This window comes from Leucopleurus acutus, assembly GCF_964270905.1.
Source record: "Leucopleurus acutus genome assembly, chromosome: 11".
Classification (NCBI taxonomy): Eukaryota; Metazoa; Chordata; class Mammalia; order Artiodactyla; family Delphinidae; genus Leucopleurus; species Leucopleurus acutus.
This window is the reverse complement of record NC_139152.1, coordinates 34,219,787-34,508,144: the sequence shown is the minus strand read 5'-3', so window position 1 is coordinate 34,508,144 and position 288,358 is coordinate 34,219,787. Positions and strand designations below refer to the sequence as shown.

The window sequence follows — 288,358 nt, the reverse complement described above, 5'->3', positions numbered from 1 at the left end:
GCTACAGAAAATAATTTCACATCTGCTCCAGATTGCTCCTGTTAGTAATAGTACGTGCATACTTGGAGCCTGCAGCTAACTACAAAAAACAAAAACAAAAAACAAAACTCAGGGTCTCTTCTGTCAGAACTGTTAACAAGTAATCAAAATGGCTGGTTTCGGTTTCTTTCTTTCTTTTCTCTTCTTGCAAAGTAGTTGAAATGCAATGAAAGTGAAAGGCCCAAAGACACACAACAACAAAACACGGAGAGTGAGTTCTTGGAAAATGCACAAAGCTACATAATTCCGCCAGTAAATTTAAGAGTTTTCGTGCCTTGTTAGAAAATTTGATGCTGGTTGAAGTCAGCTTGAGAAATTCTCAAGTACTAAATGGAAGATTTGCCACTTTAAAGGTTTCCAAGTAAAGAAGAATATTTAATTCTTTCATCAATTTGCCTCAGATAGTCCCGAAAGCTGGATAATACAAAGAGGCAGCAGCAAGTCAGGTGAAAAATTCCTTCCATTGTATGAATCTGTTTTCAGTTAACTTTTGTTAATGTCCACTACACCTATTTTGTCTTTGTGTAACATAATTTTGTCTGTGATTGATTATCCGTCCATTTCAAATGTATGTGGACTGTGATTTAATTAACTTTACCCTTAAGCAATGTGTTTTGAGACATATTAATGAGGTGGGAGTCTTTTCAGAGTATTCATAACTTATACTTTTATTTTGGCTTAGCGTCAAACTTTGAAATTCTGTGAGGCAAAGGGCTGAATTCTGAGCCTGCGTGACTCCAGGGAAGGTCTCCCATATATTTTCAAGCATGTTTGCTCATCATTGTTTAGAAAAGACTACCTTCTCACATCTAAAGTAAGAAACTAGAGATTTCTTTCTCTACTGCCGATTAAGAATTTACTTGAAAAAAAATCTTTGGGCCGCAGAGATGTTTTTACTGAGTCCTTTAAATTAGTTTCATGACGTTCCTCTTTTAAAAATATTTTAATGTGTTGAATTTTAATGTTTTCTAAGAACATACTAAAACAAAATACAAATAACCGACTTAATGTATGTGATTTGGGAAGATGAGGTATTTCTCCTACATTCTGCTCAATGCATACTTGCTATGAGAAACTGCAGAATGCAGTTTGGCTTTATGCATTTGGATATCTATATCATTCATCCAATGACATTCAACAGTATTTTTAAGGCCCACTAACCATGTGCTAGTGGTTGTCAAAATTCAGTGTGGTCGGGCTTCCCTGGTGGCGCAGTGGTTGAGAGTCCGCCTGCCGATGCAGGGGACACGGGTTCGTGCCCCGGTCCGGGAGGATCCCACATGCCGCGGAGCGGCTGGGCCCGTGAGCCATGGCCGCTGAGCCTGCGCGTCTGGAGCCTGTGCTCCGCAACGGGATAGGCCACAACAGTGAGAGGGCTGCGTACCGCAAAAAAAAAAAAAAATTCAGTGTGGTCACCTTAGGAGTTCACGTTCACTTCTCCTCCAAAGCCAGTACTAGGAAAAGCAGCTAATCCTCATCTACTATAAGAGGAAGTCAGAGATAATGACTAAAATTTTTAAATTAAGTATAATAGTTCTACATATTATTTAGAAATATGGAGGTAAGTAGTGGAAGAAATAACTACAAGAGTTAAAAGTGGTTGACTCTGTTGGTCAAGGGTGGCCAAATGACTACTGTTTCTGTTGTGAGACTTTTAGCATTGTTTTGCTTTTAAAAAGTGTATGTGTGTGTGTATATATAAATCTTTGATAAAATAGACATTTTCAAAAGCATAACTAATTTTACCAGATGGTTAGCATTGTTCTTAGAGTTTTGGGTAGAGATTGAATTCTGTCCATATCCTGATGGAACTCCCCTGTCCTGCAAAAGGTAAGGCCCACCATCTTTACTTGGCAGGTGGAGGAAAAGGCCTGAACCTGCAGTTGGGTCCATGAATATAACACTGGGAGGTGGAAGTAGGGCAGATTTGGCTCACCAGATTCCCAACCCAAATAATAAATGTTGCAGAAGGATTTTAATGGGTAAAACATGATAGATTTACAAACATAACATAAAAAATAGCTACAAAAATTGAGAAATTGTTGAGGAATAGCCTATCTACATAGTACCAAAAAAATTACGTATACTAACGATTGACAAAAACAAAGTAAAACAAAACCCACTTTTAAAATGGTGCTCACCAACTAAACGGAGTGATCACTCTGAAATTCCGTAACAGTGGGGCAATCTTATATGTTTCTTGATGTAAAACAATAGGAAGCAAGGTGAGCAATGTGAAACAATGTGAAACATACCACCACCCGTGGAATCTTCTTTCCAAGAATCCAGTCAAACCTGACCCAGGTTACAGGATATAGAGGGGCTAGCAGAATATGTTAAAAGACGATATAAGGAGACAACCAAATCCAGAATGTGGCCCTTCTAGAAGACAACAGTTGTGATGCTTCATAAAGCCAGTGTGATTTAAAGAAACGATGGGGACACTATTCTAGTCTAAAAGGTCTAAAGAGACCTAGTGACCAAATGCAGTGTACCACTTTGTTCGGATCCTGGTTAGGTGAGGAAAAAGCTGCTATTCAAACATTTTAGGGAATTCCCTGGTGGTCCAGTGGTTAGGTCTCTGCACTGGTACTGCTGAGGGCCCAGGTTCAACCCCTGGTCTGGGAACTAAGATCCCGCACGCCAAGTGGCACAGCCAAAAAAAAAAAAAGTAAAGAAATTTAAAAACAAATTGAAAATTTTGAATAGAGATTAAATATTTGATGATATTATGAAAAATTATATAAAAACCCTAGTTTTAGAACCTTACTTGCTTTGACAGTGTAGAAAATAAAACCAAAGGCCACAAGAACCACATCTTGGTGAAATCTGGTGCTGCCACAGCCGAGCTCTCAGTGCTTCCCTCCCCACAACCCTTTTCTCGCCCTCTGCCCACAGAATGACGTGGATGGAGTTCCTGCCTCTGCCACGTTGCTGGTTTTCTTGGGCATGCCATCTTCCCCTCAGACCTTCATTTCTTGACGAGATAAAATAACTGTACCAACCTCATGAGGACCATGGTCAAGTGAGTTCTGTTACGACCTTGTAGATGGGACAGTGCTATGCGCATGTGCAGTGTCAAGCCTGTTTCTCTTCCTTGCTCCAGGCCGCCCCCCCCGCCCCGCCCCTGGGCCGCCCCCCTGCCCCGCACCTGTGTGCTACATGCTTATTTACTGTGTCAAGTGCCATATGATCAGTATTGCATTAAATGCTCCCAGCAATCCTGTTCTCATTCCCATTTCACAGATGAAGAAACTGAGTCTTAAAGAGATAGCTGATTTTCCTAAGGCTGACATGATGAGGCTGAGTGGAGAATTTATATGACTGGAGGGGGCCTGGATTCTGTGACTGACTAGCAGTGTCATAAACATCTTCAATGGGAATGTGTCCACCGCCCTCCCTTCAGAGACAGGTCACCCTGATGCAGGGAGTGTGCACATCAGACCCCTTCTCACCTGACTGTGCTGACACATGAGCCCTTTCTTTGGCTGATAATGGGAGCTTGGCCAGCCCGAGCGATTGTTCCTGGGACCACTGTCTCCTGTCCCTGATGAGGAGAACGGTTCTTGTTCTTTCTCTGTCAGTTCTGCGTTCAGTAAGGAAAGAGAGGAGTTGACATGATTCTTGTGTAGGCAACAACCAGACTAGATACTGAAGGACAAAAACAGTCCTCTGTGTGAACTAAGTCAAATTTTCCCCCTATGCAATATAAATTATGTATTTGTCTACTTCTACTTCATTCTCAGCTACTTGGACCTCACTTCAGCAACCCCATGACTGAAAGTTTTCTTCTAGAGGAGTGTATCTAATGTTACTGACTCAATCTGGATATTGATACTATATTTATTGAGATTGTACTTCAGTGTCTTTGAATCATTTTCTCTCTGAATAGGGGCTATAGAGCATTTCCAGGTGAGCAGATAACATACTTGTTTTGAAAAAACAAATCCCCAAATACATCTTTTATTTCTCTCATAAATAGATTTTTTTTTAATATCTTAAGGGAAGATTTCTAGATACAAACACAAAGTAAGAGGTCTTAAAGGAGCTTGATGAAAGTGAAGGAAAATATTTCATGGCCACTGAGCTATGATATATCCCTTTCAGATCTAGTAAAAATAATTAAGGTTCATTTAAAGCTTACTGTGTGCTACATGCTTATTTACTGTGTCAAGTGCCATATGATCAGTATTGCATTAAATGCTCCCAGCAATCCTGTTCTCATTCCCATTTTACAGATGAAGAAACTGAGTCTTAAAGAGATAGCTAATTTTCCTAAGGCTGACATGATGAAGAGGCTGAGTGGAGAATTTGTATGCAGCTGGTAACTCCAGACACAAACTGTCAACCATCATACTGCTGCCACCTCCCTGCCAGAGAGCAGTCTACTCTCCTCCTAGGGGAAAAAATGCTCATTTAGTTACCCTCCCCAAAATGAAGTGGGAGTTTGAGGAATCTTAGCACAAACTTTTATTGGCTTAGGTTGTGTAGCATAAACAAATTTATTGATTTAACTCTTGAAACATTTCCATCTTTTAATGTGTCCAAGAAGGTCTTAAACAAAACTAGGGAGGTTCATGACATACTCACAGTGTAATTCCTGATTATCTTGACGAGGTGGGATGATTTTGTGTTGTACTCATCGCAGTTGATTTTCTTACACCGGCTCGAATGCCAACTGGAAGAGATATCAGATAGTCTTCTCTAGGACATTGGATTGTAATTAAAGGGCTCTTCTGTTCCACTGCTTCTTTTACTTTCTCTGAAGTCCAAAATCAAAACCAGAACTCTAGCATACTTAACATTTCTTTCAGTCTTGTGCATTAATAAAACTTTTTTTTTCTTGTTGCTTTATAAGGAATACATTTAGAAAGGCACAAAGGACTCATTTCTTTAAAAGCTTAATGCATAGATATGTGACTTTTAGATACAAAAGTGATTGAACTCTTAAACCTAATGCAAAGTTCTTAATTAATAACTGACTACATATAGTAATCACTGAAATTTCTAGGAAAATGGAAATTGCTGATGGAAAACTATGATAAGAATTATAGAAGTGCCTGCTCATACCAAGACAGCTGTCAGCTGTCCCATTAAGAAAGGGTGCCCTGTGTTTCCAGGCTAGGAAATAAGGCCACAGTAATTTAAAGACACAGATAAAATTTCTTATTGTATTATTTTTGTAAATATTTTAATCATTTTCTAATTTTAGAGAGAAGTTGGATATTCAATTGTACTTTCAGGAGACTATTTAGCATCCATTCAGCTATCAAATATACCTTATATATTTTTTCTCAACTATTTAAAAATTATTTTAAATATGTTTGCTTTAGTAAAATTCACAGTTCATTTTAAAGCCATTAAATACAATTAATTCCTATGTGTTTTCTTGAAGTTGACATAGTACAGCTACCAGTGTCTCACTTTTGGGAAATCAAAGGCAATGAATGGTTCGATCAAAGACCTGGTGTCTTTTAAAAAGAAAAACAGGGAATTTCCTGGCAGCCCAGTGGCTGGGACTCTGTGCTCTCACTGTTGAGGGCCTGGGTTCAGTCCCTGGTCAGGGAACTAAGATCGCACAAGCTGTGCGGTGTGGCAAAAAAAAAAAAAAGAAAGAAAAGAAAGAAACTGTTTATGTGTGTGTGTTTATGTGTAGCATTGCAGTAACTTGCACCAAATATAATGCATTTATAGATAGGAAAACTTACTCCTGGTCTGTCCCTACGCTGTGCAGTCATGATGAAGGATGGGAAGTATAAGATGTGGTGCTCTATCTTAAGCAGCTTAAAATCTCATGGGGCAGACAAAAACATCATACACATTAAACTGTTAGGACACTAACTCTTGCAGTATTAACTGCAGTATTGAACCAGAACCTTGACACTCCATACTGCCAAGTGTGGTCCTCAGACCCAGCACAGTTCTGCGGACGGAAGCTTATGAGGACTGTATAATGTCAGGCCCCATCCCGACCTATACTGTATCAGCATCAGCATTCGTACATGATCCCCGCAGATTGGGTACTCTGCCTATTAAAGTTTGAGAAGTGCTGAGCTGGAATAAGGCAAGCAGTGTGTTTTAGACCCCACAGCACTGTCCAATGAACTTTCTGCAATGATGGAAACAGTCTCTTTTGTTCGCTGCCCAATACAAGAGCCACTAGCTTATGTGGCTGTTGAGCACTTGAAACGGAGGTAGTGCAGCTGAGGAACTGAATTTTTAATTCTAAATTTAAACTTAAAGAGCTGCATGGGGCTAGTGGCTACCGTATTGGACGGTGCAGGAGAAGAAAGCACTGGATGAAAAACCAAGAGATTTAATACTTGTTTCAGCACTAATGATATGGACCACCTTGGGGAAGTACCCTTAACTTACTTTGCCTCAGGTTTGTCATCTGTAGATGATGGGTTGAATTAGATGATCTTAAAGGTTTTTTGTGTTTGTTTTGGGTTTTTTGGTTTTTTTTGTTTTTTGTTTTTTGTTTTTTTTCTATTACTGTTACAAGACTGCTTTTGTTGAAAGAACGCTTCTTTGAACAACTGAGTCTTGACATGGACATGCCATTTTTAAGAGTATATCCTGGGAAGAGTCAATAAAGTAGGAAGGAAAGATGGATTTATCTCCATGAAGGAGGAGAGCATAGTTTGGTACTCAGTACATACAAAATATTCAGAAAATGTCTTGTTCCCGCCTTATCCCCAAAGCCTAGATCACTGTCTGATACACAGTAAACACTCACTGTAAATTTGTTGCATAAGTGAATCAATGTGATGGTTAAATGACTGCTCAAATCATCAGAGTTGGTATTTAAGTCCGTTTGACTTGGTCCATTATTACTGGGTTTTGGTTTTCGTTCCTTGGTGCATTTATTCAAGAATAGTCTCCCCTCAGTTCCCAGTTAACACAAAACAGATAATTCAGGAAGCGTATTTGTGTTGAGTGAGGCGTTTTAATTTAGCAACACCCAAATGGGATCTTTATGTTGAGATCTTGTAGAATGGAGAAGAACGAATATAACTCTAGGTGGGCTACATGTAGTTTTTCCAAACAGTTAATTGAAGAGCATTCACCTCCACTAAATATGAATTAAATCTGTGATTTGGGCATGAAACTTAATGAGTCTTCATAGCAAGTAGGGTGAAAAACCTACACATCTGCACAGCGAGTTGGGAAGAGGCCCCGTTTGAAGGCTGGACACACAGGAATGTAGGAACCCAGAAGCCAGGTGCTCTTGGTAAGTTCTGGGGCCCTGGATCCTGCGTTTGGCAGAGCAGTTCATGTCCCGCCTCACTGAGGAGGGAGCCAGATGTAGAACTGCTCAGGGAAATACAGTAATTGGTCAGGAGGAGAGATGAGCTACTGAGAGCTATGGTGGTAAAGGCCAGAAAAGTCTTGCAGGGTTCATGTCCTTTTGTAGCAGCTGGAGGCATTTTTCACCGTGGCTCTTTGTGGTGTCCCCCCTGACGTTCTCTTCTCAGTTCCTAGATTGATTTCTTTCTTTAGCAGCTTTATTTCTGGAAACAGACCAGAGTCCACTTAGATTCCTGCAGTTCTGGTTCTAACTAAGCCTTTCTGCCCGTAGCTGCTGCTGCTACCAGGGCTGGTCTCTCATCTTCCAGGTCTGCCTGTCTTTTGGCCTCTGCACTTTCGAGCCTTTCATTATAGAGTTCAGTGGACGATGTTTATGTCTAGACTAGAGAACCAAGACTTTCTTTTTAATCAGGTGCTGTTTTTACTGCACTGTGTTCAGTTTGTAGGTAAATTATGATGTAGGTATGCTCACCTGTGCTTCCTTCCTTTTCCCTCTGGAGTAGCTATGAACTCCAAGGGGGAAAGGGACTGTGTCTTGTTCATCAACATATTCCTGCACCACAGCGTGGAGTCTGGCACACCTCAAGCAGCCAGTAACTCTAGGGAATGAAATGTTCCAGTTGCCTAGGTGTGAAGAGTCATGTGCTTAGCCCTAAAGCAAGCCAGGGGTAGGATCTGCCCTACCAAAACCACTGTAGACTGAGAGTGGGGGAGGGAGAGCTGCCCAAAGAAAATAGTTTTTACTAGAAAAACATGAAAATAACGTGTCAGGAAGACAAAACCTGCAGGTATCTACTATAGCGTGCTACGCATATTTTTCTTTGTCCTTCCTCTGTGGTTCAGACATGAGCGAATTTGGTCTTTCGTGTCCATAAGATAGGTTTCTCCTTCTAGGAACAGAAATCTCAGTTTCTTTGTTTTTTTCCAGTATCTTCTTTCAAAACACTCTGCCTTTGCCCATAACTCTGGTGACAGTGGATCAGGGTGCAAAACTTGGAAGGAGAGGCAGTTCATCCAAGAGGATGCTGTGTCAGCAGACCCCTACCCTGCCCTCTACAAGTCATGTCACCTCAGACAAGGTTCTAACCTCACAGGTGCTTCATCATCCCCATCTCAAAGGGCTGCTGTGAGGAATTAGTCCTTGATTGTGTGTAAAGCTCTTAGCATGTGCCTAGCTTCTCAAAAGTGCTTATATTTTATCTATTGCTGTCGTTGTTAATACTAGTAATGACCATGCTTACACACTGCCCCTCTGCTAGACTCCCACGGGCTGGAGTGGCTCCAGCCTTCTTCCACTCCCTAACCCTAACCCAGCCAACCCTAGATTCCTGAATTTACCTGCTCTCGTCCACCCGGGGCTGGGACATGCACATCTTCAGGAAGGCACTTCTTCCCGCTTTTTCCCTCTCATCCATCAGGCCTCAGCATCTGTGGGTTTGTCCTTTGTCATTGGAGAGGGCTTTCCTGACCACCACCCTGCTCCTGCCCCAAGCCCCAGTCTATTATCTTCTTCCATAGCACTCTCTTCTTTTCCGTTATTTTCCTTACCACCATTTAAAATTATTTTTGTATTTTTATGTTTTTGTGTATTTCTCCTATCTGATATAAGCCCCACTTTAATGCAGTAAATAGGAACTCAGTAAATATTTATCAGTAAAATAAGTTAATGTCAGACGTTTTCTGGACTTCCTTAAGGGCCCCAGGAATTTTGTTGAGGATAAAATGAGGACTGCCAGAGAGCTAGACAGTGATGGGGAATATTGAGAAGAGATGGTTGAAGAGGAAATATAGGCTGGTTTGTCTTAAGAGCCTTTTGTGTGGGGTTTGGGAGGGTGGGCTACAGTGATGAAGAGGGTCAGCAGAGTAAGCGCTCTGCTGCTTGAAGGTGGATGCCGAGCTTGCAACAGTCATTTTAGTTTAGTCTCACTTTTTCAAAGTGGATTTTGTCTGTATTTAGCATCTTTGCCCATTTAATATATTTTCTCTCTCTTTTTTTGTGTGTGATTTGGGGTACGAGGAGGTGTTGGTCACATTGCCTATTTATTATACAATTTCCCGAGTACCTTGAATGGAAACTTTATAAGTAATGGCTATTTATGATTTTTGTCTAGACTTAAAATGGTTATTTAACAGGCAATGAAATAATTTACTCACAGTTCTTATGCTGTAAATACACACACTGCATTCAAGGGGCAAATGTTAGGGCTCATGCTCAAAATCTTGTACATAGTGGTGAATTATTCTCTAAGGACAATGAAATTTGTATTCACTAGTATGAAATACAAAATAAATACAGTTACTTTTCAGGGATCAAATTCTTAGAAAGAGTTGAATGTCTAAGGTCATCATAAATCTAATCAGTGCTGACTGGAGCATGTTAACAGAATCATTTCTTAAATTCACAATAATACAGGTTTATTTTCAAACATTTAGAAAATACAGAAGAGAAAAAAGAAAACAAGAAAATAACTATAATCCTGCTTCCTAGAATAATACCATGAGCATTTCGGCATATACCCTCCTATGCTTTTTTCTCCTGTTCATGAATTTTTAAAGCATACGATTAGAAACGTACTATAGATATGTCATATAATCTGTTTTGAAATTTTCATACATTATTAACTACTTTCTAGATCTAAGTATTGTCTGTGACTGCACTGTTCAGTACTGTCACCACAGCAGCATGGACTGTTGAGCACTAGAATTGTGGCTAGTTAGAATTAGGATGTGCTGTGACTACAAAAAAGCACATCAAATTCCAGAGGAAGTACATAAAAAGGGAAAATGCCTCATTATTAATTTTTATTTTGATTACCTGTTGAAATATTGGGTTAAATAAGATATAGTAATAAAATTAATTTCACTTTTTTAAAACTTTTTTTCATGCACCTATTGAAAAATTTAAAGTTACAAATATCATACACACTCTATTTCTGTTGGACAGCACTGGTTCTATAGCATCATTTTTATAGCTGCACAATTTTATACCACTTGAATATAATTATTTAACTAATTCTTAATCAGTCCCATAATGTTGAATCTTCAAGGTACTTCTTATTTTTCAGTATTAAAAATTACTCTTGGGGCTTCCCTGGTGGCGCAGTGGTTGAGGGTCCGCCTGCCGATGCAGGGGACGCGGGTTCGTGCCCCGGTCCGGGAAGATCCCACATGCCGCGGAGCGGCTGGGCCCGTGAGCCATGGCCGCTGAGCCTGTGCGTCCGGAGCCTGTGCTCCACAACGAAAGAGGCCACAACAGTGAGAGGCCCGCGTACAGCAAAAAAAAAAAAAAAAAAAAATTTACTCTTGGAACACCCTGTACATAAATCTTTTTGCACATCTCTGATTACTTCTTTAGGATTTACTGCTAGAAGTAGAAATGCTGGGAGAATGGAAATTCTTTTTTTTTTTTGGCTGCGTTGGGTCTTCATTGCTGCGCACAGGCTTCCTCTAGTTGTGGTGAGCGGTGGCTTCTCTTGTTGCGGAGCACAGGCTCTAGCCACGCGGGCTTCAGTAGCTGTGGCTCGAAGGCTCTAGAATGCAGGCTCAGTAGTTGTGGCGCACGGGCTTAGTTGCTCCGCGGCATGTGGGATCTTCCCGGACCAGGGCTCGAACCTGCGTCCCCCACATTGGCAGGCGGATTCTTAACCCTGTGCTAATAAGGAAGCCCGAGAACAGAAATTTTTAAATGAGAAATATGTTATAAATAAATGAAGAAAAAATAATGCTTTTGTTCTCATTATGTTATTATCCTCATAAAGATATGCTTCTGATTATTAACTGTTGCTCATTTTACATTGAATCAAAAATATCACGTCAACTATATTCAAATAAATCAAAATTAGCTCTAAGTTGTCTGTAAAGTTGGCTCTGAATTTTCATGTTTTATGTGAATTGTAAGGGGTTAAGAGTTGGACTCAGCATTATTCTTCCTCCCGAATTAAAACGCATACGCTTTCTCGGTTGTTGCTTGTAGACAATCATGAAATGGAAAAGGTTAACAGTATATAGTTTTTTAAACCTTTCTGATTTATCTTTGTAAAACTACATCATGTGAAGGGGGAGGGGGTTGTGAGCCTAAAAGATCATTTATCAGAGATCCAGAGTATTTGATCTATCATTGGTGGAAAGGTACCACTGCTTTAACACTATTGTACATTAAAAACAAAGCCTTAGGATGTTTAGCGATAAGGCATATGTTCGATGAACAAGGTTGTGCTTTTCTTGTAATATTAACTGGACAAAGTGTACTTAATTTTTTGTGTCACTTGGCCAGTAGATCCTCTGTGAAACCTTCCTTGCTTATTTAGGGGTTTTGCCTTTTGTACTTTTCTCTAGTGTCTCAGGGACTCTTAGAGAAAAAGTCAGGAACCTTCAGGAGTTACTGAACTCTCTTTCGTTTCCCCAGGGGAGTAGTAAAGAAAATGCCGATTCAAAAAGAGAGCTTATGTTTGACTAGGGAAGTTAGCAAGTCACTAAACAGTGACTTCAATATAATTTAGGGGGAATGATTCATGGCATTTCTAAAGTATAAAATAAAGAGTTTCAGGTTCTCTGTCAGTGTTTCATTTAAAATAATGAACTACATTGTCTACCAATGGAAGAAGCAGAAATAAAAATCCATAATTTAATCCAACTTGACAAATTCTTCCTTTTTCCTAACTTTGGATCTAATGAATTTGATCCAAACCCTACCTCCATGAACAGAAACTCCAAGCTGGATTTTTCCCCTTATGAGGGAGGGGAGAAGAGAAGACTGACTTTCAACGGAATGGTATTCAGAACTACCAAAAAAGAATTTTTAGTCCCCGAAGATAATGTTATGTAAGACTCTACTATCTATACATTTTGGATTATTATTTAGTTGCTTTGTCTTCCCTCCAGAGGAGATAACCATCCAAGATAAAAACATTTACATAACTCTTTTATTCCTAACTTGCAGTGAATGTTTCCCAACTTTGCCATCTGATTGCAAAAAGAAAGGTTCTCCATTTATTCACTTTAACATGAGTCTTCAGTGAAAATCATCTTTTACAGACTTCGCTGTCTGCGTCTCAGTTCAACGTACATGAAAGTACACCATATCGTACTAGCTTGGGATAGTTTTGTTTTCGATCGGATATAGTAGCAGTAGATCTGAGATGACCTGACTTCTGTAAGAATCACATTTTTATCCTATGGTGGCATTTTAAATAAAAGGCTAGTATTTTATTTCATAAAAACAAGTAGCAAAGTACAAGCACTTCATCCTTACTCTGTTTCTAGCTTGACTCTTGTATCTCCCAGGTAAGTAGACAAGTATGAGAAACATTTTTTAGAGGTCATTCATTTAGATTTCTTTTAACTTGTATATATAATTAATAGCTTAGTTTAATTCCATATTAAATCTTTGCCATCTGCAGGATTATCATGCAGTGGCGACATACAAGTCACATAGGAACATGTTTAATTGAGTAATTAAGCCTGCAGAAAATGCTTCCAGAGAAATATTTTGATTACAAATAAAATCAAAGCAAAATATCTAGTTTTGAAGGACTAGAAATTTTTCCTAATTAAAAAAAGAACCTGCCATTTTTTAGTGTAATTTTATAAGTGTTTCCGTGTGTAGTGCCACAGAGCAGAAGGTCTAAATCTGACACATCCATTCTTTAAAAAAAAAAAGTACAGAGGAAGAAGGGCTGCTTTCAAGGGAAGCTTCCCTTAGTGGTGGTACTTCAGAGGCAAAGAGCCATCTTTTGGTTTTCACATGAAGATTTATTTGAGAGGCTACAAGGACTGCTTTCTAACTAAGATGCTGGAGGTCTGTGCGGTCCTTAAAAAATTAGCTAATACAGCTCATTCACATGCTCGTCATACACCTACATGTTAGGTATGTGATGATTATTTCTTGATTTTTTCACACTCAACAGATTAAAAGAAAATTTTTTTAGTACAGTTTTAGGTTCACAGCAAAACTGAGAGGAAGGTACAGAGATTTCCCACATACCTCCTGCCCTGCCATGTGCACGGCCTCCCCTGCGATCAGCATCCCTCACCGCGGTGGTACGTTAGTTACAATTGATGAACCTACACTGATGCATCATAATCACCTAAAGCCCGTAGTTTACATTACATACAGTTCATTCATAGTGTTGTATATTGTATGGGATATGACGACCTGTATTCATCATTGTAGTATACAGAGTATTTTCTCTGCCCTGAAGATCGTCTGTGCTCCACCTTCCCCCAACTTCTGGCAACCACTCATCTTTACTGTCTTCTTTCCCTGAATGTCGTATTGTTGGAATCATACAGTATGTAGCCTTTTCTGATTAGTTTCTTTCACCTAGGAATATGCATTTAAGTTTCCACCATGTCTTTTCATGGCTTCATACCTTCTTTCTTTTAGAGCTGAATATTCTATTATCTGAATGTACTGCAGTTTATTTACCCATTTACCTATTGAAGGACATCTTAGTTGCTTTCAAGTTTTGGCAATTATGAATAAAGCTGCTATAAACATCCATATTTCTGTAAACATAAGTTTTCAACTCCTTTGGGTAAATACCAAGGAGTGTGATTGCTGGATCGTATGGTAAGAGTATGTTTAGTTTTGTAAGAAACCACCAAATTGTCTTCCAAAGTGGCTGTACCATTTTGCATTCCTACCAGCAATGAATGAGAGTTCTTATTGCTCCAGATTTTCCCCAGCATTTTGTGTTGTCAGTGTTCTGAATTTTGGCCATTCTAATAGGTGTGTCAGTGGGTATTTTTTGAGCCGCTGTGAGAATATCAAATGGAGTCTCACTGTTATATTCCAAACATTTCTAATTACATCAAATTCTGCCTGATTGATAGCTATAAAAATTTCTGGCAATTTAAATTTAATACATTTAACTTTTTCCTAATACCTAAGATCTTTCAAATAATAATGTTTTATTATGAAATAATGTTTAAAGGCAACTGTAAAACCAGGCCATAAGTATTATGTTCTTATTTTTATAAATATGAAGACTTCTTGCAAACATTCAGTTTTTCTCAAAACTTTCCTTAAATATAATGTTTTCCACAGTAAGACTTCCATACAAATTTAGCTTTCCCATGTAAATTTGAGAAAACTTGCACTTCATTTTATTTGTTTAATTGCTTTATGGCAAAAAGATACAAAATAAAACTTTAGATAGACATTGAAGAGTATAGAGTATATATAAAATTTTTAGTAGGTTGCTTATCATTCGATACAGAACTTGGGTAGTTACTCCTTTCCAACATCAGTACTCCTTGATCAGGTCTTGCTTATTTTAAGAATTTTCTTTCTCTAATTCCTAACATTTTTATCTCCATTTTATAAATTTATTTATTTATTTATTTTTGGTTGCACTGGGTCTTCATTGCTGCACGCAGGCTTTATCTAGTTGCGGTGAGGGGGAGCCCCTCTTTGTCACGGGCTTCTCATTGCAGTGGCTTCTCCTGTTGTGGAGCACAGGCTCTAGGCATGTGGATTTCAGCAGTTGTGGCACGCGGTCTCAGTAGTTGTGGCTCGTGGGCTCAGGAGCGCAGGCTCAGTAGTTGTGACGCATGAGCTTAGTTGCTCTGCAGTATTTGGGATCTTCCCGAACCAGGGCTCGAACCCGTGTCCCCTGCATTGGCATGTGGACTCTTAACCACTGCACCACCAGGGAAGCCCTCATCTCCATTTTATAAATGAAAAAACTCAAAACACAGGAGTTCAGTAGATTCACGTAATTTTGAGACCCAGTCCACTGTTTTATTCACTTCCTGCTTATCAAATTCACGGACACGCGTTTATTAAGTGCCCTCTGCATGCCATGTCTTCATGGGCTCCCAGTAAAGTTTTCTCATGACAAGGTGTCCTGGTCATGAGATGGGGCCTCCAGTAGTGCTTGTTGCCTGCTAAGTGAATCTTGAGTTGCATCTTGGGTTGGAAGGAAGAGAGAAGGAGGCATTTTTCCTTTAGGAAAACACACCCTTAAATTCTACCCTTTCCCAGTGACCCAATCTGACTTCCTCACTTCTCCTTTCTTAACTGCTTGATCATCTGAATGTGTAGAGATAATGCTGGTCCACAATTTGATATTGGACACACTGTCCTTGACAAGGCCATCTCACAATGGACCCTGTAATATTCAAGCACCATAGACTATTGTGTCTTCCTGGGAACTCGCCCTCAAATCTAAGCCTTCCTCTCATTTTCATTGCCACACTTAAGGCACCGTGATTATTTAACAGCTTCCCAAATGGTCTTTCTGCCTAGGCTTCTTTCTGCATTCCTCTGAACCATTTTCCACACTGCAGCCATGGTCCCTGTTCTGAAGGGCAATCTGATCATGGCCTGGCCCTGCTACAACATGCCAATGGATCACCCTTCACCGGAGTTCTCATGCAAGGCCCTTGCAAAGTGGTCCCAGCCCACCCTCCAGACCTCTCTGGCCACGATTTTGCACTTGCACTCTCTGTTTCTCAACCACGGAACCTCTCACTACCCTCTAGGCAGGAAAACACACGGATTTCTTGGGAAAAGGCATTCATCCCCTCCTTGCCCATTATGATGGTCTTTGGTCCATTCGTAATAGTGACATTTAACATCTGTTGAGCACTTACTGTGTAGAAGGCATGGTGCTTTATATGAATGATCATTTTTATTGGTGCTGTTGATGTAGGTGCCATTATTGTCCCTGCTTTAGAGAATAGGAAATGGAGGCCCAGGGAGGTGGCACAGCTAGTGAGTGGCAGAGCTGCCATATGGACCAAGTCTTGATGATTCTAGAACCCATGTCCTTAACCATTGTGCCTTACTGTCTTCCAAACAAACATTTCTTCTAAAAAGGATCATAACTAATAAAGAAGAATTTTAAGGTAAATGTGAAAAATTTAAACAGTAATTATTACAATAATATTTACTCAATAATTTAACTTTGGTTTTTATTTCAGGAAAACTTTAATCTACTATTGGGTTAGTAGGAAAAAATTAATTTAAAAAGGATTACATGACTAAAATTCAGGTGCTTGCACTTACTGGTTCTTTGTTTTTCTATTATTTGCAGTGTTTCAGAATAGCCTTGATTTTCATAATCACACATTCTATACAAAACAACACTTTGTAAAGCTGCTGTATTATAGGTGTGCTTGCTGTTTCAAATTACCTGTGTTGCAAAGGCCATTTTAATGGAAATAAAATTAGCTTAAAGATAGGAAGTGCCTTTTATCAATGAAGCCATGGTCAATTCAATTAAAGTGTTAAAATATATTTCAGAGGAAAGAATGTTTAGGGTCATAAGTTAATTCAAAATTGTTGAATTGTTGTTCCTAGGCACTTACTATTTACCTGGGAATGAGTACTGTGTTTGGTACTTTGAAGATAAATGTTATTTACAAAATGCCTAGTTAATAAAAACTTGCTTCAGAATGCTATGTTTGACATCCAAACTCTTTTTTTTTTTTTTTCTTAATTTTTATTTTGTCTGCGTTGAGTCTTGTTGCTGCGCCCGGGCTTTCTCTAGCTGGGGTGAGCGGGGGCTACTCTTCGTTGTGGTGCGTGGACCACATTGTGGTGGCTTCTCTTATTGCAGAGCACTGGCTCTAGTCGCACGGGCTTCAGTAGTTGCAGCACGCGGGCCCTATAGTGCACGGGCTTCAGTAGTTGTGGCGCATGGGCTTATTTGCTCCGTGGCATGTGGGATCTTCCCAGACCAGGGATCGAAACTGTGTCCCCTGCATTGGCAGGCGGATTCTTAACCACTGCGCCACCAGGGAAGTCCCTGACATCCAAGATCTTTATCCTGAACTTTGTGGCTGACACGGTTTAATTTCATTTAAGCATGGGATAAGTTTGGTTAAGTTTGCAGATAGATAAAAGTTGCAGGTTTATACAGATCACCTGTTTTGACTGTGTTTGTAAGATGTATTTCCACCTGTACTACGTAATGTGACCCCCAGATTTTTACCCTTTAATACACCAAGAGGGTTCTTATTGATAATTGGGCATTCCTTGAGCCATCTCCCTGAGAATGTGAAAGACATGCATATGAAAATCCATTGCTTCCACCCGTCTTCTTTCTTTCCTTTCTTGGTCGTTTGAAGACTCAAGAAAGGTGGTTAGTATCAGCCTATTTTTTCACACAGGTTGAGAACAGATGCACTTGTGTGAAAAAGAGTTTATTGAAATATTTACCAGGTGACCTTTTTGTAAAGTAGCCATTAAAAGACCTAGTTCCCTGTGTCCTGTTCACAATTCAAGAGATGCCCCTGCATCAATTGGGCTAGAGGGAAATTCAGAAAATGGGCAACTTGATTAACCTTTAAATGCCTGCTCCAAGTTTAAAAAGAACTTTCTAAAAGAGGTTTTTTTTTTTTTTTTTAATCACCTTTCAACTAACATGAACTGCTTTGGGACATGGGCAGTCTTTATATTAAAGTGGTTAAGGATAAAACGGGTGGAGTAGCACAAAGCTTGCTTTCTTTATGAGAGTTCACTGAAAATTCCTAGATCCCTTAAGATCAAATTTATGTAACATATCCACTTTAAAAATAACTTGGCCAGTGTCTTGCTTTAAAGAAAGATTCTGTTTGCTGATGGAAAAAAAGAAAACTTTGCTCAGCCACCAAAGTAATAAAACTCACTTGGTGCAGTGGTGGGTTTCCCACGGCAAAGTGCCACAGGAGGTGCAAAGGAAAGGAGCATTAATGTGGCCAAGTCCCAAACCCCGCCAGATGTACATAGCTCTCATTTTCAAATTTTTAGGGTATTTTTGAATGTTGGCTACATTTATTAAAACAAGATACATTGTCAGATAAATATACTTTCTCTTGTCACATTAGGTGGTAATTCTATGGACTGTGCTGTGGTATAATTTAGAAACCAGGGTTTACAATACCAAACTTGCAAATTTCAAGGCCAAGACATAGCCTGAATTATCTGAGTAAAACTCAGTAAAACTTGTCTGCTTTGATCTGGTTCTATTGCAAATGGACTGTAGTCATTTAATTCCACATTATTCTAGCTGTACAAGCAAAGTAGAAAATGGAAGTCCTAAAAAACCCCTGATTTCATTTGAAGTATTTAGATAATTAAAACCAAATTGGGTTGTTCTGAGGGTAGTTGTCTCACTCTTCACTGTTGGTTTATACAGCTAGTGTCTTCATAGGAGACATTCTCAGTGCTGGGAGAAATGGGACAGATTGCAGCAGACCATTTCTTCTGAATTTTAACTGGTTGGTTAATTTCCACTGTTAATCACTTTTAACTGTATTCCCTTCCTAATGGTCTTGAAATTGAAATACATTGTGGTTTTAAAAGTATTTCTCTTCATCCATTAAGTGTAATTAGCAAAGAAATATAGTGTTCCTCAAAATAAGGTTTTAAAGTTTCTTTGCCATCACTCTTTTGACTTTCAATTGTATAATCAACATTTGTATTAATACAACATAAATTGCCTAGATTAACTCATTTTCCTTGTATCAGTAGATGTAAGCACACACTACCAAACATGACATTACATCTGATTCAAATTGTGCATATACTGAAATTTCTTTGACGCTTACATTCTGATTTGCAATACCTCACTGTATTGCTAACCAACCAAATTCAATCGACAGTTTGAGGCTCTGCCTAAATTAAAGAACTTTTTCTTAAGTTCAAAACCTTTTGAATTAAAAACGTATTGTTAGGTTATACAGATAACACAAACTAAAGTGAAGCCTTAATCAAATTAAAACAATGTAAAGGACTGTTTGACATGGATCTTGTTCACCGAATCTCCCCACTGTGCTAAGCACTTTTCATGCATCATCTCATTTAATCCCCATCACAACTTGGTGAAGGAAACTTTACATCTCCATTGCGTAGCGGAGGAAAATGAGGCTAAGAGAGAGTGAAGTGACATGCCCCCCATCAGGAAATTACTAAATGGGAGAGCTGGCATTCTAACTCAGGGCTGTCCTTCTGCACAGTGCACTGTCTCTGAATATTCTTCTCATGTATGTCGTCCACCAAGGCCCTGCATCTTTCTTTTCCACATGTTAGGTTGGTTATGTCGGAAAAACGTGGTGAGCGGTTCGGTTGCCAGGGTGTATTGGGGGAATCATCTGTTCTCCTGTGCAGATTCCATATAACTCTCTTACTTCCAGGACTCCAGATCCACCATAGATCTGGGGACTCATAGGTATACAGTGACCTTATCATTTTTTATCCAAACCTGAACACTTGAGAGGTTGAAAGAGGGTGCCGTCAATAATTGTATGTGGAAAGGAGGCACAAACTTAGATTTTCCAAATCAAAATGGGCCGTGTGGTTACGTTACATAAGCAGTGGTTGCTGGGAGGGTGTGCCATATCAGAACTGCAGGGGAGGGAGTCTGTGGGTTGAAATACACCACCGTGGGGACAGCTACTGATCCTGATCGGGACAAAGAAGATTGAAAAATTCTGGTTTAGAGCAGTATTTCTCAACTGTTTTTAAAAGCACATGCCTGGGCTTCCCTGGTGGCGCAGTGGTTGGGAGTCCGCCTGCCGATGCAGGGGACACGGGTTCGTGCCCCGGTCCGCGAAGATCCCACATGCCGCAGAGCGGCTGGGCCCGTGAGCCATGGCCGCTGAGCCTGCGCTTCCGGAGCCTGTGCTCCCCAACGGAAGAGGCCACAACAGTGAGAGGCCCGTGTACTGCAAAAAAAAAAAAAAAAAAAAAGCACATGCCTATGCTGCTAAACACACAGGTCTGCCTTTAATGTTATTTGAATTGCTAAGTAAACACTGGGTTAAAACACTCAAAGCTACAGGAAAGTTCTGCTTTGTTTTCCTCACCAAGATCAGCGAAGGGGTTGGAGTTGATCAAGTACATTAAGCCACAGAAGTCTTGAAGTATCCCTTTTCTTTGGTAAAAGTCTAAAGCTAGAGCTAAAAATTCAGTAAATGTCTATTAACAACACAGTGGAGGGACTTCCCTGGTGGTCCAGTGGTTAAGACTCTGTGCTTCCACCACAGGGGTGTGGGTTCGATCCCTGGTCAGGGTACTAAGATCCTGCCTGCCACGTGGTGCAGCCAAAAAAAACCCAACCAACCAAACAACCAAAAAAACACAGGGGAGGCAGTAGTTTAGTTCCCTGAGTGCCATTTAAGAATTGGTCATGTTGAAGACATTTTTCAGTATTAAAGATGACAGTGATTACTGTTGAGGGTTATGTACATGAGGGAGAAATAAAGTAGCCATTCTTTCAACATTTCAGGCCTGACTTTCCTAAATAAAGCAGAGAATTATCCATTATGAAGCCACAGTGCCTCTCATGGAAGACCTGCTACTTTATATGAATTCTCATTTTTATTGCCCACATCAGCACCGTTATGCTGTAGGTACTATTACTGCCCCCATTTTAGAGAATAGGAAATAGAGGCACAGGGAGGTGGCACAGCTAGCTGGTGGCAAAGCTGCTGTGTGAACCAAGGCTCCAAGATTATCTTGTCAATAAGTGCAATTTACAGTTTATTGGAAGGCTGTACGGTTATTGTTGCTAGGTTTTTTTTTTTTTTAGAAATATAAGATGTATTATTCTTGCCTCAATGAGTAGATATTGCCAAATAAATTTCAGGATCAATTTGACTAGATGCTAATATAGAATACTGTTCAGTTTTAAATAAAAATGGGATTAAAATTCATCTCATAACTTTTATATGGGTGAATTCAGGAATGTTTTCATTTTAAAATTGGAAGACAGATGCAAGGACAAATATAGAAAAATTAAGGACCCCTGAGCTATTTTTAACATTTTAAAATTAAGTTGACAGCTGTTGTGTCAGAACTTAAATAACTTTGCTTCGTTTAAAAAATAAATCCACAACATATGGATTTCAGCATGTCGTATATTTATTGTTTGTGCTTATTAGGGAAAGGCACATCAGTTGAAAAAAGATGAGAAATTATCCAGGGTATAAAAAGTTGTTCTTGTTAGGAGGCAAGCAGTCATAGTGCTATCAAGATATCTGTCTTTGGGCTTCCCTGGTGGCGCAGTGGTTGAGAGTCCGTCTGCCGTTTCTAGAGGACATGGGTTCGTGCCCCGGTCCGAGAAGATCCCACATACAGCGGATAGGTTAGGCCCGTGAGCCATGGCCGTTGAGCCTGCGCGTCCGGAGCCTGCGCTTCTCAACGGGAGAGGCCACAACAGTGAGAGAGGCCCACGTACCGCAAAAAAAAAAAAAGATATCTGTCCTTAAAAATTTCTGATGCTTTTAATTTAGCTAACTTTTACAGTAAAATCAGTTTTCTTGCTTATGAAATGAAGGCATTATACTAGGCTGGGTTTTTTGTTTAGTTTTGTTTTGTTGCGGTACACGGGCCTCTCACTGTTGTGGCCTCTCTCGTTGCGGAGCACAGACCCCGGACGCGCAGGCTCAGCGGCCATGGCTCACGGGCCTAACCGCTCCGCGGCATGTGAGATCTTCCCGGACCGGGGCACGAACCCGTGTCCCCTGCATCGGCAGGCGGACTCTCAACCACTGCGCCACCAGGGAAACCCGAGGCTGGGTTTTTAATTCTCTTATTTTTAGAATTACAAACTCAAATCTAGAAGAGACATCCTGAGACCTTTTAGTTCCTCCTTCATGCTCTAGAAATTCATGTCCATGTGATGTGCAGAAAGAAACCCATTTATTATGCAGAGAAACACCTTTCAGACTACTAAAGTCCCCACTCTTCTTGTTAAGTGTCCAGTTAAGTATTTAAGGACACATTTGCCTTTTATCAACAGAAATTCCTTTCCTTTTCCTTCAAACTCGGGACTTAAGAGCTACAAGGTGACCTTGAGCTGGGAGGAGGCAGTGAGACTGGTATTCGAGGATGGCCTTAAAAATAAGCCCATAGGGGCTTCCCTGGTGGCGCAGTAACCTGAGAGTCCGCCTGCCGACGCAGGGGACGCGGGTTCGTGCCCCGGTCCGGGAAGATCCCACATGCCGCGGAGCGGCTGGGCCCGTGAGCCATGGCCGCTGAGCCTGCGTGTCCGGAGCCTGTGCTCCGCGGCGGGAAAGGCCACAACAGTGAGAGGCCCACGTACCGCAAAAAAAAAAAAAAAATAATAAGCCCATAGAAAAAATGAAACAGGGACCTCTGGTTAAAGACGGCAGATTGAATATGCACATTTACCTCTGTCCTCTTTCAGAATTTCACTAAGATGACAGTAAATAAATTACTTTTTAAAAGGAGATAACCCACAAATATGAGAATGGGAAAGAAGAAAATAACACATCTTGGAGGCTGGAAGCAGGATACAGTCACCCTCTGTACCCATGGGTTCTGCATTCTCGCATACAGAGGGTGGACTATAAAGGGACTTGAACATTCTATGGGGGGCTCCTGGAACCAATCCCCCGTGGATACTGAGGGATGACTGTAATTGGTAATGGACTTAGAAGACTCAAGGAAGCAGATCCTAATCTAGAACTAGAGAAAGTTGAGATGCAACCTGAGTTATTCCGTAGACGTCCCAAAAGGCTCAAGAAGGTTTACCCTTGGGAGAGTAGAACAAGCCTCTCTAGCCTGTGAGACACCAAGCACAACTGAGGGAGGGGCTGTCGGGCTGCACCCCACAGGCCCACTAGGCCTGCACTTGCCCAGCTTCAAGAGCGAAGAAAGAGCCCGGAGTCAGCAGCAGAGACATCAGTGGTTTAATGGACAGGGAGAGCTTACATGACTGAAGCAAGGTCCTGGAGTGACACCCACTGTGTGCAGTGGACAGAGGACAGGATGTGGCGGCAGCCTTTGCTCCCAGGGGGAAGGGGAGATTACCAGTTATAAGGGAAATTGACAACAGGTTGGCTCATTGGTTGCCAGGAAGCTAGCAGAGGGGCACAGCCCTCACCACCCCTTTGATAAGCATAGTGGAGAGTTCTGATCTAAAGCTAGAACAATCATTAGCTTTGGGCCTGGGGCAAGTATGTAGGAAGGTCAGTCATGTGAGTAGCGTGTAGCTAAAGCAGGCACTGGTCAAGCAGGAGCTGTACAGAGAGCAAGAGAACAGGCATCTTGGGTGGCCTGACCATACAGGGATCCCTAACCAAAACCAGAGGAGTCAGATAACGTGCCTCAACTTACCTTCCACATCATTCAGCTGGGTATCATCCTGTAGGCAGGAGATGGGAAGTGTTCTCTGGAGAATCTGGTTAGCCAAAAGTGGGCAAAAGATGAAACAAAACTAGAGATACCGACTTTGGGGGTTCCTGTATTATCTTAGTCTAGAGTGACGACAGAGTCAAAAAGCTCCCTTCCCCTGATCCCATTCTCCCAAAAACAGACAGCGTCCAATCAGATTTTTAGTGTCTCACTCTGAAATATGAACAGATAGCCAAGGATCATCAGACATTAGAAGAATGTCTGGAAGACATTGGAAGAAATATCTAATATGAAATGAACAGAGAGAGAGAGAGAGTACTGATAGAACAGATACTACCCAGGGAGAAGAACACTTAAAAAAAAAAAGAAAAAGAAAAAACTGTATATAATTAGTATTGTCTGAGAAAGGAGAAGATAGTGTACCCAGTAAACAAGAACAGAATGCTACAAAAAAGGAACCTTCATGGGCAAACAAAGCAACTCTTGGAAATTAAAAATAAGAAATGAAAAACCATCCTCTAGAAGCCTTGGAAGCTACAATAATAGAAAATCTCCTAGAAAGTAAAATGAAAGCACTAAGAAATGAAAAATATGAGAGAGAAGATGAGAAAATGGGAAGTCAGGTCCAGGGAACCAACATCTAAATAGAAGGAGAAAATGGAGGGGAGAATATCATCAAAGAAATCATTCCATAAATTTTCCTGAACTGAAGGAAATGAATTTCTGGATTGAAAGGCCCACCAAATATCCTGTCCAGTATATGAAAATAGACTCAATATGAAGGCACATCATCGGGTAATTTTAGAATGCTAGGAATATAAAAGGTCCTACAACCTTTCAGAAAGAGTAGAAAAACAGGTTTCACGTAAAGGATGAAGAATCAGAATGGCAACGCTGGCAGCTAAAAGATAGCAGAGTGGTGCCTTCAAAATTCTCTGGAGAAATCAGTTTGGGCTTAGAATTCACTAGTCCATCAAAGTATCCTTTGAAGTTAAGGGTAGGTCATGGTAATATCAGGGATGCGAGGTTTCGACTGGCTTACCTCCCATGAAAGGGTGCGTGAGATAGAGTGAGGGTAGGAGTTAATAGATAATACATTTTAAAAAAAGAAAAATCAAAGTATTAATATCTCTGCCCTATCTAGAGAAGTAGAGATAAATAGTGAAAGGATCAATAAAAAGCGATGAACCTGGCTGTCTTTGGGAAGCAGAAAAGGGGAGAGGGAGGTACAGGAGGGGACTGCTATTTTTCAGAAAAAGCCTTTTAGAATTGTTTGATTTTTAAAGTATGTGCTTGTATAATTTCAATGAAATGAAATTTTTAAAAAGAAACTTGAAAAGTGGAATAGGCCAGGATGGGCAAAGAAACTTCGTTTTCATTTTTGATAATGTGGATCTTTCAATTTGACAACATATAATAGATAAATTGTTCAGATTTAATTTTAGCTTATCAGCCAGTGAGTTTCCCAAGGCATTTTTGTTGGTCTGCATGCAATCATTCTCTTGTAACAAAAATTAAGCCGTATTTGGATATCTATTTCTTATAAGAACACTCACAAGAAGTTCAGAAAAAAAAATAGATGATGATCATTCTTCTTCCACTGAATAACCATGAGATAAGAGTTCTGTCTGGTGGGGGATTTAATAGTCTCGCAGCACACACAGAGGAAAATATGAAATGCAGAAAATAAAAGGATCTGTAATTCCAGAATGGAAGACGTAGTTTCATTTGCTGTAACCTGAAACTAATTGCTTTATTAGATCATTAATGTTTCATGATTTGGGGATATATTTGTATACCAAACTACTGTTGGACTATTTTATTGCAATGAAGATGTCTCAAAGGATTTTTAAAGACAACAAATATATATTGGAATGGTTATAGTCTTGGGGCTACTGTATATCCTAAATTGAATAGCTCACTAATATACAGTGAGATTATATCCATGTTTTATTGTGTAATAATTTTTTAAAAGAGACACACTAAAGCTTTAAGAGAGACATAAAAATGAGGAAAGAATTGACAGTATATATTTAAATAGAGGGAGTAGTGAGTTGCTTCAGGGCAAAAAGCAGCTGTTGTTCCTCTTTATACCGCAGTGTCCAGCACGTTGCTTATATCCATTTATGGAATGCATATTAATTGAGTACCTAACATGCACGAGGTCCTGGAGCTACACCCGTGAACAAAATTGACAGAAATCCGGGCTTCCCTGGTGGCGCAGTGGTTGAGAGTCTGCCTGCCAATGCAGGGGACACGGGTTCGAGCCCTGGTCTGGGAGGATCCCACATGCCGCGGAGCGACTGGGCCCGTGAGCCACAACTACGGAGCCTGCGCATCTGGAGCCTGTGCTCCGCAACAAGAGAGGCCGTGATAGTGAGAGGCCCACACACCGCGATGAAGAGTGGCCCCCACTTGCCGCAACTAGAGAAAGCCCTCGCGCAGAGAACGAAGACCCAACACAGGAAAAACAAATACATAAATAAATAAAATTTAAAAAAAATTTTTTTAAAAATTGACAGAAATCCTTGCCTGGTGGAGCTTACATTCTTGTGGTGTTGGGGACAGGGATGGAGGCAGGGGCCAAACAAAATAATAGTCTGTGAGATGGGGCTAGGAGCTATGAAGAAAAATAACTCGGGAGAAAGAGATGAGAAGTGAGGGGCAGAGAGAGGGCTGGGTGCAATTTTAACTAGGGTGGATACATAACGGGCTCACTAAAATGCCTGTTGAAATTATTTCTTGACAAAAACAAATCTGTCCATCTCCCTGAGAACCTTGTCTGAACTCGTTTTTTTCCCTCTTTGGTTGATGAGTAGGACATGCGCTGTTACAGGCATTCAGGCTCCTCATTGGGGTTGAAGCATAGACAGGAACCTGAAAAGAACTAGGGCGAGGTTGCTTGAGTAGCACGACCCCACTGGGGGTCGAGTGATGGCTTAAAGGACTGCCCAGACCTCACAGTCTTATTGGTGTTCAGCAAGGCCACCAAGCTCTTTGCAAAGTACAAAGGGTTCCCTATAATAATTGGAGGTTGTTTGCTTGTTTTGAAAACACCCTTGATATCCTAGAATGTACAAAGTACAGGCTTTGAAAAATAAAGAAAACCTTATAACTTACTGTTTGATGTCGACAAAATCAAGCTGTTCCTTATTTGGCCTCCTGCTTCCAGTATCTAAGTGCCTGGGTTTCTTTGAAATAACCTATCTATACATGTCTCTAATATACATCTCCAAGAAAGGCCTGGCAAACCTCAAAGGTAAGTTTTTCAATCATTTCCATACCTGTTTTCCTGTGGAACTTGGTTTGGGAAAGTTCGTATTTGTTTTTGATTTTCAGGAAAGTTAAACAAACAAGGCCAACAGATCAGAGCCCCCATCACAAGGCCAGACCCTCAGAGGGAATACAGCAAATTCTTTTCTTCTGTTATCCTCGTACCTGTAGGCTTTCTCTTTGCATCCTGCGAAGCCAGTGTAGACTTTTTTTATTTTTATCCACATCTGCAAATTTCATGCGGACACCTGCAGATGATTCTGGGTTATCTGCAGACATACTTCTTTCTCTCTCTCTCTCTGTCTCTCTCTAATTATGTGCTGAGGACGCTGCGCTGAAGCTCACTTCCATCCCCTTGCAGCTTCCTCACCCTAGTAGAAAAACGAGACCCTGGCTTTTGAGAACTCCATGTTGGGAGTAAATGGTGTTTAAACTGAAGTTTCCCCTGGCTTTATTGGTAAAGACAGAGTCCTTGACTACTCTGCAGGCGTGATGCCCTTGACTGTCCCACCTCGCCTTTATTGTGGGATGAGCTGTTGGAATGCGTGTGTAAACATCCCAGTGAGGGGCAAACTCAGGGCATCCTCTGTGCGGTGCCCGCTTCTTTTGAAGTGTCTGGTGATTGTACCATTGTCATGCCAGTTGGAGGAATCCTTTGTTTTACAATGGCAGGACTCTGAAGAGGTAGCTGATAAGACTTGGGACCCTGGTGTGAAACTGACCCTTTGAACTAGGAAGAATCTTTTAAGATAAGCAAGCCTTGGCATTTTTATCACACACTTTTTATTAGGGCTCTGAATGGAGCAGGTTAGTGGCCCCGCTAGGCAGGTAAATAAAGGTTTTTCAAGCTCTTCAGTAATGACACAGGCTAGGACCTGAGCTCCTTTTTGACAAACATGTAAACCTTCCAGTTGCCCATCTCAATGAAGATTTTTGGGAAATAGTATCAATTTGGGGGATATGTTTGTTTACTCATAACAAAAAGATGAATTGTACCAGGAATAAAATACAAATGAAACTCAATTAAAGACTTTTTCAAGAAAATGTCATGTTTCTGACTAAAAAATGATCTTGATTATCTTTCAGACCAAATGGCATGACTTATTTCTTAATAAAGGTCATTGGTAGAACAGAAAGTAGAAAAACTGGGTACATGGTAATCATTTTTTAATTGACACTTTAGTATCCTGAATGTTCCACATCTCGGATATTCTCATAAAATTAATGGCACTCATCATTCAACCATTCAGTCACTCAACAAACCTTTGTCAGTCCTGACGGCGTGACGGGTGTTAGGCTTGTTTTCAGGGGCAGCGCTGAGCACGACCATCTCGCTCTCCGTCTACATAAGTCCTCCAGCCCAGCGGAGACCCCAGACATCACACAAATGATTAAAGGGTGAACAGAATATGGTAGGGAAGTAAGAGGTGCTGTGGTAACATTATTCTTAAGAAGTCCTTTAGAACTTTATTCTGGAGTGTGCTTTAAAGGAAGAATCTCATTTTCCTTTTTCAACAGTTCTTTGAGAGTTTCTACGTTTTATGTCCGAGTTTGCTTTCCAACTGTTCCTTCACGTTAGCCTAAATGTATCCCGAGATGGTTTCCCGAAATAGAATTTTCTATTCAGACTAAGGAGCCGCGGATGAGATGGGGAATTTAGGGTACATGCCTGGGAACTTTCATTGGAAGTTTTGTACCGTCTAAACCCCAAAGAGACAAGAAGGGTCCGTGAGGCTGCACAGACGGTCAGGCCCATCACTGTGTGTGGGCTTCTCTCCTGCTGCCCTCGCTGGGAATTCGGGCATTGGGTCCACTTCACCATGCTGGGGTGTGGCAATAAATGCTAAAACCAGCCTTTGGTTAAAGTGGCCCCTGTGCCTACAGCTGACCTCCATTCCTAGGTTTTCTAGACTGAAGAATTCAGAGAATTAGAGGATTTCACAGCCTAAAGACCTCAGAGATCATCTACCATTTTGTGGATGAGAAATTGAGGCCCAGAAGGTAAAGGTCTTCCAGCCAGTTACTGCCAGAGGCAGGACTACTATGCCAAGCCCTGCCCTCCCCTCCAACCCAGATCCGGAGTGGAACAGCCCCCGCTCCAGGACCCTGAGAGTGGGCCCACCCACTTCCATCACACTTCTTCATTCTCACCGCTTCTGGGACCTCTCTGCCCATCTGTGTTGGAAGGCCGCAGTTGTGAGCGATTTCCCACGTTTGACCTAATCTAAATGTCTCTCTATATTGTTTTTCCTTTAAACAAACAACTAAATAATAATGCTGTTTATAATAGCTCTCTAATTAATAAGTAAAACTCTAAAGAATAAAGCTATTTATGCAACAGTTCTTTATCAATGAGTTCCATTGATGAATTTCTAATTTGGTATATGTTATATACCCATACATAAAACTGTTGAGCCCAGACCAATAAAGGTTATCCTAAAAACTGAGTAGGGATTTACAGATTTATTACCACTTGCCTTTTTTTCCCCCCAAACAGTAGCTCATTTGTGGGAATTACATTATACATTATGTTCAGGCATACTTCAGTTTTCAGCCAAAAAACTCCATGGTACAGGATATTCTAACAGGAAAGTATGTTGTGCTAAGATTATTGCCATATAATAAGTTCTTAGTGCCCTTAAGCAGCATGAGTGGGGAGGATCCTTTATAAAAATTCTTAGTCTAGGACAAACATTCCACCCCCTTCCCCTTTTCCTGTTCCCTCCTTCCTTCTCAGAGCCGCATTCTCCATACTTCTCATTTTCCACTGTAACCATTACAAAAGAAGGATTATTATCTTTTCATGATTTTTTTATAAATGTAAAAGCAGTGTTCTCAATCGTCGTTAAAATATATTTTCACTTTTGCTTATTTATACAGTTAGCTTTTGTAAAACCCCATAGTGACAAATCGATGGATTAATTCAAATAAGATTGATGTAATTGCATTTCATATCCTGATAAAAATCACACAGGAACAGGAGGTGCAATCCTATCCTACTCTGTGTCCTCAGATATGTATTTATCTTGTTCTCTGACTAATGAGGAAAAACTAATCCTGTCAATACTGTGATTCAGCCTGGTGATAAGCTTCTATGTCATCTGTCACATGACTAACCATAGTCATCTTCTGTTTCCCTGCATTAAATCAACACAGATGCGTTGGCTTTGGAAATGTCCATCAACCTCAGTTAGGCTCTGCTTTCTGCTCAGCGCGATGCAACCTCCATTGATGGTGTGATGGGGATTGGAGGTTAGTTCCTCCAGAATAATTCTTTCTTACAGTAATATTAATAATATCTGGAGGAAAAAATCTTCCATGTAATAAAACAAATTAGAAGACTGAGCATGAAAAAAGCTGGTGCAAGAAGAAAGGGAAAATACTATAGCAGAGAAGAGCAAGAGATATAGTTGTGGACAGTGAATCGTTTGTTGTTGTTACTTTGGGACAGACAGCAAGTTGTGGGATAGGGGAAGCCTTTTCTATCCTCTGCCAAGACAGTGCTCTCCCAGTGAATTAGTTTAATTCAAACACCTTCCCAGCTTATGTCTGTGAGGGTCACGTGATTTATTATTTTTTCTGCTTTGTCTACACGCCTTGATCTTAGTAGTTTCAGTAAATATCCCCTGTCTCCCGAAATGACATGTGATCTACTTGCGATGTGTCCATGTGCTGGGACGCTAATGAACACTCAGAACTCAGGGAGACAGCAGCTTCCCAGCAACCTTCAAGTTTCAACAGCCTTACCCAGCAGGACAGCAGTTAAATTTACATCAGTGGGAGCAGTACTCGCCTCAAAAGCATCCTGAGAGTGGAGTTTTGCAGAGGAAACGTGTTGAAATGACAGAAACTATGCATAAATAAAATTAAGCATTGTATGTCCCCCCAGTTATGGGCTTAAATATTAGATATTAAATGGCTTTGAGTTCTAAATTTCTCACTTCATGCTTTTTTCTAACCCATTCTAGAAACCACAGTTCTCAAATGTTTTGTGGATTAAAACCAGCACCACAGGTCACATTAAAAGAAGAGTTTCACCTAATATAATAAAAGAGAAGTTAACTTTCACTTGAGCAAGACATCTTAACTAAGGTGGGTCAGATCCCTAAAATGATATGTATCCCTTTAGAACTTTTTATGAAAGAGATCTGAGATTTACTCATCAGCATGCCTGCTTCATAAGCAATATTGAAGACGCTGGAGGGTAGAATTTTGCTTCGACCAACTACTCAATAAGAACTTGAAGTAGCTTCTCTTTTTCATTCCACAAATTTACCACTGTCTTAGGAGAGCTAGTAACCAAAGTGAATGGTGTCTATAGACCAATGCCTGGTTCCTAAACCCAGTTACAAACTGCAACTACCTGGGAAGACTGCCTGAAATGCAAATTTCTGGGTCCTAACTCAGACTTATTGAATCAAAATCTATAGGGATGTGGTCCAGGCATCTATATATTTTTAGGCTTTCCAGGTGATTCTTAAACTGTCAACCAGCTCAGCATCAATTGCTCTTGGCTCACCGTTATTAGGGACAATGCCCGTCCATAATATCTAATAGCAGGTTCTCTTGCCCCATTGTACAAATAGAATTGTTTAATCCATTTAATAGACACTTTTGGAGTATCTGTGCAGGACAGAAACAGTTCCACCTTCACTGGGAATTACTGGCCTGCAGCCCATAAAACACAGATGCCCAAATCCAAATCCACGTACCCACGTGGATACATGGTCAAGGAGTGGGGCCCTTGGCGGTCATGTTGCATTCCAACACCAGAACTGAGAGGGGGCCATTTTTTAACCTCATAGACTAAGGAGCCACCAAGCCCTGTCTGAAAGGAAAGAAGCACAAAATGTTAACCAGAAAGCAGCAGACGGAAGACTAGAGGAAGAAAGAATACTGTCTAGTTTTCTGAGCCTTTCTCTTTCTGAATCACATTTTCTGAAGCTCAGCTACAATCCTGCTCTGTGTTGCCTGAGACACCTCTTGTATCCATCCAGCAAGTGATCACTCCCCACCCTTTTTTCCCTTAAATTAGTCTGGTTTCTGTTACTTACAAAAAGTGTCCTCACTCATACAAACCTCATTAATTTCAACACAGCCCAGTTTGCAGCAGTATAGTTCCCTAATGTACTTACCATGCTTGGATGCCACCAAAAGGGAGGGGAAGTAGCCCCGTCTGTAGAATCGGTTCCAAGTGACCCAAGTTCCACTCAGACGTTCTGCCCAGATGTGCTCATTTGGGAGGCAGGTACACTTGTTCATCATCGGAATATTCTCCTTAAAGACCCTTGGATTATAACTAAGCAATTTTCCTATACTCTGCCTACCAGATTTCCCTGAACAAGAAGTTTCCTTTCCTGGCACCACTCCCAGGACTCTGGTCCAGGAGAGGCGCCTCAGAGCCTACTCAGGCTCTGTTTTCAGAAATCTGCATTCAACTTTTAACATCCCCTGCTTTTTTTTTTTTTAATTAATTAATTTATTTATTTTTGGCTGCGTTGGGTCTTCGTTTCTGTGCGAGGGCTTTCTCTAGTTGCGGCGAGCGGGGGCCCCTCTTCATCGCGGTGCGCGGGCCTCTCACTGTCGCGGCCTCTCTTGTTGGGGAGCACAGGCTCCAGACGCGCAGGCTCAGTAGCTGTGGCTCACGGGCCTAGCCGCTCCGCGGCATGTGGGATCTTCCCAGACCAGGGATCGAACCTGTGTCCCCTGCATTGGCAGGCAGATTCTCAGCCACTGCGCCACCAGGGAAGTCCCATCCCCTGCTTTTTAAACACCCTCATATTTTATGACATAGACTTTTCCTAGGACTCCACTTTTCTTCGCATCTCATTTCCCTTTTTAAAAAACCATCAGCAGAATTAATACTCCAGTGTGATGATCATTTAAAACTTCTAAAATCCATGTATGATTTTTGTGAGGAAGTGGGGGTTTTGTTGTTGTTGTTGTTTTTGCCACAGACATAAAATTTAAAGTAGATGTTTGTGTCAAACCTCTTTTCCCCAAGAATCCCCTTTGTCACTTAATTAAATAACCAGGACCCCCTTTCGAATTACTTGCAGATTGATGATGGGAGAACCACAGGGACGGATTTGTGGAGGATGTGGGAATCTCAAACTTGACCTAGGCTTCATCCCTTTATTATGGTAATTGAGTTAGGGAAGGAAGAAAGTGTGGGGATAAAGATTTCCACAGCCGAGCGTTACCCCAGCTGGGAATATTCTGATGAGAATTTATTTTGGACATTCACACTTCTTACGACTGTAAGACCTAGAAGAAAAATCAGCTTTCATAATTTGTTACTTGTTTGTTTGTTTTTGGTTGGTTGGTGCTTTCCTTAGAACAGACATTGAAGTCTATGGCCCTTAATTGTTTGTTTTTTGTGTAAGTGTTACATGGAAGAGCTCTAAATAGACTGTCTCTTATGATGGTTTTGTAAAGGTCTGTGCTCTTTTCTGTGATTACTTTAGTTAAGATCTGTATTGTGATAGTCTATTTGGGAAAATTCCAGGGATTTTAGTGTGTGTCTTAATTTCTTTACTACCCAGCACTGCAAAGAATCTATCCCCTTGTGTAAAATGAGTGTGAGGGAAGTCTGGACATGCTCATCCAGGTGGGGAGTCTCTAAGCCCAGAACTGTTCTAGATAAGTAACAGGTGTGAAGTGTTGTCAAAAGGCCCTTCTCTTTGACAGGTGAATTGAGCCATAAAAATTTTGAATAATTTATGCAAGTCTGTGGAAGCCCAGATATAGATTGTTAATCCAGGGTTCAGAAAGCGCTAGTGTCCATTTCACAATGAAATCCTTACAGTTTATTTTTTGTGTGTGTCTCTTATCTTTGGCTGAGGTGAAAATATTCAGATTGCCCCATAAGTCAAATCAAAATTAATTTTGTGAACTATTATCCATGGTCTTAGCATCTTCTCTGTGCTTCTAAGTAAAATCAGAGCTTATCACAATCATATGTTTCAATTTATATTTTAAAATATTACAAGATGGCCAAGACTGGGGTTAAGAAACCTTTAAAACATCTTTAATTTCAGTGAACTGCTAAATTTGCATACTCTTATCGTAAGCTGGATTTTTCCTCCTCAAAAAAAGGAAAGCAGAGCAACACGTGGTTTGTGACATTCACTGCTCCTCTTAGCCTGTTTTGCATTAGGAGGTTATGGAAACCTAAGACTGAAAGCTCCATAAGGAAACCTTACAGTGAAGGAAAGACATAGAGAAAAGAGACATCTGAAACTTGGCCCTTTTTCCCCATATGCCCTAAGAATACATGCCAGTGTAAAATGTGGGTCCCTGAGAGTTGGAAGTATAAAGGAGCAGAGAAGCAAATACTTAAAAAATAAAATCATGCCTATTAATACCTTGGGTAAGTAGCCCCTATATTTCCCCTTTAAGAGCTATCGAACACATAAAACCCTCTGGAAAAAAAACAGAACCATAAATGTCCATTCATTCCCAAGCCATTCTTTAAATTAACTGTCAGTTCCTCACCTACTCAAAACAAAAACTGCCACCGAGCATCTACCCAGTGAGGGTCCCGGCTGCCATACCCGTTGACAAGCTTCTAGGAGTCACATGGCAGAGGTCCCAGCCCACTGTTTCCTAATTTGTCCTAGCGCTGTTAGCGGTGAGAATATCTTCCTCACGACGCACAGAAAATTTGCAGCCTAGCTAGCACACTAGTGGTCATCTTGAATTCTTTTTCCCCTTATAATTCCACTACAGATTAAACTTTTTATTACACAGCATCAGCGTCAAAATGCCTAGATGTTCCTACTATAGGCTTTCAAGGAACCCAAATAGTTATGTGTGTGAACATCGTACTTATTCTCCCTAAGAACTCTCTTAATTAGGCATGAGAAACATTTTTCTGTAGAGTGACAAGCATTCTTCTGTAGATTTTAATTTCCCTGACTGTGCAAAAAAAAAAAAAAAATGCACTTCATGAACGGTGCTCTTAGGAATCAGAGAGTTACGTGTTCGGGAAAGTCACTGTAAAGATTCTTGGAAGGACAAGAAGATGATCAGAAATGTTGCTTGTGCAGGAAGTGGCGCTCCTCTTTTATCTTTTGAATGGTGGCTCCGTTTGAAGAGATTATCTAACCATGTCGTTGGATTTTTTCAAAAAACATTTGACTCTTTATATCCTGAAAGCATTATGTCATAAAACTATTTTGCTAATGATACGTTCAGTCTTCACTAAATTACTCCCCCTCTGAAACTTACCTTTCCAAAAGGTGGAGAGAAGCATTTCAGAGATTCCTGGAATCTTGTTAGCATCTATTGAAAGAAGCTAAAAACTTCAGAAATGGTGGATAATGGAAACGTGGTTTGTTCTATTACATAAGCAACAAAGCAGTCAGCAGTCTTAAATCAGAGCTAGAGTTTGTGTTAAGTAAAATATGTGTGCCCTTCAGTAAGAAGCAGATTGTCTTTACAAGCCTGTGTGGTATTATATGAGCCTTAATAGTTTCCTATTATTTGTGCTCATCTGCAACAAATTTTTGTTGGGGAACATACTGGCAATTACAATTGCCAAGAAATGCTGCCAGACAGACTATTAATTCTATTGTCTTTTGTTTCTTTCATGTGCTACAACTGAACTGAAGGACCTTAGTAAAATAATAATAATAATGGATTATGGTCCTGGGAGTTGAGCTGTAATCAATTTTGTCTGACAGGCTTATTAATGGCTGCGTTATTACTTCAGTGCCTTTTTGCCTTCAGGATGTCGTGTGAGATGCGTTCAGCAGAGTGGGTCACACACGAGCTACAAAGCGAACCGTTCTCATGGTTTGCCCTTTGTTCAGCATAATCTAAGTTGAGGAGCTTATGGTGGGCTTCTGAACCCATCCAAGAGTGATACCCTTACTTGAGTAGGAGCTTAGCACACCCTGACACCAAAATGATGAATAGTTGCATCAGAGCAACTGTTACATAAATGATCTTCAAATACAGGCCAGTTCTGTTGTATTTGGACAATAAATGATTTTGTATCTGTAGAAATTAAAATGGTGCAGTGAACTGCTTCCAAAAGCTCAGAGCCGCATTTATCTGAGGATCCGCAGGATTGGGGGCTGAGGGTGATCCAGCTCCTTTGAGCTGTGCAACATACTGGTCCTAGAGGTCAACACAGCCAGTGTGTTGCCTGTGCTCCCCTCAGTGAGGCCGACGATCACTGCTTTATTTCTAGATGAAATAATGCAGTATGAAACTTCTAGAATTATCCTTCCTACTTTCTGGTGATATCACTGAGTGACAAGTTAGGGAAAGCAAAGCATTTTGTTTCACTATTTGTAAGAAGCTCTGCTTCAAAAGCAAATAACGTAGTGGTTTAAGACTGTAGGCTTTGATGTCAGACGGAGTTCTGAATACAGGCTCTTGCACTAAGTCACTGATGATGAGATGACTGAGCAACTTACCTTACTTTTCTCATTTGTAAAATGAGGAATATAAGGTCTACCTTATCACGTGGTTATCAGGATTGTTTTTAATGTACAGGATTGAGCACAAGGCCTAGCGTACAAGTACTCCATACGTTATAGCTGCTTAATAATCATCATAATAATAGAGGTTCACTTGACATTATGTTCTTACTCGATATATCACCAGATAAAATGCAGTAACATCATACTATATGTCCAAAGTGACATGCAATTCTAATACATACTTGACTGCTCATTCTATCCCACCCCCATCTTTAGGTCACTGCATGTTCGGTGAAAGGAAGGCCCTGTACGAGGTACTCGATGGCCTGCTATGAGGCAGCGCTTCCTTTCCCCAAAGGGCGCTAGGGATGTTTGTAGCCTCCAGATCCACCCAGACCGCAGTTTTATCCCTGACAAACAGCTTCCTCACCATGATCATCATGGGATGATGTTACTGCTTTTTGTTTGGGAAAGCTCTTTGAAGGAATTAGGAACATCAGGAGGTCTATTTCTCAAAATATATCTCTTCCATACACTAATATTAACCAAAATAGTGACTAGAGCCTATCCTCATTGGTGTAGCTGCTGAGTGGAAAGTTTGACCCTCTGGGTTATCCCAAAGCTGTGTGCACAGAGGAAGAGAAACACATCACTTGAGTTAATAGAATTTCTAACTGAAAAAGAAAATAAGCAGTAATTATGGTGTAGGGATTGGTCTGAATAAGATAGGTATCTTGGGGCTAATGGAGGGTCTTGGAGCAATGGAAGTGCAGCGTAGAAACCTTTGGTCTGATGGGGCCTCAGGGAACATTCCTGGACCCATCCCAAATTAAGTCCTGAAGTAAGAGTTAGCCAGGCAAATAAAAGTGAGTGGCTAGACAGTTGCAAGTAGAGGAAGCAGCGGGATTAGGCAAAGGGTCATGAAACAACATGATACACTTAGAAACCACCAGTTCTGGAGCCAAAGGTGAGGTATGACAAGTGATGGAGATAGGGTTGGAGGGATCAGTAGGGGCTGGAAATGGAGGACCTTCCTTTATTCCATGGAGGTGTTGGGAAAGCTGAAGAAGGGAATTTTAAAGGAGAATGACATAGCTTTGTGGTGGTCAAGTGAGGGAGAATGAGTGTAGGGAAGAGAAGCCCTGAGGCGATGTTAGGCTGCAGTAGCATCCCAGGGCTGGGGAGATGGGTGGGCAGCAGTTTTAGGGGTGGGAGAGGGATATACAAATCAACAGAGAAAATTGAAAAGATGCAAAGATTTGATAAGCAACTGACTTGAGGGCAGGCAAGAGGGAGGGCGCCTAATGAAGGAAGCACCTGTGATGGTCAGGTGTCTGGCTTACTGGGAGTACTGGTGGTACCATAAACAGACTTGGAATAGAGGAGGAAAGAGGCTATTGGTCTGGAGGTGGGTGGAGCACATGATTTAACAATTTGAGCTTTCTAAAGAGATTTCAATTTAGCCAATTGGTTTGTGTTCATATCAGATCTTATATGCTAAAAAGAACAAGTAACTTAAATGATAAACTTGATGAGGTTCCTTTAAATATTAAAACTAGAGAACTGAACCCTAAATTAGTTGACTCACTTTTTTTATCCAAATAAAAATAAAAACAGAATCAGTAGATAGATAATGGATATAAAAGTAGGAGTGCTTAACAAGGTCTGAGTCAGGGTTTATGGAAGGTCAAATGTGAACCAGTCATTGACCACTCAACAAATATTCACTGAGACTCCACTATGTAGCAGGCAAAGTACCTAATGGACCAGGCCTGTGTATCTAAGCACTTGGGATAGATCCATCACTAAACAAAGCAGGTGAGATCCCTGCCCTTAGCCCCTGTATAATTCAATGCAAATACAATGCTGAAGAGGCAAGGGCTCCAAGCATAAAGCAGAAAGGAACTATTAAAAGTAACTTTCATCAAAAGACAGTTACTAAGATTGGTTCAAGATGGCGGAGTAGAAGGACGTGCACTCACTCCCTTTTGTGAGAGCACCGGAATCACAACTAACTGCTGAACAATCATCGACAGGAAGATACTGGAACTCACCAAAAAAGATACCCCACATCCAAATACAAAGGAGAAGCCACAATGAGACAGTAGGAGGGGTGCAATCACAATAAAATCAAATCACATAACCGTTGGGTGGGTGACTCACAAACTGGAGAGCAATTATACCACAGAAGTCCACCCACTGGAGTGAAGGTTCTGAGCCCCATGTCAGGCTTCCCAACCTGGAGATCCAGCAATGGGAGGAGGAATTCCCAGAGAATCAGACTTTGAAGACTAGCGGGATTTGATTGCAGGGCTTTGACAGGTCTGGGGGAAACAGATACTCCACTCGTGGAGGGCACACACAAAGTAGTGTGTGCATCAGGACCCAGGGGGAAGGAGCAGTGACCCCATAAGAGACTGAACCAGACCTACCTGCTAGTGTTGGAGGGTCCCCTGCAGACGTGAGGTGCGGCTGTGGCTCACCGCAGGAACAAGGACATTGGCAGCAGAAGTTCTGGGAAGTACCTCTTGGCATGAGTCTGCCATTAGCCCCACCAAAGAGCCCGGGTAGGCTCCAGTGTTGGGTTGCCAAAGGGAGGGAACTCAGCCCCACCCATCAGCAGACAAGTGGATTAAACTTTTACTGAGCTCTGCCTACCAGAGCAACACCCAGCTCTACACACCAGCAGTCCCTCCCATCAGGAAGCTTCCACAAGCCTCTTAGATAGCCTCATCCACCAGTGGGCAGAGAGCAGAATCAAGAAGGACTACAGTCTTGCAGCCTGTGGAATGAAAACCACATTCACAGAAAGATAGACAAAATGAAAAGGCAGAGGACTATGTACCAGTTGAAGGAACAAGATAAAACCCCAGAAAAACAATGAAATGAAGTGGAGATAGGCAACCTTCCAGGAAAAGAATTCAGAATAATGATAGTGAAGATGATCCAGGACCTCAGAAAAAGAATGGAGGCAAAGATTGAGAAATATAAGAAATGTTTAACAAAGACCTAGAAGAATTAAAGAACAAACACTTGGAAGAATTAAAGAACAAACAAGCAGAGATGAACAATACAATAACTGAAATGAAAACTACGCTAGAAGCAATCAATAGCAGAATAACTGAGACAGAAGAACGGATAAGTGACCTGGAAGACAGAATGGTGGAATTCGCTGCTGCGGAACAGAATAAAGAAAACAGAATAAAAAGAAATGAAGACAGCCCAAGAGACCTCTGGGACAACATTAAATGCAACAACATTCGCATTATAGGGGTCCCAGAGGGAGAAGAGGGAGAGAAAGGACGCGAGAAAATATTTGAAAAGATGATAGTCGAAAACTTCCATAACATGGGAAAGGAAATAGCCACCCAAGTCCAGGAAGCGCAGCAAGTCCCATACAGGATAAACCCAAGGAGAAACACGCTGAGACACATAGTAATCAAATTGGCAAAAATTAAAGACAAAGAAAAATTATTGAAAGCAGCAAAGGACAAATGACAAATAACATACAAGGGAACTCCCATAGAGTTAACAGCTGATTTCTCAGCAGAAACTCTACAGGCCAGAAGGGAGTGGCATGATATACTTAAAGTGATGAAGGGGAAGAACCTACAACCAAGATTACTCTACCCAGCAAGGATCTCATTCAGATTTGATGGAGAAATCAAAAGCTTTACAGACAAGCAAAAACGAAGAGAATTCAGCACCACCAAACCAGCTCTACAACAAATGCTAAAGGAACTTCTCTAAGTGGGAAACACAAGAGAAGAAAAGGACCTACAAAAACAAACCAAAAACAATTAAGAAAATGGTAATAGGAACATATATACTGATACTTACCTTAAATGTGAATGGATTAAATGCTCCAACCAAAAGACACAGGCTCGCTGAATAGATACAAAAACAAGAACCATATATATGCTGTCTACAAGAGACCCACTTCAGACCTAGGGACACATACATACTAAAAGGGAGGGGATGGAAAAAGATATTCCATGCAAATGGAAATCAAAAGAAAGCTGGAGTAGCAATACTCATATCAGATAAAATAGACTTTATAATAAAGAATGTTACAAGAGGCAAGGAAGGATACTACATAATGAACAAGGGATCAATCCAAGAAGAAGATATAGCAATTATAAATATATATGCACCCAACATAGGAGCACCTCAATACATAAGGCAAATGCTAACAGCTATAAAAGAGGAAATCGACAGGAGCACAGTAATAGTGGGGGACTTTAACACCTCACTTACACCAATGGACAGATCATCCAGACAGAAAATTGATAAGGAAACACAAGCTTTAAATGACACAATAGACCAGAGAGATTCAATTGATATTTATAGGACATTCCATCTGAAAACAGCAGATTACACTTTCTTCTCAAGTGCCCATAGAACATTCTCCAGGATACATCACATCTTGGGCCACAAATCAAGCCTCGGTAAACTTAAGAAAATTGAAATCATACCAAGCATCTTTTCCGACCACAGCGCTATGAGATTAGAAATCAATTACAGGGGAAAAAAACGTAAAAAACACAAACACATGGAGGCTAAACAATAAGTTACTACATAACCAAGAGATCACTGAAGAAATCAAAGAGGAAATTGAAAAATACCTATAGGCAAATTACAATGAAAACACAACGATCCAAAACCTACAGGATGCAACAAAAGCAGTTCTAAGAGGGAAGTTTATAGCAATACAATCCTACCTCAAGAAACAAGAAAAATCTCAAATAAACAACCTAACCGGGACTTTCCTGGTGGCGCAGTGGTTAAGAATCTGCCTGCCAAAGCAGGGGACACGGGTTTGACTCCTGGGCCAGGAAGATCCCACATGCCGCGGAGCAACTAAGACTGTGCACCACAACTACTGAGCCTGCGCGCTAGAGCCCGTGAGCCACAAATACTCAGCCCACACACCACAACTACTGAAGCCCGCGTGCCTAGAGCCCATGCACCGCAGCAAAGAGTATGAAGACCCAACACAGCCAAAAGTAAAAATAATAAATTAAAAAAAACAGAAACAAAAACCTAACCTTACACCTAAGGCAATTAGAGAAAGAAGAACAAACAAAACCCAAAGTTAGTAGAAGGAAAGAAATCATAAAGATCAGAGCAGAAATAAATGAAATAGAAACAAAGAAAACAATAGCACAGATTAATAAAACTGAAAGCCGGTTCTTTGAGAAGATAACAAAATTGATAAACCATTAGCCAGACTCATCAAGAAAAAGAGGGAGAGGACTCAAGTCAATAAAATTAGAAATGAAAAAGGAGAAGTTACAACAGACACCGCAGAAATACAAAGCATCCTAAGAGACTACTACAAGCAACTCTATGCCAATAAAATGGACAACCTGGAAGAAATGGACAAATTTTTAGAAAGTTACAACCTTCCAAGTCTGAACCAGGAAGAAATAGAAAATATGAACAGACCAATCACAAGTAATGAAATTGAAACTGTGATTAAAAATCTTCCAACAAACAAAAGTCCAGGACCAGATGGCTTCACAGGTGAATTCTATCAAACAGTTAGAGAAGAGGTAACACCCATGCTTCTCAAACTCTTCCAAAAAATTGCAGAGGAAGGAACACTCCCAAACTCATTCTGCAAGGCCACCATCGCCATGATACCAAAACCAGACAAAGATACTATAAAAAAAGAAAATTACAGACCAATATCACTGACGAATATAGATGCAAAAATCCACAACAAAATACTAGCAAACAGAATCCAACAACACATTAAAGGGATCATACACCATGATCAAGTGGGATTTGATCCCAGGGATGCAAGGATTCTTCAATATACGCAAATCAATCAGTGTGATACATCACATTAACAAATTGAAGGATAAAAACCATATGATAATCTCAATAGATTTCTCAACAGAAAAAGCTTTTGACAAAATTCAACACCTATTTATGATAAACACTCTCCAGAAAGTGGGCATAGAGGGAACCTACCTCAACATAATAAAGGCCATATATGACAAACCCACAGCCAACATTGTCCTCAATGGTGAAAAACTGAGAGGATTTCCTCTAGATCAGGAAGAAGACAAGGATGTCCACTCTCACAACTATTATTCAACACAGTTTTGGAAGTCCTAGCCACGGCAATCAGAGAAGGAAAAGAAATAAAAGGAATAGAAATTGGAAAAGATGAAGTAAAACTGTCACTGTTTGTAGGTGACATGATACTATACATAGAAAATCCTAAAGATGCTACCAGAAAACTACTAGAGCTAATCAATGAATTTGGTAAAGTTGCAGGATACAAAATTAATGCACAGAAAGCTCTTGCATTCCTACACACTAACAACGAAACATCAGAACGAGAAATTAAGGAACCAATCCCATTCACCATTGCAACAAAAAGAATAAGATACCTCGGAGTAAATCTACCTAAGGAGGTAAAAGATCTGTTACTCAGCAAACTGTAAAACACTGATGAGGGCTTCCCTGGTGGCGCAGTGGTAGAGAGTCCACCTGCCGATGCAGGGGACATGGGTTCATGCCCAGGTCCGGGAGGATCCCACATGCCGCGGAGCAGCAGGGCCTGTGAGCCATGGCCGCTGGGCCTGCGCGTCCGGAGCCTGTGCTCCGCAACGAGAGAGGCCACAACAGTGAGAGGCCCGCGTACCACAAAAAAAAAAAAAACACTGATGAAAGAAATCAAAGATGACACAAACAGATGGAGAGATATACCATGTTCTTGGATTGGAAGAATAAATATTGTGAAAATGACTATTATACCCAAAGCAATCTACAGATTCAATGCAATCCCTATCAAATTACCAATGGCATTTTTTACAGAACTAGAACAAAAAATCTTAAAATTGTATGGGGACACAAAGGACCCCAAGTAGCCAAAGCAATCTTGAGGGGAAAAAATGGAGCTGGAGGAATCAGACTCCCTAACTTCAGACTATACTGCAAAGCTACAGTAATCAAGACAATATGGTACTGGCACAGAAACAGAAATATAGATCAATGGAACAGGATAGAAAGCCCAGAGATAAACCCACGCACCTATGCTCAACTCATCTATGACAAAGGAGGCAAGGATATACAATGGAGAAAAGATAGTCTCTTCAATACGTGTTGCTGGGAAAAGTGTATAGCTACATGTAAAAGAATGTAATTAGAACACTCCCTAACACTATACAAAAAAATAAACTCAAAATGGATTAAAGACCTATATGTAAGACCAGACACTATAAAACTCTTAGAGGAAAACATAAGAAGAACATTCTTGATCTTTTTTGACCCACCTCCTAGAGTAATGGGAATAAAAACGAAAATAAATAAGTGGGACCTAATGAAACTTAAAAGCTTTTGCACAGCAAAGGAAACTATAAACAAGACAAAAAAGACAACCCTCAGAATGGGAGAAAATATTTGCAAACGAGTCAACGGACAGAGGATTAATCTCCAAAATATATAAACAGCTCATGCAGCTCAATATTGAAAAAGCAAACAACCCAAGCAAAAAATGGGCAGAAGACCTAAATAGACCTTTCTCCAAAGAAGACATACAGTTAGCCAAAAGGCACATGAAAAGCTGCAAAACATCACTAATTATTAGAGAAATGCAAATCAAAATTGCTGCTGTATGACCTCACACCAGTTAGAATTGGCATCATCAAAAAATCTACAAACAACAAGTGCTAGAGAGGGTGTGGAGAAAAGGGAACCCTCTTGCACTGTTGGTGGGAATGTAAATTGATACAGACACTATGGAGAACAGTATGGAGTTTCCTTAGAAAACTAAAAATAGAACTACCATATGACCCAGCAGTCCCACTACTGTGCATATACCCAGAGAAAACCATAATTCAAAAAGACTCATACACCCCAGTATTCATTGCAGCACTATTTGCAATAGCCAGGACATGGAAGCAACCTAAATGCCCATTGACAGACAAATGGATAAAGAAGAAGTGGTACACATATACAATGGAATATTACTCAGCCATAAAAAGGAACGAAATTGGGTCATTTGTAGAGACGTGGATGGATCTAGAGACTGTCATACAGAGTGAAGTAAGTCAGAAAGAGAAAAACAGATATCGCATATTAACGCATATATATGGAACTGAGAAAAATGGTACAGATGAACCTGTTTGCAGGACAGAAACAGAGACACAGATGTAGAGAACAATCGTATGGGCACAAAGAAGGGAAAGCAGGGGGTGGGGGGAGGTGGTGGTGGTGGAATGAATGGGGAGATTGAGATTGACATGTATACACTGATGGGTATAAAATGGATGACTAGTAAGAACCTGCTGTTTAAAAAAAATAAATTTCAAAAAAAAAAAGACAGTTACTTATCTAGAACTATGTGAGTCAATCCAACAGAACAATTTGAATTCTAACTCCTGGCCCTGGCACAATCTAATTAAAGCTTGTAAACCAGTCCCCACTACAAAGTCACCTTGTTTAAGTTGCAGAATGGGACTTGGGATCTTAGATAAGATAAAGAAATGTTATGGAAAGCTTGGCTGACCTTTTTCATTTGGCAAGAGGCTGCTTGAAATAATTCTTTGCTGACACCTCTGTACGAAAGCTTTTTTTTTTTTTTTTGTAAGCCACAGACTTAAAAAATTTTTTTTTTTAATTTTTATTTTTGGCTGCGTTGGGTCTTCGGTGCTGCGTGCGGGCTTTCTCTGGTTGCAGCGAGCGGGGGCTACTTTCGTTGCGTTGCGCGGGCTTCTCATTGCGGTGGCTTCTTTTGTTGCAGAGCACGGGCTCTAGGCACGCAGGCTTCAGTAGTTGTGACTCGCAGGCTCACTAGTTGTGGCTTGCGGGCTCTAGAGTGCAGGCACTGTAGTTGTAGTACACGGGCATAGTTGCTCCAAGGCATGTGGGATCTTCCCAGACCAGGGCTCAAACCTGTGTCCCCTGCATTGGCAGGCGGATTCTTAACCACTGCGCCACCAGGGAAGTCCCTGTAAGAACGCCTTGATTATTTATTGTACACGGTAACTGTTAAAAGCTGGCCTGCCTTGACTGGCCCAGATTTTTCATTGTGGAGAATCAACCATCTTAGGTAGGGGAGAGTTTAAATAGCATAAGAAAATACACAGGTGAGTGAAATAGCTTTGATCATGTAGTTCATGAAGAAAAGCAGCAAATATTCTATAACTTTAAAATTTAAGACAAAGCAATATTTATTATGTAGATGTTTTGTACAAAACACTAACTGCTAGGTGTAGACCCCACATAACACAGTAAGTTTCCACTTTCGATTCATCTCTGCAGCTGCGTTGGTTGGGTAGTTCTTCTGCGTAGATTATCTTTCAACCTGAAAGTCATGGGCCTGTTTCCTTCATAGTGATGGACCCAGAGCTCTTTAACACTGGAGGATGCCAATGCTATATATATATATTTTTTTTTTTTTTTTTTTGCGGTACGCGGGCCTCTCACTGTTGTGGCCTCTCCCGTTGCGGAGCACAGGCTCCGGACGCGCAGGCTCAGCGGCCATGGCTCACGGGCCCAGCCGCTGTGCGGCATGTGGGATCTTCCCGGACCGGGGCACAAACCTGTGTCCCCTGCATCGGCAAGCGGACTCCCAACCACTGCGCCACCAGGGAAGCCCACCAATGCTATATTTTAAGGGTGGATTCCAACAGGAAGATAAAGTTTGAGCAGAAATGTAAATACTTCAGGTTACCTTGAGTTTGTCTCCCATGGGCAGTGAAATATATCCGCGGTTTTAAGCTGGAGCTTATATCAGGGCTAAAGCATTGGTTGTCTTTCCAGTAAACTAAGGGAACACTGACTCCTTCAGAATGTCAGCCCCCATCTGCCACCCCTCAGTCCTCACCATAAACACTGGGCCACCACAGTCCAGTCTGTCTGCCCTCAGAAATCACACCCTCAGAAATCACGCCCTCAGACGCACTGTTTTGTGTTTTCTGCTCTTGACTCCTGGAGCGGCTTCTAGGCTCTTCCCATCTGGTTTCCCTGCACTGTTCTTTCTAACGAGGGCAAAGATACAGTCATGTCGCTTTTCTTTAAGCTTCTGTGGCTCCCTGTAGCCCTTGGAATAGCTGAGTGGTCCCGGCAGTCCTGGCACACCCAGCCATTTAGAGCCTGGTGCAGCTTTCACTGGCTCAACCTGGGCCCTGTTTCCTGTACCCAACTCCACTCATTACCCTGATTAACTATTCAAATCCTTACAGGCCCAGCTCAGATGTCACCTCACCTTCCTGGATTCTCACCTTCTAACCAGAATTGATTGATCAACATTTCCTCTTGTTCCTGTATTAGAATTTTAACCACACCTCAACTGTATAATCACAACATATCATGGCTTGTTATGTATTTTGGAAAATTAGACCAGTTGTTTATTTTCCCCGCTCATCTTGTGTATTTTTCTATGCCTCTATTTTATCAAGATATAAATAGAATATGAAATTTAAATATGAAGTCCTTAAGTTAAGGGGAGGGTCTAGGTCCGATAGTGCTGCCGTTCAACAAATATCTTTTGATTCAACCAAAGAATCTATCGGTGAATCAATGGATGGATTCATGAGGCATAAGCTGGGGCAGCTCCTGTTCCAATATGTCTGGCTCCATGGAAATGTGGGACTGGTGACACGCCCTTCCCAAAGTATTATAAATAATGCAGCAGAGATTTCACCCTTGAAGTTTGTGACTGAGCGGAAGATAGCACAGTGAGGAATTACGTATTCATACTTTTTCCTATATCAGCTAATAACTTAAGAAAGTCACTTTCTGCTTCTGAGCTTTTCTTCCTTATATTAATATTGTAGAATATTTTAATGTTTCTTAAACCATTTACAGAATTTTTATATGATCATTATAAAAAGAAAAAGTTTATAAATAACGTGAAGATACATATAAAAGTACATTTATTTTACAAATATACAGTGGATGCTTGAACAAGACAGGTTTGAAACTGCACAGGTCCACTTACACTTGAATGTTTTTCAGTAGTAAATACCACACTGCACAGTACTGCACTGCCTGTGATGGGTTGTCTTTGGATGCAGAGGAACTGAGGATAGGGAATTATACATGGATTAATCCCCACGTTGTTCAAGGGTCAACTGTAAACTCAAAAGCGATAGTTTCCCATCATCTGCCTTTCCCTAGAAATCATATTAATGGTTTGGTATTTATATTCCTCTAACTAGTTTTGCTATGCACACACTAGCCCATATATTATTAGTTACAACAATGTGATCATACTATATATTGGGATTTGCATCTTAATATTGTCTTGGATCTCTTTTCATGTATAGATCTCTCAATATTTACTGGAAGATTTATTCTTTATTTCTTAATATTTTGGCAGTTTTTCAGCAATGAAATCTTAAGTATGTTTGTATTAAACCACAGGTCTACAGGAGTAGAGAAAGTTGAAGAACTTAAGGAAATGTGCTTGAATCCTGGTTTAATTATCTGTCCACGGAAAGAAACGTTTCCTGGGGTGGGGAAGGGCTATTTCAGAGCAGTTGAAAGTGAGGAGTGGGATGGGCAAAGACGGTTGCCATTTTCTACTAGAAGTCATAACCCTGAGCGAGAGTCAGATCAAAGGACCTGACCCCATATTCTCCCACCCAGGCTGGGCTGTAGACTCAAGACACCTGCCTGGTATTAGTGTCACAACCAGCTATCAAATTTTAAGAGACTGGGCTTCCCTGGTGGCGCAGTGGTTGAGAGTCCGCCTGCCGATGCAGGGGACACGGGTTCATGCCCCAGTCCGGGAAGATCCCACATGCCGCGCAGCGGCTGGGCCCGTGAGCCATGGCCGCTGAGCCTGCGCGTCCGGAGCCTGTGCTCCGCAACGGGAGAGGCCACAACAGTGAGAGGCCCGCGTACTGCAAAAAAAAAAAAAAAAAAAAAAAAAATTTAAGAGACTCAAAAAGTATTAGAACTGGCGGAGCCTCTGGGAGCATCTAGTCTGAGATGAAGGAGCCTGAGGTCCTCGTTGGAAGAGTAGGTTTGGGGAGGTAGTTGTGGGAGGGGTTTGGGAAGAAACCAACCCAGAGCTTCAACAGAGCAGTTTTACGTTCATCAGTTTCTATGTTAAGATTCCTATTTTAGGGGCTTCCCTGGTGACACAGTGGTTGAGAATCTGCCTGCCAATGCAGGGGACACGAGTTCGAGCCCTGGTCCAGGAAGATCCTACATGCCACAGAGCAACTAAACCCATGTGCCACAACTACTGAGCCTGTGAGTCACAACTACTGAAGCCCATGCGCCTAGAGCCTGTGCTCTGCAACAAGAGAAGACACCGCAGTGAGAAGCCTGTACACTGCAACGAAGAGTAGCCCCCGCTCGCCGCAGCTAGAGAAAGCCCACGCGCAGTAACGAAGACCCACGCGGCCAAAAATGCATAAATGAATAAATAAATTTATTTTTTAAAAAAGATTCCGGGATTCCCTGGTGGCGCAGTGGTTGAGAGTCCGCCTGCCGATGCAGGGGACACGGGTTCGTGCCCCGGTCCGGGAAGATCCCACATGCCGCGGAGTGGCTGGGCCCGTGAGCCATGGCCGCTGAGCCTGCGCGTCCGGAGCCTGTGCTCCGCAACGGGTGAGGCCACAACAGTAAGAGGCCCGCGTACCGCAAAAAAAAAAAAAAAAAAAAAAAAAAAAAAAAAAGATTGCTATTTTAGTTGAAAAATTCGTTGCGTTCCCTTCTCAGAAGTTCCACCCACCGACCTAGCCCAAACACTAGCATTTTTAGAAATGAAAAAAAACTACCTTAGATAAATGATTTATCCCAATGTCACAGAGCCTAGTAATTGACGGAGAATAGACTTTTAAGTCTCCCAACTCCAAACCCAGTGCATCTGTGTACTTTGCAGGGAGGATTTTCCTCACTCACAAAGGAGGTAGGAGTTGGGGGAGGGGACGGATGGCTGGGAGGACTGGAGTAGTAAATCTGAAGAGGGATTGGGTGTAGAAAATGTTAAAGAACCATTGCTCTCTAATCACATTGCTTTAAATGTGATCAAAGGGGGAAAGAAAGTAATTTGAGACCTAGAGAAACTGCAATCTATTATAAAACACCATCCAGCCTGTTAACTCTGAGAAGAGCTGATATCTTCCTTTGGGCCCTTCCCTGGGGCTGCTACGGACTTAGCTAATGCTAGAATTTGCATATGTTCAGTGACCCAGCAGGATATACCGCCCCATCGGAAATACGACACAAATGTTTAAAATTAACAAGAAAGTAAAACATTTTTCGTAAACTTTTAGTGGTAACAAATTTGGTGACAAACATGAAGAATTATGATTAAGATTGTTTTTCTGGATTTCTTTTTCTGGACAAGATGTAGGGTCCTACAGGTTGTTGTCAACTCTAACATTGCCTGATTCTGTGATTTGTTTTTTTTTGGCCGCACCGAACGGCATGTGGGATCTGAGTTCCCTGACCAGGGATGGAACCCGCGCCCCCTGCATGGGAAGCACGGAGTCTTAACCGCTGGACCGCCAGGGAAGTCCTCTATGATTCATTTCTTAAGCTATTTTATTTTCATTAGAAATTGCATCCTACAGGTGTTGTGATTCTTTTAGTTACCTATCTCTATATAGTCAGAACTACCCAACTGCTGTCCTGAAAACTAAAACTGTCACCCTACTTAACATTACTTATGCCGACTGCCCCTTCAATTTAGTGAGTGAAATATCATTTGATGAATTTTAGAGCCCTTGATTTCTCTTTTCTATTCAGAAACTTAGACATCCAGTCATTTAAATATACTCTTCCTAGATGACTGGCTTTTAGCTACAAATCCTTCCAAATGTCCGAGACCAAGAGCAACTCTTACTCTTAAAGCTAGAAAGCAGGTCTGTTTTACAAATGAAAAAACAGAAGGAGCAGAAAAGACCTCAAGGTCTCTATATACAAATCATAGGAGAACCAAGGAATAGAGCCCAGGTGTGCTTTATATTTTGTATGTTTATCTCTTTCTTCCAGACCCAATAAAGGTGACTGGCATTTGACAACCAAAATGCTCCCTTCTTTATTTCTCTGCCCTTGGCATTTTTCTGTCTTTCTATCTTAGTCTCCTCCATTAGGACACTGGAGTTCAGTCTGGCTTTTAGGTTAGAAACATTCCTTGTTCAGGTATGGTATCGCTGTGAGGGCCTGAGAGGAATGTCCAAAAATCATTCCTTCATTTAACTCGTGTTTACTGAACTTGTCTGCTAAGTGCCAGGCATGAATCTCAGTGCTGAGAATATAGTAACGAATCCCCAAAGTCCCTACCTTCTAGGGGAGAAGAAAGCAAACATGAACAAATAGACCTATAATGTCAAGCAAAGTGCTGTGAAGACAATAGCACAAATAAAAGGGGGGGTGATATTTGGGATGGGTAGTTGGAAAAGGCCTCTCTGAGTGAGAGCAGAGCAGAGACCAGGATCGCAAGAGGGAACCGAGTCCTGTGAATTTCTGGGCTTCCTTTCTCAACCTCCTCGCAAGTGTGATCTGCAAGCAGTGAATATTCCTCCTGGCTGAAACAAAAGGATGCTGGTTGGGGGTCTTGCTCCGCATCCTGAATAAGTTCACCCTTGACAATAACAGTGCCTTTCAGACCAGACGAAGGTCTGCTGCATTCAGATTGAAACTTTAGTAGGAAGCTCTTAACTGTCTCCAAACTGCTTCATCACTGAAAACACTTACAATAGGCAATAAAGCTGACAGTACTGGTTGAAAATGTAACAGACAGTATTTACAAGTAACTGCATGAGAGGAAGCATACTTACAATGGCTGACATTTAATACTCCTAAGTGTTGCTATGGCTTGTAGTTGGGAGGGTTCTGGGGCCTTGGCTAATGTGTAGTTCTCCGTTAAAAGCTTTCAAAAAGGATCCATCCACCAGGCTTGAAGCATTGGTGTGCTGATACTCCCTTTATTATAATGACACGATAGTTCAGGGTTGGATTTAAATCAGTAATGGACTGTACACTGTCAGTTGATGACTTCCCTGAGAAAGCCCAAAGGGAAGGAAATAGGAAAAAGGAAATCTGGCCTAGGTATTAATGGTTAATTTCACAGTCCCACAGAGGAAAGTGGTCACCTGTGAGGTCCACCACCACCCTCTCACAAATCCCCACAGGACCTGAAGGCTAGAGGAGTTCTATATGAGAACTGTTTGGGAACTGTATTCAAAACTGGAGTCTAGATTTGCCAACAGAGTCTATTTAAATTACAAATCCTGTTGTCTAAGTCAGTGTTTCCAAGCTAGTCTACCAGCCGAGGTGCAACCTTTTTTTTTTTTCTTGTCTCTGCCACTTTAAAAAAGTAAGTTTAAAAAAAAAAGCAGCTTCTCAGCTGCCTTGCCTTGCAGCAGAGATAACAGAAATTGGCCACAGAATTATTTACTTGACTGCTCTATTTATGGCAACTTATTTGTGTATTTTTAAGTCAGTTACAATGGGCTATTGTTCAGTTGTATACTGTAGAAACATATATGTTGCAAATCATTCCCAAGGAATCCTGATGGTTTAAGGATTTTTTTAAATATATATAGCCTGAAAAAGAGGTAGGATACCCAAGGAACTGGTGACCATTTTAAGTTGTTTTCATTTATGTGCATTTTATAAACTGATAGAGCTCTTAACTATTGCATGTTTTTCTCTCCCTTCCTTTGGCATTTTTTCACCTTGTGATAAGGAGGCTATTGTAGAAATTAAAATTTGTAGTTCCGAAGACTCAGTCCTCTGCTGTGCGTTATTAATCTATCGTTTATTTCTGGGCTTGCTTTGAGGTCCTGTTTTGCTTCTCTTTGTTTTCTGTAGACAACTAATGTCAAGCTTCGCTTTCTCTTAGTGTACCTATAAGTAGCTCAGAAACAAGATTAGCCTTGAGTATGAGCATAGTTCTTGTGTTTGAATAATGATACTCACTTAACCTATTTATAAAAACTCTTATTCATGTACTTGACTGAGTGCATCCCGCGACCTGGTTCCTTTTCTTTTGCTGTTATTTACTGATAAAAATAAATCTCCTGCGCTAAGCAGTAGGAATCTCTCCGAAATGCGAGGAAAGTCCTAAGAGGAGAATTCATATGTTAATGATCCCTGCCAAGTGAGAACTTGGTTAAACGTGCCATTTGCTGACATCATTGTTATGGGCATAGTGGAGATGATTTCTTTAAGAGGTGGCCTTGCATATGCTCCCAGCGTTTTGTGGCCCGCGCGTGCACCTGCGGGAGGGGGAAGTTTACATAAGCGTCCTGGGGTATTTGCATGTCAGCTGCTCCACTCACTAGGGCTCCCGGGAACGGAGCGGGCTGACCGAGGTAGGTGCTCGAGCTACGAGGCTGGCCAAGTGGGGGGGTAACTTTTCGAGGAGTAGCGTGTGCGCGGGACCTCGTGGAGACCTGCCAGGGGCACGGTTTGCAGTGACAGTTCCTGGAAAGCGGGTGGCAGCGAGATCAGGCCGGGCAGGCGCCTCCTGCGGACTGGAGCCGGGTGCGGAGCAGGGCGTAGATCACAAGCCGGGCTGCCGGCCCGCAGCGCTGCGAGGAGGGTAGGACCGGCAGGAAGCGAAATGGTTACTTTTCTTTAATGCGGGCTCTGGTTACTTCTGAAGATTGCCGGCCCAGGGCCGGCTCCCGGGGCTAGAGGGGAGACGGGTTTTTTCTTTCCGCGGTGAAGGATCTTGTAGAGGCGCGGGGCTGGGGCGTGGGGGACGCTGTGGCCTGGGGTAGGCAACTCAAATACGGGGGAAGCAGAGACGGCGACGCCGCCGGGGACAGAGGGTCTCTGGGGAACTGGGGGACCTCTTGCCGGTTCCCCCACGGCAGGTTAGCTGGCGGCCGCGGGTGAGGATCTCCGCGTTGCACCGAACGGGGGCTCGCGGAGGACCGGCCGGCGGTGAGCGCGTCACGGCGGGCGGTGGCGACCCCTCGCCCGCCGGGTGGGGCCAGCATTGCGCCGCGACTGGGCCCCCGCGCTTGCTGCCCCCGCCCCTCGGTCCCCGCCCTGCTGGGGTCTCCTCCGGAAATGGGTGGGCGCGGGTGACCCGCAGAGCACCCAGCCCTGTTTTCCTCCGGGAGCCACCCGCGCCTGGCCGCCAGCCTTGGCCGGTCGCAGAGCGGGGGGCGGCGAGTGCGCGCCGAGGGCTCCGCGGAGGGGCTGCAGGCCGCGTTTGGTCGCGCGGCCGCAGGTGGGGAGCCGCCGTCTGGGTCCCGGGGCTCGATGGCAGCCGGGCGGCAGCGGCTGAACGCTGAGACTGCGGGGAGGGCTTCGCGTCCGAAGCTGGGGATAGACGCGGGGATCCGCGGGGCGAGTGCGGTCCCTGGGAGATGACGCTGCGACGAGGGCGGCGCGGGGCCCTCTCTGGAGGTGGCGAGGGGGTCGGGAGGCTGCCCTCGCGGGCCTCGCGCCGGTGCCGAGGAGAGCTTCTCTCCCCGCCGCTGGGTCTGGAGCTCGGCTTCTGGGTGCGGGAGGCCGCGGAGGCGGAGGAGCCGGGGGCCGAGTGGGACCCGCGGCCCGGGCGCCCCCTGGCGGCCCGAGCAGCCAGCGCGGCGCGGAGGGTGGGTTTGCGGGGCGCGGGGGCGCGGGCTCCCGCTCCGAGCGTCTTCCCGAGGCGGGCGCGGAGGGCCCGGCGGAGCCCGGCGGCCCATCACCCGCGGCCCATCTCGAGTTAGCCCGCAGGGTTTTCCTGAAGGACGGTGGCATCCTTTCCTCCGACTCCCCTCCCGCGGCCTTTTTAAAAAGCCCGGGTTTTCACGTTAATCTGTGTCAGCTAAGTCAGGCTATGTGTGGAATTTGTTTTTACAACTCGAGTCTCGTGACTTCTCAAACACTTTCTTGAAGTGTTTTCTCTGGAAACTTGTTTCAAATGAGGGCTGTAAGTTTCACAAAGAAGAGTGTTGTTCGAGAGCCAACAGGTGACGGGGTGAAACCCGAGTCTGTGTGTACATTGGAGTCAAGTCTGGCTGCCGTTTCCTTGGGCTGCCGTTGAAAATGGAAATTCAAAAAATCAATAGGAGACTTGAACACGATTTTGAGAAAATATCTGCGTCCCCCCATTATGGAAAATAGTGAATTCATTAGAACAGTGCCTCGCGTGGCCCGTCTTACACCGTAGCCAGCGTTTCGGGTTTTATCTTTACAGACCGGTTTACAGCCAAATAACCTGACCCCCAAAGCGCCGCTCTAGCAAGGGACCATGCTTTGTCATAATGTTTCCTCCTTTTGTTTAAGCAGGCTGTCTTTCTGTCGTGGAATGTATTTGTGCATGAAATAAGAATGCTTTGAAACCCTGCAGAGTTCCACATTTCCTCTTGGAAAAATGGATAGCTTCTTGGCAATGGTATGGTGCCTGACGGGCCACTCAGCTGTCGGAAAATGTACAAGTTGGATGGAGGTTTACCTGGAAAATACAGAAAAGGTCAAAGGGCACATGGCCTAATGCCACTAATTGCTGGTATGAAGTCCTTTTAGTCAAGGAATGTTTCCGTAAGCAATATCTTTGGATACCTTCATTCTGTTTTTATTTTACAGTTATCATTTCATTTCAGTATAAGTCAAATTGGGTTGGCCTCTGTTGGCCATGACTTTTTTATTGTCTTTAGCAGACAGTAGGCTTGAGTGCTGTTTGTGTGAAAACTTTAAAGAGATTACAGTTTAGTGTCATTTACTAGGGAATTCAAATCTTGATTGTAATAGTTTTAAGACCTATGGCTTTTGCAGGTCTCTGACTTTTTTAAAGTTTTAAGCTAAGGACATCATAAAACTAGGATATATATATACACACACACATATATGCATACATACATACATACATACATTGTGTGTGTGTGTGTTGAAAAGGATGGAAGTGTTGGGAGGTTCTGTACTACCAAATTAGTCTGTAGTTAAATTTAACTCACCTGAATATTTAGCCCGGCTGAATTAGAGTAGCTCTTGAATGGGTGTGTGTGATCTGCATCTTCTATGTACAAAGGCCTTGTTAACAAGCAGTTTAACAAAGAAGTTGTTAAGCAGCTTGTGGCCCACAGGATGGCACTTAGCAGCAGGGGACACTTAGGGAATGTTAGCCCAACTGACTTCACAAATCAGTATCTGTTCTGGTTTTTGGTGATCAAAGGGCTTCTAACTTCCCTGGGCGTGTTCACACAAGAAATACTTTTTCCTAGGGATCCTATAATGCTATGGTAGTCTTCTCGTAGGAACTACAGTGGAATTTCATTGGGAAAAGTATTTGTAATTAGGGGTATGACCTTAGACTTCATTATTCAATGGCAGGCGCTGAAAATTATTGTTTTCTATTTGCATGATTTTAATTTGATTTGGTAACTTGGTCCAAGAAAATGATGAATAATAGGAACCATACCAGAACTGATGTACAGTTATAACCTCAATCTGAATCTGATTGAACTCATTCTCCTCAATGCTCTCAAATCCTAACTCCCCTTCTGACTTGCCTATATAGTATTTCCATATTGGTGCATCATCTTTCAGCCACCGAGGACTCAGAACTCTGTTTGACCCAGTTTCCCCCTTTCTTATCGGCTCCTTTTACTTTCTCTCCCCAAGCCACCATGTTTAGGCTCTCTTGATGACAGTGGGCTAATAGGCCCCTTCCAGGTTCCTTTTCTCTTTTAATTTTAAGACCAGGAGTGTCACCCTCCTACTCATATGCATTTTGTTCTTTCTCATTAGGGTTAAACCCAAAGTCTTCTGCTTGAGATGTGTAATTCTTGAAAATGTTACTCAGTGCATAGATGACCATGGTCATCTATTGTTGCTTCTTTGGAAGAACGTGTCTTCCAGCAAAATGTCAACTCTTTACTGCCTCTGGACCTTCATATACTGTGTTGACCTGTTAAGCTTTTTAAGGAAAATAGTAAAGGCTCATTTATGTATATGTCAAGATCAATCAAAATAATAATCCTTAACTATCCTGGATGCAGCATACAGCCCAGTAGAAAATAAATGATCTCCAAATGGCCAAAACAGCATAGCAAAATAATAAGGCAGTTTTTTAGTTTGAATAACACCTTTACATACTGTATGTTATCTTCCTTAACCAGTGATTACTGTGCTTATGGGAGGAATGCTTAAGCCCTTGTCCACAGCATAATTATTCTGTATACTTTTGGACAACTTTTCAAACTGTATTTGCCTAATTTATAGAATACCAAAAGCAACAAATTAAAGGCACGTGTCTGAAGCCATGCAGTTCTGGACATCACCTCAGCGTTGTGAGATAGCCCTCAACTCCTCCCAGCTGGATGGCTGACTTAGAACTCCATTTGCTGGAATCCTGAAGCCAGTGTTCTTTATATTATTCATTTTCTACTCAAAATGAGAACAAACGATCAGCCAAAGGCTAAATCACATGTAACTCACACACATACCACCATTAAAGAAAGCAAGGAAATTCCAAATGGAATTTGGAAACATTCCTATCACAGTGGGTACTTTTTTTGTTTTTTAAGTTCTAGCTTTTAATGGAATAAATGTCAGTTTCCTTGATTTTTGATGTTTCCCAGAATGACTCAGTAATGGTCTTTAAATATAAGGATGAATGCGTGAGTGAAGTAAATGAATCTGGAAAGTAAATCTCACAAGGAACCCCTCCTTAAATGAGTGAATTTGGGGAACAAGTGCCATCTCACAGCCAGTCATATACTGGGTGCTCCCAATTTTTGCTTTGCCAAAGACACCTGGAAAGACCCTGCCATGCTCCGCAGACATGGGGTGTGTGTGTATATGTCTGTGTCAGAGATTTCATGTAGGGACTGGTTAGATGCTCACTCTGAGGGCCAGTAGTGGCCAATAGTTTATCAAAATTGTTTGCCCTTCAGGAGTCTAGAGTGTCCCGAACTCACAAAGAAGATGAAACTCCCCTGTCAACATTCGGTCTTTGTTACTAAAGTGTTCTTATTCTGGTCAGCTTCAAGATGTGTATAATCAGTGGAAGTAACAGTGGCGATTGACATGTCAGTGGTAACTTTAATTCTTTATATTCATATAATTATTTTCTTCTTTAAAACTTTCACATCCTTAGGCCATCTTTGGAAGGAAAATAGTTGCTGTTTTAAAGAACCAGGTCCCACAATGTTTGGTGACTTGTCAAAGGTCTGAGGACTTCAGGGCTGAGCTTACCGAATGCCCGGGGCAACAGGTTGCCTTCCCTCAGCACTGCTTCTGTCCCTTGGGTCAGGTGTTCTCTTGACAAGTATATGATGATTGAGAAGTCATACATCTGCCGGCTGTTTGTCTCTGAGTTTTTAAATGGTGAGAAGTAGCTATTTAACTTTTTTTTTTTTAACTATTTTGAAGGAAGAAGGGAAATAAAGGACAAGGGGGGGAAGTGGAACTCTTCAACTTCGTTGCATGGCTTTTGGGGAGCAACCCCGAATCCTCGTGTTTCTGGGAAAAAGTATATCATCTCTCCTTACCCAACCTCAGGCCTCTTTGACAGTGGTTTTAGCTTTAAAGATGTTGCTTCCCCTACACATTTCCTTCATGGTCAGACTCAAACCGTTTCACTTCTTTTCCCTGCCTTATCAGACTTATTTACATCCAGAATCATAAAGACACTGGAGCGGTGGAATCCCTACTGGTTCATTTCCTTAACAAACCTAACACGGAATTGGTTAATGCATGATTGTCATTCACTTGTGATTGAGTTCATTCAGTTTATGGCAGCATTTCAAGACCAGGACAATAAACCGGCCTCAGAATAAGCACGGAATACTGGCGGCCTGAGCTGTTTTGGCTTTTTTATTCTATTTATCTCTAACATATAACACGGTACCTTGCACATAGTCTTTTTGTTGTTTTTTTTTTTGTTTTTTGTTTTTTTTGCAGTATGCGGGCCTCTCACTGTTGTGGCCTCTCCCGTTGCGGAGCACAGGCTCCGGACGCGCAGGCTCAGCGGCCATGGCTCACGGGCCCAGCCGCTCCGCGGCATGTGGGATATTCCCGGACCGGGGCACGAACCCGTGTCCCCTGCATCGGCAGGCCGACTCTCAACCACTGCGCCACCAGGGAAGCCCGCACATAGTTTTATTTGTTTTTAAATAAACTTTTTTTTAAGAGAACATGTTTAATTTAATTGGGGTTAGGCAAGAGAATGTGAAAAATACTTCCAGATGGTTCCCACAGAAGTGTGTGGGTGTGCTGGTGAGGCTGAGGAGGACGAGGTGGGGGTGACATGGCAAAGGAAGGAAGATGCAAACAGCTGGTGAGTCTGGGTGAAAGGCTGTCTAGGAGTTCCTTACTCTTCTTACAACTTCTCTGAAGTTTGAAATTACATCAAAATAAAAATGTACAAAAGTAGTGAATAACATACAAAATGACTAAAGGCCGAGTCACAGGACGAGGCCACTCTTGTCCACGTTAAGTGTGGTTCTGCTAAAAAGAAATCTCGAAGAGCTGTTGCCCTCCATATCAAAGCCCGCAGCAGAATAGTCCTGTTTCCGTTATCATTCAGCTTACTTGCAAACCTGATTTGTGGGCCCTGTTTCACAGGTCAACCTTTAGAGACAGCACCTGGAAAGAGAATGAATGGAATTTTCCTGTTAGATCTAATTCAGGCGTGGTTTCATGTTTGGCCTAAAAGGTAGTATTTTGGCAAAGCAAACACAACCACGTGTGGATGGCATTCGGAAGACCCTTCGTCATCACCCAGAGAGCACAAGTAATGGCCAGGCTTCCCTCTTTCGTGCCGCAAAGCAAATACCATGTAGTAATGTAAATGTCTACATAAGGTATATTTGTGAGATCACATTTTTGTCAGTTATTTTATACATTCTTGCATGTGCAAGAACCATGCTGCTTCCATATGACGAAGTCTGAGATGGCGAGATACTTAACAGTATGCTTTCTGGACCTGCTGACAAGACGGGTAATTTCTAAAAGAAAAATCCAACTTCAGGTTGTTATGCTATCAGGTAGAGAAAAAATACCTAGTGGTAATGCAGCATGTATACCACTGCCTGGCACGTGGAGGTCACGTGAAGTAACGTATTATTTTTTAATCTTTCTTTCTTTCTTTCTTTGGTTGTGCTGGGTCTTGGTGGCGGCATGCGAACTCTTAGTTGCGGCTTGCATGTGGGATCTAGTTCCCGGACCAGGGATCAAACCTGGGCCCTCTGCATTGGGAGCACAGAGCCTTGTCCACTGGACCACCACGGAAGGCCCTATATATATATTTTTAATGTTTATTTTTTGGCCAGCTCTTAGAACTTGTTAGTAAATGTAATGTTTTGTCATTTTAAGTAATTATCCTCTGATATAAAGGAAAACGAGAGGCTTTCTCCAAATTTAAGAATGCTGAAGCAACAGCTCATGAGGCCATTGAATTTTTATAATCCTTTTTGACTGTATGTCCTCCTTAAAATGCCCCCTCTGGGTGAAGTGGACTGGCCGCTCCCCCCACCAACCCCGTCCAGCTGTGTCATTGTGCATGTCTGCAGTGCAGCAGCGTGACTACTTCACCAAAGAAAAGGTTCCACCCAGGGGGCAGTGCAGGGCTGCAGGGGTTTAAGGTCACCCAATGAGCCCAGTTCTAAGGCCACTGCCCTTGGACAGCTGACCCGTGGAGGATCTCTCTGAGGCTCGGTTTCCTCCTCGGTTTTAAGCAAGATACGCCCTCGTGGGGTTGCTTGACATGGTGATCAGATGTCACAGCACTGATCATGCCAGGCTAGGCACGGAGGTGAGAGGTAGCTGTCAGAGTGTCAACAAAGGACACTGAAAGCTGCGCCTGTGTCACTCATGTTCCTTCAGTTCATCACGAAGTTCGTCGCTTCGCTGATGAGTGGTGAGTGACAGTTCAGTTTGAACCGAGGCTGGGATGGCTGTGGGAGCTGCAGGCTGGAGACGCGGCCGGCACGTCCAGGTGATTGGGAGAACAGGACCATGGCACTGAGTGCTAAGTTATTTCCCTTGATGAGGGTAGTCATTTTTTGTGCAGTTTCCACAGAAGGCTAACCAGGCAATATAGCTGTCAAAGTAATTCAGCTCTTTGGCAATCTGCATCTTTGTTCTAGCCTGGAAAATTTGCAGTTTGTCTTAATTTGTGGTGTTTTCTCTTGTTTTAAAATATAGTGACATTTAAGATTTAGGTTCTAGTTAATATTTATGACCTTATTAAGTCTGTGCAGAGCAGGTACCTTCACATTTCCTTCCTCAGCCAGATTTGGCAAAGGGAAGATGTGCGTATTTCAGGATTCAGGTTCATTTGCATTGAAGGCACCCATTCTCCTGGTGTGGGAATTTGAGCTACTGATTAAATTCTTAACCTCTAGTTCTCTTCCTTCCATATGGGGGGAGTGGTTTTTTTTTCAAAACAAAAGGGAAAGACTAGATCCAAGAAATGTTCTGACTTTCATTAACACGTCCTTTTTTACTGAGGAGTACAAGGAATGTGCCAATGTTTAGAAAGCCTTTCCTCAGACGTGAATGAAGTGCACCGGTGTGAACTTATGTCTTGTGTAAAAGGTCAGTCCCTCCCAGTGGTGGGGCAGGAAATGAGGTCACCTTTACTTTTTGTTTGGGGTGAATGAAAGTTACATTTATTAGTTGGAATAATATCTACTGTTGGGCATTGCTCCTCCCTAATAAAGATTGTAGCCATTGGATGTTTGGCCTCGCATTTGTGAACTGTTACAATTTTAATTTTTTAGTGTCCTTTGATTCATCAGAGAAAAATCGTCAGTTTTCATACTCACAGGCTTTAATAGGTACCATGTTCTAACAACAAGTATCTAGTGTTGCACTGTGAGAGTCACTGACAAATGACTGAGTGTCAGGCTGACAATGTTTACGTTCCACTGTCTTTCCTACTTGTTGCAGCAAATGAGGGAATTTTTTTAAGGCAGAAGAGTTTTTGGAAGTCTGATGTGTCAGACACGCAGTGTGACTAGACTCTGGGTTTTAGTTGTGAGACCTTAGGCAAGTCACTTAACTTCCCTGAGCCTTGTTTGCTTTAAAATGGGGTTGGGCTAATTATCTGTAAATTTCTTTCCTTTTTTTGGTGGAGGGAAAGGGGCAGGTATAAAAAGCTGCATCTGATCCTGAAAGTCTTGTATCTTTTTTTTCTTCTTAGTGCCTGGGGACAGGGGATGATTTTTCAGAATTGGAAGAAACTTAGAAGGAACATACATGGTGATAACAAAGTTCCTGGGCTGTAGGTCAGGGACTGTTGTCTTGACACCTTTGTAGGCCTTCATCTGAGGAGACTTTCAGAGCCGGACTTACCCTGGTGGCGCAGTGTTTAAGAATCTGGGCCCCGCAGCAGGCTGAGAGCATGCAGTACAGTAGGTACTGCAGAGCTTTTCAGTGGAAGCCTTCTAGTAACACCGCTAAACACGAGTTGTCACCACGCTGGATTTTATTTTAACCTGGTGCTTGGATTCAATTACTGTCTTATGAAGGAACTCATTACTGAACGTCTGGCTGACTTTAGCCCATGGATGGTAAAGGCTTGCGGATTTAATGTGCTGTGAAAGGATTTAACGGTGCTATTTCTACTCCATGAGTAAACGAAGTTCAGTGCCTCTCAAACTTTATTGGAAACCTGAAACCTAAGCAGTGTGGCCCAGCCGACCCAATCTGTGCAGGCAGCCGTGCTCCGCTGGGAAGATGGATGAGGAAATGCAGGGAACCAAGTGGGGTGACTGGAGCCATCTTTTCACGGCACACAGTAGTGGGCAAGGCAGGGGGCGCAAACCCAGCTTCTTCCTACAACCCCTGAGGCTTCGCAGGATTTCATTTGTGGGCAGTCAGCAAAGCAGTTTTCATGAGAACCTTTCTAATGAACAGTGTGTAGAGAAGCACCTTTTCAAGGCATCTGGAAGTAAACTAGTTTGGGTGGCACTTTCTGAAATGCTGAGCTGGTAAAGGGCCTCTTTCCGAATCACGCGGCCCTAGATCCTAAGTTCCGGGGGCCTGGGGACGGTGACACTGGCGTCTTGGTCCCTTTCTCTGGGCCCCGCTGTGCGTACGCGGGAATTCAGTAAAAGCTCTTGGAGGGTGAGAGCAACGCCTTCGGGTTCATCTCTTCGGTTTGTCTTATATTGTCCACAGCAGCCACTGTCTGATGTCCTGTGACTGAGAAGCTGGCTGTTTGACTTTGTTATGATGCCTTTGGAGATGGAGCCCAAAATGAGCAAACTCGCCTTTGGGTGCCAGCGGAGCTCCACGTCCGATGACGACTCGGGCTGTGCGCTGGAGGAGTACGCCTGGGTGCCCCCAGGCCTCAGACCCGAGCAGGTAGGAACCGAGTCCTCTGCTTTTCTATTTTTCAATGTGATTTAAGGTCTTCAAGGTTTTTTTTTTTTTTTTTTCCCCACACAGTGACATGCTGTGTCCTTGGGCCTCACTCTTTGGATGGTTTTAAATTTTTGCTTTTAAGGTCACACTTAGTTTCTCCATGGACGTTTTCAATCCCTTTTGTACTCTTGGATCCAGAAGCCCTATAAGGATGCTATTTTTGCCCTACTGAGTGAAGACCAGAGTACTGCCTATGCATTTGTCATGTGGATTTCTGACTGGGGTGTCCCTTTGGAGAGAGTGGGAGGAGTTTAACTTTTTAAAAAACTTCAGTAACAACAAAAAGGTAATCAAAGGAAAGAGGAAAGTTTCCAAGTTAGTTCTCAGCAGTGCCTTTGCTTTGGAAGAGAGGAGATACAGAGCTGTGAGAGACCATCTGAAGTGTTATTGCGTAGGATTTGACCTTTGATAACCTTGCACGTGAAAGATTCTGTCACCACATGGTGTAAATTGGAAAAAAAATTAAAGAGCGCATTTTGTGCTTTGTTTTATTGTTATTTTAAGGAAGATGAGAACATTCTGTGTACCTATTTTTATCTTCCCAATATCCTTATAATGATGAACTTATTAAAAATTGCTGGTGTTAGACATAAGGGCCAAGATAGTTTGAAATTAAAAGAGCCAAGTAGGCATATGATTGCTTCTGAGTTATGGTTGTGTTTCCCATTTTGATGGGAGCTCCGATTCATCCAGGGTCTAGAACAATACCTGGCACACAGGTAGCTAGTATTCAGTCAGTGTTTACAACCATACCAGCTCCTGCGGCTGATACAGTGGAAGAGGGTGGCGAGCTGGTCCTCCAGGTAGGAAAGCCATGTTTTGATAAACTGCTTCTTAAGAGAGAACCCTTCTTGCAGCTTAGGGTGAGTAGGTTTTGTGAGACACTAAGATATTGAAGCAGACAGGCCCCAAATTGCCTAATCTCCTATTTTTTTTCCTTCAATCCTTTTCATCTTTCCTCAGCACTGCAGTATCCTTCGCAGTACTCATTAAGGATTTCCTTTAGATACAACAGAAAGAAAAAAAAATCTCAAACAAAAACTGAGTTCTTCTTTCCAAGTGAACTAAGTACAGGTTAATACAGCTCCCTTCCCGTTTCCTTGGGGAAACTGACTCCAGATATTTAGAAAATAGCACCCATGCAAGCAAAGAAAGCTGAACCTTGAGAGAACCTGATAAGGGAGAGTTTACAGAGTTTAACAAAACAGCTTTTGTCTTTGCAACGTGTAAAATTCAGAGAGCAAATCCAATGTGTTGTGTCGTGGCTGGATTGTGGACAGTGTCACACAGCCCTGTGTGGTCATTTCCAGCATTCATTTAGGACTCTCTCGGCTGACCCTAGCATTAAATGTGCATGTCTTATGGTCCATAATTTATGGTGCCCCTAATTGTCACTATGAATTGCATTCCTGAAGAGCAATTTAGCAGCTGGATGCTAGCTATCTGAGGGTTTGCAGTTCTGCTGAGTTGGCTCAGCTGCTCTTCTCACTAGCTACCAGTAGCCAAATCCTGTCCGAGGCCAGAGCCAGTACCTAAAGGGCAGGGTAACTCGAAGATGGAATGAGCTGAAGTGTTCGCTTCCTGTGTGCTGACGTCCTCTTCTCTCTCTCTCTCAGATCCAGCTATATTTTGCTTGCTTACCAGAGGAAAAGGTTCCTTATGTTAACAGCCCTGGAGAGAAACACCGAATTAAACAGCTTTTGTACCAGTTGCCACCGCATGATAATGAGGTAAAATAACAGGAAGAAGGCTAATTAGGAAAAAAAAAAAAATCCACCCTGAGCATCGTGGTGCCTCCCATAAACCCCAGCTCCTCCCTGGCTAGGGCCCTTTTGTCCTTCTTCAGTTAAAATTGGGCCAGAGAATACAGCTTTCCATTCTTTAGGAGAGAAAAGGGTGTCAGTGCAATAAACTTAACACAAGTTGGTTTTTACAGTGTTTGCAGCCACCCACCAGTTATCAGGAGCCTACAAATTCCTGCGATCTCCCTGCCCCTTCACCCAGAGTCAGTGCTTTATGGTGGCTCAGGCCTGCAGTGGACTTGAGTGCCTGTAGAATGTAGAATGAAGGTGGCAATTAGCAAGTTTAAACCTTTTGTAGAAAGGTTCATGTCTTATGTTTTTTTAGTGTCTCTGCTGATAAAGAGTTTAAATTAAACTTTTCATCTTTAAAAAAAAAGAAGGACTATTCCTTCAAATTGCATTTCCCTTTTGCTAGAGAGGCTGCAAGATTTGGGGTCATTTTAAACGTATGGGGTCATTTTTAAACTGGCGATTCACGGGGGCAGGCCAGCTCAACTTGCTGTTTTATTTCCTGAAACTTGATTCTGGAAATAAAGAATTGGTGACGGACGCTGTTTGCTTCAGAGTGGTGCTTCTGTTTCTTTCTGTGAAGGTGCGGTATTGCCAGACTTTGAGTGAAGAGGAGAAAAAAGAGTTGCAAGTGTTCAGTGCTCAGCGGAAGAAAGAAGCACTCGGAAGAGGGACGATTAAACTTCTGTCCAGAGCAGTGATGCACGCTGTGTGCGAGCAGGTAGCCGGTTCTAGGATGAATAGTGATGTGCGTGGATCAGCTCGGGGGTAGGGGGCAGCGCCAGCCAGCACAGGCGTGGGCCCTAAAAGCCTCCAAAAACTGAGAGAAGGAAAGGCAGCGTAGCTTCTTACTACGTGGGGATTCGTGTTGGTAACTGGCTACACTGCTGTGTATCATGGGGGAGGCATGTAAACATCGGGAGAAATACAGCCTTACGTGGGGTCTTGGCTTGGAGTGCGGTGCTGGGGTGCACCTAGTGTTCAAGAACGCAGGGGCGTAATGAAGACATTCGGGGCCTCCTTACTGGCTGTCCTCAGAGTGGGAGCATATCCAACAGGAGGACGCCTCCAGAAAACCACTGCGCATGTCCGAGGAGCAGTCCAGTGTGGTAGTAAATCTGAGGCATGTTCATTCCAGTGGAGAATCACGAACAATCCAACATTAAACAGCAGGAGGGGGGGCTTCCCTGGTGGCGCAGTGGTTGAGAGTCCGCCTGCCGATGCAGGGGACGCGGACGCGTGCCCCAGTCCGGGAAGATCCCACGTGCCGCGGGGAGGCTGGGCCCGTGAGCCATGGCCGCTGAGCCTGCGCGTCCGGAGCCTGTGCTCCGCAACGGGAAAGGCCACAGTAGTGAGAGGCCCGCATACTGCAAAAAAAAATAGCAGGAGGGGACAAAAATTAAAGTTTCGCTGACAAACTTGGGATTTAGCATAAAGTGGAAAAGGCTGAGAATCCAGTCATTAAAAAGGGGTCATTTAAGATCTAAATCCTTTTGTTTTTAGTGTGGGTTGAAAATAAATGGAGGTGAAATTGCAGTGTTTGCCTCTCGAGCGGGCCCTGGAGTATGCTGGCACCCATCCTGTTTTGTCTGCTGCACGTGCAACGAGCTGCTGGTCGACCTCATCTATTTTTATCAGGATGGAAAAATTCACTGTGGCCGGCACCATGCTGAGCTGCTCAAACCCCGGTGTTCAGCATGTGACGAGGTAAAAAAGTTCATCCCTTAACACTGGAAAAAAATAAGCTTCTAGTAAGCCAATGTTCCACTGTTCACACCTAAGCAAAATACAGATCTCTCCTGCTTGATCTCTGTGTGTACGTTTTTAAGATAACCCTTCAAGTTGGTACAATGGAATAATATGCAGCTAATAAAGAGAAAGCAGCAGGTGTCTTTGTGTATTGATAAGCAGCATGTCCTTGATGGACTGTGAGAAAAAAGCAAGTTGCAAGAAGAGTATGCAGCAATTGATCTTACTTCTGTTAAAGGGGGGAAGAACAAGATCGTATACATATTTGCAAACACTCAGAAATGGTATGTAAAGACATACACTAAGTTAACAGTGGTGAGCATGTTAACTCAGGGGAGGGCTGGTGGTGTGAAATGAATTTTTTTTCCTTAAGCTTTTCATTTTTAAGTAATTTTAGATTTATAGAAGAGTTGCAAAGATACAGAGAGTCCCTGTGTACCCTTCTCCCATCTTCCCCTATTGTTAAAACGTCTCACATAACCATGGTGTATGCATCAAAACTAAGAAGTTAACACTGGTGTAATACCATTAACTAAACCATAGATTTTATTTAGATTTCCTCAGTTTTTCTACTGATGTCTCTTTTTTATTCCAAGACCCCATCCAGAGAACCTCATTGCATTTATTCATTAATATCTTCCTAGTCTACTTCAATCAGTGACAGTAAACTTTCAGTTTTTACTTTTATATGTTTAAGTTTTTTCAATGATGTGCTATTTGAAACCAAAAATGTAAAAAAGTTAAAAGTCCTTAATCTGGAGACGGCACCGTCAAACGCAGTGTTACCTACACAAGTGGTGTTCACATAATCCAGCATTCAGAGAGCGCTGTGTTGACTCCACAGCCACTTTAATGAGTTTTCTTTATTAAAAGATGCACAGACCACTAAATTATTTCAATGTTAATGTATTCTTTGCCAGATTATGCCAACGTGTGATTGCAGAGCAAAAATAGGACCAAGTGAATGATATCCAATGTAGAATTCTGTTTTGTTTTTTAAAGCATAAGCATGCACTTAGTTTCTCTTTTTCAACGTTTTCACTTTCTGTTCTTGTTTTATAGCTAAATCACGTTAGTCAGTTAAGCTTAAGGCTGTAAGAAACAAAGTACACTGTCTAAGCGGCTTTAAGATCCAGTGCCTGTCAGTTGCCCAGCAAACGTGCAGTTACTTGACCTTTAAAATCGTTCACAATGATTTTTTTTCATCCTATGGCCTCATATTCCTCTGAAGATAATTTTTGCTGATGAGTGCACAGAAGCAGAGGGTCGCCATTGGCACATGAAACACTTCTGCTGCCTTGAGTGCGAGACGGTCCTGGGGGGACAGAGGTACATCATGAAGGACGGCCGCCCGTTCTGCTGCGGCTGCTTCGAGTCCCTGTACGCCGAGTACTGTGAGACCTGCGGCGAGCATATTGGTGCGTCCGTGGCCCAGCCTGTTGGCTCTGTCACTTATCCATCAGTCTGTCTCTGATTACCCACACTCTTTTTTCTTTCTTTCCTTTTTTTTTTTTAATTGAGGGATAGTTTACATACCGTGAAATGTATAGGTTTTAAATGTTTCAGTTTGATGAGTTCTGATAAATGGGTGTATACTGGATTCTCATTACTTCTGCTAGTCGTGTTCTGTGGAGTTGCCGTGGACACTGAATTACCCCATACGGAGCCATTGGTCCTAGGGATACAGTGGGTTAGGTTCCTGTGAGCCTCTGGTCGCAACATTGTCATCAACCAATCGATATATAATCTTGTTTTGTGTATGTTTAGGTTTAAAGACACCTTATTTAATATATGTTGTTGATTCATTAACACTGAACTCACAGCCAACAGCACTGTAACTCCTGCCTGAACAAAGCTTCTCTAACACATGGATTGCTTCTCCAAGGCCTCCTTGCGCTTAGGAACACTAGACAGCACTTCAGCTCTATGCTTGGGCCATTTTAAACAGCAAAACCACCAACAGAAAGCACAAAAAATGCGAAAAAATGCCCCTAAATCGGCCGCAGGTGTGAGTGCAGTAGTGCCCTTTGACCCCAGCTGGAACACACACACACACACACACACACACACACGCATCACTTGACTCAAAATTTTTTGCCACCTTGCACATGTCCACAAATGACCTTGAAAGCTCTGTATTGATTTTTTTTTTTGAGTATTGATTTTTGAACTACAAAATATGTAGCACGTAGGCAACTTTGTAAATATGGAATCTGCAAATAATGGGAATTAATTGCCCCTGTGTAACTCACAGCCTTATCAAGATCTGGAATGGTCCCATCACCCCCAAGCGTTCCCTCATGCCCACAGTCTGTCTTTTCTGTTTCTTCTGCCTTTGTTTCAAGATGGAACTATGACCTGTTACTGGATCCTTTTTTGAAACAGGTGTGGACCATGCGCAGATGACCTACGACGGGCGGCACTGGCACGCTACAGAGGCCTGCTTTTCCTGCGCCCAGTGCAAAACCTCTCTGTTGGGATGCCCCTTCCTTCCCAAACAAGGTCAGATTTATTGCTCAAAGACATGCAGCCTCGGTGAAGACGTCCATGCCTCGGATTCTTCGGACTCTGCGTTCCAGTCGGCTCGATCAAGAGACTCCAGAAGAAGTGTCCGGATGGGCAAAAGCAGCCGGTCAGCAGATCAGTGTCGACAGTCTCTCCTCTTGTCCCCTGCTCTGAACTACAAGTTCCCTGGCCTTTCAGGCAATGCCGACGACACCCTTTCTCGGAAACTGGATGATCTGAGTCTTTCCAGGCAAGGAGCAAGTTTCGTCAATGAAGAATTTTGGAAAGGCAGAGTAGAGCACGAAACCCCAGAAGACCCTGAAGAATGGGCTGAGCATGAAGATTATATGACGCAGCTGCTCCTCAAGTTTGGTGATAAAAGCCTCTTTCAGCAGCAGCCCAATGAGATGGACATTCGAGCCAGTGAGCACTGGATATCTGATAACATGGTTAAAAATAAGACCGAGTTAAAGCAAAATAACCAGAGCCTTGCAAGTAAAAAATACCAATCTGATATGTATTGGGCACAGTCACAAGATGGACTGGGCGATTCTGCTTATGGCAGCCACCCGGGCCCTGCGAGCAGTCGAAGGCTCCAGGAATTGGATCTGGACCATGGGGCTTCGGGATATAATCATGATCAAACACAGTGGTATGAAGATTCCCTGGAGTGTTTGTCAGACTTGAAACCAGAGCAGAGCGTTCGGGATTCTATGGATTCTTTGGCTTTGTCTAATATCACAGGTACATAATCTAGGGGTTATGGGGTATTTGAAAAAGGAGCCACTAAAAAGTTCATTCCACAAATTACAGGTCAGCACCAGCGGGGGCTATGTTATTTACAACTGTAGACCAAGGAGAGGAAGGAGTTTCAGTTAAATGCCAAAAACCCTGTAGCAAAGCAAACACGTGTATACATGTGTGCATACACATAAAATATATTTTCAGTACAGTCTTCGGGGATAGGTCTTATTATCCCTGCTTTGAAGAGGAGAAATGAATTTATTGGGATCATGGAGTCTGCATCTGTATCTGAAGAAAGATATTGGACTCTTTGGATCATGCTATGAATTTCAAGATATTAAAATCAACATGTGTACTCTATAAGCACAGAACATTTTTTGTATTTTCCTAAATTGCCCTGTGGTGACAGACAGCTCAAAAAGAGCTAAGTATTTTTTTACCCAGATTATAAAATAATTTCACTTTAATGTTTTCAAAACACATTCATGTCAGTTATCTATGTTTCGTCCTTAAAATGACCTGATAGAGTGGATATTATTGCATTTTACAAATGACGAAACTTGAATTTCCAAGAGGCTAGGGAATTCCCCGGTGGTCCAGTGGTTAGGACTCGGTGCTTTCACTGTCAGGGTTCAATCCCTGGTCGGGGAACTAAGATACCGCAAGCGGTGCCGAGAGGCTAAACATAGGTGTTTAAAGACAAGATTGAACCTGGAATCTGGCCCTCCTGAATCTTACATTTGCAGTAAGTTTTTGGATACAGAAATACTGCTGTCACTTGGCTAGTTTTACAGTCCAAGGAACGACATTCAGTCCTTTCATAAAGGTTATGTTACATTGTAACACAGGCAGGAAAGGCTTGAGCAGCTGCCGGCCGCCAGGAGGGACCCTGTGCCAGGTACCGGGCAAGGAGGGATAAGACAGCTACCCTCCTGGCTTTGGTCAGGCTTGTCAATGTTAAGGCCTACAATAAAGAGGACCTGAGGAATGGTGGGCAAGACTAAATATTAAGCACCTCCTGTTTGCTAGGCCTTAAGACAGGTGTTTTAACATTTAATATCAAAAATAGACAACATTTGGTATACGTCGTGCTGGTGCTGACGTTTCTTGACAATGATGGGCTGAAAAACAGGCTTTCTTTAGAAAGTAGGAAGCTGTGTAGCCTCCATTTGACAACAGTTCACACCACTTCCTGTTGTTTTTTGCAGCTATCTGGGTTACATCCATTTCTCTTAACTTGCCTGAGCCCTGTTATAACAAGGAGTGCAATATTGGTTTTGAGAAAAGTTTTAAAATGAGATTAATAGGGAAGTGGCATTATTAGTTTATGGGTTGAAGGGACAGAAGACTGGATGAAGGTCTAGGTCAGGGGTTTGGCAGACTTCTTCCGTCAAGGGCTAGAGAGTACTTTTGGGGCCTTACAGTCTTTGTTGCAACTACTTAACTCTGTCATTGTGGAAGAAACCATAGATAGCATGGGAGCAACTAGGTGTAGCTGTGTCCCAGTGAAACTCTATCCACAAATAGGCTGTGGGCTGGACGTGGCCCTTGCGCTGCGCAACCAGGTATAAGACTAGTCTGGCTATAGGAAGAGGACCATAATGTTAGTCGTGTGAGAGCAAAGGGAAGGACTGCTTTGAGAGACGTTCAGATGAAGCAATCTGACTTCAGTGGGTTGAGAGACAGAAGCTTCTATGTGTCGTATCAATAAGCTAACGACAGGACTCTTACGAAGAGCTTTTCAAGTTGGTGCTCATCCCATGGGCTGTAACTCACGTTTGGCTCCAAAACAGCTGGGCTCGTAGGAGATGCTGGGCCCTTTGTTTCAATAACAAAATTCATACCTCTTGTCAATTAAGTGTATATTATAGTATGTTGGTTTTGCCTAGTGATCGTTAATCAGATACTGAGGTTTGAGAGACTTCACTTTGAAATGCTTCCTTTCAGAAGCTTGTTGGTAAGAACTGTCAGAGTATCAGGATTACTGAGAATCACATCTTGTCTTGGCTTTCCTTTTAGGGGCTTCGGTGGATGGAGAAAGCAAGCCAAGGCCATCGTTATATTCTCTGCAAAACTTCGAGGAAATAGAGGCAGAAGATTGTGAGAAAATGAGCAATATGGGGACTTTGAACTCTTCCATGCTGCACAGGAGCACAGAGTCCTTGAAGAGTCTCAGTTCAGAGTTGTGTCCAGAAAAAATCCTGCCTGAGGAGAAACCAGTCCACCTGCCAGTGCTCCGAAGGTCCAAGTCTCAGTCCAGGCCACAGCAGGTCAAGTTTTCGGATGATGTCATTGACAACGGAAGCTATGAGAACATCGAAATCCGGCAGCCACCGATGAGTGAGAGAACTCGGAGACGGGTATACCATTTTGAAGAAAGGGGACCCCGGTCTCATCACCATCGCCGCAGAAGAAGTAGGAAGTCCCGCTCGGACAATGCTCTGAACCTTGTTACAGAAAGAAAATACTCTCCCAAGGACAGGCTGCGGCTTTATGCCCCTGATAACTATGAGAAGTTTATCCAGAGTAAGAGCGCGCGGGAGATCCAGGCCTACGTGCGGAACGCTGAGCTCTATGGGCAGTACGCCCGTGCCGCTTCCAGCTACACCCTGCGGAGCCCAGGGGGCCCTCGATTCCTGGGGCTCCACGGGGAGGACGACGGCTCTTGGTGCTCCTCCACCACCTCTTCCTCCTCCGACTCAGAAGAAGAAGGATACTTTCTTGGACAACCAATTCCTCAGCCCCGGCCGCAGAGATATGCATACTATACAGACGACCTTTCTAGTCCAACTTCCGCACTCCCCACTCCTCAGTTTGGCCAGAGGACAACTAAATCCAAGAAGAAAAAGGGACACAAGGGCAAAAACTGTATCATTTCTTAACCGAGTAGCTGTGGAGATGTTTAAGCTTAGCCATTAACCATCTTACATCGAATCTTTTTTCTTTCATAGGAAAGTTGCTAAAATAGATTCAAGTGCTTTGCCCATGTAAATGAGACCCCGACTGCTGTTTACAGTGTCAGATTAACCTTTGGAAGGTGTGATTTCTCCATTTACCCTCCTTGGATGGTGCCAGGTGGACGTGACCTCTCGTGCCTGTTGGGTGCATCACAGTTTGATACAGCTGCTTTGATCTCCAACCCTCAAGAGATCCTCAAGAACCTGTTGAGAGGTGACTGGATGGGGGTGTTGATTTTAGACAATGGAGAACTTGAGCCACCTTTGTAAAGCACTAGTGTTTGTCCTTTATCTGCGCCAGGTTGGCCCAGGTCCTGACAGTCTGTCCTGTTGTGTGGCATGCACGTAGTCATGTGACCCAGCCAACACTGTGCGTCCCATCATGCGAGGCCACGTCGTCCCCTTCCAACTCTCATTAGCCAGGTAAACATTATATTGTATTAGCTCCAGCTAGAGATCGAAAAGAACATTGCTATTTATAATGTAGTATTTCATAGACTTAAGTGTATTCCTAATTTAACGGTGCAAATATTAATGTATATACTGTACAGTTCAGATTTTAAAGCTGATATTTTTATATCCCTGAAATGTAAGATGTTTGTTACACTGCAGTGCTAGATTTGTTAGGGAACCAGAAACAGCATTTATGGATGAAATGATTGCTTGTATTTTAGTCAGGGTTTATAAGTTTAGATGGTCAAATTTATATTGCCTAGTGATGGAAAGTTCCCTTTTTTTTTTTTTCAATATTAAAAAGGCTCTGTATGCATGGTGGGGCTATGTAAATACTCTTTAAAACTATGGCCCTATTAATCTTACAAGTGTTATTTATGGGTCAAGCAATGTAAACTGTATAAATGTAAAAACAAACAAACAAAAAAAAACCCCTACACATACACGTACACCTGGAATATATGGTAAAAACAAGTAGAAGCTGTTTGGGTGAATACTTTTTTTCCCCTTTGGGATGGGCAGGGGTTGCCTTTCCCATTTTCAGCAAGGTAGTGATTATCTCATGGAAAGAGACCAAAAAAAACTACAAGGATCTGCTTTCTGTGGCGGAGTACTTTGTAGATTTATTCCTTTTCATCCCTCCTTTCCAGCTAATTTGTTGGCCTTTAGCAGCAGTTTTGAAAACCGGGCCTTCTGGTTATGTTTTTCTTTTAAAATCTTTAGAGGATGCTGTATTACTGGTTACTTCAAGTTAATATGTGGCTCTATTTCAAGGGAGAATTACGTTGGATTTGAACTGATGAGCTAATATTTTGGTATGGGCCATTCTTGCACATATGTTTCAGTCCTAACTCAATGTCCCAGTGGTATCTCAGAACTTTAGGAAGGTATTTAATAAATGCTTAATAAATAACAAACTACCTTTCTAACACAGATCTCTGCAAACATATCCAGATCACTGGATCCATTCTGCTCCTTTGATTTACCTTGCCGTTCTCCTACCATTAACAGACCAACATTTGACTCCTGCGTGTCCACTTGCCCTACCAGTCGGCGCAAAATAGAAGTTGAGGCACAGAAGCAAAGCTGTCCGTATTTACTGGTATGGGGAAAAGCTGTTAGGCCTTGGGAGGGCAGACCTGAATCCAATAGGAAAACCAGTGCTCGACAGCATCCACTATACCCACCCCTGGATAGGGCAAGGCTTGGTATCTGGGCTAGACAGAGGCCCTTCAGAAACACACCAGTGAGGGGAGAGCTCTTTCCTCAATAACCGTATCACCATTTCCCTTGTCTGGTTCATTTTAAAAACATAGCAGCGAAAAAATAATGCATACACGTGGTTAAAAAACAACAACAAAAACAGTGAGGAATCTCCTTTCCACTCTCCACCCCTCAGTTCCCCTCCCTAGAAGTAACCACTGTTACCCATTTCTAGGGTATCCTTCAGATGTTCAAACCATATTTACATTCATGTATCTTTTAAAAATGGCAGCACACTAGACCGGCTTAGACTTGCTTTTTTCACTTTACATGTGGACATTCCACATTAGTGCAGATAGGTCTGCCTCATTCTGTTCTCGCAATGACTGCTTAATAGTCTACTTTTGGATATACCATAATTTATGTCACCAGTCCTTTAGTGATGGGCTTGAATTTCCTCATAGACACCTTATCCTGCACTGGCACATATGCACATAAATTCTGAGCAGCACAGTTCCTGGGACCAGGGTTATCACCAGTTTTCCTCCAGAAGGCCATCTCCTGCTCTACATTTACAAAGTATGAGAGTGCTTCTTCCCTCACAATCTCACGTGACACAGGAGCAGACTTCCTGATTTTTGAAGACCTTTTCAGAACCTATGCTGCAAACAGTGGGCATCCTTTTAGAAAAGACTGTTGCTTGGAAAGGATGGATAACAAATAGTAAACAGGTAATATTCAGCCTTACTTCACCTGGAGAAAGGCAGGTTTAAGCTGAAGTCACAGTCCTCTAGCTTTCAAGTCATAGTTGCTTTTGCTTCTGGCAATAATCACTCTATTCATCTTTTCATTTCCTTATATAAGGGTCATATAGATTGCCAAAGGTTTTAAGGGAATGCAGAAATATTTATTCATAATAATAATGTACCCTTTAAAGATTTTAAATCTTGGTTAATAGCAATAACAAAGAAGACTATCTACAAAGGAAGAAAGGGAAGCAGCTACCTTGCAGTTCTGTAAAGAATTAGGCTAGAAAACTAGGCCTACAGTTGCTATAAAGTGTTCATATAGATTTAGTTAACAAAGTATCTAGTCAGTCACTAAACTCTAAAATTTGGTCCCAAGGTAAATATCAAATATTAAAACACTGCCTCTAATCTCTACCTGGGTGAAGCAGAACCCTAATGATTGCATTTTCCTCACTTCAGACCAAACTGGAGAACATTTTGCTTACAGCCCGCGTAGGGATGCTGATAAAACGTCAATGGGAACTCCTTTCAGCACTCAGTAAAAGAAAATGATTCACCTTGTGTATGCACTTGCTCTTCTTGGCACTCTGCTTTCCAGTTCCTGAGTTAAATAAAAAGTACCAGAAGTGCAGGGAGAGATTTGCTGTCTAACCCCTCTCACTTTAGAATACAAAGCATGGGCCATCCTGAAAGGGTAGTAAAATTGGAATGGGCACTGAAGACTGCTAGATTTCCCCGTGTGGCATGTTGCCCTGCCCCACAAGGTCCTTGGGTGACAGGCTGGGCAAGTATGGGTGTGGAGGTGTTTGGGGAGTGCCCGAGGGTGCGTAGCGCACAGGATTGTCAACACTGTGTGGGCAGGCTTTGGTTGACTGACCTGCTCTCTCCTAAGGCGCACTCGACTGCTGCTGTGGACAGAGAAGCAGTGTACATGCTAGACCTTCAGACTTTCCAAAAGGAACGAGGAATTCGAACTTCTCTAAAACGTCTGCCAGATTCTCAATGCTAGCAACTAATTCAGACATTTCTGAAACCCTTTGAACAAAATGAGCCTGCCATCAGCAAGCCACCAATGCATGGGTTATAAATTAAGCACTTGAAGCTGTCTCTTGGAGCTGTCTAGAGGAGGCACGACTAATTACTGTTTACAGAAATACATGTGACCGTTTTTTGAGGCACAAGGAAGAAAAATTATTGGGATTAAAAAAAAATTCTACTAAGAGCCTCATTACCAATTTAATGTTAGCAACACAATTATAAAAAACCTTTTAAATTAGGCAAATGAGAAAATTGCTAATTGCCTAGTTAGATTCTCTAGCCATTCTTCGAACTGTCTAAAAACAAGGCATGCTTCTGTACAGTCACATGGGTTTTCTGTTCACTGTCAAGCACAGGAGGAAGGCTTCCAGGTAAACAGGAGAAATACACAGGAGCAACTGAAATTTGCATCTCTGAGCTCATGTTTTGCCAAAGTCACAGAAGCAGTAACTTTACCAGGGGAAGAAATTTGAAGGGTGGCTTCCACAAAATGTTTAGGAAGGAAGTGTGGAGGAAAAGTAAGACATGGGGTATGTGTATAGACTTGGTCACAGGATCAGAGCCAGTCTATTCTTTTTCAACAGACCCAGCTAGCTGGTCAGGTAGTCCCATTTTAGAGATCCATTTTAGCCTCAACTTCTCTTTTTGCAAAAGAAATTTCACATGCCTACTGCTGTGTGTGTACCAGGTGCTGTTAGGACAACTTTAGAAGTAGCTTGCAGCCCATTCTCCAGAAGCATTTGATTCCAAACGTAAAAATACTAAAAGTAAGAAACTAGTTCTCTTAAATGCTAATACTTGTTATAGTGTTCTTAGGTCAACGAACCAAGTAACTGATGTTGGATAAGGTGATTACTGGTCTAATATAAACCTACCATAAAGCTGACCTGGGAGTGACGCAAAGCACACTGGTCTTCAGGATTCAGGAGATCTGGGTTAGGAGACTCACGTCTCTCATTAACTCAGGCGGGTTAAAAGCTCCAACTCAGTTTCCACTTCCGTAAAATGAGAGTACTCAGCCGCCTCAAAGGTCTCCTTCCAGCTTCAGTATTCTGTGGAGACTCGATTTACCGGGTCAGCCAACAGAAGAGTCTTCCCACTCAGCATAAAGTGTTGTTTCCCTTTTCTGACTCTTTCATTTACCAACATATTAGGCAAGGGTTCCTAAAAGGATGATCCTTCCAAACACCATGGCTCATGGGAGCTGGGAACTGTAAAGGCGGTTGGTGCTTTTTTATATTAATGCTTGGGACTCTGAATGGGCAAGAGGTTAAACTAAACGGTGAAGTTTGGAAATGGTTATCTCCCTATCAGAGCATGTAGGCAGTCTGGAGATGGCATAGAGTATGTGGAAGACAAGATATTTTCCTCCCAAATGTTGTTTCTCCCCAATTAACAGGATGAAAAGTAAGATTTTTTTTCTACAATGCTATTGGCAGCATAGTCCGGAATCTCTGAACAAGTTGTAAGCAAAGCTGAAAAAGTGTTAACTGTTTAATCTTGGCTCCTAGAATAGGAGAGTTGAATTACCAGGCTCATTCCACTGAAATGGCTCTTGGCAAACCACAGTGGGTCCGAGTACCGCAGCCAAAGAGCTCTGGCTGTGGGAGCTGTGACCCTACCTGCTACCTGCCCCTTAACAACCTCCTCTTAGGAGCCTCAAAGGTGTGTTCTAAACTAACTAACTCCAAAGCACAGGTCATGGGAACTGACAGGTGAAAACCACGAAAAATCTACTGAGCTAGGATTTGAAAGTTATCGAAACTTTTTTGTAAAGTTATTTTTATATATTGCCCATTACAATCATATCACACTTTAACTGTACATACCAATAGCTAGCGTGTCCTGGAGTCAGGATTGGAACCTAGTTCTGAGTGACCACCGAACTTCCACTTCTTCCAAGAACACTGAGTGTAGCGTTGAAAGATTTGGGTAAAACCTTGCCTCTGCCCCTTCCTGCTATATGACCTTAGATGACTTATACCTTCTGCCCTTAACGGTAAAGTGAGAAAAAAATCCTTATTGGCTTATAACATGTGAAAGTGTGTGTGAAGCTAAAGAACACTAGTGTGGCCATTCTAACCTTGTTCAGATAATGAAACAAATGAAAAACACGGTGTTCCTCTCTGAATCCTACGTTTAGTATCTTAAACCTGAAATGTACTGTAAGCTACATCCGATATGGTACATTAGAGTCTATACAGAAGTAACAGAACACAAAGCTTTTAAAAATGGGAAATTCCTACAAGGCGGGACTAGTCCCATGCCCCTCCCCCCACTTGGAGGGCGTATCTCCTTCACTCAACATTCCCACCTCAGGACAGGGAGGCCGTGGCCTTTGCAGCAGAGGTTGAGCTGCCCCAGAAGATGAGATGTTGAGAAGGCAGTGCCTCTCCTCTTGGCCGCTGGGGTGGACCAGGTTGCTCTTGTGTTGGAAAGGTGATTTTCACACAAGACTCACCTCTCAGTTGAGTAAGCCCCACAGGGTTCAGCAGAACTCCACCCACTGGGATGGTGGAAAGCCACACTGGCCAAGCCCACATCATGGCTAAGGTTCAGTCCTGGCCAGTAAAGGAAAGGGAACATGAACGCTTGAGCACGAAACATACCTCAGCCTGCTGAGCTGCAGTTCTGCTGGGCTGTAGCTTCTCTCTCCCCTCCCTGAGCCCTCCACACTCTCTCTCTCACACACACACAGCCCCATCTGCTGGGGGCTGACCCCCTTTCTGGCCTCAGAAGCCTCAGGCAAGCGTAGGGTGTGGGCACACCAGTCGGCTGGTGCTGGGCCCGCTTGAAGGCATCGCAGACGTTTGGTCCGTGTGTCTGTCTCAGGGGTTTGGTTATGAAGGATGGCCTCTTCCCACTCGAAGGATGCAGGGACAGCATACCATGTCTCGTCACCGGGTCCTCTCCCTCTCCCTGGGCAGCTTGCCCAGGCTTACCCTCTCGGTGAACCCTCGCTGCCCTCAAGGACAACAGCAGGGTCTCAGCCAGAAAGCCTGAGTGGGGGCACCGGCAGGAGTCCCAGAACAGGGCCCTGAGGCAGGAGGAGCTTTCCCGGATGGTGCAGTCCTGAAGGCCATGTGCCAGTCAGCCAGGCCTACTCTGTCCTCGCCTCCCCCCATCTCATACATGTTCTAACCAGGAGAACCAGGACAGCACATGGGCAGCTCAGGTGGTGGATAGAGACCTCAGATGTCCTCTTGCAGCAAGCGTCTGTATATGTTGTGGTTATTTTCTATCTTACATGTCCTCGAATGTTTATATTTCAATAAACTTCAACCTTTTCTCTCTCTCACATACACACACAAATGGGAAAAAGATTTAAAACCTTACACAATTTTAAACAAGTGTTGGTGAAGATGTGGAGAAAAAGGAACTCTCATACACTGTTGGTGGGAATATAAATTGGTGCAGCCACTACGGAAAACTGTATGGAGATTCCTCAGAATAATTTAGAACTATCATATGATCCAACTATCCCACTTTTGGTATTTATCCAATGAATATGAAAACAGTAATTTAAAAAGATACATGCACGCCTATGTTCACAATAGCCAAGATATGAAAACAACCTAGAAGCCCATCTGATGAATGGATAAAGATGTGGTACATATATACAATGGGCTACTACTCAACCATAAAAAAGAATATCTTGCCATCTGCAGCAACATGGATAAACCTTGAGGGTATCATGCTAAGTGAATAAGTCAAATGGAAAAAGACAAATACCATATGATTTCACTCATGTGAAATGTAAAAAACAAAACAAATGAGCAAACCAAACAAAAACAAACATGTAGATACAGAGAACGGAGCAGTGGCTACCAGAGGGGTAGGGGTGGGAGGGAGGGCGAAATGGCTAAAGAGGATCAACTGTATGGTGACGGATGGAAACTAAATTTTTGGTGATGAGCACACTGTAGAGTATACAGAAGTAGAAATACAAGGTTGTACACGTGAAACATATAAACAAATGTTACCTCAATAAAAAATAAAACACAACCCCCCCAAAAAAACCTTACACAATTTCAATAATAATGGTCTAACATTAGAACACCATTAATCTATGGGAGCAGAGCTCAAAAAACAACATGCTATAAAAAGCAGGCTGTCTCTACTGCTATACAAATGTGCACGCAGCCTTAAAAATATTTGTCATCAAGTGACATCCTAAACACAACTTGAAATAGACTCAGGAGACTAGCAAAGCCTTTTATATAATCAGTCCCCCTTACTTCAAAATAATTATTATCGTACAATGGAAATGCAGGACTGGTGCAGCCTGCTGAAAGCCAACTTCAGTGAAGCTAACCCTCAACTATCATTTGTATTAGTTTGAGCAAAAGGTGAGATGCTAACCAGAAACCAATAATATGGCTTAAACCGTAAAGACATTGATTCCTCTTTCACGTAACAGTTCAGCACTCCATATGGTCACACAGGGATCCAGGCACCTTCTATCTTGTGGCTCTGCAACAATTCAAGGCTGGGTTGCTATTCCTATTACTTTAGGGAAGGGATAAGAGAGAGCATGAAGGAGGTACATCCACTGTCCTAAGGGTCCCAGCCCAGAAGTAGCAGCACTTCCACTCAAAAAAAAATCAGTAGTCACCTGATCACAACTGTAACAAGAGGGACACAGCAAATATAGTTCTAATTAGGCTGTCATGTGACTCAATTTCAATTCCATTACCACGGAAAAAGGGAAGAATAGATTCTGCTAACTATACCTTAGTTTTACTAGCTGCCCCCGCCCCACCACTTTTTTCTTTGTCACTGAATTGGGTACCATCAGTGCTCTCAAGAGAACTGGCAAGGAGATGCTAACCCACAAACCTTGGTCTAACAAGCAGAATGTGGCCATTACTCACTGGAGGTGCTGGTGCCAGCATAAGCAGTGTGACAGACATTATGCCGCTTGGGTGGCTGGCTGCCCAAAACACTGAATATTGTCCACCATGAATATTTCAGGAATGACCAGATCACCATCTCCAAAGTTGTTGCCAAAAAACTGTCAGCGTTTTCCTAGGAGTTTAGGATCCCTCGTGGGAAAAAGTGTGAAATGAAGCTGAAACCACTATACAATATTTTGGCATTGTAGCACAGTCCTTTCTTAAGGGGATCTGCCCTCCCTTTCCTTCATGAGGTTCTGGGTCTGTGAATTGGCTCAGGGCTGGGGGCCTGTGAGAAATCAACATTTTTGGCAAGAATAAATACAAAGGTAATTATTTTAAAACCTTATTCTTAAGTAGGAGATTTCGGATTCAAAGTCCTTCATATTCTGCTCTCAACCTACCTTTTCCTACATTCGTCCCCTATTGTCTTCCCCAACCTGAACTTCTAATACTTTTCCTTCTCTCCCTGAATAAGTCCTATTTCTCCAAGACCCGGGGGATCAAATGCCACTTCCTTTGTGAAGCGTCAAAAACTAGGAGGACCTACAACGTTCCAAACTGTGCTAGGAACTGGGGTCACAGAGACAGTGTGGTTCCTGTCCGCCAGAGGTTACTATAAAGACAGAGGATTTTAATTCTGTAATTCTCTGAAACTCAGATTCCTAATTACACAATTATTGAGCACTACTGTACACTCAATCTTATCTCGCTTAACTGCTTTCTCAGATATGGAGACTCCCCAAGTCACCAAAGTTAATAGCTTCTCAAACTTCCTCCATCCTGCTGCTGAGTCAGGAGCAATCTTGCTGTAGAGAGTAATAAAAATCTACATTTAAGCAAAACACTCTAAGCCTGTTAAGGAAAAAAAAAAAAAAAAAAAGACAATCTAATTATTTAAACCCAGTTGCTTTATTTTGCACTTTTAAAATTCACAAAAAGCTTCACAATATCTGCTCTTCCCCTGTTGATCATCAAGGCTTAATGGTAAGACAGTGAAACCTTTATCACAGGAATTGGGCATACTCAAAAACAATGGATCATTTACAAACAAATTTCTTTAATCAAGAACATTTTGCAACATACATACTCTGGCACTATCTGAATTCATCTATCTTAAAATAAGACTTTAAAAAGCTTTAAAAATAAAACAGATTTAACACTGACAAGCCTACCAGAATAATGCTGATGGCAAGCTATAAATAGCTTTAAATGTTGAATGTAATTTGGGGAAAGGGGAAAAGGAATTATCTGTTGAACCTATATTTAAATGCATCTGTGAGTAAAACTTCTCTAGTTTAATGAATTTCAACAAAGTGAACAACTCCTTTGCCTCAAGGTAGTTGAGTCTCAAGTTTTATTTTTAAACTTGTGACATCTTGACTTAAGGAAATGAATCCTGAAATTAGAATATTTAAGAAGAAAAACATTGGCGCAAGAGAGAAACAAGACTACTTTCTTAGTCTTTCTAGTGTGGATAACAGATAAAACCACTGTTCACATTAGGGAAGACTAGCAAAGATGATACGCAGGGTTTAGTTCTGGCTTATGTACAATATCTAAATTCAAGGTGGTCTCATATAGGAAACTTAATAATTGTTGCCTTCAATTAGTTTTTTAATTTGTGGAATGGCATAATACATATTTTGAGGCACGCATTACAGGACCCACTACAACTATTTACACTGCTATTTTCACTTTTAATATAATTTTTATCTACTCCGGGGTAGCTCTCTGGATATAATCAATAGAGGCCACTAAAAATAATGCCAGAATTCAAGTGAGAAGAGAGTGGAAATGGAAAGAGGATGGGAGGATAATGAAGTTGGGTAGCAATAACAAACATTTTTAAAGGTTTCCGAACACATGCCATGAAATTACATATTTTGGCTAAATGCCACTGGGCAGCTGGAAGTGATCAGGAAATGAGTGGAATATCCTAATTGTCCCAGTTAGATTCTTAACTAACCCGTGATTTGGATGGCTCGCTCATGAAGGACTGTTTACATAGGCTGCTTGGTGAAGGGTAGTTGTGCTAGGCTTACAGCCTACTCTGCTTTGTTTCGTTCAAGAACACTTTTAGAGGGCTATGCATCCCTTAAAAGGGCAGCAGAACAAACAATCTGTTAGACTACAAACAGAGATTAACAAAGGCATAATCTGTAAATGGCTTAATTATGGATATGTCATCAATCACCTTCTTTCTTGAGATGGGGAATATGGGCCTACGGAAAAAATGAAACTCCACTACTCCCCCATATTGGAAATTTTTCTCTTCTGGTTAGAAAGTTTTAAAGAAATCTCAACTTTAAAATAGGCCTCATCTTTCATCTTGAATTGCCCCTTCTCTTAGTCTTATATATGATATTGTTTAAAACTCACACATCAGTGAGACTAGTCAGGAGTTTCAGGACCATTTTAATAGAAGACACTGAGTTTATTTACTTGGAAAACAGGATTTTATTATGGGGTGACTTTTAGAGATTTAAGTGCTCTGTTTTATCACAATGAGAATTATCCTCAAAGCAAATATTCTCTAAGATAACAAAGTATTCAGTTTACTTGGGTAATATACTTAAACATATTAAAAGTTACAAAGCCTAAGATAAGCAAGCAACAAGTCAATAAAATCGCCTCAGGATTCTAACATCTTCACATGGTGTCACTGACTATGAAATGCAAAAAGACTATAAATGTTTAAGTGGAATGGTCTCTAACCTATACATTACACTAGTGTGACCAAACAAATGATCGCATAACTAAGGAAGACTACAGGACATGAGTAAGTGCAGAAAGCTGCTCTCCAGGACTGCATTTTCAAGAAAGCTTGAAAAATTAACTGACCCATCACTTTAGGAGGGAAAAAAAGATAAGTATGGATTAGGAAGCTCTACATGTAGATAAAAAAAAATTCTAATTAAAATATCTTAGACTATTTTAGATGTTTATTTGATATTGGAAATACGGTCACTATCATAAAGTATTTCTCTTCATCACAAAAATTCCATATATTAAGGATTTACACAATCCAGGGGGGGAAAAATCTAGAAACTTTTTTTTTGCCTGAGCAGGTAATCTAAAAAGGCTCTCCAAAATCTTGACTAGAGGTATCATACTCTGCAATAAAATGCTTGAGTTCTTCAACACACCGCTCACCTATTTCATGTAAATTCTGTCTCAATGCAAACTGTATAGACTTTTCTAATGAAGGATCTTTTTCAATCAGCATTTTCACAACCATCCCAAAAGTTTCACAGTCTTGTCGGTAAACCTAGAAAGATGAAATACATTGTGGTTAGCTAAGAATAATTAGCCAAACATTGAGCTGATTCAGCTGGCAGAACTATGGTGCTAAAAATCTAAAAGGGAGACACAATACTGCTGAACCTCTCTTGGCTCTGAGTATACACTACTGCCAAAGGCCATTTAAACCTCTGTCTCTGAGATTTGCTGACGAGTTGAATGAGTAGAAAAGCACTGATACACCACATCACTGACTATGGAAATCTGGCATGGCATTTGTCAAGCATAAGGCAGTCTACTAACAGGACATCAGACTAGAAACGAGAAGAACTGAAAACAAATGCCAGCTAGGTAAGGCACGTTGATGGTTTTATTCTTTACTTGTTTGGAAGAAGTAAGTTACCAAGCCCCTAACTTCAGATTATTTGTTTGAATCATGACCAGATGACAAATTTAAAGTTGTTTAGTATACAAAAAACAACTATAAGAAGGCTGAAAGTATTTATTTGAAAAAAGCTTTTCAAGTTATAAATATTTAACCATAATTAAAATCACCAAGGCAGAGTTAAGATCAAAACAGTATGTTATACACGTACATGTTCATGCATGCATGTGTGTACACATATATGTATATATAGATACACACATGTATACATGTGTATATATGTATATATTTTTTCCACCTCAATGTATACATTATACTATTTTACTTTAATATGTATATATAATTTTTATCAATGGCAATTAGGTATTATTTCCTGTCCAAAAATTGCTAAATTTTCTCCAGACTAAACGTTATTTCTTCAGTTTACAGTCACAAAATGCATTTTAGATTTCTATGCTATTTTTCATACTCTGCAATTCATGTATTTAAGGAAATATTACAGTTAAGTCTTCATGAAAATTAAGTGAAATACAAATTGTCTGATTTAAAAGAACTGTCACATTAATTTTAACTTTTCCAAATTTAACAAAAACAATCAACATAACATGTTTATTCTCTGAAAAAGGATTTTATTCATTTTTTAAAACCTTAGAAAGAAGTAATTTGAGACACTGCTTCGCTTATGATAGTTTTCATTCCTCAAGTGATCACTGCTAGTTGTGGTGGTTGCTGCTAATATTTTTTAAATGTCTGCAAGATTGTTTTTATCCTTTAAAATAGCTATTTAAAGAAGAATATTTATTTTTGACTATCAGTACTAGGTTGCTAAATTATACTAAATTCACTTCTTTGCTCTTGAAAACTATTCACAAGCCCCAAATTAAAAAGAATAAGTTTTTCAAATGACCTAGAAATTAAAATATATAAAACCCTCAGCTGCCTTCTCCATCTTAGCACTAACACACACACACACACACACCCCTTTTTCTAAATAGTGATGAAATTTACTAATAGCCATTAAGTTTAATCCAACTATTTAAACCAAACATTTACTCCAGTTTATCTTAAGGTTTACATGACCCAGAATTGATATTACTAACTACTCTAATAAACCAACTTAGGAAACAGTATACCATTCACATGATATTACATAGGCTGTCAAGGCAATAGAGCACAGGAACTGGCCTAACAAACACAGAGTACCTAACCTAATGAAGCCAATGCAGTCCCCATGGGGGAAGGTAAATTCCTTACCAAACCAGTCAAGCCACATAATAACAGCATTCTAACACCAACCACAGGCCTCAGAAGACCACTTTGTGGGTGGCCTAAATTTTATAGGCTTCTTTATAGCAGATGTAACTAGATGAGGATAAGGTTACACTGTGAATTAACCTGCAAATTCTTTAATGTAAATCTGCTGTTTTACCTAAACTGTAACTCTTTGTTTAGCATATTTACAGAACATAAATGTACTACAGATTTGCATATCAAAAGTAAAACCATATTAAAATGTGTTCATACATTTAAACTGCAAACTACTGTCACTCTGGAGACAAGATAATACAAGCAAGCATTTAAAGGTTCTGTTTTATTTTTTAATTGTAAATACTTTTTGAATTATTCACTGAAATAGACAAATTTTTGTACATTAGTTGACAAGAACAACTAGAACTGCCCAAAGCAATGTAATTCTCTACTACAGGGTAGATTTTCTAAAAAGACTGCTTAAAATGCAATGGTTGGGCATTAGACAGGAAATAATCAGTTTTTTGTTAAAGGAAGAACCTCACCCTCCAAACTTTTATAAATAAAATTCACAACGGTCAGAAACATATTTCCGAAATCTGTTCCACAGTAAACTCAATCCCAAACAGGAAGGGTGTAGTTATCTGTGGAAGAGTTTGTTTGCTTATGGTCCCAAGCTGGAAATGCATTAATAATCTTCAGACCTGATATCTACAGGCCACACAGGAAGATTTTTTGTTGTTGCATTTTCCCTTGATTGGACCTCATCAAAATGGGAAACATGTTAAAGTTTGGGTGGGGCTCACATACACTGCATAGAAACATAGTTAAGTTTGCCAGCATAATGAAAACACTATCCAAATGTGCTTTCACACAGTCCCTTATTATAGTAGTCTGTGTTAATAGTTGAATTCTCATAAAGTGCTTCTAGGAATAAAGGGATATGATAAAATAAACTACCAAGGCTTTTTACTATTAATTATGCTGTCTAGTGACTGAAAGAAGAATATCTGGCAAAACAAACTACATACTTATAATGACATAAAATTCCTCTAAAATGTATATATCATTGTAGACCTTACCTCTGTTCCCACAAAAAAAGAAAACAAAATAGGCAAAATGAGTTGTTAGAATTTTCATTTCAGACAAACCATCTTTAGCATATATATTACAGCTCTACAACTACTAAGAGTAGTTCGGTGGAATGATAGAGATAACAGAGCCATTAGCCACAGGAAGCTACTTAAATTTAGGTAAATAGGCATATACTTTTCTTAATATTTAATTTATAATTTATATTAATATTAGGAGGTACATGGATAAACTGCAAAAGTCAGACATGCACACAGCCTTAAAAGACTGAGGAATCAAAAACAATGATTTTTCTCTATTGTTGATACCTCAACATTCCATATAATTTCCTTTATCTGAACTAATTTGGTTCAAATCCTATGTGTCCTATTTCAGGAGAGTCACATCCTAATGGGAAAGGTAAACACAGACAAGTAAAACACAGCACAAAGGAGATAACTAGATGTGGAAGGTGACAGGGAAGCTAGAAAGACTGAGTTCAAATCCTGACTCTACTACTGTGGTGGGCTGAATAATGTTCTCCACCCCCACCCCATCCCCAAGATGTCCATATCCTAATGCCTGGAACCTAGGAATATGTTACCTTACACGGTACAAGAGACTTTGCAGATATGTTTATGTCAAGGATTTGAGAAAGGGAGATTATCCTGGATTATCCAGGTGAATAAAATATAATCACAAAAGTCCTTAAAAAGAAACGCAGAAAAAGAGAGGAAATGTGATCACAGAAATAGAGGTTGAGTGATGACCTTTAAAGATGGAGGAGGGAGCTACCAGCCAAAGAGTACACACAGCCTCCAGAAACTGAAAAAGGCCAGCAAAGAGATTCTCCCCTAGAGCCTCCGGAGTAAGTACGGCCCTTGCAGACACACTCTTGGACTTTACACATTCTTCTTAAGCTCACATGGAACGTGCACCAAGATACACCACATTCCAGGCCATAAAACACACCTTAGCAAATTTAAAAGAACAGAAATCATACAAAGTATACTCTCAGATCACAGTGGAATTAAGTTAGAAATCAAAAGAAAGAGAGCTAGAAAAATCCCAAGATACTTGGAGATTAAACAACATACTTCTAAATAACACCCAGATCAAAGAAGTCTCATCAGAAATTTTAAAATATTTTGAACTAAATGAAAATACAACTTACCAAAATTTGTGAGATGCAGCAAAAGCAGTGCTTAGAGAGAAGTTTATAGCATTAAATGAGTATGTTAGAAAAGAAGATAGGGCTCCCCTGGTGGCACAGTGGTTGGGGGTCCGCCTGCCCATGCGGGGGGCGCGGGTTCGTGCCCTGGTCCGGGAGGGTCCCGCTTGCTACGGAGAGGCTGGGCCCGTGGGCCGTGGCCGCTGGGCCTGTGTGTCCGGGGCCTGTGCTCCATGGCGGGAGAGGCCCGCGTACCGCCAAAAAAAAAAAAGAAAAGAAGATATAAAATAAACAATGTAATAAGCTAGGATTCTAGGAAAAAAAGAGCAAATTAAATGCAAAGTAAGTAGAAGAAAATAATAAAAATCTGAGCAGAAATCAATGAAATTGAGAAAAGAAAATTAGAAAATCAATAAAACCAAAAGGTGGTTCTTTAAAAAGAAGAATAAAATTGATAAACCTCCAGCCAGGCTTAACCAAGACAAAAAGAGAGAAGATACAAATTATTAATATCAAAATTGAAATAGGAGTCACCACTACTGACCTCCCAGGCATTTATAATAAAGGAATATTGAGACAACTCTATGTGCACTAATTTGATAAATTAGATGAAATGAACCAATTCCTTGAAAGATACAGTCTAGCAAAACTCAAACAAGGAAAAATAGATAATATAAATAGGCCTATATCTATGAAAGAAATTGAATTAACAATTAATAACATACCAAAACAAAAAGCACTAGGCCCAAGTGGTTTCACTGGTAAATTCTACCAAACATTTAAAGAAAAAATGATATCAATTCTTCACAATCACTTCTAGTAAACAGAAGCAGAGGGAACATTTCCTACTGTTCTATAAGGTCAGCATCACCTTATTACCAAAACCAGACAAAGACATTACAAGGAAGAAAAATTACACACCTGTATCTCTCATGAACACAGATGCCAAAAAATTCTGAAATCTAAAATACAATAAAAAGAATTATACATCACAATCAAGTGGTATTTACTGCAGGTATGCAAGGTTGGTTCAACATTTGAAAATCAGTTAATGCCATCCATCACATCAATGTGCTAGAAAAGAAAAATCACATGATCATATCAATAGACACAGAAAAGCATTTGAAAAAAATCCAACATTCATTCACAACAAAAAGTCTCTGGCAAACCAGGAATAGAGGAGAACTTCCTCAACTTGATAAAAAATATCTACAATAACCCTACTGCTAAATCATGGTGAGAAAGTAGATGCTTTCCTCCCAAGACAGGAAACAAGACAAGTATATCCCCTTTTACAACTCCTATTCAACACCATACTGAACACAGATAATGCAGTAAGACAAGAAAAGGTATACCAATGATGAAGGGAGAAATAAAACTCTCTTTGTTTGCAGATGACATGACTGTGTAGAAAATCCCAAAACTGACCAAAAAACTAGTGGAACTAATAAGTGATTAGAGCAAGGTTGCAGGATACGAGGTTAATATACAAAAGTCAACTGCTTTCCTAGATAATAGAAATGAACAACTGTAATTTGAAATTAAAAACAAAACACAGCACCAAAAAAACTAAGTATAGTATAAATCTAACAAAATAGATACAAGATCTATATGAGAAAAACTATAAAACACTGATGAAATAAATCAAAGAAGATATAAATACCAGCATACCTCATTTTATTGCACTTTGCTTTATTGCACTTTACAGTGCCTGCAGTGTTTTTTACAAATTGAAGATTTGTGGCAACCTTGCATCAAGCAAGTCTATTGGCACCATTTTCCAACAGCATTTGTTCACTTTGTGTTTCTGTGTCACATTTTGGTAATTCATGCCATACCTCAAACGCTTCACCAGCAAAAAGATTATGGCTCACTGAAGGCTAGCATTTTTTAGCAATAAAGTATTTTTTTAATAAGGTATGTATATTGTTTTTTTAGACATATTGCTATTACACCCTTAACAGACTACAGTATAGTATAAACATAACTTTTATATGCATCGGGAAACCAAAAAATTCATGTGACTTGCTTTATTGTGATATTTTCTTTATTAAGGTGGCCTGAAACTGAACCTGCACTATCTCCTAGGTATGTCTGTAAATGGAGATATAGTCCATGTCTATGGATAAGAAAATTCAGTATTGTTAAGAAATCAGTTCTTCCCAACTTGATCTATAAATTCAACACAGTCACAACAAAAATTCCAGCAAGTAATTTTGTAGATATTGACAAACTGATTCTAAAGTTTATACGGAAAGGTAAAAGACCCCAGAAGAGTCAACATAATACTGAAGAAAAAGAACAAAGTCAGAGAACTGACACTCAACTTACTATAAAGCCACAGTAATCAAGACTGTATGGTATTTTCAAAAGAACAAAGAGATCAGTTGTACAGAATAAATAGCCCAGAAATACATTCATACAGTTGAACAGTCAACTGATCTTTGACAAAGGAGCAAAGGCAATTCAATGAAGAAAGAATAGTCTTCAACAGATGGTGCTGGAAGAATTGATCATCCATGTGCAAAATCTAGACAGAGATGAACTCAGAATGGATCATAGACCTAAATGTAAAATACAAAACTATAATACTTTTAGAAGATAACAGAGGAAAAAATCTAGGTGACAACACCAAAAGCATGTCCCAAGAAAAAAAAAAACTGGATTTCATTAAAATTAAAAACATCTCCTCTGGGAAAGACAATGTTAAGAGAACAAACAGACAAGCTACACACTAGGAGAAAAATCTTTGCAAAGCGTATATCCGACAAAGCACTAGTATCCAAAATATACAAAGAATTCTTAAAACTCAAAAACAAGCTCAATTTAATAAATGGGCAAAAGATCTGAACAGACACCTCACCAACGAAGACATTTAGATAGCAAATAAGCAAATGAAAACATGTTCAACATCATATGTCATTAAGGGTATTGACTATTAAAACAGTGATGAAATGAGATACCACTACACACCTATTAGAATTGTTAAAATCCAAAACAATGACAACCCCAATTTCTGGTGAGAATGCAAGCAATAGGAACTCTCATTCGTTGCTGGTGGGAATGCAAAATGATACAGGCCACTTTGGCAGACTACTGAGAAGAATCACACAAATGAAAAAAAGAGGGGAAACGTTAGGTACCCTCTGTACCTTAGTTTCAGTATCTACAGACCTAACTACGCTGTTGTAAGGACTGAGATAATAAACAGCACTCAGTGTAGTGCCTGCTCTGTAGGAAGCATTTAATATATGTTAAAGATAGTGATGCTGATGACTGAAAGAGGAAAAACACTCTTCTGACTTTGCCTAGAGAAGGGAGTATTAGAAAATGATATTGTAACTTCTTTTTAATGTTTAACATCTAATTATATTTCTAACATCAAAGACTACAGTTAAAATTTTATCATTAATGCTTTTATTTTGGTTTTAGTTTTATCTCAAGTCCTTTGCTTTCTGCTGACAGTAATCACATGCACATTGAAAAAAAAAATCAATGTGAAGACCACATTTCCCATCTCAAGAGCTGATTAAACATGAGGAGTTCTCACTAGGAAAACATGGAGGAGGAAAAGGAAATAGCATTTTGGGGAAACTCAACTGGCTTGGCGTAGTTAAAGCATGTTAACCTCAAAGTAGGTCATGAAGAGCTTTCTTTCAAGGAGTTTAGATGTCAACTTATACATTAACAATTAGCAAATGAGTAAAAAGCTACAAGCAGGAAGTGGATCCTTTTGATGTATCAGGGAGATAATGGTTAGGAATCAATGAAATGGGTTCCTGAGAACCAGAACTATGAATGCCACATGATGTGTTAAAGAAAGAGGCTTAATTCAGAGTAATTAAGAAGCAATATGAATATGATAATATCAAAAAAACAAACAACCCAATCCAAAAATGTGCAGAAGACCTAAACAGACATTTGTCCAAAGAAGATATACAGATTGCCAACAAACACATGAAAGGATGCTCAACATCACTAGAGAAATGCAAATCAAAACTACAATCAGGTATCACCTCACACCAGTCAGAATGGCCATCATCAAAAAATCTACAAACAATAAATGCTGGAGAGGGTGTGGAGAAAAGGGAACACTCTTGCACTGTTGGTGGGAATGTAAATTGATACAGCCACTATGGAGAACAGTATGGAGGTTCCTTAAAAAACTAAAAATAGAACTACCATATGACCCAGCAGTCCCACTACTGGGCATATACCCTGAGAAAACCATAATTCAAAAAGAGTCATGTACCACAATGTTCAGTGCATCACTATTTACAATAGCCAGGACATGGAAGCAACCTAAGTGTCCATCGACAGACGAATGGATAAAGAAGATGTGGCACATATATACAATGGAATATTACTCAGCCATAAAAAGAAACAAAACTGAGTTATTTGTAGTGAGGTGGATGGGCCTAAAGTCTATTATACAGAGTGAAGTAAGTCAGAAAGAGAAAAACAATTACCATATGCTAACACATATATATGGAATATATATTTAAAAAAAAAGGTTCTGGAGAACCTAGGGGCAGGACAGGAATAAAGATGCAGACGTGGAGAATGGACTTGAGGGCACGAGCAGGGGGAAGGGTAAGCTGGGACGAAGTGAGAGAGTGGCATGGACATATATACACTACCAAATGTAAAATAAATAGCTAGTGGGAAGCAGTCACATAGCACAGGGAGATCAGCTCAGTGCTTTGTGACCACCTAGAGAGGTGGGATAGGGAGGGTGGGAGAGAGGTGCAAGAGGGAGGAGATATGAGGATATATGTATATGTATAGCCGATTCACTTTGTTATAAAGCAGAAACTAACACACCATTGTAAAGCAATTATACTCCAATAAAGAGGTTAAGGGCTTCCCTGGTGGCGCAGTGGTTGAGAGTCCGCCTGCCGATGCAGGGGACACGGGTTCGTGCCCCAGTTTGGGAAGATCCCACATGCCGCGGAGCGGCTGGGCTCGTGAGCCATGGCCGCTGAGCTTGTGCATCCGGAGCCTGTGCTCCGCAACGGGAGAGGCCACAAGAGTGAGAGGCCTTCATACCGCAAAAAAAAAAAGAGGTTAAAAAAAAAAGAATAATGGGTGGAAGGTTTTAATTTATTTCAAGGGGGAGGGTATTGGGAATGGGAGATAAGGTCAGTACCTAATATGTAATTGAGGCACCTATCAAAGGGAAGTTGAGTACTGAGTCTAGACTTTAGGAGAAAGAAATAGAGGAGGGAGAGAGGGGGAGAGAGAGATCATTTTCAGCACCAGTGCCAGCTGAGGCCATGGGAGTTCCTTGAAGAACGGGATAAGTTCTTTCCAGCTCCAGTATCTGATAAAGTAGATATTCAGTAAATGCTGAATGAATAGCTAAAGTCAGTTGAGAGAATGTGTAGCGTAAGAACAAAAGACAGCCCAAAGTAGACATCTAAAAACGTCAATACCAACCCTAAAAGTGACAATAAGGAAGACTAAGAACCAGGAGAGAATAAAGGAGAAAGTTTGTAAAATAAGGACACAGTCAATCAAATGCCAGAGAAAGGTTTAAGAAGCTGACAAACAAAACATGTTCATCGGATGTGGAAATTAGGGAGTAGGTGGTTAACTGCAGAAGCAGTTTACTGGGCTGGTGGAGCTTATGGAGCTATGCTGCCCAATCCAGTAGCCACTAGCCATATGTGACTACTTAACTTTAAATCTTAATTAATTAAATCAAAAATTCAGTTCCTCAGTTGCACTTCAGTGGCTTCCATATTGGGTAGTGCAAATACAAAACGTTTCCATCGTCAGAGAAAATTCTATTAAGCAGTGCTGTTATAGGAAATTGAGCAGTGAAAAAAGGGTGAAGTGACAAGTGTTGACCTGGTAAATTAATTAATATATATTTGCAACTATTTTACCATTAAAGTAGAAATAACAGCTTTTACCACTTTTAAATAAGCACTGTGAAATATTAGTACCTGTGAAATATTCTATAATCTTTTGGTAAAATTCATATAAAAATGTAAGTTAAAAAAAGTAACTCCAATTGAGGCTTAATATACAAGGGAACATTCATAATGTCTAATGTGTTGATGAGGCTGGGAAAAAAGTGACAACATACTGATGTTAAATACTGGAGCAAACTTAAACCTTTTAATTTGGGTCTGTGGTAATGCAGAAGGTATCAAAATTATTGTCATCTATGTTGCTCCTTTATTAATAGAAAAAGATATCTTTGAAACATCCTCCTCAAAGCTGCACTGGCTCTTAAAAACACAGCTCCTAAAAAGAACACTGATGGTTGCTAAGAAATGCATTATGAATACATGGATTAGATCTCAACCGCCTACATTCAATATGTGGGTACAACTACTACAGCCACATAAAAAAGTCCAAAATTAATGATAAAGTAGTTAAATGCTAAAAAACCTTAGCAATTAATGTTTGTAGAATTCTCATCCATAAATACAGATCAGTTTATAAACTTAACACTATTCAATCAAAGGTTAATATTTAAATGGTTTTCATTTTATCCTTTCCAGCTTATTGGTTCTTCCAATCCTAATATACTCAACAGACAAAAATAAAAGAAATAATTCCAAAGAGTCTACAAAATTTTTCGCTGATGCCAAAACCAGGGACCACTGAGATTAAATACAGGAACAAGACAAATCTCAAATTAACACTGAGCAAAAAAAGTTGCAAAGGAAATTAGAGATACCATTTATGCATGTCTTTAAAAGTTTATTTCGTTTAGGTATACATACATATAAACTAAAAATACATAAGAATGACAACCCTGAGAAGGGAGGGAGCCAGCAGGGATCTGCGAGGGGCTTTATCTACATCTGTAATATTTTATTTATTTAAAAAGAGGGGGGGAAAGCCACAAATATTAAACTCTAGTTAATGACATACATGAAGTATTTAGGTGTGAAGTGTACTGAGATGGGCAACATATGTTGACATGCACCTAAAAGTAAGATGAATTAATGGATGAACAGAAGCGTGGATAGATATGTCAAAGCAAATAAAACAAAATATTAATTAGAGAATCTAGGTGATCAGTATATGGGTTTGCACTGTATAATTCCTTATGCTTGGAATTTTTATAATAAAATACTAAAGGGAAAGAGAGATCTAAAGCAAAATAAGGCCTAATGATGGGTATGTGGGTCTGGGCATCTCAGCTTACAAATGAAGATGGATCTCTGTTTTGCTTGGACTCTGGGTACTGAACTTTGCATCTTATCAAAGTGGGTTGAGAATTACAGATATTAATGAATCTGTAAATGCAGATATAAATTTGAATCACAGATAGCTGTGCCTGTCAACTAGAACTCACCTACTATGTGCAAGGCACTGGATTTAGTCAGTAATAGAGCAGACCCTGCCCAAGGAAATTAGATTCTAATAAAAAAGAGTAATATGTTTAAGATAACCATAAGGCAAGGTAAAATACAGAAATACCTCAGAGATATTGCGAGTTCAGTTCCAGACCATCATAATAAAGCAAATATCACATCCCATTAATTTTTTTGCCTTGCCAGTGCATATAAAAGTTATGTCAGATAACCTATGGACTAGGAGAAAACATTTGCAAACGATGCAACCAACAAGTGGTTAATTTCCAAAATACACAAACTGCTCATACAACTCAATATCAAAAACCCAAAAATCCCAATCAAAAAACGGGCAGAAGAGCTAAACAGACATTTCTCCAAAGAAAACGCACAGGCCAACAGGCACATGAAAAGATGCTCAATATTTCTAATTATTAGAGAAATGCAAATCAAAACTACAATGAAGTATCACCTCACACCAGTCAGAATGGCCATCATTAAAAAGTCTGCAAATAATACATGCTGAAGAGTATGAGGAGAAAAGGGTACCCTCTTTCACTGTTGCTGAGAATGTAAACTGGTATAGCCACAATGGAAAACAGTGTAGAGGTTCCTTAAAAAACTAAAATTAGAGCTACCATATGATCCAGCAATCCCATTCCTGAGGATATATCTGGAAAAGATGAAAACTCTAATTTGAAAAGATACATGCATCCCAATGTTCATAGCATCCCTATTTACAACAGCCAAGACATGGAAGCAACCTAAATGTCCATCCAACAGATGAATGGATAAAGAAGATGTGGTATATATCTACAATGGAATACTACTAAGCCATAAAAAATACTGAGATATTGCCATTTGCAGCAACATGGATGGACCTAGAGATTATCATACTGAGTGAAGTAAGTCAGACAGAGAAATAGATATTATGTCACTTATATGTGGAATCTAAAAAATAATACAGACAAATTTATTTACAAAACAGAAACAGACTCACAGACATAGAAAACAAACTTATGGTTACCAAAGGGGAAGGGGGTGTGTGTGAGGGAATTAACAGATACACACCACCATATATAAAATAGATAAAACAATAAGGATTTACTACCTAGCATAGGGAACTACATTCAATATCTGGTAATAACCTATAATGGAAAAGAATCTGAAAAAATATATATATATAACTGAATCACTTTGCTGTATATCTGAAACTAATACAATATTGTAAATCAACTACACTTCAAAAAACGAGTAATGCTGGGACTTCCCTGGTGGCGCAGTGATTAAGAATCTGCCTGCCAATGCAGGGGTCACCGGTTCAATCCCTGGTCAGGGAAGATCCCACATGTCTAGGAGCAACTTCTGAGCCTGCGCTCTAGAGCCTGCGAGCCACAACTACTGAAGCCCATGTGCCTGGAGCCTCTGCTCCGCAACAAGAGAAGCCACTGCAATGAGAAGCACGCGCACCACAATGAAAAGCAGCCCCCATGCGCCGCGACTATAGAAAGCCCACGCGCAGCAACGAAGACCCAACACAGCCAAGAATAAATTTTAAAAAGTTATGTTTACACTATACTGTAGTCTATTAAGTGTGCAATAGCATTATGTCTAAAAAATTGTATATACCTTAATTTTAAAATATTTTATTACTAAAAAATGCTAACCCTCATCTGAGCTTTCAGTGAGTCATAATCTTTTTGCCATAATGACATCAAAGATCACAAATCACCATAACAAATATAATAATAGTGAAAAAGTTTGAAATACTGCAAGAATTACTAAAATGTGACACAGAGACACAATGCAAGCAAACGCTGTTGGAAAAATGGTGCCAGCAGACTTGCTAGATGCAGGGTTGCCACAAACCTTCAATTTGTAAAAAATGCAATATCTGCAAAGCCCAGTAAAGCGAAGCACAATGAAACAAGGTATGTCTTTACAGTAAATGCCATAAGACAAACACAAAATATTGATATTATAATAATTCCAAAGAAAAGATCATAATGAGTGGAGAGGGGGAGGATTAAAAGCACTTAGAATGCTGGCTATTTTCAGGAATCCTGGAAGATTGCAAACAAAAAAGCATAGAAAGAAGAATGAATCTTGGAAGATAGGGAAGATTTGGAAAAGATGGCTAATGGATAGACTAGAATCAAATGGAGCGAACATGAACAGACTGGACTTGAAATAACTTATGATTGGCCTACGGTTTAACTTCTCCTTGGACTTAACTTATACTACATTGTAGACAAACTTATATTACACTGCAGACATTTTTTCCTTATTCACCAAACAACAAACAAACCTCTGAAGATTGCTGATTAGAGGAAAATGAATGTATTCATTACCAATATCCCCTTCAAATCTGATTCAGTAGACCAGGAAAAGTAATTTGGTGCTCAATGCCAGTTTAAGAAAAGAAATTCTAAGATTCAAAACATTTTATAAAGAGGCTATATCTAGGGACTTCCCTGATGGCGAAGTGGTCAGGAATCCACCTGCCAGTGCAGGGGACACGGGTTCAAGCCCTGGTCTGGGAAGATTCCACGTGCCGCGGAGCAACTAAGCCTGTGTGCCACAACTACTGAGCCTGCGTTCTAGAGCCCGCGAGCCACAACTACTGAGCCCGTGTACCACAACTACTGAAGCGCACACACCTAGAACCTGTGCTCCACAACGAGAAGCCAAAAAAACAAAAGGCTATATCTAAAGAAAAATAGTCATAATGAAGATAAAAGGCAATTAAATAAAATAGGTTTAAAAATTCCAATTGCTGAGAAAATGGTTAACAATAAGCATTTTGCAAAATGACCAAATTTATCTGGTGGCTTTTAATATTCTCAGGTCTAAAAACAATAAAAATTCTTTAATAAAGGCCAGGAAGGATAGGCTCAATTTAGACATTTTCCCAAGTTAATGTCTAAAACGTTCATCACCGTGAAAACAGATCACAGGTTAAGATGACAAGTCAGCTCCTTAAAAGATACTTGTCACTTAGAAAGTATTTCCCTTGAATAATAATAAAAAAATCAAATGTAAAATTTCTCATGTATATACTGAGCTGATTTTTTTAACATATAGCTATTTGTTATAAAAGAAATTATTAGTTGAAAATTAAAGGAAGCTAATGAGTATACAACCAAAAGAAAAACCTAACATACAGTTTAAGTTAGTGTTCTCCAAAGAAAATTTATTTTAACTAAGATTACTTCCAAATAAATCTTTTTAGAAATTAATAGATTTTAAATTGTTCATGAGGTTAGTCTAGTCCTCAAATGATTTAACATTATCAATCAGAAAAGTACAAAGTCCTGCCTTACAAAAGGTCAGATTTTAGATTTGAATAAGGCTAAAAGAAAGTAAACAATTAGCAACAGCTTGTTCCATAAGCGAAAAATCTTACACTGGTTTGAGAGAAATAAGAGGAGCAACCTCCACCCACCCAGTAACCCTCTGACAGGAGAAACCGTTAGGAGTGACTAAGCAGGAAGCAGCTTAGCTACTTCATGACCCGTCCACCACACCCCCTTCCTCCTGGATCGTCTCTCACAAAAGAGGTCGGCGAGAATCCAAAAGTAAGGTTGCTTTAACCTTATGAAGATATGGAAGAACGACTCAGAACCTAAGCCCAGTCAGTGAGCCATCAGGAAGGGCTCACTACGCAGGAAGAATTTTAAGAAAATGGGGAGGCATCCTAAGCAAACGTCTCTATGACTAGAAATGGTTATGGGTTACAATTCTAAAGGCTTCTTTTAGTTGTTTGTTTAAACGTAACAGCATTTAGAAATTACTGGCATATTAGAAACATTAAGTCACTAACAACATCTTCTCGTAGGCTTTTTACATTATTTTATGTACCAGGACTATCCTCATTTTACAAAAATACTGAAGCAGAGTGATTAAAGTTCACAGTTGCAAGAAGTATGACTAACATTCACAGCCTAGGTTTCTAATTTAACCTTTACAATACTGCTGCTATAACCCATGAGAATTATTTAAATCCAAAATTAGAAATAAAGCCACGACTGAGATTAAATCTTTGGCAAAGATAAATTAATCTGCTTGGTTTTGAAGAGTGGTGTAAAGAAAGATGACCTGGAAGGCAGGTCATCTGATCAAGATTCCTAACTATCTTAAGAAAATGAGACATTATTTCTGTGTGTGTGCTTCATGTCTAATACTTTATAAGTCATTCCCCTAGTGCAATCTGAAACTTGGGTCATTTTTCCATACAGTTTCAGGGATGCCACTAAAATAAATTTATGAAAAATAGATCAGCCATCTTCCCCATGCTGATAAAAAGCACTACTGTTCTGTAAACTACTTATGCTGTTGGTTTAAAGAGCATTTTATGGCTGAAATGGGACATTTTCAATGAATTCTACAGGGGAGGCTAGTTCTTCTCTAGCTTTTTTGCCAGGTGATTCAGTGCACCTTTTTTGCTATGTGATTCACTCTATCATCCCATTTCTTTCAACATTAAAATTCTATACTGTAAAGTTGATTTTAAGGGAAATTACTTTTCCTACTGTGAAATTTCCCCATGTCTCACACTGAAAAAATTAAGTTATGGTTCAGCACATATGTGCTGTTGTGCTACTTTTTCTTTTCCTCTGTTTTCAGCGACACTAGACAGTTTAAATATTTTGTATGTAGTGCAGTTTAGAAAAACTTTCATTTTCGTTACAGTATCAAGGTACTGTGAATTTTCAGCTCAAGATAAGAAGTCCTTGCTAATAGTTTTGGGAGACTTAAAATGTATGCCATAGTCTCTTTTAGTGAAGGTAATGGGAGTGGGGGTTATGAAGAGGTCGCTGAACCAGAAGGTGCCAGTGAAGGGGTTGGACACACTAGAGGTGGTCAGAATTAACTATAACTTCAGTATTCTGGCAGCTTCAGCAGTTTCTGCTTAGCTGTACCTTATCCACCCCCACCCCGACCCCCATCCTGAGAGAGGCCTCTGGCAGCTATATTTATATTATATTCCAATTGAAAAATATATATTTATAGAATAAAATTTAAGGGATTTTGGTGAAAGACATATCCCAGGGCGTACTAGATTATGAATTGGGTTTATGATGCTGCATTGCCAAGGAACAGGAAAAGTAGACAGCTGGTGGAGAGGGAGGCATGGGGAGAAAGAAGGAAAATTAAGGAAGAAGTTCAGAAACTGCCTGAACTTCCTGGAACTGGCTGGAACTTCCAGTTCCAGGCTCTAAACCTGGTTTTTGCCTTGTATTTCATGAGAAATCCCCATAAGCTTTCAATACTTCCCCTTTATTTGCTAAAGGTAGTCTGAGTGGATTTTATAACTTGCAACCAAAGAGAACTTCCTCCAGATACCTAGCATGATAGCCTGCTGCATGTAGTAGATGTCATCTGGCCTTCTGGGCTGGGGTGACGATCTGCAAGCCACAAAGACCTGTGCAGTTATACCTGCACTGCAGCATATCTGCTCATCAGCAGTGCTTTCACACTGGCAAGAGTGCCAAGGTGATCGTAGAAATCTATTTTCTCTTCAATACAGTTGCAAACCTATCAAAAAGGTGCTTCACAAGGCTTTATCCAACATAGTTGAAGACAGGCTATACTGTTTCATGGTGAAAACTAAACAACTGCCAATCCTTGGAGTTCCATTGAAAATACAGCTTTTGTTACTCCTACTGAAAAAAAAAAAACAATGTATCTGCTTTCAACTCATCATATGCAAATGTAAGAAATAGAATATTATCAGTCTACTTAATTGTACTTCTACCAGAGAGAAGCTTTTCAATTAGATAACATATAGTACCACTCTGAATACTTCTAATATGTGCCCTTTTTTCTTTCCAGAAGAAAGGAATTATTCATAACTAACACAAATAGCACAGCTTCATTTTAAAAATAGGAACTGCAGTAACTGGTATATTAAAAGTAGGTTAAAATTAATGAATGTTTAAAATAATTTATTATTTAACTGTTATCTCTGAAGGTATTTATATTATGTACAGTGGGAAAAGTCCATAAATCCCACTACATATGAATGGAAATACATATTTTCAAGGTCTCTCTGCAAATATTTTCTAGTCTATACATTTAACAGCAAAGTCTACAGAGTAATTGGCATGTGATTTAAAATTAGTCTTGATATGTCTACTTGACATTACAAATAAAACTACTAATGACTTCTCAAATGATACTGAAGTACCTTCCAAGAATCAGAGACACACTTATAACAATACTGTGCACACAAATGAACAGACACATGCTAGAATCATGATGCTGTCACCATTACATCAACCAATTATGCCATTACTTCCATTTTATGTTCAAGATAAGGACCATGTGTTGTTATCTGATGTTATTAAATTTTTGTAAATAAGATGTAAATCTGGTCCTCAAAAAAGCCTTTTTGAAGATGGAATTTAGCTACAGCCAAGGATTTGAGATAGGAATCCAGTCAAATGAAATTTTCTGTTTACAGATAATTTGGGGTAAGCTGCTATTACAGAATATGACTACGTATTTCTAATTTGTGGTAAGCTGCTATTACACAATACAACTAAATATTTCTATTTATTTGAAATTATGAGGATAAAAATGAAAGTACTAAAACTGTACTTTTAAATTAATAACTTTTTTTAGCTGGCAAAAGTCACTAAAATTGGAGTGATCAGTATATTTTAGGTAAGAATAAAGGGGAAAACCAGACATTAAATCTTTCTTTGGATTAGCAGCACTGAACACTGAATTGTTTCAGATAAAATAATGGTCAAAAGGCTGGCCACCTTACTACAAGAGCCAAAAGAAACTGTAGGCTATAGTTTCCCCTTTAACCTTACTTCATTCAAGATTCTCATGTGCTCATGTTGATACAACATAGACACAAGTTTTTCATACAAACACATCCTGGAAAAATGCATTAAACCATTTCTTCCCCCATACATATTTTCAGTGTCCTATGTCAAATAAAAAGCATAAATATCAAAATGTGGCTTCACTCTCTGAGGGTTCAGTGTGCTTCATGTTATAGTAATTAAAAGGCCAGAAATTAATATTGAAGGTTAGGACTTACTGCCTGAGAAAACACGAAATCATCTATAAAAATTAATTGCTAAAGTATTCTACTGTTAAAAGGGACTGTTTACACACTTTAGGAAGTACCATAGTGCTGAAATCTGACTCTGTTGTATACCTCCTTATTTCTTGATTGTGCTATTTCTATAGTCACAATACTGGTGTGCACCTAACCAATACAACTCTTTTATAACACAGTAGCCTTCTTTCTAATTGTTTTGTTTCTAGTCTTTTTATTCTAAACTCTCCTGCTCACAGAAGCCATCATCCTATTGGCTTCCAAGATCTGACTCAAATTCTTTAATAAAATCTTAGCTACTAAAATAGTCTTATCACCTTCCAAAATATCACGCACTACATTTTTCAGGATTTTACCTGCTCTCATATGCCATTTGCATTTCCTTGGTTGCTTTTCTACTTTAATTTATTCAAAATTTTGTTCAAGATATATTTCATGAAGTTTTTCCAGATCAAATTTTTCCAGTTACTTGAAATATCTAAGAAGTATACATTTATTTCTGGCCATCGTACCTCTATTATATTGAGGGTAAATACAATTTATTTTGCTTCCTTTGTAACTGTCTCCCATTAGGTATAAGGCTGGGAAAAAAATGGATCTTTAATTCTCTGATTAATTTAAAGGCTTAACATTATATATTTTGGCCTTGGCTCAAACTTTAATTAGACGTTTTGGCCATCCATCCAATTGATCCTAAATGCAAATTCTTTGAGATTAGTAAATGAATCTGTTCATAGGTGTTGTGAATAAATATTGTTCCTTGATCAAGTAAATATCATAATTAAATTTTTAATTGATTTAGCATTACAAGGAAGGTATAACCAGCCCTGCCCACACCCACCAGTCTGTAGGCGTCAGTACTGGAATACATCAGGCCAAGCAACTAACTGGGCAGGGACACAGCCCCACTCACCAGCAGACAGGCTGAACCTGAGCCCACAGTCGCACTTGGACATGGCCCTGCCTACCAGAGGGCCCAGGAACTGGTCCCACACACCACTGTGCAAGTACTAGACCCAAGACCCCCAAGCCCTGCAGCCAGAGTACCAGGAGCCACCAGTGGGCAGAGAGTAGGCCCAGAATCCCCTGGGACTTGGCCCTGCCCACCAGCAAGCCACATCTAGCCTTGAGAAAAGTCTCAACCACCAAGAAGCAGACTCAAGCCCCAGGACCACTACAGCCACAAAGCCTGCCATCAGGCTAGTATCAGCCCTAGGATGGGATGGGCCACGGCCCTGCCAACCAGAAGTCCAACACAAGCTTCAGGACGCCACAGACCACACAGTCAACTGTGTCATGAACTGGCAGAACACACCAGCAGTCCAACACCAGCTCTGGGACCCCTGGGCCTTGCACCCAGACGCCAAGACCCAGCTCTGCCCCCCCAGTGGGCTAGCACTAGTCTGAGGACTTTGCTTCATCCATCCACTGGTGGGCAGGCACCAGCCACATGATTTCCTGGACCCCGACTCTGCCCAACAGTGAACCAGCACTAACCCCAGTGCCCGCCGCGGTTCTGCAGCCAGGCACCTCATGATGCAGCCCTGCCAACCAGCAGCAGGCAGCCTCCACACAAGGCAGAACCTGGCAAACAAGTGGACTGGGAGCCAGCCACGCCTACCAGACTGCCAAGAGCAGTCAGCCTGCCAAAAGGGAACAACCCACACAGCCGACATAGGAGGGAACCCTAGGGCAGATAACTCTGGTTACCAAAAAAGAGTGCCCTGCTGGGACCCATAGGATGTCTCCTACAAAAGGTCACTTCTTCAAGGTCAGGAAATGTAGTCAACCTACCAGATACACAGAAACAAAAACAGCAAGTTAGGCAAAATGAGGAAACAGAGGAACATGTTGAAAATGAAGGAACAAGATAAAACCCCAGAAGAACAACTAAGTAAAGTGGAGACAGACAATCTACCTGTGAAAGAGTACAAGGTAACAGTTGTAAAAATGATCAAAGAACTAGGGAGCAGAATGAATGAACAGAGCGAGAAGTTAGAAGTTTCTAACAAAGAGTTAGAAAATATAAAGAATAACCAAATGGAGATGAACACCATACCTGAAATGAAAAATACACTAGAAGGAATCAACAGTAGACTAAATGATACGGAAAATAGATCAGTGAGCTGGAAGACAGAGTAGTGGAAATCACTGAAGCTGAATAGGAAAAAAAGAAAAAAAGTATAAAAAGAAATTAGGACAGTTTAAGACACCATTGAAACAACATCAAATGTACTAATATTCACATTATAGGAGTCGCAGAAGGAGAAGAGACAGACAGAAAGGGGCAGGGAACGTTTTTGTAGACATAATAGCTGAAAACTTTCCTAACCTTGGAAAGCAAACATACATCCAAGTCCAGAAAGCACAGAAGCATACAAAAACTGCAGAAAACCCAAACATGTGGAGGCTAAACAATATGCTACTGAACAACCAATGAATCACTGAAGAAATCAAAGAGGAAATCATAAAATACCTAGAGACAAATGAAAATGAAAACACAATGATCCAAAACCTATGGGATGCAGCAAAAGCAGTTCTAAGCGGGAAGTTTATAGCAATACAAGCCTACCTCAAGAAACAACAAACATCTCAAATAAACAACCTAACCTTATACCTAAAAAGAAAGTAGAGAAAGAACGAACAAAACCCAAAGTTAGTATAAGGAAGGAAATCATAAAGATCAGAGCAGAAATAAATGAAATAGACACACACACACACACACACACAAAAAGGCAAATATCAATAAAGCTAAAAGCTGGTTCTTTCAAAAGACAAACAAAATTGATAAGCCTTTAGCCAGACTCAACAAGGAAAAGAGGAAGAGGGCCCAAATCAATAAAATCAGAAATGAAAAAGAAGTTACAACTGACACCACAGAAATACACAAGATCATAAGAGACTGCTATGAACAACTATATGCCAACAAAATGGACAACCTAGAAGAAATGGACAAACTCCTAAGACTGAACCAGGAGGAAAGAGAAAATATGAACACACCAATTATTTTAGAAATTGAATCAGTAATAAAAAAAAAATTCCAGAAAACTATAAAGTCTAGGAACAAGTGGCTTCACAGAATTCTACCAAACATCTAGATGGGAGTTAACACCTATCCTTCTCAAGCTATGCCAAAAAACTGCAGAGGAAGGAATGCTTCCAAACTCATTCTATGAAGCCAGCATTACCTTGATACCAAAACCAGACAAAGATATCACAAACAAAAGAAAATTACAGGCCAACGTTCCTGATGAACATAGATGCAAAAATCCTCAACCAAATATTAGCAAAATGAATCCAACAATACATTAAAAGGATCACACATCATGATCAAGTGAGGTTTATCCCAGGGATGCAAGGAATGTTTCAACATCCAGAAATCAATGTGATACACCATACTAACAAACTGAAAAATAAAAACCATATGATTATCTCAGTAGATGAAGAAAAAGCTTTTGACAAAACTCAACATCCATTTATGATAAAAACTCTCCAGAAAGTGGGTATGAGGGAATATTTCTCAACATAATAAAAGTCATATTATGAAAAGCTGACAGCCAACATCACACTCAGTGGTGATAAGTGAAATGCATTTCTTCTAATATCAATAGCAAGACAAGAATGCCCACCCTCAACACTTTTATTCAACACAGTATTGGAAGTCCTAGTGAAAGCAATCAGACAACAAAAAAAAATAAAAGATCCAAACTGGAAAGGAAGAAGTAAACTGACACTATCTGCAGATGACATGATACTATACATAGTAAATCCTAAAGACACCACCAAAAAACTACTAGAGCTCATGAATAAATTCAGTAAAGCTGCAGGATACAAAATTAATATACAGAAATCTGCTGCATTTCTATCCACTAGCAATGAATTATCAGAAGGAGAAACTAAGGAAACCATCACATTTACAATCACATCAAAAAGAATAAAATACCTAGGAATAAACCTACCTAAGGAAGTAAAAGACATGTACTTGGAAAACTAAAAGACACTGATGAAAGAAATTGAAGATGACATAGATGGAAAGACATGCTGTGTTCACAGATTATAAGAATTAATACTGTAAAAATGACTACACTATCCAAGGCAATCTAGGCTTAATGCAGTCCCTATCAAAATACCTATGGCATTTTCTACAGAACTAGAATAATTTTAAAATTTGTATGGAAACACAAGAGACTGTGAAGAGACAAAACATCTTGAGAAAGAAGAACAGAGCTAGAGGTATCCTGCTCCCTGACTTCAGACTACACTATTCAATACAAAGCTACAGTATTCAAAACAGTTTGGTGCTGGCACAAAAACAGACACACAGATCAATGAAACAGAAAAGAGAACTTAGAAATAAACCAACGCACTTACAGTCAGTTAATGTACAACAGAGGCAAGAATATACAGTGGGGAGAAGACAGTCTCTTTAATAGGTGGTGCTAGGAAAATTGGATAGCTACATATAAAAGAATGAAATTAGAATTTTTTCCACACCATATCCAAAAAATAAACTCAAAATGGATTAAAGACCTAAAAGCAAAATGATAAACTATAAAAACTTGTAGAGGAAAACATGGGCAGAAGACACTGACTGTCTCCCTAGGCAAAGGAAACAAAAGCAAAAATAAACAAGTGGGACCTAATTAAACTTAAAAGCTTTCGCACAGCAAAGAAAACCATCAACAAAACAAAAAGACAACCTAGAGAATGGGAGAAAATATTTGCAAATGATATGACCAATAAGGGGTTAATATCCAAAATATAGAAACAGCTCCTACAAGTCAATACCAAAAAACAAACAACCCAATTCAAAATTGGGCAGAAGATATGAACAGCCGTTTTTCCAAAGAGGAAATGCAGATGTCAACAGGCACATGAAAAGATGCTTTACATTGCAAATCATCAGAGAGATGCAAATCAAAACCAGAATGAGACATTACCTCATACCTCACACCTGTCACACTTTTGGCTATCATCACAGAGACTATAAATAACAAATGTTGGCGAGGATGTTGAGAAAAGGGAACCCTTGTACACTGTTGGTGGGAATGTAAATTGGTATAGCCACTGTGGAAAAGAGTGGAGGTTCCTCAAAAAATGAAAAAAGAGAACTACCAAATGATCCCTTTTCCACTCCTGGGTATGCATCTGAAGGAAATGAAAAAATTAATTCAAAAAGATACATGCACCCCATGGACTTCCCTGGTAGTCAGTGGTTAAGACTTCACACTTCCAGACTCCCCCCCTGCAGGGGGTGCCAGTTCGATCCCTGGTTGGGGAACTAAGATCCCACATGCCATGTGGCACAGCCAAAAAATAGAAAAAAAAAAAAAAAAAAAAAAGATACATGCACCCCAATGTTCACAGCAACATTGTTTACAACAGCCAAGATATGGAACCAACTTAAGTGTCCATCAACAGATTAAATGATAAAGAAGATGTGGTACATATATACAATGGAATACTACTCAGCCATAAAGAAGAAGGAAATTTTGTCATTTGCAATAACATGGATGGACTTGGAGGGTATAATGCTAACTGAAATAAGTCTGACAGAGAAAGACAAATACTATATGATATCACTTAAATATAGAATCTAAAAACTACACCAAACTAGTAAACATATAACAAAAAAGAAGCAAGACTCACAGATATAGAAAACAAACTAGTGGTTACCAGAGTGGAGAGGGGGAAAGAGAGAGGCATGATAAGAGTAGGGGATTAAGAGGTACAAACTACTATGTATAAAATAAGTAAGCTATAGGATATATTGTACAACACAGGGAATATAGCTAATATTTTATAACTATAAATAGAATATAACCTTTAAAAATTGTGACACTACGTTGTACACCTGAAACTTAATAATAATACTGTAAATCAACTATAACTCAATTTTTAAAAATTGGTCTAAAGTTTTTTCCCTGTAAGACAATCATATTGTAGAAAACTAATAAAATTCAATTAGAAACACTGTACCATCAGGCTACATTCATATAGTTTTCACTACAAAACTGAACACCAAAGGAGAAAATAAGGTTTTTAAAAAAAGGCTATTATACAAAGAGACAAGTTGCAAAATGTCTAAAAATATATTTATATTGCCTTGTACAGAAAACAAACAAAACATACACAGAAAACCACAAGAACCACAAAACCCAAAGCAAAACTCATCCAGAAATGGTACTTAAAATGTCCAAGATGACAGTACTTAAAATGTCAAGAGGATTGCATGTTACTAAGATGAAGCAATAATTAAAATGTAAACATATTGCATGTAAAACAACGGAAAATTCTGCCTCTGTCTCTACTGTGTAGGTGCGACAGGAAAGCTCTAAATTTTTCCCTCAAACACTGAATCATCTCCAGTGATTCAAGCCAGTATTTATCTCATATAACTCAATTGTGTAGCAGCTGCATTCTGTATTTTTCTTTAAATGGCACTTAAGTTATTTCAGTTTTAGAGAAAAAAGAAATCACATTAAATGGGAAAAACCAAATACAACTTTAAAAGTCAAATTTTGACTATAACATCCTATATCTCTGTCAAAAAGAAAAAAAGCATATACCATTCTCCTCACATACAGAACACATTTTGAATTATCCATATGAAAATTATCCACATAAAAATCAGATTAACTATGTTTTCTTAGCCTTCTATCATATGTGGGACATAATTACACAGTAAAAGCTTCAAATTGAAATCTTTTGCACAATAAGAATCAACTTGTTATGACCTTGAGGAATGAGCCACTTATATCCACAGGTATTCCAAAAAAGAAAGGAAAACAAAATGTAAAAAATTATCATAGGTATCATTTCTTATAATTTTCTTTCTACAAAAGAAGTAATTTTTTCATTCATCCTGAACATAAGTAGTTTAAATATAATTCAATATTCAAAACTAAAAAGAAAAAATCTTAATTCTCCAACCCTTTAAAAAATTCCCACAGATGCCACTATTATAAAAGGTAGGCTCATAAGCATTTTAAACGTCCAGTTTTATTTTTTCTTACTTTTAAAAATGTGTATGAAAGAATTTAAATTATTAACAGGATGGAAGGGGAATATGGCAGAGTGATGGAGATGATGGATTTTAAGGTCATGGAGTCCCTAGATTTGGGTTGCTGTGTGTCTCTGGGCACAATATTTAATTCTGTAAGCCCCAGCTGCCTTGTTTATAGTGTGGGTATTGTAACAGGACCTTATGTCACAGGGCTTTTGTGAGTATTAAGTGACAGAGCAAACATAAAGTACTTAATACTCAGAAACCATTCACTCAACAAACATTTGAGGGCCTACTAGCCAACAAATATTTGAGGACTTACTATGTACAAACCCTGTGCAAGTGGTGAATAAAAAAACATACAGTCCCTATCCTCAGAAAGCTTTCTTTTTAGTGGGAAAGATATGCAATAAAAAGTATAAAAACATATAAACATATGTATAATTGTGGGAAGTGTTATAAAGGAAATAAAGTAGGTTCAGTGATGGGGGAACTACTTTGATTGGTCAGGGGGATAAGGAAATGTTTCAGTGAAAGGGTAATGTTCAAGCAGGGGCCTGAAAGATGAGAAGAGGCCAGCAAAAGCATTCCAGGCAAAAGTAATAGCATCAACAAAGGTCACCCAAGAGGGGAGAAAGTGTGTCCTATAAGAGGCCAGTATGACTGCAGCACAGTGAACCACGGGGGTAATACGAAAGAAATTTGGAGGGAGAGGTAGTAGAAAGAACCAGCAGATCTCTAAAGCCACGGTAAAGACTTTGGATTTTTATTCTGAAATACTATAATGGGAAGCCACTGGAAGGTTTCAAATGGGAAACCATTATATTTAACAGGTTTAGAAGTCAGGAAATAACCATAGCAACATTCCATTTGGCTAAAAGATAGAGATTCAATGCATCCTGGAGCACTGCAACTCGCTTGTTTAAAATACTATTGTTCGGGACTTCCCTGGTGGTCCAGTGGCTAAGGCTCCGCGCTCGCAATGCCTGGTCAGGGAACTAGATTAGATCCCACACGCCCCAATTAAGAGTTCGCATGCCGCAACTAAAAGATCCCGTGTGCCTCAACGAAGATCCCGTGTGCCGCAGCTAAGACCTGATGCAGCCAAATAAATAAATTTTAACGAAGTATATATTCCCTATTTAAAAAAATAATATTATTTGTTTCTTTTAGGTGGAAAATTCTGAAATACATTAGCCATTTCCTGCCTAAGGCTAATATATATGTATTTTTAAAAAGACACCTCAAAAACATTAAAAGCTAAAGTAGTTTTTTCTTTTCTCCCCTTTTAAATGTATCATGATCAACCGTTATGCGAAGTTATGAATGTAAGTTTAATTTTTATCACTTGCCTCTTCGATTTTGAGTTGCACTATATGTAGTTGTTCAAAGGCCTGGGCAACAGAACTGGTCAAACTTCCTGGCATATAAATAACTGAATTAAAGACCTTTAAAAGAGACTAAGTTTGTGTCTTTTTTTTTTTTTTTTCCAGTAAAATCATCACCTTCACCATCTATCAGTGAGCTTTTTTTGATTGTTTAGTCATATTTAAGGTGTTCTTACTTGGTTAGCTATGGATAAACAATCTGGTTTGCTTTTCTACTCTTACTCAAAAGATACTGTGAATTGCTGGAAAAAATCCAAAACTGCAATTATTTGCTCCACCACAAACTCTTTAATCTCCCTGTTGAGTTCTATATCAACATGCACCATTTGGGGTATCCTAAGCCCTTTCCTTGCCCAAATCAGGAACTCCAACTGCTATAGGACTCTCTCCTCTGTACCCATTTCCCCTTTTACTCTGAGCAAAACTGCCTCTCCTAAACTGATCCTCCTCTTCACCTCAAAAATGCTGCCACTTTATTCTCCTTTGCCCTAGTTGCAGGAAAAAGGGTTCTCTAAATTTTCAAGGTTAAGTCCCTCTATCTGTGCTACTGATAGCCTCTCTTGCTTCATCAATTATTTCATCTGTTTTTTTATCTCTCTCTCTCTCATATTACCCTTAACCTTTCACAAGTGGTCAAAAGTAAGTAAATAAATAAATAGGGCATCAAGTTTTGTTTGTTCTCCTGCCACATGTTCTCACACACTAGCACTCCATTGCTGACTTCACCAATCTAATTCAGGCTCTCATCATCCCTCACCCGAAGAGTAGCCAAACAGCTCTACACAGCCAAACTCATCTTCAAAACAATCCTGATCCTAATTCTCATGTATTTGAAATTCATCCATAAACCATACTGCCTATCAACAGAATTCAAACTCTCTTTTTCTGGCACTTAAATTTTTCAGCAATCTGGCTTCAATCCACCTATCCTCAGCAAACTATCCTAGGCTTGCTATCTACTATCTTTCCCCTACCAACAAATTTCTGTAAAATACAGTCTATAATCACACCCTTTTCACACTACCTTAGTTTCTCATCTTCTACTTGGAGACTGTGCCCTTTAACTTGTGGGATCTACACTAACTGTGAGTGGTTAATGCCAGAATTGAATTGCAGTACACCAGTACACCAGCTGAAACAGAATACTTCCTTCCTGATTTGTATCCTTTATAACAAAACTGTAATCAGAAGTTTAGCACTTTCTTGAGTTCTGTCAGTTGTTCTAGCACATAACTGGACCTGATGGGATCATGGGGAACCCCAAATTTGCAGCCAACTGGTCAGGAGTTCAGGGAGCCCCAAAGTACAGCCAGCTGGTATCTAAAGTAAGGGCAGTCTTGTTGTGCCCTTAACTTCTGGGGTCTGCACTAACTCTGGTGGTTAGCAACAGAACTGTAGTACACCAGTTGGGACTGAAACAAAATACTTCCTTCCAAAGCCTTTCTTCCAAAGCAAGACAAAGATCTTAAGCCCATTACTCGAGACTATTCAAGATCTTTCTAATAATACCACAGGAAATAAAATTTTGTCAACATCTACTCTATGAAATCATAGCAATAAATGCTGTGGCTGGGGAGTGGAATAGGAGAATGAAGGGTATGGGGGAAAGATTAAAAAATATTCTTGTACAGATGGGCAATAGACACATGAAAAGATGCTTGTCATTGTTAATTATTAGAAAATTGCAAATCAAAACTACAACGAGGATCTTCCCTGGTGGCGCAGTGGTTAAGAATCCACCTGTCAATGCAGGGGACACGGGTTCGAGTCCTGGTCCGGGAAAATCCCACATGCTGCAGAGCAACTAAGCCCGTGAGCCACAACTACTGAGCCTGCGTGCCACAACTAATGAAGCCCACGCACCTAGATCCCGTGCTCCACAACAAGAGAAGCCACTGCAGTAAGAAGGCTGTGCACCTCAACGAAGAGTAGCCCCCCACTCGCTGCAACTAGAGAAAGCCTGCGCACAGCAAAGAAGACCCAACACAGCCAAAAATAAATTAATTAATTAAATAAATTAAAAAAACCCACAAACCTACAATGAGGTACCACCTCAGAATGGTCACAATGGCCATCATTCAAATGTCTACAAATAATAAATGTTGGAGAGGGTGTGGAGAAAGGGAACCCTCTTGCACTGTTGGTGGGAATGTAAATTGGTGCAGCCACTATGAAGAACAGGATGGAGGCTCCTGAAAAAACTAAAAGTAGAGTTGCCATATGATCCAGCAATCCCACTCTTAGGCATATACCCAGACAAAACTGTAATTCAAAAAGATCCATGCACCCCTATGTTCATAGCAGCACTATTTACAATAGCTAAGACATGGAAACAACCTAAATGTCCATCGACAGAAGAATGGATAAAGAAGATGTGGTACATATATACAATGGAATACTATTCAGCCATAAAAAAGAATGAAACAATGCCATTTGCGGCAACATGGATGGACCCAGAGACTATCATACTAAGTGAAGTAAGTCAGAAAGAGAAAAACAAATACCATATGGTATTACTTATATGTGGAATCTAAAATACAACACAAATGAACTTATCTACGAAACAGAAACAGACTCACAGACACAGAGAACAGACTTGTGGTTGCCAAGGGGGAGTGCAGCGAGGGAGGGAAGGATTGAGAGTTTGGGATTAGTAGATGCAAACAATTATATAAAGGATGGATAAACAACAAGGTCCTACTGAATAACACAGGGAAATGTCTTCATTATCCTGTAATAAACCATAATGGAAAAGAATATGAAAAAGAACATATATGTGTATAGCTGAGTCACTTTGCTGTACAAGCAGAAATTAATACAACATTGTAAATCAATTATATTTCAATAAATTTTTTTAAAAGTAGAACCCCCCCAAAAATTCATGTGGAATATGGTTTTACCTAAACTAAACTATTTGTAATTGTTGATTGTTCCCTACAGTGTCCTATTTTTCATCTTATGTTCATGTCATTCACCACTATCTAGAATCTTTTACCTCGTATTCCTACCTATGAGACTCCTACCTGAATTTTAAGAGTCCAAACAATTGTCACTTCCAAAATGAAACCTTTCTGGTTCTCCTAACTGAAACTGTATCTTTAAATCTCAGCTTCAAGGCAAACAAGAATAACAGAATGCAATAAGTTAAGAAGCAGTCACATTTTTACCATTTCCAGTATAAACTTGAATAAGTCACTTGAGCTTTTTAAACTTGTAAAATAAAGATAGGGCAAAACAACACACTATTATTTCCCAGAAAACTCTCCTTCCTTAAAAAACTTAGAAACACATTCTTTTAGAAGCATAGCTAAGCTCTTAAAATAAGTAAGGGGAACTACCCTTAACAGTCACAAACGAAGAAAGAAAAGAAGCAATAAACCAGAGTGCTAAGCTAATATCATGAGCCATAGCTGCCCCAAAGAGCCAGGAACTCAGCCTGTTGGGCAATGAGAAACACGACTTCTGGCTCATTCAAGATAGAGTTGGTTTTAAGGCCTCTGTATAAAGCTAAGATTTTTGTGAAAGGTCGAACTAGAAAAAAACAAACAAAAATCACCTGTCAGTAAAAGAAAATGACAGGAAAACTTCTCTGCCTTGGTCTAGGCTCTCGAGGTGAAGAGAGGCAGTTTCCTCTGAGAATTCATAAGCACAGTCTACCTTCATATGCATTTGTAGTTCTAAATATAATATCACAACTCCAAAATACAAATTACGTAAATGAGGGAACATGCTACCATAAGCAAGGGTTAGCAGAAACAACAGCTGGATTAAAGACCTGAGACTTCAGCTATTAAAATGATCAGTTACAGAAAATAAGATGTTTAAAGAAATGAGAGAATGAAAACATAAGCAATAAACAATCTAATTCTAGGTAGATTTACAAAAAGAACCAAATTTAACTTCTAAAAGTGAAAAATATTAACCGAAATTAAGAACTCAGTGGATAGGTTAAACAACAAATTAGATACAACTGAAGACTTAGAGGGAGTCCTGAACAAAATACCCATAATTTCAAATAGAAAAAGATAGAAAAGACGAAAGAAAAAAATTTAAGAGAAATGAAAGATGGGATAAAACCTGTGTCCAACTGGAGTACATAAAAGTAGAAATACAGGATACTCAAAATTCAGAGAGGTAACAGTTTATAATTTTCTAGCTCTAATGAAAAATGTAAATTCTCGGAAAGCATAAATTATCTTACACAGAATAAATTTTAAAACATCCTTATCTAGACACATTATAGTGAAACTGCACTTCAAAAGTAAATAAATTTTAAAATAATAATCTCTTCCTTGTCCCTTCATAGGTTGCTGTAAAGATCTAATCTTTTACATCAATAACAATTTCTTACATCAATCTTCTAATATGTATTTTAGTCATATGTAATAAATATATGAGAAATCCTCTCAACCTTGTAGACTATGAAAACCATTAAAATCTGGCTATGTTTTTGCAACAAAATGAATGAAGATGGTTTTCCTTCTTCCTTTAGTTCCCAATCCCTTGAAGGGAAAGATCCTTGAAGCTAAAATGGCAGAGCAAAAACTACGTGGGATCAAGGTTGCTTTGGGCACTGCTTCTAGTTCCATACGTTCAACTGGTAAACACTCACTGTGAGTCTACTGTAGGCAAGGAACTGGATGATACAAAGATGATTAATTGGTAATTGTCCTTTCAGCCTATTAGAAAGGTAAATAGCATTGTGGATGAACATATGTTAACTACGAGTAGGAGAAAAAGATGTTATTAACTTTTGGCTGTGTAACTTTCATGGGCAAACAACAGTTGGCTGTGCAACTGATGAATTCAGTGAATAAAAATAAAGTTTTAGCATAAATAAAACAAAATTTAGAAAAGTAAACATGCTGCAAACAGACTGCCCTCTCTTAATACCCGGTTTCAACTAGAAAATCAATAATTTAATATTTTTTACACTTTTGCTTTACATGGGGCCCTGATTTCTTTCACAGTTACAATCAAGAATGTACTACGTTAAAAAAATGGAATGGAGGGCTTCCCTGGTGCGGCAGTGGTTGAGAATCTGCCTGCCAATGCAGGGGACACGGGTTCGAGCCCTGGTCTGGGAAGATCCCACATGCTGTGGAGCAACTGGGCCCGTGAGAAAGCCCTTGCACAGAAACAAAGACCTAACACAGCCAAAAATAAATAAATAAAAAGAAAGGAAAAAAAAAAGGAATGGAAAAATATTTTTATGTAAGAACAAATTCTTTACTGAGAGAATCAGATGCATTTCTTCTAGCTTGGTTTCAATAGTACCAAGAATTTTTACTAACATAGTTTGTGATTAAACACTTAAGTAGAATAAATGAGTACTATTTAACTCTCTAGATTAAAAAATCTGTGTTGGGCTTCCCTGGTGGCGCAGTAGTTGAGAGTCCGCCTGCCTATGCAGGGGACACGGGTTCGTGCCCTGGTCCGGGGGGATCCCACATGCTGCGGAGCGGCTAGGCCTGTGAGCCACGGCCGCTGAGCCTGCGCAGCGGGAGAGGCCACAACAGTGAGAGGCCCGTGTACCGCAAAAAAAAAAAAACTGTGTTATTATTAAGACCTTATTTGATCTATAACTTTTGAACAACAAATATAAAGGACAGAAAAACACATGCAGTTGTTGAAGTAGTAAGTACAAGAGGTTTTTCTTAGTTCTCCTCAAACAGTGTCAATGAAGGATGTTAATAAACAGAATAAAATTTCAGGGCAGAGTAACGTAAATCATAATTAGAGAGCAATATAGTATGGAACTGTCCAAGCTCTGGGCAAAATTATAATTAAGAATCCTCAAAAGAAGTGTATGTATGCCTATATGTTAGAGAGAGAGAGAGAGAGAGAGTGTGTGTGTGTGTGTGTATACACCCCTATAATTAAGCCAATGAAGCTAATGAAAACAGATAAATAATCTTCAAAGTCAGAAATATCCTGAAAATAAAGATAGAAATAAGCACCACAATTCAATACAGTCTATATATAGTAAAAGACAATGGAGTATATATGTTCAGGAAAATGTTCAAGAAAAACTGGATACAAAGAAGTGGTTTGGGCTTCCCTGGTGGCGCAGTGGTTGAGAGTCCGCCTGCCGATGCAGGGCACACGGGTTCGTGTCCCAGTCCGGGAAGATCCCACATGCCGCGGAGCGGCTAGACCCGTGAGCCATGGCCGCTGAGCCTGCGCGTCCGGAGCCTGTGCTCCGCAACGGGAGAGGCCACAACAGTGAGAGGCCCACGTACCGCAAAAAAAAAAAAAAAAAACAAGAAATGGTTTAATGGGAGAAAGGCATACTAATACATCTGCTAACATGGAATTTTAAAAACTTTGTAACTTGAATTCACATACCATAAATGATTATTTCAAAATCCCCGGAAATAAAATACTTCCTATCAATCTAACATGCGGATTGTATGGATAAAGCAATAAATAAAAGACAAAGCCCTATTCCAAATATGAAATTTCTAATACATCTTTTATAGACTTTTTCCAAGCAAATTAATCTTTTAAAGATATATATACAAAAATTAAGTCCTACTATAGCCTCAATATAATCACTACCATCATAGGTAAAATGGAGATGACAATATAGCATCACATTATCACCATCCTACATGTTTCAGTTATTCAATATCTACTTTGCCTTTCACCTTTCACTCCTAGTAAGAGGGACTCACTAGATGAAAGTGAGAGTTGTCATTTTTGTCCTCCTTTGTTTCAATGACGTTAATTATAATTTTAACCCATTCACAAAGATTATAATTTAAAATACAAGACTACCAAAGGAACAGATTATTTTTCAGTGTGACTTACAAGTTACTTGGTCAGTTTAAGCCTTATTTTTTCTAAGTTGGGATTCCATGCGAATCCACAAAAATCCTGTAAGCACACAAGACTTAACACTTTTCATCTACTATGAAAAATAGTACGAAACAATAATAGCAGCCATGTTGATACTGACAATATACTAGGCAACTTAAATATGCATTCCCACTTAATTCTACCTTTACTATGAAGTGGGTAATATCACCATTCCCATTAGAGTAGTGAGGAAAAACCAAGGCTCAGAAAAAGTTAAGTGACTTTCCCAAAGAAGCACAGCAAGCGGCTGAACTGGGATTCAAGCCAAACCCCCTAACTCTACAGTTCCTACACTACTTATTCTAACTTCTAAAATACTGCAACAGCACTGTGGTAATTCTCCATAAATCCTTCTACTGAGTATACAGAATTCCATAGTGTGGATGTGCTGGAATCTATTGAGTCATTGTTCTTCAGGTAGAAGAAAATGATCCTTGATGGAAGTTAGAGATATAAGAAGCAATGAAAATAATACAAAGGGTAAATATTTAAACAAACCAAATGAACATTAACTGCATAAAATACTATTAAGTATCTTGTGGGGTTTAAAATACATATGGGAGTAAAATACAAACTAAATCAAATCAATCAAGAGGAAGTTCAATGGATTTCAAACGATCTATGGTGCCTGCATTGATCATCAAGGAGTGAAAAGTATTAGTTTATATTAGACTTCAATACGTCAAGGATGCACGGTATAAAGAATGTATAACTACAAAGAAAATGTGGGAGTATGGGAGATGAACAATAAATTTAAAAATACCAAAGAAAGAGAAAAGGACTACAGAACAGGAAGAACAACTAAACATAAATATAACAGTAACTACAGTAAATGGAAATGATTCAAAGAAAAGACATATTTTATTCAAGATGGATTTTTTAAAAACGTAACTATATGGCTGCTTACAAGAGAAATAACTTAAATACAAGAATGAAAGTAAGGTAACAAAAACAGATATCATGCCCAAACTAACTTAGATAAATATGAGACATTAGAGATTAAGGGGACTATTTCATAAAGACATAAAATAATTCTAAACTCATATGCACTTTACATCATAGCCTCAATATATAAAAGGAATAGAAACATTTAAAAGAGATATGCAAATCCACAAACATATTTGAAGGTTTTGACACAACTCTTTCAGAAACTGTTAAGACAAGCAAAATCAATACGGATATGAAAGAGTTGACACAATAATAAACTTTACCTTATTGACATACTAATAGAACAATGCACTCAACAAATAAAAAGTACACCTTCTTTTCAAGTATATGGAACACTTAGAAAAACTGACTGGACTTCCCTGGTGGAGCAGTGGTTAAGAATCCACCTGGCAATGGAGGGGACACAGGTTCGATCCCTGGTCCGGGAAGATCCCACGTGCTGCGGAGCAACTAAGCCCGTGCACCACAACTACTGAGCCCGTGTGCTACAACTGTTCAAGCCGACATGCCTAGAGCCTGTGCTCCACACAAGAGAAGCCACTGCAATGAGAAGCCCACGCACTGCAATGAAGAGTAGCCCCTGCTCACTGCAACTAGAGAAAGCCCATGTGCAGCAATGAAGACCCAACACAGCCAAAAAAAAGAAATAAAAAAGAAAAACTGATGATGTGTTGGGCTGCAATGTAAGTTACAACAAATTTCATAGGGCTAAAATCCTAAAGAATGTTTTCTGACTAGAGTGGTTTAGAAATAGAAATTTATTTTTTTAAAAACCTACAAAATCCCCATATGTTTGGAAATTAAGAAATCTTCTAAATAACTCTAAATAAGAAATCCAAGGAATATTAGGAAAATATTCTAAACTGAATGACAATAAAAATAACATCAAAATTTGGAAGATGAGCTAATGCCATGTTGAGAGGGAATTTATAGGTTAAAAGAAAAACTACAGGGCTTCCCTGGTGGCGCAGTGGTTGAGAGTCCGCCTGCCGATGCAGGGGACATGGGTTCTTGCCCCGGTCCGGGAAGGTCCCACAAGCCGCGGAGTGGCTGGGCCCGTGAGCCATGGCCGCTGAGCCTGCGCGTCCGAAGCCTGTGCTCCGCAACGGGAGAGGCCACAACAGTGAGAGGCCCGCGTACCGCAAAAAAAAAAAAAAAGAAAAGAAAAACTACAAATCAGTAAGTATCTATCTCAAAAATTTTTTCAATAACAGAAATTAAACCAAAAAATGAAGAAGGAAAGAAAACAATAAAGGCAGAATTTAATGAAATATAAAATCAAAACAAGAAAAAAAAAAGAACAAAACCAAAAGTTGGTTCTTTGAAAAAGACTAATAAAGCTGGTAAATTCAGGTTACAATTATCATGGAAGATGTGGCAGCCAACCCCCAGATAGCCCCCAGTGATCCCCACCCTCCTGGTATTTTCATCCTTGTGTAATCCCTTCCTGTTGAGTGTTGGCTGGGCTTAGTGACTCACTTGTAATTAACAGAACAAGGTAGAAGTGACAGACACTATGTGACTCAACAGACCAAAAAAGGCAGCAAAGCATTGCTCTTTTTTGCTCACTCTTGGGGGAGGCAATGATTACATGCAACAAACTGAAACTCATGCCAACAGCTACATGAGTGAGCTTGGAAGTGGATCTTCCAACTCCAGTCACATCTTAAGAAACTATAGCCCTTGTTATCAGCTTGACTGCAGCCTCGTGAGAGATCCTGAGCCTAGATCCCAACAGGCTTTGTTTGTTAAATTGAGAACATGAGAAACCAATTCTAAAGTTTCTACAGAAATTCACAGTTCCAAGTACAGGTACCCTTGAAAAAAAAACAACAGGGAGGAGGATTTGCTCTACTGGATATCAAGACTTAATTGTAAAGCTACAGTAATGAGGACAGTGCAGTACTTTTACACAAATCAAAAGACCAATAGAATAGAACAGAGTCCAGAAACAGATTCACACATATATGGACACCTGACTTATTACACAGGTGTCAATGCAGAACAGTGAGGAACACATGGTCTTTCCAAAAGATGGTTCAGTGTCAAATGGATATCCACATGGAAAAAAGTGAAACTTGATCTCAGCTACATTTAATATACACTATATATAAAATCATTTTCAAATGGATTGTAACTCAATGTAAAAGACAAAACAGAAAAGCTTCTAGAAGATAATAAAAGAGAAAGATATCTTAAATAGGAGACAAATAAAAGCAATATAGAATAAGACTCAAAAGTCTGGGCTACATTAAAAGTAAGAATTTTTATTCCTCCATAGATATCAAAAGAATGAAAAAGCAAGACACAAAATGGGAAAAGATATTATATATATATATATATATATATATAAAGATTATATAAAGAACTTCTACAAATCATTTAAAAAAAAAGAACTCAACAGGAAAACAAGCAAGAATCTCAACAAGTACAAAAGAGTACTTGTACTATGTGCGAATAACCATACGAAAATATCCTCAGCATCATCTGTAATCAGGGAAATGCAAATTAAAACCAAAAGGAGCTATATTACATGTAACAATATCAATGAATCTCATAAACACAATGGTGAACAAAAAAAAGCTAGGCACAAAATAATATATACTGTATGATTCCATTTGTGTAAAGCTCAAAAACTATACTACAATGTTAGGAATCAATTTAGTGGTTACCTTTGGGAAAGGAGGGGCAGTGATTAGGGAGGGGGTATGATGGGACTCCTGGGGTGCTGGTAATCTCTATTTCTTGCCCTGAATGGTAGTTTTCACTAGTGCTTGCTTTGTGAGAAATCATTCAGGTTAACAACTTCTCTGTTTTGAACACTTCTCTCTGTACATGTGTTATACATCGCTAAGGTGACTTTCTTAAAGTAGAGCATATTAGCAATCATAGCAGAGTTTAGCATAATTGAACATCAGGTAACCAGAAAACTGAACGATGCTGAACTGCTCATTTCCTCTCAAGTCCAGATAACTGAAGGATTAGAAATCTTAAGATTCAGTTCAGAGGCAGACAAAAAAATCTCCAAATAATCTCCTGGCTAATTCAAGTAAACAAGTATTCTAAACAGAAATGATATACACTGCATTGTCCAATTTCCTGTACTACTTTTTTTAAAAACAAAATTTTAAAAAGAGAAAGAATAAAGGAAACGTACACAAAATAGATAATTATATAAGTGACTCCCAACATCAACTCACTTCTAGTGTTTAATTTCAAGTTACCTTTAAGTAGAAACATAAGATTATCTAAGTGCAACTTTTAAAACACCGTCTGTAAATGAATTGAGAATATCAATTAACTCACACTGTAGTCAGCAAATGAGTGTATATAACAGACAAGCTTGTTATCTCCTTGCACAATACTTGAATTAAACAACAGTTAAGAGAAGACAGCAGATGTTATAGGAGGGATCACATGTTAAAAATAAGGGATGACAAGTGAAGGGTGATATATGGGAACAATTTATGTTTTAGGAATGGGGAGGGAAAGCAGGGAATTCTAAGGAGAAGGAAACATTAATCTTTTATGGTACTTCTTATGTCTAGAAAAATAGATAAGGACCAGTGAGATAAAAAAGCAATCCAAATGGAAAATGTGAAAGGAAAATTACAAAGCCCCCCAAAATAAATAAAATATTTCATAGTAAAATTATTTTCACATTTCATTTTGAACAAATAAAGGGGAAATCCCCCAAAATAAAAACAGAAGTAAAAGGACAAGAGGTAAACAGCCCAAATCTTCACACTGATGAGAAAATGGGCTCTCAAAGTTAAACTTATACAGGAAACTTGCTATAAAATATTCCTAAGAGGTAATCTGAAAGTAGTCAATATTCCAAGGTTGCAAAGAAACAGGCAAAGTAATACTCAACACAACCATAACCACTTGTATAGTGATTTTCAATATATAAAGGGCTTTCACATACAAAAGCTTGTTAATTCTGCAGGAAAACATGCAACTAATCCCATTTAACAAATGAGGAAAAGGCTCTGAGAAGTTAAAGCACTAAATGGAAGCATCCAGCAATTTCTATGCCACACTACTTAGAAATGTTCCCAATGTGAAGTACTCAGAGACTAAATAAAATTGTTAACTTAACAAAAGGGGAACTGAATAGCAAGTGACAGTAATTTGGAACCACTAGAGAAAATCCTTACCTAACACTGGTTGACAGGAAACAAAGAAGGGAGGTGAGAGAAGGAAGCTCACGCATGGGCTTAAGCCATGGGGAATACCTGTATTGGGTACTTTTGTTTAAATGATGACATTCCCAGGTATAATGTCCAGGATGGCCTCATCTCTTCTGGTACTTGCAACATTTTAAGTATGGTTTTTATAAGGCCTGGTATTTGTATTGTCCAAATTTCATATTTTATGTAAAAATTGTATCTTAACAGAGTCATCAATCTCCGTATTTATGGATTTATATCAGGTATAAATAAGTTACTTTTAATTAAACGTAAAAGCTAAGACACTTGGTTTTGACATTTCAAATATGATACAAATTACCTTCTGAGACAGCTTCCAGATGAAACTCCCTTAAAGTGAAAACTTTACACTTACGTTTCAGCAACAAGCGTCTATAGTAAGAGCATGAACAGAATCTGACTGATAAATTTCAAAAACTCTGAAATTTAGCCAAAATAAATGATTTATTTTCAATGTGTTTTGGGAATAAGAGATTTTTCAGAGGTAAATCGTATGTGAGTATATTTTACTAAATCTATATATGTAAGGTCCGAATAAGTGGTTGGTAATAATGGACTGTTAAATACAGTAGGGTAGACTTGATGTCTAGACAAGATAGTGGTAAGAGCTGCACTTTTAAAAAGTTCGTTACTTGCTCTGATAAAAAGAAAAAACAAAGAATGTTTCTATCAAGTAGGACTAGTATAAAATGCTTATTAGATCATGCATATACAATGATAGAGTTGCCACTACTTTGGAAACAATTTCATTTTAACCCATCATGTGTGACTCTTCTCCATGTCTGCAACTCTAGTTAATATTTCAGGAAGATGGTTCATTTGATTAATTTTCAAGCCTTTTCTCTGTAAAAGTAAAATAAAAATATCCTATTTTATATTGAGGGAGAAAGAGCGACCCAGTGAGAGGGCTGGGAAGAATCAGCTATATAGTTAGACGGTGACTGAAACTAGACACTCGAAGAAAAGAAGAGGGCCACAGGCAGAATGGTGACTAAACGGAACGTCTTGTCTACTGAAGAAAACCCTTTCTGCACAATTCATTAGCTCAACAAGCACTATTTAATTACTGACTGATGCATAGCAATGATAAATATTTGAGTTTTTAAAAAGCATTTTAATGTAAGTACACTGTGTCCTCATTAAGAGGTTTAAAAAAGAATCAACGCTTAAATATTCTATAGTTAAATCTGAAATTAGCTTCTTTATGTACACATATAATAGTGTGTACAGAAGAAGCAATATTTAGCTTTTAATTTTTAATATGATTTAGATTAGGAAGAGACCTAAGATTATTCAGCCTAACTTTTTTATTTTGAGGAAGAAAATGAAGAAAAGCCAGTGAGCAGCCCATACGGTCACAAAATGGTTAACATGTAGAATTCAAATTAAAATAAAAATCACATATTAAGTAGATTGATCTAGACTTACAGCAAAACTGTATTAACCTATAAGACTGATGACCTAGACAGGCAACAAAATGATTTCTGAAGTAACTTGATTTTTATTAACTAGAGTAAGGAAAGTGGCCCCAACATGGCTAAGAAATAAAATTTCCTCAATATAACAAGGCAGGCATAGCTATGACTGACTATAAAAAATAACGTCTTTACCAAAACAAATGTATATTCAGTTTAAGTCTTTGGAAGTTAAAAGAAGGAAAGAAGAAAAATACACAATCCCCCCTATCAAGAGTCTCTGAGTAGTCTCTCTGTTTAAGAACATTAGATTGGCACCCTCTCTGGATCTAAAATGATTCCTGTCTATATTTCAATTATAAATTATCAGATAAATATAGTAATCAACCATTCTGTTAATAGAGAGACTTACTTGCAGGTAGAAATATCAGCTTTTTCATAAAACAGCTTTATGTTATTAGGATAGTGTCCTGAAATAGCCAAAGAGGTCTTAAAAATGAATTTGCCTTCATGGTACTTGTTCTTTTTTGAATTACTCACCAAATAAGAAGAAAGAAGAGATGGACCTTCCCCCTTACAAATGATGACTTTCTGCGATTTGAGGAGCATCATGAGTAATGCATTTAAAGAATATTATCAGGTACATCCCCACAATTAGATTGGCTTAGATTTTATTAATTGCATCTACTAACATAATTTTTTTTTTTTTTTTTTTTTTTTTTTTTTTTGCGGTACGCGGGCCCCTCATTGTTTTCGCCTCTCCCGTTGCGGAGCACAGGCTCCGGACGCGCAGGCCCAGCGGCCGTGGCTCACGGGCCCAGCCGCTCCGCGGCATGTGGGATCTTCCCGGACCGGGGCACGAACCCGTGTCCGCTGCATCGGCAGGCGGACTCTCAACCACTGCGCCACCAGGGAAGCCCCATACTAACATAATTTTTAAGAAAGGCTGATAAAGATTGGTACAAGCAAGAAATTCAGATTCTCTACAAACTCACATATTACAGTTATGCTCAAACTTGGCATGCCATTAGAACCATAAGAGGTAAACAGGCACTCTGGTGATCTCCTATGCAGTTACTAAAACCTGTACAGCACTTCACAAAACATAAACACAGGCATTTGACACCCACAGTATTAAAGCAACTCCACAGCCCCAAAATGTATATTTTAAATGTAATATTTTGTTTATTTAAAAAATACATATATATATTTTTAATGTGGAGAAATCAGAGGACCTATATTTTGAAACACGGTTCCCAAGGGATTATAAATGTCTATTAATAGGGGACTAGTTATATATACTGATATAGAATGGTCACTAAAACACTGAACAGGGTACAGAGTATGGTACTGTATTTAAAGAAAAAGCATGGAGACACACACACCAACTTTTATCTCCACTCATCTGAATCAAACATGCTCCAGATGTGTGTGTGTGTATATGTATGTATGTGTGTATACACATACATAAATACTGTATATAAACTCTGTGTATACACATATATATGTATATATACACATATATACACATACATCACATATACAGTATATCTACACGCTGGGGAAAGAAACTGGGCAGCTAAGAATTATAGGTGAGAAGGAAACTTGTTTTCCCTGCATAATCTCTTGTGCCTTTTGAATTTTATCCTTGTGTATTTTATCACTTAAAATACAGCTTTCAATGGATGGGCTGGAGGACATTTTAACATAATAGAAAAGACTTTCATAAATATTTGTTTTGGGTGATATTTACAAAGTGCTACAACTGTTACAACTTATCCAACTGAATATTTAAGATCTATGCATTTTATTGCATGTTAATTATACCACAATTAAAAAACAGACAGTACAAAAGTCTCTTAATTTACATAAAAGGTGGTCATAGTTTTCAACCTTTCAGCACATTAGAAAGTATAGAAGAACCTAAGAAAAAACAGTCACCTCCTTCCAACTCCTTGTTACTCCAAACATGGTACATAGACTAGTAAAATCAGTGTCACCGGGGAGAATGTCAGACATTCCAATCTCAAGCCCCATCCCAGATCTACTGAATCAAAATCTGTATTTTAACAAGATCCCCCAGTGATTTACACCCACATTAAAGTTTGAGAAGCTCTGATAACTAACTTACCGGAATATTTATGGCAGATATCCAACAAGCTCTACTTTTTAAAAGCCCCACAGATGTACAACAAAAGCAGAGAATTACAATATAAGCATGGTGCCTTGAGAGTGAAGAGATGAAAGGTTCTTTTTTTTAAGACTAGTTGGCAGAGCAAAAGATCCTAATAAACTTCAGTTACACACCAACTATCCTTACGGTTGCTTCACTAGGCACCTGCTTCTCTACAACTTCTTGGGTCTTCAGGAGGATTTTAGCCACCCTGACACTCTTAGTCATATGATCTGCTAGGCCAACAATGCATATGCATATTTTTTGTCTGTGTATGTATACATATACATATGTGTGTGTGTGTGTGTGTGTGTGTGTACCCACCCCAGATCTACTCATATTATCTGATTCCATCTGAAGAAAGAGGAAGATAGAACAATCAAAGCCAGATCTTGCCAGTGGGAAATTACAAGAAGACTTAAATATCATTAGATGCCAGGTCCCCAAGAAAACAGAGGATCTCACTGACAGGCTATGTCTAAGCACAATTTTATCAAAATTTATGAGGGATTTTGCAAATCTTAAATAAGAGAATTCCAAAGAGTTAAAGTAAATATTGCTTTATCCCTCAAGGTACAATAAAGGGAAGAAGGGTATGTAATAATGGAGGATTTCAATTTGCATCGTTCATTCAAAGTAACAATTTGTTAAAAGCCAAGATTCCTCACTGGTAAAATATCAAGGAGTAGGATGCACTTTCAAATCAAATAGTTCAGTAGTAGTAGGTATGTGAGGACTTGAGAGATATATCACGATCAAGGGGTTAATGCCAAATACCTGAACCAGAATATGAATCACCTATATATTTCTTTGAATTTTAGAATTTTATTTATTTTTTATACAGTAGGTTCTTATTAGTCATCCATTTTATACATATTAGTGTATATATGTCAATCCCAATCTCCCAATTCATCACCTATATTTTTGTGGATTAAGTCTCTCTAGGAATTACCATAATGACAGAAGAAATTCTGAAGTTTGCCTTTCTAAGCTCAGAAGCCAGAAAGCCTAGGAAAATATTCCAGTATTTGCATGTAAAAGGTGGCCCAAATTGGGTAAGAGGGGATAATCTGGGGAAATAGGGGGAAAAGATACACCACAGGATCCAAAGCATAAGGAGGATAAATGTGCTGTAGCAAGAGAATGAATCATATCCACTAAAAGATATTTATGTAAAAGTGAGATGATTCAAATGATCTCTAGCAACATAATATTCAGAGATGCAATCTGATGTCTTCTGGCTCAAGGATTTTAGACCAGTCTCCACCATATACGACTATAAGCTGGCAGCTTTTTCAAAAGACACCTGTACCTCTACCCTACCGAATTCTTATATGCCCAGGAATGAGATGGCAATAATATGGCAAAGAACATGAATCTGCTCTTATTGAAGTGATTCTGATACAATCTATATCCATATGCGTTTCCTTAAACATCGAATAAGCCACATTTGTAGGCCCTCTGAATTAAATTAAATTTTGGCCTGAAGATTTAGTTTATTACATATTGTAATACTGCCTCAAGTTAATGACTTTCTTTGGATTCAAGGGCTGAAGGACCTAATTTATATAAACCCTCAAAAAACATGTGGAAATTATAAGATATCTGAACATATTGCACTTGACATAACAGGGAGAAAAAGCAACTTGGCTATAACACCAGTATTTACATTCCTACATTATTCTAAGTTTGATTTGTTGGCCTCATCTATGCAGGCTCTTTTTAGGGGGGGCTATTATTCATTTTTTAAATCATGCAATATTTCAAGCATATGGAAAAATATAAATTACTAGACAGCTGTATAATAACTACCATCTAGCTTTCTCAAACCTTTATAATATTCCTATCCATCTGGTATTTAATCTCTAAAAATAAAATGTACAAATGTTGGAGAGAAATCCCCTTAAACCTAATTTTTTCATTTTTAAAAATCACTGTAACATTAAGACATGATTTATAAAATAATTACATGTCATTATTTACTAGCTTTGTGACATTTTGAGGAATTCTGGTTTGATTTTCTTGTCAATATATGAAAACCAAAGTACCCTAGCAAGAACACAGTAGTTACATTCCAATATTTAACATCATTAAGTTCTCTATTTTATAATGGTTTTACTTCTCTAGTACATCAGAATACAGTAATGACCTTTTAGAGTTATTTTTCTTTCTTTAGTTCATCTTTCCTTGTTCAATATACTTTAGTATCAGATTTTTCATGTGTTTGAACAATGGGCAGATGAAAACAGAAATACAGTCATACTTACAGGTCAAACATATATGGGTGTCTGTAAAGTATACAAACACTGGTTTCATACTAAATAATTTTATGTGTGTGCTGCTAAGCTAGGCTCTACCTCTGACTGGTAACCCACCTTTTCAAGATCAAATAGATCACCTATGACTAATAACAAGAGGAGACAGTACAAAAATATTAATAAATAACAACCCCAAATACTCCCTCCCAATAGGGGAGTCAGTCAAGGTTTTCTACCAGTTATATTCTTAAGAAAACCTCTCCTTTAAAGAGCTGCAATTTAGGTGAAAAAGAAAAATAACATTAAATAATTCATTCACTTAACAATCACTTATCAAGCACTTACTAAGTGCTGGGCCTAGACACTCTGTTAAGTGGTCAGGTTAAGACACACTCTGATTTCAAGTGACTCAGTGACTATCCATACAACACATATTTCTTGTGAGCCCACTACATGCCAATCGCTGTTCTGGGTAATGAAGATAAAGCAGTACACAAAACAAAGTCCTTGCTCTCATGAAGCTTCCATATGGAAGGGAGACAAGCAAACATATGTCAAATGGTAGGGGAAAAAAAAAGCTACAAAGAAAAATAAGTCAGAGTAAAAAGACAGTAATTTTATATAGGGCAATGATATTCATATTCGTACTGGAAGATACACCTAGTGAGCAAACCATTTATTTACTCCCATTTAATTGATATCTTGAAAGGCACCAATCTGCCTTTCACATCACCAAATTAAACCGGATTTTCTCAGTCACCATTTTCCTATATAAGCTGCACAATCATATCTAGGATTTAAATAAGATCTTCTACTTAACCAAGGGAAATAGATTTTAATTGATGTGGAAATGGACAGCGCCTTGAGAAAAGGTTTAATTTTGTTCTTAATTTCCAACAGTTTTTAGAAGATTATATAACAATATAATGACATTTACTCAAGGCACTAGAGAGTAACAACATCAAAAACAAACAGCTGTACAACATGTCACATTTTAGAAAGCCCTTTCACATTTCATTTACTTCATTTAATTCTCATAAAGTGATAATACCCTATAAAGCAGGTAATATTTCCATATTGAAACACTTTCAACTTTTCTATGCATAATGAGCATATGCGAGGAGGATTAAAGAGGAAATGATGGCTACTTTTTAAATCTTAGGTAAGACAAAGCCTCTAGGCTTATTCTATTCCAAAATTACATTTCACACTGTATTAAGATACAGATAGAAGGTTTTGTCCTATAACTATTCCTTAAGCAATCTATTCAATCTATTAAAAACAAGACCCTGACTTTTCAAAATGACATCATTAAAATTAGATTTAAATACCTATCCTTTATTTTTTCTTTAATATTTGAAAAATACTTAAAAGTATAATGAAAACCATCAAGAAACATCTGTAATCCCAGTATTCAAAACTAACATTTGCTATTATATTGGTATATCTAATATTTTTCAACCCATCTCTAAGTTTAATAGTTCTTTAATTGCTCCACACTAACTAGAATATTAATATTCTCTAAAATAGAAGCTTGCTTTTTATTAAAAAGAGAAAAAAAAGTAAGCAGGGGTGGAGGACCAAACTGATCAAAATTACTGTGAAATCAAATCAAACATTTTTTAGAATTTTTTACATTGTAATTTCAGGGTCACAAATGGAAAAAGACAAAATGAAATATTTATTCAATAAATATTTACTGTAACTACTGTGTACAAAATGACAGGAACAAAAGATTTTATACTTTAAGCAGACTGGATTCTCACCTGTTCAATCTCTTTGGTTTTTGAGGCTATTGCTTTAGAGCGACTGGTTAGCTGACTGTCTTCGAATAATTCTATGCCATCTGTTGCATTTGTCTCAGGTTCTTCTGGCTGGTCAATGAACAATGGTGCTGTGGATCCCGCCTTTAAAAAGAATTAGAAATCTTTTATTACTTTCTTAAAGGACATACAGCATTTTAGATGACTGAATATAAGCACCAATTGGCAGATTATCTCAAGAGAAAGTGCTAAATTTAACCTGTCTTAAGAAAAGAAACACTTTCAATCTTGCTATGCGTAATGAACTTATGTGAGGAGGATTAAAGAGGAAATGATGGCTACTTTTTAAATCTTAGGTAAGACAAAGCCTCTAGGTTTATTCCATTCCAAAATTATATTTCATACTATATTAAGACAGAGCTAGAAGGTTTTGTCCTGTAACTATTCCTTAAGCAATCTATATAAGAAACACAGAAGAAAAAAGTCCAACTGGAAGTGAGAAGTGTGAACACACATAAGCAAATATATTACACAGAAACATAGAAAAGGACTCTACTTCAGAAGTTAAAAATACCCTGCCTCCTGTAACCTAAGAATTTATTGAAATAACTGAAAAGAAAACAACTCCAAACAGCAATAATTATGACTTCAACAATACTGCAATAGTTCATTAATGAGTAAATGATCCCATAAAAAGCCCAAGGCCGATTATCTTACTTTCTAAAAATACTTTTGATGAAAAGAGGAAAACTAAATAAATGAGGGAAAACTATTATTTAACTACAATGCATTAGTTTACTCAAAAATTTATTCTATGATAAATGCCAAGCACTGCTCAAGTGACACTAGATCTATCAATGAACAGAACAGACAAAAGTTCTTGGCTTCATGGAGCCTGCAGTAAGCAGTAACTTGGAAAGAGTAAAGTTTGAGCTAATATATTTTACTGTTGTATATTTTAGTTGGGTGGGAGGTGAAGGAGGAAATAAGAAAACTGTACTTATCACAAGTTTATCAAAAAACTTACGGTTTTTGTGATTGACGTAGCAGCAAACAGCAGTAGGTTTACAGAAGTCACAAGATATATATTAATTAGTGGTATTTTTCATCTGTAAGAGCAGTGGCATTCCAACATCTAATGTGTTGTACACTGCCACGACCTCTTTAGAGTAATTTGGCAATATTTATCAAAATGTACCACATATCCCTTTCACCAAGCACCTTCACCTGTAGGATCTTAATCTACAGATACACACATGAGCAACGAATGCTAAGATATGGTTGCCGTTAGTGGCAAATGATTGAAAACAACCTAAATGTCCATCAAGTAAATTATGCACTATCTAGAACCATGGAATACTAAGAAATCATTTAAAAGAATAAGAACAGTCTAAATATATTGCATAATGTATCCTAATTTTTCTCCTGGCAAGTCCTGAAGGTCATTCCCCATAAATATACTGCCAGTTGTGTCAAAAACAAAAGGGAAGAGGGAAGCATGGGTATATATACCTTTATGCATATATATGAACACACTATCTCTGGAGGGATATTACCTATGGGGAAAAAAATGATAGAAGAGGCTGTCTCAATAGGGATAACTTAGAAGACACTGTACCTATTCCAATGCCTTTTGAATTTCTGACATGTGCATGCATAATCTACTTTTTTAAAAAACCTGGTTTTTATAAGTCTGAGATATATCTTAAGGGATTTAAATTGAAAGTATACGAATCATTTAAGGGGAGAAGATTCTGGGAAGACAGCAGAATAGGAAGCACTAGCAATCTGTCTCCCAACCTACACAAAAAATTACACTGGCATAATGTCTGATTTAACTATTGTGGAACTCTGGACTCTGTTGAAGTCTTGTCCCTTCCGAGGAAGACATGGGTGGTAAAACTGAGGTTAAATTCAGCTCTTCACACAGTAGCAGCTGCCCATCTCCCACCCCTACCCATTTGGCAGGAAGCTGTGTACATGTTCCTAGAGCAGCTTACACATTGCTTATGGGAGTCAGACTGAGGAAAAAGTACCCTATCCTTCAAATATCAGGGAACTGTGCTCCGATCACTGATTGCTGCTTCTGATCAGAGGGGCAGACAAACAGGCGAACAGCCATTATTATTATACCTCCCCTGACTGTTGCAAGCCCCTCTTATTCTGACTAAAGTGACTTCCAGGGGATATAAAGGACCAGAACCCTCCCCCCTTCATTTTTCACACCTTCCTCTTTTGGGAGCCAGACATTAAAGATAAGAATGTTAAAAAAAAAAACTGTATACATGGGGGAAGTTAGAAAGTAAATGGGCACAACAAGGGAAAGGCTCAGAAAGAACAGAGAAGACTTTGTTTACACCTCAGACTGATCCTCAGTACAGAAACAGCCAACAATAAAAAACAAACAGTAACAACAACAACAACAAACCCAGCAAGCCCAGGGGAACAGGGGGAATCTGACTTACAGAGTTACCACATTATTAGATTCAAATGCCCAGTGTTCAACAAAAAAAATCACAAATCATACAAAGAAACGGCAAAGTACTGCTCATTCAAAGAAAAAAATGAATCAACAGAAACTGCTCCTGAAAAAGACCTAATGGCAGATCTACTGGATGAAAAAACTTTAAAATAACCAACTCTAAGATGCACAAAGAACTAAAGAAAGTTGTGGGAAAAGCCAAGAAAGCAATGTGTGAACAAAATGGAAATATCAATAAAGAAATAAACTTAAAAGGAAATGAAAAAGAAATTTCATAGCTAATAAGACCAATAATTACAATAAAAAATTCACTAGAGGGATTCAAAGGCAGAAGAAAGAATCAGTGAACTTGAAAAACAGGACAAGGAAATAGGAAATTATTGCCTGAAGGACAGAAAGAAAAAAGATTGAAGAAAAGTGAACAGAACCTAAGGGATCTGTGGAGCACCATCAAGTGGACCAATATACACTTAATATATACATCCTTCTGGGAATCTCAGAAGGAGGAGACAGAGAAAGGGGCAGAGAAGATACCTGAATGAATAATGGCTGAAAACTCCCAAATCTGATGAAAGACATGAATATAAACATCCAAGAAGCTCAAAAAAACCCAAGATGAACTCAAAGATGCTCAAAAGACACATTATAATCAAACTTTAAAGATAAAGACAAAGGGAGAATCTTGAAAGCAGCAAGAAATCATCATCATCAATACAAGGGGTCTTCAACTAAGATTAAGCAGATTTCTCATCAGAAACTTTGGAGGCCAGAAGACAGTGGACTGATATGTTCAAAGTGTTAAAAGAAAAAACTGCCAACAAAGACTGCTATATCCACCAAAACTGTCCTTCATAAGTGAGGGAGAAATTAAGACATTCCCAGATAAACAAAAGCTGAGGAAGTTCATGATACTAGATCTGTCATGCAAGAAATGCTTAAGGAAGCCCTGCAAGGTGAAATGAAAGGACACTAGATGGTAACTCGAAGCTGTATGGAGGAATAAAGAGCTCAATAAAGTTAAATGCATAGTTAAAACAGCTAGTATTACTGTAAATAGTTGGAAACTGCACTTTTTATTTGCAACATGATTTAGGAGACTATGACATTTAAAGAAAAAAATTATTAGTGTAAAAACTAGTATCACTGCAATGTTGGTTTATAACTCCAAGTCTTATTTTCTAGATAATTTAATATGCTAATGTATTTAAAATAATTATTAGTTTATGGTTTGGGGCGGCACACAATGTATAACGATGTAATTGTGGAACATCAACAAATGAGGAGGTAGAGACAGAGCTGTAAAGGAGTACAGGCTTTGTATGTTATTGCAGGTAAGCTGGTATAAATTTAAATTAGTGTTACAATTTTAGGATGTTAAATGTCTTCTCCATTGTACCCACAAAGAAAACAGCTATAAAATATACACAAAAGGAAACAAGATAGAAATTTTAACATTTCACTACAAAAAATCAACTAAAAACAAAGAAGACCTGAATGCAGGAAATGAAGAACAAAAAAGCTACAGGGCATATAGAAAACAAGTAGCACAATGACAGGAGTAAGTCCCTCCTCAGTAATTACTTTCAAGTGTAAATGGTTTAAATTCTCCAGTCCAAAGACAGAAATTGGCAGAATGAATAAAAACATATGATCCAACAATATGTTATCAACAAGAGATTCACTAGAGACCCAAAGGCACAAACAGGTGGAAACTAAAAGGATGGAAAAAAGATATTCCATGCACATAGTAAACAAAAGAGAGCAAGAGTGGCTATAATAATATCAGACAGATAAACTCTAAATAAAAAAAGGTTACAAGAGACAAGGACATTATGTATTAATAAAAGTTTCAATAAAGCAAGAAGATATAACAATTACAAACATTTACACACCTAATGACAAACTATAAAAATATATGAAACAAAACCTGACAAAATTGAAGGGAGAAATAAACAGTTTCACAATAATAAGTAAGGAAATAAGTAAGGGAATAGTGGGCTTAAGCAACACAATACACTAACTACATCTAACAGACATATACAGAACAATCCACCAAACTTCAACAGAGTATACATTCTTCTCAAGTGCACATGGAACATTTCCCTGTATTGGGGCACATATTAAGTCTCAACAGATTTAAAAAGAAAAATCTGGAAAATTCACAAAATTCTGGAAATTAATGCACTTTTAAACAAACAAAGAAAAATCACAAGGGAAAGTAAGAAATACTTAGAGATGAATGAAAATGAAAACACAACATACCAATGAAAAGAAAACAAAATGCAGTACACACACACACTGCTATACTTAAAATAGATAACCAACAAGGACTTACTGTAAAAAAATTTTTAAAAAAAGAATGTACTCCTAGCCCATCCAAAAACCCCAATCAATTTCCCAAAATATCACTAAAGTATCTTTTAAACCTATTTAAAAATCCACTAAGGAATTCTAAATAATATAAAGCATTTAACACACACACACACACACACACACACACACAATATAGTACACACATACACAGTAGAATATTACTCAGCCTTTTAAAAGAAACAGGAAATTCTACAATATGCTACTACATGGATGAACCTAGAAGACACTATGCATAATGAAATAAGCCAGTCACACAAAAAAAATACTATATGATTCCACTTAAGTACTTAAAGTAGTTAAAATCATAATGACAGAAAGCATAATAGTGGTTGCCAGGGACTGAGGGAGGGAGAGAATAAACTGATAAAATTGCTTTGGAGAGTTGTTGTTTAATTGGTGTAGAGTTTCAGTTTTACAGGTGAAAAGAGTTAAGGGGATGGAGGGTGGTGATGTGCATAATAATGTGAATGTATTTAATACCACTGAACTATACACTTAAAATGGTTAAGATGAGCCTTAAATGACACAATAGACCAGATAGATTTAATTGATATTTATAGGACATTCCATCCAAAAACAGCAGATTACATTTTCTTCTCAGGTGCACATAGAACATTCTCCATGATAGATCACATCTTGGGTCACAAATCAAGCCTCAGTAAATTTAAGAAAACTGAAATCGTATCAAGCATCTTTTCTGACCACAACGCTATGAGGTTAGAAATCAATTACGGGGAAAAAAACGTAAAAAATACAAACACAAGGAGGCTAAACAATACGTTATTAAATAACCAAGAGATCACTAAAGAAATCAAAGAGGAAATCAAAAAATACCTACAGACAAATGACAATGAAAACATGACAATCCAAAACCTATAGGATGCAGCAAAAGCAGTTCTAAGAAGGAAGTTTATAGCAATACAAGCCTACCTCAAGAAACAAGAAAAATCTCACATAAACAATCTAAACTGACACCTAAAGGAACTAGAGAAAGAAGAACAAACAAAACCCAAAGTTAGCAGAAGGAAAGAAATCATAAAGATCAGAGGAGAAATAAATGAAATAGAAACCAAGAAAACAATAGTAAAGCTCAATAAAACTAAAAGCTGGTTCTTGGAGAAGATAAACAAAATTGATAAACCATTAGCCAGACTCATCAAGAAAAAGAGGAAGAGGACTCAAATCAATAAAATTAGATATGAAAAAGGAGAAGTTACAACAGACACCGCAGAAATACAAAGCATCCGAAGAGACTACTACAAGCAACTCTATGCCCATAAAATGGATAACCTGGAAGAAATGGACAAATTTTTAGAAAGGTATAACCTTCCAAGACTGAACCAGGAAGAAGTAGAAAATGTGAACAGACCAATCACAAGTAATGAAATTGAAACTGTGATTAAAAATCTTCCAACAAACAAAAGTCCAGGACCAGATGGCTTCATAGGTGAATTCTATCAAACGTTTAGAGAAGAGCTAACACCCATCCTTCTCAAACTCTTTCAAAAAATTGCAGAGGAAGGAACACTCCCAAACTCATTCTATGAGGCCACAATCACCCTGATGCCAAAACCAGACAAAGATACCACAAAAAAAGAAAATTACAGACCAATATCACTGATGAATATAGATGCAAAAATCCTCAACAAAATACTAGCAAATAGAATCCAACAACACATTAAAAGGATCACACACCATGATCAAGTGGGATTTATCCCAGGGATGCAAGGATTCTTCAATATAGGCAAAGCAATCAATGTGATACACCATATTAACAAATTGAAGGAGAAAAACCATATGATCATCTCAATAGATGCAGAAAATGCTTCTGACAAAATTCAACACCGATTTATGATTAGAACTCTCCAAAAAGTGGGCACAAAGGGAAACCACCTCAACATAGTAAAGGCCTCATACGACAAACCCACAGCAAACATCATTCTCAATGGTGAAAAACTGAAAGCATTTCCACTAAGATCAGGAACGAGACAAGGATGTCCACTCTCACCACTATTATTCAACATAGTTTTGGAAGTCCTAGCCACGGCAATCAGAGAAGAAAAAGAAACAAAAGGAATACAAATTGGAAAAGAAGAAGTGAAACTGTCACTGACTGCAGATGACATGATACTATACATAGAGAATCCTAAAGATGCCACCAGAAAACTACTAGAGCTAATCAATGAATTTGGTAAAGTTGCAGGATAAAAAATTATTGTACAGAAATCGCTTGCATTCCTATACACTAATGATGAAAAATCTGAAAGAGAAATTAAGGAAACACTCTGATTTACCATTGCAACAAAAAGATTAAAATACCTAGGAATAAACCTACCTAGGGAGACAAAAGACCTGTATGCAGAAAACTATAAGACACTGATTAAGGAAATTAAAGATGATACCAACAGATGGAGAGATATACCACGTTCTTGGATTGGAAGAATCAACATTGTGAAAATGACTATACTACCCAAAGCAATCTACAGATTCAATGCAATCCCTAGCAAATTACCAATGGCATATTTTACAGAAGTAGAACAAAAAAATCTTAAAATCTGTATGGAGACACAAAAGACCCCAAATAGCCAAAGCAGTCTTGAGGGAGAAAAATGGAGCTGGAGCAATCAGACTTCCTGACTTCAGACTGTACTACAAAGCTACAGTAATCAAGAGAGTATGGTACTGGTACAAAAACAGAAATATAGATCAATGGAACAGGATAGAAAGCCCAGAGATAAACCCATGCACCTATGCTCAACTCATCTATGACAAAGGAGGCAAGGATATACAAGAGAAAAGACAGTCTCTTCAGTAAGTGGTGCTGGGAAAGCTGGACAGCTACATGTAAAAGAATGAAATTAGAACACTCCCTAGTACCATACACAAAAATAAACTCAAAATGGATTAGAGACCTAAATGTAAGACTGGACACTATAAAACTCTTAGAAGAAAACACAGGAATAACGCTCTTTGACATAAATCACAGCCAGATCTTTTTTGATCCACCTCCTAGAGTAATGGAAATAAAAACAAAAATAAACAAATGGGACCTAATGAAACCAAAGCTTTTGCACAGCAAAGGAAACCATAAACAAGACGAAAAGACAACCCTCAGAATGGGAGAAAGTATTTGCAAACGAATTAACAGACAAAGGATTAATTTCCAAAATATATAAATAGCTCATGCAGCTCAATATTAAAAAAACAAACAAGCCAAGCCAAAAATGGGCAGAAGACGTAAATAGACATTTCTCCAAAGAAGACATACAGATGGCCAAGAAGAACATGAAAAGCTGCTCAACATCACTAATCATTAGAGAAATGCAAATCAAAACTACAATGAGGTATCACCTCATACCAGTTAGAATGGGCATCATCAGAAAATCTACAAACAACAAATGCTTGAGAGGGTGTGGAGAAAAGGGAACCCTCTTGCACTGTTGGTGGGAATGTAAATTGATACAGCCACTATGGAGAACAGTATGGAGGTTCCTTAAAAAACTAAAACTAGAATTACCATATGACCCAGCAATCCCACTACTGGGCATATATACCCAGAGAAAACCATAATTCAAAAAGACACATGCTCCCCCAGTTTTCATTGCAGCACTATTTACAATAGCCAGGTCATGGAAGCAACCTAAATGCCCATCGACAGATGAATGGATAAAGAAGATGTGGTATATATACGCAATGGAATATTACTCAGCCATAAAAAGGAACAAAATTGGGTCATTTGTAGAGACGTGGATGAATATAGGGACTGTCATACAGAGTGAAGTAAGTCAGAAAGAGAAAAACAAATATCGTATATTAACGCATATATGTAACCTCGAAAAATGGTACAGATGAACTGGTTTTGCAGGGCAGAAATTGAGACACAGATGTACAAAACAAACGTATGGACCCCAAGGGGGAAAGCGGTGGGGGCGGGGTGTGTGATGGTGGGATGAATTGGGAGATTGGGATTGACATGTAGACACTAATATGTATAAAATGGATAACTAATAAGAACCTGCTGTATTAAAAAAAAAAAAAAAGATACCTGTGTCCCTACTGCCACCTAATGGTTCTTTGAGCATTAAGGTCTCCATTGCATAGTTCTTTTTTTCCCAACTGCTGACACTATACCAATAAACTGGCTAAATGTGACCATATCAAACTATGTACCACTAGTCTTACTGTGGCAAAACTCTGGGGCTCATTCTGGCTTCTGGAAAAAGTCATGTTAACTGTCTCCTTTTTCCTCTTTGCATTTGGGAATGTATATCCCCCTACTCCCCATGGTTGTTTGGTGTAAGTATCCTTTTAAAAAAAGATTGTTTTATTATCTATCCACTGTGCAATAAAAGTGATGTGGAACGTAAAAAAACAAACAAACCAGTTAAGATGGAAGTTTTATGTTATATGTATTATACTACAATAAAAAATAATTTAAGAAATAAATCACAATATCAGTATATGGTTTCTAACACTAGACAGACAACAGTTCATTTCAGATGATGTCAAGAAAGATTATTTATACTGTGTTCTGACTACCCCACAGTCAAAATAATTCTGCCACTAGATTCCATCTTAGTTAGGTCAATGCAAAACAAACAAAACAAAAAGTTATTAAAACACACTCAAAATAGGAACTTCAAGCTTCATCATAATTCTAGACCTACATACAAAAATATAAATTGATGAGCATAATAAACACATCAGAGTAGATGAGTTTTGGGAAAATAAAAGGCAAGTAACGAAGAGAGAAATAACTTGAATTGACACTAAAAGAGCTCATTAGCTACAGTAATCAAAACAGTATGATACCAGCATAAAAAGAGACACATAGGCCAAATGGAACAGAACTGAAAGTCCTGAAATAAACCCATGCATATATGGCCAACTAATATTTCACAGAGGAGGCCAGAATACTCAAAGGAGAAAAGAAAGTTTCTCCAATAAATGGTGCTGAAGAAATCAGGTTATTCACATGTCAAAGAAGGAAACTAGAGCCCTAACATACACTATTCACAAAAATTAACTCAAAATGCACTAAAGACTTAAATGTAAGACTGGAAACCATAAAACTCCTACAAGAAAACAGGAAAGAGAGTTCCTTGATATGGGTCTTGGCAATGATTTTTTAGATATGACATCTAAAACACAAGCAACAAAATAAAAAATAAACAAGTGATATTATATCAAACTATGAACCTTCTGCACAGCAAAAGAAATGATTAACAAAATGAAAGAAAAACTACAGAATGGGAAAAAAATATTTGCAAATCATATATGTGGACAAAGAGTTAATATCCAAAATAAAGAACTCATACAACTCAATAGCAAAAAAAAAAACCCACACAAAACCAAATAATACGATTAAAACATGGGCAAAGGACCTGAATATAAATTTTTCCAAAGAAGATATATGAATGGCCTACAGGTACATGAAAAGGTGCTCAACATCACTAATCATTAGGGAAATGCAAATCAACACCACAATGAAATATCACCTCACACCTCTTAGAATGACCAGCCTCAAAAGGACAAGATGTAACAAATGCTGGGAGGATGTGGAGAAAAGGGAACCTTTGTGCACTGTTGGTGGGATTGTGAATTGGTACAGCCGCTACAGAAAACAGTATGAGATTCCTCAAAAAATTAAAAAGAGAACTACCATATGATCCAGCAATTCCACATCTGGGTATATATTTGAAGAAAATGAAAACACTAACTCGAAAACGTACATGCACCCCAATGTTCATAGCTGCATAATTTACAATAGCCAAGATACAGAAGCAACTTAAGTATCAATCAACTGATACACAGACAAAGAAGTTACATGCACAATAAAATATTATTCAGCCATAAAAGAAAAAGAAATTCTGCCATTTGCAACAACATGGATGGACCTTGAGGGCATCATGGTAAGTGATATAAGCCAGACAGAGAGAGACAAAAACTGTATGATCTCACTTATATATGGAATTGTTTTAAAAACTCATAGAAAAAGAGATCATATCCATGGTTACCAGAGGTGAGGGCCGGGGAGTAGTGGGGTGGGAATTGGATGAAGGTGGTCAAAAGGTACAAACTTCCAGTTATAAGATAAATAAGTACTGAGGACATAATGTACAACATGGTGTTTATAGTTAACAATGCTGTATGGTGTATTTGAAAGCTGACAAGAGAGTAAATCCTAAGAGTTCTCATCACAAGGAAAAAAATATTTTTCTTTTTTGTGGTGTTTATATGAGACAATGGATATTAACTAAACTTACTGTGATAATCATTTCACAATATATGTAAGTCAATTCATTATGCTGTACACCTTAAACTTATACAGTGCTGTATGTCAATTACATTTCAGTAAAACTGGAAAAAAAGAGCTTATTAGTAATTAAATTTAGTTTAGTTCATTAGATATATATTATCCAAGGTACTGGAGGGAAAACAAGACATGAGATACATTCTATCTATCTATCTATCTATCTAAATAACTAGACAAGTAAAAGAAATTTTTAATAAAGGCAATATAAGGTCATCAGTGAAATAGTGGCAAAAAACTTTACAATAGGAAAGGAAGAAAAGTGGAATCAAGAAAGATATTGAGTCTTATTATCTCGAGCACTATTGATTTCACTGAATGGATCTGAATTTGAAAGAGGGCCATGGAAGTTGGGCATACTTCACTAGGGACAGGGTAAGCGGAAAATAACACCTGATACATGGAAACAACATAATTCACATTTTCACATTTAAATAAGAAACATTTAAAAATTTTCTTCTGCAGCAAGAAGCAACAACCTGCTCTACTGCGACATTCTAATAATCTCTGAATAATTTGCTTTTCATTTTGATAGCCAAAAGCAAAACTCTCATGGCCATATATTTACAGATAGTAAATTATATCTCTACCAAACTTGACTGCAAGCTCTTTGAAAGCTAAGATGGTGTCTCTAATGCAGTGTTTGACACAAACAGACACAGAATGAATATTTAGTGAATTTAAATAAACTATGAGAAAGCCAGTATAGTATTATTTTCTGAAAATACATGCCTTAAAACACTAATCCTAAAATTAGCACTGTGAAAAAAAAATTCAAGCCAAAAATTTGATAAATTATGCAAACTTTATTATTCATCCTCCTGTCACAGACCACTGATGAGCATATTAACATATTAAAATCTCTGAAAAGTGCTGAAGTGCCAAAATCAACCTTCCTCTTTTAAATCTAGCATTTCCCAAATGTAAGGGGGCTAACAGAATCTTTTTTGTTCTTCCTCAGACCACTAAGACCCTTCAGAATTATCATTCTATCAAATACTTTGGGAAATTCTCTATTAGAGTCCAAAAGGTAAATGTATGCAAACTGTTACAGAAGAATGAACTATAATATTCCTGAATATTTAAACATATCACTGAATTTACCTTCAATTTCACTGGACTCTCTATAAACTACATGGTCTCCCAACCAAATTGCTTAAAACTATATTGATGACAGCAAGAGAAGATAAACTGGAAACTTAAATATTTAATCTCCTCTCTATTCAACAGCTAATATAAAGATTGCCACAATTAGATTTAAACACACACACACACACACACACACAGCACTATGTCAAACTCTTCCACAGCATCAAAGTCCTTTTTTCCTTCCACCTTATTCTTTCAAATCAGAAAGGAGTTTATAGAACCAAAGTCAAAATTCTCAAAAAGTTTATTTCTCATAAAACATAGATCACTGAAATGAGCAACTATTTAAAAACTACCCAAGAACAAATGTGACTATCTGTGCCCAAAAGACAGAGTATCGTTAAGAATTTCTCAACTGCTTTATCTCCAGTATGGAAAAGTATCAATGTAACTTGAAGAACATTTAGATGCTACGAGATTGATAATGCTGCTCAACACTCATGATGTACACCAACTAACAAACATACTCAAGTAATCTCAACCCTGTTCTCACCTTGCCTTTGGTCCAACAAAAAATCATGTCTGACCTATGACCCACATATAGATTTTTAGGATTACTGACTTCTCATTAATTCAAAACCTAGCAAATTCTGGGCATATTTTAGAGAAAAAACAAGAAGCCTGAAAAAAAGTCTGTCTAGACCCAATGTCACTGACTATTCAGAGTCAAAATCCAGTCAAGCAATGAAAAAAGATTATAAATAGAATATTTAAAATCTGGAAAAGGTGGATAATGAGATTTTTTTTTAATTAAGAGATATCAAAAATGACGAGGGGGGAGAAAGACTATATCTTAATAAAGCTTTGCTAATTGAAGATACAGTATTTAGGAAACAAAAAATTAAGTATTTTTGGAAGTTTTTGGTTTAAGTACTCTGAGAAAAATTATCAGCTGTCCAAATTAGCAATTTTAAAGCACATATTTCTATTATTAATATAAAAACCATTATTCTAAATTATTAAGGAAAATAGGCAAACTGACCCTATTAATGTATTAGTGTATTGTTCATGCTTTTAAATAGTGCTAGAAAGGTACCAAAGAAGAACAGCTTGATATATTTGTATCTTTACTTGAAAATACGCATAAATATCTATTATTATAGCTATAGTAACAAGGAAACCTTGACCTATTTAAGAACAACTGATAGCTAAATGACAGATCAGCATTTTAAAAAAGAAAGGCTCTATTTCTGAGTACTGATAGGGTTTGTACTGGTTTGTACTTTCTATGAGCAGTGTACATTAGTTATTTTGGAAAGGATCTTTTCATAGTGTATTAAGATGTATGTAGGTATACAATTTGTACATCGAATTCTAATGCTTGATCTGTTTTATCAAAGGACCTTCCTTAAAAGGCAACCAAAAATATATTGTAAAGTGAGAAATCTCCTCCGAATATACATAATTTGTCATCGTACAGAGATTTTTATATTCTCTGCCAGGTCAAAATAATTCCTCTAGTAACAAATTCTAAATCTAGAAGCTTAACTTGGCCCACAAAATATCTGTATTTCCCTCTATTACAGGTTATAGAGAAATTTTTCAGTTCATTTTCAAATATTTTAATGAAAACATTCTATAAAGAGTATTCTGTGGACCCAAAAATGTTCTCATTTTTTGGTACTCAAGACTCATCAAAAAGTACAGGTAGACCAAACAATGCATAATTGCATTTCTTGGAATATTTATGAGATAATTTGCATAGAATATAACATGCAATATAAATATAGCCCAAGATCCAAGGTTTAATTAGATTTTTGTTCTGAATTCACTGATTTATGACTAGTGGCTTAGCATGATTTCTAGAAATACTTTTAAAAGCTCACAAAAGAAGGATATAAATATTGCATTTTCCTTATACTCCATATTTATACTATTCTTACACCTCTAAACTACTAGAGACATTCAGACATAGTGTAATTACTGAATTCAGAGTCATTCATATTCATTCTATTATTGTGTGTGATAAAATTTAATAATCCATGAGGACACTTTCCCCAAATATACTTTAAAACACTAGAACAAACTAAAATTTTCATCAATAATTTAAAATCCAGGCAAAACTCTCAGATGTGAAACATAAAGAAGAAATTTTGCCTTACCTCATACTCAGAAATTTCAGGTAAGTTACTTTCATCTGCCTTCTCCAGCTTTTCAGCAGCCCACTTGCTTGCAGCCTCAGCAAGTTCCTTTTCCGTTAGCCGACAGGGTTTATCTAACACCTAATAAAAACAAAAGAATGGTTCTGTTACAGTTCTCAAGGGCTTTTAAATTTCAAATACATCAAGAAGTATACCCCACTTACACATGAAATCATTTAAGCCTTCAAATTTATAAAGAGAACAAGTACGTTCTTCGCTTTTTCAAAAATATTCAACACAGAATTTCGTTAAGTTGCAATTTTGGGGGGACATATAGACTAAATCTGACTCCTACTTTCATTTATATAAAGCTTTAGAAATTCATCTAAGGAACGAAACAAAAAACACTGACAGCTAATATACTAAATATTATTTAGAATATACAAGACATTATACTGATTTCAACTTTGTATCTTTAATTATATTCAATGAAATAACCAATGCCAAAATTTCATCAAGGTAAATTTCTAATTAATGAAACAGAAAAGTCCAGATATGCTATTTTATACTTTGTAATAGTTTATATAAATCCTACTCTTTACACGAAATGTATACACTTAAATTTCATTTTTTGATACTATCACTACTTCCCTTCTCCAACCACATACAATACTAAACAAAGTATAGGATTTGGAGTTACAGACAAAGCTGGGTTTGAATAGCCGTTTCATCACTAGTGAGGGTAGATGATTTTATATACATAACTTATGACACTGTGAGCCTTCATTTTCTCATTTACAAAACAGGGATTAATAATATTACATTCACTCTTAAAGTAGTTGTGAGAATCAAGGGAAGTAACAGACCTGAAAGCATCTAGCATAACGCCTGGTACTTTAATTTTGTCTCCATCTCTTACTTCTATAAAGTCACATCATTGATTCTAAATATACCTCCTCTGGATGACAGTGTCAGTAAAAATCCCCATGTTATGGTACACTATCATTTATAAAGTGATTACACATGCAAACCAAACAAAGGTATTTTAATTAAATGGAATTCCATGAAGGTGGCTAGACTTTATCACCCCCAACTTATAAACCAAAAAACTGAATGTCAAAAGGTTAGTGATTTGTACACAGTTACCAATAAATGCTGAGCTGGAACTTAAAACTAGGTCTTCTAGATGAGTAAGGCCCTTGACCACCTTCAATTCAATTTACCAAAAAACTGGTTTGCCATCCATAATATTTACTAGAAGATAATCACAGTGTATCTACATGGAGTATTTCCATGGCCACTGAGTAAGTCTCAATATCTTATTCCAAAGCCCTACCCATATATAAGGTTAAAAAGATATAAGCAATACCTTTACTATTACTTAGTAATAAGGTTAAAAAGTTTTTTTAAAAATAAGAAACACAAACAAAAATATTTTTTTAAATGTACACCTCATTTTTCTTTGGTACCTGTTTTGAAGAGAAAGTTAGAGCAAAAACAAAACAAAACATTGTAAATTATCTCTAGTAAAGAAGGAAGCAAAATCTTTTATAACTGAATCCTTCTATTCAACCATCATTAACTCTGTACACTTAAAAAACTCTCATTTGAAACTGACTTCTAACAGCAGAAAATAAACTCTGAAAAACTATTCCTACATGACAGTAACCATAATGTTTCAAAGGAAAAGTCCTCCACCATATCAGGAAATCTAGGTAATAAAGCTAGCATGTAACCCTGGGAAGAGGACACAGGAAGCTATACTTCCCCAATATATAAAATGATTATAGATCTAAAATTCTGAAATTCTAATTCCATTCTAAGACAAAAATGCAAACATCTAAAATAAACTGTCAGATGAAAATATCTAAAATCCATTAGGGTTGGATTTGATGGTTAAAATATATTTTCATCACGTACCACAAAGTCCTATGCTATAACATATTCACACCACATTATAGTTCAAGGGAAATAAATATTTCAAATATCATAATTTAAATATTCATAGTGACTTAGATGGGTAAGTATTATTTACTCTTCATTCATTTCTAGCTGGGGAAAAAAAAAAACAAACAAAACCAAGCCAGTGTTTCAGATGGGTAAAGCACCCTTGATATGATAAGAAATAACCAAAAAATCCAATCAATCTTTCCTATTCAAAATCCAGCATTCTAGCATCCTGACTTCTGGGAAAGCTCCAAAGACACAAGTTGTCACAAAGACACCTTTTCTTTTTTCCATTTGAGGCAGAGAAGCAGCTGCCCACTGAACACCAGCACAGACCACCAGGTGATATCTTTTCTTACAGAAAAGCCAAACATACCAAAGACAGAAAACAAAAAGAAGTGAAGAAAGACGAGAATAGAAGTAACAACAGTTATGGAAAGAGAAACAGTGTGAGGCTGGTGAAGAGAACCTCAGCAACACCCCAAAGTTTTAAGTTTTGAGGATTAGAACCATGCACCTTTTCAACACGTTTTCAGATGCTGAGAAGGAAGGACTGAGAAGAATGATGCAGTGAAAACTGGCTATGTCCTTGAGAAAATTATTTAACATCTAAGCCTTTTCCATAAAATGGAGATATATACCCACTTTTTTTAAATTGCAAAATAATCACAACCTTAGCATTAGCTAACACCTGCATCATGTCACATAATTACCATTTCTTTTTTGTGGTGAGAACATCAAAGATCTCTTAGCAAATTTCAATTACACAGGAGAGTATTATTAACTATAATAACTATGTTATATATTAGATACCCAGAACTCATTCATATTATAGCTTCAAGTTCATAATCTTTGACCAACATCTCCCCTTTTCTCCTGTCCCCCAGACTCTGGTAACAACCCTTCTTTCTGTGAATTTGACTTTTTTAGATTCCACATGTCATCAGGATCATAGAATACTTGTCTTTCTCTGTCTGGCTTATTTCATTTAGCATAATGCCCTCAAGGTCCATCCATTTTGTCACAAATTGTAAGATGTTCACCTTTTTCATGGTCGAATAATATTCCATCATGTATGTATACAATATTTTCTTTATCCATTCATTGAGGACAGGTTAGGTTGTTTCCACATCTTGGCTACAGTGAATAATGCTGCAATGAACACAGAAATGCAGGGGAGTTCCCTGGTGGCCTAGTGGTTAGGATTCAAGGTTTTCACTGCCATGGGCCAGGTTCAATTCCCCCCGCCAAAAAAAATGCAGATATCTCCTTGAAATACTGTTTCCATTTCCTTTGATTTCTTTAGTGATCCATTGGTTGTTTAGTAGCATACTGTTTTGCCTCCAATGTGTTTGTGTTTTTTGCAGGTTTTTCCCTTGTAGTTGATTTCTACTCTCATAGCCTTGTGGTCAGAAAAGATGTCTGATACGATTTCAATTTTCTTAAATTTACCAAGGCTTGTTTTGTGGCCTAGCAAGTCATCTATCCTGGAGAAAGTTCCACGTGCACTTGAAAAGAATATGCATTCTGCTGCTTTCCGGATAGAATGCTCTCTATAAATTAATTAAGTCCATTTAGTCTAATGTGTTATTTAAGGCCTATGTCTCCTTATTGATTTTCTGTCTAGATGATCTGTCCACTGATGTAATAAGTGGGGTGTTAAACTCCCCTCCTATTATTGTGTTACTATTGATTTCTCCTTTTATGTCTGTTAATATTTGCCTTATACACTGAGGTGCTCCAATGTTGGGTGCATATATATTTACAACTGTTATATCTTCTTCTTGGATTGACCCTTTGATCATTATGTAGTGTCCTTCTTTGTCTCTTGTGACAGTCTTTATTTAAAGTCTATTTTGTCTGATATAAGTACTGTTATATAGCTTTCTTTTGATTTCCATTTGTATGGAATATCTTTCTTCATGCCCTTCCTTTCAGTCTGTATGTATCTCTAGATCTGAAGTGAGTCTTTTGTAGACACCATATATATGAGTCTTGTTATTGTATCCATGAAGCCACTCTATGACTTTGGTTGGAGCATTTAGTCTGTTTACACTTAAGGGAATTAGCAATATGTATGTTCTTATTGCCATTTTGGTAGACCTTTTGCCCCCTTTCTTCATTTTTTCTCATCTCTTGTGATTTGATGACTAATCTTAGTATTATGTTTGGATTCCTTTTTCTTTTTTGTGTGTATATATATTATAGATTTTTGGTTTGTGGTTACCATGAGGTTTCTGTATAACTGTATATTCAGTTGCTGATCTCTTAATTTCAAATGCATTTTTAAAACCCTGCATTTGTACCCTCCTCCCCTCACGATTACTGTCTTTATCTTATTTTACATCTAATTGTTTTGTGTATCCCTTCACTGCTTATTGTGGATACAGATGATTTTACTACTTTTGTCTTTTAACCTCCTTACTAGCTTTGTGTGTAGATGATTTCCTACCTTTACAGTACGTTTGCCTTTACTGGTAAGCTTTTTCATTTCATAATTTTCTTGTATTCTTGTTGTGGCCTTTTCTTTTTCACCTAGAGAAGTTCCTTTACCATTTGTTGTAAAGCTGGTTTGGTGGTGCTGAATTCTTTTAGCTTTTGCTTGTCTGTAAACCTTTTTATTTTAAATCAAACCTGACTGAGAGCCTTGCTGGGTAAAGTATTCTTGGTCACAGGTTTTTCCCTTTCATTACTTTAAATATACCATGCCACTACCCTCTGGCCTGCAGAGTTTCTGCTGAAAAATCAGCTGATAGTTTTATGGGAGTTCCCTTGTATGTTATTTGTTGCATTCCCCTTGCTGCTTTTAATACTCACTTTATCTTTAATTTGTGTCATTTTGATTACTATGTGTCTCAGCAGGTTCCTCTTTGGGTTAATCCGGAACAGGGCTCTCTGCGCTTCCTGGACTTGGGTAACTGTTTCCTTTTCCAGATTAAGGACGTTTTCAGCTATTATGTCTTCAAATACGTTCTCTTCCCTTTTCTCTCTCTTCTCCTTCCGAGACCCCTATAATGTGAATATTAGTGTGCTTCATGTTGTCCCAGAGGTCTCTTAAACTGTCCTAATTTCTTCATTCTTTTTTTTCTATTCAGTGGCAGTGATTTCCACTACTCTCTTCCAGTTCACTGATCTGTTCTTCTGTATCATTTAGTCTACTATTGATTCATTCCAGCATATTTTTTATTTCAGTTATTGTATTTTTCACCTCTGCTGTTCTTTATATTTCCTAACTCTTTGTTAAAAACTTCTCACTCTGTGCATCCATTCTCCTCCCAAGTTCTTTGATCATCTTTATGATCATTACTCTGAACTCTTTTACACGTAGACTGCCTATCTTCACTTAGTTCTTCTTCTGGGGTTATAGCTTGTTCCTTTCTAGAACATAGTCCTCTGCTGCCTCATTTTGTCTAAGCTGCTCTTTGTATTTTTATGTATGTGGTAGGTAGGTTATGTTTCTCCACATTGGAGAAGTAGCCTTCTGTAGGAGATCCGTTGTGTCCTAGCAGTACACTCCCCCCGCCCCTCATCACCTAAGCTATATGCTCTAGGCGTTCCCTCTAAAAGGGCTGTGTGGGTCCTCCTGTCATGGTGGGCTAACTACGTGGGTAGTCTGGTAGGCTTGGTTGGCCCCTAGTCCAGTTGGCTGCCCCCTAGTCCAGTTGGTTGCCAGGCCCTGCCTTGTGAAGATGCTGCTGGCTACTGTTTAGTGGGGCCTGGTCACAAGGTGGCTGGTTGCAGAACCCTCGGGGGCCTCAGAGCTAGTGCTGGCTCACTGGTAGGCAGAGTCAGGGTCTCAAAGACTCTAGAGCTGTTGCCCACGCTGGCAGGTGAAGCCAGATCCGGGGTTAGTGCCGGACTACTGGCAAGCAGAACTGCTTCCTGGAGTCCGGCTGCAGGGCCAGGGATCCCAGAGCTCATTTCAGATTGCTGGAGTAGGGGAGAGGCAAGTTCCTGAAACAGTTGGGTATGGGGTCTGGGGTGTCCTGAAGGTTGTGTTGGCCCGCTAGTGGTCAGGGCCAGGGCACAGCTGGTCCCAGGGTAGGGTCTGGCTTGCTTCTGCTGGTGGGTGAGGCTGGTCTAGAGGCTAGCGTAGGCTTCCTGGCAGGAAGGGCTGGTGCCTGTCCTCTGGTGGTTAGAGCTGGGTCTTGGCCCTTTGGTGGGTAGGGCTGTGTCTAGGGGTATGTCTAGAGGTCAGGAAGTCTTTAGGCAGGCTGTCTGTTGATGGATGGGGTTGTGTCCCTACCCAGTTAGTTGTTTGACCTGAGGCACCCCAGCACTGATCCCTACAGGTTGCTGAGTGGGGCCAGGTCTTGGTGCTAATGAGCCAAGATGACAGCAGCCAGCAACAGTGTTCATGTGTTTGAGCGTTCCCTAATATGTCTGCCACCAGTGTCCATGTCTCCAGGGTGAGCCGCAGCTGCTCCCTGCCTCTCCAGAAGACTCTCCAAGACCAGTAGGTGGGTCTTGTCCAGGCTCCTATCAAATTACTGCTTTTGCCCTGGGTCCCACTGCACGTGGGATTTTGTGTGTGCCCTTTAAGAGTGAAGTCTCTATTTCCCCCACTCTGTGGGGCTCCTGCAATTAAGCCCTGCTGGCCTTCAAAGCCAAACGCTCTGGGGGCTTGTATTCCTGGTGCCAGAACCCCAGGCTGGGGAGCCTGACATGGGGCTCTGAACTCTCACTCCTGTGGAAGAACTTCTGCAATATAATTATCCTCTAATTTGTGGGTTGCCCACCTGGGGGGTATGGGATATGATTATACTGTGAGTCCATCCCTCCTACCTGTCTCGTTGTGGTTCCTTCTTTATGTCTTTAGTTGTAGATCTTTTCTGGTAGGTCCCACTCTTTTTCACTGATGGTTGTTCTGCAGGAAACTGTGATTTTGGTGTGCTCCTGAGAGGAGATGAGCTCAGGGTCTTTCTACCTTGCCATCTTGGCTGCTCTCCTTATGACAGCAGTATGAGCAGTGGTCATACGTGCATACTGAAGCATCATGGCAGATGGACACCAAACTCCCAGTGTTGACACGTGGGCTGAGTTTTGTGGCGAATAGGAGGCAGTTTATGATAAAAGATGCTTAGGCAAGGTTAAGTGAAGGGGTGCAGAGCTTCCTTGCACTCTCAGAGCTGCCATGTGTTCACCCTGTTTTCAATTCCTTTGCATACATAACTAGAAGTGGCTTGCTGGATGATAGGATAGTTCTAATTTTTTTTTTTTGGGGGGAGAATCCCCATACTGTTCTCCAATTTACATTCCCACCAAGAGCACACTAGGGTTCCCTTTTCTCCATATCCTCTCCAACATTTGTTATTTGCACACTTTTTGATGACAGTCATCCTGGGTGTGTGAGGTGATATCTCATTGTGGTTTTGATTCACATTTCTCTAATAATCAGCAATGTTGAGCATTTTTTCATATGCCTGCTAGCCATCTGTATGTCTTCTTTGGAAAAATGCCTATTCAGGCCTTCTGCCTCTTCTTTGATATTGAGTTGTATGAACTATTTATATATTTTGGATATTAATCCCTTGTTGGTCATATCATTTGAAAATATCTTCTCCCATTTTGTAGGTTGTCCTTTTATTTTATCAATGGTTTCCTTTGTTTTGCAAAAGCTTTTAAGTTTAATTAGCTCCCATTTGTTTATTTTTGCTTTTATTTCTTTTTAGGGTTTTCTACATATAAAATCATGTTATCCACAAATAGTGACAGTTTTACTTCTTCTTTTCCAGTTTGGGTGCTTTTTATTTCTTTTTCTTGCCTAATTGCTCTGGCTAGTACTTCCAATACTATGTTGAATAAAACTGGTGAGAGTGGGCATCCTTGCTTGTTCCTGATCCTAAAGGAAATGCTTTCAGCTCTTTGCCATTGAGAATGATGTTGACTATTGGCTTGACATATATAGCCTTTATTTTGTTGAGGCATGTTCCCTCTATGTCCCCTTTGTTGAGTTTTTATCATAAATGGATGTTAAATTTTCTCAGCATCTACTGAGATGATCATATGATTTTTATCCTTTACTTTATTAATGTGGTGTATCACACTAATTGATCTGCAGATACTGAACCATGCATGCTAGCATGCCTGGAATAAATCCCACTTGATCATGGTATATGATCCATTTAATGTGCTTATGAATTTGGTTTGCTAACATCTGGATGAGGATTTTTGCATCTATCTTCATCAGAGATACTGGCCTGTAGTTTTCTTTTCTTGTAATGTCCTTGTCTGGTTTTGGTGTCAGGATAATTCTAGGTTCATAAAACAAGTTTGGAAGTATTCAATCCTCTTCTATTTTTTGGAAGTTTGAGAAGTACAGGTATTCTTAAACGTTTGGGAGAATTCATCAGTGAAATAATTTGAGGAAATTATTTAACTTCTGAGCCTGTTATATAAAATGGAAATATACACTTACCTACATCATAGAATTTTTATATGAATTAATAACAGAAGAAAATATATAATATAGTACATAGAATCAAGTCATTATACAATAAATGTTAGGTCTCTGCCTATTACCCCACTTCCAAAATAAAAGCACAGTCTCTCAAATATGCCTCATGTGGATATTCATTCCCACTCGGCTATGGTCAAGATGAGAAGGGGATCAGTAAATACTAATTTTAGCATAACCTGTGGAAATAATTCTATGAGAAAACTGCTCATTTACTCTGGAGGCAACTTTTAAGTTATGGTTACTTGAAACTCAAGCTTTCAATGCAGCAAATTACCCCTGTTAGGTGTGACAGTAAAGAATAAAAGCACCTGTACTATACAATCCATCTCATTTACTTTGTGTTTCCTCTTTGAATTGATTTTAGAAGTACAACAAACCTTTGATGAAGGAACTGCTGAAGAACTTGAGGGTGAAGTGTCTCTTGATGTTTTCAAAGACTGAACAGGTCTTTCTTTACCTATATAAGAAAATATAAAATGCAATTTTCTAGCTTATTTGTTTTCAACTAGAGTGTTTTTGTAAATGAATAAGGGGTGGAAGTCATACACTTATTTTAATAGTGAAATCTTTATTACATTATTAAATTAAATCTGTTAATATCTAAATCCTCCTATCTGTCTTTGAGGCTGGGCACCATCAAAAATTTCAAATAACCTAAAACCAAAGGACAGTATATATGGCAATCTAGGCCATATCAATGCCAGTTAGCAAACACGGAACCACAGAGAAGACCTCAGGAAAGGCAAAAAACATTTTAAAATCATAAATGCTTCCTCCTCCAAGTTCCGAAAAGTTAACTTTTAATACATCACACTAAAAATCCAATGGAGGTTATTATATAGATGCTACCAAAGAGAATTAGCTAATTATTAGCTAATTAAGCTATAGCTCAAAGAGAAGGGTATGTAGGAAACTTAGCAGGTATTCATGAAATGTTTTAAAAAAATTAAAACTAGAAAACTATGATAGAGCACTAATCCGGTACCTGATATGAATGAGTACCCAAATATTTGTTAAATGGTGAAAAATAAATCTGTATGAGATAAAGTCACTAAACTTTATCTTTGGTCACTTCAGACACTCACATAGTGCTCTATGTATACTATTATTTTTATGGAAATATAAGCCAGAAAATAAATTTAAATATTATTTTAGCCAGTTCAACGAAAACAACAAAAATGGGTTTAGTTAAATATAATCTTAAAAATAACAGTGAGCTGTTGCTAACAGAAAAACGTTTCATTAAATTATCTATACGTCAACTGTAACAGATAGCCTCTGCTTTCAAGTGCTACGAAAACTTTAATTACAGAGAAGAGGAAAAAGCAGCACCAAGTTTGAAGTGACACAGAAACTGGTCAAGACTGGATAGTGGGTTAAGGCCAGGAAAGCAGTCAAGAGCAAAAGCGGAGAAAAAACGACCTTGAAACTGAGGCAAAGCCAGCTTCAGTCAAAAAGCCTCTTAAGCTCTTCCTGCTATGGTCAAGACAGCAAAGTAAGGGCCTGGAGGTCAAGGGCTTCCAACCACCTGGGGACGTAGTGAATAACATCTCTTTCCAATGTCCTGCAGAGCCGGAAAGGCTTTCTCAAGACGCCCCCCACAGCTCCCCGCACCCACAACACGTGGCAATGTGTGAAGATATTTCTGATTTTCACAGTGGGTGAGTGCCACTGGCACATGGTTAAGTAGAGGTTAGGGATGCTGCTCAACATGCTACAAATGCACAGGACAGCCCTCCACAACAAAGAATTATCCGGCCTCAAATGTCAGTAGTGCTGAGGTTGAAAACTCCTGCTCTAGGCACAGTATTCGAACTGTGAAGCTCCAATAGTCTTAAAAAAGACCTAACTCTAGAATCTTTTAACTTGTGGTACCATTAAGAGACTTTCGCACTAAGCAAGTTTAAAAGTTCTTACAGACCTTAAAAATCAAAAGCAAAATGATACAACCAACACTACATCCCCAAATGGCTAAGAACATGGCTTATTTAGTCATTCCCTACTGTATTTCCATTGCACATGGCAAATTCCACATCATAATGTGACAGTGTCAGTCTATCCCACTGCACCAAAAGCCCCTAGAGGAACAAGTATCATAGCTCATTTTTTCCCAAATACCCAAGGCCTACCAAGCTGAGTCCTTTAAGAAAAGAGTAGGTACTCACAAACTTGTGAAAAGATGAATTATTTTTCTACCCTTAGGATTCAATGACCTCCCCAGTCTATTCTGATTAAGTATTTCCTTGAGAGATGAAGAACTGGACCAATCAGCACAGCACACTATGTTAATTAAAGACATAATTATAGGCTCAATTCTGGCACACAGCAGCTAAACACAGCAAAAAACTTTCACAAGCAGCTGTTAATCTCTTATTTAGCACCTCCTTTACAAACAAAGCATCAGCTCTACAGGTATGCCAAGTATGGTGTCCAAGTGTAGTCTTAGGATCTTTCATGATTTTAGCTGCATAAGGCTAATTTAAGCAGATTTCAACTAATCTCAGTGTGCAGAAGCAAAGGAACATTGAAGGAGAGGGCAGTGGTTTATCAAATATCAACATATATTCATATATACCGGTGGCATGAAGGGCAGGGACAGGCAAGAAGCAAAGGATAAAGAAAAAGGATGATACAGATGGCAGCAGAAAGAGCACAAAAATGGTAAATAGAAATATCCTGATCCTACTGATGTTGGGTCCTTTCTGCCAGTGACTTGTCTACTCTACAGATCTCAACCTCCTATGAGGTGGCAGTTGCTGACTGGGAGTGGCTAGCCCAGACAACAAACCCACATGTCTCCCCAAATCCTACTACCTGAGTCTGCTATTGTTCAACTCTGGTTTCAACAGCAGACTAATGGAGCAGTTATACACTTTTCCCATTTCTATAACCTCTACAAATTATAGCCCCCCACCCTTCACGATCCCAAATCACAATCTAGCTCAAAACTCACCTCTTTCTGGCTTTCCTTCATTCTGCCGTTTGTAGGAGGCACCAGCACGCACGGACTCTAGGGAAAGGTGGGCAGGGAGGAATTAACACCAGCACCTCTGTGCCCAGGAGGAACAGGAGAAGAACCCAGAAGTAGGAGTAATGAGAACAGGAACTTCTGAGCATTTGCCGGTGACCCTAACCACCTTCCTACCCTGCTTTCAAGTTGGGCTGCCTGAGCAAACACCAATAAAGAGAAATAAATAACAGAATAGGAGAAAAACTCTGTTTAAGATTGGGTCCAACAACAATGATGTATGAAGATGAGGCTAACCAAGGACAGCATGAGCAGAAAGAAATGAGAAAAGGATCCTATGATAAGACACCAAAAGTTAAAGACGGGGATCGCACATCTTACTTATCACTATAAGCATCTAATCTAATCTCCTCCATAAAGTCAATATTCAAAGGATTAAAGAATGACACCAAGAAAATCAAGAGTGAAAGATGAATCACCACTAGAAATCAAAAAGGACACCTGGGAAAGTTTTCATCGTATATCATATCAGTTCCCTGAGCATAGGATGGCTACCTGCAAGTAATCATTCTGACTTGTTCTCAACAGGTAGCCTGTTACTAAATCTTGCTAATTCTTTTCATGCAAACTCTCTCATATATGGATTTTCCTTATAAACAAATCCACAGCTACTTGATCTCCTAATTATCCCATACTTAGAATCTTGTAAATATTTTGTTAGTTTCCTTACCCGCAAACTCTTAATGATGCAGATGGAATCGGCTTTCTAAATAGCCTAAATAAACTAGAAGGGGCTCTCAGCTATATTTCCAATACGTTTTCTTATCATTTATTTCAAATTATTCTATTATAGATCCCAAATTGCCAATTTTATCCTTTTTTCTGAGAAAATAATACATTTTCTGAATCACTTTGGCACTGTCAGCACCTTGCACTAAAAAAAAAATTCAAGAAATATCACACAAATATTGCCATCCTACTTTTGCAAGAATGTTGAAGAAGCAGTATCCTTATCTAATTGTTCACTGATGTCATCAGAAAGTTTTGTTCCTCCTGAGCAGCTGATGTGTTTTTATCTAAGTTTCACTATGAACACTATCTATTGCTCATTTCCTCTTTGTTTTAGGCAAATCCTTAGCTCACTTATAGTAATTGCTGAAATCCTTATCATAGGCATCTATTTCATAAACTACTAACTTTATTCTTTTATTTTCACACCCTTATTTCCCTTTTTTATAAAATTCTTCACCCGTTTACTTAATCCTGTTTTAATAAGTGTTTATTTTTGTTAACCTGCCTCAAATTCTTTGTAGATGAAGAGGTCAGGACAACGATATTTTTTTATAGGAGTGTCTGGGGCTTGGGCTTGGCTCACACTAGCTGTTGAGAATGAACTGTCTGTATGTCTTCCAAACTCTTAAGTTCAGTGACTCCACGCTGGTAGCCTGAAATCAGCCATGGTAAAAGTATTCACTCCACAAATATTGGCAAATGTCACAATCAGGTGTTTTTCCCCTGAAGAGTCAGTTTACTAACACACAACTGGTGCTGTGTTGATTGATTTTGATTCCAAATTTCAGAACCACTGTAGGAATAACTGCATTTAACTACAGATTCCCATCCATGTTACCTTCAACAGACCTGGGCTATTTAATAATATCCTAACAGACAGTAAAACCAGCTGAATCCAGCTCAGATTGCAAAATCATAAACAAGTAAGTGGTTGTTTTAGCCCACGAAATTTTAGAGTATTTTTTTTAACATAAGAGGTAATAGAAACAACCCATTGTGCTTAAACTCTTCATCCCAGAGTTTCCAATGATCTGCTTATATTAAAACTGAAGGTCTTTCTTCTTGTGCTCTACTACTGCAGCTTAATGATTCATACACAAGTTCTTCTTAATACTTTAGCATTTGCTTTTCATGCCTTTGTACGTTTCTGTTTGTCATCCTACATCTTCCTACCTTTCTCTTTCTTCTTTGTTGGTTATTGTTCCTTAAATATGAATGTTCCTCCTATCCTCAATCCTTTTTGTTTTGTTATTCTTCCGTGGCTCCAACCAATACTATGAAGACAAATGTCTCTCAAATCCACTTCTTTCACTCACACTTCTATATTTCTAATTGACAGAATGCTACTCCTTGGCCACTTAGCCATTGCTTCAAATTCATCTCACATGTGATCTTAGTAAGCAGAAACTAACTCCTACTTGAAAGCAGGAAAAGAGGCTCAACACATTCCTGCCTTTGCTGTGACTTGCTAAAGAAAATGAGTTCTAAAGTAGGATGAAGGAAAGAAATCAGGAAAGAAAAATTCTAAAGTTGGCAATATGGAAATCAAAATCCAAGTCAATGTACTGGTGAGTGAAAGAATAAATGGTGAGGAAGACAATGAACAAGAATTTCAAATACTGGTTCCATAGACTAGGTATAAACTGCTTCCCATGCAGGTGAAATGAAAGTCAGAGAAGCAGCTTCATGTTACAATAAACATTTAAAAGTTCTCTAAGAATTTAACAATATTTGCTGTCTCTTTGCATATAATAGCTGTAAGTCTGAAACGATCTTTCAGAAATATACTTTCTTGCTGATGTGTTCTCCTGATGAAAGCAGCGATGAACTTAACCAGACTCAACCAATCCTATCAAGTATTATTAATTACTGATAACCCATATAGGAGCAAAATACACTGCTAGGAAAAAAAAATAAAACCATCCCTAGAGGGACTTCCCTGGAGGTCCAGTGGTTAAGATTTCACCTTCCAATGCAAGGGGTGCAGGTTTGATCCCTGGTTGGGGAGCTAAGTTCCCACATGCCTCGTGGCCAAAAAACATAAAACAGAAGCAATATTGTAACAAATTCAGTAAAGACTTTAAAAAAATGGTCCACATCAAAAACAAAAAATCTTAAAAAAAAAAAAAGAAAACCATCACTGGAGATAATAAAATTAGGGGCTACATCTTGCAAACTATTAAATTCTTGGTACAGTGCCTGATGTATAAGAGAAAACCAGATACTTCTGAACGTCTTATCAATAAATAAATAAACTTAACAGCGCAGGTAGTAGATTCATCTCTCCTTTATAGCTGAAGCATTAAAGGGGAAATTAAGATATGAACAAATGAAGATGGGGTGGCTATAAGGATGCTGAGGAAATGATTCATTTTTCTGGATCATGGATGAAGACATGCAAATTTGGGGCTCTTGGTTAGGAAGAACATAATTTCTCAGAGATCTACTGGTTCATTCAAGAAGGTATGAAACAGGGAATTCTCTGGAGGTCCAGTGGTTAGGACTCCGCACTTCTGTTGCAGAAGGCACAGGTTCATCCCTGGTCAGGGCACTAAGATCCCGCATGCTATGCGGTGCAGCCAAGAAAAAAAAAAAAAGAAGGTATGAAACAGAAAAATGGAGGGGACACAGGAAAAATGATCCTTGTGGTAAAGACACCAAAAAAACAACCAGACACAGGGGTAGAAAAAGCTCCCTCTGTACCACCTCTGCTTCCCACAAATAACAAACTTTTGGAGGTAAGAGATTCAACAAGTTGAAATAAAGGCATATTAACTATGAATACACGGAAGTGCATTTCTGAAGAGAACTTTCCTTTAATACATCAGTTACAACCACATGGGCTCACTTTTTAAAATATAAGTAAAATATTACATCATCTGTACATATTATGAACATGTGCAACAGGGATGCTATAAATGCCTACACATATGAAAATGCCATTAATTGATTACTGTTTCAGAACCTCCATCACTCAGGTGCCAGAAAAGCTATAGCTGTACTCCTGGGATTCACCCAGAAAACTCACAGCCAAAGCTCTTTGTGGTATAATAAATAGATTCTCACACAAAAGAATACATTGTAGAATCTAATTCAATAGCACATTTACAGCCTGGATCAGTTAACAGTCCAAGATTAAATTCCTCATGAAACAGCTCATCCCAATAATCCTTCTCCACTTTCATCCTTCCACCAACTTCTGCCCACTCGTCAGATATCACCTAAAATGCCTATTCCCATGTAATGATTTGTATCCTTCTCTAAATCATAAACTCAGAGGGCAAAGACTAGGTCTGTCTTGCTTGGCAAACCATTTATATGAAATATATTTTTGTTGAATGATTTTATGAGTACTGAACATAAATACAATGACTTTCAAACCAAGAAACACTATAATATTTAGCTGCTAAGAAAACAGGTTCTTACTGCGTAATAAACATAATCTGATGGTAAAGTCTTATTTCCATATTCCCATTATCACTTACACCTGCACAGAAAAGCCTTCTTTCTAAAGGCAGAATTAAACCTCTAAATTTTATTGAAATTTCAGCTATGATCCAAAAATTCATGTGGACTTCCAAATTCATTCACAGCCAACAGGTATTAAGACATGTGCCTTTTCCCATTATACTTAAGTTCAATAATAGAGTCTATCTTCCAAATACATTCTTCTCAAAATAGTATTTTTAATTCTTGTACATTTTCAGTTATTGTAGAAGATATGCTTTCGAAAAGGATTAAACACTGATGAATAAGTCTTTCTTAAAAATATCTTTCATTCTTAATAGTGGCTGCTGATATTGAGTAAGTAAGGGGAGGCTGGGCCCAAAGTCAGTGCTATAGAAAATCAGATACAGACCAACAAAAACAATAAACTGACAAATCTTCCATAGTAATGACATTTTAAAAATGTCATATACCTAATTTATATATGAGCATCACTGGTAAATTTGACATTAATCTGTAGCAAATGTTTAGAATGAATTAACAAAGAGTCTGTAAATACCTAACATAATCATCCCTAGGAGCCACAACAGATTTACAAAACTAAGCAAGGCAATCTTTATGTCATTGTTTCCATAGTGGAAATGCTTTGTAATCCTCAAGTGGAAAAGAAAACAAGATGGGGAATCACAACTGGTTGAATAACAGCAAACACTGCAGAGGTTTCTATATTGTGCCTTATGCTACTCAACAGAATTTTTTTTTAACACCTTTATTGGAGTATAATTGCTTTACAATGGTGTGTTAGTTTCTGCTTTATAACACAACATAATTATTAATGATTAATACAAAACACATAAAGCATACTTCATTTGTAGATAAAACAAAGCTCTTTTTATCTGCTGCTAAATACATAGGATCACTAAAGAGATTTTAAGACCTTTATGGAAGAGAATTATAAGTCAAAGTTAACTACATGAAATATATCATTCCCAGATTTTTTTTTAATGAATTAACTACAAACAAGTAATTGCAGCTGAAAAAAGTACAGGCTGCAGGGCTTTTTGTTTCATAGTAATATATGTGAAAATGGCCTAGGTTTCAGTTGCCTGCAGTTTCAGTAAGGACCAGTAATACAATATGGTTGACAAAATAAAAGTTCACTTCTGGCATCATGACTTAAAAGGAATAGAAAGAAAATTAGGAAAGCAAAAGGTCTGAAAACCATGTCAAATGAAAGGAACAGCTGAAGGAACTAAATATATTTAAACCTGGAAAAAAAAAATCGAAAAGATTATGATGGTACTTTTCAAATACACAAACCGTTCCAACAAAAAAAGAAATGTCTTTATGGCTCTAAGATAAATAACTAGTATTAAGTAGACATTACAGGAAAAGAGCTATACAAAAATGGAAAGACTGTACTGTGATACAGTAAACATCACAGGAAGTACTTTAAGAAAAAGCCTCCCATACCCATATGGGAGACTAAATATAGTGATCATTATTAATGCTATTATCCTAAACAGAAGGTAAATAGCAAAAGTATAAGATAGGAAAACAGTGAGATTCATTTGAGAGAAGGTAGGGAAAAAGGAAATAAATATCTAAGAGATAGTTGACAAATGGGGAGATGTTTCATTAGATTAATTAGAATAAAATAAAATTCAAGTAAAAATACACAAGGTATACATAACAAAACAATTTAAACTATAACAGTATCTTAATAATGTGTTAATAAACAGATTAAGAAGGACAACCTACACTGTTAGCATGTAAATATGAACAACAATAAGGAATGAAAAATAGTATTGTAGTCACCGTTATGAACAGGTTAGTCCACTTAAGTTATAGGCAGAAAATTCTTAAACGTGGAACACAAGGTGTAAACAGTTTGATTTAGGAAGCTAATTAGTCTATGTCAGTACAAAGTTCCATAGGATTTAACCCAAAAGGCTATGCAGAAAAAATTTAATTAAATAACATGTGTGTGCGTGTGTGTAAGTACAAAATGGGAACTAAGCAGCTGAGATGAAAAAGTAATAGTCATTCTGTGGCTTATAATTAAGCACAGATATATTAAATGCACAGAACAATTGTGAAGAATTAGTCCTAAAATAATTACCATGGACAAACTACTAGTGATTATTAAAATAAATAAAATTATTCTGAAAAGTATGAACAAGAAGCAAAAAATTAAAAGTTAAAAAAGAATTAACAAAATGAGGGCATAAGGAATAAGAAAATTATTTTTTACCTGTTACAGAAACATTTAAAATCTTTGTCAAAATTTCAATTTACATTGGAAAACGAAATTAACCCATCATTGTTAGTTAGCCCAGTTTAAGTGACTGATAATTGAAGGATGATATTTCTCAGTCCTTTTTTGAAGAAAAGTAAGGTGCCATCAACATTTCTGAGATTTAGATTTAAAGCAAAAACCATTATCACAAATATGTAAAATAACAATTACTTTTCCCTTTTATTGTTTAAAGCAAGACTTTTACTGTTAACTTTTTGGAAGATTATCTCATGTAACTATTCTAAAAACTATTTAGTGAAAAGAGTACAGAAAAACATTTCAACAGTTCAGCCCAAACAGCTAAGGAATCAACCAAAGTAACCCATAAAGAGAGTTTTCCCAGAACAAACTTTTTTTTCTTGATTAAAGAACTTTACTTTCAAAGCTAAATGACTTAAGAAAATAAACATGAAGGCATTAACAAAGTCATACACTCTATTTCATTCAATTCACACCAGATTTTAGTCTCCCAACTTTCTCTGTTATCTTTCCATCACTGCAAGATATTAAAGGTATTAGACCTCAGAGGATGGGGAAAGCATATCGCAGACGCTAAGACAGGAGCATCACCGTGTGACTCTACATTTCATCTTGAGATTTTAGAGTTTTGGCCACTGACTACCAGGCCAAAGGCAGATAGAAGATGCCTCCCTAGGAATCTGTTTTAGAGGAGAAATGTAAAAAATAAGGCTAATTCAACAGTAACTTAAATAACTTAATAGCTTCACTATAAGCTGTAAAGAAGGATCTCAAGCTTCCGTTGTACTCATGTTTTGTTAAAAAGGCTTCAAAATCAGTTTCCAAAGACACTTTCTTCCTCTTAACCAAATTATTAATAGATTTGGATTTAAGTCACACACATCTAAAAAAATATGGTCTTAGAAGGTATATCTAGCTAATTTGGGATCTTTAGGTCTGTGCATGTGAGCATAAATTAGAGTTAGAGGCTATTTATCCACTTGAAGGGTGAGGGGAGAAAAAGGAAGTAAAGCATAGGAGAAAATACCAAACTTTTAACACTGAACTCCACAGTAAAACTTTCAGTTACCTGGAACTATTCCAAGAATATTTTAAGCAGTCAGGCATGTGTAAGTGACTGTGTTTGTTTTAAATCCTTCAAATGACATTCTTACACATATATCCAAAAATACGTTTTTTGGAAACCCCACTCTACCTAGCTCTGGAAACAGTAGACAAGTGATAAATGCTTGTTAAATACAGGAATCCAGCAACAGCTACAATGGAGACAATCTAATGATCTGAAGTGATCTTCCATCACCCTGAACATGCAGGAGGCAAAGACTGTTGAACTAAAAACCTTATTATTTGAAAAAAACAGTTAAAAGGAAGGAAGTTAAAAAGAAAAGAAAAATTATTGGCTTATAATTCCTTCTACCTAGAAGATACTTCTCCACCTGTAGAAGTCTGAACTAAAAGATAAGCCCAAATGTCATTTCCTCCATGGCGTGTTCTTCCACCCCAGAGTGAGAGTCTCTTACCCTGACCGGCTAATGTCATGTTAACTCATTTATGACATAATGAGCCTTATATCAAAGTTATACTTTACATGTTATATTTACATAATGATAAAATTGTTATCAGTTGGGGAAAAATACACATATATATTCTAGTTCCTTGGTGACAGGGACATCGTTCTAACACAGTGCCCTGGATACAGAAGGCATGAGGAAGTGTTTTGTGAATGAGCTCAACTGCAGGTAGTAGAGTCTAGAATGACAACACAGGAAAGCATTACCTAGAAAAGTTGCTTCATTTATTTATTCCAACATGTACTGAACAACTGGGCCAGGACGACATGCACTGAATGCCATGCATGGCCAGGCACTCCAAACTTAAAAAAAAAAGAAAAAATTGGAGGTTGGGAAAGAATGAACCTAAGGTAGGTTTTAGCTCTAAATTCTATAAGGCTATACCTTATATTTAGGGGGATCCACTAATATTTTTCATGAAAAATATAAATAGATTTCCCCTAGTGATAGAAGATTAAAGAGGCTGGATCAGCTCAGGAATTAGCAGAAAATACAGGAGGTGTGTGACTTTCCAACATGATTACAACCTCTTCCACGCTGAAGAACTAGAAGTGAAATGTCATATAGACTGCAATTTGAAATGGTTTAAAAATGTGTGTGTGTGTGTGCGCGTGTGTGTATGTGTGTGTATGACATTCATTATACTATTCTTTCAACTTTTCTGTAAGTTTGAAATTTTTCAAATGAAGAGTTAAAAATAATATCTTATAACACATATAAGGCAATCTGGATCAATACATTCTTATCAGTGGAGGTTGCAAAAAAAAAAAAAGGAGAACTCTTAAAAATACATACTTCTATGTTGAGACTGATGGAAAGGGTAAGTTTTGCTTTTTTCTGGGGAGTAACTTCTACTGCTGACACTGGAGCCAGATCTGCTGTGTGGAGAATCCTTTCGGCCTGCAGGTGATTCTCTGAAAAAAGAAGTGTCTCTTTTATGAGGAGACCGGTCTCTCACATAATGGGAAGAGTAGAAACTTTTTCTTCTAAAGCCATCTCTCATGCCCCTTTGAAGAAAAAATAAAATAAGTTAATTATATCCTATACTTTATATATACAAGCACAAATGGCAAAAGCTCTGGTTACAAACCATTGTTTGTGTTGTAATTTATGTCCCCTTTTTCTACCACCACCTAACTTCTGAAATCAGTCAACAAAATGAAACTTTATCAGTGAATTATGTCATTTTTTCAGTTTGGGGTAGAACCAGGTGGTTAAGTGCAAAAGTTACTTTATTTTAAGCAAGCACAAAAATTTTTTAATGTGAAAAAGTCATATAGTCTCTACTTCTGCTTGCTACCAACAACATACCACACAGCTACCATACTCTCAAAGACACCTAGAGAATGCCAAAGATTTCCCCAATGAGACAGTTCATGGTCTACTACCCTCTTCTAAGTACCACTGGTTTTCAACTAGTGTGATTCCCTGCTGCCCCCCATGATAATTTGGCAACATCTACAGACACTTTTGTTGTTACAACTCGAGAGGAGGGAATGCCCCTAGTGGTTAGGGGCAGGATGCTCCTAAAATGCTACAATGCCCAGGACAACACCCACACATATACACAGTAAAAACCTATGCAACCCAAAGTGTTAACAATGCCAAGGTTGAGAAACCCTGGTATATACCTATAAAATCCTTGCTCTCTGAATTTACAACAGATTGTTGCCAATCTCTAAATACCAACTTTTTATATCATCTTTACTTTTATAAATTAAATTTTCTTATTAAGCAATATCATCAACTCAAAGCAGAAAGCCCAAATAATAAAGACTTATAAAGCAAAACTATCTTTATAACAGTAAAGCAAATTAAAATTATTAAATACAACTATGAAGACACAAGCCTTGGACTTCCCTGGTGGCGCAGTGGTTAAGAATCCACCTACCAATGCAGGGGACACAGGTTCAAGCCCTGGTCCGGGAAGATCCCACATGCCACGGAGCAACTAAGCCCGTGCGCCACAACTACCGAGCCTGCGCTCTAGGTCCCGTGAGCCGCAACTACTGAGCCCGCGTGCCACAACTACTGAAGCTCGTGTGCCTAGAGCCTGTGCTCCACAACGAGAGAAGCCACCGCAATGAGAAGCCCACTCACCACAACGAAAAGCAGCCCCCGCTCACCACAACTAGAGAAAGCCCGCGCAGCAATGAAGACTCAACGCAGCCAAAAATAAACAGACAAATTAATTAATTTTTTTTAAAAAAGACACAAGCCTCTATTTAAAAGAACACTTGGAGTCAAACAGGTTTTAATTGAAGATTTAGCAAATGTACCTCCATATTAAAATTAGAGACCATTATCTTCAGACAGAAGAATGGTAAAAAGATGAGCCAATTGTATGAAATTTCAACTGCTCAGAAAATAATTTCAGCATATTGACTGGTAGTCCACAATATATAAGTAGGTTGTTGTCATTAACTGATTAATACCCAAACTATATCCTCTTTCCAGATATAATTTTCTCTGTGCAAAAGTAGAAAACAGTTAAAACTCATTTATGATAAATAAACTCAGACAAAATACTAATACTGAAATAAAGCATTAAAGAAATTCCAATATATTCAAGTTCAATCACTAAAGCTATAGGAATCATATGAATATCACTGAGAGCTGAAGTAAGTAGCTATATATGTATTACACAGATTTTAGGAACTGTACCAGGCACTGGGGACCCAATGGTGAACCACATGCATGCCGTTACGGAACTCTCAGGCTAGTGGGAGAGGCTGATATTAAACATACAGATAAAACATGTAGCCAACGGTGTGTGCAGGGAGACTAGGAGTCTACTTAGTCCAAGCAAGAGACAGTGGTGACTTAGATAAGGCGGGAGCAGGGGAAGGGTCACAAATTCAACATGCACAAGAGTGCAGTTTTGTAGACTCAACGAGACAAGGTAAATGTTTGACTAATGAGTGTGAGAGATGGTGGATGACAAGATGATACCCAGAATTCTGGCCACGATGGATTACTGAAATAAGAAAAATAGATCTGAGAAATAGGGACAGGGTGGGAGATCCACATTTAGACTCGACAGTGCTATATTTGATATGCTCATGTAATATCTTGGTAGGCAACAACAGATACTGGTGATAATATCAGAAGAGATTTTTGGCTATAACTATAAATTTGTCTGTAAACAGGAAGTATTTAAAAGCCTTGGGTATAGATGAAAACAAAGGATAAAAAGTGCAGAAGGCCCAGAATCTAGGGTTATAAAACTGCCACACTGAGAAGGAAATGGGCTGAGAATAGAGTGGCCACAGAAACATGAGGCACAGGTGAGTAAGTTATCAGGGAAGGCAATGAAAGAGTGCTCCAAGAAGGAGAATAAAGGTTTCATACAGCGAAAGTAAATGAGCTCTTCCTGATAACTTACTCAGGAAATGGAGAAGAACAGGCCCACATTCAGAGGAAAGACTGCCTATTTTCTCTGGAGGGAATGGAAAAATGAAATGCTGAACTACAATTTCCTAATCCTGACACCAGATGGCAGTAAAATCACAACAGCACAGTTCAGAGCTATCAGAGCGGCTTGGGGTGGCTAGATACACATGGGGGAAGTGCAGGTCAGATTTCAACATCTCAGAGCAGAGCAACGTCTCTCCTCTCCTTCACATCAACATCTCCTACTGACCATCAGATTAAACAAAAACATCACCATAGGCATCATCTACCATAAGTATATGGTACTACTTTGATAAAGTGGTAATATTAGCCAAGTCATTTATTCATGTGTGTATGTATACATATTTTTTCATATCTATATATCTATGTCCCAATATATGAAAGGCACTATGAGGAATTACTCTGGCTCTGAAGAAGCTTAATATCTAATTGAGGGGATGGGGAGTAAATGTTCCAAAAGGCTGGTACTGTAATTTAGAAGAGACATATATACATATTAATAGATGAAAAACTGACCAAGGAGTCTTTAAGCAAAGGTGAAATTTAGATCAATACTGTCTAAGAGAAATATAATCAAGGCACACATGATGTAGTCATATTTCAAAAGTAAAGAGAAACAGGTGAAATTAATTTTAGCAATATTTTACTTAACCCAATATATCTAAAATATTAGCAACATGTAATCAATATTAAAAAATTTAGTGAGATAGTTTATATTCTCCCTTTCATCTTACAGCTTGAAAATCCAGTATGTATTTTACACTTACACAATATCTCAGTCTGAACTGGCCACATTTTAAGTGCTCAACAGGGACATTCAGCTAGTGGCTCCCATATGAACAGCACAGATTTAGATGGTGGGAAAGGCATTCCAAGCTTCAAGAAAAAGTAGAGAAGGATTAAAGGATATTAGGCAAACAAGAAGAGAAGTAGTCAGAACAGTGAAAACTTAAAAGAAGAGTAACTAGGGCTTCCCTGGTGGCGCAGTGGTTGGGAGTCCGCCTGCCGATGCAGGGGACACGGGTTCGTGCCCCGGTCCGGGAAGATCCCACGTGCCGCGGAGCGGCTGGGCCCGTGAGCCATGGCCGCTGAGCCTGAGCGTCCGGAGCCTGTGCTCGGCAACGGGAGAGGCCACGGCAGTGAGAGGCCCGCGTACCGCAAAAAAAAAAAAAAAAAAAAAAAAAAAGTAGTAACTAAAAAACAAAGGAAGAAATTTTTGAAAAGGGAAAATGTAGTTAATATCAAATACTGCAGAGGCTGGAACAGATCTTCATATTTAAAACCTAAGAGTCACATGACCAGTGAGTGGGCTGTCCAGTAAAACTTTGGAAACCAAATCAGACTATAAGAAATTATGACCTATCTACTAACGGAGTTAAACTATTACTTTTCTTCTAAAAAAAAGTTTGGCAGAGGGAAGAAGGAAGAGAATTGGGACAATACTCTGAGGAAAGGGGCTTACTTGGTCATATTTGGAAGTTGGGGGGAAAAGGCTAATTTCCTATAGATGGAGAAACTGATAAACCAAGACACAAAAATGGTAACTGAAAAAGGAGCCAAAAATCACCAGGAAAAAATGGGACAAAGGAACTAAGTAGAAGAGAATAGCACTGAAGGCAAGAAGAGAAGAACACAAAAAGGATAAAGAGGAAAATTTTCATTTCAAGAAGAAAAAATATGAGAAATCTCTCTTCAGAAGTCCTTTACCTCAGTAACATAATTCTAGAAGTCATTAATAGAAGGTAAAGAAAGTAAGGACACGAACAGACGCTTAAGGCAGAGTGGAAAGTATCTGTCCTTTGGGGGAATGTATTCATTTGAGCAGTGTTCCTCAAAATGCAGGTCCCCAGACCTTCATCAGCATTACCTTGGGAAGGTGACAGAAATTCAAATTCAGGGCATCAAACCACACCTACTGAATCAGAATCTCTGGGAGTGAGACCAAGGATTCCAGGCTTTAACAAGGCTCTCCAGGTGATTCTGATGCACAGGAAACTTTGAGAAGGACTGAACTAGACAAACTAACGTCTAAGAGCTGTGTACATATAAATATGGTATCTTTAAGTCAAAAACAGAAACTCAGGGCTAATGATAGAGGCAGAACATTTTCCAGGGATGATGATTGTAGGGTTTGACCATGCCAGTGGAGAGCTAAAGAGTTGAAAACACAAGAAAGAACTGGTGTTAATTAAAAGCATCATCAAATCAGGACAGGGAGGGATGGAGAAGACTATATGCCAGAAACTATAATAATCCAGGAACAAGAAATGGGGTCCTGGAAATTCATCAAAGAGTACAAAGATGAGGACAGGTGGTACAAATGGAGAAGTTCAGAGACGACACTGGAACTGTGGCTTGGAGGAGGTAATAAGGAGCAAGAAGTACGCCCAGAACTCATCTCAAGAATCAAGGAATTAGGAGGCAAGTGAGTTGGGAGGTAAGTGGTTTCAACCCTTGGAAGTTAGGCTCCTGTTGCAGAAAATGGATGGAAAGAACAAGAGAAAATATATCCACTCTACTTTGATACTAAAAGACCAAGTCTTTGCCCTCATTGGGCAATGGAGAAGACATATAAATACAACATTTCAGATTGACAGGCAGTTTAAAGAAAGGTAGATGTGAGGGAGGTTATTTTTGATGGGATGATCAGGAAGAACATCTCTGAGAAGGTAATATCTGAGCAGAGATATAACAGAGGGGATGGAACCCAACAAAGAATGAGGCAGTAGAGAGATCTGATGTACATTTACAATGATCACTCTAACTGCTCTGTGAAGGCATCATATGTTGGTGCCAAGGACACAATGATGAGTCAGAGAGCTTTCTTGGCGTTTATAGAATTATACAGCACCTACATTTCAAATATAATACTAGCCCTATGTATAGGACTTAACAGAAGCATAAGTAGTAGAGGAAGGAAAGAGACTGTTAAGGCCCTCTGTGAACTAGCCTCCTAAGTACTAAAAGCCCCTCCCAAAGTAACTACTGACTCCATGACCTTGAACAAGTTACTTAACCTCCTTATGCCTTAATTTCATCATCTACAAGGTGGGGATAATAACAGTACCTACTTACAGCTACAAGGAGTAAATGAGATATTATATGTAAAGCACTTAGAACGGGGCCTGGTACACAGCACTCAATAGATGTTAGCTAATTCTATTGACAGTATTACCCCACTATGATTTCCATCAAATCAGTATAAAGGCTTATTCAAGAAATTAGCTAAGCGTGCCAATACAACCGCTTGATAGCTTTGTCATTCAGAAAAACTATGAAATCTTACATGTTTGTAAGAGTTTAAAACCTACTCAAAATAATAAAACCTCCAGAACAAGACTTCCACTTGACTTCCCAAGCAATTTGCTTTACAGAGATGAACTGTGGATAATTCAATGTAAAGAATGGCAGTTATGGAGTTCTGTACACAGATGAAACACATATAAAGTGAAAAGTAGGCAGAATGGCCATTCGCTAGACTAGGGGTCAACAAACATTTGCTTAAAGGTCCAACTACAAATATTTTAGGTTTTGTGGGCTATATGGTCTCCATCACAACTCCTCAACACTCCACTCTAACACAACAGCAGCCACAGATGATATGTAAACCAATGTGTGTGGCTGTGTTCCAATAAAACTTTATGTACAAAAACAGACAGCTGGTCAGATTTGGCCCATGGGTTATAATTTGCTGATCCCAATGTCAAGTATGTACTTCCTGAAGGTTTCCAAACACAATTTATTAAAGAATAAAAAGTTTACCTATAGCTTCCTTTTTCTCACAGAACACAAAGAAAAGCATGGGGATTTTTTTCACCCTACCCCTTGCAAATATCTCAAGATTTTTATGCTTTAGAAGTTTAACTGTATTTTGGAGAGCAAATTCATTACATAATGATAGAAATATGTTTTGGCTGATTCATATTTTCTACCAGAGACCTGACTTTATATGTTTATAATGTAATTGTAAATATACAAATTTAGTATTTATTTACTTATAATATAAAAAAGCCTTTCTCAAAATATGTTCCACAAAATACTAAGCCACAACTGTGGGAAACACTGAGTTTAATAAAATTAAACACCTTTATTTACAGTGACACTTCTCAGAGCATCCTCTGCAGGAAGACACAGACCCAAAAATTAGTTCATCTGCTCATGTATGGCCTTTGATCTTAATTTACTTCCTAACTCCTTTAAGCACAGCAACTTTACAATGAATATGGTATCTATGACTATAGTTTTAAGCTTTAGTCTTTTCATCATCCGTTATCTTATTTTTAACCTTCCCCCAAACACATGGATCCTCAAGTTATAAAATATTTTACCTAACTTTGAGACAATGTGGGGAAGAGGGTGATAGATTCTCTTTCCTTTAACACATACCATGACAAATTCAGGCTGACTAAAAAGCTAAATGTTTGGAAGGAAGGAACAGGAGAAAAAGACCTGTCTCTCTGTCTGTCTGTCTCTCTCTCTCTCTCTCTCTATATATATATATATATATTTAAAAGATACTAAATAATTATAAGTCTACAGGAAGAAACCACTGTGTATCAAAATACCAAGTTTAAACTACATACAAAAAAAAAGCCTAAAGTTGAAAATGTAATTAGATTTAAAGCAAATTTCCAATTAAGAGGGAAAATTCCAACATCTGATGGCAATCTTAAATGTTAGTCTTTAATAATTTAATGAATGTTGACAAACCTTTGAACAAGATGAAAACACCAATAAAAAGTAGATGAAGAAAAAAAAAAAAGTAGATGAAGGATATGAAGATAAATCAATGAAAGGCAAATGTATCATCTCACTAAATATTTAATATAACCCAAGTTATTTTAATTTTTTCCTATCAAATAGGCAAATGATCCCATCCAATAGTGAAAACTAGGGTGGGATATATAAGCCTCATCACAATACACAATTTGGGTTGGACTGGAAATTGCTAGGGATTTACTGGTCCTAAAAATACTACTCTAGTCCATAAAACAGAGTTAGACTTCAAGGTCCACACTGACTGTCAGAATGCCTTTCTTATCTTTAAATAACAAGTTTCCTTTCTCTCTTCCTCTATTTATATTCTGTACAAATCTCATTTTTTCTAGGCTCAATCTAAAGTTACAAAATGCTACACAATACTTTGAATTCCTTCTTTTTCTTGGCGTAACACCTGGTTAATTTAGTTTGCACTTGGTTTCAAATGTCAACCAGAAGAGTTTCTTTGAGAGAAAAAAGTCACTGTTATCAAAACAATCCAGTAATCCATAAATAAGATGGATGCCTTAATATATATCACTGGTGCACGTCATATTAGTTTTATGACACAACTGAGTCTTAATTTTCTTAAATTTTTGTCTTCCACCATAATTTATGCCAGACTTAGGTAAAAATGGATATACTACAAGGGCTTAGCTGTTTTGTTCTTTTTTTCTTTAAATTAAGATAATATGGCAAGGACAAATTGAGCAACCTTGTATCTTTTACCTTATACCTAAACAAAAACCTTTCACTTCTATTTCTTTGGCATAAAATGTAATGTGAGAGTGCAATGAGTTTTTAAAGCATGTAATTCAACAGAAAGTCAACAGTGCTTTCATCTGTAAACTTATTCCTAGTAAAATCAAGGCATTTTTTCCTTTCTTTTCAGATGATTTCTATAATGTGATTGTAGTACTTCATAATGTAAGTTTTAAATTTTTATTTAATTAGAAATTAGTTGTTAAGCTTTTTTTCTTTCATTTCATTGATTGATAGTTCCTATTTATCAAGTGGAAGACCAAATATTTCACAATTATTTAGTAAATCAGTTTGACTATTATGAAAAACTTATGTAACTAAATATTTTCTGATGTCAATATTCTAAGTTCCCTATTTTAGATTTTAAAAATTGATCTTCCATTACTCAAAGCCACCTCCCTCCAACACCAACCTTCCAATCCAAAAAGAAATCTGGATAGCTAATATTCTCCACAGTAATTAAGTAGCTGTAATTATACTTCAAAGAGGAAAAGCAACCTCTAGAAACAGTTTCCTGATGCTTAATGTACTCAAGTGAGGAGTACAACTATTATTACTGCTCTGAGAATCTGATACTCTAAATGCAAAAAAACCCTACTTATCCAAATTATGAATATGAAAAACAGTCAAAATATATGCAAGGATAAAAAAGGATTCTATTAAGTGAGGCTCCTTAGTATATTGATGGTTCTCAAGTGACAGTAATTTTGCTCCAAGCAGGACATGTGGCAATATCTGAAGACATGACATTTTTTACTGTCACAACAGGGGGATACTACTAGCATCTAGTGGGTAAAGGTCAGGGGTGCTGCTAAACAACCTACAATAAACAGGACAGACCCCCTCAATAAAAAACTGCCCAGCTCAAAATGCCAATAGTGTCAAAGTTCAGAAATCCTGAGACAGACACACGTGCATGCACCCACGCGGGCACACACACACACACACACACTCAAATTTAATCTATCAGTTTAAGAAATAAGAAGAAACATTCTAAAGCTTTCTTGGAACCACTTAACGATTCTAAAATGTTACTTTATAACATACCTAACTTCAAGTATTAAAATTCCTTCAATTATATGTTACATTTTCAAGTAAAGTATTTTCTACTCTATTTTCAATCTTTAATTTATATACAGTCCAATAGTTAAGAGCACAGACTCTGGAACAAGTCTGCCAGGGTTCAAATCCTGGCTTCATCATTTGGTTACCATGGGAGAGGTGTGACAGTTACTTAACTTCTCTGTGCCTGTTTCGTCATCTATAAAACGGGAATGATGGATTAAGAGGAATAATGCCTACATAATTCATAATACATAATAAGTATTCATACTTATTAACTCAAATTTTAAAAAAAACCACTGAAAATACCAAGTGTTGACAAGGATGTGGAACAACTGAAATTCACATGTGTTGCGGATGGGAATATAAATGGGTGCAAAGCTGCTAGCTCTCAGTCCACAAATCACCACAGGACTAGCAAATGCACAACATCATCAGTGACGAACCGCACTGCATTTTTCAAAGGCTTTTGGATTAATCATGGTGCATCTGTTACTCAGTTCATACACAGACAACAAAGCATGTAGTTTTGTTGCCTTCTTGTTCCCAGTGATAAACCCACGTGATATTTTATAAAAATAGATAATTGAAAGAGAATTAGTCAACAAAGACAAAAGTGCAGCCAAGAAACAAAGAAGTGACAATGGCAGGAGTGGAATTCAAATTGAACATAAATGGAGTTACCGAAGAAACATGTGACCATAGGAATGTTGACAATGTTGCCTTCAAGATATACAGCCTCAGGAAATTGGTGAAGGCAAGCTTATTGAAGGCAAACAACAAAAGGGAATGTGACAAAAAAGGATGAAGATGTCCCAGAGGAAGTGAGGCTAACAAAAAAATTCACATTAAAGGAACTCTCAGAGAAATTTCACAACAATGAAAATGCAAAGGATAAAATGTCAGAAACTGATCCAAACTCAGAATGGAGTACGTATGACCACTCACCAAGGCATAAAAAAGATGCTTGCTTCAAGAAGAAGACAAACACTGTTCAAACTACTCTTGATAAGTTTTTTTACAAAGAAATAAAACTCAAACTCTCAATGTTTCTAATGTTATAAATTACAGTGTATTAAATGAATATTAGTTTTACCATTTATTTTACTTCCCTATACATTTCTATTGAAAGAGTTTAATGTATTGACAAAAAGTTTTGCAAGTCACAACGACTGTAATTATTCTCATTGACTATTAAGATGGCTTTATGTCAGAATAATGATCACCTTTGGAGAGGAAGAAGAAAATAACTCTATAGGAGTTATGAATAGGAGCATGAAGAAGCTTCTGGGATGCAAGTAATGTTCTATTTCTTAACCTGGATGTGGTTACACTTACGGTTAACACTGAGCTATACACCTTGATTTGTGTACTTTATGTATGTTATATGCTCTAATAAGTGTCTATGAAAAAGAAAGCTATTGGGACTTCCCTGGTGGCGCAGTGGTTAAGAATCCATCTGCCAACGCAGGGGACACAGGTTCGATCCCTGGTCCGGGAAGATCCCACATGCCGTAGAGCCAACAAGCCCGTGCACCACAACTACTGAGCCTGCACTCTAGTGCCTGCAAGCCACAACTACTGAAGCCCATGCACTCTAGGGCCGGTGCTCCACAAGAGAAGCCACTGCTATGAGAAGCCCAAGCACTGCAACGAAGAGTAGCCCCCGATCGCCGCAACTAGAGAAAGCCTGTATGCAGCAACGAAGACCCAAGGCAGCAAAAAAAAAAGAAAGGTGTTTATTTTCCTCTAAAAATGTAATATATAAAAATTTAGCTCCTTATCACTTAAAATGATGTGAAGGGATTTTTTAAAGAAAGCAAAAAGGGACTTCCCTGGTGGCGCAGTGGTTGAGAGTCCGCCTGCCGATGCAGGGGACACGGGTTCATGCCCCGGTCCGGGAAGATCCCACATGCAGCGGAGCAGCTAAGTCCGTGAGCCGAGGCCGCTAAGCCTGCGCGTCCGGAGCCTGTGCTCCGCAACGGGGGAGGCCACAACAGTGAGAGGCCCGCGAACCGCCAAAAATAAAAATAAAAAGTAAGAAACCAAACAGAACTTTCATCTTCGAGAAAAGAATTTTCATTTTTAATATTCATTTTAAGGGAAAACAAATTGTAAGACCAACTACTATCTATAAATCATTATTATATTTTAAAGATTTATTTCAAACACCCGAACAGCATAGCATTACTCGCCAAACCCAAGATAAGGCAGCCTTGTCAACTTCAACTACCAACGTGGTGTCAGGTAATCTTCCCAGAGGATCACCAAGAAATCAGTAAAACATGATTAGCTTCCTCCACCTCAGGATATTCTCTCTGAAAAGGCAAACCTTATAATATGTCTTGACCAAGAAATAATCCAACTTATATTTTGTTGCTATTTATTTTTCCATTATTCAGAAAAATGCTATACCTTAACAAAGCAATTCTTAACCTTCAACATTATTTCCAAATATGATTCTCTTCACCTGACCTGCAGAATAGTGCACAGATTCGAAGACAATCTTTTATAGATAAAACATTAAAAAAAAATAATCCTTTATAACAATATATAAAATTTAAAGATTTTGTCTGCCATAGTTTTTCTTAAATCTTTGGTTCCTGCTACTGTATGTATGCAGCTAAACGTTATCAAATGACTAATGAATAAGCAAACACAAAATAATTTTTTTTTTTTTTTTTGCGGTACGCGGGCCTCTCACTGTTGTGGCCTCTCACTGTTGTGGCCTCTCCCGCTGCAGAGCACAGGCTCCAGATGCACAGGCTCAGTGGCCATGGCTCACGGGCCTAGCTGCTCCATGGCATGTGGGATCTTCCTGGACCGGGGCACGAACCCGTGTTCCCTGCATCGGCAGGTGGACTCTCAACCACTGCGCCACCAGGGAAGCCCACAAAATAATTATTAACAGAAAAATGTTAAGTCTTCTGTTGCCCTTACTTTAACAGCTTGTATTTCTGTAAACTCACTCATGGTTTTACTCTGTATCATATATTTAATAGATATTTTCTACTAATAAAATCTTTGACATATCATTTTTTAAATATTTCTGTTTCATAGAGTTTGACCTAAAGATACCATTACTTCAAGGCTCACCTCGATTTTTGCTACTTCAATAAAATACCACTACTACATTTAAGAAATATTTCTACGTCCAAAAATGGGGAACTAAATAATTCTAACTTGACTGCTGAAAAAAATCTAGAGAAACTGGACAAAAGATTTGTTTTTTAGTAATCTGCTCAGAGCCATCAGAGAGCTAAAAACATAGTAAAGAACTATGGATCCAAAGTACAAGAGAAGTAGGAAGCCCAGATTGCTGAGTCTGTCTTTTTTGGGCTGCTTTTGCTTTTATATATCTGCCAATTTCAGAAACAGTAGTTGAGAGGATGAAAAGCTGAGAAATAATTCTGATGGCTTCACAGAATTAGGATATAAAGATCTTCCTAAGGGTTACACAATGAGCAGGGTGAACTGGAAGTAGACTAGCCTGGCTTCATATGACCTAATTTCCCTTAGGTTGACCCTGAACTGCTAATGACTAACCCTCTATTTGAAATACTTAGAGATTTCTGTCTTCTCGATCACTAATTAAGATTCCTTAAAATTATTTCAGATGTAAAAATCCCATTTTAACAAGAAAATCTAAGTATTTAAAATCATGTAAGTAAAATAAATTTAAGTTAAACATTCTTAAATACAGAACTGTCTCCTGAAGAATGGTACAAATTAAAACAAACCCACATATACAACTGTCATTTAGTACTTAAAATGCAAAACATAAAATCTCTATAGTTTATCATTAGTTTGTCCAAAAAAAGTTAAAAGAATCGATTGAATAAGTATCACAGCTTTATTCATACTTTTTTCTTTTAAAGTGCGTTAGTCCCAACACTCATTATTAGCTATAAAATTCAATTAATATCAACTAGTATAATTTTCTTTGTGCAAGTATCATCCTGATTTTAAGAAAGAATTTTGTTTAAAGATGCCCCTGAGGCGTGCTAAACACAGCAACATGATACTGGGAACTTGAGCACATTTTAATTGTCATTCCATAATCCACAGGGTATAACTCTGCACTGCAAGTAAGACGAAGTTCCATTTACTGCACAAAGAAAACTTACATCAAAAGCCTTCAAACTCTAAAGTTTCTAGCTATGTTGAAAACGAGGATATCAACATATATAATGAATCCAATCAAAAAAGAGAAGAAATATAAGTACAACTAGAATGCTTACTATGAGGCCTCCCCCCAAAAAACATGTATTTAACAGAACAGATCATTTTTATTATCAAAAAAGTATATAACTTGAGAGTTAGGACAGCATCTTTGGCTGTGTCACAAACATTTCAGCCATAATGCTGGACATATATATAGGGGGCAAAGTCACTAGAGAATGGAAGATGGGAAGAACTAACATGCTATAAGGCACTGTTTCTCAAAATGTGAACCTGGGACAATCGACACTATAATTACCTTGAATGCTGGTTTCAAAAGCAAACTTAAAAAGTTCAGGATTCTCACCTGCTAATATACACCCCCAAACTAATTCCACCCCTCACACCAAGCCAGACAAATTGTGATCAACCTCTCAGTTTCAGCAGATGTATGTTTACTGGTTAAGAGTAAAAATCAGGCAAAGATACAATGGGAGGGAACAAGGGGGAGAAAGCAAGCATTTTACTTCTTATTCAGGACCTCATCTTTCTTTCCTTCCCACATTCAACACTCAGAAATACTTCACACAAAATACTGGCTACTTCATTTCTTGTCAACAAGAACTTCAAAAAGGAATTAAATTTTCAGGAATCATTTAGAGAAAGCAGCTTGGTAACTAGTAGAGCAGGGTTAAGAATAAGTTAAGTGCAGACCTCAAATATCTGTTTTTAAATGTGGAACAAGAGAACGAGGGGTACTGTTACTTAAGCTAAGGGATTTCCCGCATTACTTTTTATTCTATACTACCCCAAAATCAAGTAACTGTCTTATACCAGAGTTGAGGTGAGAAGTTTGGGGACCCAGTGCAGAGTTCTTTCCACAAAACCGCATCTTTACAGTTAAAAGTAATCTGGGAATGAGATATGGGCTGAGATCTCCCAGCTAGAATATAGATCTTTTCTGTGTTATTCACAATTTGATCACTGACACCTAAAACAGTGCCTAATGTTATTAAGGAAAAAGTTCCTAACTTGCTATAACAAAAATACCAAAAAATGTAATGTTGAGTCATTACACAAAAGAAGTCTATCTAACCACCAAGAAACAGTCTAGGGCAGGCCTTCCAAGGTGAGAGACTCTGCTCCATGCATCATCCAAGAACCCTGGCTGACCACTCTGCTATTTCAACATGTGGCTTCCAAGGTCACATGCCTGCTGCCATTGCATTCCAGGGTCCACCCTGCAACACGGGAAAAGGTAAATGCTTGTGGAAGAATATGTGTAGAAACAGAACTCCTACTCACATTATTCTGGAGATAAATAGTTACATGGCCACACCTAGCTGGAAGGAAGGCTGGGAAAAGTAGTCTACCTACATGCCTAAGATGTGTGAAGAAGAGGCTGAAGTCTTTTCAAGAATGATGAAATAAAAAGTTTTCAACGAAAAGTCTGGGATTCCCAAGTGAAAATGTGTCTAATAGGCAGTTGGATGTGGAAATGTTGAGCTCAGAAAACAAGCCAAGGCCAGAGATACAGATTTGTCTGCCATCAGCAACAGACAGTACAGGTCAGAGATTCTCAAACTTCAGTCCTCAGACCCTCTGCATCACAATCATCCAGGGGGCCTGTGAAAAATACAGATGATTCAGATTCTAAGGCTCCATTTACTGAATCAGAATCTCTTGAGATGAAGACTGGTAATCTTCATTTTTAATGAGCTCCTAAGCAATTCTTACGAACACAAGTTTTAGAAACATAAGCAAAGGGAATAACTGCTGTCAAAAATAAAAGATTCAAGATGAAGTTAGCACAAATGAGAGAAGGTGCCAAGAAGTCACTGTTAACATGATCCCGCAGTTTCTGGACTGTTGTCGAGCCATACTACCTATTAGATCAACGGTTCTCAAGTCTAGCTTCACATTAGAACATCTGATGAGCTTTTAAAAAATACTGATGCACCGGTCCCACCCAAGACCAATTACATCAGATCACCAAGTGTGAGGACCAGGAATTATGGAGTATTTTTTTTTTAAAAAAAAGCTTTACCCCTAATTCAGAGTACAGCCAGGATTGAGAAATGCCATGATGAGACAGCTGCTTTTACATGCTCTTCATTTCGGAGTCCCAGATTACTGCCCTACTCCAGAGATCACAAACCCTTGTTTTAATTAGCTGTGAACACTGAAAAATCAAGAGATCTAACATTTTTTAAAAATCTGGATTTCTGACTTCTTTTGAAGCAGGCCACAGTGGCCTTATATTATTAAACAGCAAAGATCAGCTGGTACCAGGTAGCAGTTGCTCCAATCTGACCCTTGGCATTCGTTTACATTCCCTAACTGGCCACCGTAGGCACATGAGTTACTGCCATTGATAGACAGGGGCATTATTATCACAGATAAACAAATATGTTAACTACTCACCTGTAAGTATTACAAGTACTTTATGCTTAATAACTGTATTTGTTTCACTCACGTAACAAAAATATAGTAATCTGAGTCAATCTTGTAATGTTTTCATATCAGCTTCTTCATAAACCAATCCCTCCAACTTCCTTTAACTGAAGCCTGGCAATGGAACACAAATACTATCTCCCCTCAAACTCCTAAGTAATAAGTGCACATTGATGACTTTATCTCAAGCTCCTGAGGTATATGGGGCACAGGATTATGTTCTAAATCCTCCATCCTCTAAGAAAAGGGAGAAAGGGCCCGACAACTCCTTATTTAAAGTAATGGCTTCCCACTGTAACCCCACATTGCCTATATTACCAACCTTCTGGGAATTTTCCCACATTTCCTAAAGCCTTTAACTCAATGACACACTAACACTGTAACATATCCTATGCACTGCAACATACCCTATCCACATCATGAGTGACTTTCAGAATTCATGTGGATCATCTGTGCAGCACGGTAGCAATTCCTTGACTACCTCCTACCTCTTCACAATACTTAGGCACTCCCTGAAATCCAAAACCTTGCCACTTATTACCCAGAGGTGCTCTTCATCAGAATCCAATACTGCATTCTTATCACAATGTCTTATCCTTCAGTTCTCTCACTCCTACAATAACTCCACCTATACACCTCATGGATACCTTAAGTCTCCTATATTTCCTAGCAATCCATGAACCCCATTCTTATTGTGCTTCCAGCCTAAATTAGTATTTGAAATACTTTATGAAAACCACTAACTTTCCCTCCTGGCAATTCTGATACATCGTCTAAGGCAACCCAAAGCCTGAGTTAATTCCAAAATCTGTGATTTTTTTCACTTATACAGTTGGGTTGCCATATCCTAGAGAAATTACACAAGCCTACAGATTGGTCCCCCTTTGGATACATGGTCTCTGACTTCCACTGTGCCTTCAACTCCACTAGTAATATTTTTATTTATCATTAGTGAGCTCCATCTCCCATTCATGCCAGCAAGTATTCTATATGTTGATAATTCTCCCCAAGTCCTTTAACCTAGCACCAAACTTTTCACTCTCAATGAGTTACCTTACATACTGAAAAATACAGCAATCTTTAGGCATGAACTACCTCAACTGCCAGCCCACACCCGTCTCCCCCAATTTGCCTTCATCTGCCCACCCCTAATTTTGTCCTTCCTTTCTTGGTATATAACTCCTCCCCACCATTAAAAGTTAGACCTTCTTAAATTGGAAGATTGGGATTAACATATACACACTACTATATATAAAACATAACTATTAAGAACCTACTGTATAGCACAGGGAACTCCACTCAAACTCTGTAATGACCTATAATGGAAAAGAGTGGATATATGTATAACTGATTCTCTTTGCTGTACAGCAGAAGCTAACACAACATTGTAAATCAACTATACTCCAATAAAAGTTAGTTAAAATAACAAAACTATCTGTCAGGATGCCACACCACAGCTACCTAAAAAAAAAAAAAGTTAGCCCTTCTATCAATGGTGTTCATCCTCGTCCTCATTCACCTGCTTCATCAGTTATCCCTTTTCTGTCTTGTATCTTCAACCTCTCTTTCCCTGCAACCTATAAATATGCTCAAATTACTGATCAGCTAAAAAAAGGTTTTAGGTGATCTCCCTTTAGCCAGTGTCCTTCTCCAGCTAACAACACTGCCTACTTTCCATCCCAGTTAAGTATTTTTAAAAAAGTTATCCACCCAGGCTGAATCTAGCCCCTTCACATGTCATCCATCCTGACACTGCCAAACCCAAGAGATATTTTAATCTTTATATCACTGAAATACTCAGTTGCATTAGACATCGGTGACCCATAATATTGTTTTAAAAAGCTTTATTTTCCACCACTTCCGTAAAAGTGTTCCCTAGGGTTCTGACCTTAGTCCACTGCTCTTGTCTAACTATACCTTCTCCTTGGACAACCTCAATTTTGAATGCAGCTCCTCCCTTGAAACCATTCCTCCTATACTGCAAATCTCAGATAATGGTATTATTACACACACAGTAAACAAACAAAAAATCCAGATATTTCCCTTTTTTTTCTTTTTTTTAATAAATTTATTTATTTTATTTATTGATTTTTGGTTGCATTGGGTCTTCATTGCTGTGCGTGGGCTTTCTCTAGTTGCAGCGAGCGGCGACTACTCTTTGTTGCGGTGCGCGGGCTTCTTGTTGCGGTGGCTTCTCTTGTTGCGGAGCATGGGCTCTAGGCGCACAAGCTTCAGTAGTTGTGGCCCTCAAGCTCTAGAGCGTAGGCTCAGTAGTTGTGGCGCACGGGCTTAGTTGCTCCACGTCATGTGGGATCTTCCCGGACCAGGGATCGAACCTGTGTCCCCTGATCCAGGTTCTCATCACTGTCGTTGTCTTCCGTGTCTGAGTCGATCACAACGCGGCCTTTCCACTTCTTTACCATCGTGGTCCCCCCGGCTCCCATGCCGGACACCGCCCGGACTCCAGATACTCCCCTCTTCTTTATTCCCACATTCAACAACCACATCTTGCTGATTTTTCACTTCCTAAGCATTTATCAAATTTAACCCTTTTCCTCCACCCCTAACTCCCTTTCTCCAATTAAGATATTCATGGTTTCTTATTCTATCTCTAGTGCCATCTTTATTTTTTTTTAATTTATTTATTTTTGGCTGCGTTGGGTCTCTGATGCTGTGTGCAGGCTTTCTCTAGTTGCGGTGAGCAGCGGCTACTCTTCACTACGGTGTGTGGGCTTCTCATTGCGTGGCTTCTCTTGTTGCAGGGCACGGGCTCTAGGCGCCCAGGCTTCAAGAGTTGTGGCTTGCGGGCTCTGGAGCACAGGCTCAGCAGTTGTGGCACACGAGCTTAGTTGCTCCACGGCATGTGGACCAGGGCTCGAACCCGTGTCCCCTGCATTGGCAGGCGGATTCTTAACCACTGCGCCACCAGGGAAGCCCTAGTGCCATCTTTAAAAGTCATCCCCTACAATGAAGACAAGCTACAACCTGACTGCGTTACTGTAGCCCCCCCCTTTCTACCAAGCTAAAATTTTTCAGTAGTTCCCCGCAGTTAACAGAATAAAACCCAGACTTCTTAGTTATAGTTTAATCCACAGTTCCCCAGCTCTTACATAATCACCCATTAATAGCTCTACACATCATGCTTTACACAGCTTTGCTCATGCTCTTCCCTTTGCAGGAATACGGTCCCTGTTACTCTTTTTCTGATTAACTCTTACTTTTCCTTCAGGTTCTGTTCAAATTATCCACCCCTACCAGAAACTTTTAATAAAACCTCAGTACAGGATAAGTGCTTATTTGTCTTCAGCACTTGATGAAACTTCAGCACATATTATATTATGCTATGTACTTGTGCGTCTACTTCACTACCTAGACTGTAAGTCAGTGATACAAACACAGTGGCCTACACATAGTAAACACTCAATAAACATTTGTACCCCTGAACTAAATAGAAAAAGATGGGGCTTCCCTGGTGGTGCAGTGTTTGGGAGTCTGGCTGCCAATGCGGGGGACATGGGTTCGAGCCCTGGTCTGGGGGGATCCCACATGCCACAGAGCGGCTAGGCCCGTGAGCCACAACTACTGAGCCTGCGCGTTTGGAGCCTGTGCTCCACAACGGGAGAGGCCGCGAAAGTGAGAGGCCGGAGCACTGCGATTAAGAGTGGCCCCCGCTTGCCGCAACTGGAGAAAGCCCTCACACAGAAACGAAGACCCAACACAGCCATAAATAAATTAATGAACTAATTTTAGAAAAAAAGATATTATACAGTATTTTTCTCCATCAAACAGATTATCACCTAAGAAGATAAAATAGCTATAATAAAATTAAAAATTAAATCTACTCTTTTAAAAAAATCAATATGTATGAAATACTTAACTAAATCAAAATTTTCCGTATGTGAATGCAGGAAAAAAATACAGTATTTAAAAATAAAGTATACTGACCACTTGGTGACACTCTTGTTCCATATTTTTAGATATTATTTAGTACTTTAAATAAATTCCATCCTAAGGTTTATTATAAGACCTCATAAGTACAGGGGGAAAAGTGACTGTTAAAAATAACCTCATTCTATCTAAATCAATAAAGTATGACATGCTCCTTGAATACAAAATGAAAAAAATCCTAACATATTCTGAATTTCATCTACAAGTGTGTTTTGAACAAATAGATAATATAATCACTGAGTAAATACAGAACCAAGATTAGTAGGCAATGATATACTTGAAATGTAGACAAATTACCAGGTAAGTGGCTCTATTAAATAAGAAAGTGAGGGAGGGGATATGGGGACATATGTATACATATAGCTGATTCACCTTGTTGTACAGAAGAAACTAACACAACATGGTAAAGCAATTATACTCCAATAAAGATATTTAAAAAAAAGAAGAAAGTGACAAGCCGGGGGTGGGGGTTGTTGCATGAGGATGATAGAAACTTGATACATTCTCTTTTCCTCTGTTAGCTGTTATTTCATCCAGTTGCTTCCAGTGATTCCACAGTCCCATTAATAAAACATATTTGAATATAAACCACTAATACACACACACACACACACACACACACACACACACGCGCGCGCTAGATTTATAAAGTACGTAATGTGCTACAATATGAAACACATAAAACAGAATGTTCCACTGCCAGTAACAGACCTGTGGAAGATGGTGTGAAAGCAAGGCACCCCAGTAGCAGCCAGTGATGGCAATTCGCAAAAGGAAGGTGCTGGGGAGTATGAGAAGAAAGATCGACAGGGTCAGAGGATTAACTATGTACAGGAATGTAAGCAAATATATTGAGGGTGCTGGTTTCAGGTCTGAGATCAGATTTTACTCTATTTACAAGCTAATGAGTTAGACCGTTACTGTTTCATGGATGCCTGCAGAAGACACAAGACTCTTGGGTCAGAGACAAAGTACTTAATACATCAGCATAGCAAACAACATAAGCACTGGCACATTTGTGTCAGTTTCCCCAGGTCCCAAGTCCCACAGGGATGATATGATATGAGCCCAGATGGATGCACATGTCATGGGTTTGGTTCATAGCTGAGGAACACTGAACTTGGGGAACCCAAGTAAAAAACCACTATTTTTACCCCAAGCAATAAGCAAGACTGCTCTTTGACACAGAGGGTGATATTACCTTATCCTTCAAGAGTGCTTGCTCACTACACACTCAGCTCTGAGAAATAATATGGATAAAAAGTGATCAGGGCCTTGCACTCCTGGTGTAACTTGGCCAGATGTGTAGGAGTGCAAGAGACCCATGCAGGACTGTCTCTACCAACAAATGGAAGCCAGGTTTCTCACTGATGAAGAAGCAGGGTAAAATATGGAAAAGATACTGCCATGAACTCATATATGTAAATAGTGTATAAAAATAAATACAGATGTAAAGGGGTGTGTGTGTGTGTGTGTGTGTGTGTGTGTGTGCGTGCATACATGCACGCACCTAGTGTCCAGATCTTGGTTATAAAAAACCACTCTCCACTAAAGAGAACCTGTGTTCCTTAGAGAAATTGCTGATTTTAGGGTCAGGGCAGGGAAAGTATAAAAAGGACCATGAACATCTTTCAGCAGAAATAATCAAAAAATGAGGTGGACAAGTCAAAACAACACAGGTGATCTTAATTTGGCAATAAATTCTTACATGACACAAAAACATTAGCAACAAAAGGAAAAATAGATACATTAGATTTTATCAAATTTAAAAATTTTGTACATCAAAAGTGGACATTATCCAGGGCTTCTCTGGTGGCGCAGTGGTTGAGAGTCCGCCTGCCGATGCAGGGGACATGGGTTCGTACCCCAGTCCGGGAAGATCCCACATGCCGCGGAGCGGCTAGGCCCGTGAGGCATGGCCGTTGAGCCTGCGTATCCGCAGCTCCGCAACAGTGAGAGGCCCGCGTACCGCAAAAAAAAAAAAAAAAAAAAGTTTTGGAAATAGTGGAGATGGTTGTACAACACTGTAAATGTAATTAATGCCAGTGAATTGTATAACTGAAAATGGTTACAATGGCATATTTTATGTCATATATATTCTACCACAACAAAATATTTTTTAAAAAAACACAGAAGTTACTTTGAAGGGATTCACACTGGCCAAATTTGGGCATCAAAATAATAGTGGCAACAGATTATACCACAAAGAACAAAGTTTTGTTTGTTTTTTAAAGGGGCTGGTGGAGAGAAGAGAAAGCTCCTCTCACAACAGAATGCCTGCATAATAAATATAGAAAGAAGCACCTAATTACAGAATCACCCATTTAAAAGCATCTCATTAATAATTAATTCAGGCAAGAAATATCAATGGATGCTAAAACTAGGGGGTGAAAGTGGGATGAAGAATGGCATAATCACATACTTTCAAAGTATCTCCCCACAAACACTAACTTTAAGGGAGAAGGCTAACTTCACAGTGAAGAAATTTCACAGGCCCTATCTTAATCAAGTGATAAAAGACAATAAGGGGACAAATCAACAGCATGTGCAACCTAACAGGATGCAATAGAAAGAACACAGCATCTCTTCAGAAACTGCATCAGAAAAAAATGCATAACCTGGATCTAATCACGAAGAAACAATAGAAAAACCCAAATTGAGAAACATTCTATAAAATGTCTGTCCTGTATTCATTTTGCCAAAAACAGCCATAAAAATCAAGGAAAGACTGAGCAACTGTTCCAGATTAAGGAAATCTACAAAAACATGACCCATGAGGTCAGATAGATCTTTTTGCTATAAAGTGCATTACTGGGGCAGTGTTGGAGACATTAATGGGGTCTCTGGTGAAGGATTACAGGAATTCTTTGAATTATTCTTGCAACTTTTTTAAATTTTAAAAACTGTTTCAAATAAAATATTTTAAATGTTCTAATATTTCCTTCCCACAATAAGGAATTATTATGTATACCCCACTGACAAAAACAAAAACACTGACTAGCATGGTTCTCCTAATTGCTCAGAACATTATTCTCTTACAAAAATACACAAATACTCTCTGTCTGGTTTACAATGCAGTAATTTTTTCCCCCTAGAACAACAGCTATTTTCCACTCACAGTCTTTTAGGTAGAAGCTTCAGAAAGATGCCAGCCAGCAAAAGCTATAGTTTTTGTGATAGTATAAAATGTGAAATGTTACTGAAGACATCCAGACATCAAGTGAAGGTACAGGAAGGTGCTGAAGTAGAAGCACTTTCTACTCCACTACGCTGTTTTATTTTTCTTCATAAAAATTATGTTTTGTTTTTTATCTGTTACTATCTATAATCTATAGTAAAATGTAGGCCTCGTGAAAGTAGGAGCTTATTGTCTCCAGAGGCTAAAAGAGTACCTGGCATAGTAAACACTATGTAAGTGTTTGGTAAACACTTACCAAATGAATATACCATATAGAATTAACTCTATACCCTGAAAAGTTAACATTTATTAAATGATTACTATGCGACAGGAATGGTAAAATATGCATTGTATGTGTAAAATCACTTAATCCTTTTTTAAAGTTGAAGTATAGTTGATTTACAATATTGTGTTAGTTTCAGGTGTGCAGCATAGTGATTCAGTATTTTTGCAGTTTATATTCCATTACAGGTTACTTCAAGATAATGGGTATAATTCCCTACGCTATATAGTATTGGGCTGGCCAAAAAGTGCCTTCGGTTTTTAAGTAAAAATAAAAGACACATTTTTCATTTTCACCAAGAATTTTATTGAACAACGTATTCACCTTTTTGTTTCACTACCTTCTGCCATTTTTCAGGCAACTTCATAATTCCATCTTCCCAAAACTTTTTATCTTTTTGAGCAAAGAACTGTTCCAGGTGCCTTTTACAGTCTTCCAGGGAACTGAAATTTTGTCCATTAAGAGAATTTTGTAAAGACCAAAATAAATGGAAATCTGAAGGTGCAACGTCTGGTGAATATGGCAGATGAATCAGAACTTCCCAGCCAAACTGTAAGTTTTTGCTTGGTCATTAAAGAAACATGCGTTCTTGTGTTATCCTGATGGAAGATTATGCATTTTCTGTTGACTAATTCCAGACGCTTTTTGTCAAGTGCTGCTTTCAGTTGGTCTAACTGGGAGTAGTACTTGTTGGAATTAATCATTTGGTTTTCCAGAAGGAGCTCATAATCCCACCATATACACATCACCTTCTTTGATGAAGACCGGCCTTTGGTGTGGTTGGTGGTGGTTCATTTCACTTGCCCCACGATCTCTTGCTCCACATTGTTGTACAGTATCCACTTTTCATTGCCTGACACAATTTGTTTTAAAAACAGAACGTTTTCATTACGTTTAAGTAGAGAACCGCATGTGGAAATATGGTCAAGGAGGTTTTTTTCATTTTGCTTATGTGGAACCCAAATATCAAAGTGATTAACATAGCCAAGGTGGTGCAATTGATTTTAAATGCTTGATTTGGATATTTTGAGTATGTCGGCTATCTCCCATGTGATATAATGTTGATTGTTCTCAATTAATGTCTCAATTTGATCGCTATCAATGTTCTACCCGCGAGTGGAGCATCGTCCAGCGAGAAATCTCAAACACGAAACTTCCCAAACCACTTTTGACATGTTCAATCAGTCACAGCACCTTCTCCATATACTGCATAAATCTTTTTTGTGTTTCAGTTGCGTTTTCACCTTTCTTGAAATAATAAGCATAATATGCCAAAAATGTTGCTTTTTTTCTTCCATCTTCAGTATTAAAATGGCTACATAAAAATTCACCAATTTTGATGTCTTTTTTTTTGATGCACACTGATATGACAGCGGTCACATACAATCTAACAAAATTGTTTCAAATGAAGTTAAAGACAACTAAGTTCTACTAGAGCCATCTTACGGAAAAAAACCGAACAAACCTTTTGGCCAACCCAGTATATAGTTGTTTTTTATCTGTTTTATACTGATACACAGTAGTTTGTATCTGTTAATTCCATACCTCTAATTTGTCCCTTCCACCTTCCCTCTCCCTTTAGGTAACCAGTTTGTTTTATAACAGTGAATCTGTTTCTGTTTTGTATATACATTCCTTTGTATTATTTGTTAGTTACCACATTTAAGTGATACAGCACTTGTCTTTCTCTGACTTATTTCACCTAGCATAATATTCTCTAGGTCCATCCATGTTGCTGCAAATGGCAGTATTTCATTCTTTTTTTATAGTTCAGTAATATTCTATTGTGTGTGTGTATATATATATATATATATATATGTATGTATATATATATATATACATATATATATACCATGTCTTCTTAATTCATTCGTCTGTTGATGGGCACTTGGGTTGCTTCCATGTCCCGGCTATTATAAATAGTGCTTCTATGAACACTGAGATGCATGTATATATCCAGAAAAAATTCAAGAAGAAAATATCTTATTTTAATGCTCATGGTACAGATAAGAAAACTGATCAACTAATGATCAATGAATTTCAAACAGCAGAGTAAGAATACAGGCAACATTCTCTGATCACAGAATAACTAGAATATACTATGTCAGAATCAGTATAAAATTGCTACATATCTGAATCAGTGGGATACAGTTACAACAATGCTTAAAGGAAATTTCAAAACTTTACTTATGTTAATAAATAAGAAAAACACTTCACAAGGGTAAGAATGGCCATCAACAAAAACATCTACAAACAATAAATGCGGAGAGGATGTGGAGAAAAGGGAATCTTCCTACACTGCTGGCAGGAATGTAAACTGGTATAGCCACTATGGAGAACAGTATGGAGGTTCCTTAAAAAACTAAAAATAGAACTACCATATGACTCAGCAATCCCACTCCTGGGCATATACCCAGAGAAAACCATAACTCGAAAAGATACATGCACTCCAATGTTCACTGCAGCACTATTTACAATAGCCAGGACATGGAAGCAACCTAAATGTCCATCAACAGAGGAATGGGTAAAGAAGATATAGTACATATACATACAATGGAATATTACTCAGCCATAAAAAAGAACAAAATAATGCCATCTGCAGCAACATGGATGAACCTAGAGACTGTCATACTGAGTGAAGTAAGTCAGACACAGAAAGACAAATATCATATTTGTGGAATCTAAATCTTATATGTGGAGTCTAAAAAAAGGGTACAAATAAACTTATTTACAAAACAGAAGTAAAGTCACGGATGTAGAAAACAAACTTATGGTTACCAGTGGACGGGGGGTGGGATTAAACTGGGAGGTTGGGATTGACATTTACAATACTATATATAAAATAGATAAATAATAACCTGCTGTTATAGCACAGGGAACTCTGTTCAATACTCTGTAATGGCCTATATGGGGAAAGAATCTGAAAAAAAAAAAAGAGTGGATATATGTATAATTGATTCACTTTGCTGTACACCTGAAACTAACACAACATTGTAAATCAATTATACTCCAATAAAAATTTAAAAAGTAAAATAAAAACTGCTTCACCAATGAGAAATAAAAAAGAAAAACAGGGCTTCCCTGGTGGCGCAGTGGTTGAGAGTCCGCCTGCCGATGCAGGGGACACGGGTTCGTGCCCCAGTCCGGGAAGATCCCACATGCAGCTCAGCGGCTGGGCCCATGAGCCATGGCCACTGAGACTGCGCGTCCGGAGCCTGTGCTCCGCAACGGGAGAGGCCACAACAGTGAGAGGCCCGTGTACCGCAAAAAAAAAAGAAAAGAAAAACAAATTAAACTTGAATTAAAATATTAGATTTTTAAAATGAAAGCATAAGTGTTTTAGGCTTTTAGAAAGCAAACTGGAAACATCTATTAAAATTTAAAATATATATGCCCTTTGACCCAGAAACTCCACTTTTGGCAATCTATCCCATAGAAACCAAAGTACTGTTTCTTAAAGATATTAGGTACTCAGATTTATTGCAGCACTGTTTTGTATTGGAAACAGCGTGAATATTCATCAATAGGTGAACAACTAAATTATTTGGTATAGCCACAAAATGAAACATTACTTGGCCACTAAAAACATTCAAATTAAAGGTAAACCAAATAACTCGGAGGGATTTTCATAAGCCTCTGAAGGAGAAAAGCAACTTAGAGAAAAGTGTGTGTAACATGATCTCATTAACAAAAATCAAATACCCCAAATACCTATGAATATGGAGAAAAGTAGAATATACACCAAGCTGTTAATATAGCTGTTAAGACTGAGGAGTCACATATATGATTTTATTTCATTTATGTAAAATTATACACAGGCACAGGGAAAAAAATGCTAAAAAAGACAAAAAGAAAAAAGATAAAAACAGAAACTCTTACTTTAAACAATGAAAAACAACAGAATTAAAATAATCCAAGAGCTGTTTCAAAAAACAAAAGAGCTGTTTATTTAGGGAGAAATATAAACCATTAGCTAATCTAACCAAAAGCTGTGTTTTGTTTTTTTTTAATTTTGCTTTTCATATTCAGGTCTCTATTATATCAGATTATTTATGTTGACATGCCAGGCTTCCAATTTCACATTTTTTTCCCCCAAGTGGATAGCAGTTTGTCCCAGTACTATTTATTAAAAAGTTCATTCTTTCCCCATTTGATTTTTAATACTACTAATATCTTAAATTCCTCGACATATCTACGTTTGCTTCCAGATTCCCTATTCTATTTCACTGTTTACATTACTACAGCTTTAATAAGTTTTGATATATGGCATATTCAGTCTTCACATGTTTTTCAATATCTAGGTTTGCTTCCAGATTCCCTATTCTATTTTACTGTTTACATTACTACAGCTTTAATAAATTTTGATATATGGCATATTCAGTCTTCACATGTTTTTCAATATCTAGGTTTGCTTCCAGATTCCCTATTCTGTTTCACTGTTTACATTACTACAGCTTTAATAAGTTTTGATATATGGCATATTCAGTCTTCACACGTTTTTCAATACTATTTTTGCTATTTGGCCCCTCACTCTTCATATTAATTTTAGAATCAGTTTGCCAACTTCTATGCAAAAAAAAAAAAAAAAATCCTGGAATTTAGACTGGAACCACATTGAATTCACACCTGAATCTGAAGAGAAATGACATATTTGTGATACTGTCTCTTCATAGCCAAGGATGCTGTGCTGCTCCTTTTACTCAGGACTTTAAAATGTTCCTTAGAAATGACTTGTAATTTCATCCAAATAGGTCTCACACACTTCAGTTAAATTTATTCTTATTACTCCTTATAGTTTTCATACTATAGTATTTTTGTAATTAATTAATTAATTTATATATATATATAGGCTGCGTTGGGTCTTTGTTGCTGCGCATGAGCTTTCTGTAGTTGCAGCGAGCCGGGGCTACTCTTCGTTGAGGTGCGTGGACTTCTCATTGCGGTGGCTTCTCTTGTTGCAGAGCACAGGCTCTAGGCGTGCGGGCTTCAGTAGTTGTGGCATGCAGGCTCAGTAGTTGTGGTTTGCGGGCTCTAGAGCGCAGGCTCAGTAGTTGTGGCGCATGGGCTTAGCTGCTCTGTGGCATGTGGGATCTTCCTGGACCAGGGCTTAAACCTGTATCCCCTGCATTGGCAGGCAGATTCTAAACCACTGCGCCACCAGGGAAGTCCCTGCTATAGTATTTTTAAATTACGTTGTCTAATTTATGCTGCTGATAGTTGATTTTATTATACTGAACTTTGCTAATATCCTAGTAGTTCTATAGTTTATAGACTCCTTTGGATTTTCTGCATAGGTAATTATACAATCTGTAAATAGTTTTGTTTCTTTCATTCTAACCCTTAACCTTCATTTTTCTTGTCTTACTGAAGGTGTTGAGACCACCATTACCATAATGAATAGAAGCAGTGAAAACAGGCATTATTGCTTTGTTCTGGTTTTAAGGAGAATGCTTCTAACTTTACCATTCAGTATAGCAAATGCCTATCAAATAAAGGAAATTCTCTTCTATTCCTAGCTGGCTGACAGTTTTTATAATTACTGAGTGTTACATTTTATCAAAGTATTTTTCAGCATCTATTATCTCTGTTGCTTCTTTTGAGAGAGGCAGTCTGCCATGAGTTCTGAACGTCCTTGTACATGCCTGCCATACATACCAAACTGAAAGACCTAACCATCCAGTGATACTGAAGAGTTTCTGTAACTGGTCAAGAGACAGTTCAACAGGTCAGGGTGACCACAGCATAATTACCATGTGACTGCTTACTCCCTGGGAAAGGACTGGCTTGCTTCCTGATTGCAACAAAAGGCACCTATCACTTAACTCTGGGTTCCTTAGCTGCAATGCATAGCCACCATCTCTGCCAATCACATCACCCTGTGGGACCTGGGGGCAGGAAACCAATACTGCCATGCTGATGCCCCTTCTGTCTGCTGTGCTATGAGTAATTAACTGCCCTTATCCACTGAATCCAGCTGTCTACTTCTGGCACCTATGGAGCTGTGGCAGTTACTCCTTGCCATTCTCCATGAGTTTGGGGTTCTTGTCTGACAGTCTATAAGAGATCTTTAAAAGGCTGCTTTTACAACTTCCAACACTACCAGAGTGAAATCATTTAAAAAAACAACTATCAACCTGGTTAAATATGTCCATCTTTTTTTTAACTATTCTATCAAATGCCTCTATTAAGTAACCAAAGCTAACAATGATCGAGGTCCTTCGAAAATGCATTTTCCCAACAGAACTTAATTGATCAAGATAAAGCAACTGAGAGATGCTTTTTAATAGGAGACAATTTGTAATGACTCAAATGTTTTCAAGAAGGATACTCCTGGAAAAAATGCCTTATTTTCTAATTAAGCAAATACATACCTTATAATCCACATGACTCATTAAGAATAATTAATTAGAGAAGAATATAACAAGAGTTTAAATATTTTTAAATATATATTTTTACTGTCAATTACAAAATGCCAAGAGATACAGAACACTAGCTATTAGTGCCATTAATATATTACACAGTCACAAAAAGAATATAATGCTAGTTGCTTTCAAATTTTTAAATCCTATTAAATATTTCATTGATGTGCCTTGAGGTTAGATTTCAATAGCAGACATCTCAGTGAGGCAAATATCAAAGTAATTATGTTATTTTTATCTTTTTACCTGTATTCAGGCTGTCGGCTTGCAGAATGATCATCTCTTGTCCACCGATAGCCAGAGTCATCCTATAACAGAAAAACATTACTTAGATATTCATTTACATTATTTTGGTCAGGGAGGGTATATATGTATCTAACAGAATTACTGGAAACTAGTCTCTAAGACCAAAATAATATGAGGGCAAAGACACCTTTCTAAATTTCTCTGAGCTTCAAAGACATAAAAAAGTAAAAAGGATACCGCAAGCCATCCATTTCAACAACTAATTTGGTAGACTGAGAACCTGTGGTACCATTTATCTCTATTAAAATACTTAAAGTATTTCTTTGGTAGGCCCAAACAGCCTTATTACCAAAAGCACATGCCAATATTCACAACATAGAAAGTCTGTTCGAGAACAAAGGTTCAATTTAAATTTAGCCAAGCACACATTTCTCAACCTTTCATTTTATTCTTCCTCTGTCAAGTTTGCTCAGCAATTTTCATATTCAAGCCCAATGAAGAACTTGTCACTTTTCCACTCTTCTTGTTCAAGTTTCCTTTTCTCAACCTACCTCCCATTAAAAACCACAACTGGAAACAATATAATAAGAAATCAACACTTACTGATAAGCTATATTAGAACAAGATGTGGCACTAAGTTTAAAATTAATCAAAGAAAGCACACTTTGTCCTCTAAAACAAATTTGGAAAAGATACATATAAAAGAACCACATGGTAATCCATACTCAATTACTTTAAAATTATACAAAGAACAATGTACAATCAGCCATCCATACCCACTGGTTCTGCATCGGCTCAAAAATACTGGGGAAGGGGGAATTCTAGAAAGTTCCAAAAGCAAAACTTAAATTTGCTGCATGCCAGCCACTATTTACATAGCACTATGTTGTATTAGGTATTATAAATAATCTAGAGACGATTTAAAGTATACGGAAGATATGCATAGGTTATATGCAAATACTATGCCATTTTATATAAGGGACTTGAGCAACCTCAGGTTTTGGTATCCTGGTGGGTCCTGGAACCAATCCCCTGATATCGAGGGACAACTGTAACATGTGCATTACCTACAATCAGAAACACTGATTCACCTAAAATAAATACTATCTTCATCCTCCTCTTTAGCATCACGTACTCTATTCTTACAGAAGTAAAATGTATTTATCATTTTCCTTCCCGACATTAAACTATTAACAAACAAAAGAAAAAACTCAATAGCTATAACAGAATATTGGATCAAGTAAGCAGTTTTATACTAACTGAACCCTAGGTAAGAATTAGCGTCATGAGAATCCTAAGGATCTCAAGTGGGCCTGCTTGTTTGTTTGAAGAAAATTTAAAGAGAAAATGTGTCAAGTACGAATAAACACAATTTGTAACAACAATAGTAAAAAATATTATCGAGGCACTATTATGCTGCAAGGTTTTAGAAAAAAATCTTGTCCATACGGCTTCAAATGCAAATTGGTCCAATGAATCCAAAATTCCCTGTCTATACTAAATGGCCACAGGGTTTTCCTAAGAGGGATAACAACTGTTTATGCAAAGGCCAAACTGTTTCTCCTGAGACTACCTGGAAGAATGGCTCTGATGGCAAAATCCAGTATTTCTAAAACAGAGATAACACATAGTACTTACTTTTCAATACCAAACCCTTCTTCCTAAAGGAACAGCATGACATTTAAAATTGAACAAAATAAAAATCAATTCTATTGAGAAGTAAGGAAGCTATAACACCCCAAACTTAAAAACAAACACAAGAAAATATTGAATAGTCTCACTGCCACTTTAGAATTGTCAAGGGTCACGATGATGTGGTAGTAAAAGAACTAAACTCCCATACATACTTATCTTGGGTAAATCACCTTAGTTCCATTTCCTCAGGTGTAAAGTAAGGAAACTAATTCCAATGGCTACTGTGAGGTCAAATTTATCATAAGCAATGTCTGAATATGTACTGTTAATTACAACATTATATAGAAGGGAAGGAGAAAATGTAGGAAAATGGTTTAGCAAAGGAATGTTATAAACATGCAAGCTAGGTCAAAGGAAGTGCATCAAGGAATAGTTTAATCAAGTTCAATAACAGATTATTGCAACATTAAATATATACTTCTAGATTACTAAAGATGATCAAGAGAAAAAACATAATAATAATAGCAATAATGGCTAACACTTTAAAAGTGCTTATTATAGGAAAGGCAATGTTTTGAGGGCTTTCTAATCTGAGTTAGGAAGTAGACTTTAATAATAACAAAAATGAGACTGAGTCTCAACAACCTTAACCCAACCTTACCCACAGCATTTCATCATGATAAAAATAAAGTAACTGTAAGTGGGCACATCTAGTAAAAGATAACTACCTGGTTATCACTTATTGAATACAAAAGCAATAGATAAGATTACCTTTATCTGGTTCTGCAAATCCTTGCCAATTTAGGGGATAAAAAAGCAGGCTAGTTGGAATTAATGTAATTTAGATAGAGCTATCCAGAGGGCTTACCCACTTTGTCCAGCACCCCAAGATTCTTGACTACCAGTTCCCATTTGACAGCTCCAGCAGGCAAGTCAACAGAGCATCAAGCAGGAAGTGTTTATTCAACTGCCTTCATGGCCAGTCCCATAAATTCCAAAAATTACATGATTTTTTAAACTTATAAAAAATAACAATTAGTACATGGGGGAAATTTACATACTCCTCTGTGAGGTGGACCACTTCTTCGATCATGAGAAAAACTGCGGCCCTCGTCATATTCTCGGTAACCAACATGACTGTAATATCTACTGTAGCTTCCTTCACCAGGTCTGTCTAGCAGTGGTGGTTTCTTTGGCACAATATTAACTACTCTACGGTAGCCATCCTAAAACAGACAAAAAGAAATATATAAAAATCACTAACTTCTCTATTTGGTTTTGGAAAGGTTTTTAAAAAAGCACAGGAGTTCTTATCCTTAATCAAATAGAGTAAATGTATAAACAAACAAAAATGCATTAATGAAATAACATGAATATAACTAATAGTAAGGTCTTCACATGAATTAAAGGAAATAAAACTGTTCAATGAAGAAAGCCAGGTGTTTAAAGTAACATGCAGCAATGCAAAAAACCAATCATAAGTAAAAGAAAAAGTACAATATTATTGTTTTAATAAAAAATAAACTACAAAAGTGAGAATGTTACAGTAGCTCTAATCCCTAACTGTCTAGGAATTTTATAAGTAAAACCATTTAAGATAGCACACATCTTTGGTCTACTGTGTTTGAAGTACTGTTCAGAAGAAATATAAGATTTTTACACATAACCAACAGCAAACAGGGAGGTAATACTGAGCTAGAAAGATCTAGAGAAAACATTTTGCCATTTCTTCAGCAGCACTAGAGAGAGGAGAGACTTTGACATCACGAGTTTTGAAGCAAAATAAAACTCATTATAAAATTTGAACTAATTTTCAAAGTAATACGTTAATGTTTTAAAGTTTTAGCAGCTGAATGGATTCTTAGTGGGAGTTGGGAAACTGGACAGAGGGAGAACACCTGTCTTAGACAAGAAGCTGCTGTAAAATAACTAAACAAAAATGATTATCAACAAGAAGAACTGGAGAGCTACAGAACATGTATCTGTAAACAATCTGGTCTTAAGCAATCTTGCTATGTTTATCAATATCAGATGAGGTATATGTAAAAGAAACTGGCAAGCTATCTAAGTATACGATATGATCAATATCAGTTAACTAATTTGACAAAATGAAAAACCAAAATATAATGCCCAATGTTCGGGGCTGGTTATTTTACCACCTTAAGTCTCAGTTTCATTATCTGCAAAATGAGATTAATATTAGTACCTACCTCATGGAGTTGTAAGGATTAAATAAAAACCAAATTGTAAAACATTTAGCATAGCAGGACACACTAAGTGCTCAAAAAATGTTTGCTATTTTGATTACTATTTTTGCAAGTCTAAGTGAAACGCTAAATTCCTCAAAGTGTCTATTTCCTTACATTACTTCTTAGCATTAATAACTACAACTATTCAGATATAAATAATTACATCCAATTCAAATTTCCCGATGGTAGGAAATTTGTCAATGTGCTAGGAAAAAATAAAATCAATAGTTCATATCTATTTGACAGTTAAAATGACCCACCTAATTTTTTTCCATGGGGATACAACTTGGTTTCCTTCTTTAGTATGTTAGACATTAGATTGTAATATATATTCTGTATGATTACATAAAATATAGTACACAAATGAATTTATTGACTCTTTCTTCTAAACACTATCTTTCACAGAGATTTCAATTAAATCTAAACAAATACTGAGTTTCTTAAAAAACTGGCATTAAGCCAAAATTAACATTACAATTTATAGCATTTTCTATTTCAAAATTTATTATACATAAAATTAGAATCACTGATTTCTCCAGTTTCAAGAAACCATAAAATTCCACTCCACAATACCCTTGTTTGTACATGCTTTGGTGAAGGGATGGCGGGGTGAGCATATACGCCTAAATGCTTCTATTAATAGACAGCTTATTACTTTACCAAGCAGTCTGTTTCTGTGTTCAACTCCCCCAAATTACTACAAAGTTATTTCAGGATTTTAAAATGTATATGGTAAAACTTTCAAAGAAGTAAAACTCAAGTCACATTTAGTTATATATTTAACAAATTGTTTCTACAAAATAATACAAATGAAAATAATCATTCCAAACTTGTTAATCAGCAAAAGAAAAAATCTCCTAATGACAGTTCTTACATCTAGCAATGAAGATGAAACTGGCATTTCCTTTATGTTTTGAGAAAGTCTTCAAATGTAAGTAACATTATACCACCTCTGCTCTGTAGGCATCTAATCTTAAAGAAAATTCCCTCATTCTATGAAAAGATTTAAGGAAACGAAGATGACTGTAGGAGTCTGTGACAAAGCAAGACTGTATTTTCAGAGAGTTCACAGCTCATCCAGATATACCATTCAAGAATTTTTTCTTTCCGATAAAATCCATGATGAGAGGCAAAGATTTCAGAATTTCTCTTTCAAAAGCTTATATTATTAAGAAAGTTCAAACAGTATTTTATATTACTTACAAAGCCAGATCTGAATGGAAACACCACCACTGTTTGAAATTCTTGTACAAATCTTACATTAAGCTATAAATATGTAATTTTCCTTCCTAAATGCTAATGGAAGTACACAAGGCTTCAGATACTGATGTTTGGAACCTCCTTTTTAGAAATGTTTTGGAAAACAATGGCACCATAATACATAAACCAGAAATAAAAATTATGACTTATGAAGAATATGTTATAGAGGGTTTTTAAGAACAACAGGATCATTTTCAATTAATTAAAAAATAAACTCAATGGAATAGAAACATTTCTATTATTTAAAATGCAGATGGATCCATTGGATTTGCTTCTCCAAAGTTAGTGTTAATGGTATGATCAGTCAGACCAAAAATAAAAAGTATATGTAGTTCATTAAAAAAAAACAATAAATTTGAAAACCCATTTTACTTAATCATTTATCCACTCTGGCAGGACGTAGAAAGCAAAAACATGTATATAAACTTAACCATTTTTTTGAAAAGTTATAGTTCTATGTTTTTTACACTTTTGTAATTGTCATTACCTTAGAGACGAGACAATTCCTACCACAAGGCTGTCTGCATTTCTGAAATATGTACTATTCACAGTTTGCTTGTGCTAATAGAAATCTGATCAGATTAAGATACATATCAAATTAGTTTTGCAATTTTGAAATCTGAAATGGTGATTGTGTCTTGTTGCAAAACAACGAATTATTTCTTCATTTTCTATAAATTCCAATTTAATATAACTACCTGTTATGAGAAACACTTTCATTTTAGTTAAGTAAAAGCACCAAGTTTGATGTTTTCTTTGATTCAATATATAAATTACATCAAATTTCCCATACTAATGTTTAGTCTCATTACTAACTGGGTACAGATTATGAGGATTACATTTCTTTAAAAACATTTATTTTGCATTGTCCTTAAAATATACTTTGCACCCATTTTAACACAAAAACATTTTATTTAAAATAAAAATTTTAATATATAAGCACCCCCTTAAGCATCTTTATCTTTTAGGAACACATACTGAAATATTTTCATTTGAAATAAGGCTTTTTGGATTTACTTCAAAATAATCTAGGAGGGAGGAAAGTGGTGAAGGCATAGACAAAACAACATTGACCATGAGTTGATAATTACCATTTGAATGATTTGTCCTTGGGAGTTCATTACATCATTTTGTTTACTTTCATATACTTAACTTTCACCCTTATAAAAAGTCAAAAACAACTAAAACATTAACCTACCAACAAAGTAACTAAGTACAATGGTACATGTAACTATTCAATGCCATTATTTCCTGACACAATCAACTCAGTATGAATGCAAGTTTCATGGGCACAGAAACTTTGGTCTTATTCACTGCTCTATTCCCCAGCACCTGGAACAGTACTTGGCACACAGCAAGCACCACATACATAATATACATTCCACTTTGCTATCTCAATTTTACGCTCCTGTTGGCATCACATGCTTTTTACTAGAAAAGTACCACACCTAACTAAAAAATTTGATTACCCACCAGGCTGGTGGACTTCTGCTTTCAAAAGCCTGAGGTTTCCTCACTCTGATCCTTCATGTTTTATGACATGTCTCTGTATTGTAGCATTTATTGGTTTAATTCACTCACTGAATTTTCAATGCAATATTGATTTTTCTGGGTCATTTCAATGGCTTTCAGGAATAATGGGTCAAATATCTGAAACTGGAACTGCTGCAGAAAATTAGGATAGGACTTCCCTGGTGCAGTAGTTAAGAATCAGCCTGCCAATGCAGGGGGCACGGGTTCAAGCCCTGGTCCGGGAAGATCCCACATGTCGCGGAGCAACTAAGCCCGTGCGCCACAACTACTGAGCCTGCGCTCTAGAGTCTGCGAGCCACAACTACTGAGCCCACGTGCCACAACTACTGAAGCCCACGTGCCTAGAGCCCGTGCTCCACAAGAGAAGCCACCACAATGAGAAGGCTGTGCACCACAACGAAGAGTAGCCCCCACTCGCCACAACTAGAGAAAGCCCACGCATAGCAACGAAGACCCAATGCAGCCAAAAATAAATGAAATAAGATAATTTTTTAAAAAAAAAGAAAATTAGGACATACTACAGAATGTAGCCAAGAATTGATCATATCTCTCTGGAAATAGTGACAACAAAAATAAAGTTAAGTTCATGCAATTCTGCCAGCCAAAAAAATTAAACACCTCCTAGGGCAGCTCTACACAAACGAACATCAGCAAATGAACACTTAAGATTTTGTATTTCACATATGTAATTTTCACATTTCAGGTAAACTGTAAAAAAAAAAATTGCACTTTAGGTAATGATATGCATGTTTAGGTAGGTAATGTAAAGTGTACTGTTGTCCACAGTTTACTTTGAAATGCATCCCCAAAATTTGATGGATTAAGTGTATGCATAAAGGACAGACAGATGGATAAAGACATGATAAAACAAGTTCAGTTAAATGTTAACAGTTGAATCTAAATGATGAGTAAATGGATGTTCACTATAAAATTCAACTTTGCTGTAGGTTTGAAAACTTTCATAATAAAATACTGAAAAAAGTTTTATTTACATGGGTAAATTTACAGGAACACTGACTAGGTAAAACAGTAAAATGCGGGGCATAAAAAGAATTAAATTATGCATGTGCACACTTTTAATAAAAGTGTTTCATGAAATAAGAGTGGGAAGAAAAGGAATATTTCCACATTAATATACTTCAAGCAACAGTATCTGGAATATGTATATAAATGAATTGCTAAATGAAGTAGACTTGATTATTTATTTCAAGTTGGATTAAAAACAGATGTCTGATTTTATCTTGGGTACATTTAAATATGAGAATATATGGAACAAATATATGTCCCATATATTACCTATAAGACCTTAGAAATTAACAAACTCATGTTCTGAATTCACTAAAAACTTGATTTCTGATTGGCTAGAGTCTCCAGGAGGGAAATAACCAATGACAAGAAGAGGAGATACATTCAACTAACCCAAGGAAATAAATATTGTTATGTAATTACTTAATTATAAAACCTAATTATGTAACTCAAAACTAATTATATGTGACAGAAAAATTTTTTAAAGAAAAATTTTTTTTGGCCGCCCAACACAGCTTGCGGGATCTTAGTTTCCCGACCAGGGTTTGAACCCGGGCCATGGCAGTGAACGCTCCAAGTCCTTACCACTGGGCTGCCAGGGAACTCCCCAAAAATAAAATTTTTTAAAAATGTTGCTGCTCATCACTACCCTCAGTCTTTACAATTCTTACTGCTACCAAGATTAGAAAATCTTTTACTTAATATGCATTTGTTAAAGGAACAGAAGAAGGCAGGTAGAAGCAGATAGGACTGCTTCAGTCCCAGTTACATTACAGTGCCCCAAATATAAGCTGCTAGTGTTTTGATCCTAGTTTCCAAACTTTAAAAAGTTTGGAAAAAGTTTAAAAACATCTCTAAAAATCTGAAATAAGCCAATGGAAAATGGACATTTTATGTTGCAACTTCATTAAAATGTTCCACATTACCTATCTGTTCCCTATCAAGCTAACAAGGCGGACTTCCACAACTGGAAATTTACTGGTATCTAAAAGCCATTGTTACAAAACTTGAAAAAGGCTACAAAATCATATAACCAAGCTCACAGAAATTACAGATTAAAAAGTAAAAAGCATGGTTTTAAAAATAAAGACCTTACCGGGACTTCCCTGGTGGTCCAGTGGTTAAGACTCCACACTCCCAACACAGGGGGCCCAGGTTCAATCCCTCATCAGGGAACTAAATCCGGTGTGCCGCAATTAAAGATCCCGCATGCCGCAACTAAAGATGCCACAACTAAAGATCCTGCATGCTGCAACTTTATTTATCCTGGCACAGCCAAATAAGTAGATAAATATTTTTAAAAATAAAATTAAAAAATTAAAAGTAAAGGCCTTACAGACATCTAGAAGTTAAATGTAGATGTTGGGTGACAATCAATGTCCTCCCAACAAAGGAATGTGTATGTTTACATGCAGATTCTGTGTAGTATACTTCTTTGGGCTTAAGTCTCCTATTTATCTACCCAAGTTTAAGACTAAATAAAAATTTATGTGAAGCACCTTAAAAGTAACTTATTATTGACACAGAAGTAACTTTTAAATGCTCTAAAGTGCTAAAATAATAATTGATATATTTGTCAAGTTGTACATTGAGGATAAGCTTTCCAATACTCAAATTAAGTGTAATTTAACATCAGCACCAAAATACATGTGTCCAATTGCCTTCAAGGTTTATCAAAGCTAGAAGCTCACAAAATAGTTGCTTTATAACTGAGGTCATACTAGTGTAGTAGGTACCTTCTAGAGTCCCTATTTGATGTCATACTTTATGTCATAGCAATAGTTTCTCAAACACATTTCTGATGTATCAGAACTGGGAATGAATGGGACAAAGGGAACAGTAAGAAAAAAAAAAGAGAAATGCAGTAAAATTGTTTGTTGTTAGAGAACAGAACCCAAACATACAAAATAAAATAGAACATTAACTTTGTCTATCCCAGACACTAATGAGACTGGGTTCTCACTTTATGAAGGACTAGCTAAAGTTCTACATTTAGAAAAAAATATACATTCTGTCTTTCAAACTTTTAGGTAAAGTTTTATTTAGGTATGACAGCCACATAAAAAAGTGTACAAACCGTAAATGTATTTCTGGATAAATTTTCACAAGGTAATCACACTGTGTAACTACCACCCAGATCAAGAAACTGAACACTCGCAGCATGGCAAAAGCCTTCCTGTGCTCTTTCCCAGTCACTACCTCTGTCTCCCAAAAGTAACCTCTTTCCTGGCTAGTTCTGCCTGTTTTGAAGCTTTGTATAAAAGGCATCATACAGGACACACTCTTCTTTCTTCCAGTATTGCTGTTGCATATGGCAGCAGTCCATTCTTTCTCATTGCTGTATAACTGCACAATTAATTTATCCATGCTGTTGGACACTTGGATTGTTGCCAGTTTGGAGTTCTTATGAATAATGCTGCTTGGGAACATTCTTGTACATATCAATATCATACACCAATATACTTTTTAAAATAACATTAGATGATCTCTGCTTTGTAAACAAGTATTTTTAAACTTTTAATTATGTTTTTATTAGATCCAAAGTCAGAATTTCAACTTTAGTGATTTACATTTCTAGTTCCAGTGTCACTTAAACACTTTAACCCAAGAATTCTGTTGGTCCCTGAAATCAGATGTGAATAAAAAATTACTTTTTCACCTAAAAGTAGGCAACAAACAACACAACAGCAAAAGCAGCACCTGTGGCTTCACCACTAACAGAAATCACAGATATTTTTATGTTCATGTTATAGCTGTTGCAGATACCTCAAAGTATCATTTACACTCATCACTCCTTTGAAAACACAGCAATGAAATCCCCACCACTAGTTCTTGCTTGATAGCTAATGACCTACTAAAAGAAGTATATATTACTATATCACAAATTTGGTTTCTAATAGTTTTATAATTATATTCAAATATAAGTGGTCTCCTTTAATTCTGTGTATTTTATTTTACAGTTTTAAAAATGCTATTCTAGGGCTTCCCTGGTGGCGCAGTGGTTGAGAGTCCGCCTGCCGATGCAGGGCACACGGGTTCGTGCCCCGGTCCGGGAAGATCCCACATGCCGCGGAGCGGCTGGGCCTGTGAGCCATGGCCGCTGAACCTGCGCGTCCGGAGCCTGTGCTCCGCAACGGGAGAGGCCACAACAGTGAGAGGCCCGCGTGCCGGAAAAAAAAAAAAAAAAGAAAAAATGCTATTCTAGGAAGAGATCCATAGGTTTCACAACACTGCTAAAGGGATCATGGCACAGAAAAGGTTAAGAACCTTCGCTTTTTTAACTAAAATGTAGGTGTAACATAAAAAGCAAAGGGATAATTTTCCAAGAGCCATCAAAGGGGTATAACATATCGAAAGGAAAGGAAGGCTTTAAATTACTAACCATAATAAGACCAAGTTCACCAGAAAAAATGTAGTGTCTTGAGTCTTGTGGAGGGGGGATGTGGGAATACAAAAGGATTTATAAAGTAACAGAAGTTGATTGATGTGGGGGCGGTTGGAGAGACCAATCTAATGGAATTAAAAGAAGAGAGACCAGAGGAATGAACTTGGACAAGTTCTGGGCACATTCCACGCTCCAGAAGGAGAAAAGCAGTCTGGGCTCCTCCCCATCTAGGAGAAACCTAGCAGCCAGAGAACTTAAGGAAGTGAGATTTACCTTTAGGCACTTACAGTTGAGTACATCTAGTCTGATTTTAAGGGCACTTGTGGTAAAAACATACCTCCCTATCTGCTTACCACTGATGAAAATTATGAAAATTGCCTCTGTTTCACTTTTACACACACACAAAAGGTATAAAATGAAAACGTTTGGGTTTGTTTAAATTTTACTACAATATCCTCATTCATTGAGGACTTCCCTCACCTGTCATCTTTACCTCAACTGTCATCATCAGCAACTTCAGTGTTAGCTACAATCTGACTTTCTTAACTCTGCATACAGGAATCACCTGATGAACTTTTAAACAACAATATTATCCAGATCTTATCCACAGAGATTATGACTTAATTATCTAGGGACCATTCATTGGTATTTAAGAGCCCTCTAGGTAATGTACAGTGAGGACTGATAGACCCTAATCTAGATTACTGATCCAAAATCTAACCTCAAAGTTTTGTTGACCTCAACTCCAATAACCTTCAACCACCCTCATTCCCACCACCATATACTGAACTTCAGTCACCCAGAACTGTTCCATCTTGGAAACTCTACATTCCAAAATACTGATTGCTTATCTTTCCACCATACCCTGCTTTTCAACCTCATTAAGCATTTCCTGTCCCTCAACCCCTTACTTCTTTCAATCCATTGTCCCTCTCATAGCCTTATTCCCTTTCCTAATCAGCCCATTCCACATATCGCCTCAATAATTCTTCAATATCCTTATCTCCCTGGATCCACCATTCATTTTGGAATCTTAAATCAATACAACTTGCTTTCTCTACTCCCAACCTGGGCTACTTAGATAATAAAGTACACAATCCTGCAGATTGGTGCCCCTATAAAATTTAAGGTACATAAGCTTACAGCCCCTCAGCAACAGTCTTTTTAAACATCTCTAGTCAGGAGATACCTACAATGGATTCAATGGCCTCAAGTCTCCCTCTATCTCCTCCACTTTCAATAGATGATCTTGCCACCTCTTACTTGAGAGAAAAATAAAGGCTGTTAGCTATGAGCTCTCTCAAATCCATTCTCACACAGACAATGATAGAGAGGGCCCTACTTATTGGTCTTTATGACACTGATAAACTGATTATTCCCATCTTAAAACTCACTCCTCCCCCAGCATATTTAAACCAGCTTCCTTGATAAGCAATAGCCTCTGGGCAGGTCCCTCAACTTCCAGTTTTAACAGCTCTTTAAGCCAACTCCCACTGCAGTGTGTTCTATCATATAACACAGCATGCACACATAATGCAGAATGGTGTCTTAAAAGTTTTACGTCATAACTTTCCCCATGATTTTATCATGAGTATTTCCCATTGTTCTCTGAAATTATATTTCTGTATATAAATCTCTGTCTACATTTTAAGGCTTCTAAAACATTCTACTACATTCTAGAAATGTACCATTAACACTCAGAATTGTTTTGAAGATTAAGAAGTTGATATATACCTCACTTATAGTAAGTAGGTACTAGTTAAATAGATAGTTACAATAAATTTCCATTTAAAGTAAGTCATCCCCTCTCTAAATTAACTTATTTTATAATTTGGAGCCATGTAAAAGTGTTATATTAAAAAAAAATCTAATTAGAAAAGAAAAAAAAAAAGGCAAACCCCCAACATCAAAAACAAAGTACGGCTTCCCTGGTGGGGCAGTGGTTAAGAATCGGCCTGCCAATGCAGGGGACACAGGTTCGATCCCTGGCCCAGGAAGATCGCACATGCCGCAGAGCAACTAAGCCCGTGCACCACAACTACTGAGCCTGCACTCTAGAGCCCATGAGCCACTTGAGCCCAGGTGCCACAACTACTGAAGCCTGCGTGCCTAGAGCCCATGCTCTGCAACAAGAGAAGCCACGACAATGAGAAGCCCGCACAACTCAACGAAGAGTAGCCCCTGCTCACTGCAACTAGAGAAAGCCCGCACACAGCAATGAAGACCCAATACAGCCAAAAATAAAAACAAATAAATAAATTAATTTAAAAAAAAAAAGGTAAAACAAACCCAACTATATATTCAGTTAATGGCATAACCACACAGAAAATTCTTTTAAGTATCCCAAATTTCTAATGGGATATATCTATGGGAGAGTAAGGGACCTAAAAAAATAATTTTTAAAAAATTCATCCCTTTTCCCATCCCTGTGTTAGTCCTACACCTTGTTTATCTATCACTTGTTTGCTCTAGGTAAACTACAAAATAATTCTATCAAGCTGAAAAAATTTTTAAATTGAGATTTTGATTAGAAACATCAAGACTATTAATTAACCTGGAAAGAAATGACATTTTGTAATAATTAAGTCTGCCCCTTCTGAAATATGGACGGCCTCTTCATTTTTTCCAACTTAATTCATTTTAGATCAACCCCAAGCTAAGCTGTAACCTAGGCCAAATGACAACCATGAAGATGATATCACCCATTTAAGTGGGTTGTAGGATTTACTTACAAAATATACAAAAACTAACTAACATATAAACTAATATTTGTGCCCTTTGATAGTGTATAATGAATCCATAATATACCCATATACCATCACCATGAGCCCAATCCCTTGGTGCTTAGAATGGGCCTAAGCAAAAGTTTAATAAGATTGACAGCTTCTTGACCTTACCCAAACCCTCCCTTGGGTCTCTATAGAGGATTCTGAGGAGAGAAAGAGAGCATACATACATTCAATAAACAGTGAGCTCCTACTATGTGCCAGGTACTATACACAGTGCTGGGAATACAATAATAAGCAAAACAGCAAGCTCCTTTAGAAAAGAAAAAGACTGGTTCAAAATTACCAATTCCCAGAGCAACAAAGAGACAAGCAGTAGAACAGCAAAGCAGAAACTGCCTACCTCCTCCTACTTTAGAATTTCATATATCCAATTTGCAAACATTTTTAGGAATATAGAAAAACAGGTGACAGCCAATAGTAGGAGCAGGTGTTCAAATATTTCTTTGTTAACTGATGGTCTGAGCTTTATAACACCTCAAATTTTCTTCACAAATTAACTCCCTTTTAGAAATTTAAGCAAGAAATATAAAATACAGATTTTCTACATAAATAAAATGTTGCCTTTCATTTTCAAACTTTTGACTTTTAAAAGATAAGCTTGATCTATCTACATTTCAACTAGCTTTTGGAAGACAAAATTCACTTGGACACTTGGTTCTGAATTATTCTACAGGTAAGAATAACTTACACTGGGGTGACTTCGAGGAGGTACTCTTTCTCTTGGAGGTCTTTCATAGTCATATCGTCCCTCAGACCACATTTCATCTCTTCTGTAAGCCACTAAAGAATAAAAAAAAAGAAATCAAAGAATAATGGGTTTTATGTTACTATGAAATAGTAAAGAAGAAAAGGAAAAAGTAAATGATTACATTCTAATACAGATATTTTCCAGAGATACTTAAGGGAAAAAAAAAATGTAAGTGACCAAAAGGAAAAAACAATGATTATGGCAATTCTTCAAAACAATTTGAAATTTTCTTCAAAAAAAAATGTAATAGAAAGCCCCACCTTCCTTCTATTTCCAAGGCTATTTAAAAGCTTCAAATACCTTATTCACATCAACTGTGGGAAGATCCATAAGACCACAGATTTTTCATTCTCATAGAGTAAAAATTAGAAAAGATTCATTTTAATGAACAGTGTAAAAGGCTAATAAGCAAAGCTGGATGGTGTGTACAACAGTAGTTTCAGCTTTTCTACATCCTTGGAGCTTACTGTCTCTTTATGTCCAATGAAGTGTTTTTAACTGAAAAAAATACTAAATAAACACTCCTGTAAAAACACACTCAACAGGACTTCCCTGGTGGCACAGTGGTTGAGAATCCACCTGCCAATGCAGGGGACACGAGTTCAAGCTCTGGTCCGGGAAGATCCCACACACCACAGAGCAACTAAGCCCATGTGCCACAAATACTAAGCCTGCACTCTAGAGCCCGCGAGCCACAACTACTGAAGCCGGCATGCCCCAGAGCCCAAACTCTGCAACTACTGAGCCTGCGCTCTTGGGTCCGCGTGCCGCAACTACTGAGCCCACATGCTGCAACTACTGAAGCCCACGCACCTAGAGCCTGTGCTCCGCAACAAGGGAAGCCACCGCAATGAGGCCGCGCACCACAACGAAGAGTAGCCCCACTCGACACAACTAGAGAAAGCCTGTGCACAGCAACAAAGACCCAACGCAGCCAAAATAAATAGGAAAAAAAACCCCACAAAACACACTCAACAAACCCTGAGACAAACCACTCTTGATTTTGTTTTTAATATTATAATCTTATTTTAATGCAGAGGCACCTTCATAAAATTTGAAATTAAAAGTTCTGTCAGCATTTTTCCCATTTGGGATGCAGAGAGAGGCTTCCTACTTTAACAGACAGCTGACATTTTCTGGGTAGAGGGCTAATGCAGTGCGTTACAGAGTCCAGATGAAAGAGCATCTGTGAACAGGTAAACAAGGCAAATAAGACAGAAAATGAGAATAGGGTACAGGAAACAGCCCAAAGGTCATTTATATGAAATGGTGATACAGTAATTGAGGGGTTGGCAAATGTTTTTTTAACGGACCAGACAAATATTTTTGGCCCTGCAGATCACAGGTCTCTGTCACGACTACTCAATTCTGGTAGTATAAATGACAGCAGTCATAGGCAATATATATATATATGTATGGGTGTGGCCATGTTCCCAAAACATTTTATTTACAAAACCAGGCAGGTGGCCCATAGGGAATAGCTTGACAAGCCCTGGAGTAGATGACAAATGGTTAACAGGGCAGAACTGGGAGAGGGTGAAGTAATCATGGAGCAGGTTAGAACTGTGAACCATCCTGATGTGTAGAAGGATGATCATGAGCGAGAAGTGAAAATGGAACAGGTACCAAGTTATGGCCTTTTAGTACATAGAAAATAAGGCAACAAGTCCACATACATAGTCCACAGATCAGTGAAGATGAAAAATATTTCAGAGAAGCCATATGTCAAGAGATTTTTGGTGGTTCTTTCTGATGTAATACTAAGGGGGAAGAAAAAGAAATAGACAATCCATTTTGGCAGCATAGAACTGTAATAGTTTAGGCTAAGGAAAAAACAAAGACTGGAAGATGAGAGCAATATTTTTTTAACACTATCATAGTAAAATCAATCTTAATTTTCTCTGTACAAACAAACCTATAATATTTTCTAATACAATCAGACCAAATAAAATGAACTAACTAACCAAAGATGCCTAGGGAAATGTTAATTTAAATTACAAATTAGCTTTTAACATTATGCATACATCAACCTGAATTCTAACTCTACAATCAGACATCATTAACAGTGTTATTTCAAAGTAACCAGTCTTTTAGGTAGAAGAACTGATGGAAGCTTGAAAGGAAAAGAAATAGTCAACATGGAAAAGAAATAGTCAACATTGCTTCTCCTCACCGACCTTTACTGAATCCAGGTTTCAGTAAAAGGGTTTCAGTCTAAAGAATGAGTTAGGTTTTATACTACTTAAGATACAGTACACAGAAATAGTAACAGCAACAAACTGAAATCAAATCACAGGAAAAAATCAACAACCCAAAAGAAAAATTGACATATGATATGAAGACAGTTTACAAAAAAGGAAACACAATGGCTCAATCTTTTGAAAAGATGCCCACCTTTCTTCAAAATAAAGAAGATGAAAACTAAAACTATAATGGAGTACCCAAAGCTCTGAAGAAAGCAAACTGTTTTGATGAGAATAAGGAAAGCAACACTCATAATTAATGGAGGAAGTATAATTTGGAATAGACTGGGAACAATTTGACAATATCTATTGAAAATGTTAAATGCACATATGCTTTGACCTGGCAATTCCACTTCTACGTATACTTGTACATGTGCATGGCAAAGACTGAAAGCAACCTAAAATGTCCCTCAGGAGGGTACAGGTTAAATACAGTGCTGTACATTCACATAAAGGAATTCTATGCAAACCATTTCAAAGAAAAATAATCCCATATATAAAAATATAGAAAGATTGCGAAGATACATTGCTAAGTAAAAAAGAGCAAAGGGCAATCTAACATGTAGAGTGTGCTGACACTCTGGAAGTAAAAAGGCAAGTTATGAATACATATATGCTTTTGCACAGACCAGTTCTGGGAGTATAAGCAAGAGAACATAACCGTGCCTGCGTCTGGGAAAAATGGGGTGGCTGGAGTATAGGAGGGTAAATATTTTCACCGCATGTTTTATACATCTTATTATCTATTATAAAAATAAGAAACTGTTTTTAAAGGTCCTGAAAATCATTCAATAAGTATAATGTGTCAATTGATGGCAAAAATTATGACAATAAATTAATGAACTAAAGGAGAACATAAGAAAAAGTAAGTTTTGTAATTAATGAGAAACAAAAATAAACCACAAGAATTCTAAAGAAATCCTATATAGTTTCTTAACTAGATACAGCAATAAAATACTGAAATCTACTGGCTGCCCACAAAGAATGTATGAATAGTTACTATACTACTTACTTGAGTCTTTTCAGGAATCAAATTTAAAGTTTTCAACAATCTCCTGTAGGTGGGCGGGAAAATACAGACATAAGGATTTGTGTCTGTATGTACGAATGGAGAAAAATAACTAAACCTTCATATTTGTATAAATAAAACTCTCAAAATAAAAAATTATGCGCCTTAATAAGCAAGACTCCCTTCAAACACATCTTTGAAAATAGAAGATATTACTTTGACCACCAGAGGCCACTCAAGTTTCGTAAGAACAACAAAATTACATCAAGAAGACTTCTAGTCCTAACTTTGCCAGCTGAGAGCTGGACAGGGCATAACTCTTATCCTTTCTCTGAAAGGATTGCACTAGATGTTTAAGTCATTTTTACCTAGAATATTAAAAACACTAGCTTTAAAATACCTCACATATTGAAAGAAAATCTGGCATCCTCAGTCTGGAAAACCCTACAGTTTTATATTGGCAATAAATGGTCCCAAGTTCAAAAGTAATCCCAATATCAAGCCAGTAATCATTGACTCATCAAAGAACACCAAACTTATTAGGTATAAGTTTAATGGAGAACTTTTAATGACTTTCTCTTAAAATATACAAAGTACACTGAGCAGGCTTAGGTAAAACTAAAAAAAAAAAAAAAAAGGGCATGTACGATTAACAAAGGAAATTCCAAGTATTTCAAATATTCTTACGTTTAAAAAAAAAAGTGACTCCAAATCTACTCAAGGCTGTAGCCCTACCTACCACTTTACATGAAATTCAAAGGATAGAGGAGTGGGTCTACTAGAAAGACTAGGGTCACCTAATCGCTTTATAGAAATTTTGAGAAGTGCCTCACTAGCTGAGTGCAGAAATAAGACTGTATTTATAGTCTTAAATTTATAGGTCACTCCTGATCTAGTTGCCTTTTTCTGCTTGGCAGTTTGGAAGACAAATAGCAAAAATTTTATTGCAATTACCTCACAGTATTTCTACTTTAATTAATAAATCCACAGCTTACAGAAGCTAAAAAAAAAAAGCAGCAAAGAAAGTAACAGTATTTAATTTTGATGAAAACCTAGCAATTGGAAACAAAGCTGCTAGAACAAGGCAAAAAACAGAAACATAATCATACAGAAAGTCAAAATAGCACTGTCTAGAATATACATCATCAAGAGACTAGAGGCCAATTAAATTCAGTTGTGGAAGAGCTAATGTAAGCAAATGAATCAGAGTTAAAATCCAGAGACAGAGAAAAAACCTAAATAAAAGCAAACTTATCTGATGGGGAGTCATTGTTTAATAGGTATGTTGTTTCAGTTTGGGAAGATGAAAAGCATTGGGTGGTGGTGATGGTTGCACAACAGTGTGAATGTAAATACTTAACACCACTGAACTGTACGCTTAAATGGTTAAAAAGGAAAATTTTATGTATATTTTACCACAATTAAAAAAAATTTTTTTAACGTGAGTTTATCTGGCACCAGCTGACTTTGCTGAATGTAACAATCACTTCTGTAAGGCATCAAACTGTATTTTGAACTTAATTTCTACTAGAAACAAAGAGCATCCACAGAACAGCAAGATATTACACTACTGTTACCAAAATTTCAATTCCTATAGTTAATCCTATAACAACTTTGCATATTTGACTTCATACCTGATGATGCCCCAATGGAGTATTCACCTTACCTGGAGCTACAGAAATCTCAGTTTCAAGCAAAAATGTTTAGTAAATAAGGTAAATTTTCTTTTACCTTAAAAAGTTGACAATTTTTAAAGATCTTAATTTAAAATTTCAATTACTGTAAATATAGGAATAATTTTATAAAAGGAAGTTAGTTTCCTTTACAAATAACAAATAAATTGCTTACATGTCTATATTACAATGATTAAATAGAAATATTAGGCTATAAAGTAATCTCTTATAATCAATTATTTCATTTTTTAAGTTACCTCTTACCAGTGAGTATACTGAAATATTAATATCTTTACAGAATCTGCAGGTATTCAGTTTTTAAATGTACTCTTACCATACCTATTGCTTTTACAAAACAGCAATATCAGAATATAATTCTTTATTCTATCCAAATTACTGTGTATTTTCAGAGTAAGAACATAAAAATAGTAGAACACAATGTAATGGTGAAATTAAACAGGACTTGGTGTAGCAAAATAATTAGCACCTACTAGTAGAAAACACCCCAAAAAATCAAACACCACTGATAAGGCCCATGCCAAATTATTAAACTTCTTTTATCCTTAAGAAACCTAGACTACCAAGGGGGAAGGGGGGGTGTGGGATGAATTGGGAGATTGGGATTGAAATATATACACTACTTATACTATGTATTAAATAGATAACTAATGGGAACTTACTGTATAGCACAGGGAACTCTATTCAATGCTCTGTGGTGACCTAAATGGGAAGGAAAACCAAAAAAGAGGGGATATATGTGTACATATAGCTGATTCACTTTGCTGTATAGTAGAAACTAACACAGCATTGTAAAGCAACTATACTCCAATAAAAATTAATTTTAAAAAAAGAAGTCTGGGCTTCCCTGGTGGCGCAGTGGTTGAGAGTCCGCTTGCCAATGCAGGGGACACGGGTTCGTGCCCCGGTCCGGGAAGATCCCACATGCCGCGGAGTGGCTGGGCCCGTGAGCCATGGCCGCTGAGCCTGTGCATCCGGAGCCTGTACTCCGCAACGGGAGAGGCCACAACAGTGAGAGGCCCGCGTACAGCAAAAAAAAAAAAAAAAAAAAAAAAAAAAGAAGTCTATATAATTGGGGAAGGTAGTAATATAAATAGTAATAGAAGGTAGTAATATAAATAGTAATATAAATAGTAATATAAATAAATATAAATAGAAGGTAGTAATATAAATAGGTAGTAAATATAAATATAAAATAAATAAAAATATAATATAAATATAAATATAATAAATAGTAATATAAATATAAATATAAATAGTAATATAAATATAAATATGCAACCCTGTACTGTTAGTAAAACAAAACAGAAGACACAGTTTGATGATTACATACAAAAGAAAGAACATTGGGCTGTAAAGAAGATTGGCTTTAAGCCGGATCTTTAATTAAAACAACAGAAAAGGGAAAAGGTATTAGAGCAGGAGGATATAACGAAGGTACTATAGGATAATAAGGGAAGAATATGCTAATATCACCTTGAATTCAAAGAATCTTTTTTGTAACTTTCAAAGGGCTTTAAAATAACTGATGAGAATGGCCATCATCAAAAAATCTAGAAACAATAAATGCTGGAGAGGGTGTGGAGAAAAGGGAACACTGGCACTGTTGGTGGGAATGTGAATTGGTACAGCCACTATGGAGAACAGTATGGCGTTTCCTTAAAAAACTACAAATAGGGCTTCCCTGGTGGCGCAGTGGTTGAGAGTCCGCCTGCCGATGCAGGGGACATGGGTTCATGCCCTGGTCCGGGAAGATCCCACACGCTGTGGAGCAGCTGGGCCCGTGAGCCATGGCCGCTGAGCCTGCACGTCTGGAGCCTGTGCTCCGCAACAGGAGAGGCCACAACAGTGAGACGCCCACGTACCGCAAAAAAAAAAACAAACAAAAAAAAACTACAAAGAGAACTACCATATGACCCAGCAATCTCACTACTGGGCATATACCCTGAGAAAACCATAATTCAAAAAGAGTCATGTACCAAAATGTTCATTGCAGCTCTATTTACACTAGCCAGGAGATGGAAGCAACCTAAGTGTCCGTCATCGGATGAATGGATAAAGAAGATGTGGCACATATATACAATGGAATATTACTCAGCCATAAAAAGAAATGAAATTGAGTTATTTGTAGTGAGGTGGATGGACCTAGAGTCTGTCATACAGAGTGAAGTAAGTCAGAAAGAGAAAGACAAATACCATATGCTAACACATATATATGGAATCTAAGAAAAAAAAATGTCATGAAGAACCTAGGGGTAACATGGGAATAAAGACACAGACCTACTAGAGAATGGACTTGAGGATACGGGGAGGGGGAAGGGTAAGCTGTGACAAAGTGAGAGAGTGGCAGGGACACATATACACTACCAAACGTAAAACAGATAGCTAGTGGGAAGCAGCCGCATAGCACAGGGAGATCAGCTCGGTGCTTTGTGACCACCTAGAGGGGTGGGATAGGGAGGGTGGGAGGTAGGGAGACGCAAGAGGGAAGAGATATGGGAACATATGTATATGTATAACTGATTCACTTTGTTACAGAGCAGAAACTAACACACCATTGTAAAGCAATTATCCTCCAATAAAGATGTAAAATAAATAAATAAATAAAATAAAATAACTGATGAGTACAGTAACCTTATGATTAGCGGCACATGTTTATGACATTATCCAGATTTAGGCTATTGACCCGTTCTGCAACTGAAGCCAGTCAGCTAAATTTAAACTAAGGTGCTCTGACTCCCAGTGAAGTGATCATGTTACTTACCCTGTCATCACTTCACTAATCTCCTCCCATTAGGGAAGTATCAGAAGTACTCCAGTAAAGTTCTCTGATCCAACACCGTATGAAAACTGAATACAACTGAAAAATGGAAGGACCCCTCTACATGACAATTAAGCAGAGAACAGAATTAGAATTCAGTGTGGGGAATGTAGGCTTCATTTAGAAGTTTGCTAATAACTGGTTGTAGATTACAAAAATCTCATTCTCTTATGCCATATTCAATAGAGTACATTTAATATACCATCATGGTATATTTATGTCCAGGAAGAAATAAGCTTTCTTAGAGCATTCCATTGAGCTACCCAACCACTGTCATGTTAGCTTCAATTGAGGGCGAAGATGACAGGGAGGACTTGAATTCTCGGTAAGAGTAGCCTGGAAATTGAGAAACTGGAAAGTCACAGGCAATATTCTTCTGTCAAACTATTCACGCTTTGAATCCACAGGCAAGGCAACAGAGAAAGATCCGTTTTTCATTTTATCTAAAAGGTTATAATAGCAGCTTAGACTACAGAGAAACTCTGTACATTGCTCTAGCCAGCTTCCAGTATTAAATATACACAGGATAAATAGCTTTCCCTCCTTCCCAAATGCATTCCTTTCACTCTTTATATTCATTCAGGAACTATTTTGATAGCAAATCATGGTTAGCAATTAGGTCACATTTGACCTCATGCTTTAGATGAGCCATAGGCCTTTACACTGGCAATTGCCCACCCAGGATGCTTTTCTCCAGGTATCTGCATGGTTAAACCCTTCAATGTCACCTCCAATGTCTTCTTAATGTCATTTTTCTACCAGATCCCCCTAATCTTGCTATTTTTTTCACAGCATTAATCATCTAAGATACTATATAACTTTGATGTAAATTATTGGTCCCTTGCTACTAGGAATGTGAACTATATGAAAGCAGGGATCTCTACATTGTTCATTGATTAATATTAAGCACCTAGAATAATTTGCACAACGTATGTGCTCAGTATTTATGGAGTAAATCTATTAAAGCTGGTAACATGCCCCCTCTGGATAAATGATTCCCACATCTCCACTTCCTTTCAAGAGGATATCTCACAGCACCTCCAACTCAATATGCCAGAACAGCTCTTCACACTTCTCAGAAAACTGCTTTATCTCCTGTTTTCCCCATTTTGGTCAATGACACTATATCAGATACCCAAAGGCCCAAATCAGAAACCTGAGTCACACAAGACCCAAAACTTTTCATATCTAAGTAACTAAATCCAGGTATATCTACCATCTCAATATATAAGGTACATGTACTTCCACTTCCTGAACCCAGCTACCACTGTCTTTGTTCATATGCTCTTAATCTAGCCATTGGACTCCCTAACAGTAAAACACTGGTCTCCTTGCTTCTGATGTCATCTCTTCCACTCAGCAAACTACAGCCAGAGTGTTCATTCTGATAAGACACCTGATTTAAAAATCTCAGTTATTCCCCATATCCCAAAGAATGAAGTCTCAGCCTAAACTTCAAAAAGCTTATTTATGACCTTGCTCCTACCATTCCAGCTTCACCTCCTACCAATTCCCCAACAGCCTCCAGAACCTCCAGACATAACAAACTACATCCTGTTCTGCAAGTGTGCCACTATTTCTCACCACCATATCATGGCATGCTTTTCTCCTGCCTAGAATATCTTTCTTCTACTTATTTGCCTTCACCCTCTACCTAGTGCTATATAACATTACATTCAATTTACTTTCCTTCCTCTCCTCCCTCCCAATCTAAACACCACTGCAAAGGCAACGAATGTGTACCTTTCTTATTCCTGTTGCTTAGTACAGTAAAGGTACTTATTAAATACTGATCAAATAAATATATTATTCGTATGACCACTACATGAGCCATTCTGAAGAACCTAAATAATAGTTTGTACCTTTTGGTTACTCAGAAAACTTCCAATGAGCACTATTAGATTATGGCTCCTATTACACTTCTCATGACACTAATGCCACTTCATTTTTGAGCAAAAGGTACCAATGAGAATCCTTTAGCTCTAGCACCTAAAGCAGTGATCCTCAACCCTGTCTGCACATTAGAATCATCTAAAGAGCTTTAAAAAAAAAATACTAATGCCAAGGTCTTGTCCTCTGAAATCCCTATACAGTTGCCTGGGACATTTTTTTTAATCTTAAACTTATCTTAGGATGAGATCCATTGAAGTTAAAGCAAGGTAAACATATTCCTGATATCCTAAATTAAAACAAGAAGTTTTTAAGTATAGACTTGAACCTAAAAATTACATAATACTACTTCTACTTGAAAATGTTTAAAATTCCAGACATCTAAAACAAAAATGAATTTGAGAATATAGTTAAAGTCTGTGAAGAAAAAAAATAACATTGGATGTCAATTAAAATGGTCAAAATAAAGAATCCACAGGAATTAATCATTGTTCAGTGCCCAGGGAGAGATAAATGCAGGCAATGATACTTAAAAAAAAGCCAAGAAAATTTAAATATAATCTTGAGAGAGTGCTTAAGTGTGGGTGAACAACAGTCAATGGTAGAATCCAAGAAAACAGAAAGGAATTGGGGAAGATAAAACATCCATGAGAAAGATACAAAGTACCAGGGCAGAAGACTGGCATTGCAAAGGAGTGGGAAATGAGCCTGCATAGGTATTCAACAAGCTTTCATTTCCTCCCCTGAAGTAGATATTATCCCTCCCATTCCAGAAAAAAAAACACAGAGGCTCTGAAAAACTCAAATCTCAGAGGCATACGGAGCCTGGAATCAGACTCAGGCCTGTATGACTTTAAAAACCAAGCCCTTTCCACCATATCACCTTGCTTCACAAAGCAAACAGGCAAGGACAGAGAAAACAAAATTCAAGGGCATTAAATGGCACAACAAAGCAAAAAAACAGGGACCTGCCTGGTGGTGCAGTGGTTAAGAATCTGCCTGCCAATGCAGGAAACATGGGTTCGAGCCCTGGTCCGGGAAGATCCTACATGCCGCGAAGCAACTAAGCCCATGTGCCACAACTACTGAGCTTGCATGCTGCAACTACTGAAACCCGTGTGCCTAAAGCCCGTGCTCTGCAACAAGAGAAGCCACCACAATGAGAAGCCCGCGCACCACAACGAAGAGTAGCCCCCGCTCACTGCAACTAGAGAAAGCCCACGCAACAACGAAGACCCAACGCAGCCAAAAATAAATAAATTTAAAAAAAATAAAGATACATGTCAACTAAATACTTAAGAAAAAAATTGCGAAAAACTAGAGGAGGAGCTCCCTGTAGGCTTTTAAACCTAGAAATAAGGTGAGGAGAAAAAATGTCATTCCAAATGACATTAACCTGGCAGTATACAGGAAGGACTGAAGGTGAAGAGGCTAGAGGAAAGGAGATCACTGATTGCTTCATAATGAACAATAGACCTTAGTACTATTAAAGTACTGCATTCTTTAGTAGTTTCACAAGTTACTTGACTTTTCACTGCTTTAAGGAAACTTCTTTTATGTAAGTATTAAATACTTAGTAGTAGATTATTGTTCATCATAAGTGATCAAGTAACAGAAATTACTCAAATAGGCAAAGTTGGTGTGTAATATTTTCAAATCTACATCTCATTTCACATCTGGATGGAGTTTACAGTCTTTAGTGGTCAGCCTCCTTCCAGTCTTTTACCCTCCATTTCACCCTTTAAAAAGGATACTCAGGGCTTCCCTGGTGGCACAGTGGTTGAGAGTCCGCCTGCCAATGCAGAGGACACGGGTTCGTGCCCCGGCCCGGGAGGATCCCACATGCCGCGGAGCGGCTGGGCCCGTAAGCCATGGCCGCTGAGCCTGCGCGTCTGGAGCCTGTGCTCCGCAACGGGAGAGGCCACAACAGTGAGAGGCCCGCGTACAGCAAAAAAAAAAAAAAAAAAAAAAGATACTCAATTAACTTTGCTAATATGTCATTCATATTTGAAGTTTCCCTGATCAAGAACCCAAACAGTTTCTTATTAATTAACTGTAACAAATCCAAACATCTCTGCCCTTTACATGCCCCCTTCTACCATCTCACCTAAACTTCTGTTCTCTCGGAAAGGATCATTCATGCCTTCCTCCTCACTGGGTCACAAAGTAACAAACACTACCCTGGAATTGTCTTATTTCCCAAACCACAATACCTCTTTCCATTCTCTCACTCAACTTCCAAACATCCATAGAGGCCCAGTTCAAAATCTATTATTCTCCAGAAAGCCCATTTCTGAACCCTACAACACTTACAAAAGATTCCATGCCAATGGCTGCGAAGCCCACGTGTGACTTATGTTTGGCCCAGGTTTCTTTTTTTTTTTTCTTTTTCTTTTTTTTTTTTCCGGTACGCGGGCCTCTCACTGTTGTGGCCTCTCCCGTTGCGGAGCACAGGCTCCAGACGCGCAGGCTCAGCGGCCATGGCTCACGGGCCCAGCCGCTCCGCGGCACGTGGGATCTTCCCGGACCGGGGCACGAACCCGCATGCCCTGCATCGGCAGGCGGACTCTCAACCACTGCGCCAGCTGGGAAGCCCAGATTTTTACATTTTAAAGTCAGGAGATGACATCAACCCCCTGACTTCTAAGGCTGTATCTGCAGCAACTGCAATGATTCAAGAAATACTTGACTGCCTATTAGGCACTGGAGTTACAAAAGTAAACAAGACAAACACAGTCCCTCCCCAAAAGCCTAGCTTAGTAGCACAGACAAAGAGATAAGCAATCAGGATACATCCTATAAGTGCTACTAAAAGGGAAGTAGAGGGCACTTAGCACACAGCAAGGGTACCTAATTCTGTCTACGGGAAGTCAGGGAACACCCCCTCAGAGAAATTGACTAAACTGAGATCTTTAGCAGGTATAGGAATTATCCAGAAAAAGGTAGGGTAAGGATCAGGAAAATCAAAGAACTTTTGCAAAGATGATGCCTGAAGAAAAAAGCATTAAGAAAGTGAAATCAGTTCCATATGGCTAGAGCCATGACCCACCCACAAACGCAGGTGTCAAAAGAAAGGGCTCAATTGAAAGGGCTGGAGGAAAAAAACAAGTGTTAGTTAGGGTCAGGAGACGTAAGAAAATTTCCATAAAGAGGCTGAATAAGTAAAAGTTTGCTAAGCAAGGAAGAAAGGTTTCAGAGAGCCCAGTTGTTGTGTTGAGGGGTGAAATGTGGAAGAAAAGTAGGGAGAAGCAGTGAAAGCCTAAATCAAGGCAGAGGGAGCGAGCACAAGGCAGCACGGGGATGGGGGTGTAGCACAGAAGACCAAAGGGGCTTACATCTTGGACGGTAACCAAGGATAACAGGGATGTGAAGCATGGCAGTTTTGGCTGGCCACAAGTCTGCCAAGAGAATTAGTCCCAACGGTCCCCTGGTGGACGCGGAGGCATTCGGGCCTCTCAAAATTCTGCTGCGCCCTGGCTGGATTGCACTTCCGTCTCTCTAGAAGACATCGGCTTCAGTCTGGATTGATTGTGCAGGCTCCAGGAGAGGCTCTGAGCTCCAGGCTGCTGGCACGCAGGCTCCCAGGGAGTGATTAGAGGCCTGGTCTGTGCGTGCTGGTGGGTAGAAGTTAAGTATAAACTACCTTGCATTATTTTCTGTTTTTTCTGTCGGAATGATGGGCCTGTTTACAGCCACTTGGGGAAAAAGCAGTGTGTGTCCATTACAGATTTACAGGAAGAAAAAAGGTGCCAAGAAAGTTAACATGTGTCCATACCAATATTCAGGATGAGTCATTCTGTGAATCCGAGTCTCCCCAGGTTGACCTTGTCTCCCCAACGAGACTGAGATATCCTCCAGAAAAGGACCGCTTTACACTTTTTTTGTAGCTGCCGAAGTGCCTATAACCGAACTGGGTACGTCGAACACATTCAGTAAATTTACCGACTTACTAACTGACCTCGGCTCACTGAAGTCACCTAGTTCAGTCCTCTTTTTGCATATTACGACGCTAAAGAGAAGCGAACCTGTATCACAGACTCAACACTTTCCTTTATTCCAAACTCCGCTGCGTCTCTCCACCCTCAACCGCAGGAGCAGAATCGTTGCACGATTCAAATGCAGCGGGAAACTCCAGGTTCCGCCGCGGAAAGGCCTGCCCGCCCGCGCACTCCCCTCTCCCCGGTGTAGCAGCCCGTGCCCGTCCCCGTCCACCTCTCGGAAAGGTAAAACGCGCTCACCGACTCTGGGCCGCCGGGAGACCCCGTAAACGTAGTCGTTCACTCGTCGCAGCGCTCCCAGGGAGGCACTTCCGGCGCGCGCGATGACGTCGGCAAAAGCGCCCGCCCCTAGACCCGCCTCCGGGGCTTGGGTCAAAGGACATCCTGGAAGAGGTAGTGCTGGTAACTTCTTGTCGCCGGCTCCTGACCCTTCCCAGGACCCGTGATGCCAAGGCAGCTGCAAGGGGCGACGAATTGTCGGGGTTGAGCCCCGAGCGAGCTGAGGGCTCGCGCTCTTCTAGTCTCCCGGGCCTGCCCCACCTGAAGGTAAACGCCTACCCAGCTGCGGCCTTTCCCTGCGGGCTCCTCCCCAGACCCAGCTGCCGGAAACATTTGACCCTCTCTCCCGCCGCCCTTTTTATTCCAGGACCTTTACTTTTCCCTGCCCTCGCATTCTCACCAGAACGGCTAACGTGTGAAGAGTTTCAGTTGGAAGCTTTTAAAAAGCGACCTGTCGATGAAGTTGTCCCCCAAAACATCCCAAGTATCAAGCGGTTTTCCCATTACATCGCGAACTGGCACGCCTTAGAATCAATATTTTGACATTTGTGATCGTAAATACACCACACACACTTTTTAAATCGAAAATTTGAACTTGGTTGATTGAGTCTGATATAACTTTCAGAGATAATTTGTTGACTTTGCAATATACGGTATGAAAATGAATTACAGATTATATTTGTAAACTGAAAAATACATATGCAGGTCAATACCCTTCAGGGCCCTGAAAACTATTCCAATAATGAAATGTATCATTTCATAATTTAGCAATAATATGCAAAATTAGAGATTTGAAAGAACTTTATTTACATCGTCAAAATGTGAGGCTAAAATTTCTTCTTAGCACCGCTCCAGAGAAAAATATTAAGACAACCAAAAAATTACCCAGGCAAATTAGTGAAAATCAACAGCTAAGTTTCTTTCTGAGCTCCCAGGCTCTTTCTCACGTGGGTAGGCAGGGTATTAGGTATATGTGAAAGCACTTTCTTGCTCTCAGCCTGAGGGGAGGTTAAGAGTAGCCTCAGAGTTTTTCCTTCATCTGTTTGAAACCCACCTCTCCATTCACGCCATATTCCATCACTGAAAGGGGTTAGTGTAAAGAATCTACTTGAAAGAAGGACCAGAAAACTCTTTTAAGTGGTGTCTGGAGAAAAGGAATTCCTTAATTCACCCAGCTGGAGTCAATGTTCCTGAGTATTACTAAGACGGAAAGTATATAAATTTGTCACTTGCCTATAGTATTGGTTTTACTTGGAATGAAGAATACCTGGTTTAAATTGCTTCTGGTTTTGTTTGTTTGTTTTTTAGAAATGAGTGGTGGATTGGCCCCAAGTAAAAGCACAGTGTATGTATCCAACCTGCCCTTTTCCCTGACCAACAATGACTTATACCGGGTAAGTTTTTGTATTAGTATTGTTATCCACTGAATTCTCTATTTGAGATACAAATGTAGCTTAAGCAAACAGTTCTCTTAGGCAAAATTCATAATAAATACATTACAATGCACTTAAATCATTAATACCAAAGACCTCTATGGTAAACATAAGTAAGTGAAAAAATTAGACACTTGTAATTTCCGAAGAGAATTCCCAGTGCTTTATAGAGGATAACAAGTTTTTTATAAACACAGAAGCCACTACTAGCATAATGATGCTGATTTTCCTCCTTGCTTACTTGGCTTTTGAAACTGGTAGTGGGGTGGAGGTTTTGGAGGAAGGGCTGATGGAAGCAAAACAGATCCCTTTCCTAATCCTCCAATCCTGAAAGTATATCTTAATTTATATATGTGGCGAAAACGTAACAGTTTAATAAAGTTTGTTTTCAGTTCAGGATAGGGGTGACTGGAGGAGAAAAAAATCCCTTCCAACATCTTCTTTCACCTTGTTACCTTACAGAGAACAAAATTTCCTTCTGTGCCTGTCCTGCAGATGGGTGGTTGAGAGGGACTGGAAGGAATGACATGAGTCGTATCTACAAGTGTGCCCTCTTTTCTCTGCTACTTTGGGTAGATGTTAAGTACAGTAGAGAGATGCTGCATAGGTGATACATAGTACTCGATTAATTAATTAACATAGCTTGAGTCTCGAACAGAGAAGAAAACAAACTTTATTGTCCTTCCTTGTAGCCAAATAGAGACATCTCTTTTTATTGAACACTTACTATATGCCAAGGACCACTTAAAAGTACTAGGTACACATCAGTGAACAAAAAGATGAAAATCCCTTTTGGCACTCACAATGTAGCAAGATAGAGAAACAATTTGAAGTATAAAAAATGTAAATGATGTTATTTGTTAGATACTAAGTTAATACTAAGGTGTTAGGTGCTAAGGAGAAAAAATAAAGCAGGAAAGGAGGGTTATTAAATGGTGAAATTTTACTTTAGGAAAGTGACTTTTGATTAAGACATGAAGGAAGTAAGAGGCAGCTATGCAGATGTCTAGGGGGGACAAGCATTTCAGGCAGACAGAGTAAATAAAGTGGAGAGAAGAGGAGGGGCAATCAGAGGTAAGCCCATTCGGGGGTGCCTTATAGGGCTTGCATAGATAATGGTAAAAACTCTGAATGAAATGAGAAGCCATTAGAAATGTTACGTAGAAAACTGTCTTTCATACAGATGGCCAATAGGCACATGAAAAGATGCTAAACATAGCTAATTATTAGAGAGATGCAAATCAGAACTACAATGAGGTACCACCCCACACTGGTCAGAATGACCATCGTTAAAAAGTCCACAAACAATAAATGCTGGAGAGGGTGTGGAGAAAAGGGAACCCTCCTACGTTGTTGGTGGGAATGTAAATTGGTGCAATCACTACGGAAAACAATATGGAGGTTTCTCAAAAAACTAAAAGTAGAGTTGCCATATGATCCTGCAATCCCAGTGCTGGTCATATGTCCAGAAAAAACTATAATTTGAAACGAGACATGCACCTCTGTGTTCATAGCAGCACTATTCCCAATAGCCAAGACATGGAAATAACCTATATGTCCATCAACAGATGAATGGATAAAGATGATGTGAGATAGATATACATACACACACACACACACACACACACACACACACACACACAATGGAATACTACTCAGCCATAGAAAAAAATGAAATACTGCCATCTGCAGCAACATGTATGGACCCAGAGATTATCATACTAAGTGAAGTAAGTGAGAAAGAGAGACAAATACTGTATGATATCACTTATATATGGAATCTAAAATATGACACAAATGAACTTATCTACAAAATGGAAACAGACTCACAGCCATAGAAAACAGACTTGTGGTTGCCAAGGGGGAGGAGTGGTGGGGAAGGGATGGATTGGGAGTTTGGGATTAGCAGATGCAAACTATTATATACAGAATGGATAAACAACAAGGTCCTACTGTATGGCACAGGGAACTGTATTCAATATTCTGTAATAAACCATAATGGAAAAAATATGAAAAAGAGTATGCGTGTATATATATATATATATATACACACACACACATGTATATGTGTGTATATATATACATATACACTTTGTTGTACACCAGAAACTAACACAACATTGTAAATCAACTATACTGCAATAAAGTAACTTTTTTTAAAAAAAGAAAGAAAATGAAAGGCAAACCACAAAAAAAAAAAAGAAAAGAGAGAAAACTGTCTTTTTGGTCTTCAGAATTCAGTATTACTAACACTGCAATCCAGTTATATTATGTTCCATGGTTACACAACTTATAGAACTCAAGCATTTATTATTACTGATTACATACATTAATGTATTCTGAAGGACTTTTGTACCAAGCATTATATAATAAATAGGACCGGCTGAAACAGTAGAAGTAGATAAGATTGCTTAGAGTGAAGATGTAGATGTAAAAGAGAAGAAAGGGCCAACTGCAAAGTACCACCAACATATTAGGGTGGGCAGAAGGAGACTGATGGGAATGGATTTTTCATTATAGAAGCTTTTTTGTTTTATGAACAGTCTATGTAAGGATTTGTCTTCTGACATAGTGATCGCTTGATGAAGTGGGGGGCTGGGGGGTAGTCCAGGAACAGTGATATTCCACAACATTGATAGCTGAAGCACAGGGTTTCTCTGGAGCTATGGTGGGGTTGATAGTTGTCATGGATATACCACAGGAACACTCAGCTGTGCAGTGTGTGTGCCTTCAATCTACCACACATGAAGAGTGTTTTTTTTTCTCTGTATGCACTCTTTTGTCAGAAATTTAGGAACTAAGGCAAATACCTGTGACACTAGTAGCCAAAAAAAGAGGATTATGCTAGTCACTAAAAAAATATATCTTCGAGGGCTTGCCTTATAGACCAGAGGCTAAAAATTTTCATAAACTACAACAAACAATGTGGTCAGTATATACAGCCTGAAAATTTAATGTTCTTTTATGATTTTAAATTAAATTGCAAATTATTATGTGGTCTTTTGTTTCAGATATTTTCCAAGTATGGCAAAGTTGTAAAGTAAGTATATCAGATTTTGAAACTTCATTTAAAAGTCTATCAGAATTTACTTCTCCATTATTTTCTTAATGGAAGTAGATTTACTATTTTTTATAAAACAGATATTTGATATAAAAAAGAAATAAAAATACTACTGTTAACATTTTATGTATATTTCAGTAATTTTTTAATATACATAAATATCTATAGACAAGTTTTAAAAGACAATTCTATACATGCAATTTTGTTGTCTTTTTTTTAACTTGACATTATATTGTAAATATTTTTCCATGTACCATATAGATACATCCTTGTATTTAATGATTTCATGGTATTCCTTTATACGGCCTAATTTATTTAAATAATATAATTTTGTACTATATTACTAAGAACTAAAACTGATCCTGTTATCCAATATAAGACATAAGTGAAAGGCTCCGATTAAATATATATTTTAGGTACTAGGAGGTGTGTTATCAAGTATACTATAAATGGATTATTATTTGTCAAACAAATAGAATATAAAAACAAACACAGTTGACTCTTGAACAATGCAGGGTTAATGAGAGTGTAAAGTAAAAGCAAGATAGTGTTATTCTATCTTACAACTAATAATATGTTCTGGTATAAATTTAAAGTCATATTTAAAATCCCAAGAATTTAGAGCATATTTATCTTGCCTAGTTGTTTTTCTTTTAGCTTTGATAAATGAATGTTAAACAGTTGAAGTTCATGTGCATCCTGAGGTTAACTTCTTTTAAACTTACTTCACTATTAAAAAATAATCAAAAATGCTACTAGGTCTTCAGAATTTCAAACAGTGATCATTATCAATCAGAACACTAATAATGATGATACGTAACAATGAATGCATAAATACGCTATGCATTGTTCTAATATCTTTACATAAATTATCTCATTAAAGTCTCACAACTACCTTTTAAGGTAGCTACTGTTATTATCCTGATATTATAAATGACAAAACTGAAGCACACAGTAAACCTAAAATCATATTGCTGGTTAGCAGTGGAGCCAAGGTTTGAATCCAGTAGTTTGATTCCAGCCTATTCCTTTAACCTTTACCTTTTCTTGATTTTTCCCTGTCAGAATCGCTGAATGAATTTCCGTACAAATACATAATTATAAGCCATGAGAATGCTATGAAGTTAGACACAGAGTTATAAGCACCTGTAAACAGGGAAGACCTGATCTAGTCTAGAGAGTCAGGGTAGATTTACCTAAGTCATTATCCTTTGAGTTGAAACCTAGAGGCTGAGTAAGAGTTAAGTAGGTTAAAAGAATGGGAGGAACATTTCAGGTAGAGGGACTTGCTTGTGCAAAGGCCCTGTGGCAAGAGAAAATAAAGCGAGATCAAGAAACAGAAAGAAGGCCAGTGTGACTTGAGATGAGTGAGCAAGAGGGAGAAAGCACAAGACAGGTCCAGAGATGGAAGCAGGTTCCTCTAAGGGCACCAAGAATCCATTAAATAATTTTAAATGAGGGAGTGACATGATTTGAATTTTTAGAAGCTTATTCCATCCAGCTTCAGTGTAGAGATTGGATTGGAGGGGAACAAGAGCACGTGCAGGGAGACCAGTCAAAAGATATAACGATAGCCCAGGGGAGAAATTTGGACTAAGATGATACAGGTAGAGAGGTAAAGACTGGTCAGATTTGAGAGATCATTAGGCAGGAAAATGGGTAATACTTAATGATATACTTACTTTGTATGTAAGGGTTGGATGAGCGAGAAGGAGGTGTTATGGATGACACCCAGGTTTCCCAGAATAGTGTCTGCTTCACTTCATGTGCTTAAATGAGTACATCATCTACCTTATATCAGGAAATGGTACCACTGTCTAGCTTTTTTCCCATGCTGGAGACATGGGAATCATTCTAGGTTTGTCTTTTTAAATCCTTGATGTAATTATTTTTCTGTTACCGTAGAAGGTACCTCTATCAAAGTAATGTATTTTAATTGGTTTATAGGTCTTTCTCCACCTCTAGACTGTAAGCCTTTTCCTGAGGATAAAAACCCATCCTACTGCCAGTGCTTAGTACCTGTGCTTGAGGCTAATGGAAAGACTGAATGGCCACATGAACAAACAAATGGATGCACGCTTTTGAGAAACTGCTTTCCCATTTGTATCTGTCTTTTTGTTTTAACATATTGAGGTAGGATTAATAGGGGTTACAGAGACAACCTTAAAGAAGATTTTTATATCAAAATAGGTGAGATGAAAGGAACATTTTATAGATAAAGCCTAGAGAGGTGCCTGGCAAATAATAGAGTAAAAATTCCATCACATGTATCCAAACATAAAGATTTGTTATTACTGCAAAAATAAATTTTTTGAATAGGGGAGATGAGGCATTGTTATACAGAGATTTCAGTGGAGACAAGCAGAAAAGAAAGGAGAAGAAATTATTTCCAGTTAAGAACTGATACATTCTGAACCCGGAAGAAGGAGTGAAATTTTTTTTTTTTTTTTTTTTTTTTTTTTTGCGGTACGCGGGCCTCTCACTGCCGTGGCCCCTCCCGTTGCGGAGCACAAGCTCAGCGGCCATGGCTCACGGGCCCAGCCGCTCCGCGGCACGTGGGATCTTCCTGAACCGGGGCACGAACCCATGTGCCCTGCATCGGGAGGCGGACTCTCAACCACTGCGCCACCAGGGAAGCCCCAGGAGTGAAATTTTAATGGGCAAAACATTGAGATTTGAAAGCGGATAGAAGCCATATGAACAGAGGCACCAGTTTAGGGGAAGTTCAGGCCATGCTTCATGAACACGGAGTGCCTTCTTGTGGCTAGACCTCATAGTTTGCAAGTGAGGAGCAGTGAAAAATGAGGGAATGGGAGTCATAATCATGAAGGATATTGATTGCTGGACCAAAGAATAGGCAACTTGAAGAACCAAAGATTTTTGAGCAAAGGAATAAGTGATTTTATTTATTCCTCAAGTAGAAGACTTTTCCACCAGCATGTGAGCATAACTTAACACCAAGGGAACCAGTAAGAATAGATTATGGAAACAGTAATGCCACCGTGGACAAGAAAAAAAGCAGTGGGAATGGAAAAGAGAGGACAGATGAAAGAATCATTAACTGAGTATGACTTAGAAAGCTAATACTTCCAAATAGTACTTTCAAAAAAACTGATTTATGACTTTAACTGACCATCACAAACATTATGAAATTTTTAAAAAGATAAAGTAACTATCTTACTTTATACTTCTTTCAAAATTGCTTAAAAACTTTCCTGTTTATGCTAACTGGTGTGGCTTTGAAGAAAACCAGCCTAAACTTGAGCTGCATCAAGTGCTTGACTTCTCTTCCTTCCTTCTAAGCCCAATGAATAAACAGATGCAGCCTTTTGAGAAAGTAAACCATTTTAGTTGCCCATTTTTCCCTAAATTATTGTAACTTATATTTTTTTTAATAAGACATCACTTTTCTTAATATCGTGGCATCTTTTTACCAATTTCATTCCAATGACTGTATAGGTACCTAATCCCAAATCCAAATAAAATAAATTTTAATATGTGAACTGTAATACTAAATCAAATTTCTGTTTATTTATTCATTCATGTTCTCTTGTCTGTTTTCCTGTTAATTCAGTTTTTAGAAAATTATTAAGCTTTGTCTTAGAGCTTTGTCTCTTTTTTTGCTATTTGGAAATAATTTCAAATTTATAAGTTACAAAAATAGTACAAAGAACATCAAAATATCCCTTGCCCAGATTGACTTATTAACATTTTATCCCCATTTACTTTATCATTTGCACTCTCTCCCCAATGTGTGTGCATGTATGTGTGTGTGTGTGTATACACACACACACCTATATGAGTATGTTTATATATATCTATGTGTATACATACACACAATTTGTTTTTGTGAGTCATTTGAGGCTGTTATAAACATCATCACCCTTTACTCCTAAATACTTCAGTGTGTATTTCCTACAAATACAATAGCGTTATATGTTATATAACCACAGTACAGTTACCAAACTCATAAATTTATCCTGATGCAGTACTTTTGTTGAATCAGTCATCCATGTTCCAGTTTTGTCACTTGACCCAATAATGTCCCACATCGAATTTTTTGCCTCTAGTACAGAATCCAGTCTAGAGTTAGGTGTTATTTTAACTGTCCTATCTTTTTAGCCTCCTTTAATCTGGAACATTTATAAATAATATAGCTCTAACCCATCTTTTTTTCCCCTCATTTTGTGTTTTCCTGATGTTGCCTCATGATTATGTGGTGGTTATGTATTCTTGAGTGGTATACTCTATAGGTGATGTGTTCTGAGGGTGTCACATCTGGATTCATACAGCATGCATCTGTCCCTCATTAGTGATATTAATTTTGATCACCCAGTCAAGACATTAACCAACTTCTCCACTGTATAATTACTTTTTTTCCCCTTTTGCAACTAAGAAGCAGTCAGTGGGAGACACTCTTGAGACAATGCAAACATCCTATTACACATAAAAATTTCATTTTAGACATAGCATTTGTTGATAATTCTTGACTGATCCAGTACCATGATTGTTTCAAATGGTGATTTTCCAACTCTAGCACTCCCTATACATTCACCAGTCATCCTTTGGCATTCAGTAGCTCTCCTTTCTCCCCCTTTTATTTATTATCAGTATGGACTTATGAATTCCTTTTTTATGTGGTTTATAATTCATTACTGTATTTAATTATTTTGGTACTCAGACTGTCCTAGATTTGGCCAATCGGTGCTCCCTCCAACTGGCTTCTCTGTTCTTGTGCCGTGCCCCATCATTACTATTTTTTTCAAGTACTCCCTTTCTTTTTTTTTTTTTAATTAATTAATTTATTTATTTTTGGCTGAGTTGGGTCTTTGTTGTTGCACACGGGCTTTCTCTATTTGCGGCGAGCGGGGGCTACTCTTTGTTGCAGTACGCAGGCTTCTCATTGCAGTGGCTTCTCTTGTTGCAGAGCACGGGCTCTAGGCGTGTGGGCCTCAGTAGTTGAGGCTCATGGGCTCTAGAGCGCAGGCTCAGTAGTTGTGGCGCACGGGCTTAGCCGCTCCGTGGCATGTGGGATCCTCCCGGACCAGGGCTTGAACCCGCGTTCCCAACATCAGCAGGCGGATTCCCAACCACTGTGCCACCAGGGAAGCCCCAGTACTTCCTTTCTGACATAGCAAGATGTTCCAAGAGCCCTGTTGAATATTTTCTTAAACTGTATTTAATGACATATGATGAGCGAGGACCACAGGACTAGGGATGGGTAAAGCATCAGGAAAAAGAACAGGCTCTGTGCTCTTACGACCATCCCTACCACTTACGTACCTTGGGTAGTATGGCTAAGAAGCACAGAAGTGGAGATTCCTTAAAAGAATATTAAGATTATAGTTATGTTCTAACACCTAGAAAAAAATAATTTGAGTAAATCACTTTACTTTTTGGGTAGAAGAGAACATCTCAGTTTTGTTTTGTTTTTTCCTGCAGAGTGAGGGAGTCAGTAGAGAAGAGGAATTATGCTTACTCCTCAAGATTCCATTGTCTCTAATCTCTTCATCCTTCAACTCTGATTAATGTTAGATTTATGATACTCCTAATCATAGCTGTGTTCACTTGTGTGAAATCAGTATCACACTTGCCCATTTCCATTCTTCTTGATATCCCATGACTTTGAAGAGTTAGCTATTTGTCAAATACATTAATTTCCTTGCTTACTCTATAAATGTTTTATTAACCCTTTTTGACCACTTGAGTTTTTCAAGTATTTATTCATATATGTTGTTTATGCTGCCTTATTATTTTTAACTGGCTATTTGTTTATGCTTTAAGGGTTACTATAATGAAAGATAAAGATACCAGGAAGAGTAAAGGGGTTGCATTTATTTTATTTTTGGATAAAGACTCTGCACAAAACTGTACCAGGGCAATAAACAACAAACAGGTAAGCCATTCATTCCCAACAAGGTTTTTAACCAAAAGCCTTTGTGCTTATCCAGGCTAAAAATGTGGGGATGAGGGGATAGTCAAGTCTGATGGATATCAGTAGGTCCTGAGGGTATTTAACGTACAGAATAGAGGTCAAAACTGTACTGGGTTCCCAAAACACTGGTAGAATATAAGGAATAAAAGTCTATTCTACAGGAAAGAATTTGTCACACCTAAGTGGGCAATTGCTAAAATAATCTAAAAAATAAAATGGAATTGAAGGTTTGAGGAAATGGGATCCAATAACTGTAGTTTTAGGTTTCAGTGAAATACATCCTATTGCATGTGTATTTTTCTCTGTTCTAGTTATTCGGTAGAGTGATAAAAGCAAGCATTGCTATTGACAATGGAAGAGCAGCTGAGTTCATCCGAAGACGAAACTACTTTGATAAATCTAAGTGTTATGAATGTGGGGTGAGTAAACCTAAAACAGTATAATTTTCCATAGTTTACTTGAAGGTATTTTTCACATCAGTGTTTTGTTTGTGTTCTCCAAGACTTCTGGATGGCTAAAATCAGGTTATGAAAGTTTTACTTTGGGACTCTAGACTCATGTAAGTAAACTCAATTGAAATGTCGTATGTAAAGTTAACCTGAGTTGGGTAATATAGGGTGGTATTTTCTCCAGTTTCCAAACCTTTGAAAGTTGTTAGATTAAAAAGTTTAAGACTAATTACTTACATTATTGTCTGAAAGATTTTAGTGACCCATAAATGATTTTAGTGACCCATAAATGATTAAGTATCACAAATCAGTAAAAACATTATGATATGACCCATCCTCTATGGGATATTGTTTTGAAGTTTTCCCCCCTATTTGTACTGCTGATAGTTCAGGAGCTGAACTATACCCAGATTTTCTTATCTAGTTCTCATCATCTGTTGTCATCCATTTAAATTTTGGGTGATTAGGAGAGATGTATAGCCACAACACAACGTTGCCCAAGGCCCATAATTGTATCAAGAGAATTTCAGTCTGGGTCTGTTGCTGCCTATTTCTAAAATGTCTTTATGTATACTAAAAAGCAGGATCCAGAGGTTAATGGGGAGCTTTCTACTGAAGAGTAGATTACTTAGAGACATTGTCCTGGCTACATGATCATATGGAAAATAGAAGGAAATGTGTTGGGGTCCTTTCCCCAGTGCCACTCACTCCCCCTCAAAAATATATACATATACAGACAGATGGGTGGGTGAATAGACAGATGGATGGATGGACGGAAAGAGAAAGCAAGCAAGGCACTGGGTACATTCTGTAAATTTTTATGATTCTGACACCTAAGTTAATGTTTCAAAACCTGTGTTCCAGAGTCCATCATAAAAAAGAAAAAAAAGAAAGGAAAGGAGGGTGGAGTTGTTATGGTCAGATAAATAAGTATATATCCACATATTCACAGTAAATATTAAATTATCTGAGAACTCCTGGATGAATCTGTTAATCTGTCTTTTTGGTTTATGGATCCATAGATTTGTCATATTATACTTAGTACATTATAATATTTCTTAAAACATCCCCCCACAAAAATCTGTTTACGTTTATTTTAGCCTGATTTTTCCCAAAGCTATTTCACTATTAAACCCCTGCCCCCATTTTTTTTTTTGTATGGCATATGTTAACAGTTTTTGGTATACCATTATTCCAAAAACAATTTGAAAAATGGTTCTCTAAGTACATCCTCTCAGCAGTTCATTAACAATAACACCTCTTGGGTTCAGCCGTGTCCCCAGGTATACAAAATACACAGTCTATTTGATGCTTTGTAAAATATACTTGAAAAGCATGATTATTTTTCTCTTCTGTTGTTCTAATCCTGGCTCAGCCTCTCCGCACACCCTCATTCTCACATATTACTTCTGAAGGTATTTTGGTAAGCTAATACACAGATTCATTGTCTCATTTTACAACTCAAACCATGTTATGGCTCATTATAATGTTATGGCTAGTCCAGCACTGTCAAATACAAACATATGCAAGCCACAGATTTAATTATAAATGTTCTAATAGCCACATTAAAAATAGTAAACAGGGTAAAAACTTAATATATTTTAATTCAAAATATTTTCATTTGAATTATGGAATTAAAATTTTTTAAATTATAATATTTTACATTCTTTTTTCATACTGCCTTCACAATCCAGTATGTATCAATTCAGACAGGTTCTCAGTAACCACAAGAGAATTATAGCTAGTGGCTACCATAAGTGGACAGTGCAGGTGTAGTCTAGATATGAAAGAAGCAAAATGAAATTAATTGATAGGAAAAGTGAGGAAGACTTTAAATTTTCCATTTGTTTTTAAAAGAAAATCTTCAGCAACATCTTGGAAGTTAGGAATAGTTTTGTCCCCATTTTATCATAATAACTTAAAATTTTTACAACTAAGGTAGATGGTCCATTTAAATTTTGAATTATTTTATATTCTGAATCTTCAGATTTAAAATGTTTGAAGGAAGAAAACTTCTTTTACTCTTAGTGAAACGACTAAAATACTTCCTTATTGGGAGTTATAATATCATAATCTCTTCCTTCTAAATATTAAAGTAATGGGTTTTAATTTCTTTGTGTATATTCCCTGTGTGACAATATTCTTTTTTTAAATTAATTAATTAATTTATTTATTTTTGGCTGTGTTGGGTCTTTGTTGCTGTGCGCGGGCTTTCTCTAGTTGTGGCGAGCAGGGGCTACTCTTCATTGTGGTGCGCGGGCTTCTCATTGCAGTGGCTTCTTGTTGTGGAGCATGGGCTCTAGGCACACGGGCTTCAGTGTTTGTGGCTTGCAGGCTCAGTAGTTGTGGCTCGCGGGCTCAGTAGCTGTGGCGCACGGGCTTAGTTGCTCTGCAGCATGTGGGATCTTCCCAGACCAGGGCTCAAACCCGTGTCCCCTGCACTGGCAAGTGGATTCTTAACCACTGTGCCACCAGGGAGGCCCCTGTGTGACAATATTCTTTCTTAAGTTATAAAACATTTTAGTCTTACGGAACCACCAAGTTTCTGTTAATAACACAACAAATTTAATATTTCTCCTTTCCTTTTTAATGGGAAACAAAAGGAAAGTGGACACTTAAGTTATGCCTGTCCTAAAAATATGCTTGGAGAACGTGAACCTCCAAAGAAGAAAGAGAAAAAGAAAAAAAAGAAAATTCCTGAACCAGAAGAAGAAATGTATGTATAGCCACTCTTAGCAAATGCATTATTGTGTAGCTTCTGTCTTTTTCCTAAGTGCATTCTGATTTTTTAAGTGCATTCTGATTTTTTTTTTAATAATTTAGTGAAGAAGTAGAAGAAAGTGATGATGAAGGGGAAGATCCTGCTCTTGACAGCCTCAGTCAGGCCATAGCTTTCCAGGTACTAAATAGTTCTTTTCTAAGGCACCATGCCATAGCTGCCTTGAGTTAACAGTTTTATATTCCTTGCTTACTTTATTAATCATCTCCTGATGGCAACCTCTGTCTTCCCCTTTGCCCCTAAACTTTAGGAGATAGGCTTTTTCTTTAAGGTCTTTAGAACAGTGTGGTGGAAAAGTGCCTATCGGTTCTTTCTAGATTTTGAGGGCCCCACAACACTTTTACTGTCTTAATCTGTTTTCATTATAGAATTGAACAGAACTATTTGATTCAAGTGAATTTAGCCCAATGGAAAAGATTTTACTAAATTGAAGATACTGTTTTAAAAGAAGCTTCATTTTAAAACAAAACCAAAAACATATTTTTGACCATTAAATATCCTAATACAAGTATACGAAACATTTTTTGAAGAAGGGTGTATAACTTCCTGATTTTATATAACCACTTATTTTGTTTTAATGTAGTTGATAAATCGTAAATGCATACATCAATTTATTTTTTCCTTTTAGTTAACTAATGTATTTTATGTAACATTCCCACATCCAACAGGGATGACAAGTAGGCTTCATTTTATATGCCTGTTAATTAGTAGAACTTGTCTAAAATAATTTTGATTAACATGGTAAGACTGGGACAAAACTTGGGGGTAGGGGAAATGGCATCTTAATGGAGTAGAACTGTCTGCACGGGCTAGGAGGGTAGAGAGTGCTGGCACTTGTGATGTATGTTTTGCCATGTTTTGAATCAATGGACTGTAAATAATATTAAACAGATTCCTGATTTTGTTTTGTTTGTTTTCCGAACCACATTACAGCAAGCCAAAATTGAAGAAGAACAAAAAAAATGGAAACCCAGTTCAGGGGGTCCCTCAACATCAGATGATTCAAGACGCCCAAGGATAAAGAAAAGCACATATTTCAGTGATGAGGAGGAACTTAGTGATTAAAATTATATATATTATGTCAATATCATTAAAAAATTTTTTAAATCTTGGAGTATCAAGTTCCATTGGGACTAAAGATTACTTTTAGAATTTGAACATAAGAACACTTAGTACCAAATAGTTTTTTACTTTAAAATAGTTCATAGGAAATTGAAAAGTAATTTTAAAGTATGTTTATCTTGCATCAAGATTTGCTAATAATCATTAATCTTGAAAACAGTTCATTTGAATAAAAAAGAAAACTTAATACTATCATAATAATGCTGTTGTCATCCCAAGAAAAAAGGTAGATAAGTAAAAAGATTTGTTTGAGAAGTTCATTATAAAAGTTTATTCATGATTGGCTTATTTGAGGACTTTTGAAATAAATTTCATCTTTAAAACAAAAACCTCTTAAAGACTGAAAAGGTTGAATGATTTATTGTGATTAATGTTAATAAAATTTTCTCAAGAGAATTTTATTTTTAAATGTAGGTGTTTTTGTCATCTTATTTCTTTTACCTTTATCCCAATCTGGATACATTGTAATTACCCATAAAATTTAAAGTAAAGTAGCTCTCAAAGGTTTGTAACCAAAGAGCAGTAATTTGTCCTTTGGCACAAAGTTCCATTCCCCCAAAACAGCCAGCTTCTATATTTGTGCCTTTTCACATGTACATACATCTTGCTAAATAAAATACATATATTTCTGCCACTTAATCCATAAAAGGATGAAGGAAGACTTTTCAATCTCCTATACTCCCCTCTGCCCTCCTCCACCTTCCCAACATGGCTACGTTAAAATTTTTGGTTAAATCCATATTTTATTGTTTTTATTTTAGGAACATTGAAATACTGTTCAGAGCTAATGAGTGTGCTATGATTACATTTTTCCTAGAGTTAATAATTGCCTTGTTTTTTTCATGTATTATATTTCTTTGTATTTATGATTGAAGCTTCCCATACCTTTTGCAGATGGATATATGGGAATGGGATTACGGAGCCTTTAATTTTCTACTTTCTCTATTTCTGTACTATTGAATGCTTTTTAAAAGAACATCTATTTATTAGTTTCTTAATTGCTAAAAAGCAATAAAAATATTTCCACTTTGAAAACTATAAAGGCAATGAAAGTGTTAACCCCTTACCAACAAAATATCTTCTAGATCTCAGTGAGGAAACCAGACAAAAAGGTTGAATGCTGGACTCTATTTTCTGTTTCACCCATTAATTCATCAAATTTAAAGCAAAGAAAAAAATTGGGAAAAAAATGCCACGAAATACAGAAAAGTTTATATGAATACCTTAAAACAGAATAGAGAATGAGCTAGTGACATAAACAATATATAGAAAATTTAAAATAGTAAATGAAAATATTTTATCAAAGATTCTATTCAACTAGTAGGACATTAGTTTTTTTTTTACCTAATTAAAAAAATTAGTGGTGATGAAGATGTCATAAGAATACTTGTATTATATACTGGCTAATTTCTGAAGGGTAATTTAACAAGTATCAACTATTAAGTATGTTCTATTGTTTGAACTAGAAACAACATTCTCTTTTATCCTAGGGTTCTAGTCAGAAATACAAATATTTATGTACAAAGGTATATATTATTTAAAATTCAGAACACAAATAGTTAAATATCAACAAAAGATAAAGCATGATACATAAAAAAGATTATTAGAAAGCATTAAAATGTTTCAGAGAATTCCTAATGGGATGGAAAAACATTATGGATTTAATGGCAAGTGCAAAATACCTGCTGTGTATGGATACATACATGCATATGGATGGGAAAGTCAACAACTAAGGTAGTAATGGCATAGCAGTTAAGACTATAGTCTCTTGACGGACATACCTAGGTTTCTGTGGCCACGTTTCCACTTAGAGTTGATGGCCTGAGGCCATTTACCTAACCTGAGTTCTCTGAAAAATAAAAAGGTACAAACAACGCCAAAGGACAAATATTGTATAATTCTACTTATACAAGGTACCTACATTAGGTAAATTGATAGAGACAGAGTAGAATCGAGGTTACCAGGGACTGGGAGGAAGGGGGAAGGGAGTGTTATTGTTTAATGGGTACAGAATTTTTGTTGGGGATGATGAAAATGTTTTAGGTGTAGACAGTCATGGTGGTTACACAGCGTTGTGAATGTACTTAATGCCACTGAATTGTATACTTAAAACGGTTAAAATGGTATTTTTTTTTTTTTTTCCTGCGGTATGTGGGCCTCTCACTGTTGTGGCCTCTCCCTTGCAGAGCACAGGCTCCGGACTTGCAGGCTCACGGGCGGCCATGGCTCACGGGCCCAGCCGCTCCGCGGCATGTGGGATCTTCCCGGACTGGGGCACGAACCCGTGTCCCCTGCATTGGCAGGCGGACTCTCAACCACTGCACCACCAGGGAAGCCCTAAAATGGTAAATTTTATGTATATTTTACCACACAAACAAATATACAAACATAGCTGGTTAAAATTTTTGTGTAAAGAGCAGTTAAGCCACCAGGACCCTTCCTGCCACCCGCCAGTCATGCTGAACCATGATACCTGCAGTCTCCTTCCCCTGCCAATGTCCAAAACACTCTCAGATAAGTTCATTTCACCTCGAGCAGGGGATTGGTGGTGGGGGAAGATGTCGTTCCTTCCCAGGAGAAAAGACACAGACACTGGAAATTTGGGCCCTAAAAAGAGGTCAGTTCAACAATAAAGTCCCTCAAGTTGATATACCCAAGGTGGTGGTGGTGGTATATGCTTCTGATCAGCTTTTAAGTGCTCCACATTCAAATAATGAACAGACATATCAGCATCAACAAGTGTTTGAGGAAGTCCTCAAACAGCAGAAATCCAAATGACTAGACCAAAGAAAGGAGCTTGGAGGAGCTGAGGAATTCTGGCTTTAAAAATCTGACTCCCTGGGTTTCCGGGAAAAGGACTGTGGACCTGTAATAAACTGGATGATTTCTAACGTAAAAGCAGCTGTCAATCAGAGAATGCCCATCCTACCAGATATAAGATATGTTTTCTTTCCCTCTGCAATCATTTATTTACTCATTTGTTATTTTGGGGTTTTTTTTGACTAGGTGCCTATTCTGGAACTGCTGGTTATAATTTTCAGAAACTGCTGCCTATTCTGGAACTGCTGGTTATAATTATCACAGAAAACAGATGGCCACATGTAATAGGACATATTTATATTATAAGTATTAACTGTTAATTCATTTCTTTGTTTTATATTCCATAAGTGTGTGTAATTTGTGGTACACAACAGTGATCACGAAATATTTAGGCATTAATACGTGTAAATAGTAAAAGAGAAGTACTTGAAAGCTTTACATAGAATATACCAGAGCTAGATCAGTAATTTAGGCACAATTGTTTATAGAGGAGTGAAGCATGATTTTAAAAGGGGAGGTAAAGGATCACTGGATCACATAACTGAGACATTTAGCTTCAGAAATGGATGAAGGGGTTAAAAATCTAATTAGAAATATCTTTTTCTTTGTCTCTTAACCACTGCTTTCCTCTGTACTACCTTTGTTTTCCACAAACTTACTTTATGAGATAGCAGGGATGACCACCAGTATCTCTAAAGCTAGGAATCCTAAGAATGAGAACTCGTCTCCCCCAACGGTTCCAGCAAAAGTCCCAAGAAAGCCCTAATATGCCAGTCCTGTGTCCCAGTCCCCATTCTGGAAGATGAGTAGGTCAGTCCGACCCAACTCACATGGATATTCCCATGCAATGTGGTATTTATGTTCAGTTTGGAATCAACGTGGAAGTTCCTTATCTTGTCAAGCCTGTTAGGCTCTCCCTTCATCATTGTCAAAGGCAGAATACTGAGGCAGCTGAGCGGGATGCACAGAGAAAACAGATGCAGCCCCAAACAAAAAAGCTATTTCCCCGGGCTTCCCTGGTGGAGCAGTGGTTGAGAATCTGCCTGCTAATGCAGGGGACAGGGGTTCGAGCCCTGGTCTGGGAAGATCCCACATGCCGCAGAGCAAGTGAGCCCGTGCGCCACAACTACTGAGCCTGCGCGTCTGGAGCCTGTGCTCCGCAACAAGAGAGCCGCGATGAGGCCCGCGCACCGCGATGAAGAGTGGCCCCCACTTGCCACAACTAGAGAAAGCCCTCGCACAGAAACGAAGACGCAACACTGCAAAAATAAATAAATTAATAAACTCCTACCCCCAACATCTAAAAAAAAAATTATAAAAAAAAAAAGAAGCTATTCCCCATAGTCAGCAATGTTCATGGGTAACTTGCAAAACATGGAAGGAGGGTAAAGGCTCTTTGGAAAGCAGTTTGATAAGCACTGTTACTTAAAGTAACAACATAAGCAACTGCAGTCAGAGAGCAAACCCAAGACAACAGGATGGGTTTAGCCATTGTCAATTATTTTAAAAATTGCTTTCATAAGATCCAAATTTTCAGAATCCTTAGGTACTGTTACAGATGGAACCAATTAATAATTTTAGTTAAGCTCTGGTACCTAGAATAAGCAGACCAGAAATACAACACCTTTTATAGAATGTGGTCTTTTAAGCAGATTCCTTTCTGGAATTGTTGCATTTTTTATCACTACATCTTTCCAAATACATGGCTTTTTTTTTCCCTCTGATTGTATTTTTCTTTTCCATTATGGTTTATTACAGGATGTTGACTATAGTTCCCTGTGCTATACAATAGGACCTTGTTGTTTATCCATTCTATATATAATAGTTTGTTTGCATGTGCTAGTCCCAAACTACCAATCCAACCCTCTCCCACCCCCCTCCCCCTTGGCAATCACAAGTCTGTTCTCTATGTCTGTGAGTCTGTTTCTGTTTCATAGATAAGTTCATTTGTGTCATATTTTAGATTCCACATGTAAGTGATATCTTTCTCTTTCTGACTTACTTCACTTAGTGTAATAATCTCTAGGTCTATCCATCCATGTTGCTGTAAATGGCATTATTTCATTCTTTCTTATGGCTGAGTAACATTCCATTGTATATATGTACCACATCTTTATCCATTCTTCTGTCAATGGACATTTAGGTTGTTTCCACATCTTGGCTATTGTAAATAGTGCTGCTATGAACATTGGGGTGCATGTATCTTTTCGAATTATAGTTTTTGTCTGGATATATGCCCAACAGTGGATTTGCAGGATCATATGGCAATTCTACTTTTAGTTTTTTCAGGAACCTCCATACTGTTCTCCATAGTGGCTGCACCAATTTACATTCCCACCAACAGTGTAGGAGGGTTCCCTTTTCTCCACACCCTCTCCAACACCAAATGCATGGCTCTGTGTGAAACACATAACCTTTTATAAGGAGATGGTATAATTTGGTGAGATTTATTCCAGGATGGAAGGATGATTCAACAGCCACAAATCAAAACACCATAACAAAACAAAGGATAAAAATCATATGATCATCTCAATAAATGCAGAAAAAGCACCTGACAAAATTTGGTATCCAGTTATGATAAAAAACTCTCAACAAAGTTGGTATAAAGAGAATATACCTCAACATAATAAAGGCTACATGTGACAAACACACAACTAACATAACTCAATGGTAAAAAGCTGAAAACTTTACCTCTAAGATCAGGAACAAAACAGGGATGCCCATTATCACCACTTTTATTCAACATCATATTGGAATTCCTAGCCACGGCAGACAAGAGAAAGAAAGAAAAGAAACCCAAATTGGAAAGGAAGAAGTAAAACTCACTATAGGCTGATGACATGATAGTATATATAGACATCCTTAAGCACTTGACCAAAAAATTATTAGAATAAATGAATTCAGTAAAGGTGCAGGATACAAAATCAATATACAGAAATCTGTTGCATTTCTATACACTAATAATGAACTATGAGAAAGAGAAATTAAGAAAGCAATCCATTTACAACTGCATCAAAAAGAATTAAATACATAGGAATAAAATAACCAAGGAGGTGAAAAACCTGTACTTTGAAAACTATACAACACTGAAGAAAGAAATTGAAGACAACACAAATAAATGGAAAGATATAACATTCTCATGGACTGGAAGAATTAGTACTGTTTAAATGTCCACTCTTCCCAAAGCATCTACAGATTGAATGCAAACCCCATCAAAATATCAAAGGCATTTTTCACAGAAGTGGAACAAATGGCCCTAAGATTTGTATGGAACCCAAAAGACCCAAATAGCCAGAGCAATTTTAAGAAAAAAGAACAAAACTGAGGTATCATGCTCCCTGATTTCAAATGATACCACAAAACTACAGTAGTCAAAAATGTATGGTATTGGCATAAAAACATATACATAGATAAATGGAACAGAATAGAGAGCCCAGAAATAAACCCATGCTTATGTGGTCAATTAATTTAGAACAAAGGAGCCAGGAATATACAATGGGGAAAAGACAGACTCTTCAATAACTGGTGTTGGGAAAACTGGACCACTTTCTTACACCACATATAAAAATAAATTCAAGGACTTCCCTGGTGGTGTAGTGGTTAAGAATCCGCCTGCCAATGCAGGGGACACAGGTTGGATCCCTGGTCCTAGAAGATCCCACATGCCACAGAGCAACTAAGCCCGTGCGCCACAACTACTGAAGCCCGTGCGCCTAGAGCCCATGCTCCGCATCAAGAGAAGCCACCGCAATGAGAAGCCCGTGCACTGCAACAAAGAGTAGCCCCCCGCATGCCGCAACTAGAGGAAGCCCGCGCACAGCAACGAAGACCCAACACAGCCAAAAAAAAAAAAAAAATTAAAATGGATTAAAGACTTAAACGTAGATCTGAAACCATAAAACTCCTAGAAGAAAACACAGGCAGTATGCTCTTTGACATCAGTCTTAACAATATTTCTTTGGCTATGTCTCCTCAGGCAAGGGAAACAAAAGCAAAAATAAACAAATGGGACTACATCAAACTAAAAAGCTTTTGCACAGCAGATAAAACAATCAACAAAGCAAAAGGCAACCTACTCAATGAAAGAAGATATTTGCAAATGATATATCCAATAAGGGGTTAATATCCAAAATATATGCCTTCGGGGCTTCTCTGGTGGCGCAGTGGTTGAGAGTCCGCCTACCGATGCAGGGGACACGGGTTTGTGCCCCGGTCCGGGAAGATCCCACATGCTGCGGAGCGGTTAGGCCCGTGAGCCATGGCCGCTGAGCCTGCGCGTCCGGAGCCTGTGCTCCACATGGGAGAGGCCACAACGGTGAGAGGCCCGTGTAATGCAGAAAAAAAAAAAAAGAAAAGAAGATCAAAATTAGAGGGCTTATACTACCTGATTTCAATACATAATATAAAGCTACAACAATTAAGAGAATGTGGCATAAGGATAAGCATATGGAAAAAATGAAACACAATTTTGAGTCTGGAAATAAACCCTTACCCTCATGTTCAGTTGATCTTTGACAAAGATCCCATGGCAATCTAATGGGGAAAGGATAGCCTTTTCCACATATATTGCTGGGAAAATTGGATATCCACATACAAAATCATTAATTTAGACACTTACCTCACACCATAAAAGTCACAGGAACTTAGTAAACACCTTGAACTCAAGAAGGGCCAGGCCTTATGAATAAAGATCAAGTTCCTAGAGAGGAATAGGCTCTAGGACAAAACCTAAACAGATTCATACTAAAAAAACCTACAACCAAGACTCTAGAAGATCAGGATGATTCTCTAATAATATAATTGCCTGCCAGAACAAAAATCAACACTCTGCAGAGGAAGATATTAGAATTCAGAGTCTCGTCATCTTATCATCCACCATGTCAGTATATGATAAAAAATTACTAGACACGTGAAGAAATAAATTGCCTACACTAGTATTTTTTATTACTGAATTTGACTCAGAGAAGGGTGAACAAAATTTCTAAGGTTAATCACTAACCCTTTGGCTTCTTTCTTACCAAGACAGGCCAATATTAATTCTTAAATGTTTAAGGGAAAAAGCAGAACACTCAAGAATGAACTCCTTAAACAAGTTGTCTGAATAAAAAGTATTATTCAGATTTCATGGAGTCTGTTATTGTTTGGCTCTGGATTCACTTACCAAAATTGATGCTATGGAAATTTTCACTTTTATTTAAACTGGAAAGAACAGATAGGAAATTATGTAATTAATAATTTTGATAAAGCAATTATAAATGGATGGCAGTGTTTTCAAGAAGCTGTCAGAGGATAGCTGTTACCTATTAACACTGCCTTGATTTCTGGAAACTCAAAAAGGTTCTAAATTAACATAAGACTGTTAACAATGACCATAGAATTTTCTAATAGTAAAACTTCAAAGCCTTTCCATTGTTAAATCCTGCAAAGTTTCAGGGTGGGAGTGGGGAAACCATTATTATATCAGTGTGACTGTATATAACCCAGAAAATCCATTATGTTTCATTTTGACTCATTCATTTGACATAATATGAATAAAACTATCTTTTCCCTTTTTCTACATAATAAGTGTACTTTCCTAGGAACTAAATAGCTTCCTGCCACCACCTGATCACCACCTCTTTAGTTATTTTACTCACACTTAACACTGTATGATACCACCTCAAATAGAATCAATTAGTTAAATAAATTTGGTTCATAACCCAACCGCTCTCTCATTCCCCAAGGAAGAAAGGGGAAAATGCTAGGCTAAATGCTGTTCATAGTGCCAAATAATTCAAGGTACATAGGCAGAAGTGTGGTCAGGGTATATTTGGAATAGAATGATGACAATTCTGTATTCAGGTCACAATTATAGGAAAAAGTCTGCATTCAATGTTCACACATGGAGAAAAGATAAAATCAGAAGCAAAATATTTACTTCATAGGCAGAAGCTGAGGTTTGGGATTCAAGCCAACTGCAAGGAACCAGTTCATAACCAGGCAGGAAACTTATCTGGAAACAAAGCAGAGAAATGAGGTCACACAGTAGTGGAAGCCTGGACTAACTGCCCACTGCCCTCTCAGTGATGTAACGGATTGAACAGATCAATCTCAACAAGTGTAGATTACTCTTTAGAACAAAATATATTTCAGGAGGTTGCAGTTGATGTGTCTTTATGTAATTTTAAAAGAAGTGATGAGCAGACATAGAAAATAAACATGGTTACGAAAGGGGAAGGCAGCGGCAGTGGGAGGGATAAATTAGGAAGTTGGGAGTAACATATACACACTACTATATAAAAATAGATAACCAGCAGAACTGTTTAGCACAGGGAACTCTACTCAGTATTTTGTAATAACCTATAAGGAAAAACAATTTGAAAAAGAACATACATATATATATATATATATATCTGAATTGCTGTGCTGTACATCTGAAACTAACATGATATTGTAAATCAACTATACTTCAATTAAAAAAATGATGAGGATGCTTTAAAAAATTTTTTATATCTAATTCTCTTCATCTCTAATAATACTGAAAATAAGAATTCAAAGGTTTCTTCTAAATTGTGATTTTCTATAAATTTGTTTACCAGGTGACTATAAAATGATTCAGAAACACACACACACACAGAACAAACATATGACCCAGCAATTCCACTCCTGGGCCCCTTTAGGGCCTCCTATAGGCAGAGCTGATACAGCTAACAAAGAAATGTTTCCAGAGTCACAGAACCAGCATCACAAAGGGGGATTCAAGCTCAGAGACAGTAGCTTAATAACCAGCACACTTTCTAATCCTTATATCTTTTACTTCTTTTTCTTGCCTTACTGCCCTAGCTAGGGCCTCCACTGCAACACTGAATTGAAGTGGTTACAGCAGACATCCTTGTCTTACTCCTGACATCAAAAGAAAAGCTGTCACAATTTCACCATTAAATATGATGCATACTGTCACTTATTGGTAGATTAAGAAAATTCCCTTCTATTCCTAGGTTTCTAAGAAATGTTAAATGTTATCAGCTAATGGATATTGAACTGTATCAAATGCTATTTTTCAGCATCTATTGAAAGGGTCTTATCATTTTTATTTTATTCTGATAATGTGTGAATCACATCACATTCCTTGAATAAATCCCACTTGGTCATGATGTATGTTTATGGACTGAGTATTTATGTCCCCTCAAAATTCATATGTTAAAGCCCTAACCCCCGGTGTAGCTCTATTTGGGAATGGGACCTTTGAGGAAGTAATTAAGGTTAAGTGAGGTTATAAAGTGGGGCCCTGATCCCATAGAACGCGTGTCTTTATAAGGAAAGACTTCAGAGATCTCCTGCTCTCTCTTCATGGGCACTCAGAGGAAAGACCCATGAGGACAAAGTGGCCATCTCCAAGCCAGGAAGACCGCTGTCACCAGAAACCCAACCAGCCAGAACCTTGATCTTAGACTTACCACCCTCCAAAACCGTGAGGAAATAAATTCCTGTTGTTTAAGCCATGTATTCTCTGGTATTTTGTTACGGCAGTCTGAGAAGACTAATATGATACGTTGTGTTATTTATATCTTGCTGGATTTGGTGTGAGAATATTTTGTTTAGAATTTCTTCATCTATACTCTGAGGGGCTTTCCTTCTCATGATATTCTTCTAAGTTTCATTTCTCTTTATATCCCTGTTGAGTTTTGATATCAAGATCATGTTTGCCTCGTAACCTCTAGCTGAGATGTTTTACACTGGCATTTCTTTCTTAAATGTTCCATGAACATATGCAGGGGAGCTATCTGGGCTTGCGGGTTTCTTTGTGGCAATTAATCATAGACTCAATTTGCTTAATGGCTATAAGAATATTTTGATTTTCTAGTTTTCTTGTATCATATTAGATAAGCTGTATTTTTCTACGAATTTGACCATTTTTTCCTGAAATTTCAGAAGTATTAGTATAAAGTTGCTTACAATAGCTTCTATTAACTTTTAAAATAGCTTAGAACAAATAGCTATTTGTGCCTTCTCTCCTTTTTGATTTATGCATTACCAGAGGTTTATCAATTTAATTTTAGCTATGTTGATTTAGCTTTCCACTGTTTGTTTTTTTAATTAATTTCTATTCTTATTGTCATTATTTATTTTGACCTTTTGAAGTTTATTTTGTTGTACTTTTTCTAACTTCCTGAATGTTTAGATCATTGATATTCAACCTTTTTCATTTCCTAACATATACATATTTAGCCTAGAAATTAACCTCTAAGTACTATTTAGCTGCATCACACAAGTTTTTTTTTTTTTTAAATCAGGGGTGATATTATTATTTATTTATTTATTTATGGCTGTGTTGGGTCTTCGTTTCTGTGCGAGGGCTTTCTCTAGTTGTGGCAAGGGGGGGCCACTCTTCATCGCCGTGCGCAGGCCTTTCACTATCGCGGCCTCTATTGTTGCGGAGCACAGGCTCCAGACGCGCAGGCTCAGTAATTGTGGCTCACGGGCCCAGTTGCTCTGCAGCATGTGGGATCTTCCCAGACCAGGGCGCGAACCCGCGTCCCCTGCATTGGCAGGCAGACTCCCAACCACTGCGCCACCAGGGAAGCCCCACACAAGTTTTAATAAGCTGTATTTTTATTATCACTCAGTTCAAAATACTATCGAATTTCCATTGCGAGTTCTCCTTTGAAACATGAGTTATTTGGTAACATACTTATAAATTTCTACAACGTATGAATATTTTCTACTTCTATAATAAAATTCAAGTTTAACTTCATTTTGATCAGAAAACATACTGTATATAATTTCAATCCTTTGAAATGTGTTTATATTGTACAACAAATGGTCAATTTTTATTAACGTTCTTTTTCTTTTTGAAAAAACATGGATTCTGCAGTTGCTGCATGCAATAAAATTGTTAATTATATTGTTCAAAGCTAGGACCTGATTTTCTTTTCCATTTGTTCTGAGAGGAATGTTAAAACTTCCCATTATAATTTTCAATTTATCTATTTATTCTTGTAGTTTTGTCCATATTTGCTTTTGATTGGGGGAGCTGTTACTAGTCACCATAGGAATTTAGAATTTTTCTATACTTCCCTCTGAATTAAAACTTTTATCATTATGAAGTACTCTTCTTTATCTCTGGTAATTACTTTTGCCCTAATATCTATGTCAGCTTCCCTTTGGCCAGTTATTTTACAGTATATATTTTTTTCCTTTTTTTTACTTTCAATCTTTTTTCCATTAATTTCTATTTCAATGTTATGCAACTGCATAAGAATAAATATTTGTTCAATATTTACTTTCAATCTTAATGTATTCTTACATTTTAGCAAAATATATTTGGGTATTTTTTTAGTTGAACCTGAAATTTTCTGTCTTTTAATTAGAGAACTTAGTCCGTGTATCAGTCTAGGTCCACTCAGAAGAGAGAAACTGTACGGTAATTTGAAGGGAAAATGTAATATAAAGAATAATGGGGCTTCCCTGGTGGCACAGTGGTTGAGAGTCCGCCTGCCGATGCAGGGCACACGGGTTCGAGCCCCGGTCTGGGAGGACCCCACATGCCACGGAGCGGCTGGGCCCGTGAGCCATGGCTGCTGGGCCTGCGCGTCCGGGGCCTGTGCTCCGCAGCGGGAGAGGCCGCAGCAGTGAGAGGCCCACATACCGCAAAAAAAAAAAAAAAAAAAAAAAAAGAATAATGAACTATAACAGGTGGTTGGATAATGAAGGGTTAGCTAGTAAAAAGCAGAGAATTCTAATAAATATAGCAGATATAAGGAAAAGCCACTACTCTAGGGCTGAGACAGTGTCCAAGGAAAAGTGCACCTCCTCCCCCACCATCTCAGGACTGATCATAGCTAGGCTCACTGGATGGCAGAGAACTCTCTGTGGTGCCATGTGGGTGGAACTTTCTGGAAGTCTACTCTCTGGAACTTACCGGAAATCCTCACTCCAGGACGCTGGGGAAAGCTGTTCATGGGGAAGCATCTCAAAATGCCACCCAAGAAATGGAAAGGTGCTGGCCACTGCGTGCAGCTGGTCACCATGCGTGCAGGAACTTTGTGCTGGAAAAAGGACAAGTGCTTGAGGCTGGGGAAGCCATGTGCACTGCAGGAGCTGGATGCTGGAAAGCTGCGCATGTTGCCAGAGCCTGAAGAGTGAGCACAGTGGCACCAGGATGTAAAAACTCTTTCTCTCTGTAATGTCTCTCCAGCGCCCTCTACTGACAAAGCCTCAGTGCCCTCTGGCAAAGGAAAAATATTTAAAAGGCCCAGAACCATTTCCACAGAACAGAAAAAAGGATGAATTTGGAGCTGAGGCAATAAATTGAAAAACAGCACACAGTCCATTTATACTTTAATGTTATTACTTATATATCTGAGTTTAAATCTACCATCTCACAGTGTGCTTGGTATTTGTTCACCTGTTTTATGTTCCTCTTTGTTCCCTTTCTAGCTTTTCTTTTCTTTTCTTTTTGGTTAAGTATTTCTATTATTCTATTTCACCTTTATTTTGCTACTGTTTTAGAGGTAATTCTGATTACAAAGCATGTCATTTTACATAACAGTTTTTAACAGCTTTATTGAGGTAAATTACATACCATAAAATTCACTCATTTTAAGTGTACAATTAAATTGTTTTTTAGTAATTTTACAGAGTTGTGAAATCATCACCACAGTTTAATTTTAGGACATTTCTGTTGCCCCCAAAAGAAAACTTGTGGCCAATTTGCAGTTTCTAATTCTAGGCAACCACTCATCTTTTTATCTCTATAGTTTTGCCTTTTCTAGAAATTTCATATAAATAGGAGCATACAAAATGTAGTCTTTGTGTCTGGCTTCTTTCACTTAGCATAACATTCTGGAGGTTCATTCATGTTGTAATATGTATCATTACTTCATTTCTTTTCATTGCCTAACAGTAGTCTGCTTTATGTCTGCACTACATTGTGTTCATCCATCCACCAGTTAATGGACATTTGAATTATTTCCACTTTTTTGGCTATTATGGATAATGTTTCTATGACCATTTGTGTACAAGTCTTTACATGGCCATATATTTTCATTTTGAGAGGGTAAATACCTAAGAGAAGAATTGTTTGGGTTATGTGGTAAATTTATGTTTAACATTTTAAGAAACTACCAAAATATTTTCCAAAGTGACTGTACCATTTTACATTCCTGCTAACAACATATGAGGGTTCCAGTTTCTATACATCCTCACCAAGAACTGTTATTGTCTTTTTGTTATTAGAGTCATTTTTGTGGGTGTGAAGTGTCATCTCATTATAATTTTAATTTTCCTAATAACTAATGATATTGAGCATCTTTTCATGTACTTATTGACCATTCATATATTCATTTTGCTGAAATGTCTATTGAAATCTTTCCCCATTATTTGTCTTATCATTGAGCTGTAAGAGCTCTTTATATATCATGGATACAAGTCCCTTATCAGATATATGATTTACAAATAGTTTCCAATGGATTGTCTTTTCACTTTCATATTATGTTTTCTGAAGGACAAGTTTTTAATTTTAATAAAGTCCAATTTATCAGTTTTTTCCTTCCATTGTTTGTGATTTTCATGTTCTTTCTAAGAAATCTTTGCCTAACCCAAGACCATGAAGATTTACTCCTATGTTTTCTGTTAGGATTTTCATAATTCTAGGTCTTACATTTATGTCTATGATCCATTTTGAGTTTATTTTTGTGTATGGTATGAGGCAAGGGTCTAAATTCATCATTTTGCATGTAGACATCTAATTATTCCAGCACTATTTGTTGAAAAACAATCTTCCCTTCCCTCACTGAACTGTCTTGTCACCTTTATTGAAAATCGACATAATAAATATGAGGGTTTATATCTGGACTCAAAAATATATCCATGACTTGTCAAATTCTAATGATAATTAGTACTTTACTTTTCTTGTGGTGCACTTTTATTCTACTTAACCTCTTCTATTGGTTTATATGCTAGTGTTACCATGTTTCAATTTCTATATATTTTGAAACCCCCCCCAAATCCTAGTATTATTATTTGATACAGTCCCTGTTTACTCAGATTTACCCATAGCTTTACCATTTTTGTGTTCTTCATTCCTTCTTGCATCTGGAAACTTCTACCTAGGACCATTCTCATTTTTTAACCTAGAGAACTCCCATTAGTATTTCCTTTAATACAAGTGTGCTGAAGATGGATTATCTTAGTTTTTATTTGTGTGAGACATTCCTGAGGAATATTTTCACTCGGTACAGAATTTTAGGTTAGTAGTTGTTTTCTTTCAAGCTCATTGAAAAGTGTGTTCCGTTATCTTCTGGCTTCCATTGTCTTTTAAAAAATATATTTTATTGGGACTTCCCTGGCAGTGCAGTGGTTAAGACTCCATGCTTCCACTGCAGGAGGCATGGGTTCAATTCCTGGTCAGGGAACTACAATCCCACATGCCATACAGCACGGCCAAATATATATATATATATATGATTATTACCTTTGGGATTTTTATTCTGAATATTCTCTTCCAGTTCTATCATCCAGATCAGTAATTACTTCTTAAACTTTGTCAAAAATTCTGTGAAATCAACATGGTGCAGTCTTAATTTTGTCTATAATGATTTATATTTCTAGAATTTTTTTCAAATTTGCAGTTGTTTAAGGATAGCCACAAATTCTTTGTTACACTTCCTATTGAGACATTAAGTCCAGCTCCTCTCTCTGAATCTGAGCTGACTTTAGTGATTTGCTTGGCTAATAGAATGCATTGGAAGTGATGTTCTGGGACTTCCAAGGTTAAATCATAAGAAGTTCTGCAACTTTGACCTGAAATGCTTGTTCTTGGGACACTTAGTACTCAAGATGCTCCCTTTGGGAGCCCAGCCATCATGTTAAACAAGCCACGTGGAGAATGTGTTGCCACTCGTCAGAAGTTCTAGCTGAGCTCCCAGCAGACAACAAGCATCAACTTGTCTGCTAATATCCATGCAAACAAGTTGTCTTGGATATCCAACCTGTTTAAATCGTCCAATAACTGTAGCCCCAGAATAGAATTCCTAAGTTTACAGTTGGACACGGGAGCAGACTAGGATCAGCACTAGATTAGCCTCAGTGCTTCTCTTTCACTTTTCTTTTTCATGCCATCCTTCTCCCACCTTTTTCTAATTAATTTTCAGAGTTTTCGAAACTCCATTTTTCTATTCCTTTTACTGCCACTCTTATTCTTCTTTCTCTGGACATGAAAGTATCCATTTTAGACTATAAAGAGGTGATGGAAAATGGAGTTAAATAATACAATTGGAATTCAGGAGAGAAAACAATGTACATAAAATGTGCAGAATATTGAAAAGAATGGTTTTATTTTTTTAAGGCCAAATTTTACGAAGTTATTCTCTTAAGTTTAAAGATCAATGATTCAGAACTTGTACAAATTTTGGAAAACAATTAAACCAATTATACTGCCATAGTATGATGGAAATTACTTGCCTTACTAGACACAAATATACAGAAATCCTGGTGTTGGTGAGGAAAATTAATATCTTTTTTCGCCTAACATTATAATATTTGTTTTTCAGGGAAACATTATTTGACCCATCGCTTAAATGAAATAATAAATTAATGAGATTTTGTTTTAGGACAAGGTATAACTTTCAGTGGAAATGATTTGACACAGCACACAAATCTAAGTACTAAACAATCTGTGTTATAGGGACTTTAACATACTAATAATCTACAATGGAAGATTTTCTAGGGAACATTTAATTCAGGGAAAACTTTTTTAAACAATAAAAGGTATGGTGATAATAAGTACTACTTTATGTATTATGTATAACATTTTAAGTTTATTTTGTTTCCTTTGCTTAAGGGGTAGTAATTATGTAATGTATTACTGAATGCTCACTAAATATTAATTGTGCCTAGGTTATTTTTAAGAAATTTTACTTTTTATTGATTAGGAAATATAAAATATTTTCTCCAAATTTTAGGCAGGTAAATTCTAAAACAATATGCCCTTTATTTATTTTCATATTACTACATATTAAGCCATCATTTCCCATATGCAGCTACTGCTACTGATAATATATATCCTATGTTGAATGCTTACAATGTGCCAAGAACTATTCTGAGCACTTGAAATGTATTTTCTAATTTAATCCTCCTAAGAATGGAAAGGGTAATACCCATTTTACAGATGAAGAAACCAAGTCACTGAGAAGTTAAGTAATCTACATGTTTTATGGCTGTAATACTAGGTGACGCTTAAGTTTATGCAGAGTCAATCTAAATAACACATCTTGCTTAAATTATATAAATTACTTAAATTATATAAGTTATATAATTTTCTAATACCTTTTTAAAAAATGACTGTTAAGGACACTGCAATTAACTTCAGTAGAATGTCAGATGCTAATACCTAAAGGTTATGATAAAGTTAAAGGATAAAGATTAAATTGACCTGTGAAAACTTAAGCAATCAAAAAAATTCCAGCATAAATGAGAAAATACATCTTACTGGACTAGTCTTTTGAAACCCACATTTTCACCTCCATAGCAAATGTCAGGAATTCTAAGGTTGGACTTGAATGTTTTATGGCTGCAGTATTAGGTGATGATCTCAGTATGAGCTTTTCCAACATTCTGCATTTTTCTTATACTGTCAAAATGTATGATAATTGGTCTTTAAAATCCTTGCTCAGAAAGATACCTGTATTTTTATAAAAGTTCTATGTTCTATAATAATAGTTTAGCCTGGAAAATGTCAAGATTCTTTTTAAATAGAACCTCTAACTCCTTTTTAAAAAATGTTCTTGCATACCTTCATTTAGTTCTCATCTGATAAATCTGAACATATAGCTTTAGATAATGTATGCCTTCACCATACCATTTGAAATTAAAGAATCAAATTGTAGAAACCCATATACATCAAATTATGAACTGCGTCTTTAAAATAACCTCTGAAAAAATATCTTTACTTGAATAAGCTAGAGAGATGATGATTCATGCCATAATTTTATCTCATGAAACTATAGCAAATCTCTTTTGGCTAACATCCCAGCCAAACTCTAAGTGTGACTTAAATCTAGATGGAACATAGTTGTCAGATTCTGTACTCATTTTAAGTTTCTTAACTCTATACTCCAAAACTGTATTTGACCACCTGTAGCCACCAATTACAGAGAAGACTGAAAATAAAACCACGCTTTAGATTTTAAGCCCTAAGTATAGCTCTGGGAGGTGCAATAGTTACATTAAGCACTAAGTAATTTTTGCATTTTCATTCAGTTTTGTGTGTTTCTGTTTCTAGCATAGAGGATTTTCTTAAATAATCATAATAGGAAAATGAAAAAAAGAGCTACAATTTGAGGATCTCTGCACCATGTACATTACATACGTTACTGCCAACCAGCATTACGATCCTGGAAGATAGGTGGTGCTCACAGGCAAAGGTGGTACTCGTTGCTCTAGTCTTTTGTCCTCTGACTCAGTCTATAAGGAGGAGTTTGGTTTGGCCTGGTTTGGTTTAAGGAACACTGCATTGGCCACATCCAGGGGCTCGGTGTATGGCCATTTATCAAATGCCGTACCAAGACTGGGATACCAATAAGAGCTAAGAATTAGTACTACACCTTTAAAATGGGACCAGCTCTTTCTCTTTTGATTTTATCCTCACAAGAAACCTACTACCTTGGAAATAAAATCGTCCCTTAAGAGTTGAAAAACACTTTATTCTGAATGTTGGCAGTAAGGAGTTAAAATATATGAAATGGCAACTTGTAGGGATGCGAGCCTCCTTAGTGCTAAAATGAACAGTTTTAGCTCATAGCTGAGACTCAATCTAAAAATTATAGAAATCACTTAGATTCACATATGGTGTCATTAATTACTCGAAGGAAAAACAATGAGATCTTTCTTTGCTAGATTTCTATCTATTAATTAAGTGGGCTAATAATCTGCATTCGTTTTGGGGAATAATAGCTCCAAGTTATTTCTAAAGGCAAGCGAAACACTTTCTCCTATGGATACTCAGCATTCAATTCATGTTATAAACAAAAGGATGGGATTGAGAGAAGAAATCTTACTTTCAATCCATCCTCGTTACAAGATGCTTACTTATAGGTCATAATCCAAGATTGTAAACAAGCGTCAACTAAAAAGCCTACAAATAAAATCATTTTAGAAGATGGGAGGTCATAGGGGCTGATGAACCAGTTTACACTGTTCTAATGTAGCTCTCCTATCTCATGTTGCACGACGGATCAAAGTCTCTACAGACCATTAAGGAAAAACTAAAGCAAAAGTAGTCAGAGGTTGAAACCAGATACAGAGAAGGGCACAAGCCGGTGCCCGATGAGATCTAGTGAAATAAAGCAAAAGCAGAATCAGTAACTGGCAAAGGACACAAACCAAGTTGCCCAAACGAGACAATAAAAACTAGTAGAGATAGAAAGAGCAGAGATCTAAAAGATAGTTAAGATTTAGATCTGCTTGGGCTAAAAGAATCAAATCAAAGAGAGCACACACACAAAAATGTCTTTGTGGAATCCATCAAAGATGTGCTGTAGCAGCCTGAGCCAGAAAGCATGAGAATGAGTGTGAATCTCTCTCTGCTAATAAGACACAGCTCAAGGCACCTGACCCACCAGGATTAAATCAGAAGAGCCCTATCTGTATCATGTTACTAAGAGAAGGTATTGGCCCTTTTGCAAAGGTTCTGCCAATTGGCTCTTTCTAAATGTGGAAAAACACTTATCACCATTCTTGGGATCATTGGGGTTATTGGCTCTGACTTTAGATAAGTAGGATAAACAAACCTCAGCTCAAATGGAAGCTTCTTCTGTTGCATTCCTCCACACCAGGCTCTCACAGCTAATTCTGATTGAGAACTTCTAAAGGATTACCCATATCTATTTATTTGCTTTTCTCATGTGTCTGTATCTTCACATATACCTGGTTTAACGGACAGCTCTTAAGAGTGTTGTCATTTCAGGTATTTCCTAATGACTAAATATTTGCCCTATTTTGGCAGTGCTAATCAGCTCACCTGCAGATAGGGTTGTCCAGTGTATTTACTTTTTGCTTTTGTTTTGGGCAAGGGTCAAATAGCTTATGATGGGCCCCTTTTTAAAAGCATTAGTGATATATTTATTTAAATAATATTCTCACTTAAGTTATATGGGGACAGGCAGGATAAGGTATCAATCTGCCAATGGATAGGCTGATTTCACACGATCTCTCCACTAAAAATTATGAAATAGGAAATGGAAAACATTAAGATTTCTTTAGAATTCTCTTTTACGGTTATACACATTGCCCTACACCTACCATTCTATGCTTAAGATTGCTATGATAGAAAAGCAGGATGGTAGAAAATGACTGGGGGTAAAGTGCAAGAAAATAGAATGAATGAGAGAGCCACTTATAATTTGTTCAGATTTAAGTACTGGATTATCGATTTGCTAATAGGATGGTTCCCCCCCATGGAAAATATATGCAAAGCTGACACATAATTTATGGTTTTTTTAAATTGCTATATATTACTATACCTTACTTGTCTAAAAGACATTCAGCCAACAACCTCTCACCTCTGTATTATAACCAAGAAGCAGGAAGTAAGGGGGAAGGCTGTAATAAACCAAATGAGAAATTAAAAGTTTTGTCCTCTAGTGCTCACCCAGAAAACAACCCTTTGGATTTTCAGTCAGTCTCTGTTTTCCCTGCCTGTGGCAGCATAGAAGCAACAGATTGGAAAGGAAGACAAGGCAGGTAATAGAAAGCACAATGATAGCATAAGAAGTAGAATAATGAATATGAAGGAAGTGACAGCTGAATAATGAGGGAAGTGACAGAAAAAAATGCAAAAGCAGATTAAAGACCTTAAAAAATTTAGGCATCTGAGGGTATCTATTATATATACAAACAAATTACACATCTGAATAAGGGAATATCTTTTATGTGATACTAAGGAGTTTAGATAAGTAATTAGAAGTCATTAAAGACCTTTAAGTGTTAGAATAACACAGTCAGATTTAAATTTTAGTTTTAATCAAGCAGACAAGGAATATTTAGCGAGAACAATACTACCTGGGCTGGTACTAGGGCCACAGAGGTGAACAAGTTACACTCCCTGTTCTCGTGGGGTTTACAATGTGGAGAAGAAATTATAGAAGGAGTCAAAGGCACGAGACCAAGCAGAGGAATGGCTAAAATACAGAAGATGTTAAAGAGGTAAAAGCAACAAGACTTAGATGTGGATGTGGAAGGTGACAGGATGCCAAGATTCTAAGATGAGTCCTGATTTCCAATGTGGGCAGCGGGGTAGGTCATGATGACATTAAGCAGGATATGAGAAACAGGAGGAAAAATGTATTTTAGGGAAAGGATGAGTTCACGTTTGAGATGTTTACGGGACAGCCAGAAGTCAGAAATACTGTTGTGGAGTTCTAAAGAAAATTCTTGGCATTATCACTGATGGTTAATTTTATGTGTCAAACTGACTAAGCTAATGTCTGCAAGGATTACCGGTGAAACATTATTTCTGGGTGTGTCTGTGAACATGTTTCTGGAAGAGATGAGCATTTGAATCAGTAGACTGAGTAAAGTTCAGTGTGGGTAGGCATCATCCAGTCCATCAAGGGTCCAAATGGAACAAAAAGGCAGAGGGAGAGCAGATTCTCTCTCTCTTCTGGAGCTGGGATACCCACCTCCTCCTGCCCTCAGACATCAGAACTCCTGTTTCTGGGGCCTTTGGGCTCTGCCACTTGCACCAGGGGCCCCCAGGTTCTCAGGTCTTTGATCTCAGGCTGGGAGTTACAACATTGTCTCTCCTGGTTCTCAGACCTTTGGACTTTTAGTCTGAATTATACCATTGGCTTTCCTGGTTTACTAGCTTGCAGATGACACACTGTGGTGTATCTCAGCCTCTAGGATCACGTGAGCCAATTCCCATAATAAATCTCACATATACAGCTCCTACTGGTTCTGTTTCTCTGGAGAACCCTAACTAGTACACTCATGTATACATGATGAGGGAAGCTGGAGGTGACCATGAGAATACTGTATATAGAGTGAAAAGAAGATGAAGTCCAGGAACTTGAAACATCTATGTTTAAAATATGCATAGATGAGGACAAGTTAGGAAAGATATTGAGAAGGATTTTGTTCAAGGAATAGGAAGAGAATTAGGAGAGAATAGTGCTATGAAAACTAAGTAAAAGGTCAAGTAAGGTGAGTGTTGAGAAACGATTTTTGGATTTGACAACTAGGGCATCTTTAGTAAGCAGTGAAAGGGGGAATCAAAATCTAAAGGTTTGAAAAGTTAATGAAAATGGACAGAATGGGGAGAGCAATTGCAGACTTTCTCAAGAGGCTTGGCTATGAGGGTACGGCTGACAGTCTCTAAAATAGCCACCTGGTATCCATACCTTTGTGAAAACTCCTCCCCCTGAGTGTGAGCTGGACTTAGCAGCTTGTTTCTAGTGAATAGAATATAGCAAAAGTGATAGAATGTCACTTCCCAGATTGGGTTACAAAAAGACTAGATTCTGCCTTACTCACCCTTTCTTGTACACTCTGCTCATTCCAATGAAAACCATCTGCCATGCTGTGGGCTGTTCTGCAGAGAGGCCCACATGGCAAAGAACGCTGGAGGCTTCTAGCCAATACCCATTAAGGAAATGAGTCCCTTGGTCCAACAACCTGCAAGGAACTAAACCCTGTCATTACCAGATGAATGAACTTAGAAATGGATCCTCCTCTAGACAAGCTTTGAGATGACGGTCACCCCAGCAAATATCTTGATTACAGTCTTGTGGGAAACCCTGAGCCAGAGGACCTAGCTAAGCCATACCAGGGCTCTTGAGCCCCAGGAACAGTTATTTTTAAGTGCTAAGTATTAAGGCGATAGGTTAGACAGCAATGGATAACAAATACAGAAGATAAGGTGTGAGACAGTGATGCCCTAAGAAGAAAAGATTTTGGAAAGAGACTTTTTTTTTAAGATCAGAGAAATCAAGCATTTTATATGCTAAAGAGCCAGTACAGAGAGTTTGAAATTAAATCAGGGAGGAAAGATAATTAATTGGTAGAGCAAAAGGAGATGAGAGGGTATCAAACAACAGCCTTGTTACTCCAAGTGTGGTCTGTGGACCAGCAATATCAGCATCGCCTGGAAGGCTGTCAGAACTGCACAATCTCTGGTCCCACTCCAGACCTGCTGAATCAGCATTTTAACAAGATCCCCTGATTATTCATGTGCACTGACCCAGAACACAAGTAAACAAAATAGACTGAGTCAGTAGGAAGGTAATCTCCACTTGACACTAGAGGGACTAGAGAAAGAGATGGAACTATAAATAAATTTGTAGATGAAGTTGAGAAAGTGAGAACTTGTTCACAAACATTGCTTCAGTATTTTCTATAAAATACGAATTCATTCAGAGCACAGAGCTTGAAATGAGTGGCAAAGAATTACAAAAACTACTAAAATGGATGGAAAAGGAAACTGGCCCAGAAAAATGTATAAGTATTTTGCAAAGAAGTACTAGGAGCTCAGCTGAGATGGGAGAGTAAGAATTTGCTGGGTGTGGGTTTAAATGGTTTCTGCAGTATTGCTCAGCAGCCTGTGTATAGCACCAGAAAACGCAGATAGCAGAATCACTGCAAAGATGTGGTAGTAAATGGGAATTCCCTGGTGGTCCAGTGGTTAGGACTCTGAGCTTCCACTGCAGGGGGCATGGGTTCGATTCCTGGTTGGGGAACTAAGATCCCACATGTCGTGCAGTGTGGCCAAAAAAAGAAAAAAGATGAGGTGGTAGAAATGGGATGGCAAGTTGAAATAATGCACTAGAACATCTTGGCTGCAAAGGAAAAGAAGCTGAGCCCAAGCTGGGAAACACAAGATTTAATTGACTAGTGTCTAGAAGTGAATATGAAGAAACAATAAGAATACTGGGAAAATAGACAATTATATTTGGAAACCAAAATAAAAGAATACAAGATTTCAGAGGTGAAAAACTTGGATGTGAAAATACTTCATCTTTCCCCTCCATTCTAAGTCCCTCTAAACAACAGAACAGATATAAAAATTGTAACCATATCATTTAACAAGCTCAACGTAAGGTTATGATTGGTGAACTATGTTATCCCTTTAAAACTTATTAAGTGAGGGAAGTAGTTCTGTTGCCCCATTGAAATCTCCAGCAGGCCCCCAAGACTCTCTTGGTCTCTCTTTGGAAATAGACTCTTATGTTCACTTTAAGTCACCAAACACAGTCTGAATATGGAAATTAGTATGGTCAATTCTTTGCAGGAATAATAATTCTAAAACTGATTTGGAATGAAATCCTCTCTTCTCTTACAGTTAGGGCCAGCTTCAGGCAGGCCTCCTGACACGTGAAAGAGGAGATGTCATGACTTTCTTTTCCTTCTTTGTGTTTCCTCCCTCAGCGTGCTACTCATAACTTATGGTCCCTTGAGGGTTGGGCCACAAAGAGAGAGGAAAAGAAAGGGGACACAGAAAGTTCTCATTTGACAGATACTGTTATAAGTGACCTCCTTCTCTCTAGGTCTTGCAGGTGTTCAAAGTGGACTCTCTCATGGGTGTTCTGTAGGTCCTTTGCTGTGTTTATCCAATTGCATGTGCTGTGATGAATTCATTTTCCTCAGTGGGCCCTGCTACTTCTCCTCTAGAATCTCAGCCCACTCGCACAGACCCCCTCTTGAGAGGGTGTCTCCTTTTCCTACGGCAGAAGCACTGGAACACTTTTTTAAAAATATTTATTTATTTATTTTTGGCTGCATTGGGTCTTCGTTGCGGCGTGCGGGCTTCACACTGTGGTGGCTTCTCTTGTTGCAGAGCATGGGCTCTAGGCGTGCGGGCTTCAGTAGTTGCGGCACGTGGGCCCAGTAGTTGTGGCTTGCGGGCTTAGTTGTCTTCCTGGACCAGGGATCATACCCATGTCCCCTGCACTGGCAGGTGGATTCTCAACCACTGTGCCACCAGGAAAGCCCTGGAATGCTTTTAAAATGACCCTTGGCTGATATCCCTCCCAAGAGTTCTACACTTCATCCCTGATGGTTGTGCACTTTGGCTTGTGTCAGAAAGGAATGCAGTTACTTCTCAAAGCAGAAACATCTCTCTGTGGCTCTGCCCTGACTCCCCAGCCAAATGGCAGATGCCAGACCAACGTGCTTCTCAAACTCCAGGGAACACATATGAAGCTCTCCAGTGGTCCCTTGAAGTCTACTCTGGCTAGGCTTGAGGGGATGAGGGAGTGGAGGGTTGTAGGACAGGAGTAGAATTAACATTATGGCAGTAGCTCTCCCCACAAAATCTCTCCACAAATTTTCTCCCTCCTCTATTTTCTTAATCTGTTTATACCTTCATCGTGGGTCTGTTTTCTAACTGCTTTTCAATCTCCTGCTTTGAAAATCTGTATATGAGTTTATCACTTCACTTTGGGATCTGATTATCTACTGTCTTATGGTCTGGGTCAGAACTTCCAATTTCACAACCAGTCACACTATAAATAAATTCACGACAGTGTTGAAAGCAAGTAAAGATGCTCTTGGTGGGCCAAAAATTATGAAGCATCCCTCAAGGCAAAAAGTAGCTGGACTCAGTTTGAGGAAACAACCAAAGCCCAAAACAAAGAAAAAAGAGGACTGTTAAAAATATGGGAGTGGGAATTCCCTGGTGGTGCAGTGGTTAAGAATCCGCCTGGGGGCTTCCCTGGTGGTGCAGTGGTTGAGAGTCCGCCTACCGATGCAGGGGACACGGGTTCGTGCCCCCGGTCCGGGAAGATCCCACATGCCGCGGAGCGGCTGGGCCCGTGAGCCATGGCCGCTGAGCCTGCGCGTCCAGAGCCTGTGCTCCACAACAGGAGAGGCCACAACAGTGAGAGGCCCGCGTACTGCAAAAAAAAAAAAAAAAATCCGCCTGCCATGCAGGGGACACGGGTTCGAGCCCTGGTCTGGGAAGATCCCACATGCCGCAGAGCAGCTACGCCCGTGCACCACAACTACTGAGCCTGCGCTCTAGAGCCCATGAGCCCTACTGAGCCCACGAGCCCTACTGAGCCCACGTGCCACAACTACTGAAGCCCACGCAGCTAGAGCCCGTGCTCTGCAACAAGAGAAGCCACTCCAATGAGAAGCCCATGCACCACAGCGAAGAGTAGCCCCCACTCGCCGCAACTAGAGGAAGCCTGCGTGCAGCAATGAAGACACAACGCAGCCAAAAGTAAAATTAATTAATTAACTTAAAAAAATATGGGAGAGGTTTTAGGGATGCTAAAGGTTCAGAAGGACTGTACAGGGGGAGCAAGAAAGAGCCCAATGAAACTGTCAGAAATACTGGTTGGAGTACAAGTAGCCAGAGAGCTTAGGTCCTCCCCCTTCTTGGTTTATGCCAAGCGGCAAATAGTGGGAACACACAGATCTCACATAGTCTAGCCATTCTACTCCTAGATATTTACCCAAGAGAACTGAAAACATATGTCTATACAAAGACCTGTACATGAACATGCATAGCAACATTCCTGATAAAAGCCAAAAATTGGAAACAGTTCAAACATTCATCAACTCACTGATAAATGAATAAATAAAAAAATGGTATACCCGTACAAAGAATACTACTCAACAATAAACAGGAATTAGCAGCTGACACATGCAACAATGTGGATGAACCTCAAATTATTATGCTAAGTGAAAGAAGCCAGACACAAAGATTACATATTGTATGATTGCAGTTACATGAAATTTCTAGAAAAGGCAAAACTATGGAGATAGAAAATCAATGTGTGCCTGAAGCTGAGCGAGAGAGGGGATTGACTGCAAAAGGACATAATGACATTTTAGAGGATGATGAAAGAGTTCCAAAACTGAATTGTAGTGGTGGCTACACAATTGTATAAATTTGTAAAAAATTATTGAAAAATCATCCACTTACAATGGGTTTATTGTATGGCATATAAATTATATACCTCAATAAAACTGGAAAACAAAACCTTATTGGTTACTACCAAAATAGAAATAGAGTGTGTAACTCCTAAACAGTTAAAATAAAAATGAAATCAATAAAATCTGATTAACAGAAAGCAAAACAGGGATAAAATGAAACGAGAACATGTACATAATAAATATAATGGTAAAATTTCTCCAAACATAACTGTGAACATCAAAAATGGATTAATTTGCTAATTAAAAATGGACTACCCTTTTAAAAACTTAGGTATACATTAAAAGTCTAAGAGTTATCTCTATACAAAGCAACACACAGACGAGCTCAAGGAGGCAACATGGTCCTGACTGTGGCTTTGGGAAGGGGCTGGTTGAAGGAAGTCAAGGAACGTCAAGATCAGGGTGTTGGATATAAGTACAGGCACACCTCGGAGACACTGCAGGTTTAGTTCCAGACCACTGCAAGAAAGCAAATGTTACAATAAAGTGAGTCAGACTAACTTTTTGGCTTTCTAATGCATATAAAAGTTATGTTGACCCTATACTGTAGTCTATTATATGTGCAAGAGCATTACGTCTAAAAAAAAGCAATGTACATATCTTAATTAAAAAATACTTTATTGGGCTTCCCTGGTGGCACAGTGGTTGCAAGTCCGCCTGCCGATGCAGGGGACACGGGTTCGTGACCCGGTCCGGGAGGATCCCACATGCCGCGGAGCGGCTGGGCCCGTGAGCCATGGCCGCTGAGCCTGCGCATCCGGAGCCTGTGCTCTGCAACGGGAGAGGCCACAACAGTGAGAGGCCCACGTACCACAAAACAAAAACAAACTTTATTGCTAAAAAATGCTAACCATCGTCTGAGCCTTCAGTGAGTCATAAATTTTTTTTTGCGGGTGAAGGGTCTTGACTCAATGCTGATGGCTGCTGCCTGATCAGGGTTGTGTTTGCTGAAGTCTGGGTGGCAATTTCTTAAAATAAAACAATAATGAAGTTTGCTGCATCAACTGACTCTTCCTTTCACAAACAATTTCTCTGCAGCAGACAGTGCTGTTTGGATAGCCTTTTACCCACAATAGGACATCTTTCAAAATTGGAGTCAATCCTCTCAAACCCTACCGCTACTTTATCAACCAAATTTATGTAATATTCTAAGTCCTTTGTTGTTATTTCAACAAGTTTCACAGCATCTTCACCAGGAATAGATTTCCTCTCAAGAAACCACTTTCTTTGCTCATCCATAGGAAGCAACTCCTCAACCATTAGTTTTACCATAAGATTGCAGCAGTTCAGTCCCATCTTCAGGCCTCACTTCTAACTCTTGTTCTCTTGCCATTTCCACCACATCTGCAGTTACTTCCTCCACTGAAGTCTTAAACCCCTCAAAGTCATCTGTGAGGGTTGGAATCAACTTCTTCCAAATTCCTGTTAATGTTAATATGTGGACTTCTTCCCATGAATCATGAATGCTCCGAATGGCATCTAGAATGGTGAATCCTTTCCAGAAAGTTTTCAATTAACTTTGCTTAGATCCATCAGAGAAATCACTATCTATGGCAGCTATAGCCTTATGAATTGTATTTCTTAAATAATAAGTCTTGAAAGTCTAAATTATTCCTCGATGCATGGGTTGCAGAATGGATATTGTGTTAGCAGGCCTGAATACAACATTACTCTCATTGTACATTTCCATCAGAGCTCTTGGGTGACCAGGGATATTGTCAACAAACAGTCATTTTTTAATTTTTTAGTCATTTAAGTCTATTTAATTATTTATTTTTTGGCAGTGTCAGGTCTTAGTTGTGGCACATGGGTTCTTCATCGTGGTGCTTGGGCTTCTCTCTAGTTGTGGCACGCAGGCTTAGTTGCCCTGCAGCATGTGGGATCTTAGTTCCCCTACCGGGGTCAAACCGGCGTCCCCTGCATTGCAAGATGGATTTCTAACCACTGGACCACCAGGGAAGTCCCCTATTGTCAACAAACAGTCATGTTTTGAAAGGAACCTTTTTTTCTGAGCAGTAGGTCTCAATGATGGGCTTAAAATACTCAGTAGAAGTGTTGTAAACAGATGTGCTGTCATCCAAGCTTTTTTGTTCCATTTATAGAACAGAGGCAGAGTAGATTTAGAATGCTTAAGGGCCCTAGATTTTCAGAACGGTAAATGAGCACTGGCTTCAACTTAAGGTCACCAGCTGCATTAGCCCCTAATAAGAGAGTCAGCCTGTCCTTTGAAGCTTTCAAGCCAGGCATTGACTTCTCCTCCCTAGCCATGAAAGTCCTAGAGGCATCTTCTTCCAGTGAAAGGCTGGTTTATCTATATTGAAAGTCTGTTGTTTAGTGTAGCCAACTTCATTATTTATCTTAGCTAGATCCTCTGGATAACTTGCTGCAGCTTCTATATCAGCACTTACTGCTTCACCTGTGCTTTTGTATTATGGAGAGTTTCTTTCCTTCAACCTCATGAACCAACGTCTGCTAGCTTCAAACTTTTCTTCCACAGCTTCCTTACCTCTCTCAGACTTCATAGAATTGAAGAAAGTTGGGTCCTTGCTCTGGATTAGGCTTTGGCTTAAGGGGAATGTTGTGACTGGTTTGATATTCTACCCAGACCACCAAAACTTTCTCCATAACAGCAATAAGGCTATTTTGCTTTCTTATCATTCCTGTGTTCACTGAAGTAGCAGTAACTTGTCTGTTTGGTGCAAGAGGCCTAGGCTTCAGCCTGTCTTGGCTTTCCACATGCCTACCTCACTAAGGTTAATCATTTCTACCTTTTGATTTAAAGTGAGAGATATGCAACTTCCTTTCACTTGAACACTTACAGGCCATTGTAGGGTTATTAATTGGTCTAATTTCAATAGTGTTATTTCTCAGGGAACAGGGAGGCCCAAGGGGAGGGAGAGAAATGGAGGGATGGCTAGTCAGTGGAGCAGTCAGCACACACACTACATTTATCAATTACGTTTGCCATCTTTATATGGGCGTGGCTGGTGGCACTTCAAAACAATTACAATAGTAACATCGAAGTTCACTGATCACAGATCACCATAACAAATAATAATGGAAAAGTTTGAAATATTGTGAGAATCACCAAAATGTGGCAGAGACAAAAAGTGAGCAAATGCTGTTGGAAGAATGGCGCCAATAGACTTGCTCCACATAGGGTTGCCACAAACTTTCAATTTGTAAAAAACACAGTATCTGTAAAGCGCAGACAAAGCAAAGTGCAATAAAATGAGGTATGCTTGCATTGAAACTGTCTGCAATGATTATGGAATTCGGGCTGGAGAGTGAGATTGAGGGGGATTCTCTGGGAGGTAGGACAATGATAGCAATAAGGAATGTTAAAGGGTGGAATCAGTGGTGTGTCCCTGGAAGAAGGAAGTGTTTTTGCATTAGAGTGGAAGAATGATGGTTAAAATTGACAAAGAGAAAGGCAGAGAAAGATGACTCCTCCTCTCAGGCCTTTGCTTTGTGGGGTATGAGAGAAGGAGCAACCTCTTCTCCATGGGCCTCTAGTGAAAATGGTGTGATAAGAAGGCAGCCAGTGAAAGCATGGGTTGGGGGAGGCACACCCACTGGGGGAGACAGAAATAGAGAGGGTATGTAAGAGCTAGGTCTGGATTTGCTAGTACGTAAGAGAATTTCGATCTACATTAAGCAAATAAGGAATTCCTTGATCTTATGAAATAAAAAGTCTCAGAAAAAGCATTGCAGGGTCGGTAAGATGACTTTATGAGATCATCAGAGAAGGATCATGCTTGTTTCTTGAGACACCATTCTTAGCACCTGGCTTTTGACCTCATCGTACCAAGATGGCTCCTGTAATGCCAGACATCATGTTCTATTTACAGAAGGAAGAAGAGAAAAAGGGCAAAAGTGTGTGCCAGGTTGAGTCTTTCCCTTTTAATAGCAAAATAATAGTTTTTCTGGAAACTCTGAAGTAGACTTGCGTCTACATCTCATTAGCTAAAATCATGTCAAATGACCACTCCTAGCTTTAAAGGAGCTTGAAAAATCAAAATTGTTTGACCTGGGGCACATTGATATTCCAAGTAAAATTGGTATTCTGTTAGTAAAGAATAAGAGGTAATAGAATTCTGGATATGTAGTAAGTGAACACCAGAGTATTCATGTATTACGATCTCATGTTGTTCTAAAAGGTACTTAAGGAGGTTTTACAAAGATGTTTAAAACATAGCAAAGATTTTAAGAAGTCTTAGAGATAGGGACTTCCCTGGTGGTCCAGTGGTAAAGAATCCACCTTCCAGTGCAGGGGATGCAGGTTCGATCCCTGGTTGGGGAACTAAGATCCTACATGCCGCAGGGCAGCTAAACCCACGCGCCACAACTACTGAGCCCTTGAGCCCTTGTGCCACCACGGCACAACTAGAGAGAGAAAACCCGCACGCCACATCCAGAGAGAAGCCCGCATGTCGCAACTAGAGAGAAGCCCACGCGCCTCAACGAAGACCCGACATAGCCAAAAAAATAAAAAGAAAAAATTTTTTAAAAGTCTTAGAGAAAAAGCAAAGGAGAAATAAAAATAAGATCATACATTGGAGATGGAAGTGGGATTCATTCACAGAAGTTGCTCTAAGCTTTCTAGCAGCCAATTCAAAGAGGAAAGCACTTTAAAAAGGAAACTCCGTGTCGTTAGAAAAGGGTTTGTTTGGTTGGTTGGTTGTTGGGGGGAGCGCTCCAAAAGGCATAGCAAAAGGGCTAGGATGGGTGGGCAACCACCAGAGGTAGAGTGATTTATTGGGGAGAAAGCACAGAGCAGTAGCATGACAGCAGTACTTCAAAAGACAGAGTGTAAATACTGATGGAGGAGGGAGATTATGGTTTGCCATTGTGAGAGTGATTGAACATGACAGAGATTAGAAGCATGTTAGTATCAATTGGCTTTGAGGTTCAACACTGCTCCAGGCTAAGGCCTCTGATGGTGTCAGACCTGATGAGGCTGAAGTCTAGACCTCTGTCAAGAGTCTGCAGCCTTCCTCTTATACTCATTAGAACAGTGCATGGTCTGTGTTGTGAGCTCCTCAGGAGACATCCGGCCAGATGAGAGGGACGTGGTTCCTAAAGCGTTCTCTTGCTGAGTAACTGAGAGAGAAGGAGGCAGAAAGGTGTGTTAGTTCCAAGGATCTCACGTCTCAGTGTAGTTTGGGCCCAATGTGACTTAAAAGCTATAGTTTCCACTTAAGGAAATTAAAACTCTCTTCAATGTGCAAGTAGTACTCACATTCCTAAAGCTGTCTCTCCACAAACAAAAGTTTGTGGGTACTCGCACCACTTCCATAGATGGTAATAATGTAAGTACTATTGATTCTAAGACATGATCGTATTTAGCTTATTTATCTGTGTGTCTTTTTTTAACATCTGCAGTATATTCTAAATGAATAAGGGTCTAGTGTTTTAAATTCCTAGCATCTAGGACAATGCCTGATAAATAAATAATAATAAACATGGCTTAACAAACAAACATTTAGTTCTTTGTAGTTTTTGTATCTTTTATTTGCTTCTCATAGTATTTTAAAAACAGCATTATGGAAAATTCTGGGGACTTCCCTGGTGATCCAGTGGTTAAGACTCCTCATTTCTACTGCAGGGGGCGCAGGTTCGATCCCTGGTCAGGGAACAAAGATCCTGCATGCTGTGCAGCACGGCCAAGAAATTAAAAAAAAAAAAAAAAAAGGAAAGAAAAGAAAAGAAAACTCTGGATGAAGCCATAAAATAGCTTATTAAAGAAATTATTAATTTTTTTAAAAACCTGGTACAAAAGCTATTTCCAGAGCTAAGTGCTTTGGAATGTCAGATTTTCTTTTTGCAAACAAATAAAATTTAAAAAGTTAAAAATCCACATTCTGAATATACCTCTGATATTAGAATTTTAGAAAACAAATAATGCTGTGAACATACTGCTGCTCTAGTTGTCATGTAAGTACAAGGAAATGTTAGAAATTCTTTGTTGAAGTATCTTTCCTCTCAGGAGGTTCTTCCTGACTCTTCCCACGAGGCATACTATTGTCCATCGTCATCTGAAATCCATTTTCTTTTCTAAATATTCCTCTTAAATTTGGCAATAACATATGAAAAGCAATGTTAATTAAGTATATCTTTCTTTCAAGACTTTAGCCAATAGTGTGGTGGTTCCTCAAAAAATTAAACATAGATTTACAATGATCCAACAATTCCACATCTGGAGATATACCCAAAATAACCGAAAGCAGCGATTTGAACAGATACTTGTACGTTAGTCTTCAGAGCAGCATTATCCACAATAGCCAAAAGAAGGAAGCAATCTGAGTGTCTATCAACAGATGAATAGATTAAAAAATGTGCTATATATATTTTACTCTCAAAAAGGAAGGAAATTCTGACATACGCTACAACATGGATGAACCTTGAAAACATTAAGTGAACTAAACCAGTCACAAAAGGGCAGATAGCATGTGATTCCACTTGCATGAGGTGCTCAGAGCAGTCAAATTCATAGAGACAGAAAGCAGAACCGTGGTTGCCAGAGGCTGGGGTGGGTGTGAAGGGGGAATGGGGAGTTGTTATTTAATGGGTACAGAGTTTCAGTTTGGGAAGATGAGAAAAGCTCTAGAGATGGATGGTGGTGATGGTTGCACAAGAATGTGAATGTACTTAATGCCCCTGAACTTAAAAATGGCTGTATACGTAAAAATGGTTAAAATGCAAATTTTATGTTATGTATATTTTACCACAATCAATCAATTAATCAATAAGACTTTAGCTCATGTAAAGATCTAAACAGTTACAAAATTAAAGGAAAAAAATCACCATTTTAATAGTTATAACTAAAGCAATAAATAAAAAGTGACCATAGCTTTGTGTCACTAAAACTTAATAGCAGAGAGTAATCTATTACAACATAAAATCACCTGAAAACAACGATTGCTGCAGAAAAAACTCCATTCTAAACATCTGTATTAGGTTAGCTATGATAAGATGTCAGGTTGTATTTGGTAGAAGTGAAAGATTTGTTGCAGAAATTTAGAATCAGATAGTTGTATCCCAAAATAACCACAAATGTTAAAAAGTCAGTTCTTAACAAATTAATCTGTAGATTCACCCCCATTCTGATCAAAATCTCAGCAGGATTTCTTGTAGATATCAGCAAGCTGATTCTAAAATTTTTCTGTAAAGGCAAAGGAACAAGTATAGCCAAAACAATTTTGAAAAAGAAGTTGGAGGACTCACACTATCTGATTTCAAGATTTACTATAAATCTATAGTAATCAAGACAGTGTGGTTTTGGCCAAAGGATAGACATATAGATCAATGGAACATACAGAGTCCAGAATTAAATCCTCAAAAATATGGTCAATTAATTTTTGACAGTGGTACAAAGGCAGTTCAATGGAGAAAGGTTAGTCTTTTCAACAAATTGTGCTAGAACAATTGAATCCACATGCAAAATATAAACTTGATTTATACCTGACACTTTATATAAAAATTTGCTTAAAATGGATCATAGACCTAAAGCAAAATTTTAAACCATTAGAGGAACGCATAGGAGGAAATCTTTGTGACACTGGGTTAGGCAAACTGTTCTTAGGTATGACATCGAAACCATAGTTCTTAAAAGAAAAAAATGATCATTGGACTTCATCAAAACTAAAATTTTTCCTCTTTCAAAAACCTCAAAGAAAATGAAGATAAGCAACAGATTGCAAGAAAATATTTGCAACTTACATATATGGAAAAGGACTTGTAAACAGATGTAAAAAGAGCTCTTTAAACTCAATAATTAGATACAATGGAATATTATTCAGCCATTAAAAGGAATGCAACTTTGATATATGGTACAACATGGATGGACATTGAAACATTATGCTTAGGGAAATAAGCCAGACACAGAAGGACAAACATTCATTTATATGAGGCACCTAGAATAGGAAAATTAATAGAGACAAAAGGTAGAATAGAGGTTACTAGAGACTAGGGGAAGGTAGGGGAAAGGGAGTGTTAGTGTTTAATGGGTACAGAGTTTTTGTTGGAGATAATGAAAAACTTTTGGATATAGGTAATGGTGATGGTTATACAACATTGTGATTGTATTTAATACCAGTGAATTATATAATTATAAATGGTTTAAAAAGTTAAATATTATATATATTTTACTAAAATTTTGAAAACATTAATAAAAAAACACATTTTTAAAATGCACAAAAGTTTTGAACAGATACGTCACCAAAGTAGATGTACAAATGGCTAACAAGCCCATGAAAAACTGCTCAACATTGTTCATCATAAAGGAAATGCAAATTGAAAACACAATGAGATGCTGCTATATACTCACAAGAATGACTGTAGTTAAAAAAAAAAAAGAAGACTGACATACCAAGTGCTGATGCATATTTGGAGCACCTAGAACTCACATACACAGCTGGTAGAAATGCAAAATGGTATGGAACTTTGGGAAGATGTTAGGCAGTTTCTTATAAATTTGAACTTAAAATGCCACGTGACCCAACAATCCCAGTCCTAAGTATTTACCCAAGAGAAATGAAAATTTATATTCGCACAAAACCCTGCATGCAAATGTTTATAGCAGCTTTATTCACATCACCAGACTTGGAAACAACTCAGTGTCCTTATACTGGGGAATGGATAAACCACCTGGGAATTCTACTCAGCAATAAAAAGGAACAAACTATTGACACAAGGAACAGCACTGATGAATCTCAAAAGCATTATTCTAAGTGAAAGAAGCTGGACTGAAAAAGCTATATACATATATCTGTATGATTCCATCTATATAAAATGGTAGAAAGGGCAACTCTAGGGGTGGAGAACAGATCAGTAGTTGCCAGGAGTTAGAGATTGAGGGGAAGTTTGACTACAAAGGGGCTGAATGAAGGAAACTTTTTGGGTGATGAAATTGTTGTACATCTTTACTATTCGGGTGGTTCTGTGACTCTATGCATTAGTCAAAACTCAAAGTAGAGTGAATTTTACTGTATTAAATTGAAATATAAGTTTTTAGAAATAATCACATATATGGTAATGAAAAGTGTAGTTAATAATAATAATAATCCTACCAAAACGAGATGGGTAGGAGGAGTGGAGACGTAGTACCTTCAAGTACATACCCCCAGGTAGAAAATCCACAAACTGGAGGATAATTACAATTTCAGAGGTTCTCCCCAAGGAGCAACAGGTCAGAGCCCCACATTAACCTCCACAGCCCAGGGTCCTGCACCATGAAGACAAGCCCCCAGAAAGTATGGCTTTGAAGGCCAGCAGGGCTTAATTTCAGGAGAGATACAGGGTTGTGGGAAGTAAAGACTCAACTCTTAAAGGGCACACACAAAATCTCACACGCTCTGAGATGCAGAGCAGATGCAGTAATTTGAAAGGAACCTTGGTCAGATGAACTTGCTGCTATTGGAGAGTCTCACAGAGAGTAAGGAGGCTATTGGGACTCACCTGGGGGCAAAGACGCTAGCAGCTGCCATTGTGGGAAGCTCATCCTACCACCAGGACACTGGTGGTGGCAAGAGCCATTTTGGAATCCATCCTCTAGCTTATTGGCACTGAAACCTGGTCCCATGCACTAGCTGGTCAACACAAGTCCTGGGATACCCCCAAACCAAGCAGCTAGTTGGGGAGGGACACAGCCGCACCAACAAGCAGGCCAGCTGCCTTAGGACCCCCTGAGTCCCAGCTGCCCCAGACCTGGTCCCACCCACCAGAGGGCCCAGGACCAGGCACCACATACCAGTGGGCCAGAACCCAGGCATCGCAACTAGTCATCTGACACAGCCCTGCCCACCTGCAGTCCAACACCAGCTCCAGGAGCCCCGTGCCCCACAGCCAGAGACCCCAGGACACTGCTTCACTTATCAGTGGGCCAGCACTAGGCCTGGGACCTGGCCTCCACTCCCAGGGGGTGGGTACCAGTTCTGGGACCCCTGTGGTCCCACAGTCAGACATGTCAGGACTCAGCCCAACCACCAGCAGGCCACAGTCAGCCGCAGGACTCCCCAGGACTCAGTCCCACCAACCAGCCCTGGGACAACTGCAGCCCTGCAGCTAGCCATGTCAAGACCCAGTGCCTCCAGCAGGCTGGCACCACCCTGGGATTCCATGGACCCCCACCTCACCCACCAGTAGGCTGACAACAGTTCAAGGATACCTTGGGCTCCCAGACAGCTGCCCCAGGATCTGGCCCTGCCCACCAGCAGGTCAACATTAGCTCTAGGACCCCTGGTCCTGCAGCCAGCTGCCTTGTGACCTGGCCTTGCCCACCAGCGGGCTGGCACCAGACATGGGACTCCCTTGGCCATGCAGACAGCCATGCCAGGATGTGGCCTTGTCCATGAGTGGTCTGCAGCCTCTGCACAAGGCAGGGCCTGGCAACCAAACAGGCTGGGGGCCAGTTATGCCTACCACACCACCCACAGTAGTCAGCTCACCACAACAGAAGGATACATGCAGCCCACATAGAGGGCACCCCTAGAGCACAGAGATCTGGTTACCAAAGGGAATATGCTTCTGGGCCCCATGGGACATCTCTCCAAAACTGGGAAATGTAACCAAACTACCAAATACATAAAAATAAAATTAGGCAAAATGAGGTGACAGAGGAATATGTTTCAAATGAAGGAACAAGATAAAACTCCAGAAGAAGAACTAACTAAAGTTGAAGTAAACAATCTACCCCCAAAAGAGTTCAAGGTAATGTTCATAAAGATGCTCAAAGAACTCAGGAGAAGAATGGATAAACACAGTAAGAAGTTAAAAGTTTCTAACAAAGAGTCAGAAAATACAAAAAAGAACCAAACAGAGCTGAAGAATATAATAACTGAAATTAAAAAAATACGGTGGAAGGAATCAGCAGTAGATTCAGATGAAACAGAGGAATGGATCAGCGACCTGGAAGACAGAATAGTGGAAGTCACTCAAGCTGAACAGAAAAAAGAAAAAAGAATTTTAAAAAATGAGGACAGTTTAAGAAACCTCTGGGAGAACATCAAGCATACTGACATTCACATTTTAGGCGTCCCAGAAGGAGAACAGAGGGAGAAAGCAGTAGAGAACATATCTGAAGACATAATAGCTGAAAAATTCTCTAACCCAGGAAAGGTAACAGATATCCAGGTCCAGGAAGCACCGAGAGTCCCAAAGAGGATCCACCTATAGAGGACCACACCAAGACACGTTGTAATTAAAATGGCAAAAATGAAAAATAAAGAAAGCATGTTAAAAACAGCAAGGGTTGGACTTCCCTGGTGGTGCAGTGGTTAAGAATCTGCCTGCCAATGCAGCGGACACAGGTTCAAGCTCTGGCCTGGGAAGATCCCACATGCCATGGAACAACTAAACCTGTGCACCACAGCTACTAAGCCTGCACTCTAGAGCCCGTGTGCCGCAACTACTGAGCCCGCGAGCCACAACTACTGAAGTCCACATGCCTAGAGCCATTCTTCCGCAACAAGAGAAGCCACGACGATGAGAAGCCCGCACACCACAATGGAGTAGCCCCCGCTTGCCACAACTAGAGAAAGCCCGCGTGCAGCAACGAAGACCCAGTGCAGCCAAAAATAAATAAATAAAATAAATAAATTTAAAAACAGCAAGGGAAAAGCAACAAGCTATGCACGAGAAAACTCCCATACAGCTATCAGCTGACTTTCCAGCAAAAACTCGGCAGGCCAGAAAGGAGTGGCATAATATATTTAAAGTGATGAACGGGAAAAATCTACAACCAAGAATACTCTACCTAGCAAGGTTATCATTCAGATTTGAAGGAGAGATGAAAAGTTTTACAAACAAGCAAAAGCTAAAAGAGTTCAGCACCACAAATCTGGCTTTATGAGAAAGAGACTTCTCTAAGCAGAAAATAAAAGACCACAACTAGAATATGAAAATTAGGAAAGGAAAAATCTCACTGGTAAAGGCAAATATACAGTGAAGGTAGTAGATCAGCCATGTATAAAGCTAGAAGGAAGGTAAAAAGACAAAAGTAGTAAAATCATCTATATCCACAATAAATAGTTAAGAGTTACAAAAAGGTGTAAAATATAATGTCAAAAACAGTAGAGAAGAGTTAATACTTATCTTTCTCAAGGTATTCCAGAAACTTGCAGAGAAAGAAATACTTCCAAACTCATTCTACGAGTACAGCATCACCCTGATACCAAAACCAGACAGAGATAACACAAAAAAAGAAAATTATAGGCCAATATCACTGATGAACATAAATGTAAAAACCCTCAACAAAATATTAGCAAACTAAATTCAACAATACTTAAAAGAATCATATACTGTGATCAAGTGGGATTTATCCCAGGGTTGCAAGGATGGATCAATATCTGCAAATCAATCAGTGTGGTATACAAATTGTGTGATATACAAATCAGTGTGATTAACAAGTTGAAGAATAAAAAGTATATGATCATCTCAATAGATCTGGAAAAAGCATTTGACATAATTCAACATCCATTTATGATAAAAATTCTCAACAAAGTGGGAATATACTTCAACATAATAAAGGCCATATATGGCAAACCCTCAGCTGACATCATGCTTAATGGTGAAAAGCTGAAAGCATTTCCTCTAAGACCAGGAACAAGACAAGGATGCCTACTCTCACCACTTTTATTCAACGTAGCTTTGGAAGTCCTAGCCACAACAATCAGACAAGAAAAATAAAAGGAATCCTAATTGGAAAGGAAGAAGTAAAACTGTCACTGTTTGAAAAGATACTACACATAGAAAATTCCAAAGATGCCATCAAAAACTGCTGGAACTCCTCAAGGAATTTGGTAAAGTTTCAGTATACAAAATCAATATACAGAAATTTGTTGTATTTCTATACACTGACAATGAACTATCAGAAAGAGAAATTAAGAAAACAATGCCATTTACAATCACATCAAAAAGAATAAAATACCTAGGAATAAATCTATCTATGGAGGTAAAAGACCTGTACTCAGAAAACTATCAGAAGCTGATGAAGGAAACTGAAGATGACACAAACAGATGGGAAGATATACTGCAGAACTAAAACAAATAAATCTAAAATTTGTACAGAAACACAAAAGACTCCAAATAGCCAAAACAACCTTGAGGAAGAAAAAGCTGGAGACGTTATGCTTCCTGATCCCAAAATATACTATAAAGCCCCAGTAATCATAACAGTATGGTACTGGGACAAAAACACACACACAGATCAATGGAACAGAACAGTAGGCCCAGAAATGAACCCACACTTATATGGGCAATTAATCTACAACAAAGGAGCAAGAATATACAATGGAGAAAAGACAGCCTCTCTAATAAACAGTGTTGGGAAAACTGGAGAGCTACATGCAAAAGAATCAGTCTGGAATGCTTTCTCACACCGTACACAAAAATCAACTCAAAATGGATTAGAGACTTAAATGTAAGACCTGAAACCATAAAACTTCTAGAAGGAAACATAAGCAGTATGATCTTTGACATTGGTCTTAGCAATATGTTTTGGATATACCTTCTCAGGCGAGGGAAACAGAAGCAAAATAAACAAATGGGACTACATCAAACTAAAAAGCTTTCACACAGTGAAGGAAACTGTCAGCAGAAGAGAAAGGCTGCCTATTGAATGGGAGAAGATATTTGCAAATGATATATTTGATAAAGGGTTAATGTCCAAAAGATACAAAGAACTCATACAACTCCACATCAAAAAAACCAACCCAGTTAAAAAATGGTCAGAGTACATGAATAAACATTTTTCCAGAGAAGACATATGGATGGTGAACAGACACATGAAAAGATGCTCAACATCACTCACCATCAGGGAAATGCAAATCAAAACCACAAATATCGGGCTTCCCTGGTGGCGCAGTGGTTGAGGGTCTGCCTGCCGATGCAGGAGACGCGGGTTCATGCCCCGGTCCGGGAAGATCCCACATGTCGCGGAGCAGCTGGGCCCGTGAGCCATGGCTGCTGAGCCTGTGCTCCACAACGGGAGAGGTCACAACAGTGAGAGGCCCGCGTACAGAAAAAAAAAAAAAAAAAAAACACAAATATCACCTCACACCTGTCAGAATGGCTACTATCAAAAAGACAACAAATAACAAGTGTTAGCAAGGATGTGGAGAAAAGGGAATCCTTGTCCACTGTTGGTGGGAATGTAAATTGATGTAGCCACTATGAAAAACAGTAAGGATATCCCTCAAAAGATTAAAAATAGAACTACCATATGATCCAGCAATTCCATGTCTGGGTATTTACTCAGAAAAAACAAAAACACTAATTCAAAAAAACACATGCACCCCAGTATTCATAGCAACATTATTTACAATAGCCAAGATACAGAAGCAAACTAAGTGCCCGCCAACTGAGGAATGGATAAAAAATGTGATATATATACACACACACATATATATACAGTGGAATATTACTCAGCCATAAAAAGAAGCCTTGCCACTTGTGACAACATGGATGGACCTGGAGGGTATTATCCTAAGTGAAATAAGTCAGACAGAGAAAGACAGATACTGTATGATTTCACTTATATGTGGGACCTAAAAAACAAAGTAAATGGATGAACAAACATAACTAAATAGAAACAAACTCACAGATATAGAGAACAAACAGGTGGTTGCCAGAGAGGAGGGCAGTGGAAGGAGGAGAGAAATAGGTAAGAGAGATTGAGGGATACAAACTTCCAGTTATAAAATAAATAAAATGTACAGCTATGAAATGTACAGTGTGGGGAATACAGTGAGTAATTATGTAATATTTTTGTATGGTGATAGGTGGTAACTAGACTTATCATGTTGATAATTTTGAAATGTATAGAAATATCAAATCACTATGTTGTATGCCAGGAACTAATATAGTGTTATAGGTCAATTATACTTCTAAAACAAACAAGCAAACAAACAAACTTATAGGAAAAAAGATCAGATTTGTGTTTACCAGAGGTTGGAGGGATGGGGGAGGCACAACTGGATGAAGGCAGTCAAAAGGTATAAACATCCAGTTACAGAATAAATAAGTACTAAGGCTGTAATGTACAACATGGTAAATACAATTAACACTGCTGTACATTTACATGAAAGTTGTGAAGAGAGTAAATCTTAAGAGTTCTCATCACAAGGAAAACATTTTTTTCTATTTCTTTAATTTTGTATCTCTATGATATGATGGATGTTCACTAAACTTATTGCAGTAATCATTTTGTGATGTATGTAAGTCAAATCATTTTGCTGTACACCTTAAACTTATACAGTGCTGTATGTCAATTATGTCTCAATAAAGCTTGAAGGAAAAAAATAATCCTGTAGATCAATTGAGGTGATTAGTGAAACAATGAGTATATGATCAAGAAACATGAAAAATATCAACACAGATACTGCACAGTATGTGAGGAGATGTGCTAATGTAAACATTTTGCCAGGTGTGATAAAGACAAGGTGATTCTGCACCAAAAGTTGTCTTTCAAATATGCATTGGTAAGTGGATCACTATACTACTGCAACGATAAACCCAAACCATATTTTAAAGAATACTATAGAATTAACCACTATATGACATACGAAGAGCCATAATAATATATGAACAAATTTTGCCAACAGATTAGTTATTCTGCTATCTGATAAAACTAAAAGGCAGTGGAAAAAATGCCTTGCTATTAAAAACACCAGAGAAATTTATCTGGGGGTGGGGGGAGGTGCAGTATGTGCCACTAGCAGAGGAGCTGAAAGCAAATGTGGAAACTCAAAACCATCAAAGTAAAGCTGCTTATCCTCCTAGCAACTGGTATGACTTCATATACATGAAATCTTACTTGGACATCTTACCACATAGAAATGCTTTGATGTCAGTTTAGAATGAAGGACTTCTATATGCTTCTTAAATAACCAGAGGTTTCTATCTCCATAAACTGTTATAAAGTTCTTTTGTTAAAATAAGTTAAGATTGATTTTTTAAGTGATCACATCTAGGGACTTCCCTGGTGGCACAGGGGTTAAGAATCTGCCTGCCAATGTAGGGGACACAGGTTCAAGCTCTGCTGCGGGAAGATCCCACCTGCCACGGAGCAACTAAGCCCATGCGCCACAACTACTGAGCCTACGCTCTAGAGGCCGTGAGCCAAAACTACTGAGCTTGTGTGCTGCAACTACTGAAGCCTGTGCACCTAGAGCACGTGCTCCACAACAAGAGAAGCCACCGCAATGAGAAGCCCACGCATCACAACGAAGAGCAGCCCCTGCTCGCCGCAACTAGAGAAAGCCCACGCAGCAACGAAGACCCAACACAGCCAAAAATAAATAAATAAAATTATTTTTAAAAAATCACATCTAGTGTTTGTAAAGTGTATTAACTGTGTGAAGAATATATATGTGTGTGCATATATATATATATATGTATATCTCCTCATTTAAACTTAAAACTTAGGTTGGAATTTTAAGGATTTTAGAAACTTTCAAACCTATAAAATTCTGTTATTCCAAAGTAGTTCAAGAGTTCTATGGCAATTTAGTCATGGAAATACATACATTATAAACATTCTAATTAACTTTGGTACTTTTTCTCCATAATAACAAGAAATTATAGGATTTGTAGAGACCTACAGTTTAGGCAGCTGCTACCAACAGTGCGTGGTATTTGAGCTGCGGACTTGATTCAAACAGCAACTGAGATTCCATCTCTCTCTCAGACCACACTATGTGGATAGAATGCTAGAATTTTAGAATTTTATACCTGGAAGGGACATGAGAGATTTTTTAGTACAATCCTCTCATTTTACAAGTAAGAAAATTGAGGACCAGAGAAGCTTAATGATAAATCATTTGACATATATTTACATACCAAAAAACAACTAGATTAAAAACAGTTCCAGAGTAGGAAAACCAGAGCCAACTCAAATACGTTACAACCTTCAGCTGATTATATACCTCTCTCCTTATCTTCATCTAAAAGATAAATAATTTTTATTATCTGTAAACTTCTAGTTGTCTGAAGTGCACAGGGAACCCTGAGCAGAAGAAATCCCTGTGTTTGGCCTGGCTACCACATAGGAGCATCAGTGGGTCCAGGGAGGATGGGCTGCCTAAAAGTTCCACTAAGTTTTTAGGGCTTTCAACCCTCACTGGCATTCAGCTGCTGGTAAAAAGAAATGTTTACATAGTTTACTGTGTACTAACCATAGTACTTTATGTATATCAACCCACAATAATTCTACGAGGCAAGTATTAGTATCATTCCCATTTTATAGATGAGGAAACTGAGGTACAGTTTAAAAAGTTTAATAACTTGTCCAATGTTAACCAGGCAGTAGTAAATTGTACAGCTGCGATTAGCAACTGTTAGTCTGGCTCTAGCCATTCTGTTGTTACCTCAGAAAAACTGCATCCTTTCTAAGGGCTTTACATATATCGACTTGTTTAACCTGCATAATAATCCTATAAATACCTAATATTATTAGCTCCATTTCATAGATGTGAAAGCTGAGGGACAGGTTAGGTAATTTGCCCAAGGTAACACAGCTAGTAAGTTTCAGAGCCAGAATTTGAATTCAAGCAAACTGCCTATGGATAATGCCCTTAACCACTGGTTAAGCAAACAGTTTTGTTTTGCTTATTGTCAAAATTTATTCATATTAAAATTTAAAAATATATTTAATCTGAGAAATATGAAGCAATAAATAACATGTAAAATATGTTACTTAAGTATATACTTTTGAGAATATACTAATGAAATGTACTGTTTAAATGGCAGTGTGTTTGCTGCAAGAAATCCTTGTAGGAATTGCTGGAGTTTTATTTATATTACTGCAAAAACCGATGCTAGTTCAATCACTTTCATATGAAGATATATGACAACAGATTGAAGTTTCTCCTTAAACATCTGTCTCCAAGATTATGTCTAAGGGAAATATTACTTTCACTAGTGAGAAATTTGACATTGCAGTTGTGTTTGTGCTATTGGCAGAAAGATTTGGGGCGCTTAATAAAATTTTCAGATGTTACAGTAGACTTTTCTGGGTCAAACATGTTAATATAAAAATGTTTAAAATATATTTGACTTTACTAGGGGTTCTAAGTGTAGCTATAGTATTTATATTTTGTATTGGAAGTCTAACAGATTACTTAATATATGATTGAGGATGAAATCTTTACAACTGTGGAGTCTATTAACATGCTCCTTTTTATAATAAATACAACACCATTAACTTACTTGGTTATAGGATATGCACATGGAGTTGCTTTCCTTGCACTCCTCTCATATTAAAGATGCAGATGTGTGAAGGCACCCAACAGAGTTAGTGATGCAGTATGACTGCAGTTAACAAAGACTATTTCAGTTTTGAACACTCTGATTGCTAGGAATATCAAAGTTATGACCTTCTCAACAGCTAATCCCACCATACTACATTAAATATTCTCATAGACTGTAAATTTTGCCATTGAATATCTGTAAGATCTATAAGGATAAATATAAAAAACTTATCCCGGGGCATGTGTTAAAAACTTAAAATGGAGCTAATAAGAACTAGTAGAAATGAAACAGAATTAATAAGAAAATACAGAGATAAAAGTGGAGTTGGGAAAGAACAGGAAACCTAAGGAGAAGAAAGTGTGTCAAATAGAAAACTAAAATAAAGGAGAAAAACTTGGAAACGAGCAATTGAAAAGGCAGTATCTGTAGAAAACAAAAGAAGGAAAACATAAGGAAAAATGAACATAAATAATGAGAATGAAACCAAAACAAAATACTGAAGACCAGCAGATTAAAGAACACATTTTAAAAAACTTTTTATTTTATATTGGAACATAGCCGATTAACAATGTTGTGATAGTTTCAGGTGCACAGCAAAGTGACTCAGCCATACATATACATGTATCCAGTTCTCCCCCAAACTCCCCTCCCATCCAGGCTGCCACATAACATTGAGCAGAGTTCCCTGTGCTATACAGTAGGTTCTTGTTGGTTATCCACTTTAAATATAGCAATCTGTACATGTCGATTCTAGACTCCCTAACTATCCCTTTCCCCCATCCTTCCCCTCGGTAACCGTAAGTTCAAAGAAAACACTTTTAACAAAAAGACTTTTTTTTTGGGCTGCGCTGTGCAGCTTGCAGGATCCCTGGCCAGGGATCTAACCCATGCGCCCTGCAATGGAAGCGCAGAGTCCTAACCACTGGACTGCCAGGGAAGTCCCCAAGAAAAATTTTTTACAAGAAAAAAAATCTATAAGAATGGTGCTATTTAATACTCAAATAGCTGTACATATAAAATATTCACTCCATTGTGTAGTAAGCAGATATCCTTTGCACCAAAGGGAAATCACAGTGCAGACCGCTAGGGCTTTGGAGAAAAACCATGTTCCCTTTTTAGATAATTATTCTCCTTTTTAGGAAGAGCTCCAGTCTTGCTATTTAGCCCTGGGTAGAGACTGAATGCCTAACCATGGGACATCAAGTGACCACAATAACTGAGCTTCCTTTTATGAAATGAGTGCTATTTGGACCATCAAATGATAAGGCTGATTGTGCTTGGCAGCAATCTATCATCGAGTGGAAATTGTATATGATATTGGATTTGAGCAAAGATGGAAGACACAAGTAATTGCATGAAGTGTCCTTCAACAGTGACTCTTCCTCTCCTTCAATCTATATTTACAGCCTTATGGGAGATTCTTATAACTGGTTTATTGAGGAGGAAGGTGAAAAACCCAGGACTGGTTTACAAATGGTTCTTCATGATATACTGGCATCAAGCTGGATGGTTGTTATCATTACAGTTCCAATGGAGAGGTGGCCCTAGAGGGCAGTAGTGGAGGGAAATTCTCTTAACGAGCATAATCGAGAGCAACACATTGGACTGTCCACCTCCTCTGGACTGAAACACGATCAGAAGTATGGATCTTCAGTGATTCGTGAGCACTTGCTAACATTTAGATTGGACTGTCAGGGACTTGGAGAGGACAAGGTTGGAAAATTGATACAAGAAGGTCGGGAAGAGGTATATGGATAGACCTCTCAGAACAGGCACAGGGTATATGAAGATATTTATGTTCCATGCAAATTCTTACCAAAGGGCATCACTTGAAGAGGAGGCTTTCAATAATCAGGTGGACAAAATGATGCTCTCTTGATGTCTGTAAGCCACTGTCCTCAGCCACCCTAGTGCTTTCTCAATGGACCCATGTGCAAAGTGGCCATGTGGCTGAAATGGAGGCTCTGCATGGGCACAGCAATATTATCTGCTCACCAAGGCTGACCTTGTAGCCTTGTTACATTGTCACTGCTGAGTGCCTAACTAATCAACAGCACAGACCAACACTGGGTCTTCTGTTTGACACCCTTCATTGGAAGGACAAACCAGCTACCTGCTGATTGGTTAATTATATTGGACTACTTCCCTCGTGGAAGATGACAGAGATCTTTTCACTGGAATATATATATATATATATATATATATATATATATTATATATTTATATATATATGATATAGATTTGCCCTCCCTGCCTATAATGCTTCTGCTGGCACCACCGTCCATGGACTCACAAAATGCCGTATTCATTTTCATTCTATTCTGTACAACACTGCTTCTGATTAAGGGCCTGGCCAGATAGAACAGTGGAGTGGATTACTCAAGATTCAGTCAGTTTAAAGACAACATCCAGAAAGAATGTGGTTTCACATTTTACATCATCCACATCTTACATCTTAAAATGCAATATATGCTTTGAATCAGAGCCCAGTGTGTCGTGTGTCTCTCCCATAGCCAGACTAAACACGGGAATAAAAAGATGAAAGTGGGAGTGGCTCTTCTCACTATTATACGTAAAAACCTGATTGCAAAATTTTTGCTTTCCATCCTCCTAACATCAAACTACTGATCTGGAGATCTTGATTCCTGGGTTAAGAATGCTTCCAGGGCTTCCCTGGTGGCACAGTGGTTGAGAGTCTGCCTGCCGATGCAGGAGACACGGGTTCGGGCCCTGGTCTGGGAAGATCCCACAAGCCGTGGAGCGGCTGGGCCCGTGAGCCATGGCCGCCAAGCCTGTGCGTCCAGAGCCTGTGCTCCGCAACGGGAGAGGCCACAACAGTGAGAGGCCCACGTACAGCAAAAAAAAAAAAAAAAAAAAGAATGCTTCAAAAAGGGGCCACAACATGGTTCTTCTACTGGATTGGAAGATGAAACTGCCAGTTGGGCATTTACTGCTCCTCATGCTACTGAGCCAGCGGATCAGCTTTTTTTGGATGGAGAGATTGATCCTGATTACAAAGGGAAAACTGGGTATCTGGTATACTGTGAGGGTAGGAAGGACATGTCTTCAACCCAGAACATTCTTGAGGGCACCTCTTAGTAGTTCAATGTCCAAACGTAAAAGTTAATGCAAATTTCAGCAACCAAATCAAGGCAGGACCACTGAGCATTTAGGAATGAAATTTTGGGTCACCTTTTCAATCTGAATTCATCCTCAAATTCTTACAGATCCACAATCCTTTGTCCACAATTCTGTAATCTAAAAGCACTGAAACTTGAAAGCACTTTCACATTTTGCCTGATCTGTAATAATTTAGCAGTAAAACCTGAGTAGAACTGATGTGAAGTAACTTATAGACTTTATTTTTCCACTTAGTGTGAATATTTATGTTTTGCAGAAACATTAATGCATTTGATTATAGGTCACTATTTCAGAACCCACGTGGAGTGTTAGGTAATTACACAGTTTTGGACCATACTGCCTTTTGAAAAATCCCAAATGTGTTACTTATGAAACATATCCAGCCTTTAAGGGTTTCAGATGAGGACTGTGAATCTGTATCAGTAGTGTTACAAGAATATGCTGGATATGTTTATTTTAAAAAATCTTTGTTGAACTTTTTCACTGGTGTAATGGGGTGAATTCTGTTCCCCCACCCGATTCATGTTGAAGCACTAACCCCTAGTACCCCAGAATGTGACTGTATTTGGAGACAGGGTCTTCAAAGAGGTAATTAAGATAAAATGAGGTCCTTAGGTTAGGCCCTACTCCAATATGACTGGTGTCCTTATAAGAAAATGAGGTTAGGACACATATACAGAGGAAAGACCAGATGAAGAAACAGAGAGAAGGCGGCCATCTGTAAGCCAAGGAGAGAGCCCTCAGAAGAAACCAACTCTGCTGACACCTTGATCTTGGACTTTCAGCCTCCAGAATTGTTAGAAAATAAATTGCTGTTGCTTAAGCCACCCAGTCTGTGGCATTCTGTTTTGGCACCCCAGAAGCTAATACAACTGGTAACATATAATTTTTATGACCAACAAACATCAATAAAGGTATCTCCATTTTGTAAAAACAAAACACCAACTGACTAAACAAAAACCAATCAACCTTTTAAAATGTGATTGGTTTTACAACTGTAGCTTGCTATTGTTGTACTTCATTTTGAGTTCTTTCAGGGAAGGTTTGTAGCTTATTTCTGCCTCGTTTATACCATTTTTCCCCTCAAATTCCAGTTGATAAACAAGATGGTACTTCTCATTTCAGGTAATAGCTCCTCTTGCCTAATAACTATATATAAAACTTTAATACACAGTTTTTATTGCTGTTGTTATGCTTGCCTTGTTGATATAAACTCAGGACTAATCAGAACAGCCTGGGGTCTCTGGGATCCAAGGTCAGTTTCTTGATATAAGACAGGTGCACTCAATCTTTTTTATCCACCTCCACAGAGAACAGAATCCTGTGTGCAGGAGTCCATGCACGTTTCAGTAACTTCTCCAGTCTCTACCGTTCTCGGAAGCATAAGAGAATGGAAGTTAATATTATTATATTGATGGCCCACGGATTTCTTTTTTTTTTTTTGGCTGTGCCATGTGGCTTGCGGAATCTTAGTTCCCTGACAAGGGATCGAACCCTGGCACCCTGCAGTGGAAGCATAGAGTCCTAACCACTGGACCACTAAGGAATCCAGGGATTATTTTAATTTTTAAAAGGTACAGCATTAGAAAACTTCAAGAATTTATTGTTAAATGGTTAAAAACTATTGTTAAACTGTACCATTTTACAAGTGACCCTAGTGAATTGCATGTCTAAAGTACTGAACTCTGGTGTACTAAAAGGATACATGAATGGGTAAGAACCTGCACCATCTAGTGACAAGCATCTTTCTCTTCTCCGCCAGCCACTCTTCCAGACAGGTAAGAAACACTTTAGGAAAAAGGTGTGATTTTTGTGGTGAAGTAGGCGAAGTAGCTCCTGTATCTCTGTCTCCATGGAAGCCTAGTACAGGAAGGGGTTTTTCTAAGATAAGCACCAATAAATGGGAGGCAGCGGGTACAGTGCAAGGGCATGTGCCTTGGTATTTCGCAGAAAATGGGTTTCTGGTTCTTCTACAGGGACTACATTGCAGAGTTGTAAAGTAGTTTGGAGAGTTGTAAATTTCAGCAGTGATTGATGATCCACTGCCAAGAATGTGCTTAACAGGCTGTAAATCCTGGTATGAAAAAAAATTACCTCACTGTAGAATTGTGACACAGGTGAATGTATTCATTCTGAGAATATTTACTGACTGCCTACTATGTGTCAGACTATTCTAGGGGCTGGAGACGCAGTGATGAAGACAATGAATAAAAGTTCCTGCCCTTCTTGAATTTATGATTCAGAGGTGGAGCTTACTTTATAATGGT

The 288,358-nt window shown here is 38.4% G+C and overlaps 3 protein-coding genes across 6 annotated transcripts; 2 read left to right on the top strand and 1 right to left on the bottom strand.

Moving 5' to 3' along the window:
* Positions 1–62,178: 62,178 nt before the first annotated feature.
* Positions 62,179–72,136, top strand: PRICKLE1 (prickle planar cell polarity protein 1; the record flags this gene model as incomplete). The annotated part of the gene is made up of 7 exons (XM_082851207.1): positions 62,179–62,385; positions 64,062–64,175; positions 64,840–64,977; positions 65,760–65,963; positions 67,237–67,423; positions 68,391–69,254; positions 71,274–72,136. Exons 1-7 carry the CDS (start codon positions 62,251–62,253, stop codon positions 72,134–72,136), a joined length of 2,505 nt encoding a protein of 834 aa, XP_082707333.1. The 5' UTR covers positions 62,179–62,250.
* Positions 72,137–81,251: 9,115 nt separating this feature from the next.
* On the bottom strand, positions 81,252–223,200 carry PPHLN1 (periphilin 1). Of its 4 annotated transcripts, XM_082849941.1 has the most exons (11): positions 223,148–223,191; positions 222,685–222,819; positions 209,196–209,287; positions 197,327–197,491; positions 194,631–194,692; positions 164,741–164,952; positions 155,843–155,899; positions 153,267–153,346; positions 144,504–144,623; positions 130,088–130,228; positions 81,252–83,820 (listed from the first exon to the last, which is right to left on the bottom strand). In XM_082849941.1, exons 3-11 carry the CDS (start codon positions 209,265–209,267, stop codon positions 83,626–83,628), a joined length of 1,104 nt encoding a protein of 367 aa, XP_082706067.1. In that variant the 5' UTR covers positions 209,268–209,287; positions 222,685–222,819; positions 223,148–223,191; the 3' UTR covers positions 81,252–83,625. The 4 variants fall into 4 exon arrangements, with proteins under 4 accessions (XP_082706067.1, XP_082706068.1, XP_082706069.1 ...); XM_082849942.1 differs by lacking the exon at positions 222,685–222,819 and having other exon boundaries at positions 223,148–223,200; XM_082849943.1 differs by lacking the exon at positions 197,327–197,491.
* An 83-nt stretch (positions 223,201–223,283) lies between these two features.
* ZCRB1 (zinc finger CCHC-type and RNA binding motif containing 1) lies at positions 223,284–238,307 on the top strand. The gene is made up of 8 exons (XM_082851206.1): positions 223,284–223,453; positions 224,495–224,580; positions 227,631–227,659; positions 233,465–233,576; positions 233,927–234,034; positions 236,668–236,780; positions 236,888–236,963; positions 237,777–238,307. The coding sequence occupies exons 2-8, from the start codon at positions 224,497–224,499 to the stop codon at positions 237,906–237,908; spliced, it is 654 nt and encodes a 217-aa protein (XP_082707332.1). The 5' UTR covers positions 223,284–223,453; positions 224,495–224,496; the 3' UTR covers positions 237,909–238,307.
* The last annotated feature ends 50,051 nt before the right edge of the window (positions 238,308–288,358 follow it).

Excerpts from the sequence above, each read along its gene's own strand:
- ZCRB1 (XM_082851206.1), top strand. The coding sequence starts at position 224,497 with ATGAGTGGTGGATTGGCCCCAAGTAAAAGCACAGTGTATGTATCCAAC. Across the intron at positions 236,781-236,887 it reads CCTGAACCAGAAGAAGAAAT|TGAAGAAGTAGAAGAAAGTG; the intron begins GTATGTATAGCC and ends TTAATAATTTAG. Across the intron at positions 236,964-237,776 it reads GTCAGGCCATAGCTTTCCAG|CAAGCCAAAATTGAAGAAGA; the intron begins GTACTAAATAGT and ends ACCACATTACAG.
- PPHLN1 (XM_082849942.1), bottom strand. The coding sequence starts at position 209,267 with ATGTGGTCTGAGGGACGATATGACTATGAAAGACCTCCAAGAGAAAGA. Across the intron at positions 153,347-155,842 it reads TGAAGGAAAGCCAGAAAGAG|GTAAAGAAAGACCTGTTCAG; the intron begins GTGAGTTTTGAG and ends TTTCTTATATAG. Across the intron at positions 83,821-130,087 it reads AAACCAAAGAGATTGAACAG|GTTTACCGACAAGACTGTGA; the intron begins GTGAGAATCCAG and ends TCATCTTTCTAG.